The sequence below is a fragment of the Bufo bufo genome, chromosome 9 (genome assembly GCF_905171765.1).
Source record: "Bufo bufo chromosome 9, aBufBuf1.1, whole genome shotgun sequence".
Lineage (NCBI taxonomy): Eukaryota > Metazoa > Chordata > Amphibia > Anura > Bufonidae > Bufo > Bufo bufo.
Window position 1 is genome coordinate 90,813,815 of NC_053397.1, and position 275,436 is coordinate 91,089,250.

General features: G+C 45.0%; 1 protein-coding gene across 3 annotated transcripts; it reads left to right on the forward strand.

Moving 5' to 3' along the window:
- Positions 1–71,706: 71,706 nt before the first annotated feature.
- On the forward strand, positions 71,707–236,895 carry LOC120979391 (coagulation factor XIII B chain-like). 3 transcript variants are annotated; one of them, XM_040408116.1, is made up of 10 exons: positions 71,707–71,848; positions 138,201–138,377; positions 142,743–142,910; positions 145,291–145,476; positions 150,117–150,302; positions 182,384–182,566; positions 184,743–184,943; positions 205,098–205,280; positions 206,875–207,074; positions 217,562–217,700. In XM_040408116.1, the coding sequence occupies exons 1-9, from the start codon at positions 71,764–71,766 to the stop codon at positions 207,024–207,026; spliced, it is 1,521 nt and encodes a 506-aa protein (XP_040264050.1). In that variant the 5' UTR covers positions 71,707–71,763; the 3' UTR covers positions 207,027–207,074; positions 217,562–217,700. The 3 variants fall into 3 exon arrangements, with proteins under 3 accessions (XP_040264050.1, XP_040264052.1, XP_040264051.1); XM_040408118.1 differs by lacking the exons at positions 205,098–205,280; positions 206,875–207,074 and adding an exon at positions 236,634–236,895 and having other exon boundaries at positions 217,562–217,753; XM_040408117.1 differs by lacking the exons at positions 205,098–205,280; positions 206,875–207,074 and adding an exon at positions 232,521–232,660 and having other exon boundaries at positions 217,562–217,753.
- The last annotated feature ends 38,541 nt before the right edge of the window (positions 236,896–275,436 follow it).

Sequence of the window (275,436 nt, forward strand, 5' to 3'; positions counted from 1 at the left end):
GATTCTCTGTTACGGGACCGCTCTCCTCTGTCTGGGTGCCGGGGCCTAAATGTGTGACAGTGGCCTGTTCCAGTGGTGGGTGACGTGAAGCCTGATTCTCTGCTATGACATGAAGACAGATTCTGCGCTGACATAAGGCCAGATTCTCTGTTACGGGATCTCTCTCCTCTGCCTGGGTGCCTGGGCCTAAATGTGTGACAGTGGCCTGTTCCAGTGGTGGGTGACGTGAAGCCTGATTCTCTGCTATGACATGAAGACAGATTCTGCGCTGACATAAGGCCAGATTCTCTGTTACGGGACCTCTCTCCTCTGCCTGGTTGCCGGGGCCTAAATGTGTGACAGTGGCCTGTTCCAGTGGTGGGTGACGTGAAGCCTGATTCTCTGCTATGACATGAAGACTGATTCTGCGCTGACATGAAGCCAGATTCTCTGCTATGGCATGAAGAGACTGATTCTCTGCTGACATGAAGCCAGATTCTTTGCTATGGCATGAAGAGACTAATTCTCTGCTGACGTGAAGCCAGATTCTCTGCTATGGGACCTCTGTCCAATTGATATTGGTTCATTTTTATTTTTTTAATTTTAATTTTAATTCATTTCCCTATCCACATTTGTTTGCAGGGGATTTACCTACATGTTGCTGCCTTTTGCAGCCCTCTAGCTCTTTCCTGGGCTGTTTTACAGCCTTTTTAGTGCCCAAAAGTTCGGGTCCCCATTGACTTCAATGGGGTTCGGGTTCGGGACGAAGTTCGGTTCGGGTTCGGATCCCGAACACGAACATTTACGAGAAGTTCGGCCGAACTTCTCGAACCCGAACATCCAGGTGTTCGCTCAACTCTAGCGTTCAGCTCTCTATCTCCCAAACACTGGAGCGGAAGAGGAAGTACCCCCTACCCACCCATGATCCCTGGCCCTGAATGCCAGCATTTCAAAATTACTGGCCTTTGAAATGCTGTCATTCCGTCTGGTGGAGACGGAGAGCTTTAAAAGCCTTATGGTGGTGGCTGTCCCACAGTACGTCATGCCTAGCCACCACTACTTTTCCAGATGTGCCATCCCTTCCCTGCACAGCCAAGTGGGGGACAAAATCAGGTGTGCACTGCGCAACACCATCTGTGGCAAGGTGCACCTCACTATGGTGGCTGGGCCTGAGGCGGATAGCAGTTTAGCGCATGTACTTCCACCACCGAGGATTGCAGGGCGCTTCAGTTTGCCTCCTGTTGCTTCCTCCTCCTACTCCGCTTCCTCATCCTCTACCGCCTCCTCATTTGGTCAGCGTAACACCTTCACCACCAACTTCAGCAAAGCCAGGGGTAAACGACAGCAGGCAGTTTTAAAACGTATCTGTTTGGGGGACAAACCCCACACCGCGCAGGAACTGTGGACGGGCCTTGAACAACAGACTGATGAGTGGTTGGTGCCAGTGAGCCTCAAGCCCGGCCTGATGGTGTGCGATAATGGGCGAAATCTCGTAGCAGCTCTGGGACTAGCCGGTTTGACGCACATCCCTTGCCTGGCGCATGTGCTGAATTTGGCGGTGCAGAGATTCCTTAAAAATTACCCCGATATGTCAGAGCTGCTGCATAAACTGCGGGCCGTGTGCACTTTCGGCGTTCTCACCGTGCTTCTGCTTGCCTGTCAGCGCTGCAGCGTAACTTCGGCCTTCCCGCTCACCGCCTCATATGCAACGTGCCCACAAGGTGGAACTCCATCTTGCACATGCTGGCCAGACTGTGCGAGCAGCAGCAGGTGATAGTGGAGTTTCAGCTGCAGCACGCACGGGTGAGTCGCTCTGCGGAACAGCACCACTTCACCACCAAAGACTGGGCCTCCATGCGAGACCTGTGTTCCTTGTTGCGCTGTTTCGACTACTCCACCAACATGGCCAGTGCTGATAACGCTGTTCTGAGCGTTACTATCCCACTTCTATGCCTCCTTGAAAAAACGCTGCTGGCGATGATGGAAGAGGATGTGGCACAGGAGGAGAAGGAGGAGGAAGAGGGATCATTTCATAGGGTTTCCGGCTAGTCATTCACAAGTGGCTCCAAGGGTGGGTTCCTGCACCCACAAGCGCCAGTTACACAATTGTCCAGCCAGGGCACAGTTCTGGAGGATGACGAGGTGGAGGATGAGGAGATGGAGGAGGAGGAACCATGTTCACAGCAGGGTGGCACCCAGACCAGCTCATGGCCATCACTGGTGCGTGGCTGGGGGAATACAGAGGACACAGACGATACACCTCACACAGAGGACAGCTTTATGTTGCCTCTGGGCAGCCTGGCACACATGAGGGATTATATGCTGCAGTGTGTCCGCAACGACCGCTGAGTTGCCCACATTCTAACTTGTGCTGATTACTGGGTGGCCACGCTGCTGGATCCCCGTTACAAAGACAACGTACCATCCTTAATCCCCTCACTGGAGCGTGATCGTAAGATGCGCGAGAACAAGCGCACGCTGGTAGACGCGCTGCTGGTGGCATTCCCACCTGACAGCAGGGGCACAGTGGAAGCACAAGGCGAAGGCAGAGGAGGAGGAAAAGGTCGCCCACTCAGCTGGGGCACCACCAGAACCTCAGAAGGCAGGGTTAGCATGGCGAAAATGTGGAAAAGCTTTGTCAGCACGCCACAACAACCAGCACCATCAGCTGATATGGAACGTCTTAGCAGGAGGCAGCATTTCACCAACATGGTGGAGCAGTATGTGTGCACATGCCTTTACGTACTGAATGTCGGGTCTGCCCCCTTCAATATCTGGGTCTCCAAATTGGGCACATGGCCTGAGCTTGACCTTTACGCCTTGGAGGTGCTGGCCTGCCCTGCAGCCAGTGTATTATCTGAACGTGTGTTTAGCACGGCAGGGGGCGTCATCACAGACAAGCACAGCCGCCTGTCTGCAGTCAATGTGGACAAGCTCATGTTCATTAAAATGAACTAGGCATGGATCCCTCAGGACTTGTCCGTACTTTGTGCAGAATAGACATGTATACCGGCCTTAAATAGCCATTGTTATAATACAGCTCTTTTGGAGTGTACCCTAATAAAAAACATTTTTTTATTAAAACCAAAAAACAGTGTTGGCTACCTCGTCCTCCTCCACCACCCCTTCCACCTACACCGCTACGTCAATGACCTCCTCAAACTCCTACTTCATGTGGACCTCCACCTAATAAATCTAGTTTTTTTATTTTTATTTTATTTTATGTGACTCATTTCACTAATTTGTCAATTTTGGGGTGTGATATACCACTGCTCTACCTAGTAGACAGGTTTAAAAAAATCACTAATTTCTCTGTTACATTTTAGGGTGAAATTCACCAGTTTTTGGGTGTGATATACCACTGCTATACCTAGTAGACAGGTAAAAAAAAAAAATTTGTCTGTTACATATTCGGGTGAAATTCAAACATTTTTGGGTGTGATATACCCCTGCTCTACCTAGTAGACAGGTAACATTTCACTAATTAGTCTGTTACATATTCGGGTGAAATTCACCAATTTTTGGGTGTGATATACCCCGGCTGTACCTAGTACACAGGTAAAAACATTTCACTAATTTGTCTGTTACATTTTTGGGTGAAATTCACCAATTTTTGGGAGTGATATACCACTGCTATAACTATTAGACAGGTAAAAAAATTTCACTAATTTGTCTGTTACATTCTTGGGTGACATTTTTGCCGTGATTAGGTGCATAGGTGCATTTTGCATAGGTGATAGGGACCTAAATTTCAAAAAATCATCTGTTACAAGGTGACATTTTACCAATTTTTCCGTATACAAAACCCTACACTGCATAGGTGACAGGGAATAAAATTTCCAAAATTCTTCTTTAATTAATGCTTTCATTCAAAGCATTAATCCTTAAACTTTAATAACTTGTCCCACATTTGCGCTTCAATAATTTTTCCCACTTTTCCGCTCGATCATATTTAATTTAAAAAAAATTAACCTCCCTTAGATGTGGTCTCTCTTTCTCACGCTCCCTCCCCGGCGTGGAACCCTGACTCGCCGATAACCGTGATCAACATGGTAGGCTCAGAAAAGAACATCGAAAGTTGATAGAGAAGATATCCAAATGGATCGTGGATCAGTCAGAAGTTATCTAGAGTCAACAAAGCGGCAGCAGGGCCTCTCCTGGCTAACGTTTCCAAATCCTAAATACCACAGTGACATTCCCTATAATTTTTTATTAATCATTCCAATAACAGGGCATCTTAAGAGTCCTGTATTGTTATTTATCATCACTACCTCCCCAAGTCGGGAGTGGGTAATTGCCGCGTGCCCCCTCCTTTCCTTCGATTCTTCTGCTTTAATAACTTTTCCTATATTTCCGCTCAATCACAATTAAATTTCATCCATTGATCTCCCTTGGATGTGGTCTCTCTTTCTCACGCTCCCTCTCCGGAGTGGAACCCTGATTCGCCGATAACGTGATCAACATGGTAGGCTCAGAAAAGAACATCGAAAATTGATAGAGAAGATATCCAAATGGATCGTGGACGTCACGGTGACGTGCGACATGGTGGGGCAGCATGTCTACACGAACTGACTGATGGGTCTCTAAATTGGGCACATGGCCTGATCTTGCCCTTTACGCCTTGGAGGTGCTGGCCTGCCCTGCAGCTAGTGTAGTGTCTGAACGTGTGTTTAGCACGACTGGAGGTGGTTATCACAGGTTATATTTCCCAATGTTTTGGGGTGTACCCTAATTTAAAAAAAATAAAAATAATTTAAAACCAAAAAGCAGTGTAGGCTACCTCCTCTTCCTCCACCGCCGCTTCCACCTACACCGCCACATCCACCGCCTCCACAACCTCCTACTCCATATTGACCTCGTCCTCCTAGATCAAGATTATCATTTTTTATTTTTACGTATTTTATATTATTTAAAGTAATTTCCCTATCCACATTTGTTTGCAGAGCCCTTGCCATGCTCTTAACCACATTTTGATGCCATTTGCAGCCTTCTAGCCCTTTCCATGAAATTTTTACAGCCATTTTAGTGACTTCAATGGGGTTCGGGGTCAAGTTCGGTTCAAGTTCGGGTCCCAAACTCGAACATCCAGGTGTCCGCTCAACTCTAGTAGTGACGACTTGGGTCTCTCCACCTTTGCGCGGTACAAGCCATTAGTTCTCTGAAATGTGCAGAGTTAACTACATGGAAAGGAAGGGATTGTAGTACCAGCAACTTGGCCAGGAGCATCTTCAGCTTCTGTGCTGTTGGATGAGTGCACGCATACTGTTGTTTCTTTGCAATCACCTCGGTAATCAATTGCTGGTCAAACGCATGAGGAGGAGCATTAGGATCAGTAGACAATGGGGAGGAAACAGAGGTCCTTTTTGCTGAGGTGGCGGAGCCTTCACTGAGAAGGGGTGCGAGCCGCTGGGAGATGGGTTAGGCTGTACCACTACATTAGCGCTACTTATGTGTTGACGCAGGGCTGTGGTGCAGCACCCTGGCCGCGCTTCACTTCCTGCCCACAGATCCTACATACGACCACACTGATGTCCTCAAGCGACTTGATGAAAAATTCCCACAGTGGCTAGTATGGCATTTTACCCCCACAACTCTGTGATGACTGTCTGCTGCTGCCTCTGTAAAACCATACACTGCTAGTTGTTTCCAGACAACTAGCTCCTGAGTAGCAGACAGTCTTACCTGGGCATATTTGGCTCCAGATCTCACACTGCTGCCACCCTGCTGGCTGATGACCATACTTACCCCCTGCCTGCTCAGCCACCATCTTGCCCCTGTCTCTTGGGCAAGCTGCCACCCTCACCCCCTGATGATGATGATGATGATGAAACCCCCTTTTCACCCGGCTCCCACATGCAATCGGCTACATCATGATCCATTACTCATCATCACTAACAGTATTTTTCCCCCCATAAGACGCACCTAGGTTTTTGGGGAGGAAAATAAGAAAAAATATATTTTTAACCAAAAGGTGTGCTTTTGGTGAGTTTGGAACTAATGGTGGTCTTTGGATGGCACTATTACTGGGGATCTGTGGATGGCACTATTATGGGGGATCTGTGAAGGACACTGTTATGGGGGGATCTGTGAAGGATACTGTTATGGGGGATCTGGGGATGGCACTGTTATGGGGGATCTGGGGATGGCACTGTTATGGGGGATCTGTGGATGACGCACTGTTATGGGGGATCTGTGGATGATGCACTGTTATGGGGGGATCTGTGGATGACGCACTGTTATGGGGGGATCTGTGGATGATGCACTGTTATGGGGGGATCTGTGACGAACACTGTTATGGGGGGGATCTGTGAAGGATACTGTTACAGGGGGGGATCTGTCGCTGACACTGTTATGGGGGATCTGTGGATGGCACTGTTATGGGGGATCTATGGATGGCACTGTTATGGGGGATCTGTGGATGGCACTGTTATGGGGGATCTGTGGATGGCACTGTTATGGGGTATCTGTGGATGGCACTGTTATGGGGGATCTGTGGATGGCACTGTTATATATGTGCCATCCACAGACCCCCCACCCCATAATAATGCCATCCACAGACCCCCCAACCCATAACAGTGCCATCCACAGACCCCCCCACCCCATAACAGTGCCATCCACAGACCCCCCAGCCCATAACAGTGCCATCCACAGATGTCTCCCATAAAACTGTCATCCTCAGATTCCCCCCCCCACCGCTCCAGTGCTGCAATATACAAATATAAAATGTCTCATTCAATTAAAAGTGATTAAACATGCCCCCTCACTCCTAATATTACCGTACACCGTAACAGCTTCTGTACAACGCAGGCAGGCAGGCCGGGCGGCCGGCGCGTCACTCACTGACGTCACGTGCATGCACAGCCTGCTTCATTCATAAAGTAGCCGATGCAGGCACGTGACATCAGGGAGTTACGCTGGCGGCCGCCCGGCCTGCCTGCCTGCATTCTACAGAAGCTGTTAGGGTGTACGGTAATATTAAAAGTGGGGTGGGGGGGCATGTTTAATCACTTTTAATTGAATGAGACATGTTAAATTTGTATAGTGCAGCACTGGAGCGGCGGGGCCGGAGTACAGTGACTGCACCGGCCCCGCCGCAATTGCTGGCCCCCAGCTCCTCCTCCCATTCCCTCCCCGCTCGCTCATACATCGCAGCCTGCGATGTAAAAATGTCAGCATTCGCCACATAAGACGCAGGGGCATTTCCCCCCGATTTTTTGGGGGGGAAAAGTGCTTCTTATGGGAAAATACGGTATGTCACCGTCTCCAGTCTCATGGCAGCATCCCTGTCCGCTCACAACACCTGCTCCTGCGCGACTGTCATCGTTGCTACTTGCACGCCTACTGGAGGAAGCACTCTCCTCCAAATCTGGGCTGACCAGAAGCTGCTGACTGTCCTGAAAAGTATCTTCCTCACTGAAAAGCGGAGCAGAGCTGGTGGCATACATTACTTGCCTGGCAGAAGGAGCAGCAAAGGAAGAGGCAGTTTTTTTAGAATAGGTGAGGGCACAGAGCTTGTTCCTGGGCCATGCCAACTAAGAGTGGTGTCAGAGGAACCCACTGACTCCTGGCTGTGGATGTCTGAGGTCAGTCGAGATGATGTTGAAGACCGAGTCAACCATTCCGGGACAGCGGTATTAGTCGTCAAAAAGCGTCCGCTGAATAAAAGTGGCAGCTCTGGCCTGTTTCCGCGGCTGCTGCTGCCACCCACCTTTCTTTTGCTGCTACTTATGCTGCCTCCAGAATTTTTTTTGCTATTGCTCGTTCCTTTGGAGGGCCCTGGCAACTGTTTGTTGGATATACTACTGTACAATAACACTAACTGTATATGTAAATTAAGTTATTCAATGTCAATGTGGACACCCTACTAACAGTAGAAGAAGACAAGTTATTCACTCCAATTTGAGAATCAAGGCATAATAGAATTGCTTATCTAGTAAACATGGTTGACACCCCAATAACTGTAAAATTAGAAAGCTTATTCACCCCAATTTGAGAATCAAGATGTAATAGAGTTGTTTATCTATTAAACAAGGCGGACACCCAAATAACAGTAAAATTAGACAGTTTATTCACCCCAATTTGAGAATCGAGGCGTAAAGAAGGAGCCGGACTGAGGGCGCAGCATAGGGGGAGGCGAGCATGACAGGGGGTGGTTTAAGGAGACCCCTCCCTGGTGATAGTTAGGGATTGGTGGGTTGGATTTAGTGGGGGGGGAGCCAGAGGGGTTAAAAGGGGGTGCGAGGCAGGAGAGAGGGGCCATTTTGATGTGTACTGACCCCCGACCACCCACCCCTGTGTTTTTTGGGAGGGGAAGGGGGCTGGGGCCCTTGGGAAATAGTTGTCAGTGTGGGATTTTGGGTTGTGTGTTGGTCTGCGCATGATGAGGGTTCTATTTAATAAAAAAAATAAAAAAAAAGTAGAAGGATGAAAAGGGGAGGCTATTGTCGCGGCGGCTTAGGGTGGTGGTGGGAGGTCCTTGGAGTTGGTGGGTTTATCAGAGGACGAGGATGGGAGGGCCCCACGGTGGGGGCTGGACTCCCATGGTTGCTTGGCGGCTGTGGCGGGATTGTTGGGGTGTGTCAACCGTGGTGCTTCCGAGCTAAGGTGCAACGGCTAGAGGTAAGGTCGACCACCCCGGCATGGTTTCCATGGTTTCCGGGCTTCAAGGACCTCCCCCTGGGTTAGGTTAATGTGGGGTTAATTTTATCTGTATGTTTGTTTAATAAAAGGCTGCTGTGGCCAATTTATTCCATCCAGGTGTCGGTGTTTTTATTTGAAGGGAAGAAGGTTGGAGGGGAAGTAGAGGCGGGATGGTGTGTGGAGGGCAGCCTGAGGAAAAAAGGGGGTTGAGTGGGAATAACCAGTACCCTGTCATGGAATTGCTTATCTATTAAACAAGGTGGACACTCAAATAATAGTAAAATTTAAAAACGTATTCACCCCAAAATGAGAATCAAGGCGTAATAGGGCACAGTGCGCAGGTGCTGGACAAGTGTGGAGCGGCGCAGGTGCGAGATCTGGGAGGGAGAGGAGGAGGTAATAATAGGAAACAAGGGAGGGCCAGCGGGGTGAAAAAGGTGTGGTTTTCTGGGCACATCGCCGAGGGCCTGGGCACTTGCTTCAGTATCGCCACCCCTGGGCACTTGCCGAACCTCATTAGCATAAGTTTAAAAAGTCTTTTTTTGTACCATTGTAATGAGGGCACAGGAGTCTATAACCTGATCTGTAATCAGGCGAATTTTGGTAGGAAAGCAAAAACAGAAAGCGCACCATAGGGTAGTAGGTTCTAAATTAATGGAGCTATAAGGAAAAAGTAAAAAGGGGAGGCTTACCTTATAGAGTTGTGCTACGAATAGACACAACTCTTCCGTAATTATGTAGATAAAATGTGTCCGGTAAAAGGGTATGCTGCCGTAGTATCCAGAGGCTTCAGGAGGTAGGGCCTTCTCCAAAGGAACTTGCAATATACAGATGACTGGATCTCAGTTTGGCGCAAAACACACCGTACCAGGACACTTGTATGAAGAATGAAAAATCTTCTTCTTTATTGCATATTCTTTTTGTTAGATAAAAACAAAGCGTTTCAGGGGTCCAGAGCCCCCTTCATCATTAAAAAGGCTTAGTAAACAATAGAACATGTACAACAGGTATTTAAACCCCAAAAACCCGCCAAAAGGAGCATCCCTGGGCAGTCCAGTGGGAGTGATGCTGTCCCTGGGTGTTTCCTCATTTGCATATAATTATAAATCTATTAACATCATGTAGTTTAAGATGCATAATGGTAAAATATAGTATAAAATAATAATAATAATATATTTATACTATATTTTACCATTATACTATATTTTACCTGTTGTACATGTTCTATTGTTTATTAAGTCTTTTTAACCTGATGAAGGGGGCTCTGGACCCCCGAAACTCATTGTTTTTATCTGGAAAAAAGAATATGCAATAAAAAAGAAGATTTTCCATTCCTTATACAAGTGTACTGGTAAGGTGTGTTTTGCGCCAACCTGAGATCCAGTCATCTGTATATGATAACCTGATATGAGAAATCTAAAAGGCTCATATTAGGAGACAGAGTCCCTTTAAACAAGGTGGACACTCCAATAACAGTATAACTAGACAGCTTATTCAGCCCAATTTGAGAATCTGTCCCTGCAATCTCCCTATGCTATCCCTACAGTGTGTAAAAACTCTCCCTATGGTCTCCCTACACTGTCCTTGCTGTCTCCTTATCCAATATTTCACAATTAAAAGCTTTTAGCAACACTGTCTATAGCACTTGTCACGTCTCTCCCTATGCTCAACTCACAGTGAAATGTCAGAGACCACGCGGGATGAGTCTTTTAAAGGGCTGTGACATCACAGGGGCTGGCTACTCCAATTGGCTGTCTACGCGTCATTATGGGTGATCTTGCGTTCCTGGGCTTCTTTCTTTCACTTAGTAACATGTGTAGCTGCCATTTTAGAAAAAAAAAAAAAAGATTAGTTACCACAAAGTGCGAGGAAATTCAGATTTTTTTTCGAATCAATTTTTTCCTAAACTTTGGATCGAATTCCACTTCAGATGCTTCGATTTGCTCAACACTAATTACCTCTTTAAGCACTGAGTATTATTTCTCTTGCATATATATCCACCATATTGCATTGATTTACATACTTTGTCACCACTAACAGAGCAGAAGGACAGAAATAGTAAGTGAAAGAAGCCCAAAAATTGAATTGTTGCCTGCAAGAGTAATAGCAGTGATGTACTGTCTACCATTGATAGGGTTGCCACCTTTCCCAACAAAAAAATTTCATCACATTTAGTTTTGCACCTTTTCTTTATTTATTGTGTGGAAAAACATGGTACACTAAATTTTCCCATACTGCAGAGTCCTCAAAAAAATAATAATTATATTTTTTTTTACAATGGAACTCCATGGTGCTGGGTATGGCATCTGTTGTGTCTGTTGATCGTATGACAAAAACCCAGCCTTACGTGCCCGATCCAGCACTTCCATAGTTTTGTTGTTCTGCTCCATTAGATGAGAAGAACAACAGAAATAAATAGCGCTGGTGTGACTGGGGCCTAAGAGGTGGGGATTTATTCAGGGAACCATTACTTGGCTATGATTGCCTGCTGTTAGACAAGTGATAAAGTCCAGTCCAATATGGATCTTCCCTGTACTTTATCACTTAGCTATAATAGTCTGTCTGCATTCACTACATCCTGCACCTGATGTGTATGGTGCAGCGTGTGCTGTGTATGGTTCAGCATGTGCTGTGTATGGTTCAGCGTGTGGTGTGTATGGTGCAGCGGGTGCTGTGTATGGTGCAGCTTGTGCTGTGTATGGTGCAGCGTGTGCTGTGTATGGTTCAGCGTGTGGTGTGTATGGTTCAGCGTGTGGTGTGTATGGTGCAGCGGGTGCTGTGTATGGTGCAGCTTGTGCTGTGTATGGTGCAGCTTGTGCTGTGTATGGTGCAGCGTGTGCTGTGTATGGTTCAGCGTGTGCTGTGTATGGTTCAGCGTGTGGTGTGTATGGTGCAGCGGGTGCTGTGTATGGTGCAGCTTGTGCTGTGTATGGTGCAGCTTGTGCTGTGTATGGTGCAGCGTGTGCTGTGTATGGTGCAGCGTGTGCTGTGTATGGATCAGCGTGTGGTGTGTATGGTGCAGCGGGTGCTGTGTATGGTGCAGCTTGTGCTGTGTATGGTTCAGCGCGTGCTGTGTATGGTTCAGCGCGTGCTGTGTATGGTTCAGCGTGTGCTGTGTATGGTTCAGAGTGTGCTGTGTATGGTTCAGCGTGTGCTGTGTATGGTGCAGCGTGTGCTGTGTACGGTGCAGCATGTGCTGTGTATGGTTCAGAGTGTGCTGTGTATGGTGCAGCATGTGCTGTGTATGGTTCAGAGTGTGCTGTGTATGGTGCAGCGTGTGCTGTGTATGGTTCAGCGTGTGCTGTGTATGGTTCAGAGTGTGCTGTGTATGGTTCAGCGTGTGCTGTGTATGGTGCAGCGTGTGCTGTGTGTGGTGCAGCATGTGCTGTGTATGGTTCAGAGTGTGCTGTGTATGGTGCAGCGTGTGCTGTGTATGGTTCAGCATGTGCTGTGTATGGTTCAGAGTGTGCTGTGTATGGTGCAGAGTGTGATGTGTATGGTGCAGCGTGTGCTGTGTATGGTGCAGTGTGTGCTGTGTATGGTTCAGCGTGTTGTGTGTGGTTCAGAGTGTGCTGTGTATGGTGCAGCATGTGCTGTGTATGGTTCAGAGTGTGCTGTGTATGGTGCAGCATGTGCTGTGTATGGTTCAGAGTGTGCTGTGTATGGTGCAGCGTGTGATGTGTATGGTGCAGCGCGTGATGTGTATGGTGCAGCGTGTGCTGTGTATGGTGCAGAGTGTGATGTGTATGGTGCAGCGTGTGCTGTGTATGGTGCAGCGTGTGCTGTGTATGGTTCAGCGTGTGCTGTGTATGGTGCAGCGTGTGCTGTGTATGGTGCAGCGTGTGCTGTGTATGGTTCAGCGTGTGCTGTGTATGGTGCAGTGTGTGATGTGTATGGTGCAGAGTGTGATGTGTATGGTGCAGCGTGTGCTGTGTATGGTTCAGCGTGTGCTGTGTGTGGTGCAGCGTGTGCTGTGTGTGGTGCAGCGTGTGGTGTGTATGGTGCAGCGTGTGATGTGTATGGTTCAGCGTGTGCTGTGTATGGTTCAGCGTGTGCTGTGTATGGTGCAGCGTGTGATGTGTATGGTGCAGCGTGTGATGTGTATGGTGCAGCGTGTGATGTGTGTGAGGCAGGGTGTGATGTGTGTGGTGCAGCGTGTGCTGTGTATGGTGCAGCGTGTGCTGTGTATGGTGCAGTGTGTGCTGTGTATGGTGCAGCGTGTGCTGTGTATGGTGCAGCGTGTGATGTGTATGGTGCAGCGTGTGCTGTGTGTGGTGCAGCGTGTGATGTGTATGGTTCAGCGTGTGCTGTGTATGGTGCAGTGTGTGATGTGTATGGTGCAGCGTGTGATGTGTATGGTGCAGTGTGTGATGTGTATGGTGCAGCGTGTGATGTGTATGGTGCAGCGTGTGATGTGTATGGTGCAGCGTGTGATGTATGTAGTACAGGGTGTAATGTATGTATTGCAGTGTGTAATGGGTACGTGTGTGATGTATATGTGTGTGTGATGTATACATGTGTGTGATGTATGTATTGCAGTGTGTGATGTATGTAATGCAGATCGTGCAGGGGGAGGGCAGATTATTCACACCCACCAATATCCATGAGGGAGAGCTCAGGCATTGTTACTGCACGCCCCCACAGCTTTGCTGCAGCATGTAAACAAAGCAGGAATAACAGAACCATGCAAAGGTGTAAGGGTGTGTTGTTGTTTTTTCAAGAAATCAAGCTTAACTAATGTATATGTAAGTCCTGAGGAGTTTTATAATGTTTTTTTTTCCCATTACTCAGATAACCCCTTTAAGGAAACATAAAGCAAACACTGAATCAAGGGCAATTCAAGTGTAAGAAATACAGGAAATTATGTAAAAAACAGACAACTAAAAGGTATGTATCGATAGGCAATACCACCACTTATGTATAGACAGGCCATTAAGGCCACATCCCCTCCAACATATATCCAGATAGTTAGAATTAGCTTTAACAATTTAAGAGGGGGTGTGAAACCATTGAAGTATGTGTGTGATGCCCCTCGACAGTAAAGGGGTTGGCGACTTTCTGGCTACTGTTGAGCTGTTTCTGTAAGATGATTATATGACACTTACTAATATAGCCTTTGTTGATTTTCTGTGACGTTTGCTATATTTCATAAGTCATGTCCCCTTGTTGGGTAAATTTTCTGTGCTGTCCACACAGGAGATCTGTCCATAAGATGGCGGTTGATGGAAAGTCATGTGACTGGGCAAAAATAACTCCATCACTCAGCCATCTCCACTTAAAGGGGGTCTGTCACCAGCATTTCACTTTTTTAACCCTTCCCACAGCTCCCTAGCATGCTTACAGTTAATAAAAACGTTACCTCTGGCATCAATCCTGGACTTATAGAACCCTCAAAAAAGATCTTTATAAGATATGCAAATGAGGGCTCGCAAGTGCCCAGGGCGGCGTTACTCTCTTAGGTGCCCTGCTTGCTCAGCCTTCTCATTGCGTCCCCCCGCCCCTTCCTACCCTCTGCCCGCCCATCCTTTCCCTCTGACCGCCTTTGTACTAACTTGTTATGCTGCCGATATCCTGCGCCGGCGCACTCATTCCTTTGGCCGGCGCATGCGCGCTGTGATGCCCATTCCTTGTACAGCATCACAGTAACTATTACGCATGCGCCGGCTAACGACGCGAAAATCACAGCAAGAGGAAGCTCGGTGGATATACCGCTTAGGCAGCCTGTCTCTGCATGGCCTGAATGAAGGCTTCACATATGCCTCATTCCTTTGAGCGAGATTCCAATAGAATGTAGAATCATAATAACAAGAATAAGAGAAAAATCACTAATGGAACTATACCGAAAAACCTAAATAGGGCAATTAACCTGGCATAGGAAACCTGCAAATATGGATATGTGTAGGCCTTCTATAATATTAATCATATAAACATCTTGGGAGCTCCTCCTAGTATAGTAACTACTAATACTAAGGAACAATAGTAAACAAATATAATAAAATAACACAGATGTACCTACCTGTAGGTCATGATGGAGGTGCAGCGGACGCTGGAGGATGGGAGGAATCCGGCGGATATGTAGGAGGAGAGCAGTCAAGCCTAGGTATTTAGAGGGACATCCATGTAGAAGGACTAGTCTATAAAGGGAAAAGACAGAAGGCAACCATGGTGATTATGGGCATGTCATGAACAGGTGCCATGGCGACGGAATAACATCTCCAAAAAGCAGAATAGTAATTGGAACATCTACATGTATAAATATAGTTTGGATGACATAGTTTAGTAAGTAGGGTCCAGTTAGATATAATAGCATCCCATACGCCTGCCCAGAATAGTAAATGCAATAATAGCGTAGGCTACATGGCCCCATTCTGCCTCAGCTCAACTGCAGTACAGCAGGAACCATACACTATATATCTATGAAGTACCTGAATAACAACTAATAAGGAATTATACTTAGGTGGATCATATCAGATTGGGATATAAGTACTTGGGCATGTGCAGAAGTGCTAGACACATACATAGACGCTGGTTATCCCAACATGTATAATGGGATGAATGACATCTCTTAGGGACAAGCTCTAATGCAAGTGCAGGAATGCACATCGGCTGAGTATATTATCTGAGCGCCAATGCAGTGAGATCATTTTACTGTTCCTCCTCATCCCAAGATACGTAGCAAGAGCAAAAATATAAGTACCCAGGCATGCGGAGTCATGCAAGGCACATATATAGAAGTCCTGACATCTACCACAGAACAATCTATGCTTCCGGGAGAAGATGCTCCAATGTATAGAGAGATATTGGATCGGCCCACTCAGGAGCCAATATTATAGAAAAGTACTATGGTAGATCCGGAAATTCAATCACGGCCGAGTCTATCATTTGGCGCATGCGTAGTGAGGCACCTCATCCGTCCGATGTGTAGAAGGAGGAAAACACAAGTATCTGGGCATGCGCAGTCATACAAGATACGCACATAGAAGCTGAATGGTTCGACATGCGCAGGAGTAGGAATGATGCCCCTGAGAGAAGAAGTATTCACGCATGCGCAGATTAACCTATATCGAGCGACTTCAATAGCTGGCGCAGGCGCAGTGTAATTAGGTATCGTCCGTCCTCACCGGGTGAAGCGCAGGTGAGTATGTGGCAGAGACACGCCGTACCGGCCCATTTTTAAGATAATGTTACACTGTAGGAGATCTATAGATAGCGCATAAGCGCAAATGAATAAGAGAAACGAGTCTTGAATATAAGTACTTGGGCATGTGCAATAAGCAGGACACTGGGTCAGTGGGGCTGCTATGCAGTGGGTCAGATTTAGGTGTAACTAAGTTCGTGACGCCAGTTGCAGCTTGCGCAGGTACTGTAAAAGGGCCCTTTAAGATGGTAAAGCTCATGTACTAGGTTAGGAATGCCAGAGGGGGATATTGTCTCTGTATTGTGTCAACGGTGTCTCCTACCTGTAGTACGGCTGGACTCCTGTATCCTGGCTCACATGCAACAAAATTTAGTGCTGTAAATAGGAGTAATGGAGGAATGATGGAATTCCACACAGAGAATAGGGTCCAACTTGTCTTTACTTGAGGTTATCTTATGCAGCTCTAGATCCATACAATATTACAGCTTTAGTCTAGGGTCCCAGCAGGTGTTGGCAATATGTGGCAGGAATTATATCTATATTCTGCATCTGAACATACGCCTTTAAGAATCTGGCAGGTATCTGTCTTCTGCTCTGTCTATGTTCTGCTTTGTTTGGGCCTGACTAGCTATGGAGGTACCTAGACCTGTCAGGACTCACTATTTGGTCCTACCCTGGGTACCTATGGGTATATATCACCGGGTGTAGGCCATTGGTGTACAACGTCCATCTGATGACAGTCCGTATGAAGGGGGAGAGAACAAGAGCTGTGAAAAGGCACACTTTAAGTAAGTTGCTACATTTTTTGTTAAGTGCAATGGTAAGTGCAATCATTTTGAACAGTGCATAAATTCACACTGTGGTACCTGGAGAGATAATACACACAATGGGCAGGTTATCTTGAACATTACATAACATTTGTAATCTGGTTACAATGGCATAAGTTATAAGGTGCAAGCTTTTATGTTGCAATAAAACATTTTATAAAATAGTGTAAATTTTATAAGTGCAAGGATAGGCTCAACAATAACTTGAGTCCGTATTCCTGGAAGTGCTTAAAGTTGTAGAATCCTCTGGAAACTGAATAAAAGTTCTTTGCAATCCACAGGGCAAAGAGTTAATTGTAATCCAAAGGGTTAAAAAGTTAATAGCAGCAGGCTCAGTAACCTGAGAAAGGGGATAAAACTTTCAACTTGGAGTTGAAGGGGTTAAGTGCTGATGGGGGGAGTCCTTACTGACATGACCATCTGGATGAGGACAAACAATGGCAACCTGGAACAAAAATGGTTAAAACAGCACAACATGCCAACAGGTCCTCACCCGTCGGGTAATCAGTCCATGGCGTGGCTCCCAAACTACTACTGGAGCTGCTGAAGTGCATGAGAGGGACATCTTGCCTCTGCTGGTGACTGAGAGTAGCGTTGACTGTGGTGCGCCAGCGGCCTCTACCTGTCACTGTAGGTATAGGTTGGACAGCCAATCTGGAAAATGTAGCCGTAGCTTGCTGCAGACCGGGATCCACAGCCGGTGCAGGAAGGGGAAGAACTTCTGGCTTTAAAGGCTCAGGGAGTGCTGGAACATTAGCCTGTGGCTGCTTCCATGGGAGCGTATAGGGTGGCATGAAGCAGGGCTGGACCTTAGGATTAAAGGTCAAGACAGAATTGTTGATTTGTCCTACCCTCAGGGTTGGTGGCGGTGACAGGTCAGGAATGAGAGGTGCAGGAGCTGGTTGTGCTTTTTCTTTGAAGACCAGCCGGCCATCTGGGGTCTCCTGCAGACATCTGGTCCTAGCTGCAGAGCCTGGATCCTCCTGCCAGGTCTCTGGGGTGATGGCAGGGGAGAGTGGTTTCTGGAGCAGAGTGACTCCGGCTGCAAATAGTCCTTGCATGGACCGCATGGGGGTATACTCAACTTGATCCCAAATGTACAAGTTGTGCCTCTCCTGGGGCAAGTAGTGGCGCTTCACTGATCTGCGGCCTACAAATACCTCTGTGCCCGAATGGTTATCTTGGAGGAAACCCACGCCTCTTTCTACAGAGAACCATAGGATGGTTCCTGTCCGTCTGGTCAGGACGGGATCTCCGGACTGGGGGCTGTCTAGTACCTCCTTCACCCACTCTTCTACGGCCGATTTGTATTCCCAGGCCGTCTGGGCAAAAGCGGTGATTTCGGGCACCTCTGGGTTAAGGCTGCTAAGCTGGCTGTAGCTGGGCGGTGGAGTGGAATCCCTGGCCGCCTCCACCGCACCAGTAGGTGGCTGTGGCTTGGTAGGCCTCAGGTTGATAGGCGGTGATGGGGTCTCTGGACGTGGCGGTGGAGCGGACATGGACCGGGCCTGGGCCTCAGGGAGCGGGGTAGCTCCTACCTGATGTCGTGGCCGGGCGGCCGGTTCCAGTGTCCTCCGCTGGTCCTCTCCGGATTCAGGCGCCATCTGGATCATGGCGTTCTTCTCCGCTGGTGGAGTGACGTCAGCGACTGCCTCTGCGGGAGCGGGCACGATGTCTACATCCATCCAGGCAGGTTCGTCAGCTTCCGCGGGCGCACTGTACACGGCGGAGGGATCCACGGCCTCCTGGTACTCGATTACCAGGTCTGGAACACCGCTATCAGGAACCGGGACTTCATCGGTCATCTCAGGTATCTCCGGTAGCTCAGGTAGGCTAGATGCAGCAGAGATCTGGAGCGCAGGGGTTTCCACGGTCTCCTGTCGGGCAGCCAGAGCTGAGGGTCCGCGTCTCTGTATTAGCTGAGAGACCCGGATCTCCATAGGCTGTGCTGGGTACACATCTTCTCCATCAATGGCCATGGCATTCCATCTTGGTCGCGGATAGGCCATCTTCACTGTGCTCCGGCACACGCTGATTGCTAACACTAAAGGAGGGGCACAGAGGGTGGAGCCTTTATCACCTCTGGCCTGATCATAGATAAGTCCATAGAGGGCGTTCTCCAAGTTTACCGCTCCTAAAGGGGCGTATTCGATATCTTCGCGTTTTTCCTGAGGGGGTGTAGCTATATTTTCCCGCTCCTGGGAGGGCGTTTCTTGATTTCTTTGTCTTCTAGCATGAAGATGCAGCGCCATCTTGGAACGAATATGGCGAATCTCCACAATGCCGAATTAACACTTTGTGTGCAGCAGCGCACGTGCAGCGCTCTCTTTGGCACAGCAATGCAAGTAAGACAATCACTTTTTAGCGATTTCTTTACAATCTTCAGCCCTGATTGTTATACTGTGCAGCATGCGGTTTTTAAGTCAGTTTTTGTGCACAATTAGCTGCGGTTCTGTTGCTAGGGATGGACACACAATACAATCCTATCCTGTTCGCGTGACGCCACTTTATGCAATAAGCCGGATTGGGACAGATGCACACTGGCGCAATATTAATAGTCTTTAGTCTAGGGTCCCAGCAGGTGTTGGCAATATGTGGCAGGAATTATATCTATATTCTGCATCTGAACATACGCCTTTAAGAATCTGGCAGGTATCTGTCTTCTGCTCTGTCTATGTTCTGCTTTGTTTGGGCCTGACTAGCTATGGAGGTAATTATCTTCTCCTTGTATTTTGGATCTTGTTACTTACAGGACTGCTCGCAGGGAATGGTGGTTTCTTCCTGGAGATCTTGTAGTTCTGAAGATGGCTGCTTTCTTTGTCATCCAGCTGAGGTAAGGAACTCAGGCTGGGAAGGTTGCTTTGGGCCTCAGGTTAGGCCTGAATCCTTGGTTGGGATCCCTGTTTCTGGGAGCTCCTATTCACACAGCCTACCCCAACAGGGGGTGGCTGGTACACTGCCTAGAACTTTCTATCCTCCCTCTGAAGTAGGATCTGGGAACATTCCACTCCTCCTCAGATAGGGGAAAGCTAGCCTGGAATGGTATATTCCAGTCTAGGTATACTAACTAACTATGTTCTGACTACATATTGCTGCCACCTGCTGGTTTACATTTGGAATTACAGCAAATATATAAAATACAGACATAGAAATGGCAATGCACATTGAGATTACATCAGATGGAAATACATTAACACTGGACATTCTTGTAGCAGGGATACAGAAGTTTTAGTGACATACTCCAGGATGTTACACATGCGCAAACTGGATAGCAGATCGGAGGAGGGACATGATGACGCGCAAGCACAGGAAACATAATACCAGCTGACAAGCCATAGACCAATGGGAGGTTCCTGGAGGTAGCGCAATGTGATTAGATAGATACCCGTAGACAGAAGCAAAAGCAGCACTCATTGGACAGCGGAGATATGACGCTCAGAAGGAGGTTTCAAAGGCCTGGTTCCGCCCCTTTTCACAGTTCACTGCCCAAACCCCTGAAGACGTCTAGTGTTTGGCGAAACATGTTGGGGGGCAGAAAGTGATACATGTTAACATTTTAGCCAGCCGATGTTCTGCTAAGTAACAAGTTCAGTTAGGAATGCACTATGAGTGAGTGGTGAACACTAGGGGAGCTACTACCACCTGTGGGAGTGTACTGTGATATTAACAGTGCACACCAAAGAGAGTCTGGATGATCGGCACGCAGTGTGGAGCTAGCTAAGTAGCCTTCAGTCTAGGCTTGTATCTCCAGTGAGACCACAGTTACAACCAGACTATTACTAGTCATAGTGCAGACACGGCTGATAGTTTTAATTGTGTGTTAGTTTGCATCAGTGATTTATTTTTAAGGACGATCAATAAATGTTATATTTTAGATACCTAAATAACACGTTGTCAACCCAGAGACAATTATTGGTCCTAGTGACCAACTGTAAATATCCTAGTGCCTAAAGTCTCAACACGTGTGAGTGGGTCAAATGTAAATAAAATAGAGTACCTGGTCATATGACCCTCCATAAGCAGCCATTTTGTGGACAGCACAAAGGACTTGGCTAACAAGAGAAAATACCTTATGAAATAAAGAAAATGGTGCAGAATATCAAAAAAAAACTATATTAGTAAGTCCCATATAATCATCTCACAAAAACATTGATCAACAGTAGATGGAAAATGGCCAACCCATTTAAGCCATTGTATGGGTCAAGACTTTATCCAAATACATTCAATGGACCCTGTCAAAGGCTTTCTCTGTGTCTAGCACTTGAAGCAGACAAGGCATCTTATGAGATCATGCTAGATGGATTAGATTTACAAATCACCTCATGCTGTCTGGGGCTTGATGGCCTGATACAAAACTCACATAGTCTGAATTAATGAGATTGGGAATCAGGCAAAATAGTCTATTAGAAATTAACACCTATATTTTTATATAATGTGAAAATTCGCAGGAGAATGCATAGGTTTACCAGGTTTAGGTAATTATTTTCAATCCCAAACACAAATTTTAGATTACCGATAATAGGATAAACACATAGAATTAGGTTCATAGTCATCCCCTCCTGTTCTGAGTAAGATATAAATTGTGTGACTATATGCAGATCCCTGAAATGAGTGACACACAGTTAGATGACAATCAACTGGCCCAAAATACATAGGACGTAAACAGAGTTATGCTGAGGGTATCAGTGCACATGACGGCCTCACCATGCGCGCACTTACGCAGTCATCCATCGGCGCCGCGCATCGGCGAGCCCAATCCGCATCACACGTGACGTCATTTGATTGGGCTCTCAGATGCGTGGACCCAGGGTGAAGGCGGAAGCTGCGTAGCGCAGAGGGAGGAGGCATGTCATGCGCCGAACAAGTTACCGCATCAGCCGATGTAATTAGTAAAATCACATGACCCCAAGCAAGGAAAATGATAGGACAACTCACGATTTAAATGACCAGTATTCCCCATTCTAAGCTCACTCCTCCTGAGGAAGTCACAGGCGACGAAACGCGCGTCGAGGAGCGTCACACCCATCCATAACACCCACCTTTATTTTCATGACTATGAAGGCATCGAAACTATGAATTAACACATGTGGAATTATATACATAACAAACAAGTGTGAAACAACTGAAAATATGTCATATTCTAGGCTCTTCAAAGTAGCCACCTTTTGCTTTGATTACTGCTTTGCACACTCTTGGCATTCTCTTGATGAGCTTCAAGAGGTAGTCCCCTGAAATGATCTTCCAACAGTCTTGAAGGAGTTCCCAGAGATGCTTAGCACTTGTTGGCCCTTTTGCCCTCACTCTGCGGTCCAGCTCACCCCAAACCATCTCGATTGGGTTCAGGTCCGGTGACTGTGGAGGCCAGGTCATCTGGCATAGCACCCCATCACTCTCCTTCATGGTCAAATAGCCCTTACTTTCAAAGTTTTCCCAATTTTACGGCTGACTGACTGACCTTAATTTCTTAAAGTAATGATGGCCACTCGTTTTTCTTTACTTAGCTGCTTTTTTCTTGCCATAATACAAATTCTAACAGTCTATTCAGTAGGACTATCAGCTGTGTATCCACCTGACTTCTCCTCAACGCAACTGATGGTCCCAACCCCATTTATAAGGCAAGAAATCCCACTTATTAAACCTGACAGGGCACACCTGTGAAGTGAAAACCATTTCAGGGACTACCTCTTGAAGCTCATCAAGAGAATGCCAAGAGTGTGCAAAGCAGTAATCAAAGCAAAAGGTGGCTACTTTGAAGAGCCTAGAATATGACATATTTTCAGTTGTGGTCGGGGCTATCCCTGTACCGGGACCCTAACTAGTAGTTTGAGTTGTGCCGTAACCGCAACGTCGTAGGGATGACTGAAGGAGGCCATCCCCTGGTGAGATGATAAAAAGGAGGGTGGGAAGGGTGGGTGTGTTGAGCAAACGTAGGATGTAGGGGAGGGGGAAAGGAGCCTAAATAGTGTGGCATAGCCCCTCCCACAAATGCAGGCCAATAAATCGGCCTTCAAACTTTTGGTCGGGGCTACCCCTGTACCGGGACCCTAACTAGTAGTTAACTAAACGGTTTGAGTTGTGCCGTAACCGCAACGTCGTAGGGATGACTGAAGGAGGCCAAAAAGCAAGCTACCAGAAAACTTTATTAACGAACCGCATTTATAGTAAAGAACGAGCTGTAGCTAAGTGAGAGTTTATGTCCAAACCAGAGAAGGGAACGGAGGGACTGTGGCTCAGCTGGCGTCTGCGTCGGGAAATACCTGCGAGAAAAGGCCGAAATTAGCTCTAGACAGCGCATCAGCTGCGACATTCTTCTGTCCTGATATATGTGAGCATATGTAGCGAAACTGGTATTGTAATGAGAGAAGCACAAGCCGTCTGAGGAAGGGCAACACCTGCGGAGATTTAGACGACCCATTATTTAGGATATCCATAACTGCTGCATTGTCGGAAATGAACAACACCGTGTGACCGGTCCACTCATGACCCCACACATGAGCGGCTGCGACTAAGGGGTAAATCTCACAGGAAGCTGAAGACTGAAGAAACCCTGGCAGTGACTTGACTTCGTCAGGCCATACGTCCGCTAGCCAATGTGTGCCAAAAATGGCTGCGAATCCAGAACTGGGAGCTGCATCAGAGAAGACTATAGGGGAACTATTGGACACCACCGGGATGAGGAGAGAAATACCATTCCAGCTACTGAGAAAATAGTCCCACATGGCTAAGTCGGCTACTATTTGGTCGTCAAGGCATACGAGGCTGTCTTGGGAGGGAGCTGAAGGAAGGAGAGATAGTAGTCGTGATACGAATGGCCTACCTTGGGGCATGACTCGCATAGCAAAATTTAACATGCCTAAAAGGGACTGTAATTCAACTTTTTTAATGGTTCTGGTCTGCGTGAAATTGTGGAGGGTGAACCTAATCCTGTCCAGTTTGTCTACCGGTAATCTAGCGACCATGTTTACCGTGTCCAGAATGATACCTAAGAAAGTAATAACTGGGGACGGACCTTCAACCTTTTTTGGGGAAACGGGAATGTCAAGTTGGTGAAAACAGTTCAGCAGAGACTGCAGTGCTATTGGATTGGACTCGGGGCGTTCCAACAACAGAAAGTTGTCTAAGTAATGAATAACAAAACTACAATGGAACTCGTTGACTAGTATCCAGTGGAGAGCCTGGGCCAGTTTGTCAAACAACCAAGGACTGCTTTTTGAACCGAAAGTGAGCTTAGAGGCAAAATAATAAAGATCTCTCCACTTTATACCATGCCACTGCCACAGAGTGGGACTGATGGGGAGTAGCTTAAAGGCATCAGATATATCAGCTTTTGACAGAATAGAGTTACGTCCTAACTGCAGTATGATGGCGATGGCCTGATCTATGGAGGAGTATTTCATGCTGACTTCTTCGGAGGGTATGAGAGAGTTAATACTGGGGGTGGAGTGACCGTGTGGGGCTGACAAGTCAATGATCAACCTTTGTTTGTTACTAAATTTGCCTGTGACTACGCCTATGGGGCTCACTCTCCACCGTGCAAAAGGAGGAGAAGAAAAGGGGCCTATTAGGAACCCCTTAGCCAACTCGATGGAAATCAGTTCATCCGCTGCCTGAGGGTGAAGCTCCGCTGACAATAAATTCCGGCACTCATAAGACGATTCAGGCAGGGCGATTAGGCCAGTGTGGAAACCTGATCTAAACCCTGACATGAGGAACTGAACGAAGCTAGGGTCGTGGTGGTTGCGTAGGAAGTGCAGCAGACAATCAACGTTAAGGACAATCAGATACGACTTATCTGCTTTTAATGTACAGACTGACTTGGGATGGGCTCTGAAACAATTCACACAAACATGTAACAGCCTACACTGACTGTAATTACAGGAGGAAAAATTGAAATTATTACAGATCTGTGACCGGCCGAGGTATTGAATGGGCCTTCCCAATTTGTCGACTAAACCTGAGGTATCCTGGGGAGCAGGGTGCCTAGACGGCTGTGCGGGAGGGCTAGTATCGGCACTTGAGGCAGCTTTGTGACACCATTCTGCTGTGTGGTAGATGGATTGACACAGAGAACAAGCAGGAGCCCTAAGACCAGCAAAGTGTCTGCAAAATATCTCAGTGTCGATATTAGCCCAATTTATGAGAAACTGAAATTGACTGAGGGCCGCAGCAGCCTTAGGCCTCTTTCACACTTGCGTTGTCCGGATCCGGCGTGTACTCCACTTGCCGGAATTACACGCCGGATCCGGAAAAACGCAAGTGTACTGAAAGCATTTGAAGACGGAACCGTCTTCCAAATGCGTTCAGTGTTACTATGGCACCCAGGACGCTATTAAAGTCCTGGTTGCCATAGTAGGAGCGGGGAGCAGTATACTTACAGTCCGTGCGGCTCCCGGGGCGCTCCAGAGTGACGTCAGAGCGCCCCATGCGCATGGATGACATGATCCATGTGATCACATGATCCATGCGCTTGGGGCGCCCTGACGTCACTCTGAAGCGCCCGGGGAACCGCACGGACGGTAAGTACACTGCTCCCCCGCTCCCCGCTACACTTTACCATTGCTGCCAGGACTTTAGCGTCCCGGCAGCCATGGTAACCACTCTGAAAAAGCTAAATGTCGGCTCCGGCAATGCGCCGAAACGACGTTTAGCTTAAGGCCGGATCCGGATCAATGCCTTTCAATGGGCATTAATTCCGGATCCGGCCTTGCGGCAAGTGTTCCGGATTTTTGGCCGGAGCAAAAAGCGCAGCATGCTGCGGTATTTTCTCCGGCCAAAAAACGTTCCGTTCCGGAACTGAAGACATCCTGATGCATCCTGAACGGATTTCTCTCCATTCAGAATGCATTAGGATAATCCTGATCAGGATTCTTCCGGCATAGAGCCCCGACGACGGAACTCTATGCCGGAAGACAAGAACGCAAGTGTGAAAGAGCCCTTAGCTGAAAAAGAGCAGTGATAATCGTAGAACGAACTACCACCATAATTGTACCCTAATTCGGTCACTCTAAACAAATAAAGATCTAACTCTTCCCTGCGGTCGGGCCGTACAGAACAAATCACGTCTCTATACAGGCTGAAAGCTAAAAGGAACTCCGGGATGGTGAGCTTCCTGTTAAGCCTGAGATCGCGGCCCCTGAGTACTACTGAGACATCACCGCACGCAATGACTTTGCTGTCAGAGAAATCCTGAGTAGCAATCAACAGGGAAGCCAAGTTGACGTCCCTGCCTTCCAGAATATCTTTTCTGATGTTGGCCGGTATGAAAAGAGCGGGGGTGATATTAGGAACCGAGACTGTCGTACCGGTACACCCCGCTGCGGATGTGGACGGGATAGCCAACTCTGGACCCGGAGGAGTGAGAACGGCACCCCGGGACTCGACTGTGTCCAATCTGGATTGGATGTCCGTGACTGATGACGTAACATTATTTAGCATGAGATGAATCTGAGCGAGCGAGGTCTGGACTGTGGCCATCGAGACTTCCTCCTGACGTTGAGGACTCGCAGAAGACATGAGAAGGCGGTATAATTCCGCCTTTCTGGCTGATGCTGTAAACGGGATACCCCTCTTGGACAGCTCTGCCATCAACCTCGGTATGGTCCAACTCCGTAGTGACGGGATGCTACCCGCTTCGGACAACCTGGCGGTATTTTCATTGACCGAGGCCTCCATGATGTCAGAGGCATGAGACATGATCCTGTGGATACAGTACGTGAGAATGAGGCACAACACGGGACCCGGGACTGGACACCAGTGACAACGCTACCACCGAACGACGTGGAGTGCGTAGGCATGCCAACGTGAATAACGTAACCCCGTGAATCAATGAATACCGCCACCGACAAACTGAGCTGACCTACCCACAGCGCGGAAGAAGCAAATAGCGGGAATGAAGAGAATATCTAAATAAGGGTCCATTCACACGTCCGTTTTTTCTTTCCTGATCTGTTCCGTTTTTTCAGGAACAGATCAGGACCAGATCTGGCCCCATTCATTTTCAATGGGTCCTGGAAAAAATCGGACAGCACAATGTGTGCTGTCCGTTTCCGTTGTTCCGTTCTGCATGTCCGTTTAAATATAAAACATGTCCTATTCTTGTCCTGAAAAATCGGATCCTGGACCAATACAAAGTCAATGGATCTGCAAAAAACGGAAGACATTCGTATGTCATTATGTATGTCATCCGTTTTATGCGGATTCCGTTCCTGGAAATTAGGCTTCCTCCCCAGTATTAAATGTGCCCCCCTCCCTCTATATTCATTTGTGGCCAGTGCGGCAGTGCGGATTCCCAGTAAGTTTTCTACAGATCTGATTTTTCACTTCGTGAAAAACTCAGATCCGACAGTATATTCTAACACAGAGGCGTTCCCATGGTGATGGGGACGCTTCTAGTTAGAATATACTGAGAACGGTGTACATGACTGCCCCCTGCTGCCTGGCAGCACCCGATCTCTTACAGGGGGCTGTGATCTGCACAATTAACCCCTCAGGTGCTGCGCCTGAGGGGTTAATTGTGCATATCATAGCCCCCTATAAGAGATCGGGTGCTGCCAGGCAGCAGGGGGCAGACCCCCCTCCCTCCCCAGTATTAAATGTGCCCAGTGCGGTCTCACCTCTCCCCCCCCCCCCCATCATTGGTGGCCAGTGCGGATTCCCAGTAATAATAAATGTGCCCAGAGTGGTCTCACCTCTCCCCCCCCCCCCATCATCGGTGGCAGTGCGGATTCCCAGTATTAATAAATGTGCCCAGGGCGGCCTCACCTCTCCCCCCCCCCCATCATCGGTGGCAGTGCGGATTCCCAGTATTAATAAATGTGCCCAGTGCGGCCTCACCTCTCTCCCCCCCCCATCATTGGTGGCAGTGCGGATTCCCAGTATTAATAAATGTGCCCAGTGCGGCCTCACCTCTCTCCCCCCCCATCATTGGTGGCAGTGCGGATTCCCAGTATTAATAAATGTGCCCAGTGCGGTCTCACCTCTCCCCCCCCCCCCATCATTGGTGGCAGCGGAGAGTACCGATCGGAGTCCCAGTTTAAATCGCTGGGGCTCCGATCGGTTACCATGGCAGCAAAGACGCTATTGCAGTCTTGGCTGCCATGGTTACTTAGCAATAAATACAAGCATTATACTTACCTGCGACTGCGAGCTGCGATGTGTGTCCGGCCGGGAGCTCCTCCTACTTGTAAGTGACAGGTCTGTGCTAAAAGCAATGCGCCGCACAGACCTTTCACTTACAAGTAGGAGGAGCTCCCGGCCGGTCAGACATCGCAGCTCGCAGTCGCAGGTAAGTATAATGCTTGTATTAATTGCTAAGTAACCATGGCAGCCAAGACTGCAATAGCGTCTTTGCTGCCATGGTAACCGATCGGATCCCCAGCGATTTAAACTGGGACTCCGATCGGTACTCTCCGCTGCCACCAATGATTGGGGGGGGGGGGAGAGGTGAGACCGCACTGGGCACATTTATTAATACTGGGAATCCGCACTGCCACCGATGATGGGGGGGGGGGGAGAGGTGAGACCGCACTGGGCACATTTATTAATACTGGGAATCCGCACTGCCACCAATGATGGGGGGGCGGGGGAAGAGGTGAGACCGCACTGGGCACATTTATTAATACTGGGAATCCGCACTGGCCACCGATGATGGGGGGGGGAGAGGTGAGGCCGCACTGGGCACATTTAATACAGGGGAGGGAGGGGGTCTGCCCCCTCCTGCCTGGCAGCACCTGATCTCTCACAGGGGGCTATGATTCGCACAATAATTGTGCGGATCACAGCCCCCTGTAAGAGATCGGGTGCTGCCAGGCAGCAGGGGGCAGTCATGGACACCGTTCTCAGTATATTCTAACTAGAAGCGTCCCCATCACCATGGGAACGCCTCTGTGTTAGAATATACTGTCGGATTTGAGTTTTCACATGTTTCCGTTTTTTGCGGATCCGCAAAAAACGGATGACATACGGAAACATTTTCAGGAACAACGGATCCGCAAAAAACGGACCGAAAATCGGGATGTAGAAAAATACGGACGTGTGAATGTAGCCTAAAACCGTGAGATTTTTTTTTTTTTTTTTTTTTTTTTTTTTAGACAACGAAAATGAGAAGGTAAAACTAGCACTGAAAGCTGCCCTATACTACCTGTTGGAAATGACGGTGGACCTGAAAAGAAGCAACGTCCCTGGAGAGAAAACGGAGAAAACATACATAAACAGACAAGGAACGGTTGAACACGAATGGAGATGTGAACGAGATTGACGAACAAAACGTGCGTACGATGCGTAAACTACGGAGGTTTGGAAACAAAATGACGTAGTGAATGCGTACTAGAGGTGACTGAACATACCTAATAAAGTGTGCAGGGCAGTTTCATCCGTAATACACACATATATATATATATATATATATATATATATATATTATATATATGCACATACATACATATACACATACACGCACACCATCGTGCTAATTCAACCTCCTTTTTTTTTTTTTTTTTTCAGTAAAACAGTGTAAATAAGTAAATGTGAGACACCCCCTTTTTTTTTTTTTTTTTCTGCAGTAGCAGGAGTGACCACCAGAGGGTGCTCACTCACAAGACCTGCTACACCCTGTGTATTGAGCTCCCCGTCCTGCATTCTCAGCTGCGGCCACCGGGGGCGAATGGAGCCAAATAGGAAGGAGCTCGGGACGCCGACTGAACTGAAGCAAGCGGCCGGTGACTGCAGGAGAGGACCCCAGACGGAGAGGACACCGAGGTAAGTACAACAAACCTGATTAAATAACCTACCTCACTAATGGCACAGCGGCCTGGGCCAGACATTTGCGAAAAGATTCGGGACCACGCTGACCCCTGCACCCTGCCTAAACTGCCGCGTGGGAGCCGATGCATCCAGGCAGTTCGCTCCGGTGCAGCGTGACTCCCCCTTACCGGCCGGACTTATGACCAACGGGCCGCTGACTGAGGCGGCAACTTACCTGGAAGGCGGGCGACCGAGTTAGACACGAAAACGGTGGAGACAGCGCACGGTGTGGATAGGGAGCAGTAAAGCAACCGACCAGACGCACACGGATATGGCCACGATCTGTGTTGAGCAGACGTAGGATGTAGGGGAGGGGGAAAGGAGCCTAAATAGTGTGGCATAGCCCCTCCCACAAATGCAGGCCAATAAATCGGCCTTAAAACTTGTTTCACACTTGTTTGTTATGTATATAATTCCACATGTGTTAATTCATAGTTTTGATGCCTTCAGTTTGAATCTACAATTTTCATAGTCATGAAAATAAAGAAAACTCTTTGAATGAGAAGGTGTGTCCAAACTTTTGGTCTGTACTGTAGGTAAGGACGAACTTTAGATGAGGTTCTTCTATATGCATCAGCCACTTTATTACTAATAGTTACATCAATAGACATCAGTGCGGTTGAACTCAGTTGGGATTTTCACCCCACTGCATTATACAGCTAGGCACATAGTATGTCTTCATGATATTAACTCATGGTTGTCACAGTTTTCATTGCATAGTCATTGGGTGTTATAGATGCGGATAACTTTGGATATTCTCACCACATAAACAGTTTGTATTTGTGTCTTGTACATTTTTAAACGAATTTTAATAAATATATATTTTTATTCAAGGAATTATATACTCTTTTTGTGTTGTTGTTCAGGTTTAGGTAGGGTAATAATCATTGCTTATAGCCTTTCCACCGGAAAGGAGACAGTTTGAGCATTGGTAAAGCCATCCGGGCTAGGAGATTTTCCGGATTTTAGACTTTTGATAACTGGCTGAATTTCTGAGCTGGTGAAAGGGATGACAGACATTGCAAATCTCTATCAGACAGAGCAGGAAGATTAGGAGACTGAAGAAAGTCTATTATAACAGGTATGGCAAGCTGGTGAAAAGAAGCCAAGTCTTGCAAGTTTTATATGGCTTGATGATATGACCTAAATTGGGCGCTAATATCTTTGGGGTGAATTATATTATTGCCAGGCTCATCTAGGAGGAAGCAGTTTGTTGCTCTGAATTTTGTTGCAACTGAAATTTAATGTGGATAAGTGCAAGATAATGCACCTGGGGCGTAAAAACCCAAGGGCAGAATATAGAATATTTGACACAGTCCTGACCTCAGTATCTGAGGAAAGGGATTTAGGAGTAATTATTTCAGAAGACTTAAAGGTGGGAAGACAATGTAATAGAGCAGCACGAAATGCCAGCAGAATGCTTGGATGTATAGGGAGAGGTATAAGCAGTAGAAAGAGTAAAGTGCTTATGCCGCTGTACAGAACACTGGTGAGACCTCACTTGGAGTATTGTGCGCAGTACTGGAGGCCATATCTCCAGAAGGATATAGATACTCTAGAGAGAGTTCAGAGAAGAGCTACTAAACTAGTACATGGATTGCAGGATAAAACTTACCAGGAAAGGTTAAAGGACCTTAACATGTATAGCTTGGAGGAAAGAAGAGACAGAGGGGATATGATAGAAACTTTTAAATACATAAAGGGAATCAACTCGGTAAAGGAGGAGAGCATATTTAAAAGAAGAAAAACTACCACAAGAGGACACAGTTTTAAATTAGAGGGGCAAAGGTTTAAAAGTAATATAAGGAAGTATTACTTTACTGAGAGAGTAGTGGATGCATGGAATAGCCTTCCTGCAGAAGTGGTAGCTGCAAATACAGTGAAGGGGTTTAAGCATGCATGGGATAGGCATAAGGCTATCCTTCATATAAGATAGGGCCAGGGACTATTCATAGGATTCAGATATATTGGGCAGACTAGATGGGCCAAATGGTTCTTATCTGCCGACACATTCTATGTTTCTATGTTTCTATGTTTCTAATTTAAGTTGTCTTGTTTACAACTCACCTGGTCTTTTACTGTGGACATAGAAATAAGTCTTTCAATGTCCTATTGTATGTTCCTGCTTAAATTAAAGGAATTGTTGAAGCAAGGTCCTGAGTTGTCTGAGTGCGTCAGTAATGACAGCAGTAACAGCTGATTTATTAATAGCCTCGTATCTTAGTAATAATGTCTTTCAGGGTTACTCTGCAGTGTTTTAGATAAGAGGAAGCTTGTATACAAATGTCTCTCATGTATGTGCCCTAATGGGTAGTCTACCCAATAAAGGGATCGGCATTTGGGGATGAGTTAATGGAGAAATAAAAATCAGCATGTGACTCTAATTGCACCTTATATGGAGAAGTGAGTAGCATATGCAGTAAGCCGAATTGAAATAATGCACTCTGACGCTATAATATGCAATGACTGGGTCAGGTGTAGGTAATAGTTAATAGTTTTTGTTTGTGATGCCAATTGCAGAGTGTGCAGGGTACAGTCACAGGGCCCTTTAAGGTGTTGCAACTCACGTACCAGGTTAGGAATGCCAGAGTGGTATAATGTCTCTGTGTAGTAGTGGTTATAGTGTCAACGGTGTCTCCTACCTTGGTACGGCTGGACTCCTGGATCCTGGCTCACTTGCAATAAATGAGTGTGTTGTTAGTAGGAGTAATTGAGGAACTTGGTAGCAATGAATGAGATCCAGACTTGGAATATAATTCAAACTGGTCTTTACTGGATGCAGCAGTAATCCACGTGAGATACAGCAATAGTCCTTAATCCCAGCAGGTATTGGCAATGTATGGCAGGAATCTGTCTTCTGCTTCTATCATATGTCTGGAGAATATGGCAGGAATTACTATCTTCTGCTCTGTCTTCTGCTGTATTGGGGACTGACTAGCTGAGGAGGAATTTGGCTTCTCCTGGTTTCTGGACGGTACTCACAGTTATTCTCACAGGGTATGGTTCTTCCTGGAGTTCTGGAGGTGGCTGCTTGCTTGTCAGCAGCTGAGGCTGAAAGGCTCAGACTGGGAATGGTGATCTTTTGTCTCAGCCGAGACAAGATTCTGGCTTGGATCCCTAGAACTGGGGGCTCCTACACACGCAGCCTTCTTCATGCAGGGAGAGCTGGAACACTCAAACTTCCTTCCCCACCCATGAGGCAGGATGTGGGAACATTCCACACCTCCTCAAAGAGGGGGGAGCTAAACTGGAATGTACTATTCCAGTCTAGATATGCTAAACTGTTACTAAGGCTCTGCTTAACACATTTCTGCCACCTGCTGGTGAACATAAAAATTACAGCAAATACATTTAACAAGGTTTTCAATGCACATTTGTGAGGATGTGATGTTAAATTACACAGGATGACAATGCAGATACACTTAACAGGTTGTAGCGGGGTAAAAGAGTTTCGTAACATAACTCTGGGATGTTACACATATAATCGCTTATTTTCCAACTGGAATAAGGACAGACAACAGAGGAGTCCTTTAATGAAATTAACACTGGGGCATGGTCCGATCAAGTAATGTCAGAGTCCGACAAATATCCCAGAGCGGTTCTATAAACAAGAAACATATCAATCCTTGAATACACTTTATGAGAGGAGGAGAAATAAGTGTAATCACATTCAATGCTATATAGATGCCACCATACATCATACAATTCCTCTAAATATACTGTAGAGTTTAAAAGAGACCCTGCACAGGATTGGTTGGAGGAATCCATAGCAGGACACAGCGTGTCATTGAAATCCCCCCCATTACAAGAATGCCTTACTGATCTTTTTGTCCGCATCTGACCCGTACAAAATGCGGATGTAGGGTAACTCTCTGAGTACAGATAATGTAGTAGATGTCACCTCCTATGTAATATTCTAGATTAGCCTCATATAATCACATCCATATGATTACAGTATATGAAACTCTGCTTTTCCCCCTACATAAAGATGTGACATGATGTTAATGTGCCACCGAAACTGATTTTGAAAAACGGTGCCTATTATTAGTGAGTTTGGGTTTGGATTTCTTACTCTTCAAGTGTGGTGATACCCAGAATCATACCATGTCCAAGAGGCCATCAGGAGCACAATTCAGAAAAAGAGAAAAACAAGATAACCAAATTTCCTCTCTTTAAATCATGGCTGAATTAAAAAAAATACAACATTGAAGGTAGGCACATACTGTATGCATGTGTTTCATATGAGAAAATCTGTTCATGTCCATTTTTTAAAGGCAACCGTCACCATGAACACCATTGTGGTGTAATCCGTCAGCACCATGTTATAGAGCAGGAGGAGCTGAGCAGATTGATATTTAGTTTTATGTGAAAAAATTCAGTAAAACTTGTAATTTATTGATTTATATTCCTGCTCATTCTGTACTTTAAAGGGGGGCGGTCCTATCAGTGATTGACAGCTATCTGTGTATGCCTAGTCATAGAGGGAAGGCTGTCATCAATGATAGGGCCTCCGCCTCATAGAGGGATTACTGTCAGTCACTGATAGGACCTCCGCCTCATACAGGAAAGGCTGCCAATCACTGTCAATTGACTTCAAAGCCCAGAATGAGCACGGATATAAATGAATGACATACAAGTGTTAATGAATATTTTCCCACAAAACTGTATATCAATCTACTCAGCTCCTCCTGCTCTATAATATGGTGCTTGTAGATTAGACACCATGTTCAACGTGACAGGTTAACATGTCACTTGACTTTGAAGAGTTGATTCTTTCTTTCCTTTTTTGCAGATATCACCAATGCCCTACAATGTTGTACCAGCACTACACATGTCTAAGAACAAGAGATGAACACTCCATCTTGCTCACATGATGAGAGAGAAAAACAAGACAAACAATTTTCATCTTTAATAAGTTCATGGATGAATAAAAAAACAAGACAAAAGGCAAACAGGTTAGTGTTTTTACTTTTGCAGAAAATATGTTCATGTCCTTTTTTTGTTTTTAATAATGATCAATGAGCATGTCACTTAGAACTGTTGCTTCTTTCTGTTTGCTTTTTTTCTATAAAATCCCAGGAAATGTGCATGGCAAAATTATCTCTGAACTTGAGAGTCAAGAAGGTGAAACTGTGACCGAGCATGAAGTACAGCAGACTGCAGATGTCACTACAGATGCCACACAACAGTGGCGGATCCAGTGCCTGGTCTCGGGAGGGGCACTTCCATATTATTTTCTGTCCGTCGCCACAAAACAATGGTGCTTATAGAACAGACTACACAGTGTAGAGGTATACTGTATATTGTGTGGCACAGTGTAGAGGTATACTGTATATTGTGTGGCACGGTGTATGCTATATGTGTATAACAAACATATTTCACATGAAAACTTACAATTACTTGGCTTGACACTTGGGGATCTCGGACACCACTTCAACATTTGGCTGGGGGGCTCGGTGGAGCTGATGTTGTGTTTTATCCTAATGAGAAAGATTTCATAATAAGGATTTGGAGAAGGGGCAGAGGAATAGCAGAGCAGGGAGAGGATGGTGCTGCTACTAGGGGGCCATACCATGGGGGAGTAATAAAGCCCACCATAATGCCCCCCCACAGTAGAAATAATTCTCCTTATAATGTTAGTGCAAAAAATACCCTCTTGTAATGCCCCCAGTTGAGCTAATGTCCCCATTGTGCCCCCATAATGTGCCAGTATAAAATACAGCTATATAGTGCCCCCAGTAAATGCCTCCATAGTGCTCCTCTCCCCCCTTCCTCCTAGTGCCCCCATAATGTACCAGTATAAAATGCCCCAGTAGATGCCCTCAGTGTCCCCCATAATTTGCAAGTATAAAATTCCCCTTCTTAGTGCCCCCCGTAGATGATCCCATAGTACTCCTCTTCCCCCTTCCCCATAATACCCACCATAATGTGTCCCAGTATAAAATTCTACTGTACAGAGCCCCCCATATAAAATTCCCCTTCTTTGTGGCCTCAGTAGATGCCCCTATAGTGCCCCCAATCATGTGCCAGTAATAAAAGCACTCCCCCCAATCATGTGCCAGTAATAAAAGCACTCCCCCCAATCATGTGCCAATAATAAAAGCACTCCCCCCAATCATGTGCCAGTAATAAAAGCACTCTCCCCCAATCATGTGCCAGTAATAACAGCCCCCCATTATGTACCAGTAATAACAGCCCCCCATTATGTGCCAGTAATAACAGCCCTCTCCATTATGTGCCAGTAATAAAAGCACCCCCCATTATGTGCCAGTAATAACAGCCCCCCCATTATGTGCCAGTAATAACAGACCCCCCCATTATGTGCCAGTAATAACAGACCCCCCCATTATGTGCCAGTAATAACAGCCCCCCCATTATCTGCCAGTAATAACAGCCACCCCATTATGTGCCAGTAATAACAGCCCCCCCATTATGTGCCAGTAATAACAGCCCCCCATTATGTGCCAGTAATAAAAGCCCCCCCATTATGTGCCAGTAATAACAGCCCCCCCATTTTGTGCCAGTAATATTAGACCCCCCCATTATGTGCCAGTAATAACAGCCCCCCCATTTTGTGCCAGTAATATTAGACCCCCCCCATTATGTGCCAGTAATAACAGCCCCCCATTATGTGCCAGTAATAACAACCACCCCATTATGTGCCAGTAATAACAGCCCCCCCATTATGTGCCAGTAATAACAGCCCCCCCCCCATTATGTACCAGTAATAACAGCTTCCCCCCCAATGTGCCAGTAAAAGTATTGTATATATATATATATATAAAAAAATAAACACTTATACTTACCTCCTTGGCAACGATGCGATGCAGGCCTCTTACGGCCTGTGTCCCGCGCTGTATGGCTCAGGCTGCGCGATGACATCATCGCGCCGCCTGCGCCGGCCTCTGATAGGCTGCCGACCTAGTGCCAGATGGCACCTCCCCAGTACATTTAATGGAAAGTTGCGCCATTTTACTAAGTCAGATCTGATACTCTATTATTAGAGGTAAGTAATTGAGTGCATAAGGAAGATGGTGTGCGACCTATTTTGATCCCTAAATATCGTAGGCTTTCCTGATTAACTGTTATACCTGTCTTTGTCAGGAATGGGTGTTGAAGGGACTTCCCACTCCCCAAACCCAGGAGCTCACATTTGGAGACATTAAGTCTATATCCAGAGTAAGTTCCAAACTCCTTTAAAGATTGTAGTATCTTGGGAATGCTGTCTAGTGGATTATTTAGAGACAACATAATGTCATAAAGTGATTTTAATCTCAGTGTTGTCTACCTTGAGTCCTTTAAAAAGCGAAGATGTTGAAATATTCCGTGCCAAGGGTTCCATTGCTAAATTGAACAAAAGGGGGGACAGCGGGCACCCCTGTCTTGTTCCTTTGAACAGCTGAAAAGGGGGCGATAGGTGACCTGTGGTATAAATCCTAGCCTGTGACTCATACATATGGTTGAGTAATGTTCTAAATGAGCCCTTAAACCCCATCCTGTCCAAGACCAAGTCCAGCCAGACCCACCTCACATTATCAAAGGCCTTTTCGGCATCCAGTGAGAACAATGCTGGATTTCCTTGTCCGGCGGGCCTGTGATGAACACGATCCAGCACAGCCAGGACTGTTCTAATGTTTGTCACCGCTCCTCGTCCCTGGGTAAATCCCACCTGTTGGGGAGCTATGATAGAGGGTAAGATGTTGGCTAATCGATCTGCCATGATTTTGGATAGAAGTTTTGATTCAACATTTATTAATGATATAGGTCTATAGGAGCCCGGCTGTGTGTGGGGTCTTTACCTGGTTTTAATAGGAATTTAATATAGGGCATAGCTGCAGATGCTGGAAGCCCCTCAGATCCCAGCCCCCATTAAAGAGAGAGACCAAGGTATCAATAACCTTGTCTTTTAATGCTTTATAAAATTCGCCCATTAGTCCATCTGGGCCTGGTGCTTTCCAAGATTTTAGGGAGTTGATTTCATTATTTACTTCATCCGATGTAATAGGGTCATTAAATATTTGCAATTGCTCAGGTGTTATAAGAGGGAGGGAAACCTCATAGAGGATCGTTCTCTTATCTATAGGAGTATGGTTGTCACTATAAAGCGAGGCGTAGTAGCTTCTTAGCATTTCACTGATACCTCTTGGATCATTAATCATGAGCCCATCATCATTTACTAGTTTAATAATATGGGTAGGGGCATAAGTGCCTTTAGCCAGGCCAGCTAGTAGCCTGCCGGCCTTGTTCTCGTGCCTAAATAGAGTGGCATTATACTCTGATTTGTGGTATAATTTATTTTCTGCAGGAGTGCGGGACGGTGCTCTCACCCCAGCAGCCTCACATCACAGCGCCAGAACCGGAAGCTTTTGTGTTATTTTTGATGTGATAATGCACTTGGCCAGACAGGGTAGTGCTTTGAGAAGTTAATGGGAAAATTTTGATTTTGCACATCCTAAAATTTCTGAATATGAACTTATTTCTCACTATCACGTCCCTTTGTGTGAACATCTGCAATGTGCCGTCCCCCAGGGCCGATCATGTCCCAGGTTTATAGGAATGCGGAATGGTGTGGTGTGGCCCCAACAGTTTTCTGTGTGGGTCACGGTGCTCCTACCTGGATACTGTCACTTCCCAGGGTTAGGCTCCGAAGCAATAAAGGGGAGAGTAATGGTGGAGTTGGAGAAATAGCCGAGTCTTTTATAAAGTTCAACAGCTTTACTTGAATCAACTTGCATCCAGACAATATTCAGGCTTTCTCTTGGTTCCAGCAGGCTTTGGCATAAACTGGCAGGCAAACTTGATAACTCTGCTTTCTCTCTCTGCTGTGCTAAACTTTGCTTTAGTCTGGTAGCTGGACTTCAGGACTGTTTTGGTATCTCTGGAGTGGAGTGCTTTAGGTGCTGCTGAACCCCTAGTGACACTCTGTCTGTAGATCTGTAAGGAGTCATGGCGCTCTATGAGCTACTTCCCTCTGGAGAGATTTTCCCCTCACTGCCATATATTGGCACGTCTTTTCAGCTCCACTGTCTAGACTAGACTGGAATAAACTAGAGCTGTGACCCCTCCCTTTGGTAGGAAACAGAACTGGCCCACTGCTATTTTTCACCTGACGTTCAAAACGAGTTTTCGGACATCATTGCTGACAAATTAAGGGAATAGATCCTTAACAATGTCAGAGAAGCAAATATTTTTTCTGTGATGTTTGACTGTACATCAGATATAAGCAGTTTAGAATAAATGTCAGAAGTCATTAGATATGTTAAAATTACAGAGTGTGGCCCTGAAATTGTTGAAAACTTCATAGATTTTATTTTTTGTAGTGATTGAGAAGACAGGCCTTTCCCTTACTGAATTAATCCTACAGACAATAGAAAAGCATGGCTTAGGTATTAAGAATTGCAGAGGGCAATCATATGACAATGGAGCTAATATGGCTGGAAAGTATAAAGGGGTTCAAACATGGTCGCTTCTAGAAAATAACCTAGCATTTTTTGTACCCTGTGAAGCTCATTCCCTAAACCTAGTTGAAGTAAATGCTGCTAGTGTGTCACAAGAGGCAGAAACTTTCTTTGGAACACTACATTGCCTGTACTTGTTACTTGTACTTTGTCGCCTCAACTTTCAGATGGGAAGTTTTACAGAAACATGTTACAGTTACCCATAAGTCGCTAAGCAAAACCAGGTGGTCAGCAAAGTTGAAAGCTGAAAAACCCATTTATATGCACCTAGCGGAAATAATTGACACTTTAAATGATTTAAAAACAGTTATGTCACAAATATGGAGATGAAAACCGAGGCTGCTTCACTGTTGTATAATATCAAGAAGTTTGAGTTTGTTGTCATGTCTTCTTTTTGGTACAAAGTACTAAGTCAAATTGATTGTGTCAACAAACTTCTTCAACATGAAACTATGACAATTGATATGTCTGTATATTCGCAGGACTGAATCTTTGCCCCAGGTGAAGGAAAGCCTAGTTGTTCCATACTCCTTCCACTTTCGGATAATGGATTGAACAGTGCTCTGTGAGATGTTCAGAGCTTGGGATATTTTTTATAACCTTACTGTGACGGTAGTAGAAAATATCCTCGTCAAGCATTCCCTTCTTCCCATAAAAGAAAATCACCCAATATTCCACGAGTAGGAATATCCCTGGAATCGCCGAATAATCCACACATGAGTCAACTTAATGCTGGAACAAGACTGATTTACTGGTACACAGAACTCACAATTTATGCAGCAAAAACTCCTCCTCTGGGCCAGGCTAGATAATTGAGTTTTAAGAATACACACAGCTCAATTATCCTAAAACTCCTCCTCTGGGCCAGGCTAGACAATTGAGTTTTACCAATACACACAGCTCAATTATCTGCTGGCCAGAACATTTACAATTCTTAACAATTTCACACAAGTACTTTCTATCCCACATACAAACATAATCTCAACATCATTGTCCGGTACACGAATACATTCATTCTTGACACTTGGAACCGAACAATATAGTCCTCAAAATAGCAGGGAGAGAATCAAACTGAAGCATATAGGCAATTGCATAAAAGTCCTTCACAATGGCCCCCCTTTTTCTCCCTGCTCCGGCAACTCGGTTGGACCTTTCCTGGTCCAGTAGGGTTGACGGGTTCAGAGCTTTTAGTCCGAGGTTAAATCCGTTTGGCGTGACAATCCATCGGCATTCCCGTTTTGCTTGCCTGGGCGATAATGAATCGTAAAGTCATAGGGCTGTAAGGCCAAGCTCCAGCGTAGCAAACGGGCGTTGTCCCCTGAAACCCGGTTAAGCCACACCAAGGGGTTGTGATCGGTGATGAGAGTGAACGCCTGGCCATAAAGGTAAGGTGTGAGCTTTTTGAGTGCCCATACCAAGGCCAAACACTCTTTTTCAATGGTGGCATAACTGACCTCCCTTGGCAACAGCTTCCGACTCAGGTATGCCACCGGGTGCTCTCCTCCATCCTCCCCGATCTGGCTTAGTACTGCCCCCAGTCCAAACATTGAAGCGTCTGTATGGACAATAAATCTTTTGTTAGGATCTGGGGTAACCAACACCGGAGCATTAACCAGAGCAGTCTTTAGTGCTTGGAAAGCCACCTCGCATTCCGGGGACCACAGGACTTGTCGGGGTAGCTTCTTTTTGGTCAAGTCGGTCAGGGGTTTGGCCAGGGCACTATAGTCGGGTACAAAGCGTCTGTAATAGCCGGCTGTGCCTAAGAAAGCCATGACTTGTGTCTTGGTGTGGGGAGTGGGCCAATTGGCAACGGCCTCGATCTTAGCCGGCTCCGGCCGTTGCTTACCACATCCTACTCGGTGGCCCAAATATTGTACCTCCGCCATACCCAAGTGACATTTGTCGGGTTTCAGGGTCAGCCCGGCCCCCCTGATCCTATCTAATACTACCCCTAAGTGCTCTAGGTGCGCTTCCCAGGTATCGCTGTGGATGGCGATGTCATCCAGGTAAGCGCATGCAAAGCTCTGGAGACCCCTAAGTAACTGATCCACCATCCGTTGGAAGGTGGCCGGGGCGTTCTTCATCCCGAACGGCATAACCCGGAATTGGTATAGGCCGAACGGGGTGATGAAGGCCGACTTGGGTATGGCATCTTCTGCTAGGGGAATCTGCCAATATCCCTTGCATAGGTCTATTGTGGTCAGATACTTCCCTGCAGAGATACGGTCAAGCAGCTCGTCCATCCGTGGCATCGGATAGGCGTCAGTAACTGTCTTGTCATTGAGGCGCCGGTAATCTACACAGAAGCGGGTTGTCCCATCCTTCTTTGGCACTAAGACTACCGGCGAGGCCCAAGGACTTTCTGAGGGTTCGATTACGCCTAGCCGAAGCATCTCATCTATCTCCTTCCGCATCCCTTCCCGGACTGCTTCGGGGATACGGTAGGGAGGCTGTCTCAGGGGTGCCTGTCCTGGAGTCTCTACCTTGTGTATGGCTAGGAGTGTGTATCCAGGCTCCTGAGAGAATGTGGCCTGTTTTGTTTCTAGTAAGCGGACAGCTTGATCCCGCTCTTGCGGCTCCAGCTGTTCACCTAGCTGGACTTTCTTTATCTGGGTCATCCCTTCGTTACTGCCCAATAGGTCGGGAAGGGGTAGGGTCTCTGTGTCTTCTCCTGCTGGTGCACAGATAGCGGCTACCTCCTCTGCCCGTTCCTGATAGGCCTTGAGCATGTTGATGTGAAAGGTTCGTTTCACATCTTCATCCTCGCAGCTGGCTATCGTGTAGGTAGTGTCGCATATCTGTCCTATAACTTTATAGGGGCCCTGCCAGGCGGCCTGGAGCTTGTCTGTTCGGACCGGCCTTAATACCATGACCTTTTGGCCTATCTGAAAGCTCCGGTGCCTAGCCCGTCGGTCATACCATACCCTCTGGCGCTGTTGGGCCGCCCGGAGGTTCTCTCGCACTGTCTGGGCTAATTCCTCCATGCGGTCCCTCAGCTCCAGGACATAAGGTACAACCGGGGTCCCCTCAATCTCTGTCTGCCCCTCCCAGTGATCCTTGATGAGATCTAAGGGCCCCCTCACCCGCCTCCCATAGAGAAGTTCGAAGGGTGAGAATCCGGTCGATTCCTGCGGCACCTCTCGGTAGGCAAAGAGAAGGTGTGGCAGGAATCGCTCCCAATCCTTGTATGCCCCCGTGAACGACTTCAACATTTGCTTTAGCGTTCCGTTGAAGCGCTCGCACAGGCCGTTAGTCTGGGGATGGTATGGGGAGCTAGTCAGGGATTTAACTCCACAGGTTTTCCATATCTGCTGGGTTACCTCGGCCGTGAATTGGGTACCTTGGTCGGACAGAACCTCCTTGGGAAAGCCTACTCGGGAAAATACTTTAACTAGGGCCTCTGCTACGGTCTCAGCCTGTATGTTAGAGAGAGCTACCGCTTCAGGGTAACGGGTGGCGTAGTCTACTATGGTGAGTATATACCGCTTGCCGGAACGGCTAGGTTGGGCCAGGGGCCCTATAATGTCCACGGCTACCCTTGTGAACGGTTCTTCAATAATGGGCATGGAAACTAGTTTAGCCTTTGGGTGGTCTCCCTTTTTACCTATACGTTGGCATACCTCGCACGTTTGACAATACGCCCTGACGTCGTCGGACACCCCAGGCCAGAAGAAGTTCTGGGTTATCCGATACCCTGTCTTGCGTATTCCCAAATGGCCTGCCAAGGGTACGTCGTGCCCAATCCTCAATAACTCCTGGCGGTATTTCTGGGGAACTACCAGCTGGCGTTTTTGCTTAGGCCCTGGTGTATTACCCCGGGTCTCGGTGAGCCTGTACAAGCGGCCTTCCTCCCAGATAAATTGCTCCTTCTCTAACCCCCCTTGGCCCCTCCTGGCTTTCTCTCGATACTTTCTGAGGGAAGGGTCTCCGGTCACCTCCCGCCCAAAATCCTCTGGGGTGTCCCAGGGTAGGGGTTCTACAGTCAAGGATAGGTTGGGTTGGCTTACCTGGGTCTCAGTAGGAAGCGGATGGCTCTCGGCAGCGCGACTTTGTGCTCTGGTGGTTACTGCGTGGGCCTCCTGAGCGGGGGTAGAGGCGAACGCCGAAGTCAGGGGGCCAATGTCGTTGCCCAGGATGACTTCAGAAGGTAAGTCTTTCATGATGCCCACATGAACATTGCCAGCTCCCGCACCCCAGTCTAGGTGTACCTGTGCAGTAGGAATACGGTATACTGCCCCCCCTGCCACTCTCACAGCAATTGATTTCCCCGGTTTCTCTGATGCCTTAATAAGGTGTCTTTGTACCAACGTGATGGTTGCCCCACTGTCTCTTAATCCCCGGGCGGTTTTTCCGTTAACCATGACCAGCTGACAATGGTGTTTCCTGTTGTCTGTAATAACAGATTGTACCATGAGGGCTTCGTAAAGGGTGCCCAATGGTTCTTCCTGACCCAGTTCCTGGGGATCCCAAGCCGAGTCTACACAATGGGCTGCTGCTGGTGGGCGGTACCCAGGTCGAGACCAATTTGACCTGGTGTTGTTGTCCATGGGGCAATTCTGCTTGTAGTGACCCAGCTGTTTGCACCGGAAGCAGCGTTGTTCATTGTCCTCCTGGCGTGGATAGCGAGGGCTAGATGTCACCGGTCTGTTAGGAGGTTGGTATCTAGCGGCTGGTTGGTGTGAGGGCACCGTTGGTCGTGGAGGTTGTACCCGTGGTGTGACCGGGTTCGTCTGGCGAGTATCCGCATATTCATCCGCCAACTTAGCGGCCTCTGGTAGAGTCATGGGCCTGCGATCTCTCACCCAGTCTTTGACATCCGTCTGGATGTGATTGTAAAATTGTTCCAGGAGCATTAGTTGTAAAATGTCCTCTGCGGAGGTGGCCTGGCTGCTGTTGACCCAGTTAGAGGCCGACAGGGATAACTGGCATGCCCATTCCACGTAAGAGTCTTTCGTGGTTTTGCGTGAGTCCCTGAACTTTTGTCGGTAGGACTCTGGGGTTACTGCATAACGAGCCAGGAGCACTTCTTTAACCCTGGCGTAGCTATGGATCTCCTGCTCTGGCACGGTCCGGAAAGCATCAGAAGCTTTGCCTGACAGTTTGCCTGACAATATTGCGACCCACTCTCCTCTATCTATTCGGTGCAGGTTACATTGTCGCTCAAAATCTGCCAGGTAATTATCAATGTCACAGTCTTTTTCATCAAAAGCTTTAAAAGCGCTAAACGGAATCTTCCTTGTGTCTGCTGTGCTGTACTCACTGTTTGGAGAATGTGCGGCTGCTCGTTGGACTGCTGCCAATTTTAACTGTAGCTCTGCGTCTCTTATTTGTTTAGCCTCCTCCGCTAACAGGTTCATCACTTTCAGCACCACATCCGCCGTTGGGTTCGGACCGAACCATGCTAGCTTCTCTCTCATTGCCTTGTTGGCTGGTGATTCCTCCTCCTGAATCACTGGTGTCCCCATCTCTTGTACTGCTGGCGTTGCTGCAACCAAGTTCTCCTGGTCTAGCTCCATTAATTTCTGCTATAATGACCCGCTTGGTTTTGTTGCTAGCAATCCTTCCACGGACTTCCAGTAGTTCTTTCAGTGTATTTCTTTTAAGCAGGGTGTACCAGCCTTCCATTCACTGTTCCCAGTGTCTGCTTGGAATCCTGGTGTAAAGGAAAGTAGAAGGGAAAATCCCGCTGCTGCCAACCAATTGTGACGGTAGTAGAAAATATCCTCGTCAAGCATTCCCTTCTTCCCATAAAAGAAAATCACCCAATATTCCACGAGTAGGAATATCCCTGGAATCGCCGAATAATCCACACATGAGTCAACTTAATGCTGGAACAAGACTGATTTACTGGTACACAGAACTCACAATTTATGCAGCAAAAACTCCTCCTCTGGGCCAGGCTAGATAATTGAGTTTTAAGAATACACACAGCTCAATTATCCTAAAACTCCTCCTCTGGGCCAGGCTAGACAATTGAGTTTTACCAATACACACAGCTCAATTATCTGCTGGCCAGAACATTTACAATTCTTAACAATTTCACACAAGTACTTTCTATCCCACATACAAACATAATCTCAACATCATTGTCCGGTACACGAATACATTCATTCTTGACACTTGGAACCGAACAATATAGTCCTCAAAATAGCAGGGAGAGAATCAAACTGAAGCATATAGGCAATTGCATAAAAGTCCTTCACACTTACCATTTACACTTTTTTACAACTTTATCCCTGACCTGTCTGGTGTGTCCCTTGGTTTTCATGATGCTGTTTGATCACTAATATTCACTAACAAACCTCTGAGACTTCACAAAACAGCTGTAGTTATACTGAAAATATATTGCACACAGCTGGACTCTATTTACTAATTAGGTCGACTTTTGAAGGCAATTGTCACACCAGATTTTATTTTGGGGTATCCAAGTGCAGGGGGCTGAATATTAATGTATGCCACACTTTTCTGATTTTTATTTTTTTTAAATTTTGAAAACCGTTTATCATTTTCTTTTCACTTCACACATACTTGCTACTTTGTGTTAGTCTATCACATAAAATCCCAATAAAATACTTTTAAGTCTATAGGTGTAACAATATAACTATAGGTGAAAAAATGTGGAAAAGTTCAAGGATAATGTATACTTTTTCAATGCCCTTTATAATGGTAGAAAGTACCCACATGGTCAGGTCCAGAGGCAATGAAACATAGAATAGTACAGCACAGTTAACAAAAAACAAAACTAAATGTAGTATGCCAAATTGAGAAATCAGTGCTATCAGGGCACTGTAAACTGTGCAATAGAGGGTATAGTTGGAGTATCATCACCATTGCTCTACTAATTAAACAACCAAGGAGAGTATAATGAGCTGCTCAAGTAGTAGCCCATTCAGGTCTCAAGTGAGTGGTGGATCTTTTCAGAAAAGAGTCTGGAGGGCAGAGCGACTCCAGGTTCCATCTTTGAAGGAGAGTGAGACCATCTTTTGGAGTAATGATAACATGAGTGGTACCATTTCTAGAGACAAGGAGCTATTTATATTTGATCTGGTTGTCCGTCAGGGTGGAAGTCACTCTGGAACTGCCATCAAAGCTGTAAGGTAGTGGTTGATAAATCCAGAAACATTAGGACATTAGAATAGGGTGATGGAAGACCACATCCTCTCCTTGATATGGTAAAAGCGCACTCGAATGATGAAATCTCTTAGAGATAGTTCTGGTGCAGATTTAAGCTTTAAAGCTTTAAATAGGCAGTGTAAATACATGACAAGTTCAGTCGGAGATATGTCTTCCAGAATGCCTCTAAATTTCATGTTATTCCTTCTTGACCTCTCCTCCTGATCAACGATCTAAGCCTGTTGACCTCATCCTCAAGAGAGTTGTGGACATCCACTAAATTGTTGTGGTCTGAGACATACTCTCCCATTTTAGTTTTAATATGGTCAGTGCGAGCTCCTAAATCTTCAACATTGGCCTGAAATTGCAGAACAATTTTGTTCATAGATTTGGTTAGGTTATGTTGTAGAAAGTACAACATACTTTTTAAGACAGTAATGGTAAGAGGAGCGTCATCACTAATCTCTGATAAAGCTGCTGAGGTTAAGGTAGGTGTTGGAAAATAGACCTAGCTGCAGGGCTTTTGGTAGTATGGGAGGAGGAGGCTGAAGATACAGAGCCCCATTTGCTAAAGTCATCAGATTGAGACTTAGGTGGGGAGGCATGACATGGTCACTTAGAAGGTCACAGCTAGGAGAAACATTGTGGATAAAGTAAAACTTCAATATTTTCTAAGTTATATACTAAAAATGAGAAATAAAGTGTGAATCCCTAAAAAAACATATACACATAGAAATGTGCTTGGTCACTAAACATTTGTAGGATGCAACAGAACCCACTAGTGTCTATAACATTGCGTGTCTGGATGTGATCAATAAACTGGAAGGCATCCAGATTGATGACCAGACCCTACTCGCTAGCCTGGATGTGGAGGCGCTCTACAGCTCCATACCCCAACAAAAAGGGTGTGGGGCTGTGGGGACCTTCTTAGGAGCGAGGTACACAACTGTGGCGACATGGTGAATTTGTGTTACAACTCTTACAGTTTATCCTGGAACACAACGTGTTCTTGTTCGATCACCGATTATACCACCAGCTCAGGGGAGTGGCAATGGGGAGCCCCTGCACACCGACCTTTGCCAATCTCTACCTGGGCTGGTGGGAACAGGAGGTAGTCTTTGCTGAAGAGACAAACAAATGGACCCGATACAGAGGGTTGTGGCTACGATATATCGACGATGTGTTGATCCTATGGTCAGGGAGTGAGGGTGATTTTAAGAACTTTGACCGGGGGACTGTATTTCACGTCCGAGATCCAGAGGAATCAGTTTACATTCTTGGATCTCACGATCTTTAAGGATCTGGAGGGTAATCTATGCACATATTTGTTCCGCAAGACTACGGCCACAAACTGTCTCCTTCAGTGGGACAGCTGCCACCCCTGGGATTTAAAAAAAGGGCAATATCTGAGCTTACGCAGTAATTGCTCGAGGCTTACAGATTGTCAGGTGGCAGCTAGGGACCTTCAAAGTCGTTTTAAAAATAGGGGCTATCCACGACAGGTAACACTTTTGGAGCCACGGGCTAGAGAGGGTGAATCCAACCAAGTCCGCATCATCAACACTTTTGATGAGGCACATAAAAGTGTACTGGATTTTCTCACCTGGTACTGGGGTATTCTTAAATCAGACCCTCATGTGGGACACCTCGTGGGTGCTACCCCCACCATCACGTTTCGCCGGGGCCGCAATTTAAAAGATAGGCTAGTTCACAGTTTCTTACAAACCCCACAGCCAGCTACGTGGCTTGGCCGACAACATAGGGGGACCTTTCGCTGCAACGGTTGCTTTGCATGCGAGGCGATTCAATGGGGGAATAGCTTCACCAGCACAGTGACACAGAAGAGATTTGCAATTCTTTTATCAACTGTAGAACAAACGGGGTCATCTATCTAGCCACGTGTGTGTGCGGTCTTAAATATGTAGGCAAAACAACACGGGAGTTTCGGCGGAGGATAGGTGAACACCTCAACGACATCCGCAGTGGCGCGGATACTCCCATCGCACATCACATTTCCAACAAGCACGCCAGAAATCTGGGGGCCATTAAATTCCAGGGTATCAAGGTAATTAAAATGACCCTGAGAGGTGGCAATCATGACAAAAAATTGCTACAAAAGGAGGCAGAATGGACATTCAGGCTGCACACACAATATTTGTGTTTTATGTAACTGTTCACACTGGTCTCCTTCGTTTGATAGCACCCTGGTTATGAATAGTGCCAAATATACTGTGATTGTGTTGTCCATCATATAAGATTTGGGTCTGGACAACCCCCCGCATTGCCTCTACTGGGCTTATATGACCATCACCATTTAGCCGATATGTACCATTTTTATACATGTCTAGGTCTCCTTGTACACACAGGGGTGTAGCCGGGACATACTGATTCTCATATATGCTGTATTGTAACTCTAATTAGCAATATTCTCCTCAGTCCCTTCTGTCTTTTTCCCTGTCGTTACATTCACAATCGCCGATTGTTCCCTGCATTATACCTACGAGTGTGTTGACACTCAGCGCAGGATCGCGGCATGGAGAGGGGCGGGTCGTCAGGGCGGGCGCACTGTACACTGATATGGTACATCTACATTTGAAATAGCGTGATATTAGCCTGTGAACATACTGCGCTACAGCATCTTTTACAGGAATTGTATCAGCTTTAGGGTACCATCATTCACACAGCGTTTTAAATGTGTATATGTTTGGTCACTAAATGATACAGCCACTGTATTCCCACCAGACACGCAATGTTGTAGACACTGGTGGGTTCTGGTTGCATCCTACAAATGTTTAGTGACCAAGCACATTTCTAAGTGTATATGTTTATTTAGAGATTCACACTTTTTTCCTCATTTTTAGTGTATATCTAATAAAATATTGAAGTTTTACTTTATCCACAACGTTTCTCCTAGCTGTGACCATACTACAATTGTGAAACGTAAATTTTCATCACCTTGCTGTGTGTTTATGGTCACTTCGAAGGTAACATCTCTGGGCTGAAGCAGAGTCCCCAGGTGAAGGGCCAAACACTTGGAAAAAATCCAGAAGCTTCTTGAGGTCAGTCACTGTGGTGCACTTTTTAACCATAGTGAGCAGCAGCAATTGCAAGTATATTCAAATAAAGATATGTGTGGGTCGCAGTAAAGAAACTTATGTTAGCAGATCACAAGATATTACTGTTGTTGGTCATAACAGTAGTAGAAATATATTGTCAGAAACAGATTCAGTTCTATAATAGGCCACTAGATGGAGACGTGGCTGAACACAAGAAGTATATTTGAATGTCCAGTGCAAAAATCCTCAAGTTGTGAGCAGTACCTGTAATTCAATTGGATAATACCCTCTGTGCTAGATGTGTCTAAATGCCAATTTCAGTCCACTGCACCAGAGGAAATAAATCGTCTCTTTTATTGTCCAGGTCAAGATGTTAGGGGCTAGGGGATCAGAATAACCAGTCACCATCAGGTGGCTTTATACACTGCTCAAAAAAATAAAGGGAACACTTAAACAACACAATGTAACTCCAAGTCAATCACACTTCTGTGAAATCAAACTGTCCACTTGGGAAGCAACACTGAGTGACAATCAATTTCACATGCTGTTGTGCAAATGGGATAGACAAAAGGTGGAAATTATAGGCAATTAGCAAGACATCCCCAATAAAGGAGTGGTTCTGCAGGTGGTGACCACAGAACACTTCTCAGTTCCTATGCTTCCTGGCTGATGTTTTGGTCACTTTTGAATGCTGGCGGTGCTTTCACTTTAGTGGTAGCATGAGACGGAGTCTACAACCCACACAAGTGGCTCAGGTAGTGCAGCTTATCCAGGATGGCACATCAATGCGAGCTGTGGCAAGAAGGTTTGCTGTGTCTGTCAGCGTAGTGTCCAGAGCATGGAGGCGCTACCAGGAGACAGGCCAGTACATCAGGAGACGTGGAGGAGGCCGTAGGAGGGCAACAACCCAGCAGCAGGACCGCTACCTCCGCCTTTGTGCAAGGAGGAACAGGAGGAGCACTGCCAGAGCCCTGCAAAATGACCTCCAGCAGGCCACAAATGTGCATGTGTCTGCTCAAACGGTCAGAAACAGACTCCATGAGGGTGATATGAGGGCCCGACGTCCACAGGTGGGGGTTGTGCTTACAGCCCAACACCGTGCAGGACGTTTGGCATTTGCCAGAGAACACCAAGATTGGCAAATTCGCCACTGGCGCCCTGTGCTCTTCACAGATGAAAGCAGGTTCACACTGAGCACATGTGACAGACGTGACAGAGTCTGGAGACGCCGTGGAGAACGTTCTGCTGCCTGCAACATCCTCCAGCATGACCAGTTTGGCATTGGGTCAGTAATGGTGTGGGATGGCATTTCTTTGGAGGGCCGCACAGCCCTCCATGTGCTCGCCAGAGGTATCCTGACTGCCATTAGGTACCGAGATGAGATCCTCAGACCCCTTGTGAGACCATATGCTGGTGTGGTTGGCCCTGGGTTCCTCCTAATGCAAGACAATGCTAGACCTCATGTGACTGGAGTGTGTCAGCAGTTCCTGCAAGACAAAAGCATTGATGCTATGGACTGGCCCGCCCGTTCCCCAGACCTGAATCCAATTGAGCACATCTGGGACATCATGTCTCGCTCTATCCACCAACGTCACTTTGCACCACAGACTGTCCAGGAGTTGGCAGATGCTTTAGTCCAGGTCTGGGAGGAGATCCCTCAGGAGACCGTCCGCCACCTCATCAGGAGCATGCACAGGCATTGTAGGGAGGTCATACAGGCACGTGGAGGCCACACGCTACTGAGCCTCATTTTGACTTGTTTTAAGGACATTACATCAAAGTTGGATCAGCCTGTAGTGTGTTTTTCCACTTTAATTTTGAGTGTGACTCCAAATCCAGACCTCCATGGGTTGAAAAATTTGATTTCCATTTTTAAATTTTTGTGTGATTTTGTTGTCAGCACATTCAACTATGTAAAGAACAAAGTATTTCAGAAGAATATTTAATTAACTCAGATCTAGGATGTGTTATTTTTGTGTTCCCTTTATTTTTTTGAGCAGTGTATAAGTTCTGTGCATATCTGCTAAACAGGCCCAAGTGCCCACAGCAGCAGTTGTATAAAGCAATGCCACAGTAGGGCTATGAGTGGAAATGAGAATTCCTGAAGCATTACACTAGGGCTACTTTACCAGGGTATTCAACCTTTTGGTGCATGCTCCTGGCCGTGTGTCCTGCCACAGGTGAATCCCGTGATGAATTCTCTCTTTGCATGCACTGGATCATGAGAACTGATGGGAGGAGATAGATGTGTCTCTTATCGCATCGGTCCCACTGCCAGACTGGGTATAAGAGCAGTAATCTAGGCCGAGGTCTCAAACGAGGAGTAGGCTGCAATTCAGCCAACTTACAAAAAGGCTGAAAGAGGCCTTAGGTGGGACCACAGCACTCCTACGAGGGATCTGGCAGGTTTATAGGGCCTGAATCAGGCTATATGCAAGTAGATGGCTGCAGATTGAGCAGGGAAAAGCTTAGTGAGGCTGGAACTCTGTTTCTCCATGTGTGTCCTTCTCTGCAGTAAGCTTCGCCTCCCCATTTTTTGCACTGTTTCCACTGTAACTGAGGCATCCAAAAGAGCCCCAGTTACAGGGAAAAACATCCTCCTGTGGGAGCATTATACCAGTGGCGTGCCTAGGGTGTATGGCATACAGGGTGGGTCCTTTCTCTGGCACAACCCCCCCATACCCAACACTTTAAAGAAAGTGTACCCCCTCACAGTAGTATTGCCCTCATTGTACAACCTTCACAGTAGTTTTGTCCAGATATGTGCCCCCTCATGGTAGTTATGCCCACACTGCGCCCCCTCGCAGTATTTATGTCCTCACTGTACAACTTTCACAGTAGTTATGCAGCACCTTGTGCCCCCCTAAAGAAATGATCCCTTCATTGTGCCCCCTTCATAGTAGTTACACCCTTATTATGTCCCCCTCACAGTAGTTATGCCCTCTCTGTGCCCCTTTTCACAATAATAATGCCCTATCTGTGCCCCTTCAGTTGTAGTATCCTCTTTGTGCCCACCTCATAGTAGTTATGCCCTCGCTGTGCCCCTTTTACAGTAATAATGCCCTATTTGTGCGCTCTCACAGCTGATATCCCCTCTCTGTGCCCCTTCAGAGTAGTTATGCCCTCACTGTGCCACCATAACAGTAGTAATGCCCTCTGTGCCCCCATTACAGTAGTAATGGCCATTGTGCCCTTTCATAGTTGTAATGCCCATTGTGCCCCCTCTACAGTAGTAATGCCCATTGTGCCCCCTCCACAGTAGTAATGCCCATTGTACCCCTTTGTAGTAGTAATTTTCTCTGTGCCCCTCTGTAGTAGTAATGCCCTCTGTGCCCCTTTTATAGTAGTAATGCCCTGTGTGCCCCCTCTGTGTTAATAAAACAAAAAAACACAGTAACTACTGACCTTGTCACGTTCCTGATGCTCAGATCCAGCTCTCCCTTGCAGACACAGATGGCGGATTCCCTGGCTGCAGGCTCCTCCCACACAGACCGGCAGCGCAATCTGTGTCTGCAGGCTGAATGGTGGAGCAGGGAGCAGAAGGCTTTCTGCTTCACCATTCAGTGTGTCGACCTGAAGAAGAGAAGAAGCGCGGGGGAGCTGAGTGACAGGACTGCAGCTCCTGGCGCTCCAGCAATGAGCACTTTCATCTTGCTTCTGGTGCAGTGTCCCACTCAAGTAACCGTGGGCCCCGCAAACGTGTATTAATGTCATGTGATATGCCTGTATTTTGTATTTTATCTCCTGTCATATTCTCCATGTCACAATGTGATTATACATGCAAATATCCTTTATACAGGCCTAGTCAGGGTGCACTACACTCGATTCTCCACAGGATGGAGCAGTGTCAGTTTGTATAAATAGCTGAGCTCAGACCTAAGTTAGGCTGTGCTGTGCAGTGCAGTCATGTGTCCTGTGGAGTTGTGTGCTGTGCAGAGCAGTTCAGTTCCTGGTTGAGGTAAATCCAAACCAGCGCAGATGAGCTCAGGTAAATCCATGTGAGAGTTCCGTTGAATGCAGTTCTCTCATGAGCCTTCAAGAAAGCAACAGCCATGTAGCTGAATATCTGGAGGGAGGCCCCTTCCTAGCCTCTCTACTCTGTCCCTGTCGGTTCCATAACCCAGGGTTAAGGCCTGCAAGTATTCTTCCTAGATGTGAGCAATCCACTACTATAGATCGCTCTTCCAGGGTGACCAATGTCTAAACTGTATGCAGCCGAGTATATAAGGAATTATCACGTTTATGCAAGACAAAGGATTAGCAATATAGTCATTACCTGAGGACTTATTAGGCACCTTTGTATTTGGTGTAGGAGATAGCTTGAAGCATCTACATCTCCAATTTAAATCCTGAGGACAGTCAGGCCAACTGTCAGAACAGCATTGGAATAGAAGTTTCAGGATTCAGAAAAGCACCTTTTTATTCAAGGATTAGAATCAGGCCGGAGTTGTTACCAGTGTAAGACTTTCATTATTACCAGCCTAGTCTGAGCAGTAGCTTTCTTATGTATTACAAGAGCCTGTACTTCATTGAGGATTTGGATTTCCCTTTCCCCATATGCATGGGAGATTGTGCTTAAAGAGGACCTTTCACCGATCCTGACATTGTGAACTAACTATACAGACATGTAGAGCGGCGCCCGGGGATCTCACTGCACTTACTATTATCCCCGGGCGCCGCTCCGTTCTCCTGTTATGCCCTCCGGTATCTCCGGTCACAAAGTTATGGTAGGCGGAGTCTGCCCTTGTTCTGCTCTAGCACTGGCCAATCGCATTGCAGAGCTCACAGCCTGGGAGAAAAGAACCTCCCAGGCTGTGAGCTCTGCGCTGCGATTGGCCAGCGCTAGAGCAGAACAAGGGCAGACTCCGCCTACCATAACTTAGTGACTGAAATCTCCGCCTACTATAACTTAGTGAGCGGAGATACCGGAGGGCATAGCGGGAGAACGGAGCGGCGCCCGGGGATAATAGTAAGTGCAGTAAGATCCCCGGGCGCCGCTCTACAAATCTGTATAGTTAGTTAACATTGTAATAATCGGTGAAAGGTCCTCTTTAATGCCGGATTATATCAAGAGACTGCTTAATGCCTATGGATGTATTGTAATCAAGAGTCATCATCAGTAAAGTGCCATTTGGAGTTTCACCCTGCTTGCCTCAGACTCAGTTCCTCTATTAACACTCTAGTAAATGGTTGTACCTCCATATAAAAGGTACTGGCGTCACGATTACAAGGGACCTTGCCACTGGCACATTAATACAGACCACCAAGGGCACCTCAAACCACCATCTGGCCAGTGTCCCTTACAAAAATATATAATATAACTATGTATGAAGGTATACGTCCCTAGTAATCAAACAGAACAAATATAGAAAAGGGACATTAAAAGGGCAAAAATAATAAAAAGTTTATTAGTGCTACAGGGATGGGGGTGAATGCCTACATTAATCATGAGACATGGTAACAAATCCGTCTAACCAGCTAGTACAACCAAAATATTGTTAATCAGGAACCAACCAGACCAGGGTTAATTGGAGGATCACTGTATAGTAGTTAGCGGATAGACGGACTAATATGTTAAAAAATATATATATAAATCCACTGCATAGAAACCATTTGTGGTCTAATGAGATTCATGGGGATGTCACTCAGTGGTAACCTATGCAGACGGACTATAGACAAAGTGGTATGGTCACTGAGTTGGTCAATGTGTGAATGACCTAATAACCATCAGGACCCTACCACATACAGCGCACATCTACCACTAACCAGAGACAGTGGTATCGCTGGGCAGTAAGGGATAGTATGAGGAGCAGTAGTTTGTAATACCGTGCCTCCGAATACCTATCTCCGATGTGGAAGTGTCTAATCACAGGTGAGAGGCTATTGCTGCCAAGACGCATGCAGCAAACAGCCCACCCGTGCGAACTGAGCTACGGCTCGGAGCTGTTGCCGTCGGAGTATATGCAGCAAACAACCCGCCCGTATGTGTTGAACTACGGCTCAACGCGTTTCCATGCACTTCATCAGTGCATTTCTTCAGGAGCCAGCGTATCTATAACACATTCGCCTGCCTGAGCCGATACCCTAGTGTGGGAAACGGCAAATAATATGAGGCTAATTATAGAGTGCCGCCGAGTCCTAGTGTAGATCTCGGTGCACTGTTTTTAACAAACAAAGTCTCGGCATTGTAATGGCCGCAGAGCGGCCACGCCAACACCGTGATTTAAAGGGGCAGTATCCCGCCCCCTGGACACACCTCCTGCCGGCAGCCAATCCACCGCAAGGGTATGCATAATGGGTTGGTTGACTGACAACAACGGAGGAATAAGGATGTGTCCAGGGGGTCAGCGCACAAGCGCTGCAAGGTAAAAATATAAACGGGAAGATCAACGGCGACTTTATATATATGACGAGGTGGCAATGTATAATTTGCAAAACGGTGATCACAAAACCATCAGTAAATAGGTACAGCACTATTAAGAGGGTAGATGGATAAAAACAAATAGCCACATATGACCTGAGGTGACATATATGTATTGGACAATTAGCCCTATAAGATTGCATATATCACTCATCAAGATAAAAATGAATAAATATGCATATATACTTGTCCAAAAAAATAGCGGATTACAACTCCACTGGTACAGTATGTCCACAGTGAATAAGTAAATAAAATAGTACAACATCCACTAAAACTAATGCAAATCACAATGACTATTTGTGAAAAAGGTCTAAACAGGAGTAACCATAGCATAATATTCACAGGAGGACAAAGAATGATCACAGTAAACCACAATGGAGCCCAGAACTATTATAAAAATGGGACAAAGGAAATTGCATCATTTAACCCATTGGGTTTAGTGGTCCCCAGTCTAAAGATCCATTGAGCCTCCTTTTGTAGGAGGATACGATCTAAATCTCCTCCTCGCGGAGTTCTCTTGACCATATCAATGCCCTGAAATTTAATGACTGAAGCCTGGCCACTGTGGAACTCATCCACATGACGAGCGATAGGAGTATCTTGAGAGTTGTTAATATCAGATACGTGTTCCCCAATCCGCCGTCTAAGCTCGCGTATCGTTTTACCGACATATTTTACGCCACATCTGCAAGTCATTAAATAGACCACGCCGGTGGATTTACAATTCACAAAGGGTCTAATGAAATATGTTCTGTCAGAGGTAGAGCCGGTGAATGATTTGTTTTTATTGATGTAACCACAGAACTTGCAATTTCCACATGGGAAAGTACCTGAGATGGATTTATGTAGCCAGGTATATTGTCTGGGACTCTGGTACAAGCTATGAACCAAGATATCCCGCAAGTTCTGACTCCGGCGGAAAGTAATTGCTGGTTTCTCAGGAATAAGATGGCCTATATCCGAGTCAGATCTAAGAATATCCCAGTATTCCGTTAATACATGACGTACTTGGTCATGTGCACCATCAAACGTTCCAATGATCCGCACATCATCACCCCCTTGCAGTTTTTGTTTTGGGGATAATAGCGAATCCCTATTGAGGCTCAAAGAATGTTGATAGGCCTGTTTGAGTAAGTAGAGCGGATATCCTCGAGATCGAAATCTGTCACGAAGGTCACCCGCAGCCTTTCTGAAATCAGTCAGCTGGGAACAATTCCTACGGGCTCTCAAATATTGCCCCTTAGGAATGCCTCTCTTCAGTGCCTTCGGGTGCCCACTTTCCCATCTTAATAGACTGTTCGTGGCAGTAGATTTTCTATACATACTGGTCACTATGTCACCAGTGGTATTGAGTGCAATGGTTAGATCCAAAAATGAGATCTGCCTCTCATTGATCTCTGAGGTGAAAAATAGACCCAACTCATTGGTATTCAACACCGCCACAAAGTCATGGAACAGACTGGTGCTGGCCCCCCACAGGATCAGCACATCGTCGATGTATCTAATCCATAGGGGGACAGCACCAGTGAATTGCTCCATATCCTCTGAGAAAACCAGTTCTCTTTCCCACCAGCCCAGGAAGAGATTCGCAAAAGTAGGGGCACAGGGACTGCCCATAGCGACTCCCCTGAGCTGGTGGAAAATCTTGCCATCAAATAAAAACACATTGCGTGTTAAAATGAATTCCAAAAGCTCCATGATGAATGCATTATGCCCCCTTAGATGTTCGCCCCTTTGTTGCAGAAATGAGAGGACCGCTCTACATCCAAGATGGTGAGGAATGGAACTGTAGAGGGCCTCTACATCTAGGCTGGCTAGCTGTGTACCTTTTTCACAGTGGATGCCATTTAACCTAGCTAGCACATCCATCGTATCTCTCACATAGGAAGGCAGGCTGGTAACAAATGGTCTCAGAATGGCATCCACATATGTACTGATGTTCGCAGTAAGGCTGCCAGTGCCAGACACAATTGGCCTACCTTTCAGGGGATCATATCCCTTGTGAACTTTTGGTAGGCTATAAAAAGTAGCCAAAACTGGATAGTCAGGGAGCATGAAGGCAAATTCGGCTTGATCAATGAATTTGTTACCCAAAGCCCTCACTAAGATTTCACGTAACTCAAGTCTGAAAACCATTGTCGGGTCAGAGGGGAGTTTTCTATATGTGGAGACATCATTGAGAATATTCAAACACATCTCATGGTATTTCTCATGACCTAACACCACTATATTCCCACCCTTATCTGAGGGCTTGATAACCAATTCTTTATCATTCTGTAATTTAGTCAGAGCCTCTTTTTCAGCCCAAGCTAAATTATCAATGCCACACTGATGCGTGTCAACATCTCGGAGCTTATTGGTCACCACCGAAACAAAAATATCGATGGGTGTGTTGTCATTTAAAGGAGGCATCTTCTTAGAGGGACTACGCAAGGTTGTAAACGGACCCTCACCAGGGTTACGTACAGATTCTGAATACAAGTCAGTTAACACTTGCACATCCGGGAGATCCTGTGGATCTATCCCAAGTTCTTCACACTTACGACGATCGTGAGTGGCAAAAAATTTTCGCCACTTCAATTTGCGGGCAAAAAGGTGCAAATCTTTGACCCACCCAAATAGATCAAATCTACGGATGGGTACAAAAGACAATCCCTTACGCAGTACTTGAATTTCCAAACAGGTGAGAGGTCGTGGGGAAAGATTAATAACCTGTAGTTCCTCCATATTTGTGGAGGGGCTAGTATGTGGCAAGGCTAGGGTCTGGTTTTGCCTTGGTTCTTGTTGCGAAGTAGGTATTGGGATACCGGAGGAGTATTGTCTAAAAAACCACCCCTACCCCTGGTATTGGGTCCCCTACCCTTACGGCCTCTGCCTCGACCCCTACCTCTATCACCTCCTTGTCTTCTATAGGATTGTGTAGGGTTCCCCCTATCCGATGACTCCTGTTCAGTCTCACACTCAGATGATGATATGTCAGTGTCCAGTTCTAGTGCGTCTGTATGTTTGACACTGTAATCAAAGATTTTACCCTCCCTAAAATCCTTTGTGTCTCTATTAAAGAGAGAGTGTTTCTTCTCTTTGAGTTGGGCTGTATATTTTTCAATAAAGGACTGAAGGAGGGCTTCTTTTTTAGTAAATTCAGAGTGGCTGTTAAACTTCTTAACTGCTTCGATATTCTCGTTTAACTCACTTTCTGCGAGAGATAACACCTTCTTCTCTTCTTCTAGCAGTAATGTCATCAATCTTAAGGAGGAATCTACCGATTCCTTTTCCCACTTTTTGATGAACTCAGGGGACCTCAAACGAAATGCTGGTATGATGGGATTCCGTAGGCCCCTGGGAACAATTTTATTTTTAAGATAAACCTCCAATGACTGTACTTCCCACCATGATCTGACAAAATTCTTGTAAATCCGTGTCAGTTGTTTAAAGGCTGAGGATATACTGATTGCTTGTGAGGAAAAGGAAATCTCCTTTTCAGAAAACACCTCTCCAGGATCACCCATCCATTGCTCAGTATTGATGCCACCTGACAAAAAGCCTGCCATTCCCACGGAAAATAAAACGATTAGGCACAAAAATATATAATATAACTATGTATGAAGGTATACGTCCCTAGTAATCAAACAGAACAAATATAGAAAAGGGACATTAAAAGGGCAAAAATAATAAAAAGTTTATTAGTGCTACAGGGATGGGGGTGAATGCCTACATTAATCATGAGACATGGTAACAAATCCGTCTAACCAGCTAGTACAACCAAAATATTGTTAATCAGGGACGTATACCTTCATACATAGTTATATTATATATTTTTGTGCCTAATCGTTTTATTTTCCGTGGGAATGGCAGGCTTTTTGTCAGGTGGCATCAATACTGAGCAATGGATGGGTGATCCTGGAGAGGTGTTTTCTGAAAAGGAGATTTCCTTTTCCTCACAAGCAATCAGTATATCCTCAGCCTTTAAACAACTGACACGGATTTACAAGAATTTTGTCAGATCATGGTGGGAAGTACAGTCATTGGAGGTTTATCTTAAAAATAAAATTGTTCCCAGGGGCCTACGGAATCCCATCATACCAGCATTTCGTTTGAGGTCCCCTGAGTTCATCAAAAAGTGGGAAAAGGAATCGGTAGATTCCTCCTTAAGATTGATGACATTACTGCTAGAAGAAGAGAAGAAGGTGTTATCTCTCGCAGAAAGTGAGTTAAACGAGAATATCGAAGCAGTTAAGAAGTTTAACAGCCACTCTGAATTTACTAAAAAAGAAGCCCTCCTTCAGTCCTTTATTGAAAAATATACAGCCCAACTCAAAGAGAAGAAACACTCTCTCTTTAATAGAGACACAAAGGATTTTAGGGAGGGTAAAATCTTTGATTACAGTGTCAAACATACAGACGCACTAGAACTGGACACTGACATATCATCATCTGAGTGTGAGACTGAACAGGAGTCATCGGATAGGGGGAACCCTACACAATCCTATAGAAGACAAGGAGGTGATAGAGGTAGGGGTCGAGGCAGAGGCCGTAAGGGTAGGGGACCCAATACCAGGGGTAGGGGTGGTTTTTTAGACAATACTCCTCCGGTATCCCAATACCTACTTCGCAACAAGAACCAAGGCAAAACCAGACCCTAGCCTTGCCACATACTAGCCCCTCCACAAATATGGAGGAACTACAGGTTATTAATCTTTCCCCACGACCTCTCACCTGTTTGGAAATTCAAGTACTGCGTAAGGGATTGTCTTTTGTACCCATCCGTAGATTTGATCTATTTGGGTGGGTCAAAGATTTGCACCTTTTTGCCCGCAAATTGAAGTGGCGAAAATTTTTTGCCACTCACGATCGTCGTAAGTGTGAAGAACTTGGGATAGATCCACAGGATCTCCCGGATGTGCAAGTGTTAACTGACTTGTATTCAGAATCTGTACGTAACCCTGGTGAGGGTCCGTTTACAACCTTGCGTAGTCCCTCTAAGAAGATGCCTCCTTTAAATGACAACACACCCATCGATATTTTTGTTTCGGTGGTGACCAATAAGCTCCGAGATGTTGACACGCATCAGTGTGGCATTGATAATTTAGCTTGGGCTGAAAAAGAGGCTCTGACTAAATTACAGAATGATAAAGAATTGGTTATCAAGCCCTCAGATAAGGGTGGGAATATAGTGGTGTTAGGTCATGAGAAATACCATGAGATGTGTTTGAATATTCTCAATGATGTCTCCACATATAGAAAACTCCCCTCTGACCCGACAATGGTTTTCAGACTTGAGTTACGTGAAATCTTAGTGAGGGCTTTGGGTAACAAATTCATTGATCAAGCCGAATTTGCCTTCATGCTCCCTGACTATCCAGTTTTGGCTACTTTTTATAGCCTACCAAAAGTTCACAAGGGATATGATCCCCTGAAAGGTAGGCCAATTGTGTCTGGCACTGGCAGCCTTACTGCGAACATCAGTACATATGTGGATGCCATTCTGAGACCATTTGTTACCAGCCTGCCTTCCTATGTGAGAGATACGATGGATGTGCTAGCTAGGTTAAATGGCATCCACTGTGAAAAAGGTACACAGCTAGCCAGCCTAGATGTAGAGGCCCTCTACAGTTCCATTCCTCACCATCTTGGATGTAGAGCGGTCCTCTCATTTCTGCAACAAAGGGGCGAACATCTAAGGGGGCATAATGCATTCATCATGGAGCTTTTGGAATTCATTTTAACACGCAATGTGTTTTTATTTGATGGCAAGATTTTCCACCAGCTCAGGGGAGTCGCTATGGGCAGTCCCTGTGCCCCTACTTTTGCGAATCTCTTCCTGGGCTGGTGGGAAAGAGAACTGGTTTTCTCAGAGGATATGGAGCAATTCACTGGTGCTGTCCCCCTATGGATTAGATACATCGACGATGTGCTGATCCTGTGGGGGGCCAGCACCAGTCTGTTCCATGACTTTGTGGCGGTGTTGAATACCAATGAGTTGGGTCTATTTTTCACCTCAGAGATCAATGAGAGGCAGATCTCATTTTTGGATCTAACCATTGCACTCAATACCACTGGTGACATAGTGACCAGTATGTATAGAAAATCTACTGCCACGAACAGTCTATTAAGATGGGAAAGTGGGCACCCGAAGGCACTGAAGAGAGGCATTCCTAAGGGGCAATATTTGAGAGCCCGTAGGAATTGTTCCCAGCTGACTGATTTCAGAAAGGCTGCGGGTGACCTTCGTGACAGATTTCGATCTCGAGGATATCCGCTCTACTTACTCAAACAGGCCTATCAACATTCTTTGAGCCTCAATAGGGATTCGCTATTATCCCCAAAACAAAAACTGCAAGGGGGTGATGATGTGCGGATCATTGGAACGTTTGATGGTGCACATGACCAAGTACGTCATGTATTAACGGAATACTGGGATATTCTTAGATCTGACTCGGATATAGGCCATCTTATTCCTGAGAAACCAGCAATTACTTTCCGCCGGAGTCAGAACTTGCGGGATATCTTGGTTCATAGCTTGTACCAGAGTCCCAGACAATATACCTGGCTACATAAATCCATCTCAGGTACTTTCCCATGTGGAAATTGCAAGTTCTGTGGTTACATCAATAAAAACAAATCATTCACCGGCTCTACCTCTGACAGAACATATTTCATTAGACCCTTTGTGAATTGTAAATCCACCGGCGTGGTCTATTTAATGACTTGCAGATGTGGCGTAAAATATGTCGGTAAAACGATACGCGAGCTTAGACGGCGGATTGGGGAACACGTATCTGATATTAACAACTCTCAAGATACTCCTATCGCTCGTCATGTGGATGAGTTCCACAGTGGCCAGGCTTCAGTCATTAAATTTCAGGGCATTGATATGGTCAAGAGAACTCCGCGAGGAGGAGATTTAGATCGTATCCTCCTACAAAAGGAGGCTCAATGGATCTTTAGACTGGGGACCACTAAACCCAATGGGTTAAATGATGCAATTTCCTTTGTCCCATTTTTATAATAGTTCTGGGCTCCATTGTGGTTTACTGTGATCATTCTTTGTCCTCCTGTGAATATTATGCTATGGTTACTCCTGTTTAGACCTTTTTCACAAATAGTCATTGTGATTTGCATTAGTTTTAGTGGATGTTGTACTATTTTATTTACTTATTCACTGTGGACATACTGTACCAGTGGAGTTGTAATCCGCTATTTTTTTGGACAAGTATATATGCATATTTATTCATTTTTATCTTGATGAGTGATATATGCAATCTTATAGGGCTAATTGTCCAATACATATATGTCACCTCAGGTCATATGTGGCTATTTGTTTTTATCCATCTACCCTCTTAATAGTGCTGTACCTATTTACTGATGGTTTTGTGATCACCGTTTTGCAAATTATACATTGCCACCTCGTCATATATATAAAGTCGCCGTTGATCTTCCCGTTTATATTTTTACCTTGCAGCGCTTGTGCGCTGACCCCCTGGACACATCCTTATTCCTCCGTTGTTGTCAGTCAACCAACCCATTATGCATACCCTTGCGGTGGATTGGCTGCCGGCAGGAGGTGTGTCCAGGGGGCGGGATACTGCCCCTTTAAATCACGGTGTTGGCGTGGCCGCTCTGCGGCCATTACAATGCCGAGACTTTGTTTGTTAAAAACAGTGCACCGAGATCTACACTAGGACTCGGCGGCACTCTATAATTAGCCTCATATTATTTGCCGTTTCCCACACTAGGGTATCGGCTCAGGCAGGCGAATGTGTTATAGATACGCTGGCTCCTGAAGAAATGCACTGATGAAGTGCATGGAAACGCGTTGAGCCGTAGTTCAACACATACGGGCGGGTTGTTTGCTGCATATACTCCGACGGCAACAGCTCCGAGCCGTAGCTCAGTTCGCACGGGTGGGCTGTTTGCTGCATGCGTCTTGGCAGCAATAGCCTCTCACCTGTGATTAGACACTTCCACATCGGAGATAGGTATTCGGAGGCACGGTATTACAAACTACTGCTCCTCATACTATCCCTTACTGCCCAGCGATACCACTGTCTCTGGTTAGTGGTAGATGTGCGCTGTATGTGGTAGGGTCCTGATGGTTATTAGGTCATTCACACATTGACCAACTCAGTGACCATACCACTTTGTCTATAGTCCGTCTGCATAGGTTACCACTGAGTGACATCCCCATGAATCTCATTAGACCACAAATGGTTTCTATGCAGTGGATTTATATATATATTTTTTAACATATTAGTCCGTCTATCCGCTAACTACTATACAGTGATCCTCCAATTAACCCTGGTCTGGTTGGTTCCTGATTAACAATATTTTGGTTGTACTAGCTGGTTAGACGGATTTGTTACCATGTCTCATGATTAATGTAGGCATTCACCCCCATCCCTGTAGCACTAATAAACTTTTTATTATTTTTGCCCTTTTAATGTCCCTTTTCTATACAGTGTCCCTTACACCAGAGTGTGCCCCAGAGAATCCTTGTGCCATTCCCCTCTTCACTTATGCGAGCCTGCCCAGGGACGACATAATCGTGAGTAACCAGAACAGTATTTACCTCGGCCCACCTATTGCTCACACCGTTCCTCTGCAAGGTCTGGCATACCGCACTGGCACCCCCCTGGGAGTGGGCACAGGGCAGACCCCCCCTCCCCTTAGCACGCCACTGCATTATACACTGCTATACCCTGGACAACCGGCAATCATGTGATCTCCAGGTCCAATAGAGAAAGCAGCATAGCCACTTCCTATATTCACAGGATAAGGCAGAAGTGATAATAAACTTCTTGTCTCTTCTCCTCAGGTTTAGGTTCCACAGGTGTCACTGACTGCCAGGAACTCGACCTGCTCTTGCTAGATTGCAGGAGCTTTGTGGCGCTCTGGAATACAGACTAGGATCGAGTACAAGCATGAGGGGGTTAAAGGGTTTCTATCACTTCGTTTCACATAATTAGCTGTCAGACACTAGCGATCCGCTAGTGTCTGCTCTGCCAAACCATCCTAATATAATAGGTTTTGGGGCAGCCGTTTTGCTAAAAAAAGAACTTTTATTAATATGCTAATGAGCCTCTAGGTGCTATGGGGGCGTCATTAGCACCTAGAGGCTCGGTCTACCTTCACAAACTGCCGCCGCCCAGCGCGTCCCTCCAGCCCGCCCATCTCCTCCTGAATGCGATCATCCCTGTGAGCGCCTGTATTCGGCGCATGCGCAGTGAATGTCTGACCGCTTCCCTGCTCAGACATCTCCACTGCGCCTGTTCCTCGGAGCACTATGACGTCATCGCGCAGGCGCAGTGGAGATGTCTGAGCAGGGAAGCGGTCAGACATTCACTGCGCATGCGCCGAATACAGGCGCGCATGGGGAGGATCGCATTCAGGAGGAGATTGGCGGGCTGGAGGGACGCGCTGGGCGGCACAGTTTGTGAAGGTAGACGGAGCCTCTAGGTGCTATTGACGCCCCCATAGCACCTAGAGGCTCATTAGCATATTAATAAAAGTTCTTTTTTTTAGCAAAACGGCTGCCCCAAAATCAATTATATTAGGATGGTTTGGCAGAGCAGACACTAGCGGATCGCTAGTGTCTGACAGCTAATTATGTGAAACGAAGTGATAGAAACCCTTTAAGCACCAAATACACAATCCGTATCTAATGTGTTGGAAGCAGGAAAAATAGACAATCATAAGTATCTGAGAAAGTTTGACAGGGGAAGATGGCTAGACGACTAGGAACCTAAACAATATTAGCCAGGTGGTTTTAATGTTGTGGTCCATCAGTGTATATTCCTAATGGGACTATGAGATTAGAAAAACTGTTCTCTTTTTATCCATAAAAAGCGACACCTTTGTCCATGGGGTGTGTCTAGTATTGCAGCTCATATATGCATTTTCTGCTTTCTGGCCCTGGATTTTTCACACTCTGATTAGGCCTCCTTGCTTCAAGTCACGTAGCCACGCCCCCTTCCCGCCCCTTCGCTGTGACTGACAGCCGGGAGTTTGGCAAAGCCGATTGTGTCAATCACAGCGAAGGGGCAGGGAAGGGGGTGTGGTTACGTGACTTGAAGCAAGGAGGCCGCTGCCCCCGTGACGTCAAGCCTGACTAGAGAAGCGCAACGGCCGGGGATTAAAGAACTTTTTACAGCTTTTGCTTCATCTGCTGCAGGAAGAAAAGGAACGTTACAAACATGCTGCTGGTTACTCTCAGGTACTGCTGCCGGCTTGGGATGTTTGTTGGAGGTGACAGGTTCCCTTTAGGGTGTTGAATTGGTCTCCATGGGACACCTTCACAGATCTTGAGAAGCCGATGCATCAATGGTTTAGAGCTGTTTTCGTTGCATGAGGGGGACCTAAACAATAATAGCCAGGTGGTTGTGGTTCATTAGTGTATATTTCTAATGGGACTATGGTCTCTTCTTATCCATAACAGTGAAGCTTTTGTCCATGGGGTGTTTCTAGTATTGCAGCTCATATATACACATTATGCTTTTTTGTTCACAGTTCTTCCTCTTGGGTACTCATAAAGGGGATTTACAGTATTTTATACTGATGAGCTATCCTCAGGATAGGACATAGGCACAGCAACCACACAGTTCCATCCTCCGTGTAGTGGACAGAGCTGTGTATTGCAAATCTGCTCCAACTGAAGTGAATGGGGGCAGAATTGCAGTAACTGGCTACATCCGCGACACAGTGGATGGAATTGAATAGTTCCCCACCTATTGGACTGGATTTCTTGTCTTTGCATGTTTTATTTATTTATACAAAGCCATTTGTTTTACATTTTTTGTTTCACATACAGACTTTTGGGGATATTTTTTAAGACATCCATATGCAGTCTTATTTCAAAGTAAACTGGAATAAGATAGAATATATTTATTAAGAGGCAGACATCTCCATACGCCAGAAAAGCCAATCTACTTCTACTATTAATAGGTGTCGATTTGACATAATTAACAATTTCTGTTGTAAGTTGTGATAAATGTGTCCGGCCGTGGGAGACCATGCTCCTTTTTTATTAATGGGATGATAAAAGCACAGAAATGGCAGACAGGTATGTGACAGCATAGCAGCAAAACACATTCAAAACGGCAGGTAAGTTAGGAAAGAGTGGGTCAGAGCCAGCAACCCAGGCCCATCCAGAGCGTTCTGGTCTGAGACTGATATGTGGTCCACAACACTCCTCGAGTCGTCTTCAGAATATTGTAGACCCTGGAAGCCTCTGTCTGGGTGCTGCAGAAGATGGTCAGTGGCCGCTTCACACCACTAAACTTTGAAGACTCTGGATCTTTCTTCTTCAGCTCCACACACACGTTTCTCTCAGGATCATATTGCCCACATGCACCTAAACAGGAAAAGCTGTCATCTCTTGCTGTGACATGAGGACCTGATCAGCCCAGTTATGTGACCACAGATCCTTCAGCAGCCAATGCTTTCCTCTGCAGGTTATAGATGTATTCTAGGCAGAAACTCTAGCATTGTCCTGTTGGATCATCATCACAACCAAATGCACCAAATATTTTCTATTTATGAAAGGTCTGGACTTCAGGCAAGTCCCCTTTAAAGGAAAATATGTGGAAATTAAATCATGTTACAGCCAACAAGATATATCTACAATAGAGGCAGACCACACGACTGCTATGGAGGCCAGGAAAATGTATTCTTTTCCATTTGTGAAAACACTGCAGTTTTAAGCAGCCACCACTAAGGGGAGCCCAACGCAAAGAGATCATTACAGCTTCTATGGTGTTTTTTTTTTTTTTTAACTCTTATGCACTGCGCTCCCCCTAGCTTTGTAATAGAAGGGAAGCAGAAGATTTATCAGTGTATTTTTGCAGTTTTCTGATGTAAATATGTTGAGAAATATGGTGTTCTGAATAAGCACCATATTTTTGAAGCACCTATTACAATTTTTTTCCAATATAAGAGTTGGATAAAGTTTTTGAGACCAAAGACAACTTTTTTAATAACAATTTTAATTTTATTAAAATTGCATCCAATTTATTTAAAAAAATGCCCATACAAAGTTTTGCTATGGGGCCCTATGAGATCTGTGTATGTCCCTGGATTCCAGGTATCAAAATCTCAACACATACAACAGGCATTGCACAATGTGCTGGTGTGTGCAACTTTCACTTAATCTTTCATAACACTTCTTATAAACTGCAGATGCTTCCTGAACGGGCAGTTAGCGGAAGTACGAAGAATGTCCTGGGAATTTCCAGATCTAGATTTTCTATTAACTCTATATAGAATTTCCTTATGTTTTGTAGATAAGAACATTATTTCTATTCTGGCACTGAAATCCAGTCTTAACATAATATCCCATGAAGAGGAGCTTGGAGATAGATGTAGGGAATGTCCAACGTTTCATAATGATCTTTTTGGCTTTTGGTATACTTGCTTCTACACTCAAGGATGGCAAATATATACAGGTTAGCAACACAAAGACAAATAATGGCCCAAAAAATGTAGTGGGCAACATCCAACCCCCTCAAAAGAAGCCAACTCAACATAGAGCAAACAGACCTATACCAAAAAAGCTGAGTCTAAAATGGCTCAAAAATAATAATCGTTATTAAATACATATATAAAACAAAATGAAAGTGCTGTATACACCTGAGGGACAATATAGTATGGCTCTCAATGCAGAGGGGAGTACAATAGCTATACTTAAGCATCAAATGATAGTCAATGGAATCAAATGAGGTATATAAAAGCGTCAAGTAAAACCAGTCCTTACATACCCATGAGTGGGACAATTACCTCAGGAGAGCCGCACATCCCAATTCGCGTTTCGGCAACACCTTCATCTGGGGGCGCGGCTCACCTTGAAAATGTGCTCTATTTAAGTGCAGAACTCACCAATTGGCTTCGTGCTAATAAAATAATATATTAAATAAATCCCGGTGCGCAAATTCCTCTGTTTATCATATATTTGTTTATATGATATTTTATCTACATACAGTATGTTATAAAATGATTTGATCTTAGTACTTTTTTTGTAGTTATTCAAACATTTATGTTATTATATTTTATAATGTTCTGTTAACATAAACTATTATGGAGCAGGTAACAGATGTATATATATGTGGTCTGTACGTAATATATATATATATTTCTTTATACTTTTCATTATTGTATTTTTTCTATGGTGTTTTATATTTATTCAATTATGTCCCTATTATGTCCAATGATATTTGTTCAATTCTTTGTTCTGTCGCACTTGTACTTTATTACCTCATTGCAGCATAATATAACATTCAATTGTGCTGCCTTTATCCTTGTGAGGTGCTTTACCTGTGTGGACTGCCACCTCTCTGTGCGTACCCGTATCTTAGAGACCCAGCGACGCGGGTGGTCACATGACTGGCCATCACATGCCCGCCGCGCGTCTTAGAGATCGGGTTGTGTAGGCATCACGTGACTGGCTATCACGTGTTTGCCGTGCATTTCCGGTCAGATGCGGGCGGTGCGCAGAGATGATGACAGACCCAGATGCGCACCATGATGCAATTTGCGCACTGGGATTTATTTAATCTATTATTTTATTGGCACCAAGCCGATTGGTGAGTTCTGCACTTAAATAGAGCACATTTTCAAGAAGAGCCGCGCCCCCAGATGAAGGTGTTGCCGAAACGCGCGTCGGGGTGTGCAGTTCTCCTGAGTTGATTGGCCCACTCATGGGTATGTAAGGACTTGTTTTACTTATTGTTTGTTGTCTCTTTGAGAGAGGGGTTAAATACATTTGATATTATAGACACGGGTCTTGACGCTTTTATATACCTCATTTGTTTCCATTGACTATCATTTGATGGTTAAGTGATGTATAGCTATTGTACTACTCCCTGCATTGAGAGCCATACTATATTGTCCCTCAAGTGTATACTGCACTTTCATTTTTGATGTATTTTGTCTATATTTTTATCTTTTTTTATATGTATTTAATAAAGATTATTATTTTTTAGCCATTTTAGACTCTTTTGGTATAGGTCTGTTCAAGGATGGCAGAAGAAATTGAGGGAACATAGTTTCAACTTAAGAAGAGATGTTTTACTGAACCCACTGGGGCAACAAACAAGATGGTTACAACCTTCTCAGGCTTAATGTTACGGAGCTTGTGCCTGCCTGTCAGTGGAGAAGAGAACGGTATTTACGTGCAGCAATCAATTCCATTGTATGAGGACGAGTGATTGCTACAGCCATAATTTATCCGTATACAGATTTATTGTTTCTGACCAGCAGATTGAATGTTTCACCCAATGAATGAACGGAGGCACCTTAGCATGGGCAGATTATCAGGAACGAGTGTTGATACAAACCTTTGTCCCCAAAAATCTGCCCGACAGTTGGGCAGTGTAAAGCTACCTTCACTTGTCACAGGTGTAAGATCCTCCTTGGGTGTTGGCACACTGCCATAGCGTCTCCCTCTGGTGGCAGCGATGAAGACTGCTTTTCTGGCCACTGCTTTTCTCCAAGTGGCATGCACCTTACTCAGGCTTGACCACAGGCTACAGGCCACAGGCCACAGATGCTCTCTATCCTCTATCCAATGGAACAGGTGCTTAAAAAATTTGGCGTTTATCCTGAATAACAAATTCCTAATGTATTTAAATTAGACAACTGGCATAAATGCATTGATAAATCTCCTGCTTCACTTGACAAATTACAAAGCTGTCTACAGCTACTACTAGGGTCAGCTCAGTGCATAGAAGTTTATACAGTGCAATGGAAGCTATAATAATGTCTTTGCACTGTGCTCTCCCTAGTGGTGGCTGCATGAAAGTGCAGTGTTTTCACCTCAGAACAGAAGGAGAGAAGAATTAAGGTGGATTTACTTGGTGTAATATTCGGGCTATTTATCGGGAATGAACGCTCCTGTGAGCGCTGGTTCCCGACAATCTGCCATTTGAAAGGTGTATCCTGCAGTTTGAGCAGGCACCTAAATTATTGTTTCTGGGCAGCAGATTGTGCAGTCTAAACAGTGATCTGCTGCCCATAAATAATGCAGCTGTATGAGGATGAATGATCACAAAAGTGACCACTCATCCTCATACTATGGAGGTGATCGCTGTATCAATGAACGAGAAGCCGACTGACGAGAAGGAACACTTTCTTCCTGACAATCTGCTGTTCCTCGGTAAATGCACCTTTAGATCAGTGTCAGTCTCCCCCTCACCCCAGAATCATGGTCTGACTTTATTGAAGGTACACCACTGCTGCCGACCCTTCCATTCAGTTAATTACTACCTCACTCGCACTTCATACCATGCCTCATTGCTGCGGTTGCATACCAACAAGGTTTAGGGAACCTGACAGGGAGTTTGTTCCAGACAACTTGGAGAACTAACCACAGAACTTCTATGGATGTAGGCTTGCTCAAATCCTTCTATTCATGTAATCCCCGACAGACTCGACGAGGGGGAGATCATTGCTCTTTGGGGGCCACATCATAACTCCCAGGACCCCATTTTCTTCTTTATGCTGAAGATAGTTCTTAATGACATTGACTGTAAGTCTGAAGTCATTGTCCTTCTACAGTATAAATATAGAGACAAACAGATGCCTCTCTGATGGTACTGCATGATGGATAAGTATTTGCCTGTATTTCTCGGATACCAAATCCCCCAACTTGAAATATTACTTTGAGTTTGTGTGTGCGTGTATGTATCAGTCACATACGCAATGTACAGTATGTGTATATATATATATATATATATATATGATGACTTTGCCTATATATGATGTATGTGGGCTCTTTAATTTTCCTGTGTGCACAGCTTGCTGGCAGGGGAATGGTGATGGTGTCAAGGAGTTTGAATACTTTAGACATAATGGGTGGGAGCAGGGGCAGATTGGCCATAGACCTTACAGGGAAATTTCCCTGTGGGCTGATGCCCAGGGAACTGCCTGGGCCCACCTCATGCCAGCCAGTGGTAGTTTTTGGGGATGTATTTTGTGCTTCTGGCGGCAGTATTTTGTGATGGACTGTGGTATTTGGCTCTGTTGGGGTTGTATGATGTGCCACAGCATGGTATTACTGCCTTCCATCAATTTGGACCCGACTACAAAACGGGGCCACTTTTAGTATTTTTTCCAGAACCACTTTAAGTTCCCAGGCCACCCCTGGGTGGGAGGCTGGTCTAAAGTATGCTATGGGGCCCATAAGAGTCTACTTACACCATTGCCTTTGAAAAGTGCAGAAGAGACATAATTTTTTTAAATTCCATAATATATCAGAACAGGAAACATCAAACAGGAAAGGAAATGATGACATCTCCGAAAACTACTTTGGTCAGCTACATGCTAGTGTTGGAAGCAGAATATGGTCTCCCTGGAGCATTTTATTCTCCTTAGCTCTGCTATTATAGCATGCCAAGGAACATCGTCTACACATGAAAATAAGAAAGGTATGGTAAAATCTTATCTTTGGAGAATAACATAAGTAATACGTAAAATAATCTGTTGTCATCTTATCAACCTTACATTTATAGCTGTTTGTATATACATTTTCCTATCCAGAACTCTTTATGCTACTAAAGACAACAAATCTACAATTGTAGAATTGTCAGTTCATCTTTCTTTCACCTTTTCCCTACTTCAAAGTATGAAAATTGCTTTATTTGTCCAAGATCCAAAATGTCTTAGTGTGGATTAGTGCAGGGAATTTAATCTTTGCATAAATGCAACTGTATGGTGATTATAGAATATGTTCCAAACTAGTGAATGTTACTGGGAGAAGGTTTTACTGTCAAGGCTTTTGAATAATGTTTAGAATGAGCATTTTTAGACCAGAGAAAATGATGCTAATTGTGACCAGTGTGAGAACAAAAATCAGATCCGAAATCTGGAGGCAAATTCAATAGGAAATAATTTATAGAGTACACTGAACTGAAGTTAGCAATATACCAAGGAGCATAATAGGGATTGTTCCAATTGTGGTCTTAAAGAGATTTTTACAGTTTTAGGCCTCATGCACACAACCGGTTTTTTTTGCGGTCCGCAAAACGGATTTCCGTTGTTCCGTGATCCGTGACCGTTTTTTCTTCCGTGGGTCTTCCTTGATTTTTGGAGGATCCACGGACATGAAAAAAAAGTCGTTTTGGTGTCCGCCTGGCCGTGCGGAGCCAAACGGATCCGTCCTGACTTACAATGCAAATCAATGGGGACGGATCCATTTGACGTTGACACAATATGGTGCAATTGCAAACGGATCCGTCCCCCATTGACTTTCAATGTAAAGTCAGGAGTCCCTATTAATATACCATCAGATCGGAGTTTTCTCCAATCCGATGGTATATTTTAACTTGAAGCGTCCCCATCACCATGGGAACGCCTCTATGTTAGAATATACCATCGGATTTGAGTTAGATCGTGAAACTTAGTTTCGACAGTATATTCTAACACAGAGGCGTTCCCATGGTGATGGGGACGCTTCAGGTTAGAATATACTAAAAGAACTGTGTACATGACTGCCCCCTGCTGCCTGGCAGGTGCTGCAAGGCAGCAGGGGGCAGACCCCCCCTCCCCCCCTGTATTTAACTCATTGGTGGCCAGTGCGGCCGGCCCCCCCTCCCTCCCTTGTATTTAACACATTGGTAGCCAGTGCGGCCGGCCCCCCTCCCTCCCTTGTATTTAACACATTGGTGGCCAGTGCGGCCGGCCCCCCCTCCCTCCCTTGTATTTAACACATTGGTGGCCAGTGCGGCCGGCCCCCCCTCCCTCCCTTGTATTTAACACATTGGTGGCCAGTGCGGCGATGTCTGTGACCGGCCGGGAGCTCCTCCCATTGAAAGTCAATGGGTCCGCGAAAAAAAACAGAAAACGGAACAACGGCCGTGGATGCACACAACGGTCGTGTGCATGAGGCCTTATCCAAATGAAGCTTCCTCTCTGTATAAATGAAATTGCATCCAATATTCTAATATTTATAAGTGTTTCAATTTTCTACGACTATCAAGCTTGCTGGTGTAGATTTAATTTTCTAGTGCACAGACCATCTGATGATTCACCAATAGTATTGAGAGATTGGCGCCTCATAATAATGTTTGTGCATTGTATGCCAGCATGTTTCTTTATTAAGACTGGAGTAAGAAATGAAAATCTTAATAATCCCCAACCCCCCTTCCCCGCCAGTCTCCAGTCTTTCTCTCAGCTGAGAAGGATCTAATATTTTATCCAGCCTAATGAGCTATATATATACAGGGGAAACTCGAAAAATTAGAATATCGTGCAAATTTATTTCAGTAATGCAAATTAAAAGGAATTGAATTAATGCAGCTTAAAATGAGAGTTTTGTGAAAAGGTTCAATATTCTAGGCTCAAAGTGTCACACTCTAGTCAGCTAATTAATCCATACCCCCTGAGCAAAGGGTACCTCAAAATTGTGACTTTGGGGTTTCATAAACTGTAAGACATAATCATCCAAATTATAACAAATAAAGGCTTGAAATATCTCACTTTGCATGTAATGAGTCTATCTCATATGTTAGTTTCACCTTTTAAGTTGCATTACTGAAATAAATGAACTTTGCACGATATTCAAATTTTTCGAGTTTCACCTGTATATACAGTATATCAGTAGCTTAAGGCTGGGTTTCCACTTTCATGGTTTCTGAAGCAGTGTTTGAAGCCAGAACCAGGTGTGGATCATGTAGGGAGAGTACCATATTTTCTGCTTTATAAGATGAACTTTTCCCCCAAAAAGTTGGGGGAAATGATGATGCATCTTATAAAGTGAATATAGTGAGCACTTCCAAGTTGTGGGAAGCTGGGAGTGAAGTGCTGTTGACACTCACCTCTCCCTGTTTAATCTTCTCTGGGAGTGGAACTGCACTCTCGTGATGCTGCGCGCAGTCTGATAACAGTGAACAGCGGGCCCAGAGAAGATCGGGGAGCACGACTGCAGCAGAGACCACCAGACCTGGAGAGCAACAGCAGAGCAGGAAAGTAAGCAAACTTATTTATTTTATACTCTGATGAGTTCTTATCTGAGGTCTGACATGGGGTTTCTGATGTGAGCTCTGATGGGGGTCTGATCTGAGGAGGTCTGATGTGAGCTCTGATGGGGGTCTGATCTGAGGAGGTCTGATGTGAGCTCTGATGGGGGTCTAATCTAATATGGGGGTCTGATTTGAGGTCTGACATGGGAGTCTGGCCCGAGGTCTGACATGGGGGTCTGATCTGAAGTCTGACATGGGGGTATGACCTGATATGAGGTAATCCTAAAAAAGCAAACTGAGACTAATCAGTAATTTTATTAAATACATAAATATGACAAAAGACACAAAAGTACATCAAAAGATGTGATACGAATCACTCCTGAGGAATAGTATAACACAGATATATATATAAATGGAGGCTTGTAATAAAATGCTAAAACATCCCTGGAGGTAAAAGGGAAGATAAGTGATCAGGTGGGGCTGCCACAAAAAAAGAAGAAGTTGTCTTGTTAGTGTTAAAGGGTTTCTACCACCAGAAATACTGTTATGTAGCTGACTGATATAGCGATGCACTAAAGCATCGCTGACGAAATCCTGCGCCTGTGCCGTTCACTAGGTCTTCAGCGCAGGCGCAGTGAGTGAAGGCCACTCTCCTGATGCCGGCTTCCTCACTGTGACGTAGTCAGCGCAGGTGCAATGAGGAATCCGGCACCAGGAGCGCATCAATTACTCACTGCGCCTACGCCGAATACAGAAGTGAACGGCGCAGGCGCGGGATTTCAGCAGCGATGCTGCGAACCGTGACATCTATCAAGAGGAGCGGGGCGGGCAGAACAGGGGACCTGGGCGGGATAAAGGGTGAGTAGACGGAGCCTCTAGGTGCTGATTCTACGCCCACATAAAACCTAGAGGCTCATTAGCATATTATAAAAGTGCTTATTTTATCAGAACGGCTGCAGGGAGAAATGTCAAAAACATACTGTTATGTAGTGCTGACATTAGCGCATCGCTGTCAGTCAGCTACATAACAGTATTTCTGGTGGTAGAAACGCTTTAAATCGCAAGGTAGCAATACAAAGAGGTAATGCAACACAAAGGTAAGATATATATTAAACCCTAAAATAAGGGAAAATGTCAAAAAGTGTATGCAACTACCTAAATTGTATACAAAAAAGTAAAAAAACAACAAACAATAACCTGGCAGTCACAGTGAATCACTATCAATGTATGCTTCCCAAATTTCCTAACAGAGATAAAGTGCAAAGTGCAAAAGCAAACACAATGCCCTCATATTACTGACAATAGAATCCCATAAACCTACCCATAAAGTCAGGCTACTTTCACACTAGCGTTGTTTGAATCCGGCGTTCAATTCCGACACCGGAACTGCCCGCCGGATCCAGAAAAACGTGTGAAAACTGATTACATTTGAATTCTGATCAGGATTTTGATCACAACGAAAAAATGCACTGGAAAAAACGGATCCGCCATTTATGGACTTTAACTTTTTTTTCACATTTTTCAGGTGCAAAAGCCGGATCCGGTTTGACGGAACACACACGGTGCCGGATCCGGCATTAATGCAAGTCAATGGGAAAAAGACCAGGTCTGGCGTTCAGTCAAAGTGTTCAGGATTTTTGGCCGGAGGTAAAAATACAACATGCTACGGTTTTCTGAAAAGCCTGATCAGTCAAAAAGACTGAACTGAAGACATCCTGATGCATCCTGAATGGATTACTCTCCATTCAGAATGCATAGGGATAAAACTGATCAGTTCTTTTCCGGATTTGAGCCCCTAGGACGGAACTCAGCGCCGGAAAATAAAAACGCTAGTGTGAAAGTACCCTAAGGGGGAAATGAGTCCTCAGGAGAGCTGTGATCTGATGTTGGGGTCTGATCTGAGGTTTGATGATATGGGGGTCTGATCTGAGATTTGTATATGGGTGGTCTGATATGGGTGCCTAATGTGAGGTCTAATATGGGGGTCTGATCTGAGGTTTGATATGGGGTGTCTGATCTGAGGTCTAATATGGGGGTCTGGTCTGAGGTCTGATATGGGAGTCTGATCTGATGAAGATTAAGGGTGTCATTTGGGGGTCTGATGAAGATCAGGGGTCTATTCTGAGGTCTGGTGAAAAATATTTTTTCCCCTATTTTCCTCCTCTAAAACCAGGGTGCGTCTTAAATTGTGAATCTTATAAAGCGAAAAATACGATAAGTTGAAATTACAGATACAAACCCACAAATGTAGCTCACTGTATGATATTAAAAAACAAGGAGCAAACTCTTACAAGGCAGATTATTGATATAGATTCATACTGCACATTTTTCATGTTCATTGAAATTAAATATATGTAAAGAGTCAGCTGATTGTGAAACAGATTTGAAAACATCTGAAGGAGATATTAAAGGGCATTGTTTAGGATTAGAAAAAGTTCTCTTTTTTCCCCAAACAAATATGCCATGGATTTCTATATCTGCTATTTCAGTCCATCCCTATTCAAGTGAAAGAGGACGAGCTGCAATACCAGACAAAGACTGTGGACAGACGTGGGCCGATTTAGCTGAAACTTTGTCAAACTCGAAGTGACAAGGGGCCACGCCCCTTTCCGACCCATAACTCCACCCACAGCCACGCCCCCTATTCTGTCAATCAGACAGTCCTGACAGGTTCTAATATGGTATATTCAGGCTACAACTCAATTAAGTTTTAAAATAGTCTGACTTTCTGCAACCTTCACAGACATGACAGGACACATCGCTATCTGTCTATCTTCTAATATCTATCTATCTATGTATCTATCTATCTATCTATGCCCCTTATTTTTGCCTGTGGCGTCCATTTTGTGAAATTTGGAAAAACCATTTAGCGACGCGCGTCAGGGTATGTCCGAGCATGTTGAAGGCGTGTTCGGGCATGTCCTAAGACGCTATTTAAGAGCGAAAGCCGCCGCATCCAACTTTCCCGGGTGTTGATTCCGGCTTTTGTTTTTACCAGTGGTTATTGGGGTACCTCTAAGGACTTCTCGAAGCACGTGAATCTTGCCTTTAATCTTTCCGCGCTACTTCAACAACGGCAGTTTTGAAGTACCCAGCTTTCCCAAGTATGGATGCTTTACATCACCAATGGGTCCTTCCTGGATTGAATCCACTTACTAACGCCATATAGCTGATTAAATATTATCGACATATAGCAACTACATATTACTAACAACATATATTGAATAAACATTACAGCCATCTATATTAGGCTGAATGGGATTTTGATTTGTTTAATTAAAGCACAACCTTCACGAGTCCTGGGACATCTGTTATGAGATCTCAAAAGACCGCAGCTATAGCCAGAATGCTGTATAAACAGACCACCCCCACGCGGTTTGTACACTTGTTACAATTTGTCAAAAAAGCCCTCAGCTATAGCCTGCCTGATGTATAAACAGACCACCCCCACGCTGCTTCAACATTATCTACCTATCAGTTATCTATCTATCTATCTATCTATCTATCTATCTATCTATCTATCTATCTATCTATCTATCTATCCATCTTTCTATCTTTCTATCGCAATACTTGACGACACACAATATTAAGGGTCTATCAATCTCTTTATCAGACTGTCTATCTATTATCTAGCTATCATTTATCTATCTATTCTATCTATCTTTCTATCTATCTAAAATATTGAATTCCGCAGCACTTCCAGAAAAAAACTGAGTTTATTCACCAAAGATTCTTCTATCCATCTATGTATGTATGTATGTCTCTATCTATCTATCTATCTATCTATCTATCTATCTATCTATATTTCTATCTCATATCTACCTATCTAGCTATCTATCTATCTAATTTTCTATCTATATCTACAGTTGCAAGAAAAAGTATGTGAACCTTTTGGAATGATATGGATTTCTGCACAAATTGGCCATAAAATATGATCTGATCTTCATCTAAGTCACAACAATAGACAATCACAGTCTGCTTAAACTAATAACACACAAAAAATTAAATGTTACCATGTTTTTATTGAACACCCCATGTAAACATTCACAGTGCAGGTGTAAAAAGTATGTGAACCCTTGAATTTAATAACTGGTTGAACCTCCTTTGGCAGCAATAACTTCAACCAAACGTTTCCTGTAGTTGCAGATCAGACGTGCACAACGGTCAGGAGTAATTCTTGACCATTCCTCTTTACAGAACTGTTTCAGTTCAGCAATGTTCTTGGGATGTCTGGTGTGAATTGCGTTCTTGAGGTCATGCCACAGCATCTCAATCGGGTTGAGGTCAGGACTCTGACTGGGCCACTCCAGAAGGCGTATTTTCTTCTGTTTAAGCCATTCTGTTGTCGATTTACTTCTATGCTTTGGGTCGTTGTCCTGTTGCAACACCCATCTTCTGTTGAGCTTCAGCTGGTGGATAGATGGCCTTAAGTTCTCCTGTAAAATATCTTGGTACACTTGGGAATTCATTTTTCCTTCGATGATAGCAATCCGTCCAGGCCCTGACGCAGCAAAGCAGCCCCAAACCATGATGCCCCCACCACCATACTTTACAGTTGAGATGAGGTTTTGATGTTGGTGTGCTGTGCCTCTTTTTCTCCACACATAGTGTTGTGTGTTTCTTCCAAACAACTCAACTTTGGTTTCATCTATCCGCAGAATATTTTGCCATTACTGCTGTGGAACATCCAGGTGCTCTTGTGCAAACTGTAAACGTGCAGCAATGTTTTTTTGGACAGCAGTGGCTTCCTCTGTGGTATCCTCCCATGAAATCTATTCTTGTTTAGTGTTTTACGTATCATAGATTCGCTAACAGGGAGGTTAGCATATGCCAGAGACTTTTGTAAGTCTTTAGCTGACACTCTAGGATTCTTCTTCACCTCATTGAGCAGTCTGCGCTGTGCTCTTGCAGTCATCTTTACAGAACGGTCACTCCTAGGGAGAGTAGCAGCAGTGCTGAACTTTCTCCATTTATAGACAATTTGTCTTATGGACTGATGAACAGCAAGACTTTTGGAGATACTTTTATAACCCTTTCCAGCTTTATGCAAGTCAACAATTCTTAATCGTAGGTCTTCTGAGAGCTCTTTTGTGCGAAGCGTCATTCACATCAGAGGGAAACCCAAAAGAAAACCCCATAGGGATACACATACACAAAATATACAAAGAATATATAAAGTTTTATTAAGTAATTAAATACAAATAATTACAGCAACACATGATAATGGACAATAATCTAAAAAGGTATAGCAGCAATGAAGATGGTGTTGCGAGTGGTAGCTCACATGCTGACTGGCATGGTATAAGATCCCAATGTCAAAGTTTGAAAGGCACAAAAACAATTGAGCAGTGCCAAAAAGAAATGTATGTACCAGTAATATCCAGCAAGTTATCTGATATTCCCAAATCCCATGTATGCAATCAATCCACACAAGGTACCGAAAGGAAACCAACAACGGATGTGCAAACTACAGGTAGGGGAAACAGAAAATACCTGGGCAGTAGTACAAGACAGGGATCCAACCTCCGGTCAGCTGTGAGCGCACCCCGACGTACGTTTCGCTCCGCTTTCTCAAGGGGCGTATCTAATTGAACACTCAGCCACATTATATATCCAGAAACTAATTCTATACCTGGGACACCTGTAGATTGGCCAATGGAACAGCCCTGCTTATCCCGAGCCAAATCGCGCGAGACAGTGATGTAATCCCTCATCATAGTGGTCAGGTGACCACGAGTAACCCTCCCACAATGTTGCATCATTGATCACTTCGCAACTACTCTCGCTATGTTGTACATGGGACAGCCTCACTCAACCACGGTCACTTGACCGCAACGTCACACGGCGGCACATTGTGCGAAGCCTCGCTCAGGCATCCAAGTCCCACGAGATCACGCACAGGATGGCATTGTCCGACCGCGGCCACATGACCGTGACATCACCCAATAGGTCACATGATCACACCCAAACTATCTCTCCCCAGAGAGACGGGATCACAGCCACGTAGGTATAACATCATACGTACATTATAATAGGAAAAACAGGGGGGGGGGGGGGGGGGGGGATATCGGCACAGTAAACCTATGATACAATAATGATGTATATTGAAGAGTAAAATACTTTATAAATAATGCTTGATGCACGGACAACTAGCCTGTGCCTTTGCCCAAGTGACCAAACATCAACAAACCAAAAATATTCATACGTAATAGTTTCTGATAGCGTATTATACTTTGTAAGGTGCTCCAATCTAATACATGCAAATAGATAGACAAATATAAATGCCTTTGTGGACCATATAAATACTTCATATAATATAATCTAAACATTTCATACTTCAATATACAGTGAATGCAACTTAGTATAAAGTGCTATATAAGTGCTGGTGCAGTGAAAGTGCAAAGTGCAAGTGAGGTGGCATGCAGTGAAAAAAACATTTTATTATAAAGGGAAATAAATCAGACTGTCAAAAGATAACAGTACTGTGTATCCCTAATGACAAATAATTTTACATTTATGGGTGTATGGATCGAGTTTAAACATAACATAGGCGTAAAAAGACATAAGAGTCCCATCATCCCGCAGAAGTCCAACATCTCAGGCAGAAAAAAGGGACCTAATTTCTTCCATATCATAGCATCCCCTAATCTGGAAGATAAACAAGTGGTCATGAGTAGGGATGAGCGAACCCGAACTGTATAGTTCGGGTTCGTACCGAATTTTGGGGTGTCCGTGACACGGACCCGAACCCGAACATTTTCGTAAAAGTCCGTGTTCGGGTTCGGTGTTCGGCGCTTTCTTGGCGCTTTTTGAAAGGCTGAGAAGCAGCCAATCAACAAGCGTCATACTACTTGCCCCAAGAGGCCATCACAGCCTTGCCTACTATTGGCATGGCTGTGATTGGCCAGTGCAGCATGTGACCCAGCCTCTATATAAGCTTGGGTCACGTTGCGCTGCACGTCACTCTGCTGATTCAAGCATAGGGAGAGGTTGCAGCTGCGACGTTAGGGCGAGATTAGGCAGATTAACTCCTCCAAAAGACTTCATTCTGTGATCGATCTGCAGCTGTGGATCATTGAAGTGCTAGTATTGACTTGCTCACTTTTTTGAGGTTGCCCAGAGCGTTTTTAGATCACTTTTTTTCTGGGGTGATCGGCGGCCATTTTGTGACTTGTGGTGCGCCAGCACAAGCTATCACCAAGTGTATTTAACCATCAATAGTGTGGTTATTTTGTGCTATATCCTACATCAGCTGCAGGCTGAGCCTGTGTCACCGAAGTGCATTTAACCATCAACAGTCTGGTTATTTTTTGGCCATATACTACATCAGCTGCAGGCTGAGCCTGTGTCACCGAAGTGCATTTAACCATCAACAGTCTGATTATTTTTTGGCCATATACTACATCTGGTGCAGGCTGAGCCTGTGTCACCCAAGTGCATTTAACCATCAATAGTGTGGTTATTTTTTGGCCATATACTACATCAGGGGCAAGTTGAGCCTGTCACCCAGCGCCTAAAAAATAGACCTGACATTTCTATTCAAGCAAATCTGTACTGTTTTAGCTGGTCAAGTTATTTGTAGTGACCGTAAAAGCACACATTTTTTTCTGGGTTGAAAAACTATTCCCAAATTTGCCATTCTCCAAATAACTAGTTTCTGGTATTTGAGGCCTACTTGAAAACTATCCCAAAAAGGATATCTTACATTGAAGGTACTGATAGTGTCATTCAGAAAAACCTAAGACACACGCTACCGTGCAGATAGAAGTCTGATTCTGAGATTAAACCTTAACCTGTCACACAGTGCAAAAAAAAACAGGTCTCACATTTCTATTCAAGCAAATCTGTACTGTTTTATCTGGTCAAGTTATTTGTAGCGACCGTAAAAGCCCTATTTTTTTTCTGGGTTGAAAAACTATTCCCAAATTTGCCATTCTCCAAATAACTAGTTTCTGGTATTTGAGGCCTACTTGAAATCTATCCCAAAAAGGATATCTTACATTGAAGGTACTGATAGTGTCATTCAGAAAAACCTAAGACACACGCTACCGTGCAGATAGAAGTCTGATTCTGAGATTAAACCTTAACCTGTCACACAGTGCAAAAAAAAACAGGTCTCACATTTCTATTCAAGCAAATCTGTACTGTTTTAGCTGGTCAAGTTATTTGTAGCGACCGTAAAAGCCCTATTTTTTTTCTGGGTTTAAAAACTATTCCCAAATTTGCCATTCTCCAAATAACTAGTTTCTGGTATTTGAGGCCTACTTGAAATCTATCCCAAAAAGGATATCTTACATTGAAGGTACTGATAGTGTCATTCAGAAAAACCTAAGACACACGCTACCGTGCAGATAGAAGTCTGATTCTGAGATTAAACCTTAACCTGTCACACAGTGCAAAAAAAAACAGGTCTCACATTTCTATTCAAGCAAATCTGTACTGGTTAATCTGGTCAAGTTATTTGTAGCGACCGTAAAAGCCCTATTTTTTTTCTGGGTTGAAAAACTATTCCCAAATTTGCCATTCTCCAAATAACTAGTTTCTGGTATTTGAGGCCTACTTGAAATCTATCCCAAAAAGGATATCTTATATTGAAGGTACTGATAGTGTCATTCAGAAAAAACTAAGACACACGCTACCGTGCAGATAGAAGTCTGATTCTGAGATTAAACCTTAACCTGTCACACAGTGCAACAAAAACAGGTCTCACATTTCTATTCAAGCAAATCTGTACTGTTTTATCTGGTCAAGTTATTTGTAGCGACCGTAAAAGCCCTATTTTTTTTCTGGGTTGAAAAACTATTCCCAAATTTGCCATTCTCAAAATAACTAGTTTCTGGTATTTGAGGCCTACTTGAAATCTATCCCAAAAAGGATATCTTACATTGAAGGTACTGATAGTGTCATTCAGAAAAACCTAAGACACACGCTACCGTGCAGATAGAAGTCTGATTCTGAGATTAAACCTTAACCTGTCACACAGTGCAAAAAAAAACAGGTCTCACATTTCTATTCAAGCAAATCTGTACTGTTTTAGCTGGTCAAGTTATTTGTAGCGACCGTAAAAGCCCTATTTTTTTTCTGGGTTGAAAAACTATTCCCAAATTTGCCATTCTCCAAATAACTAGTTTCTGGTATTTGAGGCCTACTTGAAATCTATCCCAAAAAGGATATCTTACATTGAAGGTACTGATAGTGTCATTCAGAAAAACCTAAGACACACGCTACCGTGCAGATAGAAGTCTGATTCTGAGATTAAACCTTAACCTGTCACACAGTGCAAAAAAAAAACAGGTCTCACATTTCTAGTCAAGCAAATCTGTACTGTTTTAGCTGGTCAAGTTATTTGTAGCGACCGTAAAAGCCCTATTTTTTTTCTGGGTTTAAAAACTATTCCCAAATTTGCCATTCTCCAAATAACTAGTTTCTGGTATTTGAGGCCTACTTGAAATCTATCCCAAAAAGGATATCTTACATTGAAGGTACTGATAGTGTCATTCAGAAAAACCTAAGACACACGCTACCGTGCAGATAGAAGTCTGATTCTGAGATTAAACCTTAACCTGTCACACAGTGCAAAAAAAAACAGGTCTCACATTTCTATTCAATGGTCTGCCGGGTGTTCACTCCAAGGTCATGGAAGTCACGCCTGCGGCCACCCCGTTCTCCGAGGGATATGTCCTGAAATCCAGCTGAAAGCTGCAGAACATCAGTCGGAGGTCTCTCCACTACTGGCGGGCCTCTCTGGCGCCCTCTTCCCACAAGCAAAGGCTCGGCTGGTGGCTGCTGGGGTCTTTCAATGCGTCTAGGTTCTTGAGCCTCTTGCTCCTGTCCAGGCTGTCCTTGGCTGGGCTGCCCCCTGGCACGTGCTCTTCCGTGGGCTCTGGCTCGTCCACTCATCTTCTATTCCTGAGAGGATATAAACCGCTAATAAGGTCAATCTGCCGCCTAGCAGCTCCGCCGTGGCACAATCACCTCAGAACTCGCACACGGGTGACTTTAGGTATCTTCACTGGTCACTTTGAGCAGAATGATGACATCCGAGTCACGGCACCAAATGTAACCCTCTTTTCCTTGCACCATCTGCGACACCTCCAGCTTTCACACTCACTCGGTCACCAGCTCCTCCAGGCATAAACTCTAAGTGGACTCTAAGGGACGACACTCAGGTCTTCTGTGGTTTAAAGCTTTATTGAGGTGGAGTGCACTTGGCTGGAGCCTGTAATACAACAGGGAAACACTGCCACTATGTGGTATACAGCCAGGTCACCAGCCCACCTATATCATAACAGGCAGTCATTATATTACATTCCCACATACATGTTACAGGATATAACAAAGCATACAGAAAAATGAACAAGAGAAAATCATTTACAAAGATATTGCAGCAGGGTGACCTGGAATACAGCATGTCTTGGAGCCATTTTAGGAAGAACACATGGCTCTCTAACTGTACATCATCTACTCAGCCTAGCATGTGCTGCAGGGTTTAAAGGCTGCTAAAAAACATACAGTCACCTCTTTACATTCTACAGAACTATTATGGGTATATATTATAACTTTTTACAATAGATAAATGAACTTTAGCTTTAGAGAACTTAGACAGAGATCCTACCTCCTTCACAGTAAATGTCTGCACTGAGGAGACCAAACCAAGTAGCAGAATACACAGGGGGCTTTCTGGAAGAGTCCACTGTAAAGACTCTGTCTGTTAAAACTTTCCTCAGTTATCTAATAGCACATTTGAAGAGGTTTATTTAGCATGTCCTGACTCTCTGCTAACAGCTTATGAATATATGGAACTATATTTAACAAGTGATCATTGCTGCAGCTCCTGTATATTGGTATGACCCTATTGCAAACCTGCAGACTGGATATTTGGTGAAACTTCATGTGGTTCATATCGACTGTACTACACCATTGACTTGGTGCCTGGGCCTAAATATGTGACAGTGGCCTGTTCCAGTGGTGGGTGACGTGATGCCTGATTCTCTGCTATGACATGAAGACAGATTCTGTGCTGACATAAGGCCAGATTCTCTGTTACAGGACCTCTCTCCTCTGTCTGGGTGCCGGGGCCTAAATGTGTGACAGTGGCCTGTTCCAATGGTGGGTGACGTGATGCCTGATTCTCTGCTATGACATGAAGACAGATTCTGTGCTGACATAAGGCCAGATTCTCTGTTACGGGACCTCTCTCCTCTGCCTGGGCCAAAATGTGTGACAGTGGCCTGTTCCAGTGGTGGGTGACGTGAAGCCTGATTCTATGCTATGACATGAAGACTGATTCTGCGCTGACATAAGGCCAGATTCTCTGTTACGGGACCTCTCTCCTCTGTCTGGGTGCCGGGGCCTAAATGTGTGACAGTGTCCTGTTCCAGTGGTGGGTGACGTGATGCCTGATTCTCTGCTATGACATGAAGAAAGATTCTGTGCTGACATAAGGCCAGATTCTCTGTTACGGGACCTCTCTCCTCTGCCTGGGCCTAAATGTGTGACAGTGGCCTGTTCCAGTGGTGGGTGACGTGAAGCCTGATTCTCTGCTATGACATGAAGACAGATTCTGTGCTGACATAAGGCCAGATTCTCTGTTACAGGACCTCTCTCCTCTGTCTGGGTGCCGGGGCCTAAATGTGTGACAGTGGCCTGTTCCAGTGGTGGGTGACGTGATGCCTGATTCTCTGCTATGACATGAAGACAGATTCTGTGCTGACATAAGGCCAGATTCTCTGTTACGGGACCTCTCTCCTCTGCCTGGGCCTAAATGTGTGACAGTGGCCTGTTCCAGTGGTGGGTGACGTGAAGCCTGATTCTCTGCTATGACATGAAGACAGATTCTGTGCTGACATAAGGCCAGATTCTCTGTTACAGGACCTCTCTCCTCTGTCTGGGTGCCGGGGCCTAAATGTGTGACAGTGGCCTGTTCCAGTGGTGGGTGACGTGAAGCCTGATTCTCTGCTATGACATGAAGACAGATTCTGTGCTGACATAAGGCCAGATTCTGTGTTACGGGACCTCTCTCCTCTGCCTGGGTGCCTGGGCCTAAATATGTGACAGTGGCCTGTTCCAGTGGTGGGTGACGTGATGCCTGATTCTCTGCTATGACATGAAGACAGATTCTGTGCTGACATAAGGCCAGATTCTCTGTTACGGGACCTCTCTCCTCTGCCTGGGCCTAAATGTGTGACAGTGGCCTGTTCCAGTGGTGGGTGACGTGAAGCCTGATTCTCTGCTATGACATGAAGACAGATTCTGTGCTGACATAAGGCCAGATTCTCTGTTACAGGACCTCTCTCCTCTGTCTGGGTGCCGGGGCCTAAATGTGTGACAGTGGCCTGTTCCAGTGGTGGGTGACGTGAAGCCTGATTCTCTGCTATGACATGAAGACAGATTCTGTGCTGACATAAGGCCAGATTCTGTGTTACGGGACCTCTCTCCTCTGCCTGGGTGCCTGGGCCTAAATATGTGACAGTGGCCTGTTCCAGTGGTGGGTGACGTGATGCCTGATTCTCTGCTATGACATGAAGACAGATTCTGTGCTGACATAAGGCCAGATTCTCTGTTACAGGACCTCTCTCCTCTGTCTGGGTGCCGGGGCCTAAATGTGTGACAGTGGCCTGTTCCAATGGTGGGTGACGTGATGCCTGATTCTCTGCTATGACATGAAGACAGATTCTGTGCTGACATAAGGCCAGATTCTCTGTTACGGGACCTCTCTCCTCTGCCTGGGCCAAAATGTGTGACAGTGGCCTGTTCCAGTGGTGGGTGACGTGAAGCCTGATTCTATGCTATGACATGAAGACTGATTCTGCGCTGACATAAGGCCAGATTCTCTGTTACGGGACCTCTCTCCTCTGTCTGGGTGCCGGGGCCTAAATGTGTGACAGTGTCCTGTTCCAGTGGTGGGTGACGTGATGCCTGATTCTCTGCTATGACATGAAGAAAGATTCTGTGCTGACATAAGGCCAGATTCTCTGTTACGGGACCTCTCTCCTCTGCCTGGGCCTAAATGTGTGACAGTGGCCTGTTCCAGTGGTGGGTGACGTGAAGCCTGATTCTCTGCTATGACATGAAGACAGATTCTGTGCTGACATAAGGCCAGATTCTCTGTTACAGGACCTCTCTCCTCTGTCTGGGTGCCGGGGCCTAAATGTGTGACAGTGGCCTGTTCCAGTGGTGGGTGACGTGATGCCTGATTCTCTGCTATGACATGAAGACAGATTCTGTGCTGACATAAGGCCAGATTCTCTGTTACGGGACCTCTCTCCTCTGCCTGGGCCTAAATGTGTGACAGTGGCCTGTTCCAGTGGTGGGTGACGTGAAGCCTGATTCTCTGCTATGACATGAAGACAGATTCTGTGCTGACATAAGGCCAGATTCTGTGTTACAGGACCTCTCTCCTCTGTCTGGGTGCCGGGGCCTAAATGTGTGACAGTGGCCTGTTCCAGTGGTGGGTGACGTGAAGCCTGATTCTCTGCTATGACATGAAGACAGATTCTGTGCTGACATAAGGCCAGATTCTGTGTTACGGGACCTCTCTCCTCTGCCTGGGTGCCTGGGCCTAAATATGTGACAGTGGCCTGTTCCAGTGGTGGGTGACGTGATGCCTGATTCTCTGCTATGACATGAAGACAGATTCTGTGCTGACATAAGGCCAGATTCTCTGTTACGGGACCTCTCTCCTCTGCCTGGGCCTAAATGTGTGACAGTGGCCTGTTCCAGTGGTGGGTGACGTGAAGCCTGATTCTCTGCTATGACATGAAGACAGATTCTGTGCTGACATAAGGCCAGATTCTCTGTTACAGGACCTCTCTCCTCTGTCTGGGTGCCGGGGCCTAAATGTGTGACAGTGGCCTGTTCCAGTGGTGGGTGACGTGAAGCCTGATTCTCTGCTATGACATGAAGACAGATTCTGTGCTGACATAAGGCCAGATTCTGTGTTACGGGACCTCTCTCCTCTGCCTGGGTGCCTGGGCCTAAATATGTGACAGTGGCCTGTTCCAGTGGTGGGTGACGTGATGCCTGATTCTCTGCTATGACATGAAGACAGATTCTGTGCTGACATAAGGCCAGATTCTCTGTTACGGGACCTCTCTCCTCTGCCTGGGCCTAAATGTGTGACAGTGGCCTGTTCCAGTGGTGGGTGACGTGAAGCCTGATTCTCTGCTATGACATGAAGACTGATTCTGCGCTGACATAAGGCCAGATTCTCTGTTACGGGACCTCTCTCCTCTGCCTGGGTGCCTGGGCCTAAATGTGTGACAGTGGCCTGTTCCAGTGGTGGGTGACGTGAAGCCTGATTCTCTGCTATGACATGAAGACTGATTCTGTGCTGACATGAAGCCAGATTCTCTGCTATGGCATGAAGAGACTGATTCTGTGCTGACATGAAGCCAGATTCTTTGCTATGGCATGAAGAGACTGATTCTCTGCTGACGTGAAGCCAGATTCTCTGCTATGGGACCTCTGTCCAATTGATATTGGGTAATTTTTTTTTTTTTATTTTTTTTTTTAAATTCATTTCCCTATCCACATTTGTTTACAGGGGATTTACCTACATGTTGCTGCCTTTTGCAGCCCTCTAGCTCACTGACTTCAATGGGGTTCGGGTTCGGGATGAAGTTCGGGTCGGGTTCGCATCCCGAACCCGAACATTTCCGGGAAGTTCGGCCGAACTTCTCGAACCCGAACATCCAGGTGTTCGCTCAACTCTAGTCATGAGTAATTGGTAGCAAATGTATGCAACTGTTAAAAATACACAATAAAACATAACACAGTGTTAAAAAATACAGTTAAAAGAAACACAACTAGGGCACCAGGATGTGAATGGAGTAGAAGACACAGAAAACTGAATTTAAGAACATCTCAGCCCAAGAGCCCCTATCTAAATGAATGGGGTATAACTAATACTCTCATTGAGGCCACTAGGCGAGACAGTATTGAGAAAAATCCATTTGGTCTCGCGCTGAGCCAACAGTTTTTCCCAATTGCCTCCTCTTTTTGGAATAAACACTCAATCAATCCCTCTAACCCGTAGTCTTGTGAAAAGCAAACCCAGAACTGGTGTGTGTTTTTTATAGGGCAGGGCAGCTGTAACAAACACCTCCAATCTCATCTCATTGAATGGACTCCAGTTGGCTGACACCTCACTCCAATTAGCTCTTGGAGATGTCATTAGTCTAGGGGTTCACATACTTTTTCCACCTGCACTGTGAATGTTTACATGGTGTGTTCAATAAAAACATGGTAACATTGAATTCTTTGTGTGTTTTTAGTTTAAGCAGACTGTGATTGTCTATTGTTGTGACTTAGATGAAGATCAGATCACATTTTATGACCAATTTGTGCAGAAATCCATATAATTCCAAAGGGTTTACATACTTTTTCTTGCAACTGTATCTATCTATCTCACACTATCTTTCTATCTATCTATCTATCTATCTATCTAACATTTTATCTATTTAGCTATCTATTATATATCTAGCTATCTATTTAGCTATTTATCTATCTATCCATCTATCTAACAATCTATCTATCTATTTACCTTTCTATCTATCTATCTTTCTATCAATCTATCTATATATCTACCTATGTTTCTATTTAACTGTCTATCTTTCCATTTCCTTTCTATCTATCTATCTATCTATCTATCTATCTATCTATCTATCTATCTATCCATATATCACTGCTTGAGAAAGATCCCAGGAGGTGGATCAAAACGTCACGGTCTGGTGAATAAAGTCTGATTTTATTTTACGCCTTGGATGTGCCGTGGAATTTTTCCTGCCATATATATATATCTACCTATCTATCTATCTATCTATCTATCTATCTATCTATCTATCTATCCATATATTTATTATCTAGCAGGTTTCTTTGAAGTACCCAGCTTTCCCAAAGCTATTAAATCCCATCAAGCTAATACAATTTATCTGCCAATCTATCTATTTTCTTTCTATCTTTCTTTCTTTCTATCTATCAATCTATCTACAGTCGTGGCCAAAAGTTTTGAGAATGACACAAACATTAGTTTTCACAAAGTTTGCTGCTAAACTGCTTTTAGATCTTTGTTTCAGTTGTTTCTGTGATGTAGTGAAATATAATTACACGCACTTCATACGTTTCAAAGGCTTTTATCGACAATTACATGACATTTATGCAAAGAGTCAGTATTTGCAGTGTTGGCCCTTCTTTTTCAGGACCTCTGCAATTCGACTGGGCATGCTCTCAATTAACTTCTGGGCCAATTCCTGACTGATAGCAACCCATTCTTTCATAATCACTTCTTGGAGTTTGTCAGAATTAGTGGGTTTTTGTTTGTCCACCCGCCTCTTGAGGATTGACCACAAGTTCTCAATGGGATTAAGATCTGGGGAGTTTCCAGGCCATGGACCCAAAATGTCAATGTTTTGGTCCCCGAGCCACTTAGTTATCACTTTTGCCTTATGGCACGGTGCTCCATCGTGCTGGAAAATGCATAGTTCTTCACTAAACTGTTGTTGGATTGTTGGAAGAAGTTGCTGTTGGAGGGTGTTTTGGTGCCATTCTTTATTCATGGCTGTGTTTTTGGGCAAAATTGTGAGTGAGCCCACTCCCTTGGATGAGAAGCAACCACACACATGAATGGTCGCAGGATGCTTTACTGTTGGCATGACACAGGACTGATGGTAGTGCTCACCTTTTCTTCTCCGGACAAGCCTTTTTCCAGATGCCCCAAACAATCGGAAAGAGGCTTCATCGGAGAATATGACTTTGCCCCAGTCCTCAGCAGTCCATTCACCAAACTTTCTGCAGAAGATCAATCTGTCCCTGATGTTTTTTTTGGAGAGAAGTGGCTTCTTTGCTGCCCTTCTTGACACCAGGCCATCTTCCAAAAGTCTTCGCCTCACTGTGCGTGCAGATGCGCTCACACCTGCCTGCTGCCATTCCTGAGCAAGCTCTGCACTGGTGGCACTCCGATCCCGCAGCTGAATCCTCTTTAGGAGACGATCCTGGCGCTTGCTGGACTTTCTTGGACGCCCTGAAGCCTTTCCTTGAAGTTCTTGATGATCCTATAAATTGTTGATTGAGGTGCAATCTTAGTAGCCACAATATCCTTGCCTGTGAAGCCATTTTTATGCAACGCAATGATGGCTGCACGCGTTTCTTTGCAGGTCACCATGGTTAACAATGGAAGAACAATGATTTCAAGCATCACCCTCCTTTTAACATGTCAAGTCTGCCATTTTAACCCAATCAGCCTGAGCTAATGATTTCCAGCCTTGTGCTCGTCAACATTCTCACCTGAGTTAACAAGACGATTACTTAAATGATCTCCGCAGGTCCTTTAATGACAGCAATGAAATGCAGTGGAAAGGTTTTTTTGGGATTAAGTTAATTTTCATGGCAAAGAAGGACTATGCAATTCATCTGATCACTCTTCATAACATTCTGGAGTATATGCAAATTGCTATTATAAAAACTTAAGCAGCAACTTTTCCAATTTCCAATATTTATCTATTTCTCAAAACTTTTGGCCACAACTGTATATAACAATGTATCTATCAATTTATCTCTCTATTTATCTAGCTTCTAACATCAATCTATCTATTTAGCTATTTATTTATTTATCTATCCAGCTATCTAACCAATTTAGATAGATATTTACCTATCTATCTTTCTATCTATCACACATCTATTTATCTTTCTATCTAACTGTCTATCTTTCCACTATCTTTCTATCTCACCATCTATCTAACAATTTATCTATTTATCTATCTATCTATTTAGCTATTTATCTATCTATCCATCTAACTAACAATCTATCTATCTATCTATCTATCAAGCTATCTATTTATCTATTATCTAGCAGGTTTCTTTGAAGTACCCAGCTTTCCCGAAGCTATTAAATCCCATCAAGCTAATACAATTTATCTACCAATCTATCTATTTTCTTTATTTCTTTCATTCTTTCTATCTATCTATATAGCGACCTATCTATATATGTTTCTATCTCACACTGTCTATCTTTCCACTATCTATCTATCTATCTATCTATCTATCTATCTATCTATCTATCTATCTATCTATCTATCTATCTATCTATCTGTTATCTATCACATATCTATTTATCTATTATATATCTATCTTATCTAAATGTCTATCTTTGCACTATCTATCTATCTATCTATCTATCTATCTATCTATCTATATATAGAAGAATCCAAGGCAGCACACGAATAACGGTGAAAAAAAGTGGTGTTTATTCCCACATGTGCAGACAGCAACGTTTCAGCTCTCTCAATGGAGCCTTTGTCAAGCCATAACAATCAGTGCAAACTCAATGGACATGCGCAGATCGCTTCGGTTCAGGTGCGGCCATCTTGGTTGTGGGCCTCTGAGTTCTGTGCAATATTGACGGTCTCGCGGGACTGATGAAGTTCCGCTCATGCGCGTTTGCGATTTCCGGACGCCGTGTGATTCCTGCTCTCCTCCAGTATGTGAGTTTCCTTATATGTTTTTAAATATCACATAATCACAGGCACCTGAATGTAATTATTATGAATTATGTATTCACACCACAATTTAGTGAGTTGGGGACACTGTTCAATTTTAATAATGAATATGAATTTTGCAGTCGATGTACTACAAGTATATGACACCTATTTGAGAAACCAGGATGAATTTTTCATGGACTATTCCTGTATAATTATGTAATTTTCTGTACAATCATGTAATTTACACAATAATCATGTATGCTATTTAAACATTTGAGTTTGCACTGATTGTTATGGCTTGACAAAGGCTCCATTGAGAGAGCTGAAACGTTGCTGTCTGCACATGTGGGAATAAACACCACTTTTTTTCACCGTTATTCGTGTGCTGCCTTGGATTCTTCTATATATATATCTTATTGGATCAAGTCCGTGATCTACCCAAGGGATTGCACCTCTGCAAAGTGTGTGCTGCTCATCTTTTTTTCTTTTTTCTATTATCTATCTATCTATCTATCTAGGCTGAAGAAATTCCACGGCACATCCAAGGCGTAAAATAGTAGAAAAACTTTATTCACCAGACCCGCAACGTTTCGATCCGCTTCCTGGGATCTTTCTCAAGCAGTGAACCCAGGAAGCGGATCGAAACGTTGCGGGTCTGGTGAATAAAGTTTTTCTTCAGCCTATCCCGAAGCTATTAAATCCCATCAAGCTAATACAATTTATCTACCAATCTATCTATTTTCTTTCTAGCTTTCTATCTATCTATCTATCTATCTATCTATCTATCTATCTATCTATCTATCTTTCTTTCTTTCTTTCTTTCTTTCTATCTATATAGCGACCTATCTATATATGTTTCTATCTAACTGTCTATCTTTCTACTATCTATCTATCCATCTAAATAACAATGTATCTATCTATTAATTTATCTCTCTTCTAACATCAATCTATCTATATATTGAGCTATCTATATATGTTTCCATCTAACTGTCTATCTTTCCACAATCTTTCTATCTATCCATCTAACTAACAATTTATCTATCTATCACATATCTATGTATCTATTATATATCTATCTTATCTAAATGTCTATCTTTACTCTATCTATCTATCTATCTATCTATCTATCTATCTATCTATCTATCTATCTATCTATCTATCTATCTATCTATCAATTTATCCATCTATCTATCTATCTATCTACCTATCTATATATGTTTCTATCTAACTGTTTACATACAAATACATTTTTACATTCAGTCAAAGTAAAAGTTACAACGTTAACCAAACTTTCTGTACTAAAGATACGTAAAGCAAATAAAAATGTATGCCGTTTTTCTTTTGACGATAAATACACTATCTTGGTTAGTTAAAATTGCATAAACCGCTAGGACATACCGGTGATAGCAGGCACTTTAAAATGCTGCTAAAATGACTGCAAACACTAATTTGTGTTAAAGAGATCTCTCATGAAGTGCCTTTCTTACTGAATACCTCATTCCTCATGAAATAGTCAGTTTCCTTTTTTTTCTTAGAACTCTATATTGTTCCTCTGTTATTTCTTCCTAGAAATTAAGATATAAATGAATAACTGACACATGGATATTTATGTCAGCTGTTTGTCCCTACAATTACATATTTATAAATAACTGGACATTATTCCCGTTACAATAACAGGCGCTAGAATTGGCCGACGCGCAGAGCAATCATCACACCGCTCTCCGACTGATCAACGCCGCCCCACACGCCGGCCGCACTGCCCACACCCCGAGCACCGGCCGATCAATGCTGCACCACACGGCGCCCGCCCCGTCCATGGAACGCGCTGTGATGATTGCTCTGCACGCCGGCCAATTCTAGCGCCCGTTATTACGTATCTTTGTTACAGAAAGTTTGGCTAACTTTGTAACTTTTACTTTGAATGTATGTAAAAATGTAATTGTATGTAGTGCCTGATAATGTTTTTATTTGTTTTTACAAAACTTTTTACAGAAGGTTTGGTTAACGTTAAAATTTTACTTTGCGTGTATATAATTTTTTTTTTGTATATAAACAGTTAGATAGAAACATATATAGATATGTAGATATATAGATAGATTGATAGAAAGATAGATAGAAAGATAAATTGCTAGATAGATAAATAGATAAAATGTTAGGGTAATTTCACACTAGCGCTATTCTTTTCCGACATAGAGTTCCGTCCTAGGGACTCAATACCGGAAAAGAACTGATCAGTTTTATCCTAATGCATTCTGAATGGAGAGCAATCTGTTCAGGATGCATCAGGATGTCTTCAGGCATTTTTTCCAATTGAAATGCATTAATGCCGGATCCGGCCCCGAGTGCTCCGGCAAAACGGATCCGGCATTGCGGTCTGCGCATGCTCAGACCGCAAAAAATGTGAAAAAAATAAATGCCGGATCCGTTTTTCCAGATGACACCGGAGAGACGATCTGGCATATATAGATAGCTCGATATATAGACAGATTGATAGAAAGATAGATAGATACATTGTTAGATAGCTGGATAGATAGATAAATAGCTAAATAGATAGATAGATGGTTAGATAGATAGATAGAAAGATAAATAGATGTTATATAGAGATGTCCCGAACTATTTGCCGGCGAATAGTTCCCGGCGAACATAGCTTGTTCGTGTTTGCCACGGCGGGCGAACATATGTGATGTTCGGTCCGCCACCTATACGTCATCATTGAGCAAACTTTGACCCTGTACCTCACAGTCAGCAGACACATGCCAGCCAATCAGCATACCCTCCCTCCCAGACCCTCCCACCTCCTATCAAATAGCAAGGACAGCATCCATTTTAGGGACAGCATCCATCTTAGATTCATTTTGAAGCTGCAGTGTCACAAATTTGACTAAGTTGTAATCGCAATGCGATTAATACGGGTTATATTAATCGCATTGCGAATTCAACTTAGAGCTGGGTTCCTAATGGTTGTATTGCTAGAATATAACGAAGATTGAGAATATAGTGCTATATTCGTTATATTCGTCGATTCTAGCAATATAATCATTAGGAACTTAGCTGTAAGTTGTAATCGCAATGCGATTAATACAGGTTATATTAATCGCATTGCGAAGTCAACTTAGAGCTGGGTTCCTAATGGTTACAGTGGCGTTGCTATGGCTGGTGTCACCCGGTGCGGTAGAAAATGGTGTCACAACCGCCCCTGCCCCCCCCCCCCCCCCGAAGCCATAATAAAGAGATAAAGAGAGAAAAAAAGAAGTCACTAAGTCAGCTCCAATCAGATATCTGCATAGACCCAGAGTCTTGGTCTATATGCAGATATCTGATTTGGAGCTGACTTCTTATTTTCTCTTTTGCACATAAACGTTTAAACTATATTCCTTAGTAAAAATGACCAGTCCAAACCATGTGGGTCTATATTTATGAGGGCCCCCCTGAGCAAAGATTAGTAAATGTGGCCGGGTGGCTCCAGCCCACATTTCAACCCAACCACTTATGTCTCCGGGCCTGGGGCCGTCTCTATAATAATCCACCAGTAATTTATGAATGGGGTTAGGTTATTAACTTATTATTATTGGGGTATTATTAAAATAATTTGGTCTATAAAGTCAGAGCCGCTCTACCTACCTCCTCCTCCCGGCACCAGAGACTCCTGCAGGGCAGCTGCCGCGGCGCCCCACCACTCACCAGGCTTCAGTGAGTCACACCCCTGTCCCCCTTTACCACGTGACGGCGCGACCAATACAACCATTATGAACTCAGACCTAAATTGTAATCGCAATGCGATTAATACAGGTTATATTAATCGCATTGCGAATTCAACTTAGAGCTGGGTTCCTAATGGTTGTATTGCTAGAATATAATGAAGATTGAGAATATAGCGCTATATTCGTTATATTCGGAATTGTCAATTCTAGCAATACAACCATAAGGAACTCAGATCTAAGTTGTAATCGCAATGCGATTAATACAGGTTATATTAATCGCATTGTGAATTCAACTTAGAGCTGGGTTCCTAATGGTTGTATTGCTAGAATATAATGAAGATTGAGAATATAGTGCTATATTCGTTATATTCGTCAATTCTAGCAATACAACCATTAGGAACTCAGATCTAAGTTGTAATCGCAATGCGATTAATGCAGGTTATATTAATCGCATTGCGAATTCAACTTACCACACTCTGCGTCGACTACGTAATTTTCCATGGGAGTTTTGCCATGGATCCCCCCGGCATGCCACAGTCCAGGTGTTAGTCCCCTTGAAACAACTTCAAATATATAAAAAATGCTAAACAGTAATAGTTTATAGATCATAAATTTAAAAAACCAACAATATAAAAATATAAAAATACAATAATACAGATACTGGAATTGGATCACGAGCTCCAAATTCCGGCAGTTCTTGAACTCGTGATCCAATTCCAGTATCTGTATTATTGTGTTTTTGTATTTTTATATTGTTAGTTTTTTAAATTTATGATCTATAAACTATTACTGTTTAGCATTTTTTATATATTTGAAGTATTTTCATGTTTAGGGTGTGGATTGGGAGTGTGCAGTTTGCAAATAATCTGCGACTGCACGATCCGGAATCCGGACCAGATATTGCAATAAGCCCAAAAAGGGTATATAAAGACATGACCAGTAGGTCTTCATTCAGCATTTCACATTTGTCTACTGAGGAAGGAACTTGTGTTCCGAAACGCGTCTAGTGTGAACTTGACCCAGTTATTGGTGCGTTATTTCTAACTCTGCAAAAAAAAGGACTTTTTCGATTATTGCATCGAATTTATTTCGAAAGGGGTGAGTTCGATACCAGCTCTAAGCGGCTGCAGCTGTAAAACACCATCACAGCGGATTAACCTATGTCGGCTTGTCCAACATAGAGCAGTAACCCTGTTAAGCAGAACCAAATTCTATACTGACCGAACTCTGCTTCATCGATTTCCGCCATCCCGACCAATTCAAGTGGATCACATCATCGACCAATAAACCATCTTCCTGGTTGGTCACGTGAGACGCCACGTAGAACGAGTCGAGGGACTACTCCGCAAGAGGAGGTAGTGAATCAACACGAGTTGAAGGCGGTATAATTACCATCAGGAAGCAGTGTTTGAGCGCAAAGTTATTCTCACCAGGGACCGCAGAGAGGACATTCTTTGAACCATTCAGGTTCCAACTACCGGTAAAACAGTATATAACTATACGAATATTCGAGTGGTTTAATCGTACGATTTCTGCAGACAGACGACAATATTGCAAGCTAAGAGGTCTTATCCATTTGGAGTACTCCAGCTATATAGATGTATGCGTGAGCTCCGCATTGTATGTATCTATATATATTCATGCTGATATGTTGACATGAAATTAGGTTATGTTTAATATTTTAACATTTTAGTGGGATTATACATTTTATGCATGCAAAAATACTGTGAGCCAGCCTGATTGATTTAAAATTGATAGATAAATTGATAGATGTTAGATAAATAGATAGATAAATTGATAGATAGATAAATAGATACATTGTTAGATATAAAGTACAAAACAAGGGCAGCACAGCAAAAGAGCAGCAAAGAGATTGGTATAGTAGGGTGCCAGCGGCTGTGGGGGCGATCCACCCACCTCACTTACAAAAATTTATAAACTCCACGGCACATCCAGAAGTAGCAAAAGTAACAAAAAGGTTTATTCACCAGACATACAGCAACGTTGTCATCACCATTTGCTTGAGAAAGATCCCACTAAGAGGATTGAAACGTTGCTGTATGTCTGGTGAATAAACCTTTTTGTTACTTTTGCTACTTCTGGATGTGCCGTGGAGTTTATCAATTTTTTTTACATTGTTAGATAGATAGATAGTGAAAAGACAGACATATAGAAACATATATAGATAGGTCGCTATATGGATAGAAATATAGATAGATAGATAGATAGATAGATAGATAGATAGATAGATAGATAGAAATATAGAAAGAAAATAGATAGATTGGTAAATAGTTGGATAGATAAATTTTATTAGCTTGATGGGAATTAATAGCTTCGGGAAAGCTGGGTACTTCAAAGAAACCTGCTAGATAATAGATACATAGATAGCTTGATAGATAGATAGATAGTTAAATAAATTGTTAGATAAATGGATAGATAGATAGAAAGTACAAAGATAGACAGTTACTTATATATATACAGAAACATATATACCGTAGATAGGTAGATATACTGTATAGATAGATGGATAGATAGAAAATAGATAGAAAGATAAATAAACTGTTAGATACATGGATAGATAGAAAGATAGTGGAAAGATAGACAGTGGATAGTTAGATAGCTAAATAGATAAAATGTTAGATAGATAGAAAGTTAGTTAGATATGAGATAGATAGATAGATAGAAAGTTAGATAGATAGATAGATAGATAGATAGATAAAATTGATAGATAGATAGGTAAAAAAATAGATAGATAATTGATAGATATAGATGTTTCTATCTGTTGTCAGGTAGTCTCTTTCCCTGCCTGTTCTGGCATTGAGGTCTCCCATGATAAGGACTGCCCAGGGTTTGATAGTGGGCGGCTTCCCTTTGTAGGATCTCAAGCATTCTGGGTTGTAGTAGGGGGACTCAGGTGGTGGTATGTAGGCCGCACAGAGGTAGCTGTCGGACTGGGAGGTGAGGATGGAGCGGTCTATTCTGATCCAGATATGACTGTTTCCCCATTTCACGGGTCTGATCTTCTCATGGAGCTCCACTTTATACCACACTAGTATTCCTCCCGAACAGCGGCCAAGTTTGGTGGTTTTATTTTTCAGGGCCGGGACAGAGATTTCCCTATATCTAGTGGGTGCCAAGGACTCGCATGTCCATGTTTCTAGAAAGATTTGAATGTCGATGGGATTGGCAGCCCAGGAGTAAGCAGCACTGAACATGAGCTCCTGAGTTTTCATCACTTTATATCTTGTAATGAGCAAATTTTAAGACAAAATCTGGTAAATATCGACTCCATTGGATACAGAAGCGAGCAGGACTAAAACTCTTCATGAAAAAGGAAAAACTTAGGGATTTTAAAGGACAAAACAAGATTTTTGCTTAGAGAACAGACAGCAATTAACAGGACAGACTATAAACAACATGAACCATCATCCAGAGTCCAGAGAACTGAGCAACCACAGGTAAGAGCTCCTACTCCAACACCAAACCCCCCACAACCTCACTAGAAACTGCTCCATAGAAATAAGGATATTATTTTAAAAAATGGAAAACCACAATTTGAAACAAGGAATGTCCAGATGAAGAAAAGACACAAGGCTCAGCCAGCAGGGGGTCAGACATCCCTGAGATAACATACTCAGAAGGGCTGAGGAGCACTCAAGCAAGGAAAGCTGTAAAAGATGCCACCATTAGACAGAGTCCAGAGACCCTCTATGCTGATTTCACTTATAAGGAGCCACAGAGGAGGAAAACAGACGTAGTGTTCTTCACTGAGAAGCCGTCTGCCTGGCACACAGCCTTCTGCAGACATTATATTAACTTTTCAAAGTGCGGCATCAACAGGGGCCGACAGATCAGGATAAAGGAAACAGGGGATGAGGAAGAAACTGTACTCACCATAAATCTATACAACACCGGCACCATCATGATACAAGGCAATGAGGACAGCTTAACACGGTTTGAAAGAACCTTTCCTCATATCAAAAACCTGGCCCAAAAATACAAGTCAGAAGAAAAAACAGAGATGACCCCCAAAGACCCCTTTGAGGCTTTAGGTGAGGATGCTTGCCACCCAACACCAGGCATTATCAGAGACTGTTTATCTCAATTAGAAAGAGACTTCGTTCAATTCAAGGAAGAACTTCAAAGAAACCAAAGTGATATAAATGCAAATGACAAAGTACTTAATGAAATAAACAAATTGTAAGGTGAATTTACAGCAGCTCTGGGAGAAATGCAATGTAAACTGCATGCCCTACAACAAGAAAATAGAAAGCTACAACAAGAGATAACAGATCTAAAGACGCAGATACAGAATCAGGAAGGGTAGTCGGGAAGGGCACAGACACAATGACAACCAGCATCCAGAACTTTATACCAAAGGTTTGTAGCACATTGACAACACCAGAAATGAATGTAACCACACCAACCAATAGCGGATTGCTACACGCGGAGACAGAGCCAACAATTATTACAACCCCAAGCGCAAACCAACATGAAGACCCAGTAACAGGACCGAACAGCACCCAGGAAACCATCACCAAACAGCAAGTGGCCCGTAAGCCCCAATGTCCAGATACAGTACTAATCGTAGACTCCAATGGGAAAATATCTTAACAGGCGGCTTTTCGCAAAAGAAAGGGTTCAAAAAATTTATTGTTCAACGATCGAACAAGTCACAGCAGTTACCAACGATCCACACTTCACCAATCCAACCAATATCATCATACATACGGGTACAAACAACCTTCAAGACCATCAACAGCAGATCGCGGAACAGCTGACCCAGCTGGCAAAAACTGCACAACAGAAGTTCCTGGCCAGTAAAATAATAGTGTCATCCCTGCTGCCCAGAAAGGATGTGCCCAACGATACCATCCAAACCATTAACACTGAACTAGCAGCTAAGATCAGCTCTGTGCCAAACGTCACCCTGGCACAACACCTCGCCATAAACCGCCTTCATCTATATGACAGCAAGCACCTCAATAGGCAAGGAGTCAGCCTCCTGGCCAAAGAAATGAAGGACATTGTACTAAACAGAACCCCCCGGCCTAGACCCTACACAGGCCAATTTGGAGACAACAGGGAAAGTCCATCAACAACACAAAGACCTCAAGTATCAAACGCCGCACAACAAACAGGAAACAAGGCCCTGTACCCCAATGCGGGCCACCAGAGGCAAAAACCATGGAGGAAACCACCCGCCTCACACAGAGAAATACAGAGCAGATACCTAGACGAGATAAAAAAACTTGCTCAGAACTTTAGGTAGAACTTTCAAGTGACTGGACAACACAAGCCTTATCTATCAAACCAAAACCAGTCAGACCCCCAGCTCGTCCTATGAAAACCGCTCATTACAAGGTATAAGGACCCGCTATGACATGCTTTATAATCAGCAGCTGGAACATCCAAGGTCTGAACGCGTCAGCCTTTGGATTTAAAGTAAATGATCCAGACTTCACCCAGAGTTTGATAAACATCGACATTCAAATCCTTCTAGAAACATGGACTAAGGCAGAGAGCGAGTCCCTGGCACCCACTGGATATAGGGAAATCTCTGTCCCGGCCCTGAAAAATAAAACCACTAAACTTGGCCGCTGTTTGGGAGGAATACTAGTGTGGTATAAAGTGGAGCTCCATGAGCAGATCAGACCAGTGAAACGGGGAAACAGTCATATCTGGATCAGAATAGACCGCTCAATGCTCACATCCCAGTCCGACATCTACCTCTGTGCGGCCTACATACCACCACCTGAGTCCCCCTACTACAACCCAGAATGCTTTGAGATCCTGCAAAGGGAAGCCACTCACTATCAAACCCTGGGCAAAGTCCTTATCATGGGAGACCTCAATGCCAGAACAGGCAGGGAAACAGACTATCTGACCACAGATGGAAACATCTATATATATGGAGCACAGACCAACAGCGACAGCTTAGTACATACAGAGAGGAAGAGTTACGACAGAACGGTAAATAAAAGTGGCAAAAAACGGTTGAATCTTTGCTGAAGCCTAGGACTCCACATCCTCAATGGTCGCACCAAGGGAGACTCTTTAGGAAGGACTACATTAAACTCCCATGTGGATAGCAGCATAGTGGACTACGCCATCACAGACATGGACCCCACAAACATTGGGGCCTTCGAACTCAGCCCACAATCGCATTTGTCTGATCACAACCAAACATCCCTATATATTAAGTCCACAAACAAATCACCAGGATAAATACCCCAGCAGGCGGGGCTCTTCACACTACCTCCATCTTATAAGTGGTCCAAGACATCGGCTCAGAAATATACAGAGGTGCACAATAAACCAGAAATCCAAGAGATGCTCTACTACTTCAACAACAAGGTGTTTGAGATAAACCCAGAAAGAGTCAACCAAGCTGTAAGAGATCTTAATAATATATTTTATGGCAGAAATGGCTGACCTGAAAAAGTATAGCCACCTGAAACAAAAAGAAGATAACCCCAACGCTTGGTTTGATGAGGAGTGCAGAGCTGTACGGAAGACCTTGAGATTGGCCTCAAATAAAAAGCATAGAGATCCCAACAACACCAACCTGCGGGAAGTCTACGACACAACGCAGAGGCAATACAAAACCCTCCTCAGAAGGAAAAAGCAAGAATATACCTCAACCAAACTTACACAGCTTCAAAATGCCCTTCAAGATAACTCCTTCTGGGAATTATGGAACCACCTGGGCACAAATGAGAAGAAAAACAACCTCCATATTCGAAATGGCAACATCTGGCTCCAGTATTTCAGAGACCTCTACAGAGACATCCAAAAAGAAGGACGTAACCCAGACCAAGAACAAATGAGGTCAAAACTGAAGAGCATGGAAGAGACACTTAAAGATTTCCAAAACCCGATAGACTGACCCATAACACTGCAGGAGATATCAGAGAGAATATCAACCATAGGAGGTAAGAAAGCCAGCGGCACAGATGGCATCCCACCCGAAATGATTAAGTATAGCCCAACAGCCATAGCAAAACTGTACAACATTGTGCTAAGCGATGGCTACTTCCCCCAAGCTTGGAACCAAGGTGTCATAGCCCCAATATACAAGAGCGGGGACAGGTATGACACAGCCAACTACCGAGGGATATGTGTAAGCATCAATCTGGGGAAACTATTTAAATCCTCGGCTTTCTCACCCAGCACAATGTACTCAGTAAAAGCCAAGCAGGGTTCATGCCAAACCACCGCACCACAGACCACATCTACACCCTGCACCGCCTCATCCAGAGCCATGTCCACAACACAAAGCAGGGAAAGATATACGCTTGTTTCGTGGACTTCAAAAAGGCCTTTGACTCTGTGTGGCACCCAGGATTGCTCCTGAAGCTATTGGAGAGCGGAATAGGAGGTAAGACATACAACGTCATCAAAAGCTCCTACACAGAGAACCAATGCAGCGTGAAGGTAAATGGGAAAAGAGCGGCTTACTTCCAACAGAGCAGAGGAGTCAGACAGGGCTGCAGCCTCAGTCCAACTCTCTTTAACATTTACATCAACGAGCTGGCAGCTGCTCTGGAGTCCTCCACAACACCAGGTCTCATCCTCCATAACACTGAGTTGAAATTTCTCCTGTATGTGGATGATCTTCTCCGACTATCACCAACTGAGAAAGGTCTCCAAGACCAGCTAGTCATTCTGGAGAAATTCAGCACCACATGGGCCCTTCCCATCAATTTAAAAAAGACCAACACTATGGTGTTCCAGAGATAGGAAAACAAAGTTAGCCAGGCCCCCTACCTTCACGCTACACAACCGCGCTCTTACAGCCACCAACAGGTACACATACCTGGGCCTGATAATTGACCAAACCGGGAGCTTCAAATCAGACATTGAGGAGCTGAAAGACAAAGCATGCAAGACCTTCTACAACATCAGAAGACGACAGTACCATCTCAAAGCACCCATGTGGGTCTGGCTTAAAATCTTTGACTCTGTCATTGCACCAATCCTCCTGTATGGCAGTGAAGTCTGGGGCCCTCACACGTACCCCGACTGGTCAAGATGGGATTCCAGCCCAACAGAAATATTCCACCTGGAATTCTGTAAGCATCTCCTCCAGGTCCATCGGAGCACCTCTATCAATGCCTGTGCAGATTCCCTCTAGACTTTACAATCTAGAAGAGGGGGCGCTTTCATTCTGGGGCCATCTACATGGTAGTAGTGAAGGTTCCCATCACCATAAAGCCTTGCTACACCAAGGTATCCCAGGCAAGGCAAAGCCCCAAAATCAACTTACTGAAACCCAGCCCGACCAGAAAATCACCCCACAAACCTCACAAAAGCCGGTATCAGGAACACAGTAAACAAGAGACAAGAGGAATACGTCAGTGAATGGAGGAAGGAGGCAGGGGAGCACCCAGGAATTTTCTTTAGGGGGGGTCCGAAAGGCAAAAAAATGCGGCATGTGTAGTGCGCTATGCTAATTGAATTTTTCAAAGCCCCCTTTATATTTAAAAATGCAGGGAAAGGGTGTAGTGTGTTGTGCTGATTCTTTTACTTGGCGATTCTAAAAGGCCTGGAGGAAAACAACAATGCGGCAATTTTTTTGGCCCCGCCCATTATTAAAAGCCCCTGCTACATATAATAGGCCACTCCCAACAAACACTGTACAGCTGACATTCTATAGTTGCGGCCTGTCTCTACACATCATACGGAGAGGGGAGGGTCTGTCCTGGCTGCACTGCCTGCTTATATAACAAGCTACAGCCAGGAAGCTCCCCCGCTCTCCTCCCTCCCCTGATCCTGCTCAAGGCCTGTGGTTCCCCCCACCATCTGCCACCCGCCCGTGGCCTGCTGCCCCCCTTGACCGTCCTCACCCAGCTCTCAATCCTCCTTCTGCAAATGGCAGGGGGAGGAGCCGGAGCATCTCCTCTCCTACATAGCACCACATACCTCTTACATCCAGTGATGTCACCTTTGTTGTAGACGTTCTCTTTCCTCATCTTCTCCATTCAGACCAGACCGCCATGATGATTTTTCAGCCATCTCCCATCTCTGCAGAGATTAACAAACAGACATTAGTTTCCCACATTTCCATCATCTTCACATCTTCTGAACACCATTTCCTGCCACCCCCAATACTGTGCCCGCTGTGCCCCCAATACTATACTACAGAAACAGTCCCACTGGAAATACTACTACCACACAGATAGTGCCCCCCTCAACAAATATTGGCACATAGTGCTCTAAAAAAATAACTGCGCCCAGACACTAATAGTATAAAGATAATGTCCCCCAAAAATTATTGTGCTAAGCTGATACTGTGGCAGGGTGCCCCCCAAAGTAACAGGGCTCCCCAAAATAGAAATAATTCTCTGCCAGAGCACACTTAGTAGTAATAATGCCCCTATAGTGCCCATACTAGTAATCATGTTCCTTATAGCCCCCCAGTATTAGCAAAGCTCCGCATAATACCTCCTAGTACTAATAATTCTCCCTACAATATGACAGTACATGAAATACCCCCGCTTAGTGCCCGCTGTTGAGCTAATGTCCCATAATGTATGCCAGTATAAAATACCCCTATATAGTGCCCCAGTAAATTCCCTCATAGTGCTCCTCTCCCTTCCCCATAGTGTCCCCCATAATATGCCAGTAAAAAATGCCCCTTCTAAGTGCCACCATATGCCCCAATAGTGCTCCACTCCCCCATAGTGCCTACCATAATGTGCCAGTAAAAAAATGCCCCCTTAGTGACACCAGATGCCATAATGCCCCCATAATGTGCCAATAAGAATAAAGGCCCCTTTAGAGCCCCCACTTCCCCTTAGTGCCCCCAAATAATGCCCCTATAGTGCAACCAGATGCCCCATAGTGCCATTCTCCCCTATAGTGCCCCCATAATATGTCAATTAAAAAAAAGCCCCTTTAGACCCCCCAGATGCCCCCATAGTGCTCCTCTCCCCCATGGTGCCGCCCCATAAAGTTCCACCATATGCCCCAATAGTGCTCCACTCCTCCATAGTGCCGCCCTCCCCTATAGTGCCTCCCATAATGTGCCAGTGAAAAATGTCCCCTTAGTGCCACCAGATGCCATAATGCCCCCATGTGCCAATAAGAAAAAAAGGCCCCTTTAGTACCCCCACTTCCCCATAGTGCCCCCAAATAATGCCCCTATAGTGCCACCAGATGCCCCATAGTGCCGTTCTCCCCTGTAGTGCCCCCCATAATGTGTAAAAAAAAAAAGCCCCTTTAGAGGTCCCCATAGTGCTCCTCTCCCCCATGGTGCCCCCCAAATAATGCCCCTATAGTGCCACCAGATGCCCCATAGTGCCGTTCTCCCCTATAGTGCCCCCCATAATGTGTAAAAAAAAAAAAAGCCCCTTTAGAGGTCCCCATAGTGCTCCTCTCCCCCATGGTGCCCCCCAAATAATGCCCCTATAGTGCCACCAGATGCCCCCTTGTGCCGTTCTCCCCATAATGTGTAAAAAAAAAGCTCCTTTAGAGCCCCCATAGTGCTCCTCTCCCCCATGGTCCCCCCCCCCCATAATGTGCCAGTAAGAAGTGCCACCTAAAAAAAAAAAAGAGTACCACCAGATGCCCCATAGTGCCGTTCTCCCCTTTAGTGCCCCCATAGTGCCAGCTCCCCCCCTCCAAAAAAAACAAAACAACAAAAATAAAATAAAAAATACACTGATACTTACCTCCATCAGCAGCGATGCGATGCAGGCTCTTCCGGCCTGTGTCCCTGCTGTGTGCTGCCCGGCTCAGGCGTGTGATGATGACGTCATCTCGCCTGAGCCGGCCTCTGATAGGCTGCAGGCATTAGTGCCTGCGGCCTATCAGAAGAACAGGGGAGGGACACGCCTCTCCCTCCCCTGCCGCAGCACAGCACAGGCATCTGTATCGCCAGGGCCGGCCTTAGGTGTTCAGGCGCCCTGTGCGAGCTAACCTTGTGGCGCCCCCCCCCCCCCAACAAAAAAAAAAAACACTGCTTGTTGCTGGCATCATGGCATAGGCTGGCTGACTATCCAACCAAGTAGTTACCAGCCCACACACCCCAAAGGCCGGTGTAATGTTATACTTCCCTACTTCGTGAGATTTCCCTACCCTTGTCACTTCCAGTCGCACCGGACATGACGTGAGGAGGTGTGCAGCGCCGCGCAGGCGCACAACGACAGGTTAGGGAAGTTTCACAGCAGAGTGCGCATGCGCCAGGAGCCTCACCAGCGGTTAGGGAAGGGAAAAATTACGTACGGGCCAGTGCTTTTTCCCTACTCTAACCGCTGGTGAGGCTCCCAGCGCATGCGCAGTGTCGGCCGGTGTCCAGCTGAGAACATCCATCCGATCACCGCACCTGTGCACTGGCCCATAATTTTTCCCTACCCTAACCGCCGGCGAGGCTCCCAGCGCATGCGCACTCTGCTGTGAAATTTCCCTAACCCATCGTTGTGCGCAGAGCGCCCCCCCAATATAATAAACATTGGTGGCGCAGTGCGCCCCCCCAATATAATAAACATTGGTGGCGCAGTGCGCCCCCCCAACACCCCAGTATAATAAACATTGGTGGCGCAGTGCGCCCCCCCAACACCCCAGTATAATAAACATTGGTGGCGCAGTGCGCCCCCCCCAATATAATAAACATTGGTGGCGCAGTGCGCCCCCCCAATATAATAAACATTGGTGGCGCAGTGCGCCCCCCCAACACCCCAGTATAATAAACATTGGTGGCGCAGTGCGCTGTGCGCCCCCCCCCAATATAATAAACATTGGTGGCGCAGTGCGCCCCCCCCCAATATAATAAACATTGGTGGCGCAGTGCGCCCCCCCCCAATATAATAAACATTGGTGGCGCAGTGCGCCCCCTCTCAATATAATATACATTGGTGGCGCAGTGCGCCCCCCCCAACACCCCAGTATAATAAACATTGGTGGCGCAGTGCGCCCCCCCAGTATAATAAACATTGGTGGCGCAGTGCGCCACCCCAACACCCCAGTATAATAAACATTGGTGGCGCAGTGCGCCCCCCCCCAATATAATAAACATTGGTGGCGCAGTGCGCCCCCCCCTAATATAATAAACATTGGTGGTGCAGTGCGCCCCCCCTCAATATAATAAACATTGGTGGCGCAGTGGGCAGTGCCAATGAGGGTTAAAAAATAATTAACTCACCTCCTCCAATTGATCGTCTTCTGTTCTTTCTTCATGACCTGTCAAAGGACCTGTGGTGACATCACTGTGCTCATCACATGATCCATCACCATGGTAATGGGTCATGTGATGAGCTCAGTGACGTCACCACAGGTCCTGAAGAAAACAGGAGACCGGCAGCTATGCGATCAACTGGAGGAGGTGAGTTAATTTTTTTAAATTATTTTTTAACCCTCACTGGCACTTCCCACTGTGCCACCAATGTTTCTTATACTGGGGTGTTGGGGGGGGGGGGGCCGCACTGTGCCACCGTTTCTTATACTGGGGTGTTGGGGGGGGGCCGCACTGTGCCACCGTTTCTTATACTGGGGTGTTGAGGGGGGGGGGGGGCCGCACTGTGCCACCGTTTCTTATACTGGGGTGTTGGGGGGGGGGGCCGCACTGTGCCACCAACGTTTCTTATACAAATACAGGAGGCGGGTGCCGGAATCAAATAGCCAGGCACCCGACCTCTGTGACAGGGAGCTGCGATCAGCAGCAGTTAACCCCTCAGGTACCGCACCTGAAGGGTTAACTCAACTGCAGCTGATCGCAGCTCCCTGTCACAGAGGTCGGGTGCCGGCTATTTGATTCCAGCACCCGCCTCCTGTATTTGTATTTCAGGTCAGTTTTTTTCATTGGTGGCGCAGTGGCCACAGCCCCTCCCCTCCTCCTCCTGCCTCTCTTCTTATTGGCAGCGGCGGGGGCAGCAGGCAGGTCAGACAGGGGAGAGGGAGATGGAGGGGGCGCCCCGAGGGAGAACACAAGTGCAGCATCGCCTGCCGCAGATTACATTGCGAGCTGTCGGCCGCCCAGCGCCCCTGTTACTATGGCGCCCTGTGCGGCCGCACAGCCCGCACACCCCAAAGGCCGGCCCTGTGTATCGCTGTCCTAAGGACGGCGATACAGATGGATTAGATATGGAGATGAGCGCTTCCACAATGGAAGCGCTCATCTCCTAGTACTCCCACTGCCCCCCCACCACCGCCGCGGCCGCAATTACATCCAGGGCCGCGCCGCCTGTGGTGATCGGCGGTGCGGCCCTGAAGGATTAAAAAAAAAAAAAATTGGTTGGTTGTTCTAGGGGGGGTCCAGACCCGCTGGACCCCCCCTGTAGGTGCGCCACTGGAAGGAGGTGAGAGCATCCCAGAAGCTGACGGTGTACCAGAGCCTGGAGAGAGACTACAAACTGGCCCCATACCTGGAGAAACGAGGGAACCCCAGAGACCGGAAAATCCTGAGCTGCTACAGACTGAGCGCCCACAGCCTGGCCATAGCATCCGTGTGGTGTTGACAGACCTACATGCCTAGAGAAAGCAGACTGTGCCAGCAGTGCCACCTGGAGGCGGTGGAGGATGAGGCCCACTTCCTGATATACTGTCCCAAATACTCAGCAGTGAGGCACATCTACTTTAGGAGACTCTCTGATGATATGCCATGGACTCCGATATCCTGACCCGGGGTGTGTCCATACCCCCCCTTTCCCCCGTCATGATACGCCACAGACTCCTATACACCGACCCCGGGTGTGTCCCCATTTCTCAACCCCCTATTTCCCACATGCTTTGGCAATACTAATGTATAATTTTAGACCTGCCAATAAAGCTTTTTTGATTTGATTTGATAATTGATAGATAGATACATAGATGGATAGATAGGTAGATAGAAAGATAAATAGATAGAATAGATAAATAATTGATAGCTAGATAATAGATAGATGGATAGATAGATAAATAGATAGATAATTGATAGATAGATAGATACATAGATAGGTAGATAGACAGGTAGATAGAGAGATAGATAGATAGATAGATAGATAGATAGATAGATAGATAGATAGATAGATAGATAGAAAGAGTGATAGATCGAAAGACAGATAGATGGATAGAAAGATAGATAGAATACATAGAAAGATAGAGAAGATAGAATAGATAGATAGATAAATAGATAAAATACTGAATTCCACGGCACATCCCAAAAAAACGTGAGTTTATTCACCAGAGATACAGCAACGTTTCAATCCACTAAATGAGATCTTTCTTAAGCAGTAGTGATACAAAGTAGTGCTCAAATACAGGTGTATATATATATATATATATATATATATATACACACCCACAAGGCAATTAATCAATAAATCAATAAAAAGAGTTAAAAATAATTCATATAGGTAACATCATTATCAATGTGAAAAATTACATGAGTGAAAGTACACCATCTGAATAAAGGTGAATTACAACCTGATGGGCTCATATATATAAAAACACAGTGATCATATATCATATAATAGTGTAAAAACTGGGATCCATCATAAGTTGTAATAATTACATGATTCAAACCCCAATAACCACTGGTAAAAACAAAAGCCGGAATCACCGCCCAGGAAAATTGGGTGCGGTGGCTTTCGCTCTTAAATAGCGTCTTAGGACATGCCCGAACACGCCTTCAACATGCTCAGACATACCCTGACGCGCGTCACAAAATGGGTTGTGCGTATTTCACAAAATCGACGCCGTGGGTAAAAATAAGGGGCGTTGATAGCTAGATGGATATTAGAAGATATATGAGATGTGTCCTGTCATGTCTGTGCAGGTTGCAGAAAGTCAAGCTATTTTTAAAACTTAATTGAGTTGTAGCCTGAATATACCATATTAGGACGTGTCAGGACTGTCTGATCGACAGAGTAGGGGGCGTGGCTGTGGGTGGAGTGCGCAGGGTTATGGATGGGGAAAGGGGCGTGGCCACCAGTCACTTTGAGTTGTATGGGTGCACAACTGTTTTGGCATTGTTTGCACCAAATTTCTGGTGCGCCTCATTTTATACACATTAAGTGGAAGAAATTCAGACATTTCCTTCACTTTTGCTGTGCAGAAAATTGGCACAGATTTGAGAACTCAGTTGGTCTAAAGTTTTTGGTGGACAGAATTTTGGTGCATTAGGACAGATTTTTATGCAAGGAAACAGAATTCTGCAGCTTTGGGAGAGATTTTTAGGGCATGTGGACACATTTTCAGAAAACAGGAGGTATAAGGCTACTTTCACACTTGTGGCAGAGTGATCCGGCAAACAGTTCCGTCGCTTGAACTGCCTGCCGGATCCGACAGTCTGCTTGCAAACGGACAGCATTTGTAGACGGATCTGTCTCACAAATGCATTGCAAGAACGGATCCATCTGTCCGTATGTCATACGGACAAACAGATCAGTTTCTATTTTTTTCAACACATTTTTTAATGTCTGCGCATGCTTAGACCAGAAGGACGGATCCGGCATTGCAGTATTTTTAATGCATTAATACATTCCTATGGAAAATTTCTATGGCATTTAGGCAAGTGCAGCGTACTCAAGTTGTGTGTAGTAGGTGTTTCTGGGTGATGTAGTGCAATATACACTAACCTGGTACGGCTGACTCTCTGCAAGGGCAGGTATAGGTAAGGAATAGTTCGTGACGCCAGTGCCAAGTAAACGGTGGCACGCCGTTTGCGGATGCAGGAATAAATTGAGGAAGCGTAGTGTTAAAACAGAACTTCAACTTTAGTAGTTTGCAGGCAGAGACAATATTGGAAACGCAGTTCCTCAGCATACAGTCGATTTTGCAATTCGGTCGATGCAGGCAATTCAGTACAGCAGGGTAATTACAGAGTGTTGAACACAGGACTTGCAGCAAAGGAGCTTGCACTCTAACTCTGTCTGATCCTGGAATGTAGCAATTCTTCACCAAGGCCCATTAACCTAAGTCTGGCTTTATATCCTTGATTATGGCTTAAATAAGTACCTCCTCTGTTTCTCTTAGTACCTCTGGCTCCTCTGATCTTTGCCTCAGTCTCTCCTAGCTTCTGAATGGTTCCTCAGGCCCTTAGGCTAAGATGTTCCTGCTTCTGCATATGGGAATTCAGGAGGGAATCTTCTCCTGAACAGCAGGCTTCAGGCCTGGACTTGTCTCAGACATTGTCTAAACTCCAACTGTAGATTACAGACACTAGATTCCGTCTCCCCTGCACTTCCCTGACTGGGCTTTATATAAACTAGGGCTCCCTAGCTCCCTCTATGGACTAGAAGTAGGAATGACACCCCTAGCAGGCCTGTAAGTGCAAGTTTCAGTGACAGGGAAATACACACATTACATTACATTTTATAAAACTGGCATATAACAACTTCCCCATAATTAGGAGGGACGACAGCACACCAAGTGACACTTTGGTAGTGACGGGTATTACAGTTCCCGTACACTACACAAGTGTTCAGTTTTTGCGGTATTATCTCCATCCTGAACAGTCAAAAAGACTGAACTGAAGACATCCTGATGCATCCTGAACAGATTGCTCTCCATTCAGAATGCATTAGGATAAAACTGATCAGTTCTTTTCCGGTATTGAGCCCCTAGGACGGAACTCGATGCTGGAAAAGGAGAACGCTAGTGTGAAAGTACCCTAAAATAGGAGGCATAAACTAGAATAGGCAGTCTAAAGGGTCACCAAATGTATCTTTCAGCATCAGCCACTATGATAAATTTTCAGACTGTTTGTCTATGTTTACTTTTTTTTTTTTTACAAATTAGACAGGATTAGTAAATGGGGACCACAGAGTTGTTAGTGTGGAAGGATGGACGCCAGGGTCAGAGGACTACTGGGATCACACTGGGAACTGTTGTACTTCTGAAAACTGTGAACTGAGAGCTGGCGATCTATACCTACTGGAAGGTGAACCCAACTCTCTACTTATTAGCAATAAATTAACGGTCTAAGTAGACATATATTACTTTCCCTTTATTTTCACTACTGTATGATATGATACTTAACTTAGTAACACCCAAAAGTCAAAAAATTTAAAGATTAGTGCTGTCTACCAACTGCCCAAAATTATTACATCTTAGTGAATTTAATCCGATGTCAGTAATATACTGGCAGAATAGATTTATGAAACTAGCAAGTGGTTAGATATTTTTAAAGCAGAAACAATTCTAAAGGGTAAGAACAGAGTCATGGGCAAAGTGGCAATATTAATCACATGCCAGATGATGATATTAAAATTATTACGTTATATTGAAAATCTACATTTAAAGGGAACCTGTCACCAGTTTTATGGTGTCCTAACTAAGGGCAACATAAATAAGTGACTGATTCTCTTAGCACAATGCTGGTTCACTTTCTTTAATTGACCCAGTCAATCTGCCAACATCTTGTATTGAAAAGCTCCAGCTGATAATGATAAGTCATGAATATTCATGAGCTCCTGACTCTCCCCGCCCACCTGCTGCTGAATGACAGTTTGTTTCCATATGAACCAGCAGCAGGTGGGCAGGGGAGTGGCTATAGCTCTGAATTAAATATACGCTGGACTCACTGACATCACGCTGGACTCAAATCAGCTCATTAGCATGCGGCCTGCGACATCTTTGTGTGTATATTATGAGATAACCATCTGTCACACCAGTAAGTGAATACATCTAAGGCACTTTTTAGTAGTTAATGATTGTATATAATTAGTTAGATTATAATCAAATATCCACATGACAGGTTCCCTTTAAAGACTCAATAAAATAAAATCAACCCTGCATTCACATATGTAAGGCTACTTTCACATCTGCGTTTTTCCTTTCCAGTATTGAGATCCATCATAGGATCTCAACAGGGGTGGACACAGGCAGCAAAGGGCCCCTGTGCAAAGGATGTACCCCCCCCCCCCCCCCCTTACCAAACTACACATACAAATATAAACATATATGTGCAAATAAAAAACATCTTGTGAATATGTTTACAATATGTATATATATTATTTTCATACTAGGTCACGCCTCTAACTCTGCCCAAAGTAAAAATATACACACCCAGTCCCCTTAATGCCCCCACATAGTAATTATTCCCCCTTTGTGCCAGTACATAGTAGTTATGTCCAGATATGTGCCCCCTCACAGTAGTAATGGTCAGATATGTGCCCCCTTCACAGGAAGTTATAAAAATATACTCACCTAGTTCCTCATGATCACAGTTCAGCCGCTGGCGCTCCACAGCAGCAGCAGGATGTAGTGTCAGACATTGCTCTGCTGGTCTGTGTAGGAGGAGGAGCACAGCAGATTCCCGGCCGCACCGCTCCTCCTCATACACAGACCAGCAGTGTGATGTGTGACACTACATTCTGCTACTGCTGTGGAGCCAGGTCCATATTTAGATTTGATGCTGCCCTACAGTGGCGTCGCCAGGGGGGGGCCAGAGGGGGCCACGGCCCCCCCTACATCACGCTGTGCCCCCCCATGTGCCCCCCTAACTAAAATGCCCCCCCCAAGTGAGCCGCCGCAGTCGGGCACAGGGAGATGAGCGCTTCCATTGCGCTCATCTCCATAGTCATCTGCCTGTGCTGTGCTGCGGCAGGGGAGGGAGAGGTTTGTGCCTTCCCCTTCCTCTGATAGGCTGCAGGCACTAGGCCGGCAGCCTATCAGAGGCCGGCGCAGGCGGCGCGATGACGTCATCGTACCGCCTGAGCCATACAGCGCGGGACACAGGCCGGAAAAGGCCTGCATCGCATCGCTGCCAAGGAGGTAAGTATAAGTGTTTTTTTTTGGTTTTTTTTTACAATAGTTTTACAGGCACATTAGGGGGGCTCTTGTTTTACAGGCACATTAGGGGGGCTCTTGTTACTGGCACATGATGGGGGGCTTATTACTGGCACTTGATGGGGGGCTTATTACTGGCACATGATGAGGGGCTTATTACTGGCACGTGATGGGGGGCTTATTACTGGCACGTGATGGGGGGCTTATTACTGGCACGTGATGGGGGGCTTATTACTGGCACTTGATGGGGGGCTTATTACTGGCACGTGATGGGGGGCTTATTACTGGCACGTGATGGGGGGCTTATTACTGGCACTTGATGGGGGGCTTATTACTGGCACATGATGGGGGGGCTTATTACTGGCACATGATGGGGGGGCTTATTACTGGCACATGATGGGGGGGCTTATTACTGGCACATGATGGGGGGGCTTATTACTGGCACATGATGGGGGGGCTTATTACCGGCACATGATGGGGGGGCTTATTACTAGCACATGATGGGGGGGCTTATTACTGGCACATGATGGGGGGGCTTATTACTGGCACATGATGGGGGGCTTATTATTGGCACATGATGGGGGGGCTTATTACTGGCACATGATGGGGGGCTTATTACTGGCACATGATGGGGGGCTCTTGTTACTGGACCATTGGGGGGGCTCTTATTACTGGCACGTGATGGGGGGCTCTTGTTACTGGCACATTATTGGGGGCACTTATTACTGGCATGTTACTGAGGGCACTTATTACTGGCACATTATTGGTGGGCACTATAGGGGCATCTACTGAGGCCACAAAAAAGGGGTATTTTATATGGGGGGCTCTGTACAGTAGCATTTTATACTGGGACACATTATGGTGGGTACTATGGGGAAGAGGGGAGAGGAGTAGTATGGAGTCATCTATGGGGGGTACTAAGAAGGGGTATTTTATACTTGCAAATTATGGGGGACACTGAGGGCATCTACCTGGGCACGATATATGGGGCATTTTATACTGGTACATTATGGGGGGCACTAGGAGGAAGGGGGGAGAGGAGCACTATGGGGGCATTTACTGGGGGCACTATATAGAAGTATTTTATACTGGCATATTATGGGGGACATTAGCTCAACTGGGGGCATTACAAAGGGGTATTTTTTGCATTGTCACATTATAAGGAGAATTATTTCTACTGGGGGGGGCATTATGGTGGGCTTTATTACTCCCCCATGGTATGACCCCCTAGTAGCAGCACCAGCCTCTCCCTGCTCTGCTATCCCTCTGCCCCTTCTCCAAATCCTTATTATGAAATCTTTCTCATTAGGATAAAACACATCAGCTCCGCCGAGCCCCCGGCCAAAGTGTTGAAGTGGCGTCCGAGATCCCCAAGGGCCAAGCCAAGTAATTGTAAGTTTTCATGTGAAATATGTTTATGTTATACACATATAGCATACAATATACAGTATACCTCTACACTGTGCCACACAATGTACAGTATACTCTACACTGTGTAGTCTGTTCTATAAGCACCCTTGTTCTGTGGCGGCGGACAGAAAATAATCTGGAAGTGCCCCTCCCGAGACCAGGCTCTGGATCCGCTCACAGGAGTGTACATTTCTTCTAAACTGTAATCTGTATGCTCTGACCTGCAGAAATCAGCACTCGCTCAGTAACAATTAACAGGCAGTGCCTGTAGGCTGTAGCCTGCCCCTGTTACCGAAGCTAGCCGAGTGGTGTAAGGTTAAGGTACTAGTAGAGATGAGCGGCTGCTTAATCCTGATTTAAAGTTAAAGTTACTGCAGGATATAGATTACAGTTTAGAAATGTCAAATGTACACTCCTGTGGGGGGGGGGGGGGGGGGGATCTGTGGATGACACTGTTATAGGGAGGAGGATCTCTGGATTACACTGTTATAGGGAGGGGGATCTGTGGATGACACTGTTATAGGGAGAGGGATCTGTGGATGACACTGTTATAGGGAGGGGGATCTGTGGATGACACTGTTATAGGGAGGGGGATCTGTGGATGACACTGTTATAGGGAGGGGGATCTGTGGATGACACTGCTATAGGGAGGGGGATCTGTGGATGACACTGTTATAGGGAGGGGGATCTGTGGATGACACTGTTATTGGGAGGGGGATCTGTGTATGACACTGTTATAGAGGGGGAAATGGGGATGACACTGTCATGGGGTGGATCTGTGGATGACACATATAGCATAAGATGCTATATACGGTATGTGTCATCCACAGATCCCCCCATAGCAGTGTCATCCACAGATCCCCCTCCCTATAAAAGTGTCATCCACAGGCAACTAGGACATGTTGAAATCTGAGTGATTTTTTTTTTTTTTTTTTAAACCACAGACAGCAGGACTTTTCTTCCCTGTTGTGGTTTTAGGTATTGGGTAAAGTATCGCAGCATTTCTAAGCGTACTTGTGTAAATGTATCGTTGCTATAGCTGCCCCCCCTACTTTTGTCCTGGCCCCCAGTGTGCCCCCCCAAAATTTGAAAGCTAGAGACGCCACTGCTGCCCTAGGCACTTTAGCCCCCCCAATGAAGTCCATAGCTGATGGTAAAATGCTCCCTAGGCCTTCAGCTATCCCTCAGGACTCCCTCATACACTTGGACAATTAAAGGACTGAACTGTTATGTGTGCGCTTGGCAGCTAAAGGCATCTGTGCTGGTCCCATGTTCTTATGTGCCTGCATTACTGAGAAAAGTGATGTTTTATGATATACAAACGAGGGCGTTACCCTTACACCTAGAGGCTACGCTCTTTCTATAACTGCCGCGCCCTCTGCACTTTAACATGGCCCGGTGGGATGACATTTTCACTAACAGACCCTGTCAAAGTAGACAGGGAGCAACAGTTGCAGAGACAGCAGAGCCTCTAGGTGTAATGGTAACGCCCCCGTTGCTCCTAGAGGATCATTTGCATATATTCAAATATTCATTTTTTTTTCTCATTAATGCAGGCATATATAAACATGGGCCCAACACATACCGGCACTGATGGGTAGCTTTAGCGCTGCCATTTTACAGGCTAAGGCAGCGCTAAAACATGTCCATTAGTGCCAGTGACATCACCGGGCTCACTGCCAGGCGGAAACCACCCCCAAATAGTATCCCCAGTGGTAATAAGGCTCCCTACAGTGCCCTCAGTACTATTAAGGCCTCCCTATAGGGCGCCTCTTTTAATCTATAAGGCACTTCTATAGAGCCCTCAGTAGTAGTAATGCCCTCCACCATTGCCGACAGTATTTATAATGTTCCCTGCAGTGCCCCCTGCAATTATAATACCTCTTGCCGTACCCCCCCGGAGTTATAATCATCTCTGTAGCACCCCTATAAATTATAATGCCCGTCCTCTCCCTCCAGTCTTCTATACCATGCAGTCCCATGTAAATAACACCTGTCGTCTCCCACCAGTCTTCTATATGATACAGTCCCATGTAAATAACCTATCTTCCTTACAGTCTTCTATACCATGCGGTCCCATGTAAATAACTTCACTCCTCTCCCTTCAGTCTTCTATACCATGCAGTCCCATGTAAATAACACCTGTCCTCTCCCTCCAGTCCCATGTAAATAACTTATCTTCCTTACAGTTCTCTATAACATACAGTCCCATGTAAATAACTTAAATCCCCTCCTTCACATAGTCCCATATAAATAACATCACTCATTACCCTCCAGTCTTCTAAAATATCCAGTCCCATGTAAATAACACCAGTCATCTCCCTCCAATCTTCTATAACATACAGTCTAATGTAAAAAACATATCTTTCTGCCCCTCTAACATACAGTTCCAGTTAAATATCATATTTCCCTCCCACTAAGCAGGGAGGTGGTATAATGGGGAGAACCACATCTCCCAGCATTTCCCTGGCACTTACATTTATTCCATGGCATCACAGGTCTCCACTGCTGAGCGCTGCCTCTTACTGCACTGGTCACATGAAGGCACAAACGGGCGGCAGATTCACAGTGAGTGCTAATCAGCCCCCCCCCCCCCCAATAAAAATAAATAAATTATAATCCACCCCCTCCCAACCTCCACACCAAGGTGACCAGGTTACCCTGTTGGCAGAGGTAGGGAATGAGAAATATAAGATAATAAAATAAACGCCTCTGCTGGCACTGGGATGAACCCCCTCCCTTGCTGGGCCCCTGTGCAGCTGAACCAGGCAGTATGTCCGCCCCTGGATCACCATACCGAAGGAAAACGCTTCAGTTTTGCCCCCATTCATTGTCAATGGGGACAAAACTGAACTGAACGGAGTGCACCAGAATGCATTCCGTTCCGTTTGGTTGTGTTCCCATGCTGGACAGAAAAACGCTGCAAGCAGCATTTTTGAGTGCGTTGTGGGATGTGGAGCAAGATGGATCCGGCATGAAACACAATATAAGTCAATGGTGCCGAATCTGTTTTCTCTGGCACAAAAGAAAACAGATCTGAGACTAAAACTAGTCAATGGGTGCCGGATCCATCAGGGCTATTTAAGAGGTAATATAACCGGATCCATTCAGAACCGATGCAGGCGGTTGTATTATCCAAACGGAAACGTTTTTGCTAATCCATGACAGATCCAGCAAAAATGCAGATGTGAAAGTAGCCTTAGTTATATAGAGACCTCAGGGATCTGAATATAGCTGATAATAATCATACAGGGACAAATCCTATATCCAGTTAAAATTAACATAAAAGAAGGAAACAAATACAGCACCCACCATAGAGCTCAGAAAATCCAGATGCACGCCCCCGGAGCTGTATCCAACTACTCCTCAATGAAGTCCATATATAGAAAAAGAGGCAGCATCCCACAAATTGATGAAATTAGTGCTTTAATCCAAATGGTAATCCAGTAATTTCAGCTACTTCTTAGCCTTCCTGAAGCTGCAGGAAGGCTAAGGCCCCTTTCACACGGGCGAGTTTTCCGCGCCGGGTGCAATGCGTGAGGTGAACGCATTGCACCCACACTGAATCCGGACCCATTCATTTATATGGGGCTGTGCACATGAACGGTGATTTTCACGCATCACTTGTGCGTTGTGCGAAAATCTCAGCATGAGCTATATTGTGCGTTTTTCACGCAATGCAGGCCCCATAGAAGTGAATGGGGCTGGGTGAAAATCGCAAGCATCCGCAAGCAAGTGCGGATGAGGTGCGATATTCACGCATGGTTGCTAGGATGAAAGTCTATTCACTGTATTATTTTCCCTTATAACATGGTCTTAAGGGAAAATAATAGCATTCTTTAATACAGAATGCTTAGTAGAAGGTAAATTGAGGATTAAAAATAAAAAATAAATTAACTCACCTTCTCCAATTGATCGCGTAGCTGCCGGTCTCCTGTTCTTTCTTCAGGACCTGTCAAAGGACCTGTGGTGACATCACTGTGCTCATCACATGATACATCACATGATACATCACCATGGTGATGGACCATGTGATGAGCTCAGTGACGTCACCACAGGTCCTTTGACAGGTCCTGAATAGAGTTGAGCAAACCCGAACTGTAAAGTTCGGGTTCGTACCGAACTTTAGGGTTTTCGGCACCCGGACCCGAACCCGAACATTTACGTAAAAGTTCGGGTTCGGTGTTCGGCGCTTTTTATGGCGCTTTTTGAAAGGCTGCAAAGCAGCCAATCAACAAGCGTCATACTACTTGCCCCAAAAGGCCATCACAGCCATGCCTACTATTGGCATGGCTGTGATTGGCCAACTGCAGCATGTGACCCAGCCTCTATTTAAGCTGGAGTCACGTAGAGCCGCTCGTCACTCTGCTCGGATTAGTGTAGGGAGAGGCTGCAGCTGCTGTGAGGGAGAGATCAGGGAGAAATCTTATCAAGAACTGTTTTTTGTACTCAGCGATCTATAGCAAATGTGTTTTGTGGGTGCAGTGCACAATTTTTTTAAGCCTGCCCTGAGCCAACTACTACTAAAAATTAACTTTTTTTTCTTCAGTTAGTCAATACCAATACATAATCGGCAGCCATTTTATGCAACAATAGTGCACCAGCACAGGCTATCTGCATGTCTGCAAGTCCAGAAATACAGCTTTTTGCTTACTGGGGTTAAAAAAATACATCTGTTAAATATAGTGCACAGCTGGGATTACATATACATAAGTGATTGTCACATTTTGGCCAGAAATACGGCTTTTTGGTTACTGGGATAAAAAAAACCTCTAATATACTGCACATCTAGGATTAGACAAGCATAAGTGACTGTCACATTTAGGCCAAAAATACGGCTTTGGCATACTGTGGTGAAAAAACCCTCTAATATACTGCACATCTGGGATTAGACAAGCATAAGTGACTGTCACATTTAGGCCAGAAATACGGCTTTTTGGTTACTGGGGTGAAAAAACCCTCTAGTATATTGCACATCTGGGATAAGACGTGCATAAGTGACTGTCACATTTTTGCCAGAAATACATCTTTTTGCTTACTGGGGTGAAAAAACCCTCTAATATACTGCACATCTGGATTAAGACGTGCATAACTGACTGTCACATTTAGGCCAGAAATACGTCTTTTTGGTTACTGGGGTGAAAAAACCCTCTAATATACTGCACATCTAGGATTAGACAAGCATAAGTGACTGTCACATTTAGGCCAGAAATACGGCTTTGGCATACTGTGGTGAAAAAACCCTCTAATATATTGCACATCTGGGATTACACTTGCGTAAGTGACTGTCACATTTAAGCCAGAAATACGGCTTTTTGGTGTCATGTCCTGCTCAGACTATGTACGGAGGTCTGCCATATTAGCAGCACGTGTCTAGTCATTTGTTTTGTTTTGGAGTCGTGCTAGATCCGCCTCCCTTCAGGTGCACTGGGTGGGGTCGTTGGTTTAAATTACTCCTCTCCCAGTGTTCCGTGCGGGTTATAGCTTCTGTCAGGCTGTGGAAGCAAGGAGTGAAGGATTTGCTTTTCCTGCTCAGATAAGATAAGTTGGTTTCTGATTTCTTTGGTTTGCTGTCTAGGCTGTTTGTGTGTCGTCTATTCCCTTCTGGTTCTGAGGGAGCAGGCTGCCCCTTTTCCCCTTTCACTATCTCAGGGATTCTAGGGTATTCTCAGCCCAGACACGAGGAAACATTATTCCCACCTTCAGGGTCTGAATGTGGGCAAAGCAGAATAGGGAAAGCAGTTAGGGATTTGCTAGGAGCTGACCTTATCCCCAGCTTCTCGCCTAGAAAACTTGTTTGTTTAGTTATCTGTGTATCTTGTATCCTGTCCACCGTGACATTATAACCCGCCATACTTTAACTGCCATTACTCAGCTGTTTTGTGATGGCGTCAATTGATGCGCTAGTTGACCGCATGCAGGGATTATCTCTAGAGGTTGCGGATCTGCGTAGTTCGGTCACATGGTGTCAGAATGCTCTGGCATCAGGTGCAGGTCAAATTTGTGGGGAGCCTAAAGTCGCTCTTCCTGAGAGATTTGCAGGGGGTGCAATGCAAGTTGTATTTTCGGCTGCGTCCATCTTCGTCAGGTGATGAAAGTCAGAGGGTTGGTATAATCATTTCTCTGCTTAAAGGGGACGCGCAATCCTGGGCCTTTTCTCTGCCGCCCGGTTCTCTGGCCCTCCGGTCGGTAGAAGAATTTTTCAAAGCCCTGGGATTAATTTACGATGACCCAGATCGGGTCTCGATGGCGGAATCTAAATTGCATAATTTATTACAGGGTGAACATACTGCAGAGGTTTACTGCATTGTGTTTAGGAGATGGGCTACAGAGTCAGAGTGGAATGACCCCGCGTTACGTAGTCAGTTTTGTCAAGGGTTATCTGAGAGGTTGAAAGATGCCCTGGCTTTTCATGAGTACCCGGATACTTTAGAGAATGCTATGTCTTTGGCAGTACGATTAGATAGACGTATTAGAGAGAGGTGTAAGGCTCCCTCCGCGCAAGGGATCCCTTCTTTGAGTGGTTTCGTCTCACCTGCTTCCCAGGGTGATATTACATATAACTCTGGGATGGGGGAGGAACCCATGCAGCTGGGTCAGATAACTTTACGTTCTGGTAGTAGAGAGTTTAGGAGATTGCATAAACTATGTTACTACTGTGGGAAAAGTGGTCATTTTGTTTTTGCTTGTCCTTTTGTTAAACTGCATGATGATAAGAAAGAGAAAAAAAAAAAAAACGTCCTGACTCTTGGTAGCGTGAATGGAGTGGTGGAGCAAGCAGGTATGCAAGCTCCCTGTAATACTCGTTTTCTCCTTCCAGCTATGGTGGCGCTAGACTCAAGAACATTTTTTGTTGATGTATTCATTGACTGTGGTGCTGGGGTAAACCTTATTGACTTTCTTTTTCTTCAAAATCTGGGTCTAAGTACTTGCACTTTAGAAAGAGATTCCGGTTTTTGCAATCGATTCTTCCCCTCTTTCTCAAAGGAGTCTCACTCATATTGCTCATGGTATTCAGTTAAGGGTGGGTGATTCACATGTTGAGATTATGTCTTGTTTTGTCATGAAGGATTTGCCCGCTCCTATACTCTTAGGGTTACCGTGGTTGACAAAACATAACCCAATTATAGATTGGCAAGCAAGACAAATCATTGGTTGGAGTGAATTTTGTTCGGATAATTGTCTTGGCACATCTATCTCTGGTGTGTCCACTACGGCTCTACCTCAGTATCTCTCAGATTTTTCAGATGTCTTTTCGGAGGGTGGGGCTCAGGAATTGCCCCCTCATCGTGACTATGATTGTTACTTTTCGCCCGGGGGTTAAAAACGTCAAGGCAGATGCGTTGTCTCGCAGTTTTCCTGGGGGATGTGATTCAGAGGATCCTGCTCCGATTTTCGCTGATGGGGTGGTGGTCTCCGCTCTGTACCCCGAATTGGAGATGGAGGTGTTGGGAGCCCAGGAGGGGGCTCCTGGTTCTTGTCCCCCAGGGAGGTTGTTTGTTCCTGAAGAACTGCGATACAAGGTATTCAAGGAACATCACGATATTGTCCTTGCTGGACATCCTGGTGGTAAGTCCACATGTGACCTTGTGTCCCGGAGGTTCTGGTGGCCCGGGTTACGTAAGAGCATTAAAGATTACGTGGCAGCTTGTGAAACCTGTGCACGGTCAAAGGTTGCTCATACTCGACCGGCTGGTTCACTTCTTCCTTTGCCGATTCCGTCTCATCCTTGGACGCACTTGTCGATGGACTTTATTACGGATCTGCCGAGTTCCTCCGGGAAAACAGTAATTTTGGTGTTAGTTGACCGTTTTAGTAAAATGGCTCACTTTATATCGTTAACTAGTCTGCCTAATGACAAGACTCTTGCACAGATTTCTGTTGATAATATCGTGAAATTGCATGGTATTCCTTCGGATGTGGTTTCGGATAGGGGCACGCAGTTTGTCTCCAGGTTTTGGAGGGCGTTCTGCTCTCAGCTTGGCATTCAACTTTCATTCTCTTCAGCTTTTCATCCGCAGTCGAATGGACAAACAGAGCGTACTAATCAAAACCTGGAGACCTACTTGAGGTGCTTTGTGGCTGAGAATCAGGAGGACTGGTCCTCATTCTTGTCCCTAGCAGAGTTTTCTTTGAATAACCGTAGGCAGTAGTCCACGGGTAAGTCGCCATTTTTGGTGGTGTTGGTGGAGCCTCTGGTGCAGGGAGAGGACGTGGCCGTTCTGCCACAGCTACACGTCCTACTGAACCTACTACCTCGGGTCCCAGTAGCCGCCAGAATCTACAGCGATATTTGGTCGGGCCTAATGCCGTTCTAAGGATAGTAATGCCTGAGCAAGTACAGGCGCTAGTCAATTGGGTGGCCGACAGTGGATCCAGCAAGTTCACAGTATCTCCCACCCAGTCTTCTGCAGAAAGCGCACAGGTGGCGCCTGAAACCCATGCCCATCAGTCTGTCACATCACCCCTGTGCATATCGGGGAACCTGTCAGAGCCTCAAGTCATGCAGCAGTCTCTTATGCTGTTTGAAGACTCAGCTACACGTCCTACTGAACCTACTACCTCGGGTCCCAGTAGCCGCCAGAATCTACAGCGATATTTGGTCGGGCCTAATGCCGTTCTAAGGATGGTAATGCCTGAGCAAGTACAGGCACTAGTCAATTGGGTGGCCGACAGTGGATCCAGCAAGTTCACAATATCTCTTACCCAGTCTTCTGCAGAAAGCGCACAGGTGGCGCCTGAAACCCATGCCCATCAGTCTGTCACATCACCCCCGTGCATATCGGGGAACCTGTCTGAGCCTCAAGTCATGCAGCAGTCTCTTATGCTGTTTGAAGACTCTGCTGGCAGGATTTCCCAAGGGCATCCACCTAGCCCTTCCCCAGGGGTGGAAGACATAAAATGCACTGACGCACAACCACTTATGTTTCCTGATGAGGACATGGGAATACCAGCTCAGCACGTCTCTGATGATGACGAAACACAGGTGCCAACTGCTGCCTCTTTCTGCAGTGTGCAGACCAAAAAGGAGGTCAGGGAGGAAGACTGGGTGGAAGACGATGCAGGGGACGATGAGGAATGAATGAAATTGAAGGTCGTGCCACTGACTTTCAGAGTTCGGAGGAAGAGGCAGTGGTGAGACCGAGCCAACAGCGTAGCAAAAGCGGGAGCAGGGTGCAAAAGCAGAGCAGCCGTCGCCAAAACAGTTCGCCTGCTACTGGCCATCGTCACCAGGGACAGAGCACACCAAAGGCAGCTTCAAGGAGTTCCCTGGCATGGCACTTCTTCACACAATGTGCTGACGACAAGACCCGAGTGGTTTGTACGCTGTGCCATCAAAGCCTGAAGCGAGGAATTAACGTTATGAACCTTAGCACAACCTGCATGATCAGGCATCTACATGCGAGACACGGGCTGCAGTGGAGTAAGCACCTTCAAAACCAAGAAAGGGCTCAGGCCCCTCCTGCTCCCTCTTCTGCTGCTGCCTCGGCCTCTTCCTCCACCTCTGGAGGAACGTTGGCACCTGCCGCCCAGCAAACAGAGGATGTGCCACCAACAACACCACCTCCTTCACCAAGCATCTGTAGCGGTCAGAGGAGGGAGAGACCGCAAACCAGGATTCAAGTACAGTACAGCGGACAAGGGGACTGAAGCAAAACCGGCTTTATTAAAGAACCAGATGTAACTGCCGGATAATCGGATTAACGGTATAAACAGGTTTACACAGATTACATGAACACGAGTTAGAATAAATGCGTTCCACAGTATACACATCAGAGTCCAGGCTACACTCAGATAGTATACTCCTATCTAGCCCTGCTACCCAGGGGACGCTTCTGCAGCGCACTGACAAATCCCTGACTCTATAACCTATCACAGATAAGCACCGGTGCCACTCACAGTTCTGCAGATTCTCTTGGATCCAATAAGATGCAGTCTGGCTCTAGGTCCGGTCGCTTGCTTGTCTGTCTTTCTCTCTCTGGTCACAACAGATGCAGCTCTCCACCTCTGGCAGGAAGGATCCGGCTGGTCTCTACACACGGTCCCACTTCTCTGGAACACACAGTGAAGTCCTCTGTGTGCAGCTCCACAGCTGTCAGGAAAATCTCAGCTAATATAGCTTCCTGCTGCTACAGTCTTTTTCTGTTATCTCTCAGCAGTCCATCTCTCCCTGTTATCTCAGCAAGGTCCCAGCAACTTCTGGAACAGCCCGGGAAAAACTTCTTAACTCTTTCTTAGCCTCTGGCCAGCACAACTCAGGTTCCGGTTTAGTCACAGTGGCCTCTGGTGGCCGGAGGGAAACATGACAGTCTGCATAGATATAAGTGCTGGAAATGCTGCTGGTTGATTCAGGGCTGCCTCTTACATGCCTCCCACTTAAAGGTGGCCGTCCTCGGCCTTGCTATATAGTCCATGAAAAACAAATGAAACATTTAAACGGCAGTACAACATTGTCCACAATACCTACAGGCAGACCAAATGAACTCGTCAGCAGCATACCTGTTTGGTGGAACCCCCTTCAGTAGACCTACAGGATCTCCGGAGGTCTTGACTATCTGCTAGGACCTGACTTTCTCCACTGGGAGTTGTTAAACTGGGCTCTTCCATTAAAGCAGGAGATCTGGGTGTGGTCGCGGGTTCCTCCTCACTGCGAGACGGTAGTGGTTTGGTAGCAGGAGCCTTATCACCTACGGCCTGGGGACCTTCTGCAGTGTCAGGAACGGTCCACCAGTCTTCACATTCGTTTCCATCTGAGATAACACATTCTGGGTATGGGGCAGAAGGAGAAGTTGTCCTCTGAATAGGTGCAGGATCTGCGGACCGGCATGCCCGTAGCATATTCCTATGTAAAGTCTGTGAAGCAAACTCCTCATTTTCAACTTGCACTTCGTAAACCGGACCATTAGGATACACTCTCTTGATCACTTTGTATGGCTGTACTTCCCAACGCTCGCTCAATTTGCCTCTGGGGCGTTTCTCGGTACCAGGACCCGGTCTCCAGGCTTCAGTGGCACCTCCTGGACTGGAGGACGGTCCGTATGGGTTCTCTCCTGTAACCGCTGGCCTGCCAAATGGCGGATGGTCTGGAGTCGCTGACGGTGTTCTTTCACCCATGAGGTGGTTGATCGCTCCATTAGGTCTTCTGGCTGTTCCAGGTTCAATTCAATGATTTCTCTACCAGCTCTCCCAAACAGTAACATATACGGGATTTAACCGGTGGTGGTATGGACCCGATTATTGTAGGCCCAGACTAGTTCCGGCAGGTAATCAGGCCAGTGTGCCCTCTTGTCTTCCTCTAGCGTTCTTAACATTTGTAGCAGCGTCCGGTTGAAGCGCTCACAGGCCCCATTCCCTTGGGGATGATAGGGGGTCATTCTGGATTTTTCAATACCGTACAGTCGGTGTAGCTCCTACATTACTTTCCTTTGAAAGCACGCCCCTTGATCTGAGTGGATCCTGACAGATAGCGCGTGCTGCGGACTCAGCCGTCTGATCCTGAGTTGGGGAGACTACTGCAAATTTGCAGAAGTGGTCAACCATGACCAGGCAGTACTGTGGACCTCTTCATGATTGTCCCACGAGGAGGTAGTCTATCATCAATAATTCCAGCGGTTCTTTGGTCTGTATGGACTGGAGGGGTGCCCTCTGTTCTGTGCTTTTAGTGAGTTCACACACTCGACACTGTCGGCAAACTTCCTCCACCACGGCCTCCAGTCGCGGATAATACACACGCTGCAGCCACTGGTAAGTCTTGGCGGGCCCGAAGTGAGCTCCAAATTCATGGGCTTCTTTGGCTATCTCACATGCCACGCTTCCGGGTATGACTACTTGCCACCTCGCCTCTAGGTCATTGGGCTGTTGCCACTTGCGGTACAGAACAGCTCCGTGCATTTCCAGTCTGTCCCATTGATGTAGAAGGGACTTCATCTCGGCATCCAGGTCAGCCCTTACTTCTTTGTCGGGCTTCCTTCGCTGGGTTACCCAGCTTTTCATCTGCCACAGTCCAACATCTTCATCCTTTAATCGGCCCCAGTCCTCATTAGTCCTCAGCAATGCCTTGGGTAGCTTACAGGCCTCCCCACTTGTCTGGGCTGCAACTGTGGGCAGAATGAACTTGCAGAAATCCGGAGTTTCATCTTCTTTTTGTTCATCAAAATCCCCTATTGGGGTCTCAAAAGTAACCCTCGACAGGCCATCGGCATTAGTGTTCTCCGTAGCGGAACGGTAGCGAATTGAGAAGTCCTATTTTGCAAGGTGAGCTGCCCAGTGTTGCTCCAGGACTCCCAACTTGGCAGTGTCCAGATGGGCCAGGGGATTGTTATCAGTCCGTACAAAGATCTTGGCTCCTGTCAAATATCCTGCAAACTTCTCCGTCATGGCCCACACCAGGGCAAGGAGTTCTAGTCGGAAGGAACTGTAGTTGTGGGGGTTTCGCTCTGTCTCTCGCAAGGATCTACTGGCGTAGGCGATCACCCTCTCATGTCCATCTTGTACCTGTGACAGGACTGCCCTGAGTCCGTAGAGACTGCCATCAGTAGAAAAGAGAAATGGTTTATCAAAGTCGGCATAAGCCAATATGAGGGCCGATGTCAGAGCTTCTTTCAGGGCTTCTGCCCCCAGGGAATATTTTGGCCCTTGGGTTGCCCAGCCGTTCCTCTCAACAACTCATTCAGAGGGCCCGCTATCTTGGCATAGTCTTTGATGAACCGCCGGTAGTACCCGGTCAGTCCAAGGAAGGCCTTCAACTCCCGCAGCGTTCTGGGCACTAGCCATTGTCGTATTGCAGCCACTTTGTCTTGGGATGGCAACACTCCGTCTTGGGACACCCTATGGCCTAAGTACTCGATCTCCCTCTTGAAGAGATGACACTTCTTTGGCTTTACCTTCAGGCCATGGTATCGCAGTCGCTCGAGTACCTGCCCTAGCCGATTCAGGTGTTCTTGAAAAGTAGAAGAGTATACAATGATATCGTCCAGGTATATCAGAGTGGCTTAAAAATTCAGGTCTCCCAGGCATCTCTCCATCAGCCGCTGGCAGGTCCCCGGGGCATTAGTCAGCCCAAATGGCATCCTGTTGAATTCGAATAGTCCCATGGGGAATATGAACGCCGTCTTTGCCTTGTCTTGCTCGGCCACTGGTACTTGCCAGTACCCGCTCGCCAGGTCCAAGGTAGAGAAGTATTTGGCTCGTCCTAGAGCAGTCAGAGACTCCTCGATATGTGGCAGATGATATGAGTCTCGCGCGGTGCATGCATTCAACCACCGGTAATCCACACAAAACTGAATGGTGCCATCCTTCTTCTTAACAAGCACTACTGGGGCCGCCCAAGGGCTCTGGCTACCCCACACCACTCCAGAATCTATTATCTGTTTCAAATACGTTTTCACTTCCTGGTACAACTTGGGCGGAATCTGCCGATATCTTTCCCGAATTGAGGAGTGTCCCCCGTCGGTATCTCATGTGTGATAGCATCCGTGCAGCCTGATTCTCCCACTGCATGTTTTCAACTGCTTGCCATTGGTCTGAACTGAGAGCCTTCACATCTATTTCCATTTGATCCAAGATGGTTCTCCCATTCCATTCTAGGGTCGGCATCTCTTCTACACTGGCAGTAACTGCCAGGGTCCAAACAGCATCACCTACCGGAGCTAGAGTCACTTCTCTCCGACTCAATACTTCTCCCCAATGTAGGTACACACGAGCCAGTTCCACTCCTGGCGTCAAGGAAACTTCTAGATGTCCCATATTCACAGTTCTTATGTGTACTCGTCCATTCTGGACCACTCCCAGTGTTCGGGCTACCAGGACATCCTGACCCAACTCTCCTAGGGCCGTCAGTTCGATGAACACCTCCATACCTTCAAGATTGCGGAAGGTTACCACAGGTAACGTCAACACGGTCTCCCGTCCAGGGGGGATGGTGAGGGTAGCCTTTCCTGGCGCTCGGATCGTTCCCACAGACTGGTGTGCTGGGACACTTTTCTGTGCCCCACAGAATCGGATCAGCCATTGAAACGCTTTCTGCGTATGTTTGGGCGGAGCGGCTTGCTTCCAATAGCCTGGCCCCCGTCTGGTGAACATTATCTGATCTAATTCTCGCAGAATGTTCATGCCCATTATCACAGGCACATCTTCTTTGAACGTCTCAGGGACCAGCAGGATACCTTTCCGTCCCACTTCTTGCCCACATAGCCGTACATTCATCCACACGACTCCTGTGACAGGGATCTGTTGTTGATTGGCCGCTGTAACCCGGACCAGTGTCTCTCGCTCTGGCTTGGCCAACGCTTGGAAGTAATGATAGAAAAGTGACTCAGGCATAGTCGTTACTTGTGACCCGGTATCCACTAAGCAGTCGACCAAAATGCCTTCAAATTCAGCTCGAATGGTGGGACACCCTGCGACCAGGTGTTCGGAGCCATACTGGGTATCTTGGCTCTCCAACTCCCCCGCAGTATGCCCCACTACTGCGGGGGCAGGAAGTTTAACTGTGGCTCTGGGCGTCTGGCCACATCACTCCGACACTCTCTGGCATAATGTCCATAATTTCCACACCACCAACACTGTGCCCCTTGATGGCCTTCTCCTTGTCTGCGTATGGGGGGTGACCTTAGCACTTGATTGATGGACCTCCTTGGAGGATATTGAGGAGCTTGGTGAAGAGGTAAATTAGGGTGAGGATATTCTGATATAGGAACCCATGGGGGCGCCTGATAACCTTGTTGTCGGGCCGGGTAGGCAGTTTCGGGGGTATAGTGTGACTCCATCCGTTTTTCCAGGTGTGTCAACTTTTCGTGCATAGCACTCAGAGAGCTCTGTAAGTCTTGTACTACTCTGACTAGGACCTCTTCGCTCTTTGAAAACCCGGGGGAGGTGACGATCTGGGTCCGTATCACTCCGGACACACAACTTTCTTCTTTGCTCCGTGCCACTGCCTCTGCAAATATTTTTCTAAAGGTTATTGTAGAGTCCACCCTAACTCGTTCCTGCAGGGCCCGTTTCAGGGGAGTGCTGTAGAGTCCCAGAATGAATTGTTCCCACAGGATCCGATCTGCAGTTCCCATGGCGGTTACTCTGTCCGCCTATTTTTTCTGCACCTCGGCCAACACTTCCTGTAGCGTCATTGCATACTGCGAGACATCTTCATCTTCCCGCTGAATTCGGTAAAAGAATTTCGCCCTGAGCTGGCTGTTTCCCCGTATATTTCTTCCAGGAATCACTCTTTTAATGTATTGCGCGTGGCTTCCGGTTGTAGTAGGACATTTTGTCGGGCCTCACCCTCTAGAGCGGCCAAAGCGATTTTTACTTGTAGTTCTGGGCTGACATTGTAAATCTTAGCAGCGCTCTGTAATCTTGACACCCAGTCAGACAGTGACATGTTCTGGCCATCAAATTTAGGTAGCAAGTTAAACAACGTGCCAATAGGGGGGGCCCTTGCAGGGGTTCCACCATTGCCTGAGGTGCTTACATTAGCATTATGCACATTGCCTTCAGCCGCCTCCATCTCTGTGACTGTACCCTGCTCGCAGCGCCACTTGTAGCGGTCAGAGGAGGGAGAGACCGCAAAGCAGGATTCAAGTACAGTACAGAGGACAAGGGGATTGAAGCAAAACCGACTTTATTAAAGAACCAGATGTAACTTCCGGACAATCGGATTAACAGTATAAATAGGTTTACACAGATTACATGAACACGAGTTAGAATAAATGTGTTCCACAGTATACACATTAGAGTCCAGGCTACACTCAGCTAGTATACTCCTATCTAGCCCTGCTACTCAGGGGACGCTTCTGCAGCGCACTGACTAAGTCCCTGACTCTATAACCTATCACAGATAAGCACCGGTGCCACTCACAGTTCTGCAGATTCTCTCGGATCCAATAAGATGCAGTCTGGCTCCAGGTCCGGTCGCTTGCTTGTCTGTCTTTCTCTCTCTGGTCACAACAGATGCAGCTCTCCACCTCTGGCAGGAAGGATCCGGCTGGTCTCTACACACAGTCCCACTTCTCTGGAACACACAGTGAAGTCCTCTGTGTGCAGCTCCACAGCTGTCAGGAAAATCTCAGCTAATATAGCTTCCTGCTGCTACAGTCTGTTTCTGTTATCTCTCAGCAGTCCATCTCTCCCTGTTATCTCAGCAAGGTCCCAGCAACTTCTGGAACAGCCCGGGAAAAACTTCTTAACTCTTTCTTAGCCTCTGGCCAGCACAACTCAGGTTCCTGTTTAGTCACAGTGGCCTTTGGTGGCCGGAGGGAAACATGACAGTCTGCATAGATATAAGTGCTGGAAATGCTGCTGGCTGATTACACATCTCCACCATGTCACACGGAAGCGTTCAGCTCTCCATCTCACAAACCTTTGAGAGAAAGCGTAAATTCCCACCTAGCCACCCACGATCCCTGGCCCTGAATGCCAGCATTTCTAAACTGCTGGACTTTGAAATGCTGTCATTCAGGCTGGTGGAGACGGACAGCTTCAAACAGCTCATGTCGCTTGCTGTCCCACAGTACTTCGTTCCCAGCCGCCACTACTTCTCCAGGAGAGCCGTGCCTTCCCTGCACAACCAAGTATCGGATAAAATCAAGTGTGCACTGCACAACGCCATCTGTGGCAAGGTCCACCTAACCACAGATACGTGGACCAGTAAGCACGGCCAGGGACCCTATATCTCCCTAACTGCACACTGGGTAAATGTTGTGGCGGCTGGGCCCCAGGCGGAGAGCTGTTTGGCGCACGTCCTTCCGCCGCCAAGGATCGCAGGGCATCATTCTTTGCCTCCTGTTGCCTCCTCTTCCTACTCGGCTTCCTCCTCCTCTTCTACCACCTCCTCATCCGGTCAGCGACAGACCTTCACCACCAACTTCAGCACAGCCAGGGGTAAACGTCAGCAGGCCGTTCTGAAACAATTGTGTTTGGGGGACAGGCCCCACACCGCGCCGAATTTTTGGCTGGGTATAGAACAACAGACCGACGAGTGGTTGCTGCCAGTGAGCCTCAAGCCCGGACTGGTGGTGTGCGATAATGGGCGAAATCGGTGCGGGCCGTCTGTGCGCGCTTCCGGCGTTCTCATCCTGCCGCCGCTCGGCTGTCTGCTCTACAGCGTAACTTCGGTCTTCCCACTCACCGGCTCATATGCGACGTACCCACCAGGTGGAACTCCACCTTGCACATGCTGAAGAGACTGTGCGAGCAGCAGCAGGCCATAGTGGAGTTTCAGCTGCAGCACGCACGGGTCAGTCGCACTGCAGAACAGCACCACTTCACCACCAATGACTGGGCCTCCATGCGAGACCTGTGTGCCCTGATTCGAGTACTCCACCAACATGGCCAGTGGCGATGACGCCATTATCAGCGTTACAATACCACTTCTATGTCTCCTTGAGAAAACACTTAGGGCGATGATGGAAGAGGATGTGGCCCAGGACGAGGAGGAGGAAGAGGGGTAATCTCTAACAATTTCAGGCCAGTCTTTTACAAGTGGCTCAGAAAGAATATTTTTGCAACAGCAGAGGCCAGGTACAAATTTGGCCAGCCAGGGCCCACTATTGGAGCACGAGGAGGAGGAGGATGGGGATGAAGCATGTTCACAGTGGGGTGGCATCCAACGCAGCTCGGGCCCATCACTGGTGCGTGGCTGGGGGGATACGGAGGACGCAGACGATACGCCTCCCACAGAGGACAGCTTGTCCTTACCTCTGGGCAGCCTGGCACACATGAGTGACTACATGCTGCAGTGCTTGCACAACGACTGCAGAGTTGCCCACATTTTAATGTGTGTTGACTACTGGGTGGCCACCCTGCTGGATCCCCATTACAAAGACAATGTGCCGTCCTTAATTCCCTCACTGGAGCGTGATCGGAAGATGCGCGACTACAGGCGCACGCTGGTAGATGTGCTCCTGAGAGCATTCCCGACTGACGCCGGGGGACAAGTGGAAGCACAAGGCGAAGGCAGGGGAGGAGGAAGAGGTCGCCAACGCAGCTGTGTCAGCGCAAGCACCTTAGAAGGCAGGGTTAGCATGGCCGACATGTGGAAAACCTTTGTCACCTCGCCGCAACAACCGGCCCCAACTGCTGATATGGAGCGTGTTAGCAGGAGGCAGCATTTGAACAACATGGTGGAACAGTACCTGTGCACACGCCTACACGTACTGACTGATGGTTCTGCCCCATTCAACTTCTGGGTCTCCAAATTGTCCACATGGCCAGAGCTTGCCCTGCATGCCTTGGAGGTGCTGGCCTGCCCTGCAGCCAGTGTACTCTCTGAACGTGTATTTAGCATGGCAGGAGGCGTCATTACAGACAGACGCAGCCGCCTGTCCACAGCCAACGTGGACAAGCTCACGTTCATTAAAATGAACCAGGCTTGGATCCCTCAGGACTTGTCTGCACCTTGTACAGAATAGACAGTTCTAACAGCCTCAACCATCCATCCTTGTACTCAAGTGCACTTATTCCTTTTATTTTTATTTTTATATGTCCCAATATTTTGGGGGATACCCCTATGTAAAACTTCAAAATACCATACGTCTGTGTTGGCTACCTATTCTTCCTTCACCGCCGCTTCCACCTAGACCGCCACGTGAGCCTACACGGCCACATCCACCCATTCACCGCCTCCTCAACATCTTCCTCCTACATCATTCCTAATTTTAATTTTTTTAAGGTATTTTATGTTTTTTTAATTCATTTCCCTATCCACATTTGTTTGCAGAGCATTTGCCATGCTCTTAAGCACATTTTGCTGCAACATTTTTACAGCCATTTTAGTGCTCAAAAGTTCGGGTCCCCATTGACTTCAATCGGGTTCGGGTTCAGGGTCAAGTTCGGGTCAAGTTCGGGTCCCGAACCCGAATTTTTTTTTTCAAGTTCGGCCGAACCTGCTGAACCCGAACATCCAAGTGTCCCCTCAACTCTAGTCCTGGGCGAAAGAACAGGAGACCGGCAGCTACGCGATCAATTGGAGGAGGTGAGTTAATTTAATTTAATTTTTTAACCCTCAATTGACCTTCTACTAAGCATTCTGTATAAAAGAATGCTATTATTTTCCCTTATAATCATGTCATAAGGGAAAATAATAAAATTTACAGAATACTGAACCCAAACCCGAACTTCTGTGAAGAAGTCCGGGTTTGGGTCTGGGTACCAAACATGCCGATTTTTCTCACGCGCATGCAAAACGCATTAAAACGCTTTGCACTCGCGGGGAAAAATTGCGCATGTTCCCGCAATGCACCCGCATCTTTTCCTGCAACGCCCGTGTGAAAGAAGCCTAAGGGTCCATTCACACATAAATAGTGCAATGCGGATCCGCAATACACCCGGCCGGCACCCCCATAGAAATGCCTATTCTTCTCCGCAATTGCGGACAAGAATAGAACAAGTTCTATTTCTTTTCGGGAGCATCGGACCGGAAGATCGGTGGTGCGCTCCGGAAATGCGGCTGCGGAGAGCAAATAGTGTGCTCTCCGCATCCATTCTGTCCCCATAGAGAATGCAGGATCCGCACACGTTCCGCAATTTGCGGAACGGATGCGGACCCATTATTACGGATGTGTGAATGGAGCCTAAGAAGTAGCTGAAATGTTGCATCTCTGGGTTGCCTATACTGGATTACCATTTGGATTAAAGCAGGATGCTGCCTCTTTTTCTATATACAGTTAATATGAACAGCAATGGCTGGAGATGGTGTTGATGTGTACATGATATCTTCCTCATCTGGACTGATGACAGGGACTCTTTATGTTAATTTTTGGTGTCCTAAGTTCAATGGATCCAAATATTAAATAATTTATAATGGTGGACTCCATGGTCCCCTTTCCCAAGATGGCCCCAAATGCATCTTTACCATTTCTGAACCAATATTGAGTATTATCTTGTTGAAATAGTTGTAAATGGTGGCTTTTTACAGTTCCAAGATGGTTGCACTAGTTTCAACAGGCTACTGTCCCCCAGCTACCATATCTGTTTATGCACCTTTAGTAATATTCTATGGGAAGCAACAGAATAATGTGCAAATGTGCACATATCTGACATTACTTTGCACAGGAGAATTAGAGGATTTAAGGTATTGTCCCAAAATTTAAATTGATCACCTGATAATTGTCTGATCCCGGGAGTTCTCGAGAATGGGTGTCTTGTTTGCCTATTTGACTGGAGCAGAGGTTGAGCATGTAGACTGATATTCCATTGAAAGTCAAAGCCGAGTCCAGCTATCTCCAGCAGTTCAATAGAGTTTGGATGATACTCACTGTCTCGATTGGGGGGGGGGGGTCCTATCCTATGGAGGTGGTGAGATTTAGTCTTGGGATAACTCTTTTAATTTTTAGGGAATAAAATTATCCATGGTGCATTTAAAGATGTTTGTCTATAACAACAAAAACAATCACATAGGATCCTAATTTGGCTACATATGCATCTAGAATAAATCAATGTAACATGCTAACCTAATACAATCACAAATAGTAACATGGGGAATAGGAATGCATACAGAGCCTTGTAGCCATAGAGATAAATATGTACCTGGTTATGAACGGTAGGTGTTGTTAATCCAACATGTGCAAATCATGGCTGATGGACCTTAGGGTACATCACATATCATGCACTACAATTTTAGTCTACAGTACAAATAGAACAACCATTGCAGTTTGCACTGACAGTGTTTTTCTAGGTTTGCTTTTGGTGTAGGACTCACACCACTTACATTAGTCAGGAAGAATGCAACTTAGTACATGACTTTACTTGTTGATAAACTGTTCCTCAGCAATGATTTGCACATGTTGGATTAACAGCTACCGTTCATAACCATGTTTATCTCTATGGCTACAAGGCCCTGTATACATTCACTATTTGTGATTGCTTGTATGTTTTTGTTTATGTAGATTTTATGTTACTACTTATGTTTACATCATGACATGAAGGATGTGATCTGCGCTGGAGTCTAGTCACATGTTGTTATAGAACTAATCAAGGGGGTATACGCCCCATAGGGGAGGGTCTGTATACTAGGACTCCATCTTGATAGTGCCTCATTTTGTTATATATATCATATATGTACCATACGGTATAATGTGACATGCTTGTTTGAAAAAGGCTGTTTAGCCGAAACGCATCACATCTGCCTGTATTCTGTTTATGGCAATGAAGTGAAGATTTATTAGCATTAAAAAGTGAGTGCTGATTCACTTCTTCTACGTAAATGAATCTGCTGATCTCTGCGGGTCTGGCTTCTCTAGACCCCAGAAATCAGCTAGCCAGATATTTCCCCGCCGTGGCTTTTACAGAGTAGCTTTTTGTTCTTATACTCATACATCAAGGTCCACAGGTTCTCTGTCCATATACCAAGAAGGTCATGAGACAACCCCTATAATATTTATTCCAGTTGAGTATCAATTATGAAATACATTAATTGAAATGTTCTAAAATATGAACGTATTTTCAAGAAAATATTTCATTAGAACTACTAGGTTAAAATGTTCATTTCCTTTTACCGTACATATTAACATTCTTGTATTTGTATAGGCACTTGTAAAGCACCAGGTCTGGAGAATGGGCGTCATGTGTTGAATAAAGTTCTCTTTGAAGTTGGCGAATGGCTGCAATATCATTGTGATGAAGGCTACATGACTGCAGAGAGGAATATTGTGGAAAACGTACAATGCCTTTCATCTGGATGGTCAGCAGTACCTCAGTGTTCTGGTACTGTAAGCCAGTCCAATATTTACCTAGTGTAACCTACTTCTACATTTATATATTTGTTCTGTTGTAAGTTAAGGGAGCAAATTGCAGATCCGCAAAACATGGATACTGGCAGTGTGCGTTTCACATTCAGCACGTCCCACCCTTTGTTAGAAATGCCTATTCTTGTCCGCAAAACCTCTTGGATAATAAACCTCTACGGATGCAGACAGCACACGGTGTGCGATTTACATCTTTTGCGACGCCATTGAAATGAATGGGTCCAGATTCGATCTACAAAAACGTGGGTTGGATGCAGACTGAAACTATGGACACGTGAGAGCCCCCTGAGATATGGTAGGAGAAGCACTGAGATGTATGCAGGGCCAGCTCCAGGTTCATGTGGGCCCTTGGGCGATACAGTCTCAGTGATAACTCTCTGAGTACAGATAATATAGTAGATGTCCCCTGCAGTCCTATGTAACAGCACAGATAACACTAGTGCTGATAATGTGGTAGTGTTACCTGTGTCCTTAGTGTGCCTCCCTGTGTCTCTCCCACAGACTCCATGCTGGCGGTGCTGCCTCCTCTTCCATCTTCTTCTTGCCCCGCACAGAAAGTCCTGATGCAGCTGCGTCAAGACATAGGAACACTGTGGGCATGGTGATGGTGACACACACACACAGGGAGAGACAAACACACAGGGACACACAAACAGCTAGGCCTCACCACACTCCAGCCAGGCTCCACTCCGTACAGGAACACACAGGGTCACTAGTGAGATGACAGAAAGCGGGGGGAGCAGAGTCAGTAGTGGGGTGACAGGAGGAGGGGGACAGGGTCACTAGTGGGGTGACAGGAGGAGGGGGGAGCAGGGTGACAGGATGAGGGCGAGTAGGGTCACTAGTCAGGTGACAGGAGGAGGGGGGAGCAGGGTCACTAGTCAGGTGACAGGAGGAGGGGAGAGCAGAGTCATTAGTGGGGTGACAGGAGGAGGGGGAGCAGGGTCACTAGTGGGGTGACAGGAGGAGGGGGGAGCAGAGTCACTAGTGGGATGACAGGAGGAGGGGGGAGCAGGGTCACTAGTGGGCTGACAGGAGGAGGGGGGAGCAGGGTCACTAGTGGGCTGACAGGAGGAGGGGGGAGCAGGGTCACTTGTGGGGTGACAGGAGGAGGGGAGAGCAGGGTCATTAGCGGGGTGACAGGAGGAGGGGGAGCAGGGTCACTAGCGAGGTGACAGGAGGAGGGGGGAGCAGGGTCACTAGTGGGGTGACAGGAGGAGGGGGAGCAGGATCACTAGCGAGGTGACAGGAGGAGGGGGGAGCAGGGTCACTAGTGGGGTGACAGGAGGAGGGGGAGCAGGGTCATTAGTGGGGTGACAGGAGGAGGGGAGAGCAGGGTCACTAGTGGGATGAGAGGAGGAGGGGGCAGCAGGGTCACTAGTGGGGTGACAGGAGGAGGGGGGAGCAGGGTGACAGGATGAAGGGGAGCAGGGTCACTAGTGGGGTGACAGGAGGAGGGGGAGCAGGGTCATTAGTGGGGTGACAGGAGGAGGGGAGAGCAGGGTCACTAGTGGGATGAGAGGAGGAGGGGGGAGCAGGGTCACTAGTGGGGTGACAGGAGGAGGGGGGAGCAGGGTCACTAGTGGGATGACAGGAGGAGGGGGAGCAGGGTGACAGGATGAGGGGGGAGCACGGTCACTAGTCAGGTGACAGGAGGAGGGGGGAGCAGAGTCATTAGTGGGGTGACAGGAGGAGGGGGGAGCAGGGTCATTAGTGGGGTGACAGGAGGAGGGGGGAGCAGAGTCATTAGTGGGGTGACAGGAGGAGGGGGGAGCAGGGTCATTAGTGGGGTGACAGGAGGAGGGGGGAGCACGGTCACTAGTCAGGTGACAGGAGGAGGGGGAGCAGGGTCATTAGTGGGGTGACAGGAGGAGGGGGGAGCAGGGTCATTAGTGGGGTGACAGGAGGAGGGGGAGCAGGGTCACTAGCGGGGTGACAGGAGGAGGGGGGAGCAGGGTCACTAGTGGGCTGACAGGAGGAGGGGGGAGCAGGGTCACTAGTGGGCTGACAGGAGGAGGGGGGAGCAGGGTGACAGGATTAAGGGGAGCAGGGTCACTAGTGGGGTGACAGGAGGAGGGGAGAGCAGGGTCACTAGCGGGGTGACAGGAGGAGGGGGGAGCAGGGTCACTAGTGGGCTGACAGGAGGAGGGGGGAGCAGGGTGACAGGATTAAGGGGAGCAGGGTCACTAGTGGGGTGACAGGAGGAGGGGAGAGCAGGGTCACTAGTGGGGTGACAGGAGGAGGGGGGAGCAGGGTCACTAGTGGGGTGACAGGAGGAGGGGAGAACAGGGTCATTAGTGGGGTGACAGGAGGAGGGGGAGCAGGGTCACTAGCGAGGTGACAGGAGGAGGGGGGAGCAGGGTCACTAGTGAGGTGACAGGAGGAGGGGGGAGCAGGGTCACTAGTGGGGTGACAGGAGGAGGGGGGAGCAGGGTGACAGGATGAAGGGGAGCAGGGTCACTAGTGGGGTGACAGGAGGAGGGGGAGCAGGGTCACTAGTGGGGTGACAGGAGGAGGGGGGAGCAGGGTGACAGGATGAGGGGGAGTAGGGTCACTAGTCAGGTGACAGGAGGAGGGGGGAGCAGGGTCATTAGTGGGGTGACAGGAGGAGGGGGGAGCAGGGTCACTAGTGGGGTGACAGGAGGAGGGGAAGCAGGGTCACTAGTAGGGTGACAGGAGGAGGGGGGAGCAGGGTGACAGGATTAAGGGGAGCAGGGTCACTAGTGGGGTGACAGGAGGAGGGGAGAGCAGGGTCACTAGTGGGGTGACAGGAGGAGGGGAGAGCAGGGTCATTAGTGGGGTGACAGGAGGAGGGGGAGCAGGGTCACTAGCGAGGTGACAGGAGGAGGGGGGAGCAGGGGGGAGCAGGGTCACTAGTGGGGTGACAGGAGGAGGGGGGAGCAGGGTCACTAGTGGGGTGACAGGAGGAGGGGGAGCAGGGTGACAGGAGGAGGGGGAGTAGGGTCACTAGTGGGGTGACAGGAGGAGGGGGAGCAGGGTGACAGGAGGAGGGGGAGTAGGGTCACTAGTGGGGTGACAGGAGGAGGGGGAGCAGGGTCACTAGTGGGGTGACAGGAGGAGGGGGAGCAGGGTGACAGGAGGAGGGGGAGTAGGGTCACTAGTGGGGTGACAGGAGGAGGGGGAGCAGGGTGACAGGAGGAGGGGGAGTAGGGTCACTAGTGGGGTGACAGGAGGAGGGGGAACAGGGTCACTAGTGGGGTGACAGGAGGAGGGGGGAGCAGGGTCACTAGTGGGGTGACAGGAGGAGGGGGAGCAGGGTCACTAGTGAGGAGACAGGAGGAGGGGGAGCAGGGTGACAGGAGGAGGGGGAGCAGGGTCACTAGCGACGTGACAGGAGGAGGGGGGAGCAGGGGGGAGCAGGGTCACTAGTGGGGTGACAGGAGGAGGGGGGAGCAGGGTCACTAGTGGGGTGACAGGAGGAGGGGGAGCAGGGTGACAGGAGGAGGGGGAGTAGGGTCACTAGTGAGGAGACAGGAGGAGGGGGAGCAGGGTGACAGGAGGAGGGGGAGTAGGGTCACTAGTGGGGTGACAGGAGGAGGGGGAACAGGGTCACTAGTGGGGTGACAGGAGGAGGGGGGAGCAGGGTCACTAGTGGGGTGACAGGAGGAGGGGGAGCAGGGTCACTAGTGAGGAGACAGGAGGAGGGGGAGCAGAGAACTGTGAGACTGGACAGAACCATGATTGGGGGAATCACTTAGTTGAAGACTGACAGGCTGGGCTCCTTAGCTCTCCAGCGGCCCTGTCATGTTTCCATGGGTCCTTGCGCAGCTCAACATGCTCTCCTTACTACAGCCGTCAGCCAGCCTGGGAGCCCTCCTTCTTCCAGCTCCCGTTGGCTTCCTCTGCTGCAGGGCCTGCCACTCTGACCAGTGTACTCGCGAACATGCACACTCTGCAGGCCTGGAGATCTTTTATGACGGAGGCAGCGCTGCGCAGCGCCAGCAACAGTTTGTAAACATTTTTAAAGGGACCGTGCAGAAACGAGTGGCCCCCCCCCCCCCCAGAAGCAGTGGGCCCCGGCACTTGCCCGGGTTTGCCGGGTGCTGGCACTGGCCCTGGATGCATGCTTCAATATTAATTTGCTCAGTGATCATTCCAAACTATTGTTCATCTTTCGTGTCCTCCATGTAAGAAATATTCTTATCTACAGGGTAAAAGGCTAATATGTCAGAGGACAGTGTTAAATTGTGAGATACATGTTTATATCCTATATATGTTTTACATTTTATTTACACTTTTGAATGTCTTTTATAGTAGACTTGAAAGTGAAATTTACTTATGCCTCTGTTTTTTTCTGTTTAAGGCATCGTCTGTTCTTTTCAACCAAAGAGAGGTTTAGATAAATTACATTTGGTTTACTCCAGTGGGCCGGTAGCAAAGTTTTCATGTAATGATGGGTTTATATTGAAAGGATCTGAAATCAGCCAGTGTTACTACTATGGGTGGGATCCACCATTACCAACATGTCAAGGTAAATATGAAACATTTCCCTTTGTAGATACTAATTCACTTGTTAACATGTTTCTGTAATCACTTGTATGAAGTGAAGCATGTTTTGCATAATGTGACTAGATTAATAATGTGCTTGTCCACCCGAAACATTGTTGGTCCAGTAATTAAAGCGATTTTCCAAGATATTTTAACTGTTGACCTGGACCATGCACATTATTGTACATTTCATAGCAGCTGCACCTAGTCCATGTGACTGATGAACGTGACGTCACTCCGCCTAGGAAAAGCTGTGAGAAGGCTGCCGCTCTATTGTGAGAGCCTGTGCCTTCTCAATCAGCTGATCGGCAGGGGTCCCGGTTGTCGTACAACCACTGATCAAACAGGTCATCAGTTAAAACATTTCAGAAAACCCCTTTGATAATGTGAGTACATATGAAAGCATGTTTATTACAGTCTGGACTGCTAGACTCAGACAATGTATCACAGAATAAGAAAAGAGATGTGGTCAAGATACAAGCCAAGATTTGTAGACTTGAGCTTCAGTGTCAAAGGGCAGGGAATTGAAGACATTAAGTACTAGATGTTATGGTATCCTAGATGACAAGACAGGAACAGACAACTAGAGAAAGAGAGAGAAAATGGACAATAAAAGCCCTTAAACCTCAGTTTGGGCAAAGTTTAGTAACATAAACAATTGAAAGTCAGGTTCTGATGGCATAACCCGCTCATATTGAGGATGGGCAAGTCCATACCCTATATACAGTACAGACCAAAAGTTTGGACACACCTTCTCATTCAAAGAGTTTTCTTTATTTTCATGACTATGAAAATTGTAGATTCACACTGAAGGCATCAAAACTATGAATTAACACATGTGGAATTATATACATAACAAACAAGTGTGAAACAACTGAAAATATGTCATATTCTAGGTTCTTCAAAGTAGCCATCTTATGCTTTGATTACTGCTTTGCACACTCTTGGCATTCTCTTGATGAGCTTCAAGAGGTAGTCCCCTGAAATGGTTTTCACTTCACAGGTGTGCCCTGTCAGGTTTAATAAGTGGGATTTCTTGCCTTATAAATGGGGTTGGGACCATCAGTGGCGTTGAGGAGAAGTCAGGTAGATACACAGCTGATAGTCCTACTGAATAGACTGTTCGAATTTGTATTATGGCAAGAAAAAAGCAGCTAAGTAAAGAAAAACGAGTGGCCATCATTACTTTAAGAAATGAAGGTCAGTCAGTCAGCCGAAAAATTGGGAAAACTTTGAAAGTAAGGGCTATTTGACCATGAAGGAGAGTGATGGGTGCTGCGCCAGATGACCTGGCCTCCACAGTCACCAGACCTGAACCCAATCGAGATGGTTTGGGGTGAGCTGGACCGCAGAGTGAAGGCAAAAGGGCCAACAAGTGCTAAGCATCTCTGGGAACTCCTTCAAGACTGTTGGAAGACCATTTCAGGGGACTACCTCTTGAAGCTCATCAAGAGAATGCCAAGAGTGTGCAAAGCAGTAATCAAAGCAAAAGGTGGCTACTTTGAAGAACCTAGAATATGACATATTTTCAGTTGTTTTACACTTGTTTGTTATGTATATAATTCCACATGTGTTAATTCATAGTTTTGATGCCTTCAAAGTCATGAAAATAAAGAAAACTCTTTGAATGAGAAGGTGTGTCCAAACTTTTGGTCTGTACTGTATATATATAATTGTATTTGTATTATACCGTGAAAAAGGTATTTTCTGCCTTGCAGAACCTAAAGCCATGGACACATTTGGGAGGAGGTGGAAGGGGGAGCTCCGAGTTCCTAACTCACTCTGAGCAGAAGCTCAAGGAGTATACCTTGAGTTAAACAATGAAACTATTTGCCACTAGGGGGAGCTCACAGCATACTGATTTAGTACTGAATGCTGTGAAAGATGTACAAATCCTTGTGCATTGTGCATCCTCTTGTGAAGAAATAGTGGGGATGTGGATATGTGTGTGAGAAATATGCAACCCAAAATTCCATACAAATATGAACATCATTTTTTTCAAGTAGTATTCTGAAAACTTTCCAAATATGCCAATGCCAACACCAGAGATGGCAAAATTAGAGACAGTATTGCTGTAATATCCCTGGGGATATGGAGTGGTGTTCTAGGGTGATAAAGGGCTTGCTACTGATATACACTTTCTATTATCAAGGATGGTTATGTCTTAATTTCTAAAATCCCTTGAGGTTTAGGCCTGTCAGCTTTCTTATGTTTATTTTACCTCTGTTCCTCATATGACTAAAAGCCAAATCTCACAACTCTTCTTTCATAGACTCTTCTGTGTATGTTTCTTATGGTTGCAGTATCCGGCAGTTGTGATCACTGCTCATTCAGACATTTATTGATTCAATGTCTTGTTGCAGATTCCGGTGAAAGGGTTAAGTGCCCGCCACCACCACAACCGATGAATACGCATGACATTACGCTCAAGAGTGTCTACTTCAGTGGAGACAAAGAAATTATCAAATGCAAACCTGGGTTCCAGCTTTATGGTGCCCAATTGGTAATTTGTAAAAATGGACGTTGGACATCGCCACCTCAATGTGTTTGTAAGTTCTCAATATTATACCTAGCATGAAGCCTTTTTTGTTTGACCTTTTTGAATATCATTTCTTGGGAGATCCAGCAAATGTTTACTCCTTAATTTTCTATTAAATAGGCCAGTCTTTTACTTCTAGCTAAACTGCAATACACTGCTGCCAATAAATAGTAGATATCTAGGTGAACATACTGTGACGAATGTTAAGTGTTTCTTATGCATATTGAGGGACATGAAAGTTCTATACTATAATGTAAGGTAGTTAGCAGCCATGACATGTTATATGTAGTATGGGCTGCCACTACCTTGATACCCACAAGCTTTATAGAGAGATTAGTAGACCCGGTCTGAACACCCATCTGGCATGGATAGGTAACAGTACCTGTACATGTTAGCAGGAGATTGTTACTGGCTATCTCACTCCAACTAATTACTGGCTGTCTATTTCTGTCCTCATCTTTACCTACGCCTTTCATCATAGTATTCACTGTGTCATCAAGGGCCATCAGAATTGTAAAAAAAAAATTTTCATTCCATGCTCCCAGGGTCAGAAGCACATTTTTATATACATGTAATGGCTCGTTGCAGAGTGTCAGTCGTAATATACAGCTGTCTCCCAAAGTATATAGAGCGTGCTCAGCTCCTGAGCCTGCTCCACTCTCCTGCACCCCCTATAGCTACGCCCCTGGATATACATGTACTTCACACATCGGGAAGGTGTTAAAAATATGTCACAATGGTCAGATTAGAAGAAGGAGAGAGAGTGTGAGGGTCACAAGGATCTTATGGAGCAGGTGTCCAGGGGACCCGAAGTAACTCGAGGCGCCAGGGGATGGAAGAGCGAGACTGTGAGGGGTCGGGGGCGTGGAGAGGCTGCAATGCAGGGTCGACCCTGCAGACTGGTCTGCAGGTCAATGGAGATGAGCAAAAAAGGGTGGGGGAATTGGGTGTGTGGACACCCCCAATGTTCCGCAAAGGTGACCCTGGGATTGCGCCAATCAACTGGGTGTGATGGCCGGTAGGACTAACAGAGGAGGAGTTGGAATGCGGTACAAAAATGTGCAGAACAATATATAGATCAAATAAAATATATAGATCAAATATAATAAAATAAAAACAATAATATATAAAAAGTTGAAAACAATGTAAAAAGTAAAAAATCACCACTGGTTGTGTGAGATATGTATATACTTCTGTGTATATATGAACAATGAGATTCTACTCACTTCACGGGGGATGGGGGGGGGGGGTTTACTCGGATAAGCATAATACACCGGTAAACCAATACTCCCCCAGCCAGGATCGCCTCAAGATGGTGAAAGATGAAGGCAGACAGGAAGCTTCTGTTCAACTTTCTTTTATTCTATTGTATAAAATCTGGCTCAACGCGTTTCGGGACAAGATGTCCCTTCATCAGGAGCAGTTTACTTGTGGTGTGGAAGGAGGGGGCTATTTATGGCCTGGGTGGTGGGCTAAAACAAGGAAAAAGCACCAAAAAGAGAGGGGAGTGGTCAGAAAAGGCGCCAAAGTAGGTGGGCGTGTTCGGCCGCTAGGATTGCATCACCTGTGATGGGGTCTGGGTCGGCGATAGCGGTGCAGTGCTGCTCTGTGTTTTACTTGTCCGGCCGGAGCGCATTTGGAGCCTACTGCGCATGTCCGGAAGTGGTGGCTGGGAGCGATGCGTTCCAGGTCAGAATCTGGCCGGGGGACACTTGTACTGGCAATTAAGGGTGGGGTGGTGGTAAACCTGTCATTTATAGGTGGGAATGAGAACTAGCATGGGTGTTTGGAACCTGGTGGTGACCCATATAGGAAAATAGTGTATTTTACAAGCCGTGGATCGATGATTATATATTGGTCAGGAGTGTGGTCGTACAACCTGTGGGGGTAAAGACAGGGGGATGTGATCTGGATATTGATATGGGTAGTAAAGATAAGAGATATGTACATAAATATATATGTGAAAATAAATAGATGAATGGGTAAAAATTAAATTGAAATTACATAGAGAAATAGACGTGTAGATATGTATATACATCGACACAATTCTAACATTTTTGGCTCTATACACCACCACAATAGATTTGAAATGAAACAAACAAGATGTGCTTTAACTGCAGACTGTCAGCTTTAATTTGAGGGTATTTACATCCAAATCAGGTGAACGGTGTAGGAATTACAACAGTTTGCATATGTGCCTCACACTTGTTAAGGGACCAAAAGTAATGGGACAGAATAATAATCATAAATCAAACTTTCACTTTTTAATACTTGGTTGCAAATCCTTTGCAGTAAATTACAGTCTGAAGTCTGGAACGCATAGACATCACCAGACGCTGGGTTTCATCCCTGGTGATGCTCTGCCAGGTCTCTACTGCAACTGTCTTCAGTTCCTGCTTGTTCTTGGGTCATTTTTTCTTCAGTTTTGTCTTCAGCAAGTGAAATGAATGCTCAATCGGATTCAGGTCAGGTGATTGACTTGGCCATTGCATAACATTCCACTTCTTTCCCTTAAAAAACTCTTTGGTTGCTTTTGCAGTATGCTTTGGGTCATTGTCCATCTGCACTGTGAAGCGTCGTCCAATGAGTTCTGAAGCATTTGGCTGAATATGAGCAGATAATATTGCCCAGCAGTCACATCATCAATAAATACAAGAGAACCAGTTCCATTGGCAGCCATGACGCTACCACCACCATGCTTCACTGATGAGGTGGTATGCTTAGGATCATGAGCAGTTCCTTTCCTTCTCCATACTCTTCTCTTCCCATCACCCTGGTACAAGTTGATCTTGGTCTCATCTGTCCATAGGATGTTGTTCCAGAACTGTGAAGGCTTTTTTAGATGTCGTTTGGCAAACTCTAATCTGGTCTTCCTATTTTTGAGGCTCACCAATGGTTTGCATCTTGTGGTGAACCCTCTGTATTCACTCTGGTGAAGTCTTCTCTTGATTGTTGACTTTGACACACATAAACCTACCTCCTGGAGAGTGTTCTTGATCTGGCCAACTTTTGTGAAGGGTGCTTTCTTCACCAGGGAAAGAATTCTTTGGTCATCCACCACAGTTGTTTTCCATGGTCTTCTGGGTCTTTTGGTGTTGCTGAGCTCACCGTTGCGTTCCTTCTTTTTAAGAATGTTCCAAACAGTTGTTTTGGCCACGCTTAATGTTTTTGCTATCTCTCTGATAGGTTTGTTTTGTTTTTTCAGCCTAATGATGGCTTGCTCCACTGATAGTGACAGCTCTTTGGATCTCATCTTGAGAGTTGACAGCAACAGATTCCAAATGCAAATAGCACATTTGAAATGAACTCTTGACCTTTTATCTGCTCATTGTAATTGGGATAATGAGGGAATAACACACCTGGCCATGGAACAGCTGACAAGCCAATTGTCCCATTACTTTTGGTCCCTTAACAAGTAAAAGGCACATATGCAAACTGTTTTAATTCCTACACCGTTCACCTGATTTGGATGTAAATACCCTCAAATTAAAGCTGACAGTTTGCATTTAAAGCACATCTTGTTCATTTCATTTCAAATCCATTGTAGTGGTGTATAGAGCCAAAAATGTTAGAATTGTGTCGATGTCCCAATATTTATGGACCTGACTGTATATAATAAATATTCGAAATGTATATGATATACGCGGGGTCTGTATGACGTGAGGAATTCTGATATATTGAAATAAAGATGGTATGACAGAGGATGGTATTGAGAAATGGATGTATATTAAGAATGGATGTGTGTGAAAAATAACTAAGTGGTAGTGTGATATTGAGTGATAGGACCATATATTGTGAAGTGTGTATGGGTGCACGTATGTCACGGTATGTCACTCTGATTTAGAGCGGATCTGTATGTGATGGTAAAAAGGGCGGTGGGGGGGGGGGCGGGAACTGAAAGTGTTGTCATTAATAATTGGTATTTTCGAGCATTTCGTTTAGGCCAAATGGGTGGGGGTGTTCAGGCGATAGATCTAAAACATCTCTTTCTGGCAGATCTCCCACGACCAGTGGTGATTTTTTTACTTTTTACATTGTTTTCAACTTTTTATATATTATTATTGTTTTTATTTTATTTTATTTGATCTATATATTGTTCTGCACATTTTTGTACCACATTCCAACTCCTCCTCTGTCAGATTAGAAGAAGACATGCAGCTGAGATGACTTTACTTTTAGAAATGGAGGCTTTTCATGTGAAGACAAATTTCCATTAAAAGTACTACTAGAATCCCACAACAATAGTTTAGCTTTAGGGTTAAGTAAGTATATACTGTAGCTGTCATTAGATCCTCTGCCCTCTGCTGACTCTGTCCCAGTTTACACAGCAAAGCCGGCAAGTGAGCTGCAGAAAACAGGAAATATTTTCTTGTTGTGTCTGTCCTATTGGCTATGTGAAAACTGAAAAATTTCTAGATTTGTTTTAATGGATAGTCACAAAAACACCACCAAATTAGAAAAAAATATATAATAAAACCTGGTTGCAATAATGTTGTTTTCTTGAGATAAATAATAACAAATTGTAGGGAAGTGTACCTGTCCAGTACTGGGTTGGTAATATTATATTTGGTTACAAAACCATAGACTGCTGTAGATTCATGTTACAGAATTGGAATTGAAATGTTGCTGTTTTTATTTGTTTGAATCAAGTTTCACAAGAATGTGATGATCCTCCATCTATATTGTTTGGAGCACTGGATTCAGCGTCCATAAAGCCAGCATATCACAGTGGAAATGTTGTAATGTATAAGTGTAATGATGGTTTTGAAATAACTGGGCTAAATGAAATCATCTGCATCAATGGAAAGTGGTCTTCGCCTCCTACTTGTATTAGTGGTAAGTACATTATGTTGAAAATATATATTTTTCAGTAATTATTATTTAAAACCTGGAAAGATTGCTGTGCTGTACAGCTCCTAAGAATGGAATAAATGTTGACTGATATATAATAAGGCACCATTTTCACCATGGAAAAAGTATTCATAACCCTTGAAATTTTCTACTTTTTTTTTTTATGTGACACCCACAAACTTGGATAGGTCATGAGTATCTGATCGGTGGGGGTCCGGCACCCAGGACCCCTGACGATCAGCTGTTTTGAGAATCAGCAGTGCTGCAACACGCCACACTTTTGAGATCGTGCTTTCACACATACTTGCTAATTTCTGTTGATCTATCGCATAAAATCCCAATAAAATACATTTAAAGCTACTTTCACACTGGCGTTTCTGGGTCCGCTTTTGAGATCCGTTTCAGGTCTCTCACAAGCGGCCCAAAACCGATCAGTTTAGCCCCAATGCATTCTGAATGGATGAGGATCCGTTCAGAATGCATCAGTTTGGTTCCGTTCAGCCTCCATTCCGCTCTGGAGGCGGACACCAAAACGCTGCTTGCAGCGTTCTGGTGTCTGCCTGGCGATGCGGAGCCAAATGGATCCGTCCTGACTTACAATGTAAGTCAATGGGGACGGATCCGTTTACATTGACACAATATGGTGCAATTGTAAACGGATCCGTCCCCCATTGACTTTCAATGTAAGTCAGGATGGATCCATTTGACTTACACTTAGACTTTTTTTTGACAGAGTAATGCAGACGGATCTGTTCTGAACGGATACAAGCGTTTGCATTATAGGTGCGGATCCGTCTGTGCAGCTACCAGACGGATCCGCACCTACCGCAGGTGTGAAAGTAGCCTAAGTTAGTGGGTGTCCAGTGTCCTGAAACACACTGCTAGACATTGTAATTGTGTTTCATGGAAATGTCCTAACTGTAATGCAAAGTAATTTCACCATTGCAATATTTAAGGCTGTAAATTTCCCTTAACAGGGTGATATAATCCATGGTAATCAATACCTGTGGACACACTAGTCACCACTAGATGGTGCTGGTACGTTCCCCTATAAAAGGATATTGAGGAGAGAGGGAGAGTAGTGAGGAGTCAGTTAGTGAAGGAAGTGAGTCCAGTCAGAGAGAACGCTCCATGTAGCTAGTACTTTAGTCCCGCTTGGCATTAGCCAGGCAGAGACAGGTTGGTTAAGGGATCATCAGAAGCTACCCAGCATAGACCAGTGTAGACTGAGGTATGGAGCAAGTCTAGTGGAGATAGCAGCAGCTTTTAGCTTATGGACTCCACAGCACCTAGTGACTGGGAGAAGCCTCAAGTATCTGGACACACCACTACAACTAAGCGCAAAGTTGTGTTTGCTCTATGGACTGTGTGGAACCATTTCTATTAGCAACCAATACAAAGAATGGAGCAGAAGTCGCATGCCTGCCACTAGGGAGAACTGTCCTGTAGGTTGTAGAAAGGAAGAAAGACGTAGAGAACAAGATGATATTATATCCAGTACCTGGCTGTTGGGAAGTGGACCTGTTACCTAATAAGCACAGATAAAGGACTCATTGATACAGGAAAGAGAAGAATATGAGCGTCCTCAGAACATTGAAGCCTGTTAGTACCTCAACTGAGCCTTTCACCTGGAATTACAGCACAAGTAAGAAAAGAAGTGTACCTGAATACCTCCATGATAACCAAACCTGTAACTGTCACCTCAAGGCATCAAATTATCAGTAAACATTCTGATTATTTATTGAACTGGACTCTTCATCACTTTTTTCACCTTTGCACCCAAAGGTGCTGGCGTCATGATAGACAGGGACGCTGCCTCTAGCACCTTAAACATCAGCATCCAGGGCACCTCAACAGGCAGGAGAACCCCTATAGCCCAGACAGGGCCGTCTTTAACGGAGGGCAAAAGGGGTAGCTGCCCCAGGCCCAGTTGTTCCTGGGGGGCCCAAGGCAGCTGCCTCTTGAGCCCCGCTGGCCACTTGTGATGTGGGGGGCGGCGGCAGGGCACAGGGAGATGAGCGCTTGCATTGTGGAAGCGCTCATCTCCATAGTCATCTGTATCGCCGTCCTCGGGACAGCGATACAGATGGAAGTGCTGCGGCGGGGCAGGGGAGGCAGAGGAGTCTCCCTTCCCCATTCCTCTGATAGGCTGCAGGCACTAGGCCTGCAGCCTATCAGAGACCAGTGCAGGCGGATCGTGCCGCCTGAGCCATACAGCGCGGGACACAGGCCGGAAGAGACCTGCATCACACCGCTTCCAGCCTGATGGAGGTAAGTATAAGTGTTTATTTTTTTTTATATGGTACTACTACTGGCACATGATTGGGGGGCATCTATGGGGGCACTTGTTACTGGCACATGATTAGGGGGCATCTATGGGGCACTCGTTGCTGGCACATGATTGGGGGCATCTATGGGGGCACTTGTTATTGACATATGATTGGGGGCATCTATGGGGCACCTGTTACTGGCACATGATTGGGGACATCTATGGGGGCACTTGTTACTGGCACATGTTTGGGGGGCATCTATGGGGGCACTTGTTATTGGCACATGATTGGGGGTATCTATGGGGCACTTGTTACTGGCACATGATTTGGGGCATCTATGGGGGTACTTGTTACTGGCACATGATTGGGGGCATCTATGGGGGTACTTGTTACTGGCACATGATTGGTGGGCATCTATGGGGGTACTTGTTACTGGCACATGATTAGTGGGCATCTATGGGGGCACTTGTTACTGGCACATGATTGGGGGCATCTATGGGGGCACTTGTTACTGGCATATTATTGGGGGCACTGTGGGGCATCTATGGGGGCGCTTCTTACTGGCACATTATTGGTGGCACTTTTTACTGGCACATTATTGGGTGGCACTATGGGGGCATCTATGGGGGAACTTCTTAATGGCACATTATTGGGGGCACTATGGGGGCCTCTATTGAGGCCACAAAGATGGGGTATTTTATAAGGGGGGAGAGGAACACTATGGGGGCTTCTACTGAGACCACAAAGAAGGGGTATTTTATATGGGGGCTCTGTATAGGGGTATTTTATACTGGGGCACATTATGGTGGGTACTATGGGGAAGGGGAGAGAGGAGTACTATACGCTCATCTATGGGGGGCACTAAGAAAGGGTATTTTATACTTTCAAATTATGGGGGACACTGAGGGCATCTACTGGGGCACTATATATGGGGCATTTTATACTGGTACATTATGGGGGGCACTAGGAATAAACGGGGAGAGGAGCACCATGGGGCATTTACTGGGGACACTATATTAGGGGCATTTTCTACTGGCACATTATTGGAGCACTATGGGGATATTAGCTCAACTGGGGCATTAAAAGGGGGTATTTTTTGCACTGGCACATTATAAGGAGAATTAATACTACTGGGGGGCATTATGATGGGCTTTATTACTACTGGGGGGCATTATGATGGGCTTTATTACTACTGGGAGTCTAGGGGGAACATGATTACTAGTATGGGCACTATGGGAGCATTATTACTTCTGGGGCACAGTGGGGACATGTTGGGGGCACTGTAGGAGCACTATTACTACCATGTGTGCTCTAGCAGAGAATTACTCCTATTGGTGGGACTTTTGGGAGCACTATTACTGTGGGGGCACCTTAACACAGTATCAGCTTACCACAATTATTTTTGGGGGACGTTATGTTTACACTATTAGTGTCAGGGGCACTATTTGCTGGGCGCAGTTATTTTAGGGCACTGTGTGCCAATAATTGTTGAAGGGCACTATCTGCATGGTACTACTATTATCAGGAGGTTTATCTGTTTCTGCAGTATAGTATTGGGGAGCACAGCAGCACAGTATTGGAGGTGGCAGGATGATTTGTCCAGAAGATGGGAGGATGATGGAAAAGTAGTAAACTAAGATTTTGTTTGTCAAACTGCAGAGAAGAGAAAAAGCTGAAAAAATAGTGGTCTGGTCTGAAGGTCTGAAAGGAGAAGATGAGGAAAGAGAACATCTACATCAAAGAGACGTCACTGGATGTAAGAGGTATGTGGCGCTGCATTACCCTGTATGTAGGGGTGGATGGAGGGGTTAGTAGTACAGTACGATCTGCACATTTTAAAAGAAAAATAGTAATCTGCAAAATACTATATATTTGTGTCAGAAGTTGTGCTTTTTTTTTAATTTTTAGAATAATGATACAGCTATTTTATTTGATACTTTTGTGCTGATTCTTTTTTTTCCTCTATATTAAGGGACACTATAGTCACCAGAACCACAACAGCTAAACGTAGTAGTTCTGGTGTCTATAGCATGTCTCTGCAAGCTTTTTAATGTAAACTCTGCTTTTTCAGAAAAAAATGCAGTATTTACATTACTGCCAAGAAACACCTCTAGTGGCCACTCATCATTATTAACCCCTTCCGACCTATGACGTACTACTACGTCATGGGAACCACTGCGTTCCTGCAATTTGATGTAATAGTACGTCATAGTGATCGCGCGGGCACCGGAGCGGTGCGCGCACGATCACTGCAGTGGCTCGGCAGTCTGTGGTAGCCGGGCCCCTGCTGTATCCGCCGGCATCGCTGTAAAAGCCGATGCGGGCGGATTAACCCCTTCTATGCCGCAGTCCGCAACATAGAAGAGTTTTGTGTCGGGTGAGTAATCGCATCGAGTCCCCGCGCTGCTGTGGCGGGAACCCGATGCGACACAAGGCAGCCCGATGCCGTGCAGAGGCTGCCCAATGCCTTGCACGGCATCGGGAACTGCCTTCTACGGGAGCCGAGGAGATCCAGCCTCAGGCTGGGTCTCCAAGGCAACCTGTTAGTGTATGACTCAGTGTCATGCACTAACAGGCAATGTAATACAATACAGATGTATTGTAATGCATTGCAGAGGGGATCAGACCCCCAAAAGTGAACATCAGAAATAAAGTAAAGAAAAAAAAGTAAAAAGAAGTGTTTTTAATACAATTAATAAAGTAATAAAATTTATAAAGTCAAAAAGAAAAAAAAAACACCCCTTTCCCCTTTTTTATAATAAAAAACAGAAAACAAAAACAAAACCCACACATATTAGGTATGACTGCGTCCGTAATGACCGGCTCTATAAATATATCACATGATCCACCCTGTTTGATAAACACCATAATAAAAATAAAATAAAAACGGTGTAAAAAAAGCCATTTTTGTCACCTTACATCACAAAAAGTGCAACACCAAGCGATCAAAAAGGCTTATGTCCTACAAGATGGTATCAGTAAAACCGTCACCTCATCACGCAAAAAATGAGCCCCTACCTAAGACAATCGCCCAAAAAATAAAAAAAAATGCATTGCCTATAGCACAGACCTGTCACTTACCAGTAGGAGGAGCGCCCGGCCGGTCACAGACATCGCAGCTCGCAGGTAAGTATAATGCTTCTAAAAATTGCTAAGTAACCATGGCAACTAGGACTGCAGTAGCATCCTGGTTGCCATGGTTACCGATCGGTGCCCCAGCGATTAAACTGGGACTCCGATCGGAACTCTCCACTGCCACCAATGATGGGGGAACGTGATTTTAACTAGGGGGGGGATATGTGAGGCCGCACTGGCCACCAATGATGGGGGATTCGGACGTGATTTTAACTAGGGGGGGGGAGATGTGAGGCTGCACTGGCCACCATGATGGGGATTCGGAACATGATTTTAACTAGGGGGGGAAAGATGTGAGGCCGCACTGGCCACCAATGATGGGGGATTTGGAACGTGATTTTAACTGGGGAAGGGGGGGGAGAGGGGAGGCCGCACTGGCCACCAATGAATATAATATTGGGGAGGGAGGGGGTCTGCCCCCTCCTGCCTGGCAGCACCTGATCTCTTACAGAGGGCTATGATACGCACAATTAACCCTTTAGGTGCGGTACCTGAGGGGTTAATTGTGCGGATCACAGCCCCCTGTAAAAGATCGGGTGCTGCCAGGCAGCAGAGGGCAGTCATGTACACAGTTCTCAGTATATTCTAACTTGAAGCGTCCCCATCACTATGGGAACGCCTCTGTGTTAGAATATACTGTCGGATATGAGTTTTCACGAAGTGAAAACTCATATCTGAAAAAGCTTTTATGCAGACGGATCTGTGAAAGTTGCCAACGGCCACGGATCACGGACGCGGATGCTAATCTTGTCTGCATCCGTGTTTTTTCACGGACCCATTGACTTGAATGGGTCCGTGAACCGTTGTCCGTCCAAAAAATAGGACAGGTCATATTTTTTTGACGAACAGGAAACACGGATCACGGCCGCGGATGAACAACGGTGCATTTTCCGAGTTTTCAACGGACCCATTGAAAGTCAATGGGTCCACAGAAAATCACGGAAAACGGAACAACGGCCACGGATGCACACAACGGTCGTGTGCATGAGGCCTAAGGCTGAGGTTTCCTCAGTTCTGTGTCAGCTCTCCTGGTGTGTGTTGTCTTGTCCTGCTCCTTGTTTGTACTCACTCTCCCATGCTGCTGACCCATGGGATCCGTGTCTGTCTGTGCTCTGTGGGTTTCCTACTTGTTCATTGATGTCCTGTTTCCTGTGTTTCTGTTATCTGTTCTGCCAGTTATGTTTTAGTTACCTTGTGTGTATTCATGTCTCTGTTCAGCAAGCCCTTGCTGCACCTTTCTTTGCAGCAGAGTGCCATGGGTAAGGCCATGCAGTTTACTACTGGTGGAGCAAGTCCTTCTCTGCTCATTGTCACTCCTGTTTGCTTGCTATGTATTCCTGCTTGTGTTATTAGTTGTATTTGCCTGTCTATGTTATGTTTGCCTATGTGCCATCGCTACCTTCTGCTACCTGTTGTCCATTCGTTCTTGCTGTCACTGTCTAGTTCACGCTCTGGAGTGGACCCTGGCAACTTTCTGCTGCAAAGTCTAACCCTACCATCTGGGGTCCTAGTGAATACCAGGAGTTGCTTAGTCACGCCCCTCTGGAGTATTACTAGACAGTGGCACAGTGGGGGTTTTCTCCCACTGTGCTGACGGTACATAGAGCTCATGTTTTGTCTGTGCTGCCTTCCCTGGTGTTTGTTTGTGCAATAAACTCTTACGTGTCTGTACCTGATTTCCATTTGTTTATTGCTTGACGACGCGGAGGTCTCTCGCTGGATCTCCAACTCGTGACAAAAACTTAAATAAATAAGAAAAAGTAGACCTATTAGGTATTGCCACGTGCGTAACGATCTGCTCTATAAAAAAGTTACATGACCTAATCCCTCAGGTAGATGCTGTGAAAATAAAACAGTGCCAAAACATCCATTTTTTTGGTTACCTTGCCTCACAAAAAACGTAATATAGAGCAATTAAAAATTATATGTACCCCGAAATAGTACCAATAAAACTGACACGTTATCCCGTAGTTTCCAAAATGTGGTCACTTTTTTGAGTTTCTACTGTAGGGGTGCATCAGGGGGGCTTCAAATGGGACATGGCATCTAAAAACCCGTTCAGCTAAATTTGCCTTCCAAAGACTATATGGCGTTCCTTTCCTTCTGCGCAATTTCGTGTGCCCGTACAGCAGTGTACGATCACATGTGGGGTGTTTCTGTAAACCGCAGAATCAGGGTAATAAATATTGAGTTTTATTTGGCTGTTAACCCTTGCTTTGCTACTGTACAAAATGGATTAAAATGTAAAATCTGCCAAAAAAGTGAAATTCTGAAATTAATCTCCATTTTCCATTAATTCTTGTGGAACACCTCAAGGGTTAACAAAGTTAGTAAAATCAGTTTTGTATACCTTGAGGGGTGTAGTTTCTAAAATGGGGTCATTTTTGGGTGGTTTCTATTATGCAAGTCTCACAAAGTGACTTCATACCTGAACTGGTCCTTAAAAAGTGGGTTTTGGAAATTTTCCGAAAAATTTCAAGATTTGCTTCCAAACTTCTAAGCCTTCTAACGTCCCCAAAAAATAAAATGTAATTTTCAAAATGATCCGAACATGAAGTAGACATATGGGGAATGTAAAGTAATTACTATTTTTGGAGGTATTACTATCTATTATAAAAGTAGAGAAATAGAAATTTGTGAATTTGCTAATTTTTCCAAATTTTTGGTAAATTTTGATTTTTTTTTTACATTTCAGGACTGTTAGGCCTCATGCACACAACCGTTGTGTGCGTCCGTGGTTCAGTTTTTCCGGGTTTTTTTTTTCCGCGGACCCATTGACTTTCAATGGGTCCGTGGAAAAATCTGAAAATGCACAGTTTGGCAGCCGCATCCGTGATCCGTGTTTCCTGGCCGTGAAAAAAATATGACCTGTCCTATTTTTTTCACGGTCAACGGTTCGCGGACCCATTCAAGTCAATGGGTCCATGAAAAATCATGGATGCACGCAAGATTGTCATCCGCGTCCGTGATCCGTGTCTGTTTTTTCCTATCATTTCAATGGCAAACTTGACTTAGAATTTTTTTTCATTTTTCATGTCCTTGGATCCTCCAAAAATCAAGGAAGACCCACGGAAGAAAAAACGGACACGGATCACGGAACAACGGAAACCGTTTTTGCGGACCGCAAAAAAAAAACGGTCGTGTGCATGAGGCCTTAAAGGGAATCTGGTACCACATACCTTGTAGACTGATGACATATCGTGGTTGGTCAACCTCTATGACCAACCACCCATTCTAAGAAGGAAAAGGCACCAGGACTAGTTAGGGTCAAGCTTTGAAGAGGATGCAATGCCAAATGAAAGATGCAGCCCCTTTATAGTTAAGATCATAGAGACTCCCACTAATCACAAAGTGATGACATACTTTAGTGCTATGGCATCACTTTATGAGACGGAAATAAGCCTTTAATTGACAAAAAGATGTCATAGAATATTAGTGTCAAGGATATGATGAAATTCAGCCTCCTCCTTGAGTAACAGGGAAGACGAATATATCTTTGTCAGTAGTCTATACAGGCTCTGACTGGACAACTGAGAAGCTAGTGTATCCCCTGTGGGCCCCCGAACCAACAAGTGAGCCTTCCTGTTTAAAAGCTCTCTGCCAGTAAACTTCATCCCCGAGCATCACATAGGCAGTAGTAAGGTTAGCACAGCGGGACCTGTCTCCTGTCTCCGTGATTCTCACCTCCTGAACATGAGACCATGTCTGCCATAAAGTGCTGCTCAGGGACCCTGTTATAGGCAGACCAATACAGGAAAAAACACTTCAGTTTAGTCCCCATTCATTGTCAATTGGAACAAAACGTAACTGAACAGAACGAAATGCTCCAAAATGCACTCCGCTCCGTTCTCATCACTTCCATGAAGGAGAGTATGGATTTTATTTCCCCAATTTTTATTTAATAAAGTAAACCACTTTTGGATGAGCTGGACTTTACCATCAGCTATTTCTCCTGGATGCAGATGGTTTTGCTGGATCCAGCAAAAATGCTAGTGTGAAAGTAGCCTAAGTAAATAGGAGGGCTGATTCATTGGAGGAGAGACCGGTAGTTCATTGTTAAAGGGTTAATGTTCTAATGAACTGTGGCTCACTGCTAAAGTTATCAAATGGTTCATTGCTAAAGTTGTCTAAATGTTTATTGTGATGCTAACTAAGCACTTACAAATGAAAGTGGCTTATCTATACACTATGCATTTAAAAAAAAGATATATATGGGAAGGAAATAGTTAACTGGCAGTCCTTAGTGATAGCTGCCAGGTGGTGGGCTGGCCCCACTTTCCCCTGCTAGACAGTACTTGGCAAGTAGGCCAAGAGGGAAGATGTGTTTGAGAGTTCCTGATAAGTAGAGATGTCGCGAACATAAAATTTTCCGTTCGCGAACGGCGAACGCGAATTTTCGCAAATGTTCGCGAACGGGCGAACCGCCATTGACTTCAATGGGCAGGCAAATTTTAAAACCCACAGGGACTCTTTCTGGCCACAATAGTGATGGAAAAGTTGTTTCAAGGGGACTAACACCTGGACTGTGGCATGCCGGAGGGGGATCCATGGCAAAACTCCCATGGAAAATTACTTAGTTGACGCAGAGTCGGGTTTTAATCCATAAAGGACATAAATCACCTAACATTCCTAAATTGATTGGAATAACGTGCTTTAAAACATCAGGTATGATGTTGTATCGATCAGGTAGTGTAAGGGTTACGCCCGCTTCACAGTGACAGACCAAACTCCCTGTTTAACGCACCGCAAACAACCGCAAACAGTCCATTTGCACAACCGCAAACTCCCCATTTGCACAAGGTTGGATACCAAGCTAGCCATGTCCTGTTCCTTGTCCTCACACCCAGCCACGTACAACACCAAGGGTCCCCGAAAGGTGACAACAAGTCCCTGTGGGACGCCTGCTGTGTTTGGTCTTCCACTTCCTCAAAGCCACCTTCCTCCTCTGACTCCTCTTCTTCAGACTCCTCTCTCTGCGTTGCCTCTCTCTGCGTTATTATAAGGTGTGTTAAGTAGTACTATTCCTATCAGTTTAATTCCTGTTACGTCCCCTATCAGGGGACATGTATGGAATAGATTTTAGGAACCGGGAGATGGAAAAAGATGCTTGGTTGGTCCTCTTACTTCCAATTTGGGGCACTGCGCGTGCGCCGTGCAATGTACTGTGCCACCAGATATGAGTGGTGTGTTAAGTAGTACTATTCCTATCAGTTTAATCCCTGTTACATCCCCTATCAGGGGACGTGTATATGGAATTGATTTTAGGAACCGGGAGATGGAAAAAGATGCTTGGTCGGTCCTCCTACTTCATATTTGGGGCACTGCGCGTGCAATCTAATGTGCCACCAGATATGAGTTGTGTGTTAAGTAGTACTATTCTTATCAGTTTAATCCCTGTTACGTCCCCTATCAGGGGACGTGTATATGGAATTGATTTTAGGAACCGGGAGATGGAAAAAGATGCTTGGTCGGTCCTCCTACTTCAAATTTGGGGCACTGCGCGTGCAATCTAATGTGCCACCAGATATGAGTGGTGTGTTAAGTAGTACTATTCTTATCAGTTTAATCCCTGTTACGTCCCCTACCAGGGGACTTGTATATGGAATTGATTTTAGGAACCGGGAGATGGAAAAAGATGCTTGGTTGGTCCTCTTACTTCCAATTTGGGGCACTGCGCGTGCGCCGTGCAATGTACTGTGCCACCAGATATGAGTGGTGTGTTAAGTAGTACTATTCCTATCAGTTTAATCCCTGTTACGTCCCCTATCAGGGGACGTGTATATGAATTGATTTTAGGAACCGGGAGAATGAAAAAGATGCTTGGTCGGTCCTCCTACTTCAAATTTGGGGCACTGCGCGTGCAATCTAATGTGCCACCAGATATGAGTGGTGTGTTAAGTAGTACAATTCTTATCAGTTTAATCCCTGTTACGTCCCCTACCAGGGGACTTGTATATGGAATTGATTTTAGGAACCGGGAGATGGAAAAAGATGCTTGGTCGGTCCTCCTACTTCAAATTTGGGGCACTGCGCGTGCAATCTAATGTGCCACCAGATATGAGTTGTGTGTTAAGTAGTACTATTCTTATCAGTTAATCCCTGTTACGTCCCTATCAGGGGACGTGTATATGGAATTGATTTTAGGAACCGGGAGATGGAAAAAGATGCTTGGTCGGTCCTCCTACTTCAATTTGGGGCACTGCGCGTGCAATCTAATGTGCCACCAGATATGAGTGGTGTGTTAAGTAGTACTATTCTTATCAGTTTAATCCCTGTAACGTCCCCTATCAGGGGACGCGTATGGAATAGATTTTAGACAACCGCAAAGAGTTGTCAATAGTTGACACACTCATGACATAAATTTTATACCTCTATGCGTCAATCTTGGTGTAGTTATGACTGTGCTCGTGCGCACGTTTGGGAGATTGCAGGCTATGGGGGGTTTTCAAAGCTTATGGTCGTGCTGAGGTAGTTCAGTGACAGTTAAGTGACCCAGAAAACAATGATTCTGCAGTGTGGGCCCATTGTTGGCCTAGTAGGCTTTAAAGGGTTTCTATCACTTCGTTTGACATATTTAGCTGTCAGACACTAGCGACCCGCTAGTGTCTGCTCTAACAAACCATCCTAATATAATAGGTTTTGGGGCAGCCGTTTCGCCATATCTATATGCTAATGACCCTCTAGGTGCTATGGGGGCGTCATTAGCACCTAGAGGCTCCGTCTACCTTCATAAACTGCCGCCGCCCAGCGCGTCCCTCCAGCCCGCCCATCTCCTGCTGAATGCGATCCTCCCCGTGCGCGTCTCTGTTCGGCGCATGCGCAGTGAATGTCTGACCGCTTCCCTGCACAGACATCTCCACTGCGCCTGTTCCTCGGAGCACTATGATGTCATCGGCGCAGGCGGAGCCCCCATAGCACCTAGGAGGCTCATTAGCATATAGATATAAGTTGTTTTTTTAGCGAAACGGCTGCCCCAAAACCTATTATATTAGGATGGTTTGTTAGAGCAGACACTAGCGGATCGCTAGTGTCTGACAGCTAAATATGTCAAACGAAGTGATAGAAAACCCTTTAATGATCACCTTAGATGATCACAAAGAAAATTAATGGTTTTTTCTATGCAAAATTATCCAGCCGATCGCTTTTGGTCTGTTCACAATGAAGCAAACGACCTATCATCTGGGTGTGCCAACATTGCCAATGCCACACACTCACACTTCATTGTAATACGCAACCCCTTCACCACAACAAGGTAAGGTACGATCAGGAAGGGGAATTGACACATGTATGTGCCTTTTTTTTGTTTGGTTTTTGAAGCCACAGTGCAGCACCAGAGGCCAGAAAAATTAGGCATGTACACATGCCTGAAAAATTAGGTATTGTTGCAGGCAGAAAGTGCCCTAAAACATTGTGGCTTGAACCCTAGTTGGTGGCGGATAAGTCACGCAAGTCATCCGGCATTCAGATATAAAATACAGCAGCGTGTGGACCATTTTTAGCCCAAGGCAGCTCATCTCATCAGGCCTTTTTTAGTCGAATGTATCGCCCACTGTCAGTCCCTTCGGGATCCATACCTCATTCATCTTAATAAAGGTGAGGTAATCTAGACTTTTTTGACCTAGGCGACTTCTCTTCTCAGTGACAATTCCTCCTGCTGCACTGAAGGTCCTTTCTGACAGGACACTTGAAGCGGGGCAGGCCAGAAGTTCTATCACAAATTGGGATAGCTCAGGCCACAGGTCAAGCCTGCACACCCAGTAGTCAAGGGGTTCATCGCTCCTCAGAGTGTCGATATCTGCAGTTAAGGCGAGGTAGTCTGCTATCTGTCGGTCAAGTCGTTCTCTGAGGGTGGACCCCGAAGGGCTGTGGCGATGCGTAGGACTTAAAAAGCTCTGCATGTCCTCCATCAACATCACGTCTATAAAGCGTCCTGTCCTTGCCGTCGTGGTCGTGGTAGGAGGATTACTTTTACCTCTTCCCCTGTTAGATTCCCGTTGTGCTGTGACATCACCCTTATACGCTGTGTAAAGCATACTTTTTAATTTATTTTGGAACTGCTGCATCCTTTCCGACTTGCGGTAATTCGGTAACATTTCAGGCACTTTCTGCTTATGCCGGGGGTCTAGTAGCGTGGCCACCCAGTACAGGTCGTTCTCCTTCAGCCTTTTTATACGAGGGTCCCTCAACAGGCACGACAGCATGAAAGACCCCATTTTCACAAGGTTGGATGCCGAGCTACTCATGTCACGTTCCTCGTCCTCAGTGATCTCACTGAAAGTCTGTTCTTCTCCCCAGCCACGTACAACACCACGGGTACCAGATAGGTGACAACGAGCACCCTGGGATGCCTGTTGTGGTTGGTCTTCCTCCTCCTCCTCAAAGCCACATTCCTCCTCTGACTCCTCTTCCTCACAATCCTCTTCCAGCGTTGCTGCAGGTCCAGCAAGCGATGCTGATAAGGCTGTTTCTGGTGGTGATGGTGACCACAACTCTTCCTCTTCCTCTTCACGCTCATCTACGGCCTGATCCAGCACTCTTCGCAGGGCACGCTCCAGGAAGAAAACAAATGGGATGATGTCACTGATGGTGCCTTCGGTGCAACTGACTAGGTTTGTCACCTCCTCAAAAGGACGCATGAGCCTACAGGCAATGCGCATGAGCGTCCAGTAACGTGGCAAAAAAATTCCCAGCTCCGCAGAGGCTGTCCTAGCACCCCGGTCATACAAATACTCGACGGCTTTTTCTTGTTGGAGCAGGCGGTCGAACATTAGGAGTGTTGAATTCCAGGGCTTTCGCAAATCAAGCGCCTCACTGGCATATTGTTTCGCCGCTGGATATCTGAAAAGTGCGCCATGGCCGTGTAGGAACACCTGAAATGGCCACACACCTTCCTGGCCTGCTTGAGGACGTCCTGTCAGCCTGGGTACTTATGCACAAAGTGTTGTACGATCAGATTACACACATGTGCCATGCACGGCCACATGTGTCAACTTGCCCAAATTCAATGCCGCCAACAAATTGCTTCCGTTGTCACACACCACTTGCCGATCTCTCAGTTGGTGCGGAGTCAGCCACTGATCCACCCTGTGCGTTCAGGGCGGACTGGAGTGCTGGTCGGTGTGACTCTCTGCTTCTCAAGCAAGTCAACCCCAAGACGGCGTCGACTTGTTCGTATCCGGGATGTGGAATAGCCCCTGGGGAGCTGGGGGGTGTCGTTGATGTGGAGCAAGACGCAGCAGCAGAAGAGGACTCAGCCGAGGAGGTTATGGAAGAGGGATGGAGTAGGAGAAGTAGAGGAGGGTGGCAGCATGCCTGCCAGCAAGTCGTGGCGGTGTCACCAACTCCTTGCAGAGCCACGCATTCCATGCTTGGCAGCCGTTAGCAGGTTTACCCAATGCGCAGTGTAGGTGATATACCTGCCCTGACCGTTGCTTTGCAGACCAGGTATCAGTGGTCAGATGGACCCTTGCCCCAACACTGTGTGCCAGACATGCCATTACTTTCTTTTGCACATTCGAGTACAGGTTGGGGATTGCCTTTTGTGCAAAGAAATTTCGGCCGGGTACCTTCCACTGCGGTGTCCCAATAGCTACAAATTTTTGAACGCCTCAGACTCCACCAGCTTGTATGGTAAAAGCTGGCGGGCTAAGAGTTCAGACAAACCAGCTGTCAGACGCCGGGCAAGGGGGTGACTTTGTGACATGGCTTCTTACGCTCAAACATGTCCTTGACAGACACCTGACTGTAGGCAGATGAGCAGGAACCTGCTCAAGGCGAGAGACGGAGTGGCGGATGGTTGAGAGGGGGCAAGGAGGACAGTAGTGGTTGACGTGGTTGAAGATGCTGGACCAGGAGGAGGATGGCGGCTTTGAGTTTGTGTACTGCTTGTACTCATGTGTTGATCCCATCAGGGCCGATCCTACACGGGGTGCAGTGGGTGCCCCGCACCCCAGCGCTGTCACCCGAAAGGCGCCGAGCGAGCCGCCGGGACTTTTTTTTTTTTGACTTTTTTTTTATTTTATTTTATAATGCCCGCAGTGGCGTAGCTATAGGGGTCGCAGCGGTCGCAATTGCGACCGGGCCCCTGAGTCAGGGGGGCCCACAGGGCCCCCTCAAGCCAGGAGAACGCAGCCGCAGCTGAATAACTAAGATACGATTTACAGGGGGCGGAGCAGAGGCCGAGAGGAGAGGCCCTGTGTGACGCGCACTGTGCAGGGCAGCTGGGCAGGCGAAGTGAGGAGGAGGGGCCGGGGGAGCGGCTTCAATTGAGGTGCGACGCAGGACTTAGTCACGTACCTCACTGTGACCTCCTGCGTCGGATCTCGCGAGATGACGCGGCGCGGGAAGGCACAGTGAGTGAGGCATGATGACCGCCTGTACCAGGATGCCACAAGCTGTGAAGGAGAGAGAGGTAAGTATTAATTATTATTTTTTTTTTATGTACCCTACGTTCTACCCTTATTGCAGAGGCACTGGGGGCACGAGAGGAGGACCACTGACAGTACTCAGTCAGTGGACATCATAGTATTAATAAGAGTGGAGACTGGAGAGACTACCATTATATTAATAATAAAGAGGGGGCTATTATATTAACAACGAGGGGGACATTATATTATTAATAAAGAGGGGGTCATTACATTAATAATAAAGAGGGGGCCACTACATTAATAACAAAGAGGGGGCCATTATATTAATAAAGAGGGGGCCACTACATTAATAACAAAGAGGGGGTCATTATATTAATAAAGAGGGGGCCATTATATTAATAACAAAGAGGGGGCCAATACATTATTATTAATATAATGGCCCCCTATTTATTATTAATATAATGTCCCCCTCTTTATTATTAATATAATGGCCCCCTCTTTATTATTAATGTAATGCCCCCTCTTTATTATTAATGTAATGCCCCCTCTTTATTATTAATGTAATGGCCTCCTCTTTATTATTAATATAATGGCCCCCTCTTTATTATTAATGTAATGCCCCCTCTTTATTATTAATGTAATGCCCCCTCTTTATTATTAATGTAATGGCCCCCTCTTTATTATTAATGTAATGGCCCCCTCTTTGTTATTAATGTAATGGCCCCCTCTTTATTATTAATGTAATGGCCCCCTCTTTGTTATTAATGTAATGGCCCCCTCTTTATTATTAATGTAATGGCCCCCTCTTTATTATTAATGTAATGGCCCCCTCTTTGTTATTAAAGAGGGGCCATTATATTAATAATAAAGTGGGGGCCATTACATTAATGATGAAGAGGGGGCCATTATAATATACAGGGGGAATAATATTATGAGGAATGGGGGACTACCTGTCTGGCTCTAGCACAGTATTGGGGGGCAGCAGGATGAGTTGTTGAGACCCCAGGAAGGAGAGGATGAGAGTAAAGTGAGGAACCTAAAAAATAATCTGTGAAACTCTGCAGAGACGAGAAGCGGCTGAAAGAAGGTGTCATGGCGGTCTTATCTCTGGATGAAGACGTTGAGAAAAGTGTACATCACAGGAGACGTCACTGGATGTAACAGGTATGGTGCGGCATTCTCCTGTAATAATATTACCCATGCACATATCTGTTTCTCGGTAGGGTAAGGGTATATAGAATTTGACCCACACTGCCGCATCCGGCCCCAGACTTCAGGTAACACTGTGTTCTGAATTCTGGGGCCTAACTAAGGGGTATCAGGGGACATTATTATACAGGGGTAATATAACTTATATTACCCCTGTATAGTGTACCCTGATACCCCTTAGTTATATTACCCCCTGTATAATTTACCTGATACCCCTCAGTTATATTACCCCTGTATAATGTCCCCCATAACAGTGTGTGTTATCCACAGGTCCCCCATAACAATGTGTCATCCACAGATCTCCCATAACAATGTGTCATCCACAGATCCCCCAAATTATTTTAAAAACCTGCTGTTTCTCTAGATGACCTTATGTTTATGGTAGTGGTAATAGAGTCTCAATGGTCTATAAAAGCAGCTACACTATTTTTACAGACCTTTGAGACTCTATTAACACTACTATTAACTATTAACATAAGGTCATCTAGACTAGAAAAAGCAGGTTTTTAAAATTCTTATTTTTCCCATTTAGGTGTTAGAGCAATCTAATTAAAGTTATGTTTTAACACCTAAAGAGAAAGAAAAAATAAATAAAAACCTACGGTTTCTCTAGATGACCTTATGTTGATAGTAGTGTTAATAGAGCTTCAATGCTTTGTAAAAATAGTGTAGCTGCTTTTATAGACCCTTGAGACTCTATTACCACTACATTGTAAAGGGGAGGAGTTAGTAAGATAACCACGCCCATGTGGGGGCGCCAGAAATATTTCTGCACCCAGGCGCCTGTGACCCTAGGATCGGCCCTGGATCCCATAGGCGTTTGTGATGTGCGATCATGTGCCTTCGCAAAGCAGTTGTACCTAGGTGGGTGTTGGACTTCCCACGACTCAGTTTCTTTTGGCACAGGTTGCAAATGGCATCGCTGTTGACAGAGGCAGACACACAAAAAAAAATGCCACACTGCTGAGCTCTGCAATGATGGCATTCTGGTGGTGGCAACAGCATGCGTTGATTGGCGTGCTGTCTGGCTGACCCCGGGTGCCGATGCATGCTGTCTGACTGTGCCACTAGCTCCTTACGATGACCTCCCCCTAATTCCAACTCGTCTCCTCCTCCTCTCTGTCTTCCCATCAGAACTTTCAACCTGTTCTTCTTCAATTCGAGCGGGCACCCACGTGAGATCCACGGACACATCGTCATCATCAACCGCTTCACTTGTATCTGACAACTTAGCAAAGGAAGCAGCAGTGGGTACAACATCATCATCATCATCACACCGTACGTGTGTAATGCTGCCTGACTGAGACATATCCCTGTTATCTACATCCTCTGGCAATAATGGTTGCGCATCACTCATTTCTTCCAACTGAAGTGTAAATAACTCCTCTGACAGATCAAGTGAAGCGGCTGTGGTGCTAATGTTGGTGGTGGCGGCAGGCGGGCGAGTGGTAACTTGAGAGGTGCCCGAAGCTGAGCTGGAGGAGGATGGTGCGTCAAGGTTCCGAGCGGAAGCTGTAGAAGATTGGGTGTCCTGTGTTAGCCAGTCAACTATGTCCTCAGAACTTTTCGAGTTCAGGGTACGTGGCCTCTGAACACTGGGCATTATTCTAGGGCCAAAAGGAATCACAGCACCACGACCACGACGGCCCCTGTGGGGTGGCCTGCCTCTGCCTGTCATTGTTTTTAGATTCGTTAAGTTGTACTATGCGTGCAAGCTACTGTGACACACGATATGAGTTGCGTTGGTGACACTATGCACTTGCAGCTGGGCCTTAAACACACAAACACGTGTGTGCAACTGACTGCTATTTATTCACAGTCAAAATTGTTGTTTTTATTTAAATGGAATCGAATGTGACATCAGATATGAGTTGCGCTGAAGTGACACTATGGACTTGCAGTTGGGCCTTAAACACACAAACACGTGTGTGCAACTGACTGCTATTTATTCACAGTCAAAATAGTTGTTTTTATTTAAATGAAATAGAATGTGACACCAGATATGAGTTGCACTAAAGTGACACTATGGACTTGCAGCTGGGCCTTAAACACACAAACACGTGTGTGCAACTGACTGCTATTTATTCACAGTCAAAATTGTTGTTTTTCTTTAAATGGAATCGAATGTGACACCAGATATGAGTTGCGCTGAAGTGACACTATGGACTTGCAGTTGGGCCTTAAACACACAAACACGTGTGTGCAACTGACTGCTATTTATTCACAGTCAAAATAGTTGTTTTTATTTAAATGAGATAGAATGTGACACCAGATATGAGTTGCGCTGAAGTGACACTATGGACTTGCAGCTGGGCCTTAAACACACAAACACGTGTGTGCAACTGACTGCTATTTATTCACAGTCAAAATTGTTTTTATTTAACCGCCTCCGGACCGCCTAACGCAGGATCGCGTTCCGGAGGCGGCAGCCCTGCGCACAGTCACGCATCTACGCGTCATCTCGCGAGACACGAGATTTTCTGTGAACGCGTGCACACAGGCACGCGCGTTCACAGGATCGGAAGGTAAGCGAGTGGATCTCCAGCCTGCCAGCTTGCGATTTTTTTTAACCCCTAACAGGTATATTAGACGCTGTTTTGATAACAGCGTCTAATATACCTGCTATCTGGTCCTCTGGTGGTCCCTTTTGTTTGGATCGACCACCAGAGGACACAAGTAGCTCAGTAAAGTAGCACCAAACACCACTACACTACACTACACCCCCCCTGTCACTTATTAACCCCTTATGAACCCCTGATCACCCCATATAGACTCCCTGATCACCCCCCTGTCATTGATCACCCCCCTGTCATTGATCACCCCCCTGTAAGGCTCCATTCAGATGTCCGTATGATTTTTACGGATCCACTGATACATGGATCGGATCCGCAAAACGCATACGGACGTCTGAATGGAGCCTTACAGGGGGGTGATCAATGACGGGGGTGATCACCCCATATAGACTCCCTGATCACCCCTCTGTCATTGATCACCCCCCTGTCTTTGATCACCCCCCTTTAAGGCTCCATTCAGATGTCCGTATGATTTTTACGGATCCACTGATACATGGATCGGATCCGCAAAACGCATACGGACGTCTGAATGGAGCCTTACAGGGGGGTGATCAATGACGGGGGTGATCACCCCATATAGACTCCCTGATCACCCCCCTGTCATTGATCACCCCCTTGTAAGGCTCCATTCAGACGTCCGTATGATTTTTACGGATCGACTGATACATGGATCGGATCCGCAAAACACATACGGACATCTGAATGGAGCCTTATAGGGGGGTGATCAATGACATGGGGGTGATCACCCCATATAGACTCCCTGATCACCCCCCTGTCATTGATCACCCCCTGTCATTGATCACCCCCCTGTAAGGCTGCATTCAGATGTCTGTATGATTTTTACGGATCCACTGATACATGGATCGGATCCGCAAAACACATACGGACATCTGAATGGAGCCTTACAGGGGGGTGATCACCCCATATAGACTCCCTGATCACCCCCCTGTCATTGATCACCCCCCTGTCATTGATCACCCCCCTGTAAGGCTGCATTCAGATGTCCGTATGATTTTTACGGATCCACTGATACATGGATCGGATCCGCAAAACACATACGGACATCTGAATGGAGCCTTATAGGGGGGTAATCAATGACAGGGGGGTGATCACCCCATATAGACTCCCTGATCACCCCCCTGTCATTGATCACCCCCCTGTAAGGCTGCATTCAGATGTCCGTATGATTTTTACGGATCCACTGATACATGGATCGGATCCGCAAAACACATACGGACGTCTGAATGGAGCCTTACAGGGGGTGATCAATGACAGGGGGGTGATCACCCCATATAGACTCCCTGATCACCCCCCTGTCATTGATCACCCCCCTGTCATTGATCACCCCCCTGTCATTGATCACCCCCCTGTAAGGCTCCATTCAGACATTTTTTTGGCCCAAGTTAGTGGAAATTATTATTTTTTTTCTTACAAAGTCTCATATTCCACTAACTAAAAATAAAATCTCACATGAACTCACCATACCCCTCACGGAATCCAAATGTGTAAAAAAATGTTGACATTTATATTCCAGACTTCTTCTCACGCTTTAGGGCCCCTAGAATGCCAGTGCAGTATAAATACCCCACATGTGACCCCATTTCGGAAAGAAGACACCCCAAGGTATTCTGTGAGGAGCATATTGAGTCCATGAAAGATTGAAATTTTTGTCCCAAGTTAGCGGAAAGGGAGACTTCTCACGCATTCGGCCCTAAAATGCCAGGGCAGTATAACTACCCCACAAGTGACCTCATTTTGGAAAGAAAACACCCCAAGGTATTTCGTGATGGGCATAGTGAGTTCATGGAAGTTTTTATTTTTTGTCACAAGTTAGTGGAATATGAGACTTTGTAAGGAAAAAAATAAATTAAAAAAAATCATCATTTTCCGCTAACTTGTGGCAAAAAAAAATAAAAATTTATGAACTCGCCATGCCCCTCATTCAATACCTTGGGGTGTCTTCTTTCCAAAATGGGGTCACATGTGTGGTATTTATACTGCCCTGGCATTCTAGGGTCCCTAAAGCGTGAGAAGAAGTCTGGGATCCAAATGTCTAAAAATGCCCTCATAAAAGGAATGTGGGCCCCTTTGCGCATCTAGGCTACAAAAAAGTGTCACACATCTGGTATCGCCGTACTCAGGAGAAGTTGGGCAATGTGTTTTGGGGTGTCATTTTACATATACCCATGCTGGGTGAGATAAATATCTTGGTCAAATGCCAACTTTGTATAAAAAATGGGAAAAGTTGTCTTTTGCCGAGATATTTCTCTCACCCAGCATGAGTATATGTAAAAAAACAAAACAAAACACATTGCCCAACTTCTCCTGAATACGGCGATACCACATGTGTGACACTTTTTTGCAGCCTAGGTGGGCAAAGGGGCCCACATTCCAAAGAGCACCTTTCGGATTTCACAGGTCATTTACCTACTTACCGCATAGTGAGTTCATGGAAGTTTTTATTTTTTGTCACAAGTTAGTGGAATATGAGACTTTGTAAGAAAAAAATAAATAAAAAATCATCATTTTCCGCTAACTTGTGACAAAAAATCAAAAATTCTAGGAACTCACCATGCCCCTCACGGAATACCTTGGGTGTCTTCTTTCCAAAATGGGGTCACTTGTGGGGTAGTTATACTGCCCTGGGATTCTAGGGGCCCAAATGTGTGGTAAGTAGTTTGAAATCAAAATCTGTAAAAAATGGCCGGTGAAATCCGAAAGGTGCTCTTTGGAATGGGGGCCCCTTTGCCCACCTAGGCTGCAAAAAAGTGTCACACATGTGGTATCTCCCTACTCAGGAGAAGTTGGGCAATGTGTTTTGGGGTGTCATTTTACATATACCCATGCTGGGTGAGATAAATATCTTGGTCAAATGCCAACTTTGTATAAAAAAATGGGAAAAGTTGTCTTTTGCCAAGATATTTCTCTCACCCAGCATGGGTATATGTAAAATGACACCCCAAAACACATTGCCCAACTTCTCCTGAGTACGGAGATACCACATGTGTGACACTTTTTTGCAGCCTAGGTGGGCAAAGGGGCCCCATATTCCAAAGAGCACCTTTCGGATTTCACCGGCCATTTTTTAGAGATTTTGATTTCAAACTACTTACCACACATTAGGGCCCCTAGAATGCCAGGGCAGTATAACTACCCCACAAGTGACCCCATTTTGGAAAGAAGACACCCCAAGGTATTCGCTGATGGGCATAGTGAGTTCATAGAAGTTTCTATTTTTTGTCACAAGTTAGTGGAATATGAGACTTTGTAAGAAAAAAAAAATAATAATAATTTTCCGCTAACTTGTGACAAAAAATAAAAAGTTCTATGAACTCACTATGCCCATCAGCGAATACCTTAGGGTGTCTACTTTCCGAAATGGGGTCATTTGTGGGGTGTTTGTACTGTCTGGCCATTGTAGAACCTCAGGAAACATGACAGGTGCTCAGAAAGTCAGAGCTGCTTCAAAAAGCGGAAATTCACATTTTTGTACCATAGTTTGCAAACGCTATAACTTTTACCCAAACCATTTTTTTTTTTACCCAAACATTTTTTTTTTATCAAAGACATGTAGAACAATAAATTTAGAGAAAAATTTATATATGGATGTCGTTTTTTTTTGCAAAATTTTACAACTGAAAGTGAAAAATGACATTTTTTTGCTAAAAAATCGTTAAATTTCGATTAATAACAAAAAAAGTAAAAATGTCAGCAGCAATGAAATACCACCAAATGAAAGCTCTATTAGTGAGAAGAAAAGGAGGTAAAATTCATTTGGGTGGTAAGTTGCATGACCGAGCAATAAACGGTTAAATTAGTGTAGGTCAGAAGTGTAAAAAGTGGCCTGGTCATTAAGGGTGTTTAAGCTAGGGGGGCTGAGGTGGTTAAATGGAATCGAATGTGACACCAGATATGAGTTGCGCTGGTGACACTGTGCACTTGCAGGGCATTAAACACACGCGCGTGCCGGCAACTGACTGCTATTATATTACAGTCCAAAAAGTTTTTTATTTTTTTTAAATGCAAGCTACTGTGACACCAGATATGAGTGGTGGCACTGGGCAAGTGGGCACAGTATACGCTGTGAGCCTGACACACACGCTGGCAGGAAACTGCAATTAGATTACACAGGAAAAAAAAAAAAAGCAGACTGATGTTCTAGCCCTAAAAAGCAGAGATCAGATGAGTCTTTCAGGACTGTAGTGGACACTGAATACACTGGCCTAGCTATCGATTTCCCTATTAAATCAGCAGCAGCTACACTGTCCCTCCTCTCACTAAGAATGCAGCTTCCGAATGAATCTAAAATGTATGCTGTCCAGGAGGTGGGAGGGTCTGGGAGGGAGGGTCTGCTGCTGATTGGCTGGAATGTGTCTGCTGACTGTGAGGTACAGGGTCAAAGTTTACACAATGATGACGAATAGGGGGCAGACCGAACATCGCATATGTTCGCCCGCCGCGGCAAACGCGAACAAGCTATGTTCGCCGGGAACTATTCGCCGGCGAATAGTTCAGGACATCTCTACTGATAAGCAGGCCAAGAGAGAGGGCCTGTACAGGCCAGGTCAGAAGCTCATGTATAGCTGAAACAGAATTTGTCCAGGGAGACACCAGTGACGTGCCTAGGTTGTTTGGCACCCGGGGTGGGTCCTTTCTCTGGCACCCCCCACCCCCAATACTTAAAAAGAATCGTACCCCTTCACAGTAGTATTGCCCTCATTGTACAACCTTCACAGTAGTTTTGTACAGATGTGTGCCCCCTAACAGTAATGTCCTCATTGTGCCCCTCTCACAGTAGTTATGCTCTCCCTGTGCCCCTTTCACAGTAGTAATGCCCTCCTATCTGTGCCCCTTCACAGTTGTAATGCCCTCTTTGTGCCTCCCTCACTGTAATAATCCCCATTGTGCCCCCTTCATAATAATAATCCCCATTGTGCCCACTTCATAGTAATAATGTCACGAGGGTGTCAAGAGCCACGTCTGACTCCGTTATACCCGGGGTCAGGAAGTTGCAGCGGGTGGCTGCGCGCTCTATGTCTAAAGACAGTGCTGTTTATTAATGGTAGCTTTCTGGGTTTGCCTTGCAATCCTTTTTGGCTCACTCAGGGATCCGTAGCTTCTCCTCCTCAGCTGTTTCTTGTCCTGCAATCCCAACCTCCTTATATTCCCATCTCTCACTTCTCTGGTTGCCAGATATAGAGCTTCCTGCCTGGACTTCTATACTGACCCACTGGAGCTGTGTAGCTGTGTTCCCTGGTTGTTGTTCCAGAACGTTACCCTCCGGATCCCTGTTGGGCCTTGGTGGTCTGCTGTTGTCGCCCACCTGGGATTATATGTTTGTCTGTATTGTCTGTCCTCTCCTTGGTGTTTTCCTCTTAGTGTCAGCGGTGCGGACTAGTGATCCCACCGCCCCGTTCACTACACAGGGCTCAGGCACGTGGGGAAAGGAAAGCCAGGGTTTAGGCACGTGATCGGCGTACGGGTGAGGAACCCGTCTAGGGACGTCAGGGCAGTCAGGTGCAAGCCGCAAGGTTAGGTGAGTCAGGGGTCACCATCTTTCCCTCTCCATTGGACAGGGCCTTCCCATTTCCCTCCCTTTGCGTGACGCCAGTCATTACAAATAATCCCCATTGTGCCCCCTTCATAGTAATAATCCCCATTGTGTCCCCTTCACAGTAATAATGCCCCTTAATAGTAGTAATGCCCATTGTATCCCCTTCACAGTAATAATGCCCATTGGGCCCCATTAATAGTAATAATGTCCATTGTTCCCCCTTTACAGTAATAATGCCCTCTGTGCCCCCTTCCCAGTAATAATGCCCTCTGTGCCACCTCATAGTAGTAATGCCCATTGTGCCCCCTCCATAATAGAAATGCCCATTGTCCCCCCTCCATAGTAGTAATGCCCTCTGTGCCCCTTCATAGTAGTGTTCCCATTGTGCCCCCTCCAGAGTAGAAATGCCCATTGTACCCCTTCCAAGGGAGAAATTCCTATTGTGCCCCCTCCAGAGTAGAAATGCCCATTGTGCCCCCTCCATAGTAGAAATGTCCATTGTACCCCCTTCACATTTTAAATGCCCATTGTGCCCCCTCCAGAGTATAAATGCCCATTGTACCCTCTCTGTGTTAAAAAAAAACAGACAAAAAAAACCCACAATAACTACTCACCTTGTCCCGTTCCTGAAACTCACAGTCCTCTCTCCCCTGCAGTGGCATAGCCAGCACCCGGGGCAAGTCAAGTATTGTACCCCCCAACCTGTGGTCACACCCCTTTTTTGCAGATAATGCAGTAGATGTCATCTGCAGTCCTACATAACACTACAGATAACCTAGTGATAAGACTCTGAGTACAGATAATGTGGTAGATGGGTGTAAGGCCCCAAAATTCAGAAAACGCACAGTGTGACCTGAAGTCTGGGGTTGGACTGCGGCAGTGTGGGCCAAATTCTATATCCAACCCCCCCTTTCCCCAACCCTACTGTAAAGAGATATTTGGATGGACATTTCATACATCGCTACAAAATATTCAGTAGAATACAGCACCATACCTGTTACATCCAGTGACATCTCCTGTGATGTAGACTCTTTCCTCAGCGTCTTCATTCGGAGATAAGACCGCCATGACACCTTCTTTCAGCCGTGTCTCATCTCTACAGAGTTTCACGGGGAAAAAAATCTAGATTCCTCATTTTACTATCATCCTCTCCCTCCTGCTGCCTCAACACTATCATCCTGCTGCTACCCCCAATACTGTGCTAGAGCCATACAGATAGTCCCCCATAATACCATGCTCCCAAACTGTCCTCAATGGTAATAGTGTTCCCTACACCAGTGTTTCTCAACTCCAGTCCTCAGGGACCATCTGCTGGTCATGTGTTCAGAATTTCCTTAGTATTGAGCAGGTGATATAATTAGTATCAATGCATCAAGACTTACCTCAGATATTCATTCTGTGGGATATTCTTACATCATGACCAACAGGTGGGCCCTGAGGACTGGAATTGAGGAACATTACCCTACAGTACCTTCAATAGCATCCCCATTAACATGTGCTAAACAAAAATGCCCCCATAGGGACACTAGTAGAAATAAGTCCTCCTATAGTGACCCCAGCAGTAACAAGGCCCCTCTATTATTATTATTATTATTATTATTATTATTATGGCCCCATCTGTATTATTAATTTAATGACCCCCTCTGTGTTGTTATTATTGCCCCCTGTGTATTATTATGGCCCCCTCTGTATTATTATTATGATTATTATTATTATTATTATAATAACCCCCTCTGTATTAATAATGACAATAATAATAATACAGAGTGGCCCATTATAATAATAATAATAATAATAATAGTACAGAGGGGGTCATAATATTAGTAATACAGAGAAGGCCTTTATATATCATAATACTAATACAGAGGGGGCCATTAAAATAATACAGTGGGGTCATTATAATAATAGTAATATTACAGAGGGGGTCATTATTATAATATTAATAATAATAATAATAATAATACAGAGGGGGCCATAATACAAAGGGGGCAATAACAATAATAATAACAATAACAACAATAATAATAATAATTGTGATGAATACCATACAGCTTGTGCCCCGACTGACGTCAGATGCCAACAACGTCGAGCTCACGAGATACGGTATGGTCACTGGTTACCAAGGCGTGACGTTACGCCCTCCTGGAGGAGCGGGTAAGGTCAGTCTTGGTACAGTTTTCACAGATTCCTCCTGTCCACACGGGCACAGAAATACAAGACAGCACAAGATTAAATTATATATTTAATCGCCTTAAGGGCACACTAGATAACACACTATACACAAAGAATATATACTGTCTGAGGTTACGAATACAGGTAGTATGGTACAAACAGGATTACACAGAGTACAAGTCAGTTACCAGGTAGATGAATGTTCCTTTGGGTTATGATGGTGGAATAGTCCTTGGCTGCGGTCACGTGTGGGCAGTGATGTCAGCAGTTTCCTGGTCTCTCCAAACACATGGCACGATGTGACTCCCTTTCAGAGAAAGACACGCCCGCTTGCTGGCACAAGCCTTATAACCTGTAGCCGGCCCCCCCAGCCTCAGGGAGGGGTCCACCCCCCCTTTGCTGGGCTGGCAGCACATGATCCACAAAATCGATTAGGGCTCATGGCTCCAGACCAGAATGTCGCAGGGAGGTGATTCTGGGACCAATGTATCCGCCTGGGTTCCAGCTACCAGTTGAGTCCAAGCATGGTACCATTATGTGGTTTCTGTGGGGAGATATGTATACCTCCCCTCCCTGGCATCCCACTGCCAGACTATGACCACAGGCCTGTTCATCGTGGCCACAGGGACACAAATATGTATCCAATTTGTGCCTGTGATGGCCGGGCGATTCATAATTCCTTATAAATCGCTGGTTCCATGCTGTCTGCTAAATTTGATTGAACTGGGGAATGGCCCAGACCCCAGCAGAGAGGTTTTTCCTGTTCTATTAGCTGGGTTCCTGGCTGGCTGAATGGATGTGTGAAATTGTAAAAAAAAGGTGGCCTGCAAGAAGTTCTCTGTCATATGGCTGGGCTTTGAAGCAGGGCCGTCCTGTGGAGTTCACTACCTCTGCTATCTTACAGCTGATGGCTGGTGTGGAAACATAGCTGGCAAGGAACAATAATCCATATTCCTCACAATAATAATAATAATAATAATAATAATAATAATACAGAGGGCGCCTTTATATATTACAATAATAATAATTGAGGGGACCATTATAATAATAGAGGGGGCCATTATAATAATACAGAGGGGGTCATTATAATAATAATAATTAATAATACAGAGGGGGCCATAATACAGAGGGGGCAATAATAATGATGATGATAATAATAATAATACAGAGGGGGTAATAATAATAATATTATGACCAACTCCCTCTGTATTATTATTATGCCCCCCTCTGTGTTATTATAGCCCCCTCTGTACTATTATTATTATAATGTATTAGTATTGTGATATATAATGGCCCCTTCTTTATTAGTATTTTGATATATAATGGCCCCCTCTTTATTAGTATTGTGATATATAATGGCCCCCTCTTTATTAGTATTGTGATATGTAATGGCCCCCTCCTTATTAGTTTTATGATATATAATTGTCACAACCAGACAGCTGAGAAGCTCTGACAGGAGCCGTCCAGAACCTCCTCCTTGAGTTTCTTTGTTTTGATTTCAGTTCCTCATCTCGTTAGCCTATCTCAGCTGTAATGCAGTTGGACTGATTGCTTCCCTTTAAGTTCCTCCCCATGATGCATTAGGTTGCGGCTTATAGAACTTCCTGGAGTGTGTGTGCATGCCTTTCCTAGTTCCCAGTCGTCTGCAAGATAAGTACTGTTTATGTATTTGTGATTTTCTGTTTGCTGGATCCAGGTGACCCTGGCTCCCTCCGTGTCTGTGTAGGGGGCCGGTGGTCTTGTCCCCTCACTATTGTAGGGTCTTCAGCTGTAAGATAGTCGAGGTACGTGGATATGCGCCCATCCACCTTTGGGGTGTTCGCATAGGCTGAGCAGTCAGGGAGAGTGGCAGGTCTCATGCAGGGGTCTCCGTTTTGTTCCTTAGTTGTGGATCCAGTGACTCATAGATTATATTGTATTGTCTTGTTTCCCTGTACACCATCCGTGACAATAATGGCCCCTTCTTTATTAGTATTGTGATATATAATGGGCCCCTCCTTATTAGTATTGTGATATGTAATGGCCCCTTCTTTATTAGTATTTTGATATATAATGGCCCCCTCTTTATTAGTATTGTGATATATAATGGCCCCCTCTTTATTAGTATTGTGATATGTAATGGCCCCCTCCTTATTAGCTTTATGATATATAATGGCCCCTTCTTTATTAGTATTGTGATATATAATGGGCCCCTCCTTATTAGTATTGTGATATGTAATGGCCCCCTCTTTATTAGTATTGTGATATACAATGGCCCCCATTATTTCTACATAATTACCTCCTTGGTATGCTTCTTCTTTTGTGGGATAATGCCCCATCCTCCATAGTGCTCCCACTGCTGCCTGCCTTAGGGTACTTACATAAAAAAATATAAAAAAAATACTCTCTTCCTTACTCCATCACTGCTTCTGGCCGGCCTGAGTTTGCGCGTCCCCGCGTAGGTGGTCACGAACACATCACTGTGGCCTCCTGCGCCGTGTCATCACATCATCTCGCAAGACCTGGCGCAGGAGGCCACAGTGAGGTAATCGCGATCTCCTGTGCCGCTCTACTGCCTGATAGGCTTCAGGCCACCAAGCAGAGGCAGAACGGAGGGGACGGGAGCCATAGGCTCACATGGCCCTCATTGAAATTCCTGCTGCCCGGCGCCCCCTGCAATTTGGCGCCCATGGCAACTGCCCCCCCCCCCCCCCCCCCCCCCCACACTACGGCACTGCTCCACTGCAGTCACAGATTGCTCTGCAGCACGTGTGGGCGGAGCTTATGTAGATTTCAGGGCTGCATGCCCCGCCCGCACACGGCAGCGCGATCTGTGCCTGCAAACTGAATGGTGGAGAGAGGTGAAGTCTTCTTGCTTAACCATTCAGAGCTCCGCCGGCCTTAAGGATGGGAGGAGCACAGGGAGCTGACGCGGCCGCACCAAAAGTGACGCGGACGCACAGGAATCAGCTGGAGGAGGGTGTGTGCATGCGCGCTGCGCAAGCGCACATCCACTGAATTATCAAAAAATCATTGCAGCGCCGTGGGAGAAGGACTTCATGCGCATGCGTGAAACCATACACCGCACGTGCGCACTTAGGGGTAGGTAGATTTTCCAGTGCAAAATAGCTCTGCTGGTGACCTCGATATTCTGCACTCATCTCTGTGGTAAGGATGAACTGCTCCTAGGGAGGTAGGGAGATCTGATGGAACATTTTGCTCTGGAAAATCTACCTACCCTTAAGTGCGCATGCGAGGTGTACGGTTTCGCGCATGCACACACCCTCCTCCAGCTGATTCCTGTGCGTCCGCGTCACTTCCGGTGCGGCCGCGTCACTTACGGTATAGTGTTGTGGCAAGGTATAGAAATCTGGCAGAACACCGGCACCCGGGGCGGACTGCCCCCCACGCCCCCCTTAGCACGCCACTTGGAGACACCATCCCTGTGTGATTTAAAGATGTCAGCTTACAGAAATTTGTGGGCCAATTAAAAGGGATAGTGCTTGGACAAGAAAGACAGTAAAGGTAACTCACACATTTGTCTTATTGTCCTCTTGAAAAATAAAATCTGTGCCATGATTGGTTGTTACGGGGAACAAAAAACATCTTTTAGATGGTTTTATAAAATTTTCCCATACTTTCTTGATGTTCATAGTTTCTGAGATACGTGTTCACCATTGCCTTGATATATATATAATATCGATCTTCTTTTCAGCTTTAGTCTTTCAATGACTATGTAACATTCTGTATGCAAATATATTTTTCTTAAAGGGATTGTTCTGGTGCAGGGGATGGGAGTGGTAGTGGCCATGATGTAGGGTTGTGACATGGTGTGCTCTTGCGCCCTGGGGATCGGTGCAGTGGAAAGCTAGTTTTGAAGAATGAGGCCAGAAGTAAATGTAGAACAGTATTTTTACTAAGTGCAAAATGTAACGTTAGGTACATTCATTAGCAGCAACTTGTGTTGAATTGACCTAGTAGTATTCTGGTTGATGGGTGTCTTAGCCATAGACCCTCACCTAACAGCAGTGTCTTTAATGCTGGTGTTACTCTGCTGTCTGACTTCTCAAGTATTTACTTGAGGCACAATCAAGTTGTTCTCTCTGAAGAACCTATTACAGGAGCTGAGGCTCTGCAGTGTGCTGTTACTCCTCTCCAAGTCTACACAGGAACTCACCCTCTTTTCAGGAAGCAGGAACAGACTAATACTACCAAGAGGGGAGGAACAGGGTGGTTAGCCATGTTCCTTGCCAACCTTTGCTAACTATTTTCTCACTGGTAGATACGGCCAAATAACATGCAAAAGATGACAATACATAACAATGCAAATTACATACAATAAGATTGCAGATACCCCCAGTTAAAAATGTTTTACAGAAAAGTGAGTCATTGTAAAAAATCTCTGTATAGCGCTAAGTGATATTTGTTCTTTTCTTTGTTTCAATAACATACCTGAGGTGGATGCACTTATTCAGTTCATCCTCCAACTGCAATCAGTCAGATGTACTGTTAGAAGCTGTGACAGTTACTGGGAGAGGCCGCAGCAGAAAGGACACACCCCCACTGACAAAGGACATGCCCGGCCAGCTTGAAATAAATCTAGCAGAGCAATTGGCGCACTGAATGGGAGGAACTCAGGATCCATGTTATTATGTACAGGGCTGGTTGTAGCTTTGTTAGAGATTCTCATGTACTATATGATGCCTGATTTTAATTTTTACATTAATCATAGGATAACCCAATTAAATCTCATATACTGAAGAACAGTGTGGTTTTTATAATAACACAAAATTCACTATATTTTCAGATGGCTGCCCGTTATCAAAAGAGACAATGATAACAAGAGGCATTGCTTTGGAAAATGCCCCTGCTCAAATCTCTGAAGGAGAAAGTGTGGAATTTCATTGCATTGGAAATATGGTTCCAAGTCAGTCACTTCTGGTTACATGTAAAGATGGTAAAATACATTATCCCCAATGCATCAACCCAGGTAAGCAGAAGTCGCAATAACACCCGTGCAAGCCTCATAGACGCCTGTACTGACACAAAGTCTCTGCCGGTACTGCATACTCCTGCCTCTTACTGATGCTGTAGTGTGTACTGAGTGTTCAGGAAGAGAAGCTACAAAAGGTGGCTGCCTGCCAGCGAGGCTAAATGATTCCGACACAGTGTTAGGCTATGTCAGTGCTTATGGTGGGCTGTCATATGGGCCCTTTGTGTGACCATGGGCCCCCTGAACTTCTTAGCCAAGGTGGCTGCTCAAAACACCCTTATAATAATCCATCACTTGTAGCCAGGGTAACAGTATACAGATAACAATCCTTGAAGGGGTTCTCTGAGACTGATCAGTGGGGGTAAGAAGCCCGATCAGCTGTTTCGGAAGGCATCAGCACTTGCAGTAGTGCAGCGGCCTTCTCTCAGTCTAGAGATGTCACGTTCCTCAGTCACATGGCCTAGGCACAGCTGAGCCCCAGTGAAGTGAATGAGGCTGAGCGCGATACCAAGCACAGCCGCTAGCAAATGGATGGTGCTGTGCTTGGTGAGAACAGGTCATCAGTAGAAAAGTCTCATAAAACCCCTAACACTGGTGAGAAAATGTACTTAGGAGGAATGTGGTTCTACCTCACAGGGATAATTTTTGAGGAGTGAATCATTTATACTTTCTCTCCATTTATCATCCACTCCTGAGTTTGGTTTCCAAAACTGCATGCAGAAACCTGACCGTGTGACCATACCCTTAGGGTCCAGGTACAAAAATCTATTAAAAAATGTCAGTGACAGCGCCGGTGTCCTCCTATGGGACAAAGAGGCAATTGGGTCTATCTAATCACAAGGGTGAAGGTGTGACTGCAAGCTCCGCCCCTCCTATAGTTCTGACTACTGTTCGAATTTCAGGATAAATTCGATTTGCTGCAAAGCCAAATTTCCTCATGCTTCATGGTAGCAAATCAATTTAACCTGACATAATGTAAAAAACGCAAAAAAAAATCATACTAAGGCTACTTTCACACTAGCGTTCGGGGCTCCGCTTGTGAGTTCCGTTTGAAGGCTCTCACAAGCGGCCCCGAACGGATCCGTCCAGCCCTAATGCATTCTGAATGGATGCGGATCCGCTCAGAATGCATCAGGCTACTTTCACACTAGCGTTCTGCTGTCCGCTCGTGAGCTCCGTTTGAAGGGGCTCACGAGCGGAGCAGAACGCTTCCGTCCAGCCCTGATGCAGTCTGAATGGATGCGGATCCGCTCAGACTGCATCAGTCTGGCGGCGTTCAGCCTCCGCTCCGCTCGCCTCCGCACGGCCAGGCGGACAGCTGAACGCTGCTTGCAGCGTTCGGGTGTCCGCCTGGCCGTGCGGAGGCGAGCGGATCCGTCCACACTTACAATGTAAGTCAATGGGGACGGATCCGCTTGAAGATGACACAATGTGGCTCAATCTTCAAGCGGATCCGTTCCCCATTGACTTTCAATGTAAAGTCTGAACGGAACCGCTCAGGCTACTTTCACACTTAGAAAATTTTCTAAGTAATAATGCAGACGGATCCGTTCTGAACGGATGCGAACGTCTGCATTATCGGAGCGGATCCGTCTGATGAAACATCAGACGGATCCGCTCCGAACGCTAGTGTGAAAGTAGCCTTACCTGATCCATTTGCCCCTGACCGCCACCATCTTGTTTGAAAATCTCGCACGAAATCCCTGATGACTTCATTTCGGACCACGTGAGATTTAAAGCCAGATCTCCAAGCATAATGGCGGCCAGGTCGTTGCGAGGAAATGGATCAGGTTAGTATGATTTTTTTGGGGTAATTTATATCAGATGGTGAGGGGTCACAATGAAGGGGGGGGGGGGGGGGGCGGCACAATCGCCGCTCCATGTCATTGTACCCACTACTTACAAAGAAATGCGCTTCGTGGTGAAGTAATTCATCACGGAGAATTTTTTTTTTTTTTATTCGACAAAGCAGCAAAATCAATTTTTTTTATAATTCGCTCATCTCTAGTTATGACCTAGTTAAAAATATTTCAATTTGTCATCATAGAGTTTGAGGCTAGGCTGTTTGAAGGATTCTAGGACCGTGTATTGCGGTTTGATCAGCCAGATTGTACAGCTGTATACAGAGAGCCATGAGCCCCATGTCTTCAGCATTTCTGCTTCATGTTTTCAGATTCGGACTCCTGCCAACTGTCAATAGATAAAATTGCACAGAATAATTTAGTGTTGCCAAAGAGTGCATCCATGGGCAAAGCGTATAGCAATGGTGATAGAATTCTTACTCGATGTAAATCCAATTATTTTCGTGCATCTCCAAGTTTACTAGTGGAATGTTCAAATGGAAAGATGATCTATCCAAAATGTGCTCAGGAAAGTAAGTAGAATCTGTCTAATCTTGTTTACTGTGTCTAGATAAAGGAGGAAAATGTGGATATACAGTATGTATGCAGGACATCAATGCTCAGAGTAAAACCTCTCCCACCATAGTATGATGTTAAAAAGAAAAGATTTGACTAAACAATATAATTAGGGACATCAACTGTTTTACTCCATGATTGTGGCGGGAAAAAAACAGACACATTATCGCGCGCACAATATTTTAGCCATAATTTGAGTTTTCAGTTCTCTCACCATTTTTGAAAAGTGGCGCAAAAAGTTGCTTACTATATGGTGGTTACTATACTATTTTGGAAAGGACACATACAGGGTAGACTACTGGGCTTTTCTGTAAGTAGACCTAAACTTGGAGTGTTACATCAATGACTGCAAAAATGCACCAAAATGATACGCAACAGACATACTAGCTAATTCCTCAACTGATAACATTCGCCAATATCTTCCAGTCAGGAACATATTGGAGCCCCTCATGCACCACGTCACGGTGTCTCAGCAAGCATGGGGTCCTACCACTCAATGGCCCGTGGTGTGTGAACAAGGTCTGAACAGTGCTAGAAAATCAACTCACAGCCAGACTCTCACACTGCCTCCATAGTGGTATCACCAATGCACTGTGAGGTAGAATAAAGCAGTGAGCCGCACCCACAACAGACCACGTGACACAGAAGGTTACCAACAAAAGTGGCACATTCATACACATAAAGACAAAAACTCACTGAAAAAAGTGGCCATAAACGGTGGAAATGCTCCAAACCCAGACACTGTAGCGTGTCTATACCGGGGGAACAATTCCTCCGCATGTGATCCGCAGATAACAGCAATCCCAGCAAAAAGGAACATACAGGACAACGTAAGGAGGGCTTTCTTGAACGTCCAGATGGGGGACGGGGGGGGACTGCTCCATCCTGTCCTTGGACGCGCGCTAAGGCCTTTGACAGGGTGGAGTGGCCCTTCCTCTGGAGAGTAATGTCTCGGGTGAAAAAGAGTGAATATTTCTCCAGATGGGTTGGCATTTTGTATCAAAATCCGGTATCCAGGGTCCGAATCAATGGGTGAACACTCTGTCCCCTTTCCCCTAACCCGAGGAACACGCCAGGGCTACCCCCTCTCCCCCTTGCTCTTCTCGCTGTTTCTGGAGCAATTGCATGCAAAATTAGAGCAGACGGGGAAATATCGGGCTTTGGGTGCGAGGGAGAAGTTGACAAAATAAGTTTATATTGCGGACGATATGCTGCTTTTTCTGGGGAGGGGGTATATAGAATTTTTCCAGGGTTATGGAAAGTCTGGATGAGCTTTGGATGCTTATCTGGATATGAGATACAACTGGGAGAAATCAAAATTTCTCCCACTATGACGTCCGGTCCCACTGGGCCATAAGTTTCGGGTTAGTATATTGACCCCAGCAGATTCCTTACTATATCTAGGCATCCAGATAGGGACCAAACTGGAACATTATACGAAATTGAATATACTCCCAATAATAGATAGAGTTAAGGAAAAAATTTGAATATGGCTAAAACTCCCCTTGTCACAAATCAACCGCATAGCACTTATAAAAATGACACTACTACCAATGTTATTATATGTATTCAATGCTAGCCCAATCACGATAGAGGACCAAGTTTTTTAATAAGTTAGAGACCCTCTTCAATGAGCTGATATGGGGCCGCAAACCGAGTTAGAATTAAGATACAATATTTGTATAAAGAAGAGGGTGGAATGTCCATCCCTTTTCTAAAAGGGATACTATATAGCTGCCCAGTTGAGATGGTGTGTGAGGAATCGAAAGAATAAATGCATTCGGCCTCTTTTTGGGGAGCATTGTAGACCATGGTCGGATCTTTTTCATATTCTCGAAACTGGTATTTTTAAGAAGAAAACAATAATAAACCCGTTTAGTAGAATGCTTGGGTATATCTGGCAACAAGTTAGATATATGGTGGGCGTAGCTGAAGCAGTTCAATACACCCCATTGTGGGGGAATGCACATTTATCACAAGTTATGCAACTGGGTGATGCTGAATATTGGGAAAAATATGGGATATATTTAATTGCACAGGTTTTTCATAAAGGACAGATTAAGCCCTTAAATGAAATTTTACCAGACATTAAATTAGGATTTATTGATAAATTTCGATACGAACAACTACGTCACGCTATATACTACACGGAGAATAGGAATTATTTAAATATTGTAAGCAACACTTTTTTAGACCTTTGTCAAGATATGACAGTCAACACTTCTATATCACACATTTATGCTAAGTTAAAACATGAACACACGAAAATGATTACATTTAGGGGTGAGGTTAAATGGGAAAGAGACCTACAAAAGGGGGAACCCATCCCGTGGAACACCGTGTACAGAAATATTAAAAGATCGACTGTGTCACCCGCCCATGCATGGATTCTTTTGAAAATCATACACCGTCTCTATTATACACCAGTATTACTGCATATCATTTATAAAGACAGAAAACAGAACTGCTATAAATGTAATAAAGACAGAGGAGATTATAAACATTTGCTGTGGGAATGCCCAGGGATAAATGATTACTGGATTAAAATATTCCGGAAATTGCAGGACTGCTCCCTTATGAAGTATCAAGCATGCATTGATTATGCCATCCTGGGCACTTTCCCAGAGACAGATAAAAATAAAACTGAGCAGATACTTTGGTTTCGGGGCATTGCCCTGGCCAAAATAATAATCATTAAATACTGGGGCACCATGTAATACCCTAATTTTCAGGAGTGGATGGAGCGGATGAATAGGGTTAGGCAGTATGAATATATTCTAGCTCAAACAGCTGGGAAAAAGGCAGCCTGGTTGCGGATTTGGGGCAACTGGAAACAATGACAGTAGGTGTAGATACGGCAGCTCCGCGGAAAGAAAAGGGGGGTGGAGGGAGGGATAGGGGGGTTAAAAAACAAAAGGGAAATTTAGTATAAGATGAGATAAATTTACTATTGTATTCCTATTCTATTGCTTTGTGACATTGAAATGGAAGACTGTCGATTTCTATCTTTTGGAAAATAAAACATATTTAATAAAAAAAAAAAAGGAAAAAAAAAGTGCGAACAGCAAATTGTCTCTATACTTGGACCACATATCCATAACTTGCTGCAAGCAATGGGAGTCCTCTCTGTCCAACTGCCTTGCATCTGGGTTAGGTTATCACCTAGTTATGCCTGGTTAATTAGAGTATGGATGCTGGTGTTGGGGCATTTATATATCCAGGCCTTACTCCATTCTGGTTGTTCAGGTTTAGTATTTGCTAGGTGCATTCCCTTTTAGATATGTTTGTACTTTATTCCGTTTTCTGGATCTGTATTTCCATAATTATATCCTGTTCTAGTCTAGTGTATTTTCTGTGTATTCTGGAATCTTCTGGGATCGTGCCATGGTGTTGCTGTTTGCCATTCATTTGCTATCAACCTACAGTATATGGTACGCATCTAACATTCACTGTGCCAATATTCTAACGTTATTTCTAGGACTTTTGGCTAATGACTACTCACCCTGTTGATCAGATGGGCTATATACTCTGTAAATTTTAATCTGGGTACCTGCTAAGAAGAGCATTTGTTTAAAGATGGCCATAATTATATGCCAAGAGGAGCCCTGTAATGGGATAAGCCAACCATAGCAAGGGACAATGAAAAGGTATTTTGGTGACTATTAACTATGTGATACCTTTATGCAAATTTGCCAGATGGTTGTTGATTTGTTGATGCATTTTCACACTATGACTATTTATATCAGTGTCACGTGAACACAAGGTTGGTGGTATGTGTGGTTTACGAGACCCATACAATAACTGTCTGCTCCTGATGAACCAACATTTAGCTACGGTAGGAGAAAACATGTTAAGGCTTTAGGACATTCATCCTATATACATTTAGGTCTCCACGCTGTTGACATTCCTGTGTATCTCTATGACTAGGCCACACTAGCAGCTGGTGAGCATGGTCGTCTTTACAGAGTGGTCACTCTACATGAATACGAGCAAATTAGGGAGAATCACTAGGATACGAACAAGGTTTCCTTGGTTATCAACTCCTGAATTGTGAAGTAATATGTTTGTTTACCTATATTGATTTTAATTGTGATAATAAAGGTTGTATTGCATATACAAAAAATAAAATAAAAATCACGTTCCGAATCCCCATCATTGGTGGCCAGTGCGGCCTCACCTCTCCCCCCCCTAGTTAAAATCACGTTCCGAATCCTCCATCATTGGTGGCCAGTGCGGCCTCACCTCTCCCCCCCCCCCTTAGTTAAAATCATGTTCCCCCATCATTGGTGGCCAGTGCGGCCTCACATCTCCCCCCCCCCCTAGTTAAAATCACCCCCCCATTATTGGTGGCCAGTGCGGCCTCACATCTCCCCCCCCCTAGTTAAAATCACCTTCCCCGATCATTGGTGGCAGCGGAGAGTTCCAATTGGAGTCCCAGTTTAATCGCTGGGGCTCCGATCGGTAACCATGGCAACCAGGACGCTACTGCAGTCCTGGTTGCCATGGTTACTTAGCAATTTTTAGAAGCATTATACTTACCTGCGAGCTGTGATGTCTGTGACCGGCCGGGCGCTCCTCCTACTGGTAAGTGAAAGCTCTGTGCGGCGCATTGCCTATAGCACAGACCTGTCATTTACCAGTAGGAGGAGCGCCCGGCCGGTCACAGACATCGCAGGTAAGTATAATGCTTCTAAAAATAGCTAAGTAACCATGGCAACCAGGACTGCAGCAGCGTCCTTAATGCCATGGTTACCGATCGGAGCCCCAGTGATTAAACTGGGACACCGATCGGAACTCTCCGCTGCCACCAATGATCGGGGAAGGTGATTTTAACTAGGGGGGGGGGGAGATGTGAGGCCGCACTGGCCACCAATGATGGGGGGGGGGGGGATTTTAACTAGGGGGGGGGGAGATGTGAGGCCGCACTCGCCACCAATGAATGTAATACAAGGGAGGGAGGGGGGTCTGCCCCCTCCTGCCTGGCAGCACCTGATCTCTTACAGGGGGCTATGATACGCACAATTAACCCCTCAGGTACGGCACCTGAGGGGTTAATTGTGTGGATCACAGCCCCCTGTAAGAGATCGGGTACTGCCAGGCAGCAGGGGGCAGTCATGTTCACAGTTCGTAGGATATTCTAACTTGAAGCGTCCCCATCACTATGGGAATGCCTCTGTGTTAGAATATACTGTCGGATTTGAGTTTTCACTAAGTGAAAACTCAGCTCTGAAAAAGCTTTTATGCAGACGGATCTGCGATCCGTCTGTGTGAAAGTAGCCTACAGCCACGGATCACGGACGCGGATGCCAATCTTGTGTGCATCCGTGTTTTTTCACGGACACATTGACTTGAATGGGTCCGTGAACCGTTGTCCGTCAAAAAAATTGGACAGGTCATATTTTTTTGACGGACAGGAAACACTGATCACGTTGAAAGTCAATGGGTCCGCAGAAAATCACGGAAAACGGAACAACGGCCACGGATGCACACAACGGTCGTGTGCATGAGGCCATAAAGTGCTGCTCAGGGACCCTGTTATAGGCAGTCCAATACCGGAAAAAAACACTTCAGTTTAGTCCCCATTCATTGTCAATTCGGACAAAACGTAACTGAACAGAACGAAATGCTCCAAAATGCTCTCCGCTCCGTTCTCATCACATCCATGAAGGAGAGTATGGATTTTATTTCCCCAATTTTTATTTAATAAAGTAAACCACTTTTGGATAAGCTGGACTTTACCATCAGCTATTTCTCCTGGATGCAGATTGTTTTGCTGGATCCAGCAAAAACGCTAGTGTGAAAGTAGCCTAAGTGAATAGGAGGGCTGATTCATTGGAGGAGAGACTAATAGTTCACTGTTAAAGGGTTAATGTTCTAATGAACTGTGGCTCACTGCTAAAGTTATCAAATGATTCATTGCTAAAGTTGTCTAAATGTTTATTGTGATGCTAACTAAGCACTTACAAATGAAAGTGGCTTATCTATACACTATGTATTTAAAAAAAAAGATATATAGGAGCTGAATGGAAGCGTCGGGTTAGAGCTCCTGCTTTCAACCTGCTGAGGGAACGGCAATCTTTTGCATAAAGAGCTCAAAACGGTCAAGTACGGTGGCCAGAAAACAGTGGACCAAGCTCCGCAAGCTAAAGCAACATCTGCAGTCTCGGACATGACAAAATATCTTAAAAAGCAGCCAGCAGCCGGCCCGGCCAAAGAAACCAAAATGGCCGCGGCACCCGGCGGAGCTCCACGAGGCCGCACCTCAAGCCTTTCTGAAGAAGAGGAAGACACAAGAGAAGAGGGTGAGTCCCGCAACCTCCCGGTTTCAGCCGCTTTATTAAACAAGCCTTAGAGGAGGCAATGCACCCGATTATCTCCAAATTACAAGAAGTGGCTCAAGACATACAACAGATAGGCCACAGAGTAGATACACTTGAGACTACGCAGGCTGCGGCGTTAGATCACAGTGCTGCAGTCACCCATTCACTGTCTGCCTGTCAGCGGCACATTAATCAGTTATATTCCTCCCTGGAAGATCAGGAGAACAGAGGAAGACGTAATAATCTCCGGTTTAGAGGGATCCCGGAGACGGTGTCTCCCTCAGAAATACCGAACGCCATTACAAAGATTGTTACTTCCTTACTGGGAGAATTTGATCCAGCCATGCTGGTAATTGAAAGGGCGCATAGAGCTTTACGTCCTCGTCCAAAGGACAATGATCCTCCTAGAGACGTTATCTGTCGATTCTTAAATTACCAAGATAAGGAAGCAATATTAAAAGCTGCTAGAATTGCATCATCGATCCTCCTGGAGGAGGCACAGATACAAATATACCAGGACTTATCCCCATCTACTTTTCAAAAGAGGCGGTTTTTAAGGCCTCTCACTGCATTACTTAATGAGAAGAAGATCCTATACAGATGGGCTTTTCCATTTGGACTGTCTTTTATAGTTGCTGGAAAAAGGATCATGATATCCTCCTTTTCAGATCTAGCAGAAGCCTACACAGTTCTGGACTCTCCCCCTCTGAACATCCCAGACTGGGACAAAGTTCAAGACATCACAGATTTACCTGCCTTACCTGTCCCTCAGCCTTGGGAGATCACAGCAACGCCGAAAAAATCGAGATCTAAGAAGTCCAAAGAGGTTTCAACGCCAAAGAAGACCCACTTCACCCAAGATATTTCCTGAATCATGTTGTCTTTTCTCCTTTAATATATTATTCAATATGATAGAATTCTCTGTCTTGACTGTTGCTTCACCCTAACCTCCGGGTGAACTATAGTTATAGACATATTTGAATTTCTCTTATATATTTTCTCAATTGTTTTATGTCATCTTATATTATTATAATTTTCCTCTGCTCTTATCCTATATCCTCCTATTGTCATGTCAGTCTCTCACCCTCCATCCTCTCCTAATGTGCCCTTAAATATTTTTTCTATTTCATTTTTGCTATACTGCCACCTTCACTCTTATACCTTGGTCTAATAGTATGTCTCTTACAATATTATATTTTAATATGTAAACCTGTTCCCTCCACGATGCAGGTTACCTGTGAACTTGTTTCACTTTCCCCCTATCCATTTTAATAGTTGCTGTACGAGTGACTATCCATGTTGTTGATATTCCACTTATTGTGGTCTCAAGTTATGGTTATTACGTTATTAGGGTATAACTCTTGGTTTTCAAAAACTCTTATGCTCAATACACGTTGCTATGCTACTTATCTCACTTTAGTCAAGTTATGTCTGACCTAGTAGTAGTCTCTTACAACGTGAAAGGGCTGAGATCCCCTTCTAAACGCAGCCAGATTTTTTCTCTCCTTTGGAAAGAGAAAAGTACAGTGATTTTCCTACAAGAAACTCACTTCAAGCAAGACAACTTCCCAGATCTTTCGTTTTCTAAATACCCCACTTGGTACCACTGCGGAGCAGATGGTGCGGCATCTAGGGGGGTCAGCATTGGTTTTAGGCGAAATACTCCATTCACCTATTTAAGTCATACCCAAGACCCTGAAGGTCGTTACATTTTATTAAAAGGGAAAATTGGACAGACCCTATATACTTTTGTCAATGCTTATGCCCCTAATGCTGGACAAACTAGATGGATCACCAATCTTCTATCCCTAGTCGAAGAACAGAGTGAGGGTATTCTAATACTAGCAGGCGACCTAAATATGCCTTTAAACCCCCTTATAGATACGTCTTCAAAGAAATCAACTCTTCCCTCGAAGGCAATCAGAGCTACTCCGGCTAGAATGTTCAATCTGGGTCTAATTGATGTGTGGAGAAGCCTCAATCCTAACAGCATTGATTATTCTTTTTTCTCTGCAGCCAACAACTCATATAGCAGAATCGATTATATATTGATCTCCAAAGAACATCTACAACTATGCACCTCAGCGAAAAAAGGACCAATGACGTTGTCTGATCATTCACCTATCTTCTGCTCCATCTCTCCTCCACAGGGAACGGGTAAGAAGTCTGGCTGGAGGTTCAATGAGTCCATCTTAGATAATACCATCCATAAAAAAAGAATACTGGCCCTTTTAAAAGAATACTTCCAAATAAACCATAATTCTGAAACTTCCCCAAACACCCTATGGGATGCCCACAAAGCCTACATAAGAGGTCATTTGATAAGTCTATGCTCCTATCTGAAAAAAGAGTCGGACAAAAAAAAAAATTCCCTTCTACTCCAGATTAATACTCTTGAGAAGACTCACAAAATTTCCCTGTTACAACTCCACTTATCTGAATTACTTTCGCTCAAAACTGAGCTAAAGAATTTACTAAATGAACGTTCTGCGAAGTTCTTCCTTAGTTCGCAACAAAAAATATTTGCCCACGGTGACAAAGCAACAAAATACTAAATGCAAAGAATTAAACGTAGGAAAATGACTAGTTTTGTGCATAAAATAGCCTCTCCATCAGGATCTATGTTGCTCAAAACAGAAGAAATCGCAGAACAGTTTAAGCAATACTATGAGTCCCTATACAACCTTCCCCCATCTCACCTTCCAAACCCTGGTTTGGATAGGGCACAAAATATTTCCGCCTTCCTTAGTTCACTTGAACTTCCAACTCTTTCAGATAGCCAGCATGACCAACTGGCTGCCCCATTTACAATATCAGATATTCAAGAGGCTCTAAAGTCTTCCCCAATTGGGAAAAGCCCAGGCCCAGATGGGTTACCTTTGACTTATTATAGAGCTTACTCTGACATTTTATTTCCTCACTTCCTTCCAATTTGTAATAACGCTCTACAAAATTCTCCTGTATCACCCGATATGTCCAGAGCTACAATTACAATCATTCCCAAACCGGGCAAAGATCATTCATTATGCTCAAACTACCGTCCTATATCTTTGCTTAACACTGACCTTAAATTATTGGCTAAAATGCTGGCTACTAGATTACAAAAACTTCTCCCTTCTCTAATACATCCAGACCAGGTTGGATTTGTTAAAGGTAGAGAGGGTAAGGATAATGTTATGAAGATTTTAAATGCATTATACTTCGCCTCTCTTAATAAGATACCAATGGTTCTTCTGGGTACTGATGCTGAGAAGGCGTTTGACAGAATAGATTGGTTGTATATTAGCCTTACGCTAGCCAAATTTAATATCCCTGACCAATTTACGGACGCAATCAAGGCTATGTACCACTCCTCCCCAGCATCAGTGCTAGTTAATGACACCTTATCACCTTGTTTCCGCATACGTAATGGCACAAGACAAGGCTGCCCTCTATCCCCGCTTATTTTTGTCTTAGTCATGGAGACGCTCCTACAAGCCCTGAGACAACAAACAGATATTATGGGACTCAGAGTTGGCGAACTAGAAATTAAGTTAGCCGCCTTCGCTGATAATTTATTAATCTGCACAACTAACCCTAAAAAATCCCTTCCTTCTATTTTATCCATATTAGATCTATTTGGTTCACTTTCCAACTTTAAAGTAAATCCCGCCAAATCACAACTTATACATAGTGGATTCCCTCCTTCAACAATTAGGGCTCTTAAGCTTCACTCTCCCTTTGACTGGTCTACACAACTGTTAACTTATCTAGGTGTAAAAATCTCTCCTAACACTAAAGACTTATATAAACTGAACTATACTCCACTTCTACATTCGGTTGTTGCTCAGATGGACTCATTGAACCTCCCTTACCTGTCATGGTTTGGCAGGAAGAACATAGTATCTGCCTTGATTCTACCCAAATTAACCTACCTCATGCAGGCTTTGCCTATCAAAATTCCGAAATCCTTCTTTAATGGGTTCAACAAAGCGGTCCGTAAATTTATATGGAAGGGTCGTAGGCCAAGGATTTCATTTGACACTCTTACCAAACCTAAGCATCTAGGACATGGCTTGACAAATTTCCTTGGAATCTAGGAGCCAGCTAAAAAAGTTAGGAGCCAGGCGGAGCCGCATCATAAAGCCCCCAGTAGGTGCCCCCATAGTGCTCCCCCCCCACTTTTCCATAGAGCCCCCCAATAATGCTGTATACCATGTTGCATATACCGCCGCTCCGTCCCCGGACCCTATTGACTATAATGGGGACGGGGGTGGAGCTCCGGCACAGCACGGCAGTTCGCGGTGAGAGGCCGCCGGACTAAAAAGTTAGACATGCAGTACTTTTAGTCCGGCGGCCTTTCACCATGCACTGCAGTGCTGCGCCAGAGCTCTGCCCCCATTATAGTCAATGGGGACGGAGCGGTGGTCCGGCGAAACAGCGGAAGGACGGATCCGACAGGGTGAACAGCCTGCCGGATCCGTCCTGCCGCAAGTGTGAAAGTACCCTTAGTTATATAGCTACTGAATGAGACAGAAGAAGGGATGCCTTTTAACATGTATATCTCCTTGAGAAGCCAATTTGATCCTAAAGGGTTAATTCAACCTAAACTGTGTCCTGTCACTTTTATCTCTCTGCTCCTGTCCCAGCCGACAGCCTCAGTGTAACCTGTTCTTTTAACTCAAAGAATCGAATGAGTCACTAACTAATCGGATCTTTAGATTCTTTTAACCTGAGACTCATTCGATTCTTTCTAGACTCCCTCCTGTACTTGTGTCAGTGACCTAGAGCTGCTAGTCCTTGCCTCAGCTCTGATTGGTTGGTGGGCGGGGAGGGGATGGGCTGGCAGAAGCAGCTTCCACTCTAGGATCAGATTACACTCCTCCCGAGCCCCTCCCCTCCCTGCTGCCAGCGTCTCGCTCTCTGTGTGCTGTGCCTCACTGACTGAGGTCCGGAGCTGTTTCAAACGGTGCTGCCTCCGGACAGAACGGCAGCTCCTCACCCATCGCCCGGGCACCTTTGAAAACGGGCTGACAAATACCCAAGCGCCAGGACTAAATTTCTGGTCGCCATGGCGACCTGGCGCCTGGGATTTGTCGAGCCCTGATCTAGGAGGTAGAAATCTCCCAGATCCTAAATGTATTGAGGCCATACATCTAGCCAGAGTAGTAGATTGATTCGAGCTCCCCCCCATAAATTTTGGGTTAATAAGAAAGCAACTTTCTTCCCTCCTCTCCAGGCTATTTTGCTTGCTGGAAAACCTTTCCCCGCCATCTCATCAAATTCAAAATCCTATGATAAGATGCTCTTTGCAGTATGGATTGCATCTCCTCTCATAACAAAGTACTTACTACCCCTTCACCACTCCTGACTCTAAAAGATGTTATTGACTTAGCGCCTTTAGATCTTAAAGAGTCATGTAGCCCTATGATCAGGCACTCTAACCTACTCATTTCTGAAATTATTAAGGAATATGGTAAATATTCCCCCTCTTCCCTCTCAGTTTAAATAGCCTAAAAGAGTCTCTGTCGCTCGCTATTGTATATAAGGTATTGATTCTGTAATGTCTTCTATTAAGAATCATCCTCAGATGCCACCTTCAACCCCTTGGTTCGACGATTTAATTGGTCTAAACAAGCGCCTCAGAAATTAATCTCATCCGTATATAAAAAGTTAAATGTCCCCTGTAACTGTGTATCAAACCCAGCACAGTAGTTGTCTGGGAGAAAGATCTAGGGCCGCTCATTGACATCCCACTGAGATTAAAGAGATGTTCACTATTACGCATAAAATTCAAGATGCATCCGAATCCAAGAAAATGGTATAAAATCATGATGCGGTGGTATAAAACGCCAGACAAAAATGCACAATATCTTCTCTAACGTTTCTAATATTTGCTGGAGGTGCAATACTCTAAAGGCACTTTTTATCATATATGGTGGGAATTGCTCAATTATTCAGAATGGTGGTATTCCCATGTAAACTATGTAATAAAGTCTGTGGATTCCTCTCTTAAATGCTCCCCAGAAAGATCCTCCTTATTTAGGACTGGATAAGATTAGCAGGAAAGTTAGGTCCTTACTACTTATTCTTTTAGCTGCAGCTAGAATTCTAGTAGCTTAGCGCATGGTTATCCACAGACCCCCTAGATGAAGCTAGGTGGATTCAAAAGTTGACAAATATTCCAAGATTGAGGAACTTTCCCACTGGGAAACCCGCACTTCGTGCAGCTTTTTCTTGACATATGGGCTCCATGGGAAAACTTAGAGAGCTTTCCCTTGAGATATATTTTTCACACTTTCTTTTTTATAGCCTTCCTTAAACCCCTTCTTTTAAACTTCCAAATAAGGTCATATTCTTGGCTTACTAACATATCCTGTTGAGGCACAATATGAGCTACAACATGAACCTAACCAGATTTATACCATACGTTTGGTTCTTTCATCAAGTTATCTTTTCTTTTATGTTAATTTATGTTCTTTCATTTTTTGATCTATACAGTCATGTTACAACGGTATGATGTAATAACACACTTTCTCATTTTGTACCATGTACACCTGTACTATTTCTCAATTGCCATTTTAAGCTATGTATTAATATTTAAAAACAATAAAAATTGTTGATACAAAAAAAAAAAAAAAAAAAAGAAGATATATATATGGGAAGGAAATAGTTAACTGGCAGTCCTTAGTGATAGCTGCCAGGTGGTGGGCTGGCCTCACTTTCCCCTGCTAGACAGTACTTGGCAAGTAGGCCAAGAGGGAAGATGTGCTTGAGAGTTCCTGATAAGCAGGCCAAGAGAGAGGGCCTGTACAGGCCAGGTCAGAACGAAGCTCATGTATAGCTGAAACAGAATTTGTCCAGGGAGACACCAGTGACGTGCCTCGGTTGTTTGGCACCCGGGGCGGGTCCTTTCTCTGGCACCCCCCACCCCCAATACTTAAAAAGAATCGTACCCTTTCACAGTAGTATTGCCCTCATTGTACAACCTTCACAGTAGTTTTGTACAGATGTGTGCCCCCTAACAGTAATGTCTTCATTGTGCCCCTCTCACAGTAGTTATGCTCTCCCTGTGCCCCTTTCACAGTAGTAATGCCCTCCTATCTGTGCCCCTTCACAGTTGTAATGCCCTCTTTGTGCCTCCTTCACAGTAATAATCCCCATTGTGCCCCCTTCATAATAATAATCCCCATTGTGCCCACTTTATAGTAATAATCCCCATTGTGCCCCCTTTATAGTAATAATCCCCATTGTGCCTCCTTCACAGTAATAATGCCCCTTAATAGTAGTAATGCCCATTGCATTCCCTTCACAGTAATAATGCCCATTGGGCCCCATTAATAGTAATAATGTCCATTGTTCCCACTTTACAGTAATAATGCCCTCTGTGCCCCCTTCACAGTAATAATGCCCTCTGTGCCCCCTTCACAGTAATAATGCCCTCTGTGCCACTTCATAGTAGTAATGCCCATTGTGCCCCCTCCATAATAGAAATGCCCATTGTGCCCCCTCCACAGTAGTAATACCCTCTGTGCCCCTTCATAGTAGTATTCCCATTGTGCCCCCTCCAGAGTAGAAATGCCCATTGTACCCCCTCCAAAGGAGAAATTCCCATTGTGTCCCCTCCATAGTAGAAATGTCTATTGTACCCCCTTCACATTTGAAATGCCCATTGTGCCCCCTCCAGAGTATAAATGCCCATTGTGCCCCCTTTGTGCTAAAAAACAAAACAAAAAAAAACTCAATAAATACTCACCTTGTCCCGTTCCTGAAACTCACAGTCCCCTCTCTCCCTTGCAGTGGCGTAGCGTGGGCTGCCAGCACCCGGGGCAAGTCAAGTATTGTACCCCCCAACCTGTGGTCACACCCCTTTTTTGCAGATAATGCAGTAGATGTCATCTGCAGTCCTACATAACACTACAGATAACATAGTGATAAGACTCTGAGTACAGATAATGTGGTAGATGGGTGTAAGGCCCCAAAATTCAGAAAACGCACAGTGTGACCTGAAGTCTGGGGCCGGACTGCAGCAGTGTGGGCCAAATTCTATATCCAACCCCCCTTCCCCCAACCCTACTGTAAAGAGATATTTGGATGGACATTTCATACATCGCTACAAAATATTCAGTAGAATACAGCACCATACCTGTTACATCCAGTGACATCTCCTGTGATGTAGACTCTTGTCACGGCCATGGCTATGACCGTGACTCCTCAACCGCATGCGGTTGTCAGCGGTTTAGTTTGATTATCAATCACAGGTGAGGGCTGTGGTATTTGCCTCACCTGTGGTTGCCGCTGGCAACGGTATGTATGTGGCAGCATAGCACTCTGAGCTGTATTGTGGCAGCTTGCTATGTTGTGCATGCGGTTGCACCTAGCAATCCTTCTGTTAGGTCTGTGTGTATGTATGTCTGTGTACACTCTGTGTTATGTGTGGTGTGCACTTACATCTTCCCCTCACTGTGGTTGCCCGTGGCAACGTTTGGTCGTTGTGTGTACATGTGGTGGCAGTGTCCCGGCCTTCGGGCTGACTCTCTGGACATGAGTGCCACCCATGTCGTTGCCTGCGGCAACAGCCACAGTGTGTGTGTTGTTTGGACACTGGCAGGTTGCTTCAGCCATGCTTAGCTGTAGCAGCCTCCTGTGTTTTATACCTGCCAGTGAGAGCCACCCCTGTGGTCATAACCATAATGTCACATTTAAGTTTATGTCTAGTTATGTGTGATGTCTATTTGATGTTTCCTTGTGATTTTGTGCAGCTATGGATCTGGGTCCCTGTGTGGGGATGCGTTGTGATCTGCACCCTGCCAGCACAGGGATCCAGTCAGCAAGGCTGTGGCAGGTAGGTGGAACTCCTTGTTCACTTGCCATATCCATAGAGCTGTTTATGTTCCCCTTTTTCCAGCAGCTTGGCCATTGAGACTCCTGCTCCTCCGTGCCTAGGAGGAGTGGGTTGTCTTACCCTGCTCCTTAGCCCAGGGACCGGACGGAGGGTAAGTCAGGGCTCCTAGGTTCCTGCGCATGGGTCCTCCTACCTTTAAGGTCGGCCCATGCAGATAGGAGTTAGGGTCAGGTTAGGGATGCTGTAGGAGGTGACCTGCTCCCTAATCCTGTTGTCCTAGCCTAGCAGCCATAACATCATCTGGCATCGCACAACTGAGGATTTCCCCCATCCTCAGCCGTGACAACTCTTTCCTCAGCGTCTTCATTCGGAGATAAGACCGCCATGACACCTTCTTTCAGCCGTGTCTGATCTCTGCAGAGTTTCACGGGGGAAAAAAATCTAAATTCCTCATTTTACTATCATCCTCCCCCTCCTGCTGCCTCAGCCCTATCATCCTGCTGCTCACCCCAATACTGTGCTAGAGCCATACAGATAGTCCCCCATAATACCATGCTCCCAAACTGTCCTCAATGGTAATAGTGTTCCCTACACCAGTGTTTCTCAACTCCAGTCCATTGGAAACATCTGAATCCAATCCAGGAATATTCGATCGTTCCAACAGTGAAGGTTATATTAACCCTATGCTGCATCCAAATGTTGACATATAAAACCACTTTCACACCTGCGTTCAGAGCGGATCCGTCTGGTTTCAACATTTGGATGCAGCATAGGGTTAATATAACCTTCACTGTTGGAACGATCGAATATTCCTGGATTAGATTCAGATGTTTCCAATGGACTTGAACCAGATATAAGGACGACATAATGTGGAGTATGCTTGACCACTGAGGAAGGAGCGAGTCTACGCTCTGAAACATGTTTGGGTGAACAAGCATACAAATCGAGGATCACAGCACTAGAGCGCTCCAAAGCGATACCCACGGTAAACTGACCTACTTCTATATAAGCGGAACACCGGCAGCTGATTATAAAAACGAACCGTATACTGGAGGGACGAACCTGAACCAAGCAGAGACGCCGCCATACCACGAGGGACGCTGACTTCTCACTACAGCTGCGATCAGAGTTTTTCTAAAGGATCAATATAAAGGTCGGTCTGTGCTTAATATCTATGCGGGACGCCGCATTAGGAGACGACCGTGAGTAAAATCATCTCTTTCTATATAACAGAGGAACCACTGGCCACACAAAAAACGTGACTGTACTTAAAGAGTGCGTTCATCTGCATCGTTTAATAAAGGAGACATTGAGTTATTATTATCTCCAACAGCCACCATTATTAAATATTGGTGCCATGACATGCTGAGACATTCTTATTGCACATATACTGCACGTTCTAAAGGATGAACTATTGCTAAAACCAATCAACAATCAACTACAGAGATTCCCTCTACTAACTGCTGTAAAAAACATTATTGTAACAAGCTGCTGCTACAAAACCATTCCAGTTGCTGCTAGAAAATTATTTTTGTTACTGTGAACAAGTGCTGTTACTTAATTACCTAGGTGCTGCTATAAAAGTGACATAGTTATTGCGATCAACTGTTGAAAAATTATTGCCATTTTTATAAGACTGTTATTATCATTGTTTTATGAATGTTTAGTATTTTAAATTGTTCTCTAAATAAAATCTCACTTTCTCATGAACCCATAAATTGAGTGCCTGCCCTTCATTACTATACTTTCATTATAACAATAGTAATAATACAGAGGGGGTTATTATAATAATAATAATAATAATAATAATAATACAGAGGGGGCCATAATACAGATGGGGCAATAACAATAACAACAATAATAATAATAATTGTGACGAATACTGTACCCCTCGTGCCCCGACTGATGTCAGATGCCAACAGCGTCGAGCTCACGAGATACGGTATGGTCACTGGTTACTAAGGCGTGACGTTACGCCCTCCTGGAGGAGCGGGTAAGGTCAGTCTTGGTACAGTTTTTCACAGATTCCTCCTGTCCACACGGGCACAGAAATACAAGACAGCACAAGATTAAATTATATATTTAATCGCTCTTAAGGGCACACTAGATAACACACTATACACAAAGAATATATACTGTCTGAGGTTACGAATACAGGTAGTATGGTACAAACAGGATTACACAGAGTACAAGGTCAGTTACCAGGTAGATGAATGTTCCTTTGGGTTATGATGGTGGAATAGTCCTTGGGCTGCAGGTCATGTGTGGGCAGTTTCCAGGTCTCTCTAAACACATGGCACGATGTGACCCCCTTCCACCCCCCCTTTGCTGGCTGGCAGCAAATGATCCACAAAACCGATTAGGGCTCATGGCTCCAGACCAGAATGTCGCAGGAGGTGATTCTGGGACCAATGTATCCGTCTGGGTTCCAGCTACCAGTAGAGTCCAAGCATGGTACCATTATGTGGTTTCTGTGGGGAGATATGTATACCTCCCCTCCCTGGTATCCAACTGCCAGACTATGACTACGGGCCTGTTAATCGTGGCCACAGGGACAGAAATATGTATCCAATTTGTGCCTGTGATGGCCGGGCGATTCATAATTCCTTATAAATCGCTGGTTCCATGCTGTCTGCTAAATTTGATTGAACTGGGGAATGGCCCAGACCCCAGCAGAGAGGTTTTTCCTGTTCCATTAGCTGGGTTCCTGGCTGGCTGAATGGATGTGTGAAATTGTAAACACAAGGTGGCCTGCAGAAGTTCTCTGTCATATGGCTGGGCTTTGAAGCAGGGCCCTCCTGTGGAGGTTCACTACCTCTGCTATCTTACAGCTGATGGCTGGTGTGGAAACATAGCTGGCAAGGAACAATAATCCATATTCCTCACAATAATAATAATAATAATAATAATACAGAGGGTGCCTTTATATATTACAATAATAATAATAGAGGGGACCATTATAATAATAGAGGGGGCCATTATAATAATAGAGGGGGCCATTATAATAATAGAGGGGGCCATTATAATAATAGAGGGGGCCATTATAATAATAGAGGGGGCATTATTATAATAATACAGAGGGGGTCATAATAATAATAATAATAATAATTAATAATACAGAGGGGCCCATAATACAGAGGGGGCAATAATAATGATGATGATAATAATACAGAGGGGGTAATAATAATAATAATAATAATATTATGACTAACTCCCTCTGTATTATTATTATTATGCCCCCTTTGTTATTGTGACCCCCTCTGTACTATTATTATTATAATGGACCCCTCTTTATTAGTTTTGTGATATGTAATGGCCCCCTCTTTATTAGGGGGGGGCCATTACTTTAGGGGGGGTATTGTCCTTCTCCCGCGGCGATGCAATGATTTTTTGGTAATCCAGTGGATGTGTGCTTGCGCAGCGCCGCACACAACCCTCCTCCAACTGATTCCTGTGCGTCCGCATCACTTCCGGTGCGGCCGCGTCACTTCGGTATAGCGTTGTGGCAAGGTATAGAAATCTGTCAGAACACCGGCACCCGGGGCGGACTGCCCCCACGCCCCTCTTAGCACGCCACTTGGAGACACCATTCCTGTGTGATTTAAAGCTGTCAGCTTACAGAAATTTGTGGGCCAATTAAAAGGGATAGTGCTTGGACAAGAAAGACAGTAAAGGTAACTCACACATTTGTCTTATTGTCCTCTTGAAAAATAAAATCTGTGCCATGATTGGTTGTTACGGGGAACAAAAAACATCTTTTAGATGGTTTTATAAAAATTTTCCCATACTTTCTTGATGTTCATGGTTTCTGAGTACGTGTTCAACCATTGCCTTGATAATATATATATATATAATATCGATCTTCTTTTCAGCTTTAGTCTTTTCAATGACTAACATTCTGTATACAATATATTTTTCTTAAAGGGATTATTCTGGTGCAGGGGATAGGAGTGGTAGTGGCCATGATGTAGGTTGTGACATGGTGTGCTCTTGCGCCCTGGGGAACGGTGAAGTGAAAGCTAGTTTTGAAGAATGATGCCAGAAGTAAAGTAGAACCAGGTATTTTTGCTAAGTGCAAAATGTAACGTTAGGTACATTCATTAGCAGCAACTTGTGTTGAATTGACCTAGTAGTATTCTGGTTGATGGGTGTCTTAGCCATAGACCCTCACCTAACAGCAGTGTCTTTAATGCTGGTGTTACTCTGCTGTCTGACTTCTCAAGGATTTACTTGAGGCACAATCAAGTTGTTCTCTCTGAAGAACCTTATTACGAGGAGCTGAGGCTCTGCAGTGTGCTGTTACCTCCTCTCCAAGTCTACACAGGAACTCACCCTCTTTTCAGGAAGCAGAACAGACTATACTACCAAGAGGGGAGGAACAGGGTGGTTAGCCATGTTCCTTGCCAACCTTTGCTAACTATTTTCCTCACTGGTAGATACGGCCAAATAACATACAAAAGATGACAATACATAACAATGCAAATTACATACAATAAGATTGCAGATACCCCCAGTAAAAATGTTTTACAGAAAAGTGAGTCATTGTATAAAATCTATCTGTATAGCGCTAAGTGATATTTGTTCTTTTTTTTTTTGTTTCAATACACATACCTGAGGTGGATGCACTTATTCAGTTTATCGTCCAACTGCAATCAGTCAGATGTACTGTTAGAAGCTGTGACAGTTACTGGGAGAGGCCGCAGCAGAAAGGACACACCCCCCACTGACAAAGGACATGCCCGGCCAGCTTGAGATAAATCTAGCAGAGCAATTGGCGCACTGAATGGGAGGAACTCAGGATCCATGTTATTATGTACAGGGCTGGTTGTAGCTTTGTTAGAGATTCTCATGTACTATATGATGCCTAATTTTAATTTTTACATTATTCAAAGGATAACCCAATTAAATCTCATATACTGAAGAACAGTGTGGTTTTTATAATAACACAAAATTCACTATATTTTCAGATGGCTGCCCGTTATCAAAAGAGACAATGATAACAAGAGGCATTGCTTTGGAAAATGCCCCTGCTCAAATCTCTGAAGGAGAAAGTGTGGAATTTCATTGCATTGGAAATATGGTTCCAAGTCAGTCACTTCTGGTTACATGTAAAGATGGTAAAATACATTATCCCCAATGCATCAACCCAGGTAAGCAGAAGTCGCAATAACACCCGTGCAAGCCTCATAGACGCCTGTACTGACACAAAGTCTCTGCCGGTACTAGCATACTCCTGCCTCTTACTGATGCTGTAGTGTGTACTGAGTGTTCAGGAACAGAAGCTTACACAAGGTGGCTGCCTGCCAGCGAGGCTAAATGATTCCGACACAGTGTTAGGCTATGTCAGTGCTTATGGTGGGCTGTCATATGGGCCCTGTGTGTGACCATGGGCCCCCTGAACTTCTTAGGCAAGGTGGCTGCTCAAAACACCCTTATAATAATCCATCACTTGTAGCCAGGGTAACAGTATACAGATAACAATCCTTGAAGGGGTCACTGAGACTGATCAGTGGGGGGTAAGAAGTCCGATCAGCTGTTTCGGAAGGCATCAGCACTTGCAGTAGTGCAGCGGCCCTTCTCTCAGTCTAGGCCATTTGATGTCACCGTTCCTCAGTCACATGGCCTAGGCACAGCTGAGCCCCAGTGAAGTGATTGAGGCTGAGCGCGATACCAAGCACAGGCCGCTAGCAAATGGATGGCGCTGTGCTTGGTGAGAAAGGTCATCAGTAGAAAGTCTCATAAAACCCTTTTTAACACTGGTGAGGAAAAATGTACTTAAAAGGAATGTGGTTCTACCTCACAGGGATAATTTTTGAGGATTGAATCATTCTATTACTTTCTTTCCTTTATCATCCACTCCTGAGTTTGGTTTCCAAAACTGCATGCAGAAACCTGACCGTTTGTGACCATACCCTTAGGGTCCAGGTACAAAAATCTATTAAAAAATGTCAGTGACAGCGCCGGTGTCCTCCTATGGGGACAAAGAGGCAATTGGGTCTATCTAATCACAAGGGTGAAGGGTGTGACTGCAAGCTCCGCCCCTCCTATAGTTTCTGACTACTGTTCGAATTTCAGGGATAAATTCGATTTGCCGCAAAGCCAAATTTCCTCATGCTTCATGGTAGCAAATCAATTTAACCTGAAATAATGTAAAAAACGTTTAAAAAAATTCATACTTACCTGATCCATTTGCCCCCGACCAGCCACCATCTTGTTTGAAAATCTCGCACAAAAATCCCTTGCGCGGTGACATATGACGTCATCACATCAGCTGGCCTGATGACTTCATTTCGGATCACGTGAGATTTAAAGGCCAGATCTCCAAGCATAATGGCGGCCAGGCCGTTGCGAGGAATGGATCAGGTTAGTATGATTTTTTGGAGGTAATTTATAATCAGATGGTGAGGGGTCACAATGAAGGGGGGGGGGGGGGGCGGCACAATCGCCGCTCCATGTCATTGTACCCACTACTTAAAAAGAAATGCGCTTCGTGATGAAGTAATTTATCATGGAGAAAAAATAATAATTTTATTCGGCAAAGCAGCAAATCAATTATTTTTTTATTCGCTCATCTCTAGTTATGACCTAGTTAAAAATATTTCAATTTGTGATCATAGAGGTTTGAGGCTAGGCTGTTTGAAGGATTCTAGGACCGTGTATTGCTGTTTGATCAGCCAGATTGTACAGCTGTATACAGAGAGCCATGAGCCCCATGTCTTCAGCATTTCTGCTTCATGTTTTCAGATTCGGACTCCTGCCAACTGTCAATAGATAAAATTGCACAGAATAATTTAGTGTTGCCAAAGAGTGCATCCATGGGCAAAGCGTATAGCAATGGTGATCGAATTCTTACTCGATGTAAATCCAATTATTTTCGTGCATCTCAAGTTTACTAGTGGAATGTTCAAATGGAAAGATGATCTATCCAAAATGTGCTCAGGAAAGTAAGTAGAATCTGTCTAATCTTGTTTACTGTGTCTAGATAAAGGAGGAAAATGTGGATATACAGTACGTATGCAGGACATCAATGCTCAGAGTAAAACCTCTCCACCCATAGTATGATGTTAAAAAGAAAAGATTTGACTAAACAATATAATTAGGGACATCAACTGTTTTACTCCATGATTGTGGCGGAAAAAAAACAGACACATTATCGCGCGCACAATATTTTAGCCATAATTTGAGTTTTCAGTTCTCTCACCATTTTTGAAAAGTGGCGCAAAAAGTTGCTTACTATATGGTGGTTACTATACTATTTTGGAAAAGGACACATACAGGGTAGACCTACTGGGCTTTTCTGTAAGTAGACCTAAAACTTGGAGTGTTACATCAATGACTGCAAAAATGCCCCAAAATGATACGCAATTGTATATACATTTAGTCGTAGACTACTGGTTGCCTGCTTTTGACATGTGCATTTGTGTTTTTATTTTTATTGATTTAAAATTTAGCTTTTAATTTGTTTATTAATAATAAATAATAAATAAAAATTGTCTTAGGCTGGTTACTGTGGCCGTATATTGCAACATTCACTGCCTTTGGCTTATTGGTTTCACAGAGTATCTAAGGTCCTATAACTGATCCTATAGTGCTGCTGCTATTCACACTGCTGTCTGCTAGTGGTGCTATTGCTATAGTCTTGCTGCCTTAGTGGCTGACTATTCATGACAGCCTGTCTCCTATCCCTACTGTCTGTAATCCCGCTGTTTGCGGCTTGCTCTATTAGCTTATGATGCTAGTGCGAGCGGAGTGCCTTTCTAGGCTGTCACTATGTTAGTCAGGCGCTTTTGCATTAGCCTCTGGATGTCCTGGAGTCTAAAATCTAATTACTGCTCCCCGACATGTTTCGCCATGTCCATGGCGTCTTCAGGGGATCGGGCAGTCTGCTCGGAGTTCGTGTGTGGCTGTATTATTTATTACCTCCCATTTGATGACGTTGCGTGAGCTCAACCTACATTGTGCTTGTTAGAGCTCGCTTTCTTGGTACCTGAGATCTGTATGGCTGTTTTCATTAGGTTGATGCTGACGTCTGTCTTCTCGCGATATGTGGTCAAGTTTCGCGCATGTCTTTTGACTTAGATTATAAAACTGTTTTCAGTTTATGACCGGCCTTGTTGGTATTCTTTTGCCGGTTGTGCGCATGTCTTTTGACTTAGATCGTGGAGCTTGGTTCCTTTTCTGATCTGACTAGTCTCTATTCTTTTAGCCTATGATTTGGCTATTCTTTCATTGATTGTTAGTATTAGAATTACTGTCTGGGTGTTCATACCTACTGATTTCTAGATATTGTTTTATCACTGTGCTTGCTAGTTTTATGAATTATTCCGTTTTATTCGAACCTGCCACTATATTATTGCTTTTAGGCATAATGGGAATTCAGTATGTCTCTATTGATTGTGAATGTTGATTTTTGTGTATTTATTTGGTGATGATTATGAATTCTACTTGTCTCTTATCATTATGAATTTATATGCTTGTTTATTGATTTACCACAGTTTGTTGTGGTTAATTAATGCTTAACAAAAACAAGTTTATTTAGATATATAATTTTCATCTTTAATTTATTAGAAATATATAAATGACAGTGTATTTGTGGCAGTGTGAAACAGGTGTTATTGTGCTCATATGCTTACCATAGTGTGTTTACTATTATACTTTATAATTAATCTTATTCATTATGATCACTTTCTTTAGTTTATATAAACTTTTGTGATATTTTTCTTGTGTTAATTGTATTTTTTTATTTTTTTTATTTTTTTTTATTTATATATTTTTATTTATTTTTATTTTTTTTAAATTATTTTAGTGATTTTAATGTTTAGTGGAGACATGATTGGTAATTTTATCTAACGTTTATTTATTTTTTGGTTTATCTGTCAGATCAGTCTATGATTCCAGATGAGATGAAAAGTTTATTATTAATAAACAAATTAAAAGCTAAATTTTAAATCAATAAAAATAAAAACACAAATGCACATGTCAAGAGCAGGCAACCAGTAGTCTATAACTAAATGTATATACAATAAAAGTGCCTCTACACGTCCAGGGTATATATGAATGTAATATATATCTAATAAAATAGGGGAAAACCCTACAACAAGTACCCAAAACTTCAGGAAAACCAGTAAAACCTGGAATAAAGTGAAGTATGGCAGGTTTCTTATCCAGCTATCCCTCTACACAAATATTACTAGCTGAAGCCAATCAAGTCTTTTCCACTGAAAATTTACCTATAATGTTTTAGACATTAATCAAGCCTTCAAAGACTTAACAAAACTTATAAAACTGCGTACGGTGAATTTGGGAAGTGAGAAGCCTAGATACATATATACAACAAAAGATTGTATATAGAGGAATACGCATTAACATAACACCCAACTCACATCAAGAAGATCCTGAGTTCATAAAGGGGTGGGAAACCCTAATAACAGAGAATTCATTGCGAATGCAAACGTACCTCTTGGAATATGAAAGAAGGAGGTGGTTAAAATCTCTCAACAATTAGAACAAGAAGTAGCGGATATAAAAAAAATTTCAAACATATCCAGAGTTCATCCAGCTAGAAAGCAATCTACAGAAAAATATAGAAGCTTACAAGGAGAGATTAAAGAAAGAAAACACCGTAAGTACAATCGAGATAGAAAGGATTTTGAGTCAGGCAATATATACACCAAGAAAAACACAGGGTACAGAAGCAGAAATTTCAACTACCGCCAGACGACACAGCACAAAGAGAGGATCAGTATCCGCTGTAGAACGAGCAATCGAAACAGCCCCATCATTTTTCTCATCAGTTCCATCCTTCCCATCTTTTGACAGGGACCAGTAGTAATAGGAACACCAAATATAGTTCCACCTTTTTCGTCCTCATCCTCAGCTTCCTTACCTTCTTTTTAACCATCGGGAGAACAATTAAAAGACCGGACAAATGGGGATATCAACCCAAGAGTAGCACTCCCTCCAAAACCACAGAAATGCAAGTAATAAATCTGTCAAACATTATCCTAGATTCGGAACATGAAAAACTCATACAGAAAGGACTCTCATATACACCAGCACCATATTTTGATTGCTTCACGTGGGTCAAAGATATAAATCTTTTCGCAAGAAAATTAGCGTTGCATAAAAAGTTTAAAAATAAAGATAAGGATCCCCATGAAATATTGAAACGGGAGCGAGAAGCAATCAAAATATTAGAAGAATTACAGCAAGAAAGTTTAGGACAAATCCAAGTACCGCAACCTCCATTCTCAACTATGACCCCCCAGTCCAAATTTACACCACCATTTACCAAATATAACAACATACAGACATTTGTAGAGCTTGTGACTATAGATTTGCAGAAAATCAAAGCAAAGAAGTCACAAATAGGCAGCAATTAACCAAAAAAGAAAAAGATAGCACTACAGGCACTGATAGAAAACAAAATTTGAAATCAAACCATCGGGACAAAGGGGGAAATATAGTAATAATGGAAAAACAAGAGTATAAAAGAATGGCTATGGATCTCCTAAAAGATAAAGACACGTATCTAAAATTACAGAGCAACCCTACAATAAAATTTGTGCAGCAACTCAAGAATATCCTACAACAAGCAAAAGAAAAAAAATCTAATAACAAAGGAAGAGTTCAAAATAATGTACAAACCGAATCCAGTACTTGCAACATTTTTGCTATCCCCAAGATACATAAGAATCGACATCCAGTCCCGGGACGACCATCGTTTCCGGAAATGAAAGTCTGTGTGAGGGAATAAGTGGCTATGTCGATGAGGTGATATCCCATTTGTCCCCAGTCTGACATCACATCTGAAAGATACAAAAGATGTTTTGACAAAGCTAGAAAATATACACGTTGAAAAAGAACATCATTGGCGAGCTTAGACGTAGAGGCTCTATATACTAGCATACAGCACCCTGAGGGTCTGAGAGCAGTAAAACACTATTTGGATACAAGAGGTATCCAATACAAGGATCATAACCAGTTTGTTCTATCACTATTAGAATTTTTACTCACTCACAATTATTTCGTTTTGACGGAGATTTTTATTTACAGATAACCGGCCACCCGCGATGGGCACGAAATGTGCGCCTAATTTCGCGAATCTTTTTTTAGGGTGGTGGGAGGAACAAATAGTTTTTTCAGAAGCACACAGTCAATTCACTCAACATATCACGTACTGGGGTCGTTACATCGACGACGTGATAATACTCTGGGAAGGCACGCAAGAAGAATATTACAAATTTGTTAAAATTCTCAATGTTAACACCATAGGTCTTAAATTCACAGGTGAAATTAATAAGAACAGACTAAATTTCCTTGATATAGCTCTCAGCCTCTCAGAGGATGGAACTATAATAACAGAAATTTACAGAAAGCCCACGTCAAGCAATAGCCTCCTCACTGGTCAAGCTACCATCCAACCTCACTAAAAAAAGGAAATCCCAGTAGGCCAGTATATTTAGAGCAAGAATTAATTGCTCAACTGAGGATGGCTTCAAACATGAAAGTCAAACATTATATAAAAAGTTTTTAGAACGTGGATACCCAAAAAAAGTGCTACATAAAGCTATCGAAAGGCAAAAGAAGTAGATCGTGGCGACTTACTACAAGATCGCAAAAAGGAGGGTACCGAAAAAATAGTGCGTTGTATAGGCACTTACGATATTAAACATCAAGAAGTAACATTCTGAAAAAATATTGGAATGTTTTTAAGAATGATGAGGATATACAGAAAGTGATTAACACCATACCCTTCCATTACATACCGACGAGGACCAAACCTCAGAGAACAGCTTGTGCACAGCCATTTTCAGTGGAATTATCAACACACAGAAAAGACCACATGGCTAACCACAAAAGGATCCTATCCTTGTGGAGATTGCCAATTCTGCAGTAAGATGCTAGCTTGTAAAGAATTTGAAAATCCGGTTGATCAGAAAAAGTACAAAATTTCCCAGTATATAAATTGCAAGACAACAGGGGTCGTTTACGCCATACAATGCGGTTGCCCCAAAATATACGTGGGAAAAACAGTACAACAACTCCGAAGAAGGGTTTCAAAACACTTTAGTGATATCAACCTAAAAACGGATACTACATTATCCAGACATGTACAAGCAGAACATAGCGGAAAAAGCGACAGCTTAAAAATATCGGGAATAACAAAAATAAAATCAGGCCCGAGACAGGGCGACATAGACAAAAAATTACAGCAGGAAGAAACTCGCTGGATATATAGAATAAAAAGCCTCACACCCCAAGGTCTAAATGAAGGCTTCACTTACGCATCATTCCTGTAAAAATATATGAAAATAACTAAAAGACAAGGAACACAAAAATGTATAAATATAGGAGAAATATATGTTATCTAACTGTATTAATAAATCATGGAGCAGTGGCTAAAAAATCAAATAAAGCAATAATGAATACAACAACAAATATAGGAAAAAAATCAAACAATAAATAATAAATATAGCAAAAATGTAATTATTGCCTCACTTTTCATCTCATCTGGAATCGTAGACTGGGATTCTGACAGATAAACCAAAAATAAATAAACGTTAGATAAAATTACCAATCATGTCTCCCACTAAACATTTAAAATCACTAAAATAATTTAAAATAAATAAAAATAAATAAAAATATATTAAAAAAAATAATAATAATTTTAAAAAAAATACAATTAACACAAGAAAAATTTCACAAAAGTTTATATAAACTAAAGAAAGTGATCATTAATGAATAAAGATTAATTATAAAGTAAATAGTAAACACACTATGGTAAGCATATGAGCACAATAACACCTGTTTTCACTGCCACAATACACTGTCATTTTTATATATTTCTAATAAATTAAAAGATGAAAATATATATATCTAAATAAACTTGTTTTTGTTAAGCATTAATTAACCACAACAAACTGTGGTAAATCAATAAACAAGCATATAAAATTCATAATTATAAGAGACAAGTAGAATTCATAATCATCACCAAATAAATACACAAAAATCAACAATTCACAATCAATAGAGACATACTGATTCCCATTTATGCCTAAAAGCAATAATATAGTGGCAGGTTTCGAATAAAACTGAATAATTCATAAAAACTAGCAAGCACAGTGATAAAACAATATCTAGAAATCAGTAGGTATGAACACCCAGACGGTAATTCTAATACTAACAATCAATGAAAGAATAGCCAAATCATAGGCCTAAAAGAATAGAGACTAGTCAGATCAGAAAAGGAACAAGCTCCACGATCTAAGTCAAAAGACATGCACACAACCGGCCGAAGAATACCAACAAGGCCGGTCATAAACTGAAAACAGTTTTATAATCTAAGTCAAAAGACATGCGCGAAACTTGACCACATATCGCGAGAAGACGGATGTCAGCATCAACCTAATCAAAACAGCCATACAGATCTCAGGTACCAAGAAAGCAAGCTCTAACAAGCACAGTGATAGGTTGAGCTCACGCAACGTCAACAAATTGGAGGTAATAAATAATACAGCCACACACGAACTCCGTGCAAACTGCCCGATCCCCTGATGACGCCATGGACATGGCGAAACATGTCGGGGAGCAGTAATTAGATTTTAGACTCCAGGACATCCAGAGGCTAATGCTAAAGCGCCTGACTAACATAGTGACAGCCTAGAAAGGCACTCCGCTGGCACTAGCATCATAAGCTAATAGAGCAAGCCGCAAACAGCGGGATTACAGACAGTAGGGATAGGAGATAGGCTGTCATGAATAGTCAGCCACTAAGGCAGCAAGACTATAGCAATAGCACCACTAGCAGACAGCAGTGTGAATAGCAGCAGCACTATAGGATCAGTTATAGGACTTAGATACTCTGTGAAACCAATAAGCCAAAGGCAGTGAATGTTGCAATATACGGCCACAGTAACCAGCCTAAGACAAATAGTAGCAAGCAGTTAAGTTCTCAAGTATTCAACTGCTTGAGCAAATAAACATCAGCTACAACTGCCTATATTTCACAGGAAAAAGGGTACAAGTAAAGTATCCATACAGCTATTAGCATGAATAAATAAAGGCTAACCATATAATAGTAACTGCCAATAATTCACTACCGCTGCATCAATAGTGTCAAAAAGAAATAAAAAACAGAAGCACACACTTGGATGTCCAGAGATAGTTTTATTTAGTAGGTTAGATAAAAACTGTTCATTATTTATTATTAATAAACAAATTAAAAGCTAAATTTTAAATCAATAAAAATAAAAACACAAATGCACATGTCAAGAGCAGGCAACCAGTAGTCTACGACTAAATGTATATACAATAAAAGTGCCTCTACACGTGCAGGGTATATATGAATGTAATATATATAAAATGATACGCAACTGACAATACTAGCTAATTCCTCAAGCTGATAACATTTGCCAATATCTTCCAGTCAGGAACATATTGGAGCCCCTCATGCACCACGTCATGGTGTCTCAGCAAGCATGGGGTCCTACCACTCAATTTTCCGTGGTGTGTGAACAAGGTCTGAACAGTGCTAGAAATCAACTCACAGCCAGACTCTCACATGCCTCCATAGTGGTATCACCAATGCACTGTGGGGTAGAATAAAGCTGTGAGCCGCACCCACAACAGACCATGTGAGACAGAAGGTTACCAACAAAAGTGGCACATTCCATACACATAAAGACAAAAACTCACTGAAAAAAGTGGCCTAAACGGGGGGAAATGCTCCAAACCCAGACACTGTAGCGTGTCTATAACCGGGGGAGCAATTCCTCCGCATGCGGTCCGCAGATAACAGCAATCCCCAGCAAAAAATGTGTACAATGGAGGATGCCGGGGCGGACCGCATGCACCACAAGAACATCTTACACAAAATGATACATTGTGCAGATGAAAAAATATATACAGTACAGACCAAAAGTTTGGACACACCTTCTCATTCAAAGAGTTTTCTTTATTTTCATGACTATGAAAATTGTAGATTCACACTGAAGGCATCAAAACTATGAATTGACACATGTGGAATTATATACATAACAAACAAGTGTGAAACAACTGAAAATATGTCATATTCTAGGTTCTTCAAAGTAGCCACCTTTTGCTTTGATTACTGCTTCGCACACTCTTGGCATTCTCTTGATGAGCTTCAAGAGGTAGTCCCCTGAAATGGTTTTCACTTCACAGGTGTGCCCTGTCAGGTTTAATAAGTGGGATTTCTTGCCTTATAAATGGGGTTGGGACCATCAGTTGCGTTGAGGAGAAGTCAGGTGGATACACAGCTGATAGTCCTACTGAATAGACTGTTAGAATTTGTATTATGGCAAGAAAAAAGCAGCTAAGTAAAGAAAAACGAGTGGCTATCATTACTTTAAGAAATGAAGGTCAGTCAGTCAGCCGAAAAATTGGGAAAACTTTAAAAGTAAGGGCTATTTGACCATGAAGGAGAGTGATGGGGTGCTGCGCCAGGTGACCTGGCCTCCACAGTCACAGGACCTGAACCCAATCGAGATGGTTTGGGGTGAGCTGGACCGCAGAGTAAAGGCAAAAGGGCCAACAAGTGCTAAGCATCTCTGGGAACTCCTTCAAGACTGTTGGAAGACCATTTCAGGGGACTACCTCTTGAAACTCATCAAGAGAATGCCAAGAGTGTGCAAAGCAGTAATCAAAGCCAAAGGTTGCCACTTTGAAGAACCTAGAATATGACATATTTTCAGTTGTTTCACACTTGTTTGTTATGTATATAATTCCACGTGTGTTAATTCATAGTTTTGATGCCTTCATAGTCATGAAAATAAAGAAAACTCTTTGAATGAGAAGGTGTGTCCAAACTTTTGGTCTGTACTGTACATACACAAATCACTGCATGTGAGAGTCTGGCTGTGAGTTGGTTTCTAGCACTGTTCAGACCCTGTTCACACACCACGGGCAGTTGAGTGGTAGGACCCCATTCCTGCTGAGACACCGTGACGTGGTGCATGAGGGGCTCCGATATGTTCCTGACTGGAAGATATTGGCAAAGTTCTCAGCTTTTAACATCAGCCTGAGGAATTAGCTAGTATTGTCAGTTGCGTATCATTTTGGTGCATTTTTTGCAGTGATTTGTGTATGTATATATTTTTTCATCTGCACAATGTATTATTTTGGGTAAGATGTTCTTGTGGTGCATGTGGTCCGCCCCGGCATCCTCCATTGTACGCATTTTTTGCTGGGGATTGCGTTATCTACGGACCGCATGCGGAGGAATTGCTCCCCCGGTTATAGACACGCTACAGTGTCTGAGTTTGGAGCATTTCCACCCGTTTAGGCCACTTTTTTCAGTGAGTTTGTATTACATTGATGACCTATCCTTTGGATAGGTCATCAGTATCGGATTGCTGGGGAATCCGACACCCGGGACCCAGTGGCATACCTCCAATGGAGACAGAACATACAGCTGCTATAGTGCCCATTGGGAAGGGGGGCCGCAGTGAACCAAAGGCCCTACCCCGTAATTGCGTTCAATATAGTCTCTCTTCCAGCTTCAGTCTAGAATCCCTATCATGAGTTGAGAAAGCTAAAGGACCTGTGATGATTTCATCACAGGTACTGAACATCTAGTAAGGGAACTGCACAGAGAATAGTGTAGTTTTTCAGGTTAGAAAAGTGCATCTGCCAGAACTTGTGATGACATTATCCTCATCATCACAGGTCCTGCACCATCTAGTAAAGGAGTTGCACAGAGAATAATGTAATTCCCATGTTAGAATGGTGCATCTGCCAGGACCTTTGATGTCATCATCGCAGGTCCTTCAACCCCCAACAGCATGGATTAGAACTGAAACATAAGCTCCCCATTGACACTACAATGGAGTGGTAAGAGGAGGTCCTCTCCTTTTCTTTTCATTTGCCCCCTCATTCCCTGTTTTAGTCCTCCTGGTAGTGGAAAATATTTTATCATTCAATATTATGGATGTGTAATAGGAAACATGGAGGGACTTTTATTAGAAATATCAAAATGACCATAAATAATAGGTGTTACCCTCTCACCCACTATAGACCACCAATAATAAAAAATGATGACCTCCTAGATATACTACCAAGAATACAAATCCACCTATGTGTGAATACAATAATGGGCATTGAGAAATCTACACTGTGGGGAATAACAGTGTAAAAGTTTATTCACACCTCATTGTTCTGACATATTTTTTTGCCCTAGCTTTCAAAATTGACACAAACTGTTGTGATTTTGCAGTGGTTATAAAAAAAAATTGTACTAAAAGGTGAGACAACACTGCAAATGTGGAAACCCAATATTGAACCTCCTACTTGTACATTAGCAAATGTCCTTAATCCATGCATTTTAAAGTAAATTGTGTTTTAATAGTGTATTCCTTAATAGCCACCACAGAATCATAATGTATATTTAAAATGTTCATATGCTTTGTAGAACCTTGCCGGATAAACCAAGATATATTAGATGAAAACTTTTTGGAATTTGATCCAAACTATGATTATAAAGTGTACTTTGAGGATGGAGAGATCATTCATTTTATGTGCAAAGCAGGATACACTACTATAACTGAAACAACTGGACTATGTGTTAAAGAAGACATTATCTTCCCTGTTTGCCATGAAATCTGTAAGTAGACATAAAACTTGACATTTTGCTGATCCGAGAATTCTTTGTACCGTAGCTACTTTGAAGGGAGTTTCTGGGAGTTTTACACTGAAGATCTATCCTCTGCATAGGTCATCAGTATCTGATCGCTGGGGATCCGACACCCGGGAACGAATGGCGTACCTCCAGTGGAGTCAGACCACGCAGCTACTATGGGGCCTGTTGGGAAAGGGGGCCCACAGTGAACCAAATGCCCCACCCCCTAATTATGTTCAATTAAGTCTCCCGTCCAGCTTCAGTCTAGGATCCCTATAATTAGTGGAGAAAGCTAAAGGACCTATGATGATGTAATCACAGGTCCTATACATCCACTAAGGGAACTGCACAGAGAATAGTGTAGTTCTCAGATTAGAAAAGTACATCTGCTAGGACCTGTGACGACCTCATCCTCATTAGAGATGAGCAAAGTTCTACAAATTCGATTCGGCTGCTTCGCTGAATGTCACAAAGAAAATCGCTCTGTGACGAATTACTTCATCACAAAGCGAATTTCTTTGTGAATAGCTGGCGCAATGACAGGCAAAGGCGATTGAGCCCCTCAGATGCCGCTGATCGTGGCATCTGAGATGACTATTAAGGGCTGTCAGGGGTTAATCTGTTTAAAAAAAATAATATTTATACTCACCTTATCCATTTGATCGTGAAGAAGCCGCCGCAGCCATCTTAATTGAATATTCAGCACGAAAGCTTGTGCGGTGCGTAATGATGTCATCACGCTGGCTGGCGTGGTCAAGGCTCACGAGATTTCACCACAAAGCACAAGGATATTCAGCTTCCCTGAAACTCAGATTAAATCACTTTGTGAACTTCGATTCACTCAGCATTAATCCTCATTATCACAGGTCCTACACCATCTAGTAAAGGAACGGCACAGAGAATGGTGTAGTTCCCAGGATAGAAAGGTGCATCTGACATGACCTCTGGTGACATCATCACAGGTCGTTCAACCCCCAACAGCATGGATTAGAACTGCACCATGAGCTCTCTATTGACACTAGAATGCAGTGGTAAGAGGAGGTCCTCCCCTTTTCTCTTCATTTTCACCCGTCATTCCCTGTTTTTACTCATATCTCACTCAAATACTGTATAATACTGCAGACAGTTACAACTACCACTACCTCATGTACCTCACAGTGAATATAATATATAACTGGTCACATACATTTGTACACATGCAGTAAGCCGGTTTGGAATAATGCACACTGACGCTATAATATGCAATGACTGGGTCAGGTGTAAAAGATAGTTAAGAGTTTTTATTTGTGACGCCAATTGCAGCGTGCGCAGGGTACAGTCTCAGGGCCCTTTAAGGTGTGGCAACTCACGTACCAGGTTAGGAATGCCAGAGTGGTATAATGTCTCTGTGTAATAATGGTAATAGTGTCAACGGTGTCTCCTACCTTGGTACGGCTGGACTCCTGGATCCTGGCTCACTTGCAATAAATGAGTGTTGCTAGTAGGAGTAATTGAGGAACTTGGTAGCAATGAATGAGATCCAGACTTGGAATATAACTCAAACTGGTCTTTACTGGAGGCAGCATTAATCCACACGAGATACAGCAATAGTCTTGGATCCCAGCAGGTATTGGCAATGTATGGCAGGGATCAATATCTCTTCTGCTTCTATCATGTGCCTGGAGCTCTCTTGCAGGATTAGTTGTCTGCTTATGGCTCTGTAATATGTGGCAGGAATCTATATCTTCTGCTCTGTCTATCTTCTGCTGTGTATGGGACTGACTAGCTGAGGAGGAATTTGGCTTCTCCTGGTCTCTAGATGCTACTCAGTTAGCTCACAGGGAATGGTTCTTTCTGGAGTTCTAGAGGTGCTGCTTGCTTGTCAACTGAAGGCTCAGACTGGGGATGAAGATCTTTGGTCTCAGCCGAGACACGATCCTGGGTTGGGATCCCTAGAACTGGGAGCTCCTACCAGCACAGCCTTCCCCTAGCCGGGGTGGCTGGCACACTAACATTAACTTCCTTTCCTCCCCATGAGGCAGGACATGGGCGAGCCCACTCTGCTCAAAGAGAGGGGAGCTAAACTGGAATGTACTATTCCAATCTAGATATGCTAAACTGAACTAAGGCCCTGCTGACACATTGCTGCAACCTGCTGGTGTACATGGAAATTACAGCAAAGTACATTCAAACAAGGCTTTCAATGCACATTTAGGAGGAATATTAAATAAAATCACATTAGATGACAATGCACATGTTACCAACAAATAGTAGCAGGGAAAAAGAGTTTAGTAACATAACTCTGGGATGTTACACACACTGCATCTATAATGCCTTCTACCTCTCACATGAGTACACTGCTCTATATTATACAGTATAATAGATGCAGTGTGTACAGATATATAGTATATCCAGCAGTGAACTGATATGTAAGTTACAAGGTATAACAGAAGCAGTGTGTACAGATATGTGAAATATACAGCAGTGTACTGATATGTGAGGTATGAGGCAGGGGCGTTGCTAGGGTTTCAAAAGATCTGGGGACCAAGCCCCAATGCATATGGTCCCAGTCAACGCCCCCCTGCCCGCACTAGCACTAAAGCCTACTTGCTTTATTTGCTGCATAGACACTATCAAACATACAGGACTATACAGCAGCACATACCTCTCACATCCAGAGCCTCCCAGGTGACGTCTCCTCTGATGTAGTGCAAAAAAATTTGATTAGACCCTTCAGACTCACAGGTGCAAATCCATGAAGCAAACATAATTACAAAAAACAAAATGGTGTCACGACCATGGTCATGGTCGTGACTCTGGACCCGCATGTGGTTGCCTGCGGTTTGGTAGTGGTCAACTACATGGTGAGAGCTACTTGTTTGTTGCCTCACGTGTGGTTGCCGCTGGCAACAAGATTGTGTTTGGCGGTATAGCATCCTGAGCGGTTGCTAGGCAGCTTGCTGCCAAGTGCATGCGGTAGCTCCTGGTTTGGTTTGTATGGTGTGCACTGTTACACCTTCCGTCACTTGTGGTTGCCCGTGGCAACGTGTAGTATAGTGTCCGTGTGTGGCAGTGTCTCGGCCTGCTGGCTGATTCCCAGGACATGATTGCCACGCATGCCGTTGCCGGCGGTAACTGGTGCGGTGTGATATTTATGTGGGCACTTTCCCAGTTTGTTGTGTATGAGGTTTAGTTATGTATGCACTTTCCCTTTAACCCCTTAAGGACTCAGCCCTATTTCACCTTAAGGACTTGGCCATTTTTTGCAAATCTGACCAGTGTCACTTTAAGTGGTGATAACTTTAAAACGCTTTGACTTATCCAGGCCGTTCTGAGATTGTTTTTTCGTCACATATTGTACTTATGTGAAATTTCAAAGTTTCAGTTTCTCTACTTCTGTAATACATAGTAATACCCCCAAAAATTGTGATGACTTTACATTCCCCATATGTCTACTTCATGTTTGTAGCATTTTGGGAATGATTTTTTTATTTTTTGGGGATGTTACAAGGCTTAGAAGTTTAGAAGCAAATCTTGAAATTTTTCAGAAATTTACAAAAACCCAATTTTTAGGGACCACTACAGGTCTGAAGTCACTTTGCGAGGCTTACATAATAGAAACGGCCCAAAAATGACCCCACTATATAAACTACACCCCTCAAGGTATTCAAAACTGATTTTACAAACGTCGTTAACCCTTTAGGTGTTGCACAAGAGTTATTGGCAAATGGGGATTTCATTTTTTTGCCTAATTTTCCATTTTAACCCATTTTTTTCCACTAACAAAGCAAGGGTTAACAGCCAAACAAGACTGTATCTTTATTGCCCTGACTCTGCCGTTTACAGAAACACCCCATATGTGGCCGTAAACTACTGTACGGGCACACAGTAGGGCGTAGAGGGAAAGGTGCGCCGTATGGTTTTTGGAAGCCAGATTTTGCTGGACTGTTTTTTTGACACCATGTCCCATTTGAAGCCCCCCTGATGCACCCCTAGAGTAGAAACTCCATAAAAGTGACCCCATCTAAGAAACTACACCCCTCAAGGTATTTAAAACAGATTTTACAAACTTTGTTAACACTTTAGGTGTTTCACAAGATTTAATGGAAAATAGAGATACAATTTCAAAATTTCACTTTTTTGGCAGATTTTCCATTTTAATAATTTCTTTCCAGTTACAAAGCAAGGGTTAACAGCCAAACAAAACTCATTATTTATGGCCCTGATTCTGTAGTTTACAGAAACACCCCATATGTGGTCATAAACCGCTGTACGGGCACACGGCAGGGCGCAGAAGGAAAGGAATACCATACGGTTTTTGGAAGGCAGATTTTGCTGGACTGGTTTTTTGACACCATGTCCCATTTGAAGCCCCCCTGATGCACCCCTAGAGTAGAAACTCCAAAAAAGTGCCCCATTTTAGAAACTACGGGATAGGGTGGCAGTTTTGTTGGTACTAGTTTAGGGTACATATGATTTTTGGTTGCTCTATATTACACTTTTTTGTGCAGCAAGGTAACAAGAAATAGATTTTTTAGCACGTTTTTTTTTTGTTATTTACAACATTCATCTGACAGGTTAGATCATGTGGTAATTTTATAGAGCAGGTTGTCACGGACGTGGCGATACCTAATATGTATACAATTTTTTTATTTATGTAAGTTTTACACAATGATTTCATTTTTAAAACAAAAAAAATGTTTTAGTGTCTCCATAGTCTAAGAGCCATAGTTTTTTCAGTTTTTGGGCGATTATCTTAAGTAGGGTCTCATTTTTTGCCGGGTGAGATGACGGTTTTATTGGCACTATTTTGGGGTGCATATGACTTTTTAATCGCTTGCTATTACACTTTTTGTGACGTAAGATGACAAAAAATGGCTTTTTTTACACCGTTTTAAAATTTTTTTTTTTACGGTGGTCACCTGAGGGGTTAGGTCATGCAATATTTTTATAGAGCCGGTCGATACGGATGCGTCGATACCTAATATGTATACTTTTTTTTATTTATTTAAGTTTTACACAATGATTTCATTTTTGAAACAAAAAAAATCATGTTTTAGTGTTTCCATAGTCTAAGAGCCATAGTTTTTTCAGTTTTTGGGCGATTATCTTGGGTAGGGTATGATTTTTGCGGGATGAGATGACGGTTTGATTGGTACTATTTTGGCGTACATGCGACTTTTTTGATCCCTTTTATTACCTTTTTTGGGAAGTAAGGTGGGCAAAATTTCAATTTTCTCATAGTTTTTATTTTTTTATTTTTATGGCGTTCACCGTGCGGGGAAAGTAACATTACCGTTTTATAGATCAGGTCGTTACGGACGCGGCGATACCTAATATGTGTAGTGTATTTTATTTATATTTTTATTCAGTGATAAATGTTTTTTTTTTTTTTATCTTAACTTTTTTCACTTTTTTTTTATTTTTTTGACCCAGACCCACTTGGTTTTTGAAGATCCAGTGGGTCTGATGTCTGTATAATACAGTACAGTACAATATATATTGTACTGTACTGTATTTTACTTACACTTTGTCTGAACAGATCTCTGCCTTTAGCACAGATCTGTTCAGCACCATGGACAGCAGGATGCCTGAGACGGCGTCCTGTTGCCATGGGAACCTTCCCCGTCTGCTCAGTAGTTGTCAGAACTTTGCAGACGGGGAAGGGTAAGGACGGGGCTGTCGGGGGGCTGTCTGGGGGCTCTCTCCCTCTCCCATTGGGGGGTCTGCAAAGGCACAGCAGCCCCCCGATGGGAGAGGGAGGGAGCTCCCTGAGCTGTTAACCTTTTCCATACAGCGGTCCGTACAGACCGCTGTATGGAAAGGGTTAAACGCTGACATCGCTTCACCGATGTCAGCCGTTTATACCAGGGTGTCAGCAATGTGCTGACACCCTGGTTTACCCACTGTCCACCAACGATTATTCAAGGGGAGGCGGGCGGGGGATCGCGATCCCGCCTGCCGCACCGCCCGCCTCCCGCACCTCCCGCACCGCCTGCGACACCCCCCCTGCACCACCCGCCCCCATAATATCATTCAGGGGTGCAGGGGGGGGGGGTAATAAAACTTTATTTCGGGCATTTTAAAGTTTGATCCGCGGGGATCAGAATCGGCTAAAAGTGCAGCAAACCGCAGGTCTGAATTGACCTGCGGTTTTCTGCGATCGTCGATACGGGGGGGGTCAAATGACCCCCCCCTGCATTGTTACGGGATGCCGGCTGAATGATTTCAGCCGGCATCCCGTTCCGATTAACCCCCGCGGCGCCGAAATCGCGAATTAAAGCCATGATGTACCGGTACGTCATGGGTCCTTAAGGATTCGGGACCCATGCCGTACCGGTACGTCCTAAGTCCTTAAGGGGTTAAGTGGTTTCACTTCCCTCCTTGGTGTTGGAAGGGTTAATTCCCTTTCCACTGTGTGTCTGTGTGGGTGTGGCCACTTTGGGCTATTTAGCCTCAGTTGAGACCTGATGTCTGAGGGGTACTCCAGCCTTGTTTGTAAGCTGGAGGCACCCTCCTAATCCCTTATACCATCTGCCAGTGAGGGCCACCCTTGTGGTCATAAATGTTTATATGTGATGTTAAGTTGATGTTGTTTTCCTTTTATGTTTAATGCAGCTATGGATCTGGGTTCCTGTGTGTGTATGTGTGTTTGCTGTGTCCATTTATGTATAGTGTGGACATCAGCTGTGAGCACGGGATCCAGTCAGCAAGGCTGTGGTAGGTAGGTGTGAACTAGTGTAGTTCTCCTGCCATATCCATAGGCTGTTCTTGTTCCTATCCCCTTGCAGCTTGGCCACTTTAGACTCCTGTTTCTCCGTGTCCAGGAGGAACGGGCTGTCTACCCAGCTCCTAGCTCAGGGATCGGCGGAGGGTCAGTAGGGATCCGAGGTTCCTGAGCATGAGCCCTCCTACCATCAAGGTCGGCTCATGCAGCTAGGAGTCAGGGTCAGATTAGGGGTGCGATAGGAGGTGACCTGCTCCCTAATTCTGTGGTCCTGGCCAAGTAGCGACCTACCTTCTCCTGGCATCGCACGGCTGAGGGTTTCCCCCATCCTCAGCCGTGACAAATGGCTGCACACAGTTATATATACAAACAATAGAGCTAAGAAAATTGGGTCATTCTAGATAAAAGTGGTACAATACCGACACTGCCGGTGTTCCTACACTGCCCTGAATATTGTAGGCTTAAAGGGATTCTGTCACCAGGTTTCACCCCCTCCAGATAAAAATATGGTTATGTTCAGCGAGCTTTCACGATTCCTAATGTGGTCTTATAAATGTAATCTGTAGGCTCATTTTGCAAAAAAAAAAACGCTATTACTAACCTGTCATTCAACAAAATAAGGTGCCCAAGGGGATGTAAATGGATCCAAGCTGCCGCCCGCACCCGCCGCCGTTCGTGCCCAGCTCCGCCTTTCCCGACCTCAGCGCCGCCTCATAATCCTGTGTGACGCCTCCGGCTCTCCCTCCCTCCCTCCCCCCTCCTTCTGCTCTAACATCTCGCACGTGCGCACAGGGCTCTGCCTGATGCGCCCATGCGGACTTCTCCGTTCGGCTTCATAGAGCAGAAGGAGGGGGGAGGGAGGGAGAGCCGGAGGCGTCACACAGGATTATGAGGCGGCGCTGAGGTCGGGAAAGGCGGAGCTGGGCACGAACGGCGGCAGGTGCGGGCGGCAGCTTGGATCCATTTACATCCCCTTGGGCACCTTATTTTGTTGAATGACAGGTTAGTAATAGCGTTTTTTTTTTTGCAAAATGAGCCTACAGATTACATTTATAAGACCACATTAGGAATCGTGAAAGCTCCCTGAACATAACCATATTTTTATCTGGAGGGGGTGAAACCTGGTGACAGAATCCCTTTAAGTAAGTTCAAAATGAGGCAGTATATTTAGTGTTAGGGACCCATCTGCGGAAGCCACCTTGACGCCTGGTAGATGGGCCCAACACGTATGTGCGCTAAGAGCTTCCATTACTAATTTATAGTCGGTATTGTACCACTTTTATCTAGAATGACCCCCATTTCTTAGCTCTATTGTTTGTATATATAACGGTGTGCAGCCATTTTGTTTTTTGTCTCCTCTGATGAAGACATTTTTTTTCATCTTCTCTATTCGGCCAAGACAATTTCTTTCAGCAGCGCCTCGTCTCTGCAGAGTGTGACACACAGACATCTTAGCTTCCTCCCTTTTTATTATCATCCCCCAACCTGGAGTCCCCACAGTGTTATCCTGCTGCTTGCTGTGCTCCCCTATACCCCCATATACTATCCTGAAGAAAAATGACTGCCATACAGATAGTCCCCCATAGTAATAGTGCTCTTCAAAGTCCCACCAATAATTCCCGTCTAGAATGCCCTTATTAGTAATACTGCCCCTACAGTGCTCCCGACAGTGATAATGTTCCCCAAGAGTGCCTCCATTAGTAGAAGAGCCCTCCATTATTAATAATGCCCTCACAGAGCCCTCAGTAGAAATAAAGCCCTGCCTATTGTTCCCCCAGCGGTAATAAAGCTCTCTACAGACCCCAATGTATAAGCACTCCTATAGAGCCCCCTGTAGCAATCAGGACCCCTATAATGTCCCCTGTATTTATAATGCCCCCCCTGCAGTGCCCCAATAGTTATAATCCTCCCTGTAGTGCCCTCAGAAACTATTATGCCCCAGCCATTCCAACATATAATCCCATGTAAATAACATCACTCCCTTCCCTTCAGCCCCTCCAATATACAGTCCCATGTAAATAGCTTCCCTCCACATGTAAATAACACCCCTCCCTTCAGCCCTAAGCCCTCACCAGCCGAGTCCCCAAACTTCTAAACCACGCCTCCTGTTCTTTCCCATTAGTTAAGCCACGCCCCATCACCCGCAAAAAAAGGTAGGTGTAGAATTTTCAGACCAGAAAGTGAGCTGGGGGCATCCTGAGGTGCTTCTCTCACCCTCAGTCAGCCACAGAGAGCCACATCTGTGGGCTCTAGTGACTGACTGGAGGTCAGAGAAGCCTGTTACTGAGTCAGTTTGTGCTGGCAGCTCACGCTGAAAAGGAGGACATCCCTGCGTCTGTCCATGCCCTGCGCTGGACGGAGGACAAGGAGTCTGAAATCTGGACTGTCCGGCCTAAAACCGTATGTCTGGCCATCCTACTCACATGTCAGTACAGAGGTGTACATAGAAATCATGGGCCCCCCTAACAAAACTCAGTATTGAACCCCTTCGTCCCCGTTCAAATATACAATACAATATAAAGTGTATATATATATACAGTACAGACCAAAAGTTTGGACACACCTTCTCATTCAAAGAGTTTTCTTTATTTTCATGACTATGAAAATTGTAGATTCACACTGAAGGCATCAAAACTATGAATTAACACATGTGGAATTATATACATAACAAACAAGTGTGAAACAACTGAAAATATGTCATATTCTAGGTTCTTCAAAGTAGCCACCTTTTGCTTTGATTACTGCTTTGCACACTCTTGGCATTCTCTTGATGAGCTTCAAGAGGTAGTCCCCTGAATTGGTTTTCACTTCACACGTGTGCCCTGTCAGGTTTAATAAGTGGGATTTCTTGCCTTATAAATGGGGTTGGGACCATCAGTTGCATTGAGGAGAAGTCAGGTAGATACACAGCTGATAGTCCTACTGAATAGACTGTTAGAATTTGTATTATGGCAAGAAAAAAGCAGCTAAGTAAAGAAAAACGAGTGGCCATCATTACTTTAAGAAATGAAGGTCAGTCAGTCAGCCGAAGAATTGGGAAAACTTTGAAAGTAAGGGCTATTTGACCATGAAGGAGAGTGATGGGGTGCTGCGCCAGATGACCTGGCCTCCACAGTCACCGGACCTGAACCCAATCGAGATGGTTTGGGGTGAGCTGGACCGCAGTGTGAAGGCAAAAGGGCCAACAAGTGCTAAGCATCTCTGGGAACTCCTTCAAGACTGTTGGAAGACCATTTCAGGGGACTACCTCTTGAAGCTCATCAAGAGAATGCCAAGAGTGTGCAAAGCAGTAATCAAAGCAAAAGGTGGCTACTTTGAAGAACCTAGAATATGACATATTTTCAGTTGTTTCACACTTGTTTGTTATGTATATAATTCCACATGTGTTAATTCATAGTTTTGATGCCTTCATAGTCATGAAAATAAAGAAAACTCTTTGAATGAGAAGGTGTGTCCAAACTTTTGGTCTGTACTGTATATATAAATATACACTGCTCAAAAAAATAAAGGGAACGCTTAAACAACACAATGTAACTCCAAGTCAATCACACTTCTGTGAAATCAAACTGTCCACTTAGGAAGCAACACTGAGTGACAATCAATTTCACATGCTATTGTGCAAATGGGATAGACAACAGGTGGAAATTATAGGCAAACATCAAAACACCCCCAATAAAGGAGTGGTTCTGCAGGTGCTGACCACAGACCTCTTCTCAGTTCCTATGCTTCCTGGCTGATGTTTTGGTCACTTTTGAATGCTGGCGGTGCTTTCACTCTAGTGGTAGCATGAGACGGAGTCTACAACCCACACAAGTGGCTCAGGTAGTGCAGCTTATCCAGGATGGCACATCAATGCGAGCTGTGGCAAGAAGGTTTGCTGTGTCTGTCAGCGTAGTGTCCAGAGCATGGAGGCGCTACCAGGAGACAGGCCAGTACATCAGGAGACGTGGAGGAGGCCGTAGGAGGGCAACAACCCAGCAGCAGGACCGCTACCTCCGCCTTTGTGCAAGGAGGAACAGGAGGAGCACTGCCAGAACCCTGCAAAATGACCTCCAGCAGGCCACAAATGTGCATGTGTCTGCTCAAACGATCAGAAACAGACTCCATGAGGGTGATATGATGTTTGGCATTTGGCATTTGCCAGAGAACACCAAGATTGGCAAATTTGCCACTGGCGCCCTGTGCTCTTCACAGATGAAAGCAGGTTCACACTGAGCACATGTGACAGACGTGACAGAGTCTTGAGACGCCGTGGAGAACGTTCTGCTGCCTGCAACATCCTCCAGCATGACCGGTTTGGCATTGGGTCAGTAATGGTGTGGGGTGGCATTGCTTTGGAGGGCCGCACAGCCCTCCATGTGCTCGCCAGAGGTAGCCTGACTGCCATTGGGTACCGAGATGAGATCCTCAGACCCTTTGTGAGACCATATGCTGGTGCGGTTGGCCCTGGGTTCCTCCTAATGCAAGACAATGCTAGACCTCATGTGGCTGGAGTGTGTCAGCAGTTCCTGCAAGATGAAGGCATTGATGCTATGGACTGGCCCGCCCGTTCCCCAGACCTGAATCCAATTGAGCACATCTGGGACATCATGTCTCGCTCTATCCACCAACGTCACGTTGCACCACAGACTGTCCAGGAGTTGGCAGATGCTTTAGTCCAGGTCTGGGAGGAGATCCCTCAGGAGACCGTCCGCCACCTCATCATGGGGCATGCACAGGCGTTGTAGGGAGGTCATACAGGCACGTGGAGGCCACACACACACTACTGAGCCTCATTTTGACTTGTTTTAAGGACATCACATCAAAGTTGGATCAGCCTGTAGTGTGTTTTTCCACTTTAATTTTGAGTGTGACTCCAAATCCAGACCTCCATGGGTTGAAAAATTTGATTTCCATTTTTTTTATTTTTGTTGGATTTTGTTGTCAGCACATTCAAATATGTAAAGAACATAGTATTTCAGAAGAATATTTAATTAATTCAGATCTAGGATGTGTTATTTTTGTGTTCCCTTTATTTTTTTGAGCAGTGTATATATATATATATATATATATATATATACACTGCTCAAAAAAATAAAGGGAACACAAAAATAACACATCCTAGATCTGAGTTAATTAAATATTTTTCTGAAATACTTTGTTCTTTACATAGTTGAATGTGCTGACAACAAAATCACACAAAAATAAAAAAAATGGAAATCAAATTTTTCAACCCATGGAGGTCTGGATTTGGAGTCACACTCAAAATTTAAGTGGAAAAACACACTACAGGCTTATCCAACTTCGATGTAATGTCCTTAAAACAAGTCACTTGAGGCTCAGAGGATGGATACATGTTCTCATTCTGTTTATTTGAATGTCTCAACAGAAATCGAGACTCATCAGACCAGGCAACATTTATCCAGTCTTCAACAGTCCAATTTTGGTGAGCTTGTGCAAATTGTAGCCTCTTTTTCCTATTTGTAGTGGAGATGAGTGGTACCTGGTGGGGTCTTCTGCTGTTGTAGCCCATCCGCCTCAAGGTTGTGCGTGTTGTGGCTTCACAAATGCTTTGCTGCATACCTCGGTTGTGCACTGTGTTTGCAGTGCACACAATGTAAGTAAGAGAAGAGCAGGGGGGGCTGAACAGAGGTTAATCAGGGCCCACCCAAGCCCCAGATAGGGACTTGGGACAGAAGATAAGCCATACTGCAGGTGTTGTAGGGTGCGGGGCCTTCCATCTACTCCGCCCCTGCCACCAGCCCCGTAGCAATTGAGTGGTCTGCCTGTATTGGCGGTACACCACTGGTGCTGTATATACAAAATATCTGTACACACTGCATTTATTATACCTCTTTTGTGTGCCATGGCTGTTTTGAAATCCCAGTCCGGCCGTGATGGCATACAATATAGAAGGTAGCAGCAAGAACAGTTCATGGAGCAAGGGGAGGGGCCAGGAATGGGTAGTGGAAGAGGCTATAAATGGGACATGAGAGACTAATTTAGATTCATGCTATGGGGTCAGTGATTTCAATGTACACCCCTGCTGGGACCCCTGTCGATCATATGTTTGAGAAGGCAAAGGCGCTCACAGCTGAAGCCTTGTCTAGCTTTTCCATGTTACGTCACATTCATCAATCGCATGGTCTAGGTGCAGCTCATCCCCATTGAAGAGAATGGGGCTAAACTGCGATACCGGGCACAGCCACTATGCAATGTATGGTGCTGTGCTTGGTTTGTTGAGAGAAGGCCGCGGCTCAGTAGAAAACTCCCGGAAAATAACTTTAAAGTGGAAACTCCAAATGTCCAAGACTAGAGTTCTTTGATAGACTGCATTTAGCATAAATGACCTACACCAATAAGCAATAGCATTCAAACCACTGACATGTGAATAGCTTTGATTACATATACCCATGCTGAACCCTGTCATTCTCCAAAAATGCTTACAATATCCACTTGGGGAAGAGATGGCCTAAGGATTCAGTAAGCGAAAAAAGCAAGACATACATCTTTTACGTACTTAGAATGCTTTTTGTTTTTATTCCTAAGAAATCAGCAGTATGAATGGCTTAATGTACCTCAGCTAGCAATGTATGGGGGTCTGGCAATACAATCTTATGGTCTGTGAGTGAGTGGCAGTGGCACCTCTCTCCAGCTCTGTCTGACAAACATGAAATGATTGCAGGACACATGATATGAGATCGCAGGTGTGTTCCGGCATGAGTGACATATGAAATTACAACCATAGATAACTTGCATAACCCAAATATAACAATAGCCACTAGATGGCATCAAAGTACATTAATTATAGTGGAAAACAGATATAGCACTCAACACAATTAATAGGAATCCTAGCTGAAATCCATTAGCTGGGACAGCACATACTCAGTGATTCCTAACATTTTTCGTATTAACTATGTTCCCTCTTTGTGGGTATGCTCAGATACATTTATTTTTGTATTGGTTGTCACATTTAGAGATTCTTTGATTTAATTTTGATCATGTTTTGAATTACAGTTTATTTGTAATCACGTGTTCAGGGATTGAAATGCATTTTGGGCATATGAAATTTTCACCTTTTGGTGGTGGCATCATGTACAGGGGAATGTTTATATTTATTGTCCCCTGAGAGATTTCACTTAGTTTTTCAGTGTTTTTAACAGTTTATGTACATGTCATGTGCATGAATAAAGAATTATTATTTTTGTATGTGGTGAGGTGTACCACTTATATGTGATGGCTTTTTTGGTGGGTATACAATGATTCCTGACCTATCAATATCACTATAGTCACTAAGTCAGCTGTGGCTTTAAAGTTCTTTAAAGGGGTTGTCTCACCTTGTCTCTTCTGCTCTTCAGTCCAGGACTTTTGGTACTCTAGCGGGTGGTCCCTGTTAGTGTGACTGGCAGCTGAGGCAAGCGGTGCTGAGATGCAGTAACCCCACCACTTGTCTGGGTGTGCACTGTCTTAGGCAGCTAATGATTTAATAGCAGCCTGGGTCTGCTCAGGAAAAACAATAGCAGCCTCAGCTAGTCTGTTGGATTCTCTTGCTTGCCACCCTCTTTTATTGACTTAAACTGCTGGTTCCTGCCATTGCCGGGAGCAGCTCACAGTATATCAGGTGGCCGGGACAGGAGGGAGATACTGCGCATGAGTGGCTATATGCCCTCTCTCTCATGATCTTGGCCACCACAGAGGCAGATACTTTACAACCAACTGAGCAGATGTTGCCAACGCTGCTGGATTGCAGCGGTGGCTATAACCCCTGACGAGTAGTCTATAAATGACTACAAAATGACACTTTACCAGAATAGGAGGAAATATTGTATGAAGAAGTATATTAGTTAGTTTTATTGTATATTATAGGGTTCTATTTAACATATATAATAATGTTGAAAGTGAGACAATCCCTTTAAAGATACATTACAACCTACTTTACACATGAGAAATGTTCATAGTCAAGCACGTCTGGTGGTTTGCAACTTCCATTATGTAATGGACAATCTGACCAACTCCCTACAAGCCTTTTCTGCAGGCCTTTTCAACCCCAGTGCTCTTGTTTTTCAGTGCAGTGTATTATATCGATCAAGCAATCGCATTGTCTAGCAGGCATATCAGGCATCTACTTCCTCTGCCATAGCAGTACACCAACTGCACAGTATTTGCAGGTCTGGGGTCTGATCATTTAAAGGTCTGTCTGTAAACTCATAATTTAATGACCTATTTTGGGATCTGTGGTCTGATTATTTAGGTGTCTCGGGTCTGATTTTAGGGCTATGGTCTCAGGTAACATAACTTATCAATGCATAAAAGGGTTATCCAAGAGTCGAAAAACATGGCTTCTTCTTTTCAAAAACAGCACCACAATAAACACAACTCAGCAGTGTCATTGTGCAGCATGCTGGCCATCAGGGGAGGTGCAGGGATTCGCTGGAACTGGAGAGGATGGGATAGTAGCAGTGGCAATGAGGGTGGTTGTAGTCCTCACTGTGGCTAATCCTTCTCCCTTTAGCACTCCCTGGGCCATGCATGCAGTCACTGGAGGGGCACAACCCTTCTTCCCCTCAGGGCACTCCTTAGTATTGGGAGCTCCTGTGTGATGGTGCCTGGGGTGCCCTTGGTGTTAGTAATGTGTGGTGATGGGGTGCAAGGCAGGAGGTCTGAGCCAGACAATAGCTGATGGCAGAACAAGACAGTAAGCAGACCGTATTTTGGAGTAACAAGTCCAAGGCACTTTACTGAGGTCGTTTTGGCAGTTCATAAACAAAATCATTGGCTGTAATAAGTTCTGTTTTTCTTCACAGTAAATACACAATTTTTCCAAGGCTGAATATGGGCCAGCAGGCTGAAAATGCATTGCGAATGGCAAGGGCTATTTGTTTACTTTTGGACACTGTAAGGCGGATCCCAGAGACATCTTTGGCTCTGATGGGCTGCATTTAGCATTGCCCTACCCTTCTAAAGACCACCCATTAGTGCTGGTGACGTCACTGGGCTCACTGCTAGGTGGAAGCTTTCGCCTAGCCTTCCCATGGAGAGCTCGTTATGTCACCAGATCTCAAGAAAATTCCCTTGCCCTGAGTGATTCAGCGCAGGGCAAGGAGGAGCATTGGAGCTTGAAAAGCTCTAGTTCTCCACTTATTCACGGTGAATGAGTGCAGATAGGTTTGGGTCCGGGTTCAGGTCTGAAACTGGACAACCCCTTTAATGGCACGATAACTAAATTGTTTATCTATGTTCAGCTCTTTAAATCACACAAACGATATAGAAAAGTACATGAATCCTTTTAGCAGTGAATTAACTCTTTAGCAGTGATAAACTGGGTCACTGCAATTGACACAAAATCCTGACACAGCTCCGTAGACCTGACTATAAAAAAGTTATGGGGACAGAATATGGCAATGAAAAAGTTTATATATTTTTTCTGTATTAAAACACAAGAAAAACTATATAAATGTGGTGTCATTGTAATTGTACTGACCCGGAAAAAAAAGGTAACAACAGTTGCCTCATAGTGAACGCTGTCAGGGCCGTCTTTAACAAGGGGCAAAAGGGGCAGCTGCCCCGGGCCCAGTTGCTCCTGGGGGTCCAAGGCAGCTCCCTCTTGACCCCTGCTGGCCAATGCCCTAGGTGTCAGGCTGTCAGCTACACAGGGGGGTGCTGCCATGCCATGGCTGCCGATGTAACGTTATACATCCCTACCCTCGTCATGCAGCGCCGCGCAGGCGCACAACGATGGGTTAGGGAAATTTCAGAAATTTCACAGCAGAGTGCGCATGCGCCAGGAGCCTCGCCGGCGATTAGGGTAGGTAAAAATTATGGGCTAGTGCGCAGGTGCGGTGATCGGATGGATGTTCTCAGCTGGACACCGGCCGACACTGCGCATGCGCCGGGAGCCTCACCAGCGGTTAGGGAAGGGAAAAATTACGTACGGGCCAGCGCTTTTTCCCTACCCTAACCGCTGGTGAAGCTCCCAGCGCATGCGCAGTGTCGTTCGGTGTCCAGCTGAGAACATCCATCCGATCACCGTGCCTGCGCACTGGCCCATCATTTTTCCCTACCCTAACCGCCAGCGAGGTTTCCGGTGCATGCGCACTCTGCTGTGAAATTTCCCTAACCCGTCGTTGTGCGCCTGTGCTGTGCTGCACACCTCCTCACGTCATGTTCGGTGGGACCGGAAGTGATGAGGGTAGAGCAATCTCACAAAGTAGGGAAGTATAACGTTACACCGGCACTCCAGGCAGCGAACTGTGACAGCTGTGATTCTCTTGGGAGAAAAGACCTTAGATGACATCATCACCATGTGACCAGTAACCTAGCAATATTACTGGTCACATGGCTATGAGGCAATCAAAGGTACTTTCTATCAGGAGTGTTGCTATAGGATAAGTTTGCCTTAGCTGCGGAGCTTTTTTTGTGAAGATTACATCAGGAAAAGGTGACAGGGGCTGTTATACTAATATACTGTAAGCTACTGTATACTGTGGGGTGCTGTATACTGTGTGGTGCTATACTGCTTTACTGTATACTGTGGGGTGCTGTATACGGTGGGGTGCGCTATACTGCTCTACTGTATACTGTGGGGTGCTGTATACTGTGGGGTGTTGTATACTGTGGGGTGCTCTATACTGTGGGGTGTTGTATACTCTGGGGTGCTATACTGCTCTACTGTATATGGTGGGGTGCTTTATATTGTGGGGGGCTGTATATTGTGGGGTGCTGTATACTGTGGGGTGCTATACTTCTCTACTGTATACTGTAGGGTGCTGTATACTGTGGGGTGCTATACTGCTTTACTGTATACCTGGGGTGCTGTATACTGTGGGGTGCTGTATAGTGTGGGGTGCTATACTGCTCTACTGTATAATGTGAGGTGCTGTATATTGTGGGGTGCTGTATACTGTGAGGTGCTGTATACCGTGAGTTACTGTATAGTGTGGGGTGCTATACTGCTCTACTGTTTACTGTGGGGTGCTGTATACTGTGAGGTGCTGTATTCTGTATAGTTTGGGGGTACTGTATACCGTGAGGTGCTGTATACCGTGAGGTGCTGTATACTGTGGGGTGCTGTATAGTGTGGGGTGCTATACTGCTCTACTGTATACTGTGAGGTGCTGTATATTGTGGGGTGCTATATACTGTGAGGTGCTGTATACCGTGAGTTACTGTATAGTGTGGGGTGCTATACTGCTCTACTGTATACTGTGAGGTGCTGTATATTGTGGGGTGCTATACTTCTCTACTGTATACTGTGAGGTGCTGTATACTGTACAGTATGGGGTGCTGTATACTGTGGGGTGCTGTATACTGTGGGGTGCTATACTGCTCTACTGTATACTGTGGGGTGCTATACTGCTCTACTATACACTGTGGGGTGCTGTATACTGTGGAGTGCTGTATACTGTGGGGTGCTGTATACTGTATAGTGTGGGGTGCTGTACAATATAGGGTGATATACTGCATACTGTGGGGTGCTGTATACTATAGGGTGCTATACTGCATACTGTGGGGTGCTGTATACTATAGGGTGCTATACTGCATACTGTGCGGTGCTGGGGTACACTGCAATGCTAGGGTGAGCAGAGTCCCGGTCTCCTTCCTTCAGAGCGGGACTCGGCTCACCCTCCTTCCTTCACAGCTGCCCAGAGCACTGATCCTGAGCCACTGGAGTCTTCAGAACTGGAAGTATTTACAGTCATTCACTGTACTCTACCAGGTGTGTGGATTTTTTTGTGTGTCTGTGTGTGTTGTGGTGGAGGGCGTGATTGCATGCTAGGGTGTGGGAAGGCAGGATCCAGGGGGCCCAAGTAAATTTTTGCCCAGGGTCCAATCAATATTAAAAACGGCCCTGAACGCTGTAAAAACAAAACCTGTAAAACTGTGGTGGAATTGTGTTTTTTTTTCCAATTCCACCCCGTTTGGAATGTTGTTATAGCTTCCCACTAAATTGTATGTAACATAAATGGTACCATTGGAATGTGCAACTTCACAAAAAAACAACCCTTCCTACTGCTATGTGAATGACAAATAAAAAAGTTATGGCTTTAGAAAGGCAGTACTCAAAGGCAAAAATGCAAAAACTGACAACCCAAGGGGTAAATAAGAAAAAAGCTCCAAATCATCATGGTAAAGTCTTCTTAGGATGTATAATCTTTCTTTTAAAAACATTTTGCTTTACAGAATCAACTAAACTGGATGAGAAGAGGATATGCTCTTGAAGATGTGTTTTCTGATCAATATAATAGTAAGAAGTTCATATTAGAAAACTTACAGTGTATATGCAATGGTTATCTGAAGAACTGAACTGAACAAAAGCTGAAGAAACATTATTTATCAATTTGATTTAATATGATATAGCATTATTGTATTACCTTAGTCATGATTTAAGGAGAAAAACAAAGTGTAACATTTCTAAAAAATGTAATAAAACAATGTAAAATAAGTAAATGTGGTTTTATATTAATTCAAATTGCCTTTATATATAAAAAGTCAATTCAATTGTTACCAGAAATAAATGAAAATCTTTTTCAAGCACCTTCTGTTAATAGGATAATTAAACCTGTAAACCTAGGGCAAACGTGTAAATGACTATCCATACATTTTCATACATTTCTTGTTCTTTAAATGAATTCCCCATCTTACACTGATTAATTGTATTCTCTATTGTAAATGGGGTCGCAGCTTAAACATTTGTAAAATACATGCGTTTCTGCAGCACAAAGCTACCACTTATGTGAACAAACTAAATACAAATATTATACAGGCTAATTGAGATGATAGGCAACTGTCCATTCGTGGCCAGGAGTTTTGAGACTGACACAAATTTTGGTTTTCATAAATTTTATGGTGGCAATTTGCATTAAAAGGTTTTTCCAAGATTTTTATACTAATGACCTATACTCAGTACAGGTCATAAGTATCTGATCGGTGTGGGTCTGACAACCAGGACCCCGCCGATCAGCTGTTTTGAGAAAGCATCGGCCTTCTTGTGAGCACCTCTGCCTTCTGACAGCAAACTATGCACAGTGCCGTACATGGTATAGTGGCTGTGCTTGGTATTGCGCTCAGCCCCATTCACTTGAATAGGGCTGAGCTGTTTATAGGCCATTTGACACATGAAAGTGTCATCACTTGGTCTAGGAAAAGCTGTAGAAGGCCGCGGTGCTCACAGGAGTGCTGGTACCTTCTCCAAAAGCTGATCGGCAGCTTTGCAAAGTGATCCATTACCATGAAAATTAATTTAATTCCCCCAAAAAGCAATTTGATTGCATTTCAGCCCTGCCACAAAATGACCTGCTAACATCATTTCACAGAAGTTCTCATTAGCTCAGGAGAATGTGCTAACGAGCACAAGGCAGCTGATATCACTTTGTCATACTGAATGAATAAAAATAGTAGATTGGTTGCTTTAAAAGGGGTGGTAGCGCTCGAAATAATTGTGTTCTGTTAGCCCCAGTTACCTCCAAGGAAACACGTGCAGTCATTATTGTTTTGCATCAAAAGGGCTTCACAGGCAATAACATTGCTGCATGTAAGATTGTATCTAAATAAACCATGTATTGGATCATTAAGAATTTCAAGAAGAGAGGTTCAATTGCTGTGAAGATGGCTTCAGATCACCCAAGAAAGTTAGGAAATGCAAGGGCAGCTCATAAAGGGGATTCAGCTATGGTATGGGATTGGGTCACCACCAGGGCAGAGCTTGCTCAGGAATGGCAGCAGGCTGGTGTGAGTGCACCTATACGAACAGTGAGGTGAAGGGTTTTGGAGGATGATGTGGTGTCAAGAAGGGCTAAGAAACCATTCACGTAAGGGGGTTGCTTCTAATTCAAGTGAGCACACTCAAAATTAAGTATCTATGCCTATGGTATCAAAACACTCTCCAAGAGCAAATTCTCCCAACTATCCAGGAGCAATTTGGTGATAAACAATGCATTTACCAGCATGATAGAACACCATAGCACAAGGTAGAAATAACAACCGTGACTCAATCCCATTGAGAATCTTTGGTCAAGCCCCAAAAAGTGGATGGACAAACACAGAAAAATTTTAATAAACTTCAAGCACTAACTAGGCAAGAATGGGTTGCTATCAGCCAGGATAGCAACCCAGAAGCAGATATCCACCATAGAAGTGTTGTAAAAAAGAAGGCTCAGCCCTGGAAATATTGAGTCTCTACATAAACCTGGTGTATTTGTCAATAAAAGTTAAATGCTTATAATTGTACTTCAGTTTACCATTTGACAAAAAGATCTAAAAACATGGAAGAACCAGAATCCATGAATACATGATGTCATCAGAATTTAATGGTGCAGCTTTTCTCTATGCTTCACACTTTCAGGGGAAGGTTGATTCTTAAGGGACTAGACTTAGGGCTCATTCACATGTTTGCTAAATATTTTCATTGTTCTGCTCCATCATAAGAACAAAACACTGAAAATTGCTAAGGCCTCATGCACACGGCCGTTGTGCGGCTGTTCCGTGCATTGGTGACCGGGCCCCAATACACGGGCAACATCTGTGTGGTGGCCGGGATGGATCAAGACTCTTTCAACTTGAATGGGTACGTGATTCGTCCGCACTATAAAAAAATAGAACATGTACTATTTTTTTGCGGTGCGGAAGCACGGACAGAAACACCACTGCGGAAGCACTCCGTATGGCTTCTGTGGGGTTCCGTGCATCCGTTCCGCACTGCATCTCCGGACTGCGAACCCATTAAAGTGAATTGGTCCGCATCCATGATGCGTGGAGGACGCGGCCGGTGCCTGCATATTTGCGGGCCGCAATATGGCCACGGCCGTGCAACGCCCGTATGCATGAGGCCTAAAGCTGTTGTCCATTGAATAACTATAATTGGCCATTATGGAATCTGTTGGATTTCCAAGTGCAGTATGCTGTGCTAATGGAGCCTTTCTAACAGAGTCTAATGGAGCCTTTAATGTAGCTGTGAATGAAGCCTCACTCTATATTCTACAGCTGTGCTGCCTGTATCAGTGATAACAATCTGTATGACATCTAACCTTACTTTGGAGAGAAAGGGAAAAATGAGTAAACTCCCTAAATTTACTCTGGTTTCCTGGCATCCTCTATAAAAAAAAGTGCATGCTAGGTTGCAGGGCTGGCCTTAGGTTACACTCCGTGCAGCAAGTCTTTTTGACACCCCACCTACACACGCTTACCTCTGCAACCATTATAGGGTATTAAATACTCTAAATTAGTAGCAGTTTTTCTGGAGAGCCGGTTTCTCCATAGACTGGGGCTTTAGATTTCTTTGAGATAATTCCACTGCTGATGAGCTGTTTCTCAGCCACTGCTCCATCAAGTGGGTGTACATCCCAGAACACCTCCACAATTTTCACACTGAGGAAGAAATGATCTACAACCCTATGAAGGGACCCTATGAATGCTCACTACACCCATTGGGAAATACTGTGAAGGGTGTGGTTTCTAAAATAGGGTAAATTCTTTAGGCAGGTCCTACTCTAAACCTATCTTTGCCGTTGGACATCTACATTCAGGAGGGCAGACTCCTTCAAGTGTATATTACAGACAAAAATCTCAGAGAAAGATAAAGTAGTATACACTCGAAGGTGTGTCACCTTCAAGTATGAATGCTCTTCTGCCCTTCTATTTTATCTTGGGAGCAGCATTTTTGTGCACTTTTGCCTCGTCTATTCCACATGCGACCCTGATTAGGTGGTACAGGTAGCTGTGTGGACTCCTTTTCTCATTGGTTGCTTGGTGCACACAGCAGTAACAAGAAGCAGCACACTATATTTGCAGGGTCTGCTCTCCTAAATGTAGTTGCCCAACGGCATAGGTAGGTTTAAAGTAGGTTCTGCCTGACTTAGACCACCTTGGTGGTGGTAGGCGGGCACAGATAGGTTTTGATCAAAATATATTGGCTAAGAGTCTCAGATTTTATCAGAATGAAGGCTTAGATTTCAATGGCTGTCCCGCGGTCCCAGTACGGGGGAGATATTTCCCGCTCTCTGGCAGCTGTCCCTACTTTCATAGGAAGCAGAGACAGCTGCCTGTAATGATGAAGCAGAGAGCCGTCCGTCGGCTCCCTGCTCCATCATTCCTCCCCTGTGTGTGCTCTACACTGCAGATCTAGGCAGGGAGTGGTGAAGGGGGTAGGGCCCGCTGGCAGCTCTGTGTGTCCTGCTGTTGCTGCTGCTGGGGACTGAGGTAAGTATCTGCAGTTTTTTTTTTTTTACTGTCTGTGAAGGGGGCACTTTCCTGGGCATATTACTGTGAGTGGGCCCAACTGGGCATATTACTGCAAGGGGGCACAGTTGGGCATAGTACTGTCAGGGGGCACATAACTGGGCATATAACTGTGAGAGGGCACAACTGGGCATATTACTGTGAGGGGGCACGACTGGACATATAACTGTGAGGAGGGCATATCTGGGCATATTACTGTGAGGGGGCACAACTTGGCATATTACTGTGAGGGGGCACAGTCCTGGGCATATTACTGTGAGGGGCACATATCTGAGCATAACTACTGTGAGAGGGCACATATCTGAGAATAACTAGTGTGAGGGGGCACATAACTGGGCACATTACAATGAGGGGGCACATATCTGGGCATCGCTACTGTGAGGGGGCATATATCTGGTCATAACTACTGTGAAGGAGACACATACAGTTGCAAGAAAAAGTATGTGAACCCTTTGGAATGATATGGATTTCTGCACAAATTGGTCATAAAATGTGATCTGATCTTCATCTAAGTCACAACAATAGACAATCAGAGTCTGCTTAAACTAATAACACACAAAGAATTAAATGTTACCATGTTTTTATTGAACACACCATGTAAACATTTACAGAGCAGGTGGAAAAAGTATGTGAACCCTTGGATTTAATAACTGGTTGAACCTCTTTTGGCAGCAATAACTTCAACCAAACGTTTCCTGTAGTTGCAGATGAGACGTGCACAACGGTCAGGAGTAATTCTTGACCATTCCCCTTTACAGAACTGTTTCAGTTCAGCAATATTCTTGGGATGTCTGGTGTGAATCGCTTTCTTGAGGTCATGCCACAGCATCTCAATCGGGTTGAGGTCAGGACTCTGACTGGGCCACTCCAGAAGGCGTATTTTCTTCTGTTTAAGCCATTCTGTTGTTGATTTACTTCTATGCTTTGGGTAGTTGTCCTTTTGCAACACCCATCTTCTGTTGAGCTTCAGCTGGTGGACTGATGGCCTTAAGTTCTCCTGCAAAATGTCTTGATAAACTTGGGAATTCATTTTTCCTTCGATGATAGCAATCCGTCCAGGCCCTGATGCAGCAAAGCAGCCCCAAACCATGATGCCCCCACCACCATACTTCACAGTTGGGATGATGTTTTGATGTTGGTGTGCTGTGCCTCTTTTTCTCCACACATAGTGATGTGTGTTTCTTCCAAACAGCTCAACTTTGGTTTCATCTTTCCACAGAATATTTTGCCAATACCGCTGTACAACATCCAGGTGCTCTTGTGCAAACTGTAAACTTGCAGCAATGTTTTTTTTTTACAGCAGTGGCTTCCTCTGTGGTATCCTCCCATGAAATCCATTCTTGTTTAGTGTTTTACGTATCGTAGATTCGCTAACAGGGATGTTAGGATATGCCAGAGACTTTTGTAAGTCTTTAGCTGACACTCTAGGATTCTTCTTCACCTCATTGAGCAGTCTGTGCTGTGCTCTTGCAGTCATCTTTACAGGACGGCCACTCCTAGGGAGAGTAGCAGCAGTGCTGAACTTTCTCCATTTAAAGACAATTTGTCTTACCGTGGACTGATGAACAGTAAGGCTTTGGAGATACTTTTATAACCCTTTCCAGCTTTATGCAAGTCAACAATTCTTAATCGTAGGTCTTCTGAGAGCTCTTTTGTGCGAGGCATCATTCACATCAGGCAATGCTTCTTGTGAAAAGCAAACCCAGAACTGGTGTGTGTTTTTTATATGGCAGGGCAGCTGTAACAAACACCTCCAATCTCATCTCATTGATTGGACTCCAGTTGGCTGACACCTCACTCCAATTAGCTTTTGAAGATGTCATTAGTATAGGGGTTCACATACTTTTTCCACCTGCACTGTGAATGTTTACATGGTGTGTTCAATAAAAACATGGTAACATTTAATTCTTTGTGTGTTATTAGTTTAAGCAGACTGTGATTGTCTATTGTTGTGACTTAGATGAAGATCAGATTACATTTTATGACCAATTTGTGCAGAAATCCATACTATTCCAAAGGGTTCACATACTTTTTCTTGCAACTGTATCTGTCCGAAACTACTGTGAGGGGGCACATATCTGGGCATAACTACCAGGGGAGGGCTGGCAGCCTTAGTCCTGGGGGGCAAATCCAGTCAAGTGGCCCATTTTTAGCCCCACCCATTATTAAAAGCCCCTCCTACATATACTAGGCCTCTCCCAACAAACACTGTACTGCTGAAATTCTATTGTTGAGGCCTGTCTTTACACATCATACGGAGAGGGGGGGGGGGGGTCTGTCCTCGCTGCACTGCCTGCTTCACATTATACAATAAACAGCAGGCTACAGTCAGGAAGCTCCTCCGCTCTCCTCCCTCCCCAGATCCTGCTCAAGGGCTGTGGTTCCCCCCACCATCTGCCACCCGCTCGTGGCCTGCTGCCCCCTTTGGCCGTCCTCACCCAGCTCTGAATCCTCCTTCTGCAAATGGAAGGGGGAGGAGCCGGAGCATCTCCTCTCCTACATAGCACCACATACCTCTTACATCCAGTGATGTCACCTTTGTTGTAAACGTTCTCTTTCTTTATCTTCTCCATTCAGACCAGACTGCCATGATGATTTTACAGCCATCTCCTGTTTCTGCAGAGATTGACAGGCATTAGTTTGCCACATTTCCATCATCTTCACATCTTCTGAACACCCTTTCCTGCCACCCCCAATACTTTACTGCAGAAACAGTCCCCCTAGAAATACTACTACCACACAGATAGTGCCCCCTTCAACAATTATTGGCACACAGTGCTCTAAAAAATAACTACGCCCAGACACTAATAGTATAAAGATAATGTCCCCCAAAAATAATAGTTTTAAGCTGATACTGTGCCAGGGTGCCCCCCAAAGTAACAGTGCTCCCCAAAATCCCACCAATAGAAATAATTCTCTGCCAGAGCACACTTAGTAGTAATAATGCTCCTATAGTGTCCATACTAGTAATCATGTTCCTCATAGCCCCCCAGTAGTAGTAAAGCTCCCCATAATACCTCCTAGTAGTAATAATTCTCCCTATAATATGACAGTACATAAAATCCCCCCGCTTAGTGCCCGCAGTTGAGCTAATGTCCCCATAATGTATGCCAGTATAAAATACCCCTATATAGTGCCCCGGTAAATACCATCATAGTGCTCCTCTCCCCCTTCCCCATAGTGTCCCCCATAATATGCCAGTGAAAAAATTGCCCCTTCTTAGTGCCCCCAGCAGATGCTATAGTGCTCCTCTCCCCCATAATGTGCCAGTAAAAAATGCCCCTTCTGAGTGCCACCAGATGCCCCAATAGTGCTCCACTCCCCCATAGTGCCCCCAAATAATGCCCCATAGTGCCACTCTCCCCTATAATGCCTCCCATAATGTGCCAGTAAAAAATGCCCCCCTTAGTTCCACCAGATGCCATAGTGCCCCCCATAATGTGTCAATAAAAAAGGCCCCTTTAGAGCCCCCACTTCCCCATATTACCCCCAAATAATGCCCCGATAGTGTCAACAGATGCCCCATAATGCCGCTCTCCCCTATAGTGCCCCCCATAATGTGCCAATAATAAAAAAAAGCCCCTTTAGAGCCCCCATAGTGCTCCTCTCCCCCATGGTGCCCCCCCATAATGTGCCAGTAAGAAATGCCCCCATAGTGCCCCCCCAAAATGGGCAAGAAATAAATGCCCCCAGAATGCCACTCCCAAAAAAATGAGGCTGTAATAAATGCAACCTCCCCCCACAAAGAAAAAACAAAACAAAAAAAAACACTAATACTTACCTCTATCAGCAGTGATGCGATGCAGGCATCTTCCGGCCTGTGTCCCCCGCTGTGTGCTGCCTGGCTCAGGCTGCGGCGGCGCGATGATAATAACGTCATCGTGCCGCCTGAGCCGGCCTCTGATAGTCTGCAGGCATTAGTGTCTGCAGCCTATCAGAAGAACAGGGAAAGGAAACGCCTCTCCCTCCCGGGCCCTGCCGCAGCACAGGCATCTATATAGCTGTCCTGAGGACAGCAATACAGATGAATATGGAGATGAGCGCTTCCACAATGGAAGCGCTCATCTCCTACTGCCCGCCGCCACCACCCTGAGGAATAAAAAAAAATACAGTTGCAAGAAAAAGTATGTGAACCCTTTGGAATGATATGGATTTCTGCACAAATTGGTCATAAAATGTGATCTGATCTTCATCTAAGTCACAACAATAGACAATCACAGTCTGCTTAAACTAATAACATACAAATAATTAAATGTTACCATGTTTTTATTGAACACACCATGTAAACATTCACAGTGCAGGTGGAAAAAGTATGTGAACCCTTGGATTTAATAACTGGTTGAACCTCCTTTGGCAGCAATAACTTCAACCAAACGTTTCCTGTAGTTGCAGATCAGACGTGCAGAACGGTCAGGAGTAAGTCTTGAAAATTTCTCTTTACAGAACTGTTTCAGTTCAGCAATATTCTTGTGATGTCTGGTGTGAATCGCTTTCTTGAGGTCATGCCACAGCATCTCAATCGGGTTGAGGTCAGGACTTTCTCAACAAGGAAAAACAACTTCAAACCACTGTTGAGAAATTCCAATATTATTTGCGCGAACGTAAGCATAGGCAATTCAATAAAGATCTAGCTGAATTTAAAGAAAACCAAGCCTACTTGGTTCTGAGAGAGGTGCCACCCACCAAAGAGGTCACTTCTGAAGTTTCCACTACGGAAACAGAATTGTCCGACAGTGACAGGGAACTAGGTGGCAACCCTAACAGAAGCAAGCAGAAGTTCAATAAGAAAGGGAGAGGCAGAGGCAGGGGAACCGCTGGTGCCAATCGCGGCGGTTTTTTAGATCAGGGGGTCAATTATCACCTGAGAAACCGTCCAAACAACCGGGATCAGTCGGCCCAGAGATAATTAATCTATCCAATCGCACCCTCTCCAAAATTGAAATGGCTGTATTATCTAAAGGACTTTCATTTGTTCCAACTCGCCAACATGACACGTTCACATGGGTTAAAGATCTACACTTATTTATACGCAAGCTTCGTTTGCACAAGCAATTTAAAGTAATTGATAGGAAGAAAAGTCAATATCTAGGAATACCTACAGATTTACTCCATGATGTGGAACTACTGCAGAGTTTATCTACTGATGCATATACCTTTAAAGGACGGGGCCCATTCACACCCTTACGTAATAAGAGTAACAAAATGCCACCGACAGGAGACGTATCATGTCTAGATGTCTTCTTACAATTAGTTACCGCAGATCTTATGGAACTTCAGAAAAAACATAGACATAATAACTGCTCTGTAGAGGAACTCAATGCTATCAAATCCCTGAGAGAAGATACCACTATAGTTATAAAACCGTCCGATAAAGGTGGTAACACGGTTATCATGAATAGACAGAGCTATCAGTCTATGTGTGAACAGATCCTGAAGGATAAGACTAGCTATCAAACACTGACTCTTAACCCCACTGCACCTTACTTGGTGGAACTAAGGGATATTCTGTCTATGGGAAAAAGTAATAATCTTATATCTCAGGAAGAATTTGATTTTATGTACCCTCGACATCCAGTAGCGGCCACGTTCTACAGCCTCCCTAAGGTCCACAAAGGGCTAAAACCACTAAAAGGGAGACCGATCATGGCCGGTATTGGCAGTTTAGGACAAAATATAGGGGTATATATCGACCAGATATTAATGCCCTTTGTCACTGCCCTCCCGTCCTTTACCCGCGACACTATGGATCTATTGAAGCGGGTAGATGGAGTATGCATCGACGACCACTCTTACCTGGCCAGTATTGATGTTGAGGCCCTCTATTCCTCAATACCACACGAAGCGGGTTTGAGAGCAGTAGAATATTACCTGAGCATGCGGGGCCAACAGTTTGCGGCTCATAATGAGCTGGTCTTCCAGCTGCTCAAGTTCCTACTTACACACAATTTCTTCATGTTTGACGGTCGCCTCTACCACCAGCTCAGGGGCACGGCGATGGGTTGCTCCTGTGCGCCGTCCTATGCAAACCTGCTCCTGGGCTGGTGGGAGGCCATAACCGTCTTTGGAGAAGGGGAGTCGATGACCGGGCCCGTTGCCCTGTGGGCCCGGTACATCGACGATATTCTAATTATTTGGAACTCCAGTTACTCAGCCTTTAAACTATTTGTGGAATCACTTAACAAAAACTCTATCGGTCTCCGATTTACGTATGAGATTAATAAAGAAAAACTTCAGTTTCTAGATGTGTGTATATTCAAAAATCCTGGGGGGGAGCTTTCAACTAGCATTTATCGAAAAACCACAGCAACCAACTCAGTCCTCCACTGGCATAGTAGCCATCCGTTGCCCCTGAAGCGAGGCATCCCCTATGGGCAGTATCTGCGCCTGCGGAGGAACTGCTCAGGGGAGAATGAATTCAAAGTTCAGGCGGCAGACCTCCGACAAAGATTTTTGGCCAGAGGCTATCCCGACTGCATTTTGAAAAAAGCATTTCAGAGAGCGGCCCACATTCATAGAGATACACTTCTAGTTCCTAAGAAAAAACAGGAGATAGAGAGGAAGGTGCGATTTATAACCACATTTGATGGCTTAGCCAACAAGTCAAGGGAGATCCTTGACCGCCACTGGTCCATTCTCCTGATGGACCCTGACATCAGCGATGTTTTACATGACTATCCACAAGTGACATATAGGCGAGGCAAGAGCCTCAAGGATCTACTTGTACATAGTCACTTTTCACCACCCGCTGCCCCTGAGACCTGGCTGGGCCGTCGGCCCGTGGGTAGTTTCAGGTGCAGCGGCTGTGTGGCCTGTGACAGGATCGCCACAGGGAAGACTTTCTTCAGCAATAATCTCAAGCGTACTTTCGATATCAGGGATTTTATCTCTTGCAGAACTGTAGGCGTGATATATAAGATCACATGTATTTGCAACAAGGAATACATTGGTAAAACCAAGCGCGAGCTGCGAAGGCGAATAGGAGAACATCTCCTTGATATAGAGAAACGACGGGACACGGCCGTGGCCCGCCATGTGTGTGATTTCCACCAAGGTGATCCGCGAGTTATTAAAGTTAACGGTATTGAGGCAGTTTCCCCCCCAAAACGTGGAGGAGACTGGGATAAAATCATATTACAGCGGGAAGCCCGTTGGATCTTTCTCTTACGCACAGTCGTACCGACGGGCCTGAATGAACAGTTGAATTTCAGCTGTTTTCTGTGATGGAACCAGCCGGGTCTAATTCTGTTCAGACGGATCCAGCGTTCATTCAGGTCCACCTAGCCAATTTATGTTATTGTACCGGCTAGGTACAGCCTGTATATTTATATATATCCTGTTTCTGGATTTCCAAACATATTGAATCTCTCCCCCCAACTGTACAATATATAATTCTTTTCAATTTATCCGATCCATTGGCCACCATACTAATGTGCCGGTGCCTGTTATTGCCTAGATATTTAATCTTGGTCTGTATTAGACCGGTTGCCCAAATACTGTACATTTTCTGATGGCCCGATTGGGGGCCTTTGCGCTTTGGGAGCAGAGCGAGTTCCGATCGCCCTGCTGCCTAATAGCGATTACAGGCAGGACCGGTATCATCCCCTGTCTGAAGTGCTGCGGCTAACCTAGCTGGCAGCCACGGCATCGCGAGATCTAGCCATGCCGCGCATGCGCAGGAAGTAGCCGGCATCCATGGCACTTCCGTGCGCCTCAAGCCTCGCTTCTGCCTCCGCAATGGGCGCATGCGCGGCGCTGACGTGCGAACGCACGGATGCGCCCATTGGCCTGTCTATACTGTGGGCGGCGGAGGCGGCAGGCAGGTAACTATTTAAAAATGGTGGGAACGCCAGTAAAGTTGGCGTCCCAGGTGTAGCTTTCTGTGCATCATTTAGCTGCAAATACCATAGTCTCTCCATCTATAGAGACCGCCCCAGGAGATGTCCACCATCTGGTCAAACCTCCATTACTGACCGACGAATCTTGTTTAGGCTGGTCTCTAGGGATTGAGTACTTATCTTATACTTATCCCTAGTGCTCTTCCCTCTATCTCCCCTGATGAACTGCTTGCTGTATATATATATTTTTTTGCAGGCAGTGAAACATGCGTGTAGGGAGCTTTTTTTCTAGATCCTTTAGGGACATTTAGTATTATCTTTCAGGGACAGGTTCCGGACGGGGTCGTCCTTGTAAGGACGAGTGCCCTGTGGTGAGGCTGCTACCTATATTTTAGAATCAGGGTAATTATTGCTAGTCAGCCATAGGGCCTATACAGGGACCCTGCACTCCTGTGTATCACTGCCTGACACTATCTTTTTCATTTGTCAACATTTATGAAGAAGCTGCCATAGGAGTATTGTCGAGGGTGAACGATCCGTATCCTGTCTCGCGGTACCGGTAGGACAACTGGTTTCTGGTGCCGCCGTGCACTATTTTAGTGTTTATATGTATTTTTCATTTGGGATGGAAACTTAGTCTAACAGCCAGTGTACATTTATTTGTTCTATCCCAAGGTTTGTTATCGCACACTTTATCTAGGAATTATTCTATATTTTATTCGCATATCAATAAATGTTAAATTTTAGATTACCCACCTCCTGAATCATGCCTTACCTTTGGTAATCTGGAGAGCAGACTTTCAACTTGGTTTGACCTCCCTAATCAGTCATTATAGTTTAACACCCATCTTCTGTTGAGCTTCAGCTGGTGGACAGATGGCCTTAAGTTCTCCTGCAAAATGTCTTGATAAACTTGGGAATTCATTTTTCCTTTGATGATAGCAATCCGTCCAGGCCCTGACGCAGCAAAGCAGCCCCAAACCATGATGCCTCCACCACCATAATTCACAGTTGGGATGAGGTTTTGATGTTGGTGTGCTGTGCCTCTTTTTCTCCACACATAGTGTTGTGTTTTTTTTCCAAACAACTCAACTATGGTTTCATCTGTCCACAGAATATTTTGCCTGTACTGCTGTGGAACATCCAGGTGCTCTTGTGCAAACTGTAAACGTGCAGCAGCAATGTTTTTTTTGGACAGCAGTGGCTTCCTCTGTGGTATCCTCCCATTAAATCTATTCTTGTTTAGTGTTTTACGTATCGTAACAGGGATGTTAGCATATGCCAGAGACTTTTGTAAGTCTTTAGCTGACACTCTAGGATTCTTCTTCACCTCATTGAGCAGTCTGCGCTGTGCTCTTGCAGTCATCTTTACAGGACGGCCACTCCTAGGGAGAGTAGCAGCAGTGCTGAATAGAGATGAGCGAACACCTGGATGTTCGGGTTCGACGAGTTCGGCCGAACTTTCGAAAAATGTTCGGGTTCGGGATCCGAACTCGACCCGAACTTCATCCCGAACCCGAACCCCATAGAAGTCAATGGGGACCCGAACTTTTGGGCACTAAAAAGGCTGTAAAACACACCCGGAAAGGGCTAGAGGGCTGCAAAAGGCAGCAAAATGTAGTTAAATCCCCTGCAAACAAATGTAGATAGGGAAATGATGAGTTAACATAAAATAAATAAAAATTAAACAATATTAATTGGAGTGAGGTCCCATAGCACAGAATCAGGCTTCAAGTCACCCACCAATGGAGAAGGTCACTTACTATTATTTTGACCACAGCACCCAGACAAAGGAGAGAGGTCCCACAGCAGAGAACCAGGCATCATATCACCCACCACAGGAGTAGGCCACCATTTAGTTACTTTGACCCCTACACCCAGACGGAGGAGAGAGGTTACACAGCAGAGAATCAGGCATTTAGATCACCCACCACAGGAGTAGGCCACCATTGAATCAGACCCCGGCAACCATGTCAGATGGCACAAGCATAAGCTTTATATCAATCAGCACAGGAGAAGGCGACTTTGACAGACTTTGACCCCTACACCCGGATGGAGGAGAGAGGTTTCACAGCAGAGAATCAGGCATCATATCAACCACCACAGGAGAAGCCACCATTTAGTTACTTTGACCCCTGCACCCAGGAAGAGGAGAGAGGCACCACAGCACATATTCTGGCATCATATCAGCCACCACAGGAGAAGCCACCATTGAGTTACTTTGACCCCCGCACCCAGGAAGAGGAGAGAGGCACCACAGCACATATTCTGGCATCATATCAGCCACCGGAGGAGAGAGGTTTCAAAGCAGAGAATCAGGCATTTAGATCACCCACCACAGGAGTAGGCCCCAATTTAATGGGACCCCGGCAACCATGTCAGATGGCACAACCATCAGCTTCATATCAATCAGCACAGGAGAAGGCGACTTTGAAAGACTTTGACCCCTACACCCAGACGGAGGAGAGAGGTTTCACAGCAGAGAATCAGGCATTTAGATCACCCACCACAGGAGTAGGCCCCCATTGAATCAGACCCTGGCAACCATGTCAGATGGCACAACCATCAGCTTTATATCAATCAGCACAGGAGAAGCCACCATTGAGTTACTTTGACCCCCGCACCCAGGAAGAGGAGAGAGGCACCACAGCACATATTCTGGCATCATATCAGCCACCACAGGAGAAGCCACCATTTAGTTACTTTGACCCCTTCACCCAAACAGAGGAGAGAGGTTCCACATCAGAGAATCAGGCATCATATCAACCACCACAGGAGTAGGCCACAATTTAATGGGACCCCGGCAACCATGTCAGATGGCACAACCATCAGCTTCATATCAATCAGCACAGGAGAAGGCGACTTTGAAAGACTTTGACCCCTACACCCAGACGGAGGAGAGAGGTTTCACAGCAGAGAATCAGGCATTTAGATCACCCACCACAGGAGTAGGCCCCCATTGAATCAGACCCTGGCAACCATGTCAGATGGCACAACCATCAGCTTTATATCAATCAGCACAGGAGAAGGCGACTTTGAAAGACTTTGACCCCTACACCCAGATGGAGGAGAGAGGTTTCACAGCAGAGAATCAGGCATCATATCAACCACCACAGGAGAAGCCACCATTTAGTTACTTTGACCCCTGCACCCAGGAAGAGGAGAGAGGCACCACAGCACATATTCTGGCATCATATCAGCCACCACAGGAGAAGCCACCATTGAGTTACTTTGACCCCCGCACCCAGGAAGAGGAGAGAGGCACCACAGCACATATTCTGGCATCATATCAGCCACCACAGGAGAAGCCACCATTGAGTTACTTTGACCCCCGCACCCAGGAAGAGGAGAGAGGCACCACAGCACATATTCTGGCATCATATCAGCCACCACAGGAGAAGCCACCATTGAGTTACTTTGACCCCTGCACCCAGGAAGAGGAGAGAGGCCCCACAGCACATATTCTGGCATCATATCAGCCACCACAGGAGAAGCCACCATTTAGTTACTTTGACCCCTTCACCCAAACAGAGGAGAGAGGTTCCACATCAGAGAATCAGGCATTATATCAACCACCACAGGAGTAGGCCACAATTTAATGGGACCCCGGCAACCATGTCAGATGGCACAACCATCAGCTTCATATCAATCAGCACAGGAGAAGGCGACTTTGAAAGACTTTGACCCCTACACCCAGACGGAGGAGAGAGGTTTCACAGCAGAGAATCAGGCATTTAGATCACCCACCACAGGAGTAGGCCCCCATTGAATCAGACCCTGGCAACCATGTCAGATGGCACAACCATCAGCTTTATATCAATCAGCACAGGAGAAGTCACCATTGAGTTACTTTGACCCCCGCACCCAGGAAGAGGAGAGAGGCACCACAGCACATATTCTGGCATCATATCAGCCACCACAGGAGAAGCCACCATTGAGTTACTTTGACCCCCGCACCCAGGAAGAGGAGAGAGGCACCACAGCACATATTCAGGCATCATATCACACACCACAGGAGAAGGCCTCTTTCAGTGATTTAGGCCTTTGGACCCAGACAGAGGAGAGAGGCACCACAGCACATATTCTGGCATCATATCAGCCACCACAGGAGAAGCCACCATTGAGTTACTTTGACCCCTGCACCCAGGAAGAGGAGAGAGGCCCCACAGCACATATTCTGGCATCATATCAGCCACCACAGGAGAAGCCACCATTGAGTTACTTTGACCCCCGCACCCAGGAAGAGGAGAGAGGCACCACAGCACATATTCAGGCATCATATCACACACCACAGGAGAAGGCCTCTTTCAGTGATTTAGGCCTTTGGACCCAGACTGAGGAGAGAGGCACCACAGCACATATTCTGGCATCATATCAGCCACCACAGGAGAAGCCACCATTGAGTTACTTTGACCCCTGCACCCAGGAAGAGGAGAGAGGCCCCACAGCACATATTCTGGCATCATATCAGCCACCACAGGAGAAGCCACCATTGAGTTACTTTGACCCCCGCACCCAGGAAGAGGAGAGAGGCACCACAGCACATATTCAGGCATCATATCACACACCACAGGAGAAGGCCTCTTTCAGTGATTTAGGCCTTTGGACCCAGACAGAGGAGAGAGGCACCACAGCACATATTCTGGCATCATATCAGCCACCACAGGAGAAGCCACCATTGAGTTACTTTGACCCCTGCACCCAGGAAGAGGAGAGAGGCCCCACAGCACATATTCTGGCATCATATCAGCCACCACAGGAGAAGCCACCATTTAGTTACTTTGACCCCTGCACCCAGGAAGAGGAGAGAGGCACCACAGCACATATTCTGGCATCATATCAGCCACCACAGGAGAAGCCACCATTTAGTTACTTTGACCCCTTCACCCAAACAGAGGAGAGAAGTTCCACATCAGAGAATCAGGCATCATATCAACCACCACAGGAGTAGGCCACAATTTAGTTTATTTGACCCCTGCACCCAGGAAGAGGAGAGAGGCCCCACAGCACATATTCTGGCATCATATCACACACCACAGGAGAAGGCCTCTTTCAGTGATTTAGGCCTTTGGACCCAGACAGAGGAGAGAGGTCAGAGATTAGCTTCATATCCCCCAGCACAGCAGAAGACCGCTTTATTTGACTTAGGCCTCAGCACCCAGACAGAAGACAGAGGTAGCATGGCAGAGGTTATGGCTTCATGTCACCCGTTAGTTTAACCGGCCACTTTCATCTGGTTAGGCCCCGGCGCCCAGACAGAGAAGAGTTTCATTCAACTGTGGGTTTCATAAAATTTGTATCAAATAAAGAAGTGGCCCGTAGCACAACAAGACATGTTTTAGGCAGTTAATAAGGACTACTCTGCACAAGGGAGGGACAGGTCCTGCTGGATCCATGCCTGGTTCATCTTTATGAAGGTCAGCTTGTCCACGTTGGCTGTGGACAGGCGGCTGCGCTTGTCAGTAATGACGCCCCCTGCCGTGCTGAATACGCGTTCAGATAAAACGCTGGCCGCCGGGCAGGAAAGCACCTCCAAGGCATAACATGCTAACTCTGGCCACGTGGACAATTTCGAAACCCAGTAGTTGAATGGGGCCGAACCATCCGTCAGGATGTGGAGGGGTGTGCAGACATACTGTTCAACCATGTTAGTGAAATGCTGCCTCCTGCTAACACGTTCCGTATCAGGTGTCTGTGCAGATAGCTGTGGCGTGGAGACAAAACTTTTCCACATTTCTGCCATGCTAACCCTGCCCTCAGATGAGCTGGCCGTGACACAGCTGCGTTGGCGACCTCTTGCCACTCCTCTGCCTTCACCTTCCACCTGTTCCCCTGTGACATGTGGGAATGCTCTCAAGAGCGCCTCTATCAGCGTGCGCTTGTACTCGCGCATCTTACGGTCGCGCTCCAGTTCAGGAATTAAAGTGGGCACATTGTCTTTATACCGGGGATCCAGCAGGGTGGCCACCCAGTAGTCTGCACACGTTAAAACGTGGGCAACTCTGCTGTCGTTGCGCAGGCATTGGAGCATATATTCGCTCATGTGGGCCAGGCTACCCATGGGTAAGGACAAGCTGTCCTCTGTGGGAGGCGTATCGTCATCGTCCACCGTATCCCCCCAGCCACGCACCAGTGATGGGCCTGGGCTGCCACCCCGCTGTGAACTTGCGTCATCCTCGTCCCCCTCCACCTCCTCCTCCTCATCCTCCTCGTCCTCCAGTACAGTGCCTTGGCTGGCGACTTGTGAACCTGTCCTCTGCTGCTTAAACAAACCTCCCTCTGAGCCACTTCGAACAGACTGGCCCGAAAGTGTTAGAAACGAGCCCTCATCCTCCTCCTCCTCCTCCACCTGGGCCACCTCCTCTAACATCATTGCCCTAAGTGTTTTCTCAAGGAGACATAGAAGTGGTATTGTAACGCTGATAACAGTGTCATCGCCACTGGCCATGTTGGTGGAGTACTCGAAACAGCGCAGCAGGGCACACAGGTCTCGCATGGAGGCCCAATCATTGGTGGTGAAGTGGTGCTGTTCGGCAGTACGACTGACGCGAGCGTGCTGCAGCTGAAACTCCACTATGGCCTGCTGCTGCTCGCACAGTCTCTCCAGCATGTGCAAGGTGGAGTTCCACCGGGTGGGCACGTCGCATATGAGGCGGTGAGCGGGAAGGCCGAAGTTCCGCTGTAGCGCAGACAGGCGAGCAGCGGCAGGATGTGAACGGCGGAAGCGCGCACAGACGGCCCGCACTTTATGCAGCAGCTCTGACATGTTGGGGTAGTGGTGAATGAACCTCTGCACCACCAAGTTCAGCACATGCGCCAGGCAAGGGATGTGCGTCAAACCGGCTAGTCCCAGAGCTGCCACGAGATTTCGCCCATTATCGCATACCACCAGGCCTGGCTTGAGGCCCACCGGCAGAAACCACTCGTCGGTCTGTTGTTCAATACCCCGCCACAACTCCTTTGCGCTGTGGGGCCTGTCCCCCAAACATATGAGTTTCAGAATGGCCTGCTGACGTTTACCCCGGGCTGTGCTGAAGTTGGTGGTGAAGGCGTGTGGCTGACCGGATGAGCTGGAGGAAGCAGTGGAGGAGGAAGCCGAGTAGGAGGAGGAGGCTACAGGAAGCAGAGAATGATGCCCTGCGATCCTAGGGGGCGGAAGGACGTGCGCCAAGGAACTGTCCGCCGGGGGCCCAGCCGCCACTACATTCATCCAGTGTGCAGTTAGTGAGATATAGCGTCCCTGGCCGTGCTTACTGGTCCACGTATCTGTGGTTAGGTGGACCTTGCCACAAATGGCGTTGCGCAGTGCACACTTGATTTTATCGGACACTTGCATGTGCAGGGAAGGCACGGCTGTCTTGGAGAAGTAGTGGCGGCTGGGAACCACATACTGCGGGACAGCCATGGCCATCAGCTGTTTGAAGCTGTCTGTGTCCACCAGCCGGAATGACAGCATTTCAAAGGCCAGCAGTTTAGAAATGCTGGCGTTCAGGCCAAGGGCTCGAGGGTGACTCGGGGGGAATTTGCGCTTCCTCTCTAAGGTTTGAGATATTGAGAGCTGAACGCTGCTGTGTGATATAGTGGAGACGCTAGTTGACGGTGGCGGTGGTGGTGGTGTCGGTGGCACATCCTCTGTTTGCTGCTCGGCAGGTGGCAACATTCCTCTTGAGGCGGAAGCCGAGGCAGCAGCGGTAGAGGGAGCAGGGGGAGCCTCAGCGAGTGCCTGGTTTTTAAGGTGTGTACCCCACTGCAGTTCATGCTTTGCATGTAGATGCCTGGTCATGCAGGTTGTGCTGAGGTTCAGAACGTTAATGCCTCGCCTCAGGCTCTGATGGCAGAGCGTGCAAGTCACTCGGGTCTTGTCGGTAGGACATTGTTTAAAGAAGTGCCATGCCAGGGAACTCTTTGAAGCTGCCTTTGTGGGGCTGGGTCCCTGTTGGCGATGTCCAGTAGCAGGCGAACTCTGGGGGCGGCGGCTCGTCTGCTTTGGCCCCCTGCTCCCTCTTTGGCTTCGCTGTTGTCTCGGTCTCACCACTACCTCTTCCTCTGAACTGTGAAAGTCATCGCCACGACCTTCAGTCCATGTGGGGTCTAAGACCTCATCGTCCTCTGCATCGTCTTCCACCCAGTCTCCCTCCCTGACCTCCTCCTGTTCAGTCTGCACACTGCAAAAAGACGCGGCAGTGGGCACCTGTGTTCCGTCATCATCAGAGAGTCGGTGACTCTGCTGTGGTGGTATTCCCATGTCCTCTTCATCTGGAGACATAAGTGGTTGTGCGTCAGTGCATGGTATGTCTTCCTCCACTGGGGAAGGGCTAGGTGGACGCCCCTGGGAAACCCTGGAAGCAGAGTCTTCAAACAGAAGAAGAGACTGCTGCATAACTTGTGGCTCAGACCGTTTCCCTGATATGCTTGGGGGTGATGTGACAGACTGATGGGCTTGGTTTTCAGGTGCCACCTGTGCGCTTTCCGCAGAAGACTGGGTGGAAGACCATGTGGTGAACGTGCTGGAAGCACTGTCGGCCACCCAATCGATTAATGCCTGTACCTGCTCAGGCCTTACCATCCTAAGAGCGGCATTGGGCCCCACGAGATATTGCGGTACATTCTGCCGGCTAGTTGAGGGAGTTCGTTCCCTACTGTGTGCGCCTGGGGCCGAACGGCCACGTCCTCTACCAGCAACAGAGGCTCCACGGACACCACCACGACCGCGTCCTCGTCCCTTAATAGTATTTTTCTTCATTGTTGCGATTCAACTCGCACCACAATGAAATATATTATTTTTTATAAGCAAAATCCCCTCACTGGAATACTTTCAGTCTTTTGACTGTATGGATTACAGATGGAATGACTGTTATATGTGAGTACCGCTTTCTTTGACAGATTCTAGTATGGGTACATATATGTTTTCCCAACCCCAGCACATTAGTTTGCTAATTCCAGATGTATGAAACGCAGGCCTAACTGTATCTAGTATATTGAACGCCAGATAAACTAACTTGGCCTTTTTTAAATAAAAAAAATTCCCTCACTGGAATACTTTCAGTCTTTTGACTGTATGGATTACAGATGGAATGACTGTTATATGTGAGTACCGCTTTCTTTGACAGATTCTAGTATGGGTACATATATGTTTTCCCAACCCCAGCACATTAGTTTGCTAATTCCAGATGTATGAAACGCAGGCCTAACTGTATCTAGTATATTGAACGCCAGATAAACTAACTTGGCCTTTTTTAAATGAAAAAAAAATTCCCTCACTGGAATACTTTCAGTCTTTTGACTGTATGGATTACAGATGGAATGACTGTTATATGTGAGTACCGCTTTCTTTGACAGATTCTAGTATGGGTACATATATGTTTTCCCAACCCCAGCACATTAGTTTGCTAATTCCAGATGTATGAAACGCAGGCCTAACTGTATCTAGTATATTGAACGCCAGATAAACTAACTTGGCCTTTTTTAAATAAAAAAAAAATTCCCTCACTGGAATACTTTCAGTCTTTTGACTGTATGGATTACAGATGGAATGACTGTTATATGTGAGTACCGCTTTCTTTGACAGATTCTAGTATGGGTACATATATGTTTTCCCAACCCCAGCACATTAGTTTGCTAATTCCAGATGTATGAAACGCAGGCCTAACTGTATCTAGTATATTGAACGCCAGATAAACTAACTTGGCCTTTTTTAAATAAAAAAAATTCCCTCACTGGAATACTTTCAGTCTTTTGACTGTATGGATTGGAGATGGAATGACTGTTATATGTGAGTACCGCTTTCTTTGACAGATTCTAGTATGGGTACATATATGTTTTCCCAACCCCAGCACATTAGTTTGCTAATTCCAGATGTATGAAACGCAGGCCTAACTGTATCTAGTATATTGAACGCCAGATAAACTAACTTGGCCTTTTTTAAATAAAAAAAATTCCCTCACTGGAATACTTTCAGTCTTTTGACTGTATGGATTACAGATGGAATGACTGTTATATGTGAGTACCGCTTTCTTTGACAGATTCTAGTATGGGTACATATATGTTTTCCCAACCCCAGCACATTAGTTTGCTAATTCCAGATGTATGAAACGCAGGCCTAACTGTATCTAGTATATTGAACGCCAGATAAACTAACTTGGCCTTTTTTAAATAAAAAAAATTCCCTCACTGGAATACTTTCAGTCTTTTGACTGTATGGATTACAGATGGAATGACTGTTATATGTGAGTACCGCTTTCTTTGACAGATTCTAGTATGGGTACATATATGTTTTCCCAACCCCAGCACATTAGTTTGCTAATTCCAGATGTATGAAACGCAGGCCTAACTGTATCTAGTATATTGAACGCCAGATAAACTAACTTGGCCTTTTTTAAATAAAAAAAAAATTCCCTCACTGGAATACTTTCAGTCTTTTGACTGTATGGATTACAGATGGAATGACTGTTATATGTGAGTACCGCTTTCTTTGACAGATTCTAGTATGGGTACATATATGTTTTCCCAACCCCAGCACATTAGTTTGCTAATTCCAGATGTATGAAACGCAGGCCTAACTGTATCTAGTATATTGAACGCCAGATAAACTAACTTGGCCTTTTTTAAATAAAAAAAATTCCCTCACTGGAATACTTTCAGTCTTTTGACTGTATGGATTACAGATGGAATGACTGTTATATGTGAGTACCGCTTTCTTTGACAGATTCTAGTATGGGTACATATATGTTTTCCCAACCCCAGCACATTAGTTTGCTAATTCCAGATGTATGAAACGCAGGCCTAACTGTATCTAGTATATTGAACGCCAGATAAACTAACTTGGCCTTTTTTAAATAAAAAAAATTCCCTCACTGGAATACTTTCAGTCTTTTGACTGTATGGATTACAGATGGAATGACTGTTATATGTGAGTACCGCTTTCTTTGACAGATTCTAGTATGGGTACATATATGTTTTCCCAACCCCAGCACATTAGTTTGCTAATTCCAGATGTATGAAACGCAGGCCTAACTGTATCTAGTATATTGAACGCCAGATAAACTAACTTGGCCTTTTTTAAATAAAAAAAAAATTCCCTCACTGGAATACTTTCAGTCTTTTGACTGTATGGATTACAGATGGAATGACTGTTATATGTGAGTACCGCTTTCTATGACAGATTCTAGTATGGGTACATATATGTTTTCCCAACCCCAGCACATTAGTTTGCTAATTCCAGATGTATGAAACGCAGGCCTAACTGTATCTAGTATATTGAACGCCAGATAAACTAACTTGGCCTTTTTTAAATAAAAAAAATTCCCTCACTGGAATACTTTCAGTCTTTTGACTGTATGGATTACAGATGGAATGACTGTTATATGTGAGTACCGCTTTCTTTGACAGATTCTAGTATGGGTACATATATGTTTTCCCAACCCCAGCACATTAGTTTGCTAATTCCAGATGTATGAAACGCAGGCCTAACTGTATCTAGTATATTGAACGCCAGATAAACTAACTTGGCCTTTTTTAAATAAAAAAAATTCCCTCACTGGAATACTTTCAGTCTTTTGACTGTATGGATTACAGATGGAATGACTGTTATATGTGAGTACCGCTTTCTTTGACAGATTCTAGTATGGGTACATATATGTTTTCCCAACCCCAGCACATTAGTTTGCTAATTCCAGATGTATGAAACGCAGGCCTAACTGTATCTAGTATATTGAACGCCAGATAAACTAACTTGGCCTTTTTTAAATAAAAAAAAAATTCCCTCACTGGAATACTTTCAGTCTTTTGACTGTATGGATTACAGATGGAATGACTGTTATATGTGAGTACCGCTTTCTTTGACAGATTCTAGTATGGGTACATATATGTTTTCCCAACCCCAGCACATTAGTTTGCTAATTCCAGATGTATGAAACGCAGGCCTAACTGTATCTAGTATATTGAACGCCAGATAAACTAACTTGGCCTTTTTTAAATAAAAAAAATTCCCTCACTGGAATACTTTCAGTCTTTTGACTGTATGGATTACAGATGGAATGACTGTTATATGTGAGTACCGCTTTCTTTGACAGATTCTAGTATGGGTACATATATGTTTTCCCAACCCCAGCACATTAGTTTGCTAATTCCAGATGTATGAAACGCAGGCCTAACTGTATCTAGTATATTGAACGCCAGATAAACTAACTTGGCCTTTTTTAAATAAAAAAAATTCCCTCACTGGAATACTTTCAGTCTTTTGACTGTATGGATTACAGATGGAATGACTGTTATATGTGAGTACCGCTTTCTTTGACAGATTCTAGTATGGGTACATATATGTTTTCCCAACCCCAGCACATTAGTTTGCTAATTCCAGATGTATGAAACGCAGGCCTAACTGTATCTAGTATATTGAACGCCAGATAAACTAACTTGGCCTTTTTTAAATAAATAAAAAATTCCCTCACTGGAATACTTTCAGTCTTTTGACTGTATGGATTACAGATGGAATGACTGTTATATGTGAGTACCGCTTTCTTTGACAGATTCTAGTATGGGTACATATATGTTTTCCCAACCCCAGCACATTAGTTTGCTAATTCCAGATGTATGAAACGCAGGCCTAACTGTATCTAGTATATTGAACGCCAGATAAACTAACTTGGCCTTTTTTAAATAAAAAAAATTCCCTCACTGGAATACTTTCAGTCTTTTGACTGTATGGATTACAGATGGAATGACTGTTATATGTGAGTACCGCTTTCTTTGACAGATTCTAGTATGGGTACATATATGTTTTCCCAACCCCAGCACATTAGTTTGCTAATTCCAGATGTATGAAACGCAGGCCTAACTGTATCTAGTATATTGAACGCCAGATAAACTAACTTGGCCTTTTTTAAATAAAAAAAATTCCCTCACTGGAATACTTTCAGTCTTTTGACTGTATGGATTACAGATGGAATGACTGTTATATGTGAGTACCGCTTTCTTTGACAGATTCTAGTATGGGTACATATATGTTTTCCCAACCCCAGCACATTAGTTTGCTAATTCCAGATGTATGAAACGCAGGCCTAACTGTATCTAGTATATTGAACGCCAGATAAACTAACTTGGCCTTTTTTAAATAAATAAAAAATTCCCTCACTGGAATACTTTCAGTCTTTTGACTGTATGGATTACAGATGGAATGACTGTTATATGTGAGTACCGCTTTCTTTGACAGATTCTAGTATGGGTACATATATGTTTTCCCAACCCCAGCACATTAGTTTGCTAATTCCAGATGTATGAAACGCAGGCCTAACTGTATCTAGTATATTGAACGCCAGATAAACTAACTTGGCCTTTTTTAAATAAAAAAAATTCCCTCACTGGAATACTTTCAGTCTTTTGACTGTATGGATTACAGATGGAATGACTGTTATATGTGAGTACCGCTTTCTTTGACAGATTCTAGTATGGGTACATATATGTTTTCCCAACCCCAGCACATTAGTTTGCTAATTCCAGATGTATGAAACGCAGGCCTAACTGTATCTAGTATATTGAACGCCAGATAAACTAACTTGGCCTTTTTTAAATAAATAAAAAATTCCCTCACTGGAATACTTTCAGTCTTTTGACTGTATGGATTACAGATGGAATGACTGTTATATGTGAGTACCGCTTTCTTTGACAGATTCTAGTATGGGTACATATATGTTTTCCCAACCCCAGCACATTAGTTTGCTAATTCCAGATGTATGAAACGCAGGCCTAACTGTATCTAGTATATTGAACGCCAGATAAACTAACTTGGCCTTTTTTAAATAAAAAAAATTCCCTCACTGGAATACTTTCAGTCTTTTGACTGTATGGATTACAGATGGAATGACTGTTATATGTGAGTACCGCTTTCTTTGACAGATTCTAGTATGGGTACATATATGTTTTCCCAACCCCAGCACATTAGTTTGCTAATTCCAGATGTATGAAACGCAGGCCTAACTGTATCTAGTATATTGAACGCCAGATAAACTAACTTGGCCTTTTTTAAATAAAAAAAAATTCCCTCACTGGAATACTTTCAGTCTTTTGACTGTATGGATTACAGATGGAATGACTGTTATATGTGAGTACCGCTTTCTTTGACAGATTCTAGTATGGGTACATATATGTTTTCCCAACCCCAGCACATTAGTTTGCTAATTCCAGATGTATGAAACGCAGGCCTAACTGTATCTAGTATATTGAACGCCAGATAAACTAACTTGGCCTTTTTTAAATAAAAAAAAAATTCCCTCACTGGAATACTATCAGTCTTTTGACTGTATGGATTACAGATGGAATGACTGTTATATGTGAGTACCGCTTTCTTTGACAGATTCTAGTATGGGTACATATATGTTTTCCCAACCCCAGCACATTAGTTTGCTAATTCCAGATGTATAAAACGCAGGCCTAACTGTATCTAGTATATTGAACGCCAGATAAACTAACTTGGCCTTTTTTAAATAAATAAAAAATCCCCTCACTGGAATACTTTCAGTCTTTTGACTGTATGGATTACAGATGGAATGACTGTTATATGTGAGTACCGCTTTCTTTGACAGATTCTAGTATGGGTACATATATGTTTTCCCAACCCCAGCACATTAGTTTGCTAATTCCAGATGTATGAAACGCAGGCCTAACTGTATCTAGTATATTGAACGCCAGATAAACTAACTTGGCCTTTTTTAAATAAAAAAAATTCCCTCACTGGAATACTTTCAGTCTTTTGACTGTATGGATTACAGATGGAATGACTGTTATATGTGAGTACCGCTTTCTTTGACAGATTCTAGTATGGGTACATATATGTTTTCCCAACCCCAGCACATTAGTTTGCTAATTCCAGATGTATGAAACGCAGGCCTAACTGTATCTAGTATATTGAACGCCAGATAAACTAACTTGGCCTTTTTTAAATAAAAAAAAAATTCCCTCACTGGAATACTTTATGGCTTTTCACTGTATGGATTACAGGTGGACTGGTATTAGTAGGGGTGACACAAGCACACCCAAGTCCCTGATGTAGGATTTCTATGGCACAGACCACTATTACAAGTGATTAATGGACGTTGGGAGAGATTGTGCTGCAGCACTAGTCCCAAGATGGCCGCCGCCTATCAGCCCAGTAACATGTGCCACAAAATGGTCTGCACAACCTTTAAAAAAAATAGCCTTGGACTGTGCTGCTAAATCGCTATTGGTCTGAATCCCAGGTGTAGATGTCTGACTTGTTTGGAGCTTTGGAATGCACACTGTGGCAGCTTCTGCTGCAGCACTACAAGTCGCAAAATGGTGGCCGGCGGTCAGCCCAGGTACATGTGGATGGAAAAATCACTCTGGCCACTCTAAAAATAGCCAATCCCTATCAAAAAAGCAGCTCAGCTGCAGTTGTTCAGATGAATCACAGGTGGAAGAGAGAAATTTGCTTCCAGTTATTCAATTATCCCTGCCTATTCTCGCCCTAGCATCAGCTGCGTCTAACCCTGTTCTATTCACATCGGGAGTGAGCACGTCCCGACGTGCGCACAAGCTTATAAGAGGCTGAGTCACATGCTGCACTTGGCCAATCACAGCCTTGCCAATAGTAGGCATGGCTGCGATGGCATCTTAGGGCAAGTAGTATGATGCATGTTGATTGGCTGCTTTGCAGCCTTTCAAAATGCGCCAAAATACATGCCGAACGACGAACCCGAACCTTTACGAAAAAGTTCGGGTTCGGGTCCGTGTCACGAACACCCCAAAATTCGGTACGGACCCGAACTATGCTCGAACTGTTCGCTCAACACTAGTGCTGAACTTTCTCCATTTATAGACAATTTGTCTTACCGTGGACTGATGAACAGCAAGGCTTTTGGAGATACTTTTATAACCCTTTCCAGCTTTATGCAAGTCAACAATTCTTAATCATAAGTCTTCTGAGAGCTCTTTTGTGCGAGGCATCATTCACATCAAGCAATGCTTCTTGTGAAAAGCAAACCCAGAACTGGTGTGTGTTTTTTATAGGGCAGGGCAGCTGTAACCAACATCTCCAATCTCATCTCATTGATTGGACTCCAGTTGGCTGACACCTCTTTCCAATTAGCTCTTGGAGATGTCATTAGTATAGGGGTTCACATACTTTTTCCACCTGCACTGTGAATGTTTACATGGTGTGTTCAATAAAAACATGGTAACATTTAATTCTTTGTGTGTTATTAGTTTAAGCAGACTGTGATTGTCTATTGTTGTGACTTAGATGAAGATCACATCACATTTTATGACCAATTTGTGCAGAAATCCATATCATTCAAAAGGGTTCACATACTTTTTCTTGCAACTGTATATATATATTATTTGTTAAAGACGGCCCAGCGACTGTTTTTTTAGGGCGGCCTGGGGGGCAATTGCCTCCCTGCCCCCCGTCCCAGCCCGCCCCTGATAACTACTGTGAGAGACACCTATCTGGGCATTGTTACTGTGAGGAGGCACATATCTGGCCATAACTACTTTGAGGGGCCACATATATGGGCATCGCTACTGTGAGGGGGCACATATCTGGTCATAACTATTGTGAGAGGGCACAAATCTTGGCATAACTACTGTGAAGGAGGCGCAATGCTGGCATAACTACTGTGTGGTGGCATAAAGGGGGAATAATTACTATATGGGGGCATTTAGGGGACTGGGTGGAATTACGTGTTTAGTTATGTTTTGGGCGGAGTTGGAGGCGTGGCCTAGTGCAGAAAAAAATTGCCACGGCTCGCTTTGCATGCCACACATAGTGTCCCTCTTCCTTCTTTTCTAAAGTTGGGAGGTATGCCATATATAATGTTTCCTTTAGAGATGAGCTTATCGAAGTTGACAAAGTGGAATTCATTCCCAATTTCAGGAGAAATTCGATTTATCCCGAAATCGAATTTACTCATGCATCGTGGTAACGAATCATATTTTTTCCTAAAATGGCTGCTGCACATGTTAGAACATGGAGCTAAGAACTCTGGGAACGAAGGATCGCCTACAATGCCATGCATGCAGCCAATCAGCAGCCAGCCCCTGTAATGTCACAGCCCTATAAATAGCCCCAGCCATTTTTGGGGTGCATTCATTTACTTTTAATTTCATTATTTTATTTTACAGTATGTCAGGCAGACAAGAGACAGGTCCTTCAAAGGAAACGTGCAGTGTCCAAAATGTTTCTGGCACAGCCAGAAGTAGCAGCAGAAGAAGGGGAATGGCAGCAGGATTTGCAGCGACACGCCTGAGCTCCCAGTGTCATCTAGCAGCCGTGTCTTGACCAGCAACCCAGCTGTGCTTGAATGGTTGACTCGGTCTTCTATTTCGTTGCAAGTGACATCAGACATCCCCACCCAAGGGAGCAGGCCCTGTGCCCCCACCTGTCCTTAACCTGCCTCTGTCATTTTCTGTTCACTAAGCTCAAGCAGTGTTATATGCGATAGGCTCGGCTCCACTTTTAAGCGAGGATGAGCTTATACAGGACAGTAAGCAGCTACTGCCCAGCCAAGATCTGGAGGAGAAACCCGCCGCTTCCTCCGGTAGGCGGGCAAGTAGTGATGATGAGAGTCGCGTGGAGGCTGGTGTTGCGAGCGGTCAGGCTCCTGGCCCTGGGACCGTTGAGGAGGACATCAGTGATATGCAGACAGTACTGGATGATGATGTAGCAGATCGCACTTGGGAGCCGGGTAAAGAAGGGGCTTCATCATCATCAGGAGAAGAGGTTGGCAGCTTGCGCATGAGGCAGCGACTGAGCAAGCAAGGTGGTAGTGTGGCCATGAGTCAGCAGGGTGGCAGCAGTGGGAGGTCGGGAGCAAAAAGTGCCCGGGGTAGACCGCTCACTTCGCAGGAGCCTATATGCCCGAAAAGTAGCGGTGGCTGGCAGCCAGCATGGAGTGTTGGAGGGAAAATGCCATACTCAGCGGTGTGGCAGATTTTCATCAAGCCGCCGGAGGAGGTCAACATGGCCGAGGTTTGAAAAGTAACAAATCACAGACAAAAAATTACTTTCCATATAAAAACGTATCTTTTACTTTTAAATGTTAAAATAATACCCCATATAAATAAAGAAAATAATCGTGAACTATGTCAGATAAATAGACAAAGCCTTACTTTGGACGTCTCCAGGATAATACAATCCAATAAACAAAAATGCAACAACTTACAGTTTGGAGACCGTGGATCTGGACAATGCATGTACGAGAGGTGAAGTCAGGACAGGTGGAGGGAAAAAAAATCCCTAATGTATCCCTCAACGTTACCCCTGCCTACAGGCGGAGCAACCGCCCCGAAAGGGGCGACCACACCTCTCGGTGGTTAAGCCCTCACTGTCACCTACTGTAACCCTGCTAGTGAAATTTTCAGGTTCTTGTCCCTTTACAGGTACTTGTCCCAACGCGTTTCCCCACTGTCGGTAAAACTGGTTCATCAGGGGACCAGGGATAAATAATCAGATGGTCATAGGCATCAATCTTGGTAGTTGCGTTCATAGAGGCATCCTGGTATGGTAAGGTGCACTTGTATTATGATGACACTGCCTTAAATACCTTGAATCCGGTGCCTAAAAAGATACCACACCTCCTAAGCCAGCAAATTGAGACATCAGTGGTGATGTACGAGCAACTTCCGGTCTTTGGAATGCACGCGATGTGCGTGGAAAGCACATGTGATCTCTAAACCGGAAGTGCATCAGCGCTCCTGTCCCTGACGCTTCCTGCATATGGAACGCACTCTTCAAAAGAATTTAGGATTTCCCCAAAATCCAGAACAAAGGGTTCCAGAAACTGAGAGAACTGAGTGATCTGCTGATAGAGCTCCAAGTTGCCAAAGCTGAAGGAGATTTACAAGGTCTGGCATTTTTAGATACTGCATGTGGTATAAGCCCCATAGTACAAAAACTACCTTATAACCTGCAAGAGAAGTGGATTGCTCAAGGTTACAGGTACAAGCAAAAGCACAACGTCCCATTTCCTCCATTTTCATTCTTTGTGGACTTCGTGCACCAGCAAGCAAAGACTAGGAATGATCCCAGCTTTGACTTTTCAATGTTTGACACCACTTATCCCAAACCAAGTAGGCCTGTCTTACTCCGTAACATGAAAGGTACACCTGTTGCAGTACACAAGACCAGTGTATCTTCCAAAGACCCCTCAAACAAAACCTACAGTACCTCAGAGACTAAGAAGATCTCAACAAAAGACCTATGCAGAGAATGTCCCCTACATAAGAAACCACACTCATTGCTGAAATGCAGAGGATTTAGAGAAAAACTTCTTAGGGACTGCAAAACTTTCCTCAAGGAGAACCGCATTTGTTACAGGTGTTGTGCATCAACCTCTCATCTTGCAAAAGACTGTACCATAAACATCAGATGCTCTGAATGCAACAGTGAAGAGAACAATACAGCCTTACACCCTGGGCCAGCTCCATGGACTTTCACACCCTCAGAACAGGCTGTAGAACACTGCAGGGAGCAGAGAGACACAGTACCTCCCGAAGTGACACCCCAGTGCACCGAAGTCTGCGGAAAAGGTCTTAGTAACAAATCTAGCTCCAAGATCTGTCTTGTCACAGTTTACCCTATTGGCCATAAAGAGAAAGCGCTAAGGTTGTATGCCATCCTTGATGATCAGAGAAATAGATCTCTTGCTAACTCGACTTTCTTTAATATCTTTAATATTAAAGGGCACAGCTCTCCATATTCACTTAAAACTTGCACAGGTGTGAGTGAAGAAAAAGGCAGAAGAGCTACTGGCTTCCAAATCGAATCCATAAATGGTGAAGCATCCCTACCTTTACCTACCTTGTTCGAATGCAATTGGGTGCCAAACAACAGAGAAGAGATTCCTACACCTGAGGCAGCATTACATCATGGACATCTAAAATCCTTAGCACATCTCATACCTGCACTCGACCCAGAGGCCAAAATAATACTTCTGCTAGGAAGAGATATCATAAGAGTCCACAAGGTGAGGAAACAAATAAACGGTCCTCACGATTCTCCATATGCCCAGAAGCTTGACCTGGAAATGGGTCATTATAGGTGATGTCTGCTTAAGAAATGTTCACAAGCCTACCACAGTGAATTCTCTTTACACGAATACCTTGGCGAACGGACATCCATCCCTCTTTCAGCCTTGTCCTAATAGATTCCTTGTAAGAGAGAAGCCGACAAGTGTGCTATATCCTGACTTTTCAGAAATCGAGAACCATCCTTGTGGTGAAGACCAAGACCACTTGGGGTGCAAGGTGTTCCAGAGGACAAAGGAAGACTACAAGATAGCTCCCTCTATTGAAGATGAGGCCTTCTTAAACATAATAGAGCAAGGATTCTTCAAGGATAAAACGAACACCTGGGTTGCACCACTACCTTTCAAAACACAGAGACGCCGTCTTCCCAACAACAGAGATCAAGCCTTTAAACGCTTCTGTTCACTCCAACGCAACTTTCAGAAAAGACCAGAAATTATGGAACATTTTTTCTTATTCATGGACAATATATTGGAGAACAGTCATGCAGAAGTAGCTTCACCCCTAAAAGAAAAGGAAGAATGCTGTTACTTACCATAGAATCTGTCGGCAGATAAGAACCATTTGGCCCATCTAGTCTGCCCAATATACTTGTTTTCCACCCTAAGAAGCCAGGACAAATCCAAGTAGTATTTCACTCCAGTTCACAATATGAGGGAGTCTCTCTCAATGATGTTCTTTTGACAGGACCAGACCTCAACAACACACTTCTCGGTGTCCTCATCAGATTTCTCAAAGAATCCATTGCTGTAGTTGCCGACATACAACAAATGTTCTATTGTTTCCTAGTTAAAGAAGAGCACAGAAACTTCTTAAGATTCTTTTGGTTCAGGGACAATGACCCTACCCAAGACATCATCGAATATCGCATGAAGGTGCATGTTTTTGGCAACAGCCCATCTCCTGCAGTCGCTATTTATGGACTCAGACTTTCTACCCAAGAAGGTGAAAAAGTTTATGGGGAGGACGTTAAGAAGTTTGTTGAAAGAGACTTCTATGTAGATGATGGCTTAAAGTCGCTTCCCTCACCAGAGGCCTCAATCGGTATACTCAAAAGGACTCAAAGTATGCTTTCCTGTTCAAACCTCAGGCTGCATAAGATAGTTTCAAACAGCAAAGTCGTTATGGAGGCCTTTCCTACTTAAGATGATGCCAGTGATTTGAAGGATCTAGACTTGGCAACAGACCCATTACCCATGCAGCGCAGCCTAGGGCTCAGCTGGGACCTCAAGTCTGACACCTTTACCTTTCAGGTCAACCAAGAACAGAAAGCCTTCCCACGACGTGGAGTCCTGTCCACCATCAACAGTCTATACGATCCACTTGGATTTGCAGCTCCTGTGATCATCCATGGTAAGACTCTGCTCAGGGAGCTAACCACAGATGTATGTGATTGGGATTCGCAACTTCCCTCAGAGAAAGAGGCACTATGGGTAACATGGAGAGACTCTCTAAAAGCATTATCTAACGTGCGTATACATAGACCATATGCCCACTTCTCTCCTGCTGAGGTTCAGTCCAAGCAGCTGTGCGTGTTTTGTGATGCCTCAGTAAAAGCAATCGCTGCAGTCGTTTACCTTAAAACTATAAACATTAAAGGTCAGGTCCAAATTGGCTTTACAATGGGCAAAGCAAAGCTGGCCAAAGGATCCTTTCTTGCTCACTCCTTCCACTCTACTCACCCGAAAGATCGGTACAGCATCAGCTCCCCCTGGTGAGTTTACTACTAAAGACTTGTACAAATGTCAATGGAGAAGATTGCAAACCCTAGCAGATGCCTTCTGGAATAAATGGAGGAAACAATACCTCTCTACACTACATGTCCGGAATAAATGGCAAACCAACAAACCCAACATGGAAGTTGGTAATGTTGTCCTTGTTAAAGACCCTCAGTCGAAAATATATGACTGGCCTTTGAGACTGATAACCAAGGTGTTCCCAAGTGAAGATGGGAAGGTCAGAAAGGTGGAAGTTAAAGTATGCAGGCAACATTAGCCTAAACTCTTCCTCAGACCTGTTGCTGAACTGATTTTGTTGCTCTCTCCAGAAGAAACTTAATGTGGTATCCTATAGATACCAGACGGGGAGTGTCATGCCTTCAGCAAGTTTATTGTTAATTTTTGCACAACTTTCAAACATAGTTAATATGTTTTCTGTATAATTCTTTGTTGATTGTGTAACAGCACTATCTAGTGGCCGTTTTACATACAATTGCAGTTATTTCACACTACAAGCTTGGTCTACTTCAGCTTCCTTATCTTAGTGACATCTTCATCCCTGCACATAGCAGCCATTTTCTTCATTCACAGTCATCACTACATGAGGATAGAACATGGCTTGGAAGCCTCTTGAGATATCCTCTACATCTAAGCTCACGGTAGCATCGCTGGTATGTCACATAGCCACATTACAGCCTGTTTTCTATTTGTTTTCTTATGTATTTTGCATATCCTTTTCCTTTCCTTTATAGCAGCTTATAGTTAGCAGCTAGGGACCATGCTTGTTATGCAGATAGTTAACATGCTCTCGTTAGATATGCATCTGTGTTTGTATGTGCATTGCTATGCACAGAAATGTATTGTATGCATTACTATATGTCAAACCCCATTAGTAAGTGATTTACATTCTTGCAATAAAGATAAAGTTGGACGTTACTCCATTGTCAATTCATTGCCTGGATAAGGTTTAGCTGTCTGTAAAGCTATGTACCTTCACACATAAGGAGGACAGAACAGTTGTGTTCTGGGATAACCCATAACATCCTAGAAAAGCTGGGAGTTGTAGTTCTGTCCTATTATATCCCTCTCCATGTAATTTAAACGTATGCCCTAGTACAGTCTGGTAATGCTGGGTGTTGTAGTTCTTCTGTCCTATTGTATCCCTCTCCATGTAATTTCAATTTATGCCCTAGTGCAGTTTGGCAATGCTGGGAGTTGTAGTTCTCTCCTCTTATACCCCCTCTCTGTAATGTATACTGATGCCCCATAATAAGTCTGGCCATACTAGGGGTTGTAGTTATTTGTTTTTAAAGCTCTCACCTAGTACAACTAGATGATGTCCTATAATAATCTGGACATGCTGGGAGTTGTAGTTCTCTCTTCTTAGGCTGGGTTCACATCACTGTTTAGTTTTCCGTTTTGTGTACAGGACTTTTTTCCGTCTAAAATAACGGATCTCCGACAGAACGAATGCGGAATGTGCAGAACTGATGCTTGTAATACAGGATCCGTTTTTTCTTTATTTTTCTGTTCATCTGACGGATCAGAAGAACGGAAAACTAAACGGTGATGTGAACCCGGCTTTATACTCTCTATGTGTAATATCTACTTGTATCCGATAATAACAGCCTGGACATATTGGGAGTTGTAGTTCTCTCCATTTTACCTCTCCCTGTGTCTCTCCCTAATTTCCAATAATAACAATCTGGTGATGATGAGACTTGTAGTTCCCTTGTCACTATTATAATGTTCTGCAGACGCTGAGGTGTGTAGTAGGCTTTGTTCACATCTGTGCTGGTGACGTTTGCTGTTCTGCCGTCATAGGAGCAAATCAACGAAAATCGCTGCACTTCCGGATCTGGCACTTCATGGACGACAACACCCAACGGATCCCGCTGACCATGATGAGATCTGACGGGTGTTTATCTGCCAGGCTATAAAATTGTGACCAGAATTTATGACCTGTGACTGAGGCCCCAACACAGATGTGGTCAAAGCCTTTTATGTTTTCAGATTATGATGTTCTGCAGCAGCTGATGTATGTATTAGGAGGTTCTGCAGCAGCTGAGGTGTGTATTAGCAGGTTCTGCATCAGCTGAGGTGTGTACTATGATGTTCTGTAGAGGCGGAGGTGTGTATTATGAGGTTCTGCAGCAGCTGAGGTATGTATTAGGAAGTTCTGCATCATCTGAGGTGTGGATTACGAGGTTCTACAGCAGCTGAGGTGTGTATTAGGAGGTTCTGCAGGAGTCAGAAAAACATCAATTGTGACTGGATAAAATCCTTTAGATATGTGTCTGCATTTTGGAAAATGTCCCTGTCCTGTTCCTCTGCCAGCACGCGTCACACTGTGACCTGACTGACCAGTCCAGACCTGACCTGATCCCGCACCGTCAACAGTCCAGACTCCAGACTAGTGCTGTGAAGATCTGCCCCAGGCCCTGACTGCGCTCTGCCAGCAGCACAAACAGTAAGTCAGCATTGGGGAGGAGGTGAAGCAGTAGCAGCAGGTACAGTCCTTGGGGGAAGGATGACACACTATATAAGAAGTAGCAGCAGCGGGCACAATTCATCGGGTAAGGCTAGGTAATTACTTGCCATCAGATTTTGGTATACCAGCATACCATCAGAATACCAGAATCGCCAGATCCAGCATATGCCAAACACTGCTGTCACCTGCTGGATCCCATTAAGAATAATGCGGTCATTCAAGATTATTTTCCCCATTGTTTTTGCTAGAATCTGCAACAGAAGCTTTTGCTGGAACCTCTGCAGTAGATGTGCACATACCCTAAGGGGTGCGATGGGTCACTCACAAGGGGGGCCCAATTCAGATTCTTGCCATGGGGCCCAGTGATTTCTATGTACGCCCCTGAGTAGGGTGGAATGTGAGATCGCACTCACAGAGTAAAATAGAGGTGACATTTCAGGACTGATCAAGTAGGGGTATATTGGTTTTGGTCACTATTTTTCTGATGCCATAGATAAGAATGTGCATACTTATTACCCTCACTACCTCCTCTATAATGGATTTCTCATGTATTCTTCATTCCAGATGGTGCTTTCTATCATCTATAGGGACATACCGAAAGGTTATGGATACAGGCTGAAGTTTTCCTCCAAGATCACTATTATGTTTTGGTTTATATAATTAATTAAATAAATAAATAATTGTCTTCTTGCAAACTGAGTTATTGCAATATGAAGACAATGTTGACAGAAAACAAGGGATATGAAGTCATGTCCCCAAAATAATAAATAATGTGTGCTATGTTTTTACTAAAAGTACAGATTTTTTCAGGATTTATTTGAATAGATAAGAGTCTTATATTATCCGAATTTTGGGGGAAATCGGTTAACATCTAAGTTGTTTTATGTACATTAAGCCACATTAAACTCCCCAAAAAACAAGCTTAATGTCACTCATTTGCCTTGTGGGTAGCCAAAATCCATGAAACTTCCAGGATAGGTTTGGGAAGCTGGAAACTTAGGTTGTGCAAAGTTTCAAGGCAATTGATGAGGTTTAGCCACATTATGGTACATTAATCTCTTTTTACATTAAAGTGTTAACATTAAATGTTTTAGGATTGGAATAAAATAGTTTAATGTGAATACATTTTGGTATGTTTTCTCAAATGACCCAAAATCTTCAGAATATGTTGCCATAGAGAGAGTCTAGTAGTATGGGAAGTTTGGGGAAAATCGGTTAACATCTAAGTTGTTTTTTCTAAGTTAAGCCACATTAAGCTCCCCAAAAAACAAGCCTAATGTCACTCATTTGCCTTGTGGTTAACTGAAATCCATGAAACTTCCAGGATAGGTTTGGGAAGCTGAGATCTTAGGTTGTGCAAAGTTTCAAGGCAATTGATTGAGAAGTAGGCACATTATGGTACATTAAGCCATTTTCACATTAAACGTTTTAGGATGTCCCACTCTTACGCTGCAAAGCACACCCTCCTTGAGCTGCAAAGGCAGAATGGCATTCCCCAACATTGGCTGATATGCAACGTTTCCACCCGTTGGAACTCCACCCACCATATATTGGACCGACTATATGAATAGAGAAAGTCCATAAATGATTTTTTGATTATACAGGCGGATAGGGGTACTCCCCTGTGTAACTTCGATATTAGCCAGTGGCAGCTCATGCATGCCACCTGTCGTTTGCTCGGGCCCTTTAAGGAGGCCACTTTATTTGTCAGTTGCCAGGACTGCGGGATGAACAACATTATTCCACTGCTTCATGTCCTGGAACAGATGCTGCTAAATCTGTGTGGCCAGGGGACAGGAGACGTGGCGCCTACATCTCATGGCCACATGAGCCCTGTGGGGGCTGAACTGGAGGAGGAAGAGGAGGACATTCGCGCAAAAGCAATGTGAAGACAAAATGGGTAGTTTTTCTGCACAGGTGACAGGAGAGGAGGAGCAGCTGGAGGAGCTACAGGCCGATGAGGAAGACCAAGCAGATGACTCAGACACACCGTGGCAGTATGCAGTGGAGATGGAGACAGGGAGCCCCTCCAAGTCACTTTCACAAATGGCCTGATGCATGCTCAGTTGCTTGCGTAGTGACAGCCGAATTGTCACCATTCGGCAGAGAGATGACTACTGGCTCTCCACCATGTTACACCCTCACTATCGGTCCAAAATGGGGGCTTTTTTTACCGCTGAGAGGGAGGACAAACTGAACTACTATCGAGACATCCTATGTAGTCAGTTGGCCGCTGCCTTTGTGCGCCATCACCCATCCTGACGAAGGTCTGACTGGGGAGGGGCCTCTGCGCTTATGTTCCACTGCCATGGCTGCTGGAGGGGGTGGGGGGGAGCAGTACTAGCTCCATCATCAGTAACTTAAGTCTAGAATCTCTGATGAGCAGTTTTTTTCACCCACCTAGTGAAGAAACTACTCACCAGCAGCAGCAGCTAGACATGGAGCAGAACTTGAACCAGCAGGTGGTGGCATACTTGGACTGCACCCTGCCACCCCACATCGAAGATCCCCTGGACTACTGGGCAGCCAAACTTGATTTGTGGCCGCAACTGACAAACTTTGTCAAAAGAGCCCTGTTTCTTCTGGCTACCTGCTTCAGCAAATATTCCGATGCCGTCACCAGCCTGATGCTGCACACCTGCTGCCAGGTGATCCTACTGCCACAT

What these genes read in the sequence shown, in the direction of transcription:
- LOC120979391 (XM_040408116.1), top strand. Translation starts at nt 71,764, where the DNA reads ATGGTCTCCCTGGAGCATTTTATTCTCCTTAGCTCTGCTATTATAGCA. An exon ending in AGCAGTACCTCAGTGTTCTG is followed by an intron (nt 138,378 to 142,742) that starts GTACTGTAAGCC and finishes TTTCTGTTTAAG; the next exon opens with GCATCGTCTGTTCTTTTCAA. An exon ending in TCCCCAATGCATCAACCCAG is followed by an intron (nt 205,281 to 206,874) that starts GTAAGCAGAAGT and finishes TCATGTTTTCAG; the next exon opens with ATTCGGACTCCTGCCAACTG.